Source organism: Colossoma macropomum, unplaced genomic scaffold, assembly GCF_904425465.1.
Source record: "Colossoma macropomum unplaced genomic scaffold, Colossoma_macropomum, whole genome shotgun sequence".
NCBI lineage: Eukaryota > Metazoa > Chordata > Actinopteri > Characiformes > Serrasalmidae > Colossoma > Colossoma macropomum.
Window position 1 is genome coordinate 1829169 of NW_023495280.1, and position 258136 is coordinate 2087304.

Below are 258136 nucleotides of genomic sequence, written 5' to 3' on the forward strand. Positions count from 1 at the left end.
TGTATGAAATTGGCACACAAGCCTAAATGTGCAGTTTATGGGTTGTATGCATGTGTACTCTTGTACCTGAGAAAACCCTAAAAATCTTGAGCAAACCTGACATTTTGGGGCTCAGGGGGAAAGAAGGGAAACATTAACATTACTTTATTTACCAACATTGAATTTTATGCTTCAGAAAAAAATGATTGTAGTGTTAGCACTGCTAACTATGCATGGATTTGAGTTTCCAGTGTGTAGAGCCGAGGTACTACTCCCAACACTGTTTAATCAGTAGATTGAAGTTAGTTATGACTCTATTTAAGAGCTCCATAGAGTCTCGCAGAAATCCCTGTTTTTCAGAATATTGAAAACTTTGTGTAGAAAGTTATCAACACCACTTATTGCCTACATTATGTTTGGTTGTTGTTAAAAACCACATATGGGAATGTGATGCTTTCTGAAAGTGATTATCACATATTATTGGAGGGATTTCCAACTACTTTGGTGATGCTTAACAGGTTGGAGTTACTGAGGAGAACCACAGGTGATCAGTACTACACCAGAGAGGGTGCCAAAGAGCAAAGAATATCAAAGAACCCAAGCTAACCCACTTGCTCTATTCCTGGAGTGAGACTGAGCTTCATCTCACTGAAATGGTTGCACACTAACCAAGAGGGCACTTACATGGTTTGAGGGCCAAGGGACAGGGGCTCAAGGGTATATCTGTGGACATGCCTGATCTGGAGCTGTACTTTAAAAAGTTGCTAATGTGGTTTAACTACAAGTATCAAAAAATAAAACTAACTTCATATTCTTCAAATATATTAGACAGATGGAGAAAACTGGTTGGAGAAAACTTCCGAAGAAGAAGATGCTTTATACAGTATTTCCTTAGGTGAATAAAATCTAACCCTTAAGCAATCATCGTAGGGAAACATTGTTTTATGCTAGTGGGCACAGGTCCCTCCTGTTCACATTATTGTATTCAAAAGGTGATAACTGCTCCTAGATCAGCATTGTTCTCCCAAGAACTTAGATAAACATGTGCCGTTGTTTATTGCCTGTTATTGCCCTGAAGGGAAAGTTACAAACATGTGTCGCAAAAATGTTGCCAGAACCCAAGTGCAAAGTTTCCATTATGCAAGATCTTGATGTACACTTGATCTAATCCCATCTGATTCTATCTCTGAAATTCTATTTCAGGTAATGGTACAGCGATCGTGGAAAATAAGTTGATAGATATCTGTTTTCGACGTGTGCTGTACCATTACCTGGAATAGCATGTAAAACCATGCACAAAGCTCTCCTGTGGGGGAAAGAACCAAAAAGGAGTTTGACATAAATGACAGGCATATCTGAAGGTGTGTGAAGCATATAATACAGGAATTTTATAGGTTGTCAAGAAGAAGCCCCTTGGGGCTCATTTATCACTCAGGTAACAGTAGCGCATCAGATGTTCACTAGTTCTCCTATTTTACTTTTATAGTAGTTAGTCATTCACTCAACCAGCCTTTTTTGGGGTATCAAAATAGCTGATTGCCTTTTTTCATTTTACAAATAACAAGAAGTGAAACAGAGACAAAAAGGAGGCAAAAATGATAAATCTAAATAAAGATAATCTGCAAATAATTTGCAAGAAAAAAACATTTCCAGGTGCAATAAACATTTAACAAATAGATAATCCTAGATAGAGTAATACATGACCAGTAATATGTTGTATTAGCTTTCTACTCTAGTACATATGATTGAGAAGAAAAAAGACTGTAGGGTTATGCAGAATGGCCTTTTGTCCCCAATTAGTTGTAGGCACATCCACCCACTGGCTAGATCTTCCCCTGTCACATGATGCTACCAAGCTGGGAGGATCAAGACTACGCACACATCCTCCAAGACACATGAAACTGCCACTGCACCTTTTCAAACTAATGCTAATGTAACATCATTGGAGCTCAACCTCCTTGGAGGAGAATGCTAACTACTAATTCTGTTACATCAACAAGCAGATGCTCCTGTTGCCTAGCATCACACTAAGTGATTTAGGACCATCCTACCATCTGTTATGACCCAGTCTAGGGTTGAGGTCATAATCAGATAAGTCAATGGTGAATGTTACAAATGTTGTGTATAACTGGTTACAGCTAATGATATATGACAAGAGAGACAAATGGAGATGTGGGATGAATAAGTGAAAGATATCTTGTAAGAATTCTGTAGGTTGGTCAGTACCAAACTTACCCAGCTAAAAAAAGACAACAAAAGACAGTTGCCTGCTCTGTCTAACCACATAACATACATATAAACCCCACTGCCAGCCAGAACATGTGAGCGGTGTGGAGTGGGCACAGAGTGGGAGCAGAGCATCGTGATTTTGGCCGGAGTGTGGAGTGGCCTTTGAGAATATCAGATTGAGAGAGAACGATCTGGTATTGATCCATCCTGTGAGCCATACAGTTCTTTTGTCCACACTGACCACCTCTGTGTGACGAGTGATGCGGCAGCGTGGCTGCTACAGCTCACACACCACGGCTGTTCATACACAGCATCTGCACTGGGGAGCTGCTCCGCAGACCTACATACTGGAAATACTCTGATACTAACAAAGTTCCACAGAGTCATTGATTTTGCTGTGCAAATGAAAAAGAAGAGCGTGTTAAAAGCATGTGCATTTGTTTACCCTCAGCAGTTTTCTAGCTTATGATCAGGCCAACACTTCAAACCTACACCTACTGAAAAAGCCTGTGTAGCTCAGAATGTTGAGCTAGTTTTTCATTTAATAGCAGCTGTAAATTATACAAATAATGAAATATAGTGTGTCATATCTTGTCTATACATTCAAGACATAAAATAAATATTGTGGCACAGCTGGTCGAGGGACCAATGCACACTGACTGGGAAACCAAAAGAGAGCTCAGAGACACACACACAAACACCAGCTCGAGTCAACCAAAGTGCCTTATTTACAAAGTTCTTAGTGAAAGAAAACCAAAACTAACTCAAAGTCAGCTTACTTAGCCTCAGTTTGTAAAGGGTCCTGTGGGTCTTTTTTGTGAGTCCTTTCTTTCTCTCTGTCTCTCTCTCTGTAAACTAGGAACATTTGGCTGGGAGGCCATGGTCCTCTACACTCCTTCCACTGGAAAGAGTAGCTAGTTTTTAGAGAGTCTATGAGCTAAATCAAGGGAGAGGAGCAGCTTACACGTATGTGTAGGAGCGGTCACAGTGGCTCTGTCTTTCCACCACCACAATATCATAAGAATGGATTATAAGGACCAGACACAAAAAGAAGAGAGATTACAGAAACGCTTTGAGGAAGGAGTAGAAATGTCTGCCAATCCACTCCACTCACATATTCTGCTCCCAGCATAAATAGGTGGCAACCCTACGGCCTAGTGATGTTATATACAGGATATACAAGATACATACAAAGGTGGACTGTTTACTAAGACTATATATAAGACAGCAGCAAGCAGCAGTACAGGGGCTAACCAACCTCTGAGTCAGAATCACAAAAGCTGGTGTAGAGTTTTTCAGGACTTGAAAGTGGAACGTTCTTCATTGGCCAGGTCATCACCTGACCTGAACTTTATTGAGCATTTCAAATACTAGACAAGCCTGAAGAGCCCCTGAAACAAACAAAAACTGCTTGCAGGCCGAACAGCACATCACTACGCAACACCAGCATCTACTGATGTCTATGAGATGCAGGTGAGCTATGTTTAAAACAGCATGGATTTCTATATGGTTTCACACATATACATGCAAATAACTTTATATTAAAACTTACAGTCTGCGCTTTTTAGCCTCATAGTTAGTGCTTCAGGGGGAATTTTACATTTCTGCATAACAAAATCTTTAAAATAGAAACAAAGTCATTCAGATTGGTTTGATGTAAAGTGTGCAAACATAGAGAAACTTGCCAAGCTCCATCACAGAAATCTATTACATGAAATGGTTGTGAGTACGCTGCATGAGAGATTGTTTTCCAATGGTTTTAAGATAAGGTTTTGGCCTAAAATATATTTTAAATTTATTCATACCAAAAAGGTACATGTAGAGGGTTATAAAGCAAAGTGGTACACAAAGAAAACACATTTTGTTTCTGATTTACTGCCATTTTACCATCATCAACATACCATATAAAAACTCAGAAGACACGTGTAAAATGGCTATATTTGTGTTGCAGACATGGCGCCCCCTGGTTTCTGTCACCACCACTGTAAAGAGATCTGAGTCTCTAAAATGAACCATTTCACACGAAACCATTCTGAATGCCTCTTTACATCTCAGCCACTGAATTTACAGAAATGTTTTAAAAATCCACTGTTTTAAAAATTCCACTTTAAATCCACCATGCTAGAGATTGCAATATAAATAAATAAATAAATACATTGAAATGAAATGATCACAGTGCCAACCACAGCAGTTCCCTACAAACAGCAGTGCACTTCCCATTAAAAGCTCTGACTATATCTCCATATTAAAGTGTCTGATAGCCTCTGGGTACGTGCTATTTTAGATCTGTTCTACATCGAATGCTCTGAATCCTCCGGCTGGAGGGAAAAACTTTAAGGAGAGAATAAAATTAGAATGAGAATCAATTCATTGTCCTCTTGCCTGTACAAAGAATTTGTCTGAATAAAACTGGTGCTCAAGTAAATGGACACCTTTGAATGCAATTAGTTAACAAATACAAAAATTACAATAAATAGCCCCAGTAGGAAAGATGGAGAGAGTCTGAGTGCAGATGGGACTCACGCAATCGATTATAGTTTATTTGAATGAATTAGTTTCCTGCCTTAAATAGAATAAACAGCAACGTTGTCAAACGTTGTGTTACTGTGTTTATGCTCGGTTTATTTTATTTTGGAAGACAAGAGAAGCCTTACAGCTCAAGTTCTCATCCATAAGCTGGAAACAAGTGACACATCAACAGCATCATTGTGCCCTCACTCCTGTCTTACTGGAGAAACTCAGGTGAACAGACCATTTTCCTCATGGTAGCAAAACAAAAGAAACACAGCTTTCTTTGTTCACCATGTTTAACAGCTTCTGCAGGTAAAAGTAGTGCAACATTCATTGACATTTTATTCGCCAGCTTCATTTAGGAATTTTCCATTCCACTTTAAATGGTGCAGCAGTTACATTTTGGCGCCTGACTGCTGCACCATGGTGAAAAAAGTCAACTTCAGTCTCATACATTCACTATCAATTTGCTGTCTTTTCTGTAAACTTTGCTCAGCTTTATTGTTTTGGTTTCTGTTGTCTAAATTCAATTAAAATCACATCTGACCATCTAGCAGTCCTCAGTCTCCATGGCACCATCAGGACCCACATTGTCACTGCCTATGCGGCAACTGAATTCAATGCAGACCCAACCAAGGATGATTTCCACAATCAACTGCAACATACTTTAGATCTGATCCCACAAACTGAAGTGATCATTCTGACTGGTGACTTTAATGCCCATGCGGCTGGAAGACAACAATCGGACCATTTGGCTATGGCAAGACCAACGACAATGGACTGCGCCTCCTATCTTTCACCACCTCCACAAATTTGATCCCCAGAACCACCTACTTTCATCAATTGAGAAAACATCAACAGAAGGATTCAGCTGGATCACATCCTGATCAACAACTGATTCCATTACTGTTTAGCATTGTGGTGGACATTATCATGAGGAAAGTTTCCAATGGGAAACGTGGCATACAGTTAGGTGAGGATCACTTTTTAATGGACCGTATATTCGCCGACAACAGCAGTATGATGTGGAAGCCACAGATATTCTTTATGACATTGCTAACATCGCTCAGCTGTAAGGTCTTAAAATCAACGCAGAAAAGACTGAAATGTTCTCAACGGACAGATCGCAGGCCATATTTTACTTCAATGCCATCCAAATTGAGCATGTGCAGGAGTTTAACTACTTTGGCTTGCTGGTTCAGGAGAAGAAAGTGGCATCTTTGTAGGAGACACATGCCCAAATTGGACAGGCTGCCACAGTGTTTGCCTGGGAAAAAGAATAACATCTCCACGACGACCCTGATCCTACCAATCCTTCTCTATGGACAGAGAAAAACCTTCACATGAAAACGGACAAGAAATTTAAGAAAATTGATTATAGAATAGATTGGTACCACTTTAGAATAAATCTACCTTTATAAAGCATTTATAGATGGTTAAAAAATATTAAACGTTATTTATTAGGTCATAAACATTAAAATCAATTAAAATCAAACATTAAAATCATTAATAAGCAGTTATAAAATACAAATCAAAAGGCCAACAGTGGCCTATTGTTTGCTTAATACTAAATTAATTAAAATTTTGCTGGTTATTGATCTTACTTCTCCATCAGTCGGCACTGAACCTATCAGCTTCATCACCTATTTGTATTCATCAAATATAACAGGTCACTTTTAGCCTTTTTATTAATGTGTTATAACTGTTAATTAATGAGTTTAAGGTGATTATGACCAGATTAGAAACTATGAACTAATGTTAAACCATTCATAAATCATTTATAAGAGTTGTTTTATTTTAAAGTGGTACCACAAGAGTTCACACATAGCAGCACAGTTTATGCAAAATAAATGCAGTTCTGGCTTACTTACAAGATAAATGGAAAGCAACCCTCACCTATTTTCACTGTGTAGCTGTTAGCTTTAAAATCAGTGCCTATGAAATGCAACCAGATGAAGAATTTGACAGTGCTGCATTCAGCAGCAGTACCAGAACTGCCGTTTTGAATAGCGTGAGAAATTTGCAGATGGGCCGAACCATGCTCTCAAGGACAAACTTTCCGCAGCTCTCCTGTGGATCAAGTCTATCTCATGCAATTCCATGAGCTTGTTCTCATATTAAATGTTCATTCCTCCTCGCATTTCTTCACACATCTTTTGTCATATTAGACACTACATAGATATAGAACATAATGAGGTAGTAGCAGAAACACTGCAGTAGGAAATAAACTGGCTGCAATGCACTCCTAGGCCCAATCTTACCATTGCCACTGGCTGCACTACTGGTTACCATTAACTAACTTTTTAAGTGGTCTGTATTCTATAATTTTTTGTAACTGGACTGTATTCTGCCCTTAGTAGAGTAGGTTCACTAGTTTAAAGTGCAAAGAGCTAGCAACAAATTACCAATACTGTTAATGCTAATAACAAATTATCAGAACATAGCAGCTTTCAGTCTTTGCTCCACTGGAGGCTTAATTGTTGTCACTCTTTATCAAGTCTATGTGAAAGAATAATACTATATGGGTTGTTTAAGCAAAAAAAATAGATTTGAAGCATGTGTTAAAGTATATTTAATATTTAATTATATTAAGTTTTATATTAAATTGATTTATGTAGAGTTGATGTGGAAACAGAACTGTTCACCCCATGAAAACCCCCACCTCTCACTGAAACAAAAATGTAAAAGTTAACAACCTTGCTGTCTCATTACCAATCATCAAGCCTACTATGCCAGTACAATTTCTTCACATAACCTGTTATATGAACACAATAGTTCATATATTGTGAAAAAGGAGAGGTCCCAATACAAACCCTTGGGGAACACCAATGTTTAGCATCATGAATATATCAGCAACCTGTTTTCTGTGGCATAAAACACCAAAAAGCCATTGAAACATGGTCTAGATCTTTAAGCATGTCAAGCAACTTCAATTGCTGTTCAATACTGAGTTCACTAAATTCACAAAGCAGAAACTTTATAGAACTTTACACACCGATTGGTAGGAGCTCTGCAGGTAGACATGTTTCAGTTGATCTGACCATTTGTAGTTTTAATCTTACATTAAACTGAGCGAAATACTGAAGGAAGGGGCTGTATTTGTTTGGCTTTTGAGTTTCAAAGCCACTAGCTTCAGCTAACCTCCCCCAAAATCGATGAATATGCCTTTCAATGTAAAAAAAAAAAAATAAGTGGTGGAAGGTCTGAATATTGTCATTGAAAAAAATTTTGGTTTATAGAAAATCTTGCAAATTTAACAAAATGTCCTTTAAGAAACTCTGCCTTTTTCACGATTCTAGCTTCCAGTGTTTTTGCTTTATGCCATTCTTTATTCACTCAGTGCAATACTCTCTTGTTCCCAGCCTCTTTACTCCATACTCTCTCGCTCACACTTTAGCTGTCTCTCTCTCGACACCATCCATTTCACTCTCAGTGAGGTTTGCTCAGTTTCATCCCTCATGCATTCCTTTCTCCCATTTTTCCTCTCTATCTCTCGCTCTTCCACCCCCGCCCCCGCCCAATTCCCTTTTTCTTCCTCTTTAGACTGGAAGAGATGGATTGGGCCTGCTGCCCAGGTGCGGGTGCATTTGTCTTTGCTGCCCCTGGACGCCAGCTGGAGTGCTGCCCTATATGCGCCTGAGCATATCAAAGGGCTCCTTTTCGGAGATGCCAAGCGCGGTGAATATGGATGGCGGAGAAACCGCCTCTCTAACTGGTGCAGAGCAAGCCATTGAGCAATTGTGTTCTTTCACCACGAGAATTCATGTGTGCAGTAAACGGGGTAAAAAAAGTAGGATTATTGAACGTCGCTAGATATATGAGTAGCACCTTGGATGGAAGTGGCTTACAGCCAGGGTCTTCTACTGTAGGCTTTTGTAAAAGGTAGTGACATACACACACACACAAACACACACACACACGCACACACACACACACACACACACACATATATATATATATACTCTTTTTTCCATTTTCCCTGTTATTCACCCACTACCTTTGACAAAAGCCTACAGTAGAAGACACTTCCATCCAAGGTGCTACTCATATATCTAGAGATGTATAAACATATATATACATACATACATACATCATCTAAACCGCTTATCCTTCTGGGTCGCGGTGGGGTGCTGGAGCCTATCCCAGCTGTCATTGGGCGGAAGGCAGGATACACCCTGGACAGGTCGCCAGTCCATCGCAGGGCAACACATATATATTTATATGTAATTTATACAGAATTTATATACAAATCTCCTTGTCAAAGCATTCACTCAGTTTTTCATATGCCAGTTTACAGGCCAGGAGGCCATACTGTTCTGTTACATAACATTGACATAACCATGCCATAAACATAACATAACAAATATCACATGCTGTCGTAAATAGTTACAACAGAATTTGTTCTGTAATTTAACAATATCATTTTACCAGTAATTGTCATAAAAGATGATATAATGTTTGATGACTGCTTCTGTCACATTCTAATTTTTGCTAAGCATACTCTAGTAAGCCGCCATAACATCCAACACTATGGCATGCTAACGACAATTAGCAGTAATGGTAACATGACACCGTAACAATACTGAACATAGTTGGTCATGAAAACTCATAACAGCATATGACACACACCATGAATTGTTTATGATAGATTACTTGGTTCAATAAAGTGTTACCTCAAGGCATAAACCTTTTTGGACTATCTTGAATATGTAGTGTAACTCTATAGTGGACTGCTAATGTTACTGGCCATCTATATTTGAGACATTGCATTCTCTAATATGCAAATTACCATTGGCAGCAGGCCACAATAGTTTATTTTGACTCTCCTCACACCATCAATGATATCTAAGAACAGAAATCATAGGATTCTTCTTTCATGCAGCGGTAATATAGTGGTATAGCTGTGGTGGTGTGTTGACTCTACCTACTCTTAGGCCTCATCCACACATCAGGTTTTTTTTTCAGTTACTTAGCATGGAGAACTTTGCCTGAAGTACAATTAACGACTGTTTTTTGTGTGCTCAGCAATTTGGGGTTAAAAATATGTTTATAACTGAATGTAGCCTTACTTTTCATTATACTGCAGTGAAGAGGCATTAGAATGGATTGCATTTGGATCTTTTAAATGAACTGTAAATTTGACTCTAAGTGATTCTCAGTGATTCTAAAGATATGTGACCTGATGATCATTAGCCAAAGTAAGATCTGAAAAACTTTGTAATTTAAACTCAAAAAGAACTCAACTTCTCTTCTTCTTTAGACTGTGCAGAGACAGTGGTATAGCCATGGCAAGGTAAACAACCTCCCAGCAACTGGCGGTAGGTATTTTTAGCTTTCCAAGCTTTTATTTTCTGGCAGGAAATTTTCAAACTGTGTAAAATATCAAACTACAGACATGTCTGTGTTAAGTTGAACATGCCTATTGTCTCTCTGCTTTCTAAGCTCCATGATAAATTTTATTACAAGTGGATTTTCAAAATGCTGTTTGTGGGGATGAAAATGTTTTTGAAACCTGAAAAAAAAACTGTATGAGGCCCTACATGCAAAGCCAAAATGTATATAAACATACATACATTTTTCTTTTTGCTGTACACAGATTTTAAAAGACTAAATTAACAAACAATGATGGTGGTTCTTTTAAAGATTGTATGGTTTTTTATTATTATTTAGTGGGTAAGTATTCTAAATATGTTCTCCTAAAAATCTAAAAGGCACCTAAATTGTGAATACTGCCTTTACAGGATGTAGCTTGGACTGAATACAGAATACAGTCCACAGATTTTTTTTTTTAATTTTCACTTAATTCAGTAGTTGAACTGTAAACAAAGTCTTTCAGAGTGGTTTGGTGTGAAATGCTCCATGCTAGAGAAACTTACCGAGTCAGAATTGTTCACAGTGGTGGTGATAGGAACAAGACGTTCACCTCTTAAAGCTTCCTCACAGTAAATTATTACATGACATGGTTATGAATATGCTGCCTGATGTCTGAGACATTGTTTTATGATAGTTTTGAGAAGGTTTTGGCCATAGTGGAGGGATAAGAGCAGGGAGCAGTGAGGCAAAATAGTCCACAAAGAAAACGTATTTTTCAGATTTTCCACAGTTTTACCATGATCAATATTCCACATAAAAGCTCACAGGACAGGTATAAGTTCACTGGTGCTTTTGCATAATAAATTAAATGGCTATATTTGTGTTGTAGACATGGTGACCCCTAGTTCCTATCACCACCACTGTAAAGAAATCTGAGTCTCCACAATGATCCATTTCACACCAAACCACTCTGAATGACTTTGTTTACATCTCCACCAATGAATTATGCAAAAATTGGAGGAATTTCTCTTGAATTTATGTGTTCTGAATACATATTTGAAATACTTGTATGCCATTACATCCCAACCCTGCTTATCTATCAGAAGAACTTGCCATTGCTACAATGGTACAATACTTCTAGACACCTGTAAGCTGTGCTGTTTCAAACACCAGTTTTAAACTTTGTGAAGAATTACCATCAATATGGAATTCTCCAGTCTCACCTGGGTCTCCATTAGGCTTGTTTTCACGGGCGCATGATGTGACATCATCCACATCAGTTGGCTGGTTGGTGAATTGTTGGTGAGTAGCTGTTTCTTTATTCAGAGACATGCCAAGAGAGTCTGAAGACATCTGGTTTGCTATTTGAGACATGACCTGACGTCATCCCTCCACACTGGGAATGCAGGGTGTGACACGGTCGCTAGGAGACACCTTCTGTTCTCAAAGATGTCTTTTACTCCCCCAAAGAAAGTGTCAAATGGAGCAATGCTGGAGACAATATTTCCACTCTTCTTTCCAATCTTCTTCTATAACAGAATTGAAGTGGCAGCCACCAAAATGACAAGTGATGATAAGCTAGAATGTCTGGTCAACCAAAAATGACCTTTATAAAATGTATAGAACTGGCTCTATACATTTGGTTCTATAATCTGATTGGCTGAACCAACACAAACTCCTACCCACCTTTGGGTATGGGGGCTTGCACTCATGATTTGTGTTATGTTGTTTGGAAAAAGAACTGTTTATTGCAGTTATCATCCATGATAAATTCAATTACTTATTAAAAGTGTATACATTTAATTATTCAAATTACAACCCTAAACTGTGGTAAAATCACTGTAACATGCAGCCTTTCATGGTTTATTGCTTATAGAATAACTAACTGCTTTTCATAGTACTGGCCTAACCTTGTGAAAAGACAAAGTGCAGAATCCAAAAGACAATCAAGTACGAGCATCATTTCCTTTGAAAGCTTACACTGATGAAGTCTGTGTGCCTGAAACTCATCTAAACTGAATAAACATTTACATGAAATTATTCTTGTGCCTTCCAGTTTTTTGTACCACTTTATTTGAAGACTATCTACATGGGGACTTCATAATACATGTATGAGTATTGAATAACATATTTGAAAGGCAATATTTAACAGCGTGTGTCAGTTTTGGGTTTAATGTAAGACCAGATATTCTCTACAGGGGTTAAATCTGAACTCTGACTAGGTCAAAACCATCAGTAAAAAACCACACCTCTATTATAAATTATATATACTTGCATTCCAACATTAATGTTCATGTGAACATACAATGCTTGTGAAATGTGTTATGTTCTTGCTTTATAAAGTGCTATGAACTTATACAGGAGCAATTATACATGCTTATGCCAGGTATTATAAGGTATGTGTATATATATATATATATATATAAGTTCTTCCACACCAAATTTGCTCATCCATGTCTTTATGGACCTTGCTTTGTGCACTGGTGCGCAGTCATGTTGGAACAGGAAGGGGCCATCCCCAAAACTGTTCCCACAAAGTTGGGAGCATGAAATTGTGCAAAAGCTCTTGGTATGCTGAAGCATTAAGAGTTCCTTTTACTGGAACTAATAGGCTGAGCCCAACTCCTGAAAAACAACCCCACACCATAATCCCCCCTCCACCAAACTTTACACTTGGCACAATATAATCAGACAAGTACCGTTCTCCTGGCAACCGCCAAACCCAGGCTCGTCCGTGTGATTGCCAGATGGAGAAGCGTGATTCGTCACTCCAGAGAACACGTCTCCACTGCTCTAGAGTCCAGTGGTGGCATGCTTTACACCACTGCATTTGACGCTTTGCTTTGTGCTTGGTGATGTAACTACGCACTGTTCTTGAGCTAATCTAAAGGCCACATGAAGTTTGGAGGACTGTTGCAATTGACTCTGCAGAAAGTTGCCGCACTATGCGCCTCACCAATGTGGCCTACCACTTCGTGGCTGAGTTGCTGTCATTCCTAATCACTTTCACTTTGTTATAATACCACTGACAGTTGACTGTGGAATATTTAGTAGCGGGGAAATTTCACGACTGGACTTGTTGCACAGGTGGCATCCTATCACGGTACCATGCTGGAATTCACCGAGTTCCTGAGAGCGACCCATTCTTTCACAAATGTTTGTAGAAGCAGTCTGCATGTCTAGGTGCTTGGTTTTATACACCTGTAGCCATGGAAGTGATTGGAACACCTGAATTCAATGATTTGGATGGGTGAGTGAATACTTTTGGCAATATATATATATATATATATATATATATATATCTATATATATATATATATATATATATATAATATCATTACCATTGTGTAAAAACCCTGTATCTCCATGTCTGTCTTTTTTTTTTACCTTTTGGGCTTTTTTTTGGGCATAATTTACAATTTATAGTAACCTTTTGCATTGAGTTGAAATGTTATGATGAGTGGACCAATTGACATGGTCCAAAATTACTTAGAAAATAATATTGTTACATCAACTTCCATTATATGTAAAGAATGTTTTTACCTTCTTTACTTCTTTTTTTACCATTTTGGATACACAAGGCATTTAAAATGCATTATGAATACAAGATTCGTAAGAAGTGTTACTGATGTTGTATAGAGTAATGACATTTATGGATATAAGGGCCCTTAAAATGATGGACCATTCTTTCATTCATAACACTGTTATGAAGCATACTATATATTTATTTCTATAAATTTCTACTTGTGCAATTAGAAATATTAATATTGGAAAGCCATAGATATATACACTGTTCAACTTTCACAATAACATAACACATCCAGTACTTTTGCTTTTGATACTAGTACCACTTTAACTCAAGTAGAAATATAGATGGACTTCTGCATTTACAAAAGAATATTTCTACTTTTAATTAATATATTATGTATTAATTTATTTTAAACATTGCAAACTCTTTCATTCTGATATGAACTGATATGTAATGTTCTTAACTAGGCATGGGCTACATAACTGAGGATTTAGGACATTAGGACATTGACTAATCAGTGATTTTAAGCATTGATATATTTGCCTTAAAGTTCAATGCAGTACTGTTTGCCTACATATTCATTTCCTTTGGTATATTTTTCATGTGTTTTCCTGTAATTTAATGGATGCCACAAATCTCTTGTCAAGGAAGAGTTAAATTATAATGTGTTTACTATGATGTACCAAAGTTGCCTTTTTACTTTGTGAAAGCTGAAGCTCTCTCTCTGTCTTTGAGGCGAAGTCTTTATTTGGCTGTAAGTTTGGCTGTCAGATGTTCCTGATAGATTTCAGAAGTTCAGGTACTTTGATTTTGTTCATTCCAGAAAGAAGGCTTGGCATTTTTCTTTTGCTCCTGTAATGCATAGCCTTCTGTACATCTGTTTTGGCCACTTCTCTGCATCTACTGTGGATTGAAGATTTGACAGTGTAGCTGGTAATCTTTGAAATTAGTACCTTCACAACCCTTGGAGTACTGTCAGCTTCCTTTTTAATGTCTTCACAGTCATTTGTGCCTTTCCTTCTTTTCTGCTTCCATCTCTGCAAGAACTGAACGCCTTCACAAAAGTAGTAGGTGCTGTCTGTGACTGTTTGAGACACCTTTGTTCTATTGTGAAATCTCCACATATTTCAGGAATTCCCGCAGTGTTCAGCACATTCAGCCTGGACTGATCAATCCAAGAAAAGAAGCCTCTGCTGTTCTTGAAGGCTTCTCGCATAGTGCATGCCACAGAGCTTTGGCTTCATCTGCATGAACTCTTGATCTTTCATCTTTACCAGTGTGTTCCTTAGTGTGAGGAGAGAGTTTTCCAGATAAAGGCTGCATCTACATTCCTTGACAAAAAAAAGGGCCAGGCCCAAAATAATGAGTTTTACCGATGGTTTGAACTGGTCAGAGTAATTTGAGACCAGATTTCAACCATACAGAGAATATTTGGTCTCAAATGTAACACAAATTATTAATATCAAAACTTACAATTCAGTGTAAATTATTTGGGAACTGCACACCAGGTCCAAAAGGTTCTTTTTTGTATCAGATTTTCAAAGAAATATGCAGAAATATCTTTCACACCTCCAAAGTTCAGTCCTAGAAGTTGAGTTAACATTTTCTGCAAGTAATCCCAAACATGTTCAGTGATGTTGAGATCTGGACTCTGGAATGGTCAGTCTATTGTTCTGAGAACACCAGCAGCAGGATAGGCTCCAGCACCCCCTGTGACACAGAAGGATAAGTGGTTTAGAAAATGTGTGTGGATGGATGTTTTGGTTGGAAATTAAAATAAACAAAGAGCAATTTCTTAAATAAAGTTATTTAAAGAATCATGTACAACAAGTTCTCCATCTCAGAGAAGAACGTTTTAACCTTTGGTTCTTTGATTTGTCATGGCTTTATATATATATAGCAATCATGCTTACTAAAAAACTCTTGGTAACTCTTTTTTTGGAGTGGTCTTAAGTAGATGAATAATCAACTCTTAACAGAGTATCAGTAACACATCAACAACGTATCAGTAAAGTAGCAGTAGTGAAGCATCTGAATACATTGAAGAAAATATCTCAACCCATCAACTAATCCTAACCATCATATGTTTTTGACATGTTACTAAGAGTCTGTTGAGTGTTTGTTTAATCTACAAAGGACCACTCAAAATAAAGTGTCACCAAACTCTTAAAGATTTTTTTTCTTAAGAATGTACTATAAAACAGTGCAAAGTGTCTCATTTCTTCCAGCATAACTGTATAATGAGTAATGTTCTGGGATATTGTTAATACCTACAAAAGAAATCTGCAAGGGAAACAACTAGTAGTGTAATATTAACATAATCATTTCATAAACATGTCTTAGCAGATGTCATATGCTGTCATGATAGATTTTTTGTCAGTAATGTAACAGTATCCCTTTGCCATTGTTGATAATTGTCATGATGGTTTATGTCACACTTTTTTCTTTTTTTTTAAGTGTAGTGTAGTTAACTATCATGATATCAAACAATATATTATCTGTCTTCACAATTAATAGTAATTGTAACATGACACTGTTACATTACTGGACCTCATTGTCATAACAACTCATGACAGCACATCTGCATGCCATGACACGTTTCTGGCATGATTGCATCAATGATGTCAATGTTATATAACAGGGTTCACATGAAGTGTTACTAAAAATTATTATAAGTCAACTGCCTCGGTTGGTAAAGGACTGGTTCTATGTTTATGAAACATCTACACTATCAAGTTTCCATCAGGTTTTCAAGGTACCTTAATGAGTTACCTTGATTATTATTCACATTTTATGAGTAAACATGAGCCAAACTGCATAAAGTATTAACCACCTAGGTGCAAATAGTATTTATTTTGTACTTTAAAACAGAAATGAATCATGTGGTTTTCCATTAAATTGATCTTATTGAGCTTGTAGATTTAAATGTCTTTACGATTATAAAAATAAATACCCAGTTAGGTGGCCTGGTAATGTAATTCATACAAAAAAGCATGCTTTTGTGATCACCAGCAATTACTCAAATATTTCAAATCAGATGGACTGTGCACTTGTGAACATAAGTATTGGAAAACTTGCATGCAAAACTGAAGCAAACTGCATGAAAACAGGTCCATAGCTCATACAAATAGATAAAACTCATTGACCATTAAATCATAACATCTTGTCAAAGAGTGTGTGATCCTGTGCAGTAGCAATTCAATAATTCAAGACGCTTTATAAAGGCCTATTAATATTCATATCGTCACTTGGCGAGTCAAACGATTTCCCTGAATGTTGCTGAGGTACCATTTTACAGCAATTACAGCAGAGAAGGGAGTGGCATCTTTTACACCTTGCCCAGGGCAACAAAAACACTCCAGCAAATCCATCTCACCATCAGACAGCTACTTTTTTTCCATCTGCTCAGTATTCCAGGAGCACAGCTGACAGAAACTGACAGACAGGATGATGATGTTGGCCAAATTTGAGCATGGATCTTGAGGAAGGTCCTTGACTCCAAGCACAGCTTTACAGAGGTATAATTCCAAAAGGCTTGGATGCTCGCTTTGGAAGACCCTTGTGGTGGTGTGGAGGCAAATTGCATCAGGCGTCTTGCCAAGGCTTAAAAAGGTATGCAAATATATCTGGCTCATTTATGGCTGACTGAAGCTTCCACACTTCCAAAATGAGTCATCGTTATGGTTGTAGAGTGATTGCTTCACTAACATTCAGGGTTCTGCAAGTTTCTGCTCGTCTTATTTTCCTCACTCTTTGAGCACCTCTGCTGTGGCTTGTGGCTAACTAGAAAAGCCAGGGGGAATCCCGGGAAGAATTTTTACTTTTTTGAATTTACCACTTCTGCAGCTTCTGACCATAAGGGTGGGGGTGGATTCACTGGGATTTGAAATCATGATTAGGCAGATACACTTCAGTAGCCATGAAATTGCATAATTTTCTGTCTGACCTGTGCTTATACAGTTCCTCATGGTCAAATTTAGAGTATCACTTATGTTTGGACACTGATTACTTACCTGCAGCACAACTGTGTAACTGCCTGGTCATCAGAAGGCAAGAGGTCATGAGTTTGAATCCCAGAAATGCCTCAGGTACTGAGTCTGGGAGAAGGAAGCCTACACCCCCAGGCTGGAGGTGCAGTAGAATAGGGGGATAGCAGTCTGTTTTTGGGAATTGGCAACCACTAAACTGGGGAGTACAAAAAACACTGGTCCCATTTTATATTAACTATGTAGCTACATTTACAATGCATTCCATAACAATGTAACTACTGGTGATGTATTATATTTACAGTTATATCATCCACCCATCCATCCATCCATCCATCCATCCATCCATCCATCTTCTAAGCCACTTATCCATCTGGGTCATGGAGGTGCTGGATCCTATCCCAGCCTTCATCAGGTTCATCACCCTTTTGTAATGTAATTGTATTTACACAGCAACAGTACATATCTTTAAAATACATAAAATTATCTGTACTAAAATAATAAGATACTACGTAATCTGCCAGTTCACTGTAAATAATCTGTAATTTCCCTGTAGCTACATACTGTCAACCTACTTTAAAGTGCAACTTTTACACAGTTACTGTGGAATTATCGTGTTATAACATGGTAACCTGATTATATCACCTAGAATAAAACCAGTCTGCAATGCCACAGCACCAACATAAAAATAAATCATTATGTTGCAATCCAATGTAGATGTAATTACATATGTACTAATTAATTAATAACTATGTAATTACACAATGACATTTGAATGTCATTCTAAAAGTGAAATTTACCTTTAGTCTGTTCAATTATCCTCTCCACAGTTTTGCGTCATTGGTATCCACCTGCTGTCCTTCCTTTTTTCTCTTTGGTTCCTTCTCTTTCTCACTTCTCCTCCCAGGTTTTCCAGTTCAGCCCCCAGTAGGCGAATGCTCTTGTTAAGCCCTTAAAGCTCCTTAAGAAGCTATTGGGGGGGTGTTAGCATTACCCAGGGAATGGAGGCCCATTTACACGCTACAGTTCCCTAGCTTCATACACACAACGCTCAGCTGTCCAGTTGGTTTCTTCTCAACCCCCCTCTTTCAAGCAGACCATCCCCTGTTGTGATTTAGCAGCAGGTTTAGCAGCATTGTGGAATGAAAGTAAATCCGATTACTACTGCCACTTCAGAACTGTTTGGACTGCTGCCTTTTTACCTGGAGATTTGCAATTTGGAATTGTTCTCGCACAACTTGTGCAAGTGGCCAAGGCCAAGCCTGGAGTGAAGTTCACCATCTACGAAAGTATAAGTGCTTCCCTATCAAAATTTTATCAGGGGCTTACCACTGTGGAAAAAATCAGCCTTTAGGGAGCCTTAGTCTTTTACACAGGCAGCTTAGCAAATCAAAGACTACTTAACTTGCAGCAACTTGGGGTCAATCTAGAGTTATTACTGTCATTTTGCTATGCTTTTTAAATGTGATATTGCATAGTTAGTCTCATAATGAATTACATTTACATTCTGTGTCTGCTCTCGTTACTTCAAAGGGTTGAATAGAAATGTAATTAATTACATAACTATCTATGTAATTGCCAACAACATCAGTTGCTGGAATCAACCCCTAGGGGCATACACTAGATCTCTAATTTGTAAGTTGTTAGCAGCAACAACAATAATCATTGCTTATCTCCAGCAGGACCCTTTCATCCACTAAGCACTATTTTGGGTGATGGCCACTGTATTTGTTGTACTATAGCAGTAAGATCAACCTGATCATAAATTTGCTGATAATTATTCCATCTTTATCCCTGTTTGCCTTGGTGAAGATTTCTGTAGAAAGACTAAATCAGAACTACAATGTCCACTACAACACAAACAAAAACTGAAGAGAAGAACAAAGATTTTTCAATGCAGTAAGTCAACCTGAAATTAAAACTGACATTGTTGGTACATTATATGACTTAAAAGACATTTTAGGTCCCTATAAATACCCATGTTATCATTATCTAATAGCTTGGTAATAATACTAAGATTGTTCCTTTGCATTAATAATTGCCATTTGAATTGCTAACCATTTTACAATTAAGTGAAACATTTTTAAAACTTTTTTTTAGAAATGTATTACATAAAAGTGCAATAACTAATAGGACAAAACTTTATAAATACATTATTAAAACTCAACTTTAAAATTAATGATTATTCATGCTTTAAAAAGTATATATTAACCCTTAATCATCATTATATAATAACCGAGGAAAGGTATATGCATCACAAAGTAATAAGACAGTAAATAACTTTAAGTATTAAAGCAGATTTTAAGGATGGTCTTTTAAAAGCTTTTATCCCACCCCTGTCAAATACTATCATAACAGCTCAACACTAAAAATGAAATCTTACATTTAGTTTATTTTTAACTATTTCTTACTGGAAAAAACTACATACCGCAATTGTGTTTTGAGTTGGAGACATTCTTTTGTATGTTTGTCACATTTTTCATTTCATTTTTGACACTGAAACCTAAAGTCAGTCAGATTTTCTTACTTAAAACTCTTGTAATAGAATGTAGATCTAATTACTTATATATATATATATATATATATATATATATATATATATATATATATACTAACTAGATAATAAGTATGTAATTACAGTTAAGTGTTATTAAATCATACTTAATATAAAGCTATATAAAGTACAAATAAAAAATTAACAAAAAAGAAACTAAAACTCTTTAAGAAAATAAAAAACAAAAGTAAGATATTTAATGTGCCCTGAAACTGAACTGTAACTAAACTGAAATAAAAAATACATACAAACAAATAAAAAGTAATAAAAAGTTCAAGACTATAATAACTCTTGTAGATGTGTAAAGTTCAGCTACTCACCTGAGATTTGACTCGTGTTAGTGACAGTATACACAATACTTGGAAAAAGAACAATTTAGCATTGAATATGATCATGTGACATAAGCTGTCATGATGTCAAACATTATGGTACTTGTCATGACATAGCATTTTGGAAGAACATCTGTTAAAGCAGTGTCAATGTTAATCTCTACACCATGTCTAAGATCAATAATATTAATTTTCATATAATTTAATGTTCAGCAATCCTTTGTTTTTGGCATGATTTTCAAATTATATTAGTTATTCGGAAAAGATGATTTGGAAATATTTTATATCAATTATCATTTTAAATTAAAGTCTGAATGTTTTAAAGAATCCTGATAAGGGCTTTAGTTTTGGCCAAAAATAAATGAATACAACATAACCAAAAGTTTAACCTAATTGGCAGCAGCTACCACCCATGGTATCCGTGGTATGTGAGTCACAGTCGGTTAAATTAATCCATTTTTTTTTCCTCTCATCCTCCAGAGTGAGAGATGAAAGAGGCTCTCTTCTCTGCTTATCGTTCTGTAGCTGCGACTATTTTGAAACTGACCCCGGCCAGTTCGCCTGGGAAATATATGGTCTCGCTGGAAGCAGCGGGCCTCATCCAGGCAGAGTAAAAGAGCTGTCAGGCCGGGAATGGAGGTTTGATTACTCTCATATACACACACCTGCGTCTTTCTCGGGCTCACTCTCCGCGCCGCACGTCCTCTCCGCACCTCGTCCAAGAAAATAGGAGCCCAATTCGGGACAGGCACAAAGACGTGCATGCAGATGCATACAAACAAAGCCGGAGCCAAAGCCAAATGCAGATCTGTTCTGCTGGAGACAGATATATACGACTACTTGAGATCAGTTTATAGGGATGGTCCACTGTAGACAATTCATAGATGCTTAAGGTCACTGCACACTGGATGTAGCATCACATATCAGAGATCTGCTATTGAATGTATGCAGTGAGAGCACCAATAAAGATCCTGTTCAAGGTCATTTTCACATTCTACTTGTAGAAATTGAATGATATAACACTTTTAACGTAATTCAACGCATTTAGTATCAGTTCATTAACTCTTTACAAGATACAAGGTGAAACACAACTAGGCTAGTAAGATTAGCTGAGCTAGCATGTTATTAGCATTAGTCTGTTTATCTAACAGGCTGAGTGCCTTCCTCTGTTTAAATTGAAAGCCACATGTGATCTACTGTGGCTTTCTGTGGTCTCCATATGGCTGTAATTTAATGTACTAATGGCAAAATTCTTTATGGTGCACTGTGTTGCGCTGAAAAATTGAACAGTGCTTAGAGTCACAGAGAGTTGGCGCATGGCACCTCAGAATGTTGGCACCGGTATCAATACCAACCATGGTTTCAAAGTTTTGGCACAATACAATGCATCTGGTGTGTGGTGGCCTTTAACACTAGAAAGGTCAAGGCAGAGTATTTGTACCTCGCACAGTAATTTTGACCATATATAACAAACATTTTGCATTTTGTCCCTGCCACTCTTTTTTTCTGCCATTCCAACAAGTTGCATGTTGTTTTGGCAGCAGTTTTAGCGAACATAGTGGTCATTTCGACCATGTACATTGAATGAGTTTCATCTGCTTGGGCTCTTTTCCTGCTAGCAGGTCAGACGTTGTTTGGCACCCGTTATTTAGTAACCTAATCACCATATCTTGCTTATCTCAAACAATATTTGGAATGAACAGGCAAATAGTTTACAAAACAAAAAAAAAGAAAACAATAAAAATACAATGCAACAATGCAGGCTATAGCATAAAAACCTAACAAATATATTATAAAGTTTAGGTTGGCTGCAAATATACGGTAAACGTGATTTCCTTTGAAATCTAGTGTTTTTTATACAGAAAAATACTGTTAATGTTAACTGTATAAACTATGTCACCAAATAGCACAACACAGTTATGGAATAACTAACAAATAATAATGAAAACTTAACTAAAATTTGTCATTCTGACACTTCTTATTATGAATCCCAACATAATTATTTGTTTTAGTAATGATTCTCTTTTGTGGTATAAATAAGCATTTAAAATTCAAAGAGCCAAAACAACCTCTATGACCATTTTTGTAGTTAAGGAATTATGGCCATTTAAGTGTTAAAGTCATAGTTCACGGCATTACCCTTACCTCAAATGTCAACAGTAAGCCAAGACGTTGAAGTGATTGGTGTTTGAAGTTTGCTTTTTTAGTTATTCACCAGATTGACGAGACAAAAAAAAATGAAAGTTTTATTAATGTTGTAAGCTGTGTAGCTAAATCATCACACAATCACTTCAAACCATGTTGAATTCAAGTGTAATATATCTGATCATTTGGCTTTAACACAATTCTTTTTTTATTAAAGACATTTTTGTTCTGTTTAGAACAATGAATTCTATATAGAACCACTTCCTTGCATGGTGAATCGGTTCTTCAGATTGATGGAGAATATGTTGTATATAGAACCTTTAGAAAACGGTTCTATATAACATTAAAAAGGGTTCTTCTATGGTCACACACTTGACCTCGTAACAATAGCAGAACACTTTTTGGTGCTATATAGAACCATTTTCAAAAAGCATCTATATAGAACTATAAACAACACATTCTCCATCAATCTGAAAAACCATTTCACCATACAAAGAACAGTATAAGTGTGGCATTCTATAAAATAGAACCACTGCCTTTACTAAAGAACTCTTGAAGAACCATCTTTTTTGAGTGTGTAGCTAACAAGAAATGAAAGCTTTATTAATATTGCAAACTACATACCTAAATCATCACACAATCACCTCACACCATGTTGAGTTCATGTGTAATAGCTTCTGACGCTGGCATGGTTTAAAAATAGAGGTACAGACAAAATTCAGGCTTCAGTATGGCTGCTGCTTCCATCTTTAGCAATGTTTAGATTTAACTGATTTTTCAAACTGATACTTGATGATGTATTAATGGAACCCCAGATGAGCAGATTGTTTATGTGGTGTTGGGTTACTGTGCTAAGATATCTGCATTTTTCTCATTTTACTGCATATAAAACCCTACAGAAATACATATTATATTTTGGTCATGCTAAGTGATATGTACATGAAAAATATCAGATACTGACATCAGTCTACAGTTGCCATGTCAATGCAGTTTTGGGAAAATTATTTAGGTGTGTGATGATTTAGGTGTGCAGTTTAGGCAAAACTTTCATTGGTGAAGAATTCTATAACCTGTTAGCAACATTAGCCTCTTAGCTGCAGGATTTTTTAACTTATCTTAGAGCAAAATCCTTTTGCTTTGAGTGACCCTATACCTTAATGTTGTTTATGTTATATAAAAAAAGATGGAACATCCCAAAACAATCACAACACTTCCAAAACATTACCAAATGTCACAGTAATGACTGTTTTGGTAGTGTTTCAGTAGTGTTTTGGTAGTGTTTTGGTAGTCATTGTGAGCAGAACTCAAAAACGCTAGCCAGTACATGACTAGCAAACACAGGTTTGAATAGATGTACACACATTAATTCATAATATTTATCACTAAACCACAACAAAGTTTACTTAATTACAGAAATGTGAAAATCCTAAATGTCTTTAAGACACATTTACTTAAAAACAATGAGATCTAAATGCTCACCATGTGGCCATGAGGGACAGGGATACAGTCTCACTTCCTGCTCTAAGAAGCAGGAGTATGGCTAAAATAAGGCTCTGCCTACAGACTAAAACTCTTTGTGTTTTGGTAGTGACAGAAACTGAATTCATGATATATCTAATCATTCAACTCAAAAATGTAAGTTTTATTTTCACAAGTGTGAATTTAGGAGTTGGGGTTTGTGACAAACCCTCCAAATAGAAAGTACTCTATAAATTATGATTTTGTAAATATTTAGCTTCCTACTATCTCTATTAATGGTTTATCATAACACAATCCTTGTAAATATCTAAAGTCTGAACACCTGGGTTTGAATTAATCCGGTAGAATGGTCTGTATGCATACAGTATACAGTATACTCTCAAAAAGATTGAGTAGAGCAACCATGGAGAACCAGAAGATGGGCACACACACACAGAGCACAGACTGTCTGCCCCACTTTCGAGTGGGCAATTCCTCATCTGGCCTCATGGAAAGTCCTCTATTCTTACCACAGGCAGGCTAATGCACATCATCTATCTATGAAGACCCAGCAGGACTCTGCACATGCATGACTATATATGGACTCATTATCCAAGCTACTGTAAACAGGATGCGCTTACTTGGAGACCCTGTTTGGGTGTGGCAGCTGTGGCTTCAACATGGTTCACATTTACTGAGACTCGGACAGAGAGAAATAGATACAATTTAGGTCACTAGAATGACGTAAAAGGATTTACCAGCAATGCCACAACTAAAGCACTGGTCAAGGCAATTCTCCAAATTTGGAGTGTAGTATTGTATGAAGGATTAAGACTGTAGTACTGAATGGAATGATCTCATTAATAATCTTGAGCCTTGCGAGCCTCCTGAGAATCCTCATGTTAATCCTCATGATAGATAAATTCCTCAAAGTACCTTAGATTTGTGAACAACTTTAAAGCACTGTGTCACTACACACTTAAAAAAGATGGCTCTTCAAGGGTTCTTTAGTAAAGGCAAAGGTTCTATTTAGAACAATAAGTTCTACACAGAACCATTTGCATGTTTAAATTGTTCTTTGCATGGTGAAATCGTTGGAGAATGTGTTGTATATAGTTCTATATAGCACCAGAAAGGGTTCTGCTATTGTTATGATGTCAAGCTTTTATCAATAGAAGAATGATTTTTGGTGATATAGAACCCATTTCAAAATAGTTCTCTATAAAACCATTGCCTTTGTTAAAAAAAAACCCTTGAAGAACCATCTTTTTTAAGTATGTAAATGTTAGACAGAATGTTGTGCAGCTTATTATTGGTTTCATTTAGACACATTATGCACTGTTTGTGTGTCATTATATATTAACCTATGTAGTGTGCACTCCATAGGGAGTAGGGGGCCGTTTGAGATTGGGCCTATGTTTTGCTTAGCTTTGTTCTTGCTGTTGTTATTGTCGCACCCAAACAGGCTAAGAATGCTAACATATATAAAGTGAAACTGCTCTGCTAGATAATCACCCCTTAAAACTCTGTGATTTCACTGATAAACATGTAGGATAGCTTGCCAACTGAGCAGGGAAGAGTACAGTTTTAATCTGCCGTTAAATACTCACACATTTGCAATATGCTCTTGGAAAAAAAGGTTGTAAACTGTCACTGTACTGGAGCGCTCAAGGGAATGTTCTCAGTATTTTTAATTAGGAAACATACAGTTGAAGTCATAAGTTTACATACACTTAGATTAAAACTCATATTTATCCCCTTACAAATTTCATGTCACCAAACTGTAGTTTCAGCAAGTTGTTTAGGATATCTGCTTTGTACATGACACAAGCAATTTTTCCAACAAACTTTTACAAACAGATTATTTCACTTATAATTCACTATTTTAAAATTCCAGTGGATCAGACATTTACATACACCAAGTTGACTGTGGCTTTAAATTGCTTGGAAAATTCCAGAAAACAATATTATGGCTTAAGAATGTTCTGAGGCTAATTGACATCATTTGTGTTAAATGGATGTGTGCCTGTGGCAGTATTTTAAGGCCTATTGTGAACGTTCACAAGTCTGGTACATCATTGATAGCAATTTCCAAATGCCTGAAGGTACCACATTCATCTGTTCAAATCATAATAATATGCAAGTTTAAACACCATGGCACCATGCAGGCATCCTACTGTCCAGGAAAGAGACGCGTTCTGTCTCCTAGAGATCAACGTACTTTGGTGCGAAAAATACAAATCAATCCAAGAACAACAGCAAACAACAACATGTCCTATAGCAACATGACCTGAAAGTCCACTCAGCAAGGAAGAAGCCACTGCTCCAAAACTGCCATAAAGAGCCAGGATACTGTTAGCATCTGCACATGGGGACAAAGATCTTACAACCCCATTTCCAAAAAAGTTTGGACGCTGTGGAAAACGTAAATGAAAACATGCAAAAAAATGCAATGATGTGCAAATCATTTAAGCCCTATATTTAATTGAAAATAGTATAAACATATCAAATGTTGAAACTGAGAAATTATTTTGTTTTTTGAAAAATATATGCCCCATTTTGAATTTGATGTTCCAAAAAAGTTGTAACGGGGGCAACAAAAGGCTGGTAAAGTTGTGTAATGCTAAAACACCTGGTGGTTGATTGGCAACAGGTCAGTAACATGACTGGGTATAAAAAAGAGCATCTCAGAGAGGCTGAGTCTTTCAGAAGTAAAGATGAAGAGAATTTCACCACCCTGTGAAAGACTGCACAATCAAATAGTGCAACAATTCAAGAATAACATTTCTCAACATAAAATAGCAAAGAACTTTTGCTTTTCATCATCTACAGTACATAAAATCATTAAAAGATTTAGAAAACTTGAAGAAATCTCTGTATGCAAGGGACAACGCCAAAAATCAGTATTTGCTGGCAATGATCTTTTTGCCCTCAGGCGGCACTGCATTAAAAATGGACATGATTCTGTAGTGGAAATCACTGCATGAGCTCACTGCATGGGAAAACAGTTCATCACTGCATCCACAAATGCAAGTTAAAACTCTACAACACAAAGAAGAAACCATATATAAACAGGATCCAGGAATGCTGCCACCTTCTCTGGACCTGGGCTGATTTAAAATGGACAGGGGTGAAGTGGAAAAGTGTCCTGTGGTCCGAAAAATCAACATTTGAAATTCTTTTTAAAAATCCTGGACACTGTGTTCTCCGAGCAAAAGACCACTCAGTTTGTTATCAGTGCACAATCCAAAAGCCAGTATTCATGATGGCATAGGGGTGCATTAGTGCACATGGCATGGGTGACATGCACATCTGTGAAGGCACCATTAATGTTGAAAGATAGACAAATGTTTTGGCAATATATGCTGCATTTGGTGCATTATGAAATGAAAAACATGACAAAGGAGACCCTGAGCAGTTGAGCAGCTGAAATCATATATCAAACAAGAATGGGAAAACATATCAGTTTCAAAACTACAGCAGTGGGTCTCCTCAGTTCCCAAACGCTTACAGAGTGTTGTTAAAAGAAGAGGTGATGAAACACAGTGGTAAACATGACCCTATCCCAATATTTTTTGGTTGTGTTGTTGGCATCAAATTTAAAATGAGCAGCATCATGTTGTGAGGATGCTTTGCTCCAGGAGGAACTGGTGCATTTTACAAAATAGATGGCATTATGAGGGAAGAAAATTATGTGGAGATGTTGAAGCAACATCTCAAGACATCAGCTAGGGAGTTAAAGCTTGGGTGCAAATGGTTCTTCCAAATGAACAATGACCTCAAGCATGCTTCCAAAGTTGTGGCAAAATGGCTTAAGGACAATAAACTTAAAGTAATGGAGTAGCCATTACAAAGCCCTGACCTCAGTCTCATAGAAAATGTATGAGCAGACCTGAAAAAGTGTATGCAAGCAAGGAGGCCTTCAAGGAATAGCAATATGCCAAAATTCCAACTTATTGTGAGAAGCTTGTGGAAGGCTACCTGAAACATTTGACCCAAGTTAAACAATTTAATGGCAATGTTACCAAACACTAACCACATGTATGTAAACTTTCGAGGCACTTGGAATATAATGATGAAATAAAAGCTGAAATAAATCATTGTCTCTAGTATCATTCTGACATTTCACGTTCTTAAAATATAGTAGTGATACTAACTGACCTTAAATGTCAGGAATTTATTCTCGGAAATGTGGCTAAGGTATATATAAATTTTTTACTTTAACTGTAAATGTACTATATTCCATTGCAGTCATATTTTTTAAATTGACTCTACACACCTTTTTTTTGTCTCCAGACTTTTCATTTTTATTGCAGTTAATACATTAGGTTATAAGAAGTTACAAACATATACCTTTCCTCTAGGAAGAATTTTTTAAGGTACACAGTTGGCCCTTAGAACCATGGTTGTACCTCTGAGGGTATATTAACATTGTTTGTACCTTTATGAACAAAAAACTCGGACGGTACCTTTTTTTTTGTCATGGTACAGATGAGGCAGTCCAGGCTGGTGCTGGTAAAAGTGATGTTCTGTACACATGTGACAGTGGTGTGCATGCTGTAGAACAAATCGGGCAGGCGACGCAGATGGGGTAGCAATACTGGATTCTGTAATATTCCAAGTAGTACAGCTGTATTGTACAGTGGCATGAGGTCATCACCTAAATGTGGTGGTCAAACATGATTATGAATAGAATCAATGTCACGTATTCAACACAAAACTTATCTGTGGCCTAAATCAGGGATTTTCATCCTTTTCTACCTCAAAGCCCACCTGTTTTTGAAAAGAAATTAATAGTTAACACTAAAAAACCTGAGAATTAGGGTCTGAAAAAATATCAGATTATACATTCAAGTCCAATCACGAATACCTTGCAATGAAACCTTTAAAAAAATAGGGTAACACTTTATTTGGATTGTCCACTTTAGATGCTTTGTACATATACTTAATATACTTTCCAGTTACATTCAACTAAATATCTACTAAATTGACCATCATTTTCTTTTCATTTTTGGACCATCGTAAAAACGCATTTCCATCAGCAGCAAACAGAACCAGGGTTAGAGGCAGATCAAGACCTGCAGTATTACCAGAGAATGGTTCAGTTGTTTGGTGCAGGCCCAAGTACAGATGGAGTGGTCACAAACAGACCGAACTAAATAAAAAGCTTGATAGGTCCACATCGAACAAAATAGTTGTGAAAGCACCCTGAGGAACTTCTCCAGCTACAATGTCTCAAAATGATGTCATCTTTTAACTTATGTTGTAATGACTTAAAGACTTAAATGACTTATCAGCCCACTATAACTACCGACCACTTTCTTTCACGGCCCACATGAGGTCCGCAGCCCTACGGCTGAGAAATGCTGGCTTACATAAATACATTACTGACTGCCTGTAGGAATTTGAGCGTAATCACATAACTTCAGTCTTTTTAGCAACATAACAATTAAATACATTTTCTTGATGCATTGATCAGAGTTACCCTGATGCAACTGCATTGATCATGATTATTGAATAATACTAGAACATTTGCACTGGTCAAAAATTGCTTTTAAATGTTACGTCAATTACTCTCAGGAATTGACTATGTAACATTCATTTTTCACACTAAAACACTGTTTTTGTTACTTTATTGTGAAGTCAACTCATCTTAAGATATTTCCTATAATAATACAGCAAATTACTCTGAGGTTGACCACATAGCATTCTGGGATATAAGCGGAGCTCACTCAGGGCTAGTGCACATTCAGAAAACATTTGAATATGTGCAGGATTTTATTCTGATCCTAAGTTTCCTTCACAATTTCCCCCACATCATGCTGTCATGATGGGAGAATGTAAAGAAAAAAGTTTAATTCTGCTGTGTAATTAGATAAATAGGCTATGCTGTATTGCTGCTTTTCCTGGAATGGACGAAAAAAAAAAAAAACAGGGAGAAGCAGATTTTGAATCTGAGCTATCAGTTTTCTATTTATAGTAGGTTAGATATGGTGATGATGGTGGTTAATGGTGTTTTTTCTCCCACTCACATTATTATTGCAGTTGTTCTGTAAAAATACAAGAGATTTCTGTATTATAATGACAGCTTTTTACTGTAAGTGTATAGCAGAATAACAGCTATATCACAGTAATCTTGTGGTGCAGGTGAGTGTGGAGTCACAGTATACAGCTGCAATTTTACTGTTATTTACTGTTAATTTAGTCAGTAATACACTGTCATTTTATGGTGTAATATTTTACAGTATACAAATTAATCGAATTGCAATTTATTATCAAAATAAGCCTTTAAATAAATCTCCTCTAAGTGCCACACTTTTACAGTGTAGTTGGCTCAGGCAGCATTCACTAGTTGATCATGAATAAGAATGACTAATACAGAGAGATTTACAAACCACAGTCCAGACACAGCTAACTATTGGCTTTAATTCAATTCATCAGCTTTTCATCAGCCAACATTTCATATGTATATGCTCCGTATAGTAGTAAGTTAGAAACCAGATGATAGTGCTGACAGGTAGTGAAGTTAGATGATTAGTCAAGCACTGCTCAACAATCCCAGTTAACTGCTGCTGTTGCAATGCACATTACTAAAGTTATTTGACTAATTCAGTTTTTGCCTGAAATAATAGGGAAAGTCTTATAGCAAAACATTGAATGCATTCAAATATTACCTAAAGACTCTTGAATTGCTGGTTTGAATTGCTGTTTAGTATATCGAAATGATTATTTTGCAAAACACAGTTTAATTGTAAGGCTGCATATATTCTATTTATTTGCTGAGTCTAACAAATTTTGGAAAAAAAAAAAATATATATATATTTTATGTTTTGTTTTGTTTTGTTTTTTGTTTTTTTTCCTCAGTATGTTCAGCAAATTATTAAAAAAGTAAAAACAGTAACAGTTGTTTTAGCTTTTTTTTCACTTAGAAAATAACATACTTGCAGACTAACACTTATAACAGCATATAGTTTGACCAGGGGCACCCAAACTTTTGCACACAACTGTCAGGTGTAGGTGTTTGCCAGGTGTAGGCTTAAGCAGCAGTCACATCAGACTTTTTGCCTCACTGTTTTCTTCAGTGTGGAGGAATAAATCAGGCAATTATGGGCAGTCTTAATGTGATTTCATGTGAAGTGGTTGAGTGAGCCTCTAACCTAGCTAGCTACTGTTTTTGTGTGTCCCTAACAGTTGGCATTTAATTCTTTTTTCCAGAAAAAAGAGACCACAGTCCACCCTAATGCAGTGTGTTAGCTCACGCTTCAATAGTTACAGTTGAACTAGAGTTCGGTGTGAGGCTAACTTAACTACTAAGCATTCTTAAAACCTTTTCCACTCAAAGAAATTAGCGTTTTTGGTCGGCAAATCTAGTTTGTGCTCAATCAGAAGTCTGTAGCTTTCTAAAGTCATATAAATGTGCAAACTTCAGGCAGTTGGTCCCTGATGTTCTTGTAAGCCCAATTCGATGGAAAGGATATTTTCTGGATGGCAGACTAATCTATTTAAAAAAAGTCATAAAATGACCTTTGTGTAAAAATACAGTTTTATGTAAGGTTTTAAACTTTGTATTTAATTCAAAATGCACAAAAAAAAAGATAAATTTATCTGTAATCTCTGACAAACTTTTAAAATCCATGTGAACTTTTCCTGTAATGCACACCCCCAGAGAGAGGATACACACCCACAGTGAGCACACTGCTGGAGTCCAATTACATCTCCGTGACACATTAGCCGGCACTGGTGTGCATTAGCAGGGGAGCTAACCAGCCAGTACATCTCCCAGTGTCCCGACCTCCTGCCCACCAAATCAGCGATTAGCATAACAGCTAATGTGCGCTAATGCTTCACGCTCCCCCACAGCGCAGCCGCCTCTCTCTAGCTCTCCCAATGTGAAGTCATGACCCTCACTGAGTCAGTCAGATTGTGATGAAGTCAGACAATTTTTCACAATTAGCAGTTAAAGCTAATAAATTGTGCTAATGGGTGTTGCCAGGCTTAGGAGTGAAGAGAGATATATTTTGAATCTAGAAAAAGCAATTTTATTCAGTCAAACTGCAACAAGTACAGAACAGCAACTGTTTCATTCTACATTGGTGGCAGGCAGTCTTGTCCATACCTTTGGCATTTTTTACAAACATACATATTCGGATGCTAAATGTTCAGTAAATAATTTATGTATATGTATTTATGGACATGCTGCTTCCAAATTCATGTCCCTATTAAAACAAACATTTTTTTTACATTGCAGTGAACAAGAATGAAAATCTGTATAGTGACATACAGATTAATCAATTATTTTACAATATTAACAACACTGCTAAATAATACCAAAGTTGTTATTTGTGCTAACCACACAATCTTTGAGCACCTATTGAATAAAACATTTACCCTTCATTTCAATACTGTGTTTAACATGCCCTTGTCAACTTGCCCTCTTCATTTACCCTTTGGGGAATCACTGATGCCATCTTACAAAACTCACAACAAAAAAACAAAGGCAATGCACCATGTTTAAACCAAACAAAGCAATCATTCATAAAAATAATATATGTTGTGCTCTGACTTCTCACAAAAAATCTTTGTCATAAAGTTAGCTTTGCTACTTACTTAGCTCAGTGATGCAAACTTCACTGAGAGAAAGTGAAAAATCCTATTGAAAAATCCACTCATCATACATATGTGATGTATCATATAAAGGGTTGAAGGAACATAGGACCTTGGGAACACAGGACATTGGGAACAGAGAGCCTTGGAAACATTGGACATTTGGAACACAGGGCATTGGGAACATAGGGCTTTGGGAAAACATGGCCTTGGGAACAAAAGGCATTGGAAACATAGGACCTTGGGAACTTCAGGGTGTTGAGAACATAGGGCCTTGGGCTCATTAGACCTTGGGAACATGGGGTTCAGGGAACATAGGACCTTGAAAAAATAGGGCCCTGAGAACTTAATTATCCTGAGAATATAACATGGTGGCCTACAGAATATAGGGCCATGAAACATAGGACCCTGGGAACACAGGGCCCTAAGGAACACAGAGCCGAAAGAACATAAAGCCTACGGAAGAGAGGACTTGGAGAACATAAGGCCTTGAAACATAGGGCCCTGGAAACATATGGTCTAGGTAACAAAAGCTGGAATATAAGTACACTCCCCTTTAATGTGCATCTGACTTGAGGCTAATTTTATGTACTTTGGTCCTCTTGTCAGGGCACATGCTAACAAGCTAGCATCTATTCAGTGCAGCTGTGACCCCTAAGCCACAGAAGGCTATCTGAAAATGCTGTCATAAAGGCTAAGGGCAAAAGAAGTTTCATGTCTGTATTTCTGTTGAACTCGTGTCACGATGTGACAAGGTTACTGATCTTTGCCTGTGGCTTAAATAGCTATTAAATTACAGAAAACACGCACACACTACACACCACATTTCTTGCTATATCCAGCTTCCCCGGGAGGGCCAAGCAATCAAAGTTAGAACAAAAGGAAGTGCTCTTATGTCACATGCCACATGGACACATCCGTCTATAGCCTAAGGTATTTCTGCAATGGACAAGGAGTGACAACTTACACTGAGTCAGAGGCTGGGTCATTGATCAGTCATAATTTTTTTCATAGCTGCTAACCACAAATGTTCTGCAAAGGTCACAGTCATATTGTAAGGTCCTGTTCTACTCTGCATAGCATAACGGGGTCATTGCTTTCTTTCTATTTAGCATATGGATGTCAAAAGTCATGCTTAACGAAAGCCAAACCATGTGTGCCTTTAAAAGAATATTACATAACATTACGTTTTCAACTATATTTCTGTGTGCCACATTTGTTTTCCCCACCACACTGGGCTTTTATTTTAATACGATTTTCTGGACTGAACAGAGATTAGAAAACCATTTTGTGAGAATTTGAAATTACAACCGTTACACTCTAACAAGGCTTAAAATTAATTAAACTTGATGCATTTCTTCATCATTCCAATGAGGAATCCTTACACTGATCAATGAGCAATGGTCCGGACAGAAAATGGACAAGCTGAATGGTTCCAAAAAAGATTTAGACAAGGCTGCCCACTATCACTGTACCTATAAAACCTGTATGCATAACATATAATGAAAAGAAGCAGGACTGGAGGAAGATGATCATGGACTCAGGGTTGGTGGAAGAAAAATCAATAACCTTCAATATACCGATGACTCAACACTCAAAGCAGAAAATCTGGAAGACCTGAAGGCTCTTGTAAGATGTGGAAATGGTGGACAGCTTTTGCCTACTCAATACTCAGATCATCACTTGGCAGAACAAGGATGAATGAGCTTGAAAAGAACTTCACATGTAAACAAAGATCAGAATTGTCCAGGCTGTGGTCTTCCCTGTAGTTCTTAATGGATATGAAAGCTGGACAATAAGCAAGCGAGGCATGGAAAATACATATGCCTTTGAAATTTGGTGCTGGTAAAGGCTTTTGAGAGTTCCTTGGATGGCAAAGAAAACAAATTGATTCTTGTACAAATCAAGCTTAATCTTTAACCTGAAGCCCAGATGACCAAACTGAAGCTGTCTTATTTTGGATGTATTCTGAGGAGAACAAATTCATTGGAAAAGATCATTATGCCTGTAGGAGCTGAAGGTAAAAAAGGAAGAGAATGACCAGAAACAAGATGCATGGATATATAATCAGAGGAATTATGAACCAGCCATTCAGAAAAGATAGCAGAATATTCTGGAGAAACATTTTCCATATGCTTGCCAGGAGTTTGAAACAACAGCACTAACAATAATACATTTTTTTTCTTTTAAATTTTTTTTCTTTTTAAAATTGTTCTCATTCACTTACATTAGTTAACCTTTGACAACCTTTGACGCCTTTGACAATCTGACTACAGTCAGATTCTGATAGAAATTTCTCAGCTACAGTTGGGTTTAAGCAGAACTTTGTTATCTACACTCGGGTTCAGACACAATTTTGTCGGTTACAGTCAAGTTCCCACAGAATTTTGTGGGGCTGCAGTTGAGGTCAGACACAATTACGTTGGGCTACAGTCAGGTTCAGACAGGATTTTGTTGGCTACAGTCAGGTTTGGACAGAATTTTGTTGGGCTACAGTTGGAATGGGATTGAGATTTTTGTCACGCTATAGTTGAGTTCAGCTTCTTCAGTTGGTACTACAGGTCAGGTCAGACTATTTTCAGGTTTGCACCAATTTCAGAGCAGAGGAAAGCTCTATTTCTGTGTTTGCCAAAAGTGTTACTATACAAGACATTCTCAATTGGCAACAGGAGTTTGCTGATATCATTTCTGACATGACATATCACTGAAGATCTCAGAAACAGAAAGTAAGAATCTGGTCTGGTCATGTCAAATTGCTTGAAAAGCACAGTACTGAAACTTGATGCAGTTGATCATTTCACCATTTGCCCTGTCAGTTTTGACTTGTGTGTGAGCATGCTTTTCTTTCTAAAACCACACTAAGTTCTGTTGCTTTTAAAAGCTGTTATTCTGACACCATCTTGATAATTCTGATAGTTCTGTGGCATTGACACTTAAGGTCCTGAGATTGATGTGACTTTGGCTGTGCAGTTACATCGAAAAAGGGAGTAATCTTAAGTTCAGTAGAGGTCTGGGCTCCAGTGTTGTGGTCTAAAAAATTCACAGGTATTTCTGTCCATCCTTCCACTGTGAGAAGACAACTCAACACTATGAGTCTGAAAGGATGTGTAGCTGTGAAGAAGCCTCACTGAGAAAAGGAAGTAGAGACATAAAACAAAGAAGCTGCTGGTGTTCTCAGAACAATGGTCCAGACCTCATCATCATTGAAAAAAAACAAACTTGGCCAGTTGGTCTCTGATTTTGCACAGTACTGTATACATGTACATTTTTGTGTATACATGACATACTACATTATATAAAATGCAAATGTCAGTGTTCTTGAAGTTATTATTAAATAATAACAAAATACATGATCCAATTTGCTGTGATGGCTGTAGATGTTCTTACCGTCAAGGTGTTCTGTGGGTGGTCCAGGGTTTATGCAGTGGAGATTTAAGTGACATCGCTGTTTTGCTCAGACCTTTTGTGGCCACTGAGGTGAGCACCTGTAGACAACAAGTGTGCTTAAATGTTGCTTTAAAATTCCATAGCAGCAAACTCTCTGTACAGGCTGCAAACAAACACCATGCTAATGCAACACTGAGGCATGGATGAACAGATCATTACAACTGGCTCGACTGCTCAGTTATCCAGTAAAGGCTTCCCCAGGGAAAGTGCTGGGGTCTGAGTGACTGTCCTCTCTTCTCTGAAGCCCTTCTGTCAGTTTGTGAGGTCCCCTTTGATCAAGCGACACTTTGATTGACGTGCAAGAGCCGGGCGCACAAAGTGCTTGCAACATGAAATGGATTAAAAATTTAATTAAGCGCAGCTCGGCCTACGTCTTATTAATTATGCTTCAAAGTGGGGATCGCAAGCACCGCATCATGACAGATTCACAGAAAATATGGGTTATTGAGGCATGACAGGGAGAAAATAGACATGGGACATTCTGGAAAAGCTGTAAATGCAATGAACGCTATACATTTAAAGACAGAGTAGGGTCTTTGAGTAGGGTGTCATATCTGCTTTAGGCAATTAAGCCAATTCAAATTTGCTGTGAAATTGTTAGTTAGCAAATAAGCTGTAATTCAGTCTCCTTTCATACTTTCTTCTTTTCTTCAGTTAAAAGTTCCCTGATTTAAATACAGCAGCAGCACATTTTGGCCTAACAAAATCAGTGGGGCACCCTCAGGACCTTCTAGACCTTCAGAGAAGGTGTAATGATTTCTGTGAAACAAAAAAATGCATTTTAAGTTCATAATCCAATCCAAATTTCAATGCTCAGTTTTGACTGGAATCAAAACAGTTAAAGTCTTGACAAGCCCAATTGAAAACCATCCAATAAGGTTTTCCTTCCATGGTATCTAGGTAGACACAGTCAAGTAAACACGCCCATTGGATAGGACTTCAGGAGCTGGACTGAAGGGCTTAGACAGTCAACTGATCACAAAACCAAACACTCTAGGGCTTCTGGAAGTTCTAGATATGTCAGTGACTTCATTGTCTAAGCAGGTTTCGGTTAGTTGTTAGGGATAGAAAATAGAAATGGCAGCTCTAAGGCAGCACTCTTGGGTTACATTCACACAGTAAGTAAAAGTGGCCCAAATCTGAATTTCTCACCAAATCTGATTTTTTTGTTTGGGTGTTCACAATATCTTTTTAATGTGACCTATATGGTACATTAGTCTGAACAGATCATGCTCCTAAACTGACCTGCATGCGCAAAAGAACAATGCTTCACATTGCTTCACATGGCGCGCTCGTCCAGAGGTAAAAAATCATGACTATGAACAGACACCAGTTGCTCCTGAAGCTTTCAGCTTCATATTCGCCAGTTTCACAGGAGCGATAATGAAGTTTCAATGGTTGACAGCTGGGCTCATCACCCAGATTGTGTTCGAGCTCACCGTAAAAAAGGGCACGACCACTTCTTTGGTTCATGTCCTCAAATTCTTTAAACTTTGCTTTCAGGCTTTTAACTGTTCTTTGACACTGCAGCCTCACTCTCCTATTGCTGCATTTGGCCATTTCTTTAGAAATCTCCTTGTACATGGAGCAGTTGCGATAAGTACCTTCTAAATTTTTGGTACAGAAACATCAGTCTAAATGTTTATGAGGTCTCAGAGGAGCAAAATTATGACAAGTGTAGAGTTGGATTGACGTTAAAGTCGCATGATTTCCAATCTGGCTGTTCAGAGTCATATTGCCGCATATCGGATATGGATCAGATTTCAGTACCACATATGAAAGCGTCTCAAATCAGAATTTAAAATGCCAGATTCAATGTGGTTTTTGCTGTTCACACAGCCATACAGATGACACATCTGAGGCATATATGAAGAAAAAGATCAGCTTGTGTGTGAACATAGCCTTGGTGACACTTTATTTTGAGTGGCCCTTTTTGATGAAACAAACACTCAACAGAATCTCAGTAACATGTCAAAAATATGAGGGTGAGGATTATGTTTTGGGTTGAGGCTATGGTTAGGGTTAGGATTAGGGCCAGGATTAGGGCTTCAAACAAAACAATATTTACATTGTATTATTTACAAGCTTTAGGTGTCTGAATTGAACGATGAGTGTCTTAGAATGTGTGTGTGTGTGTGTGTGTGTGTGTGTGTGTGTGTGTGTGTGTATGAAAGTGTCTGGGTATCTGGAATGGCCAAAAAATGTAGACATGCTAACAGAAATTAGCATCATAATGGTTTTGGACATTTATGACCAACACTGAGGGCCTAGCTATAATAATCACAATATTAATCTGATAATCTTTGAAGTGTTTATATAAGCTTTTGTCATGTATATGTATATGTATGTAATGATTGCACTTAGCACTGTCAGTTGGTTATATTAGATATATTAGTTGGGCCCAACAATTTTAGCTGGAGTTAGCTGAAGCTAGCTGTTTTGAAAGTCAACAGTCTTGCTTAGGCTAAAATGCCTAATGCTGCTCATAACTTGCTGATCAAAGTTGCTAGCCAGCTATTGTTAGCTAATGTTATTCGTGGTAAACCCTGAGGCCACAGATTGGCTACTGCAGCTCGCTAATTTCTTAATTAGTGCTACAGCGAAATTGACATAGTTACATATAAAATATGAATTTTCAAATGTAAAGTTTAAATTTTACATGAGTAATATTTTACTCTACTCTAAGATCTATATATTTGATTCTATATCTAATCTACAGTACTAATATCTCTACTTTCACTCACGTAGAGGTACTTTGCCCATTCCTGTTCAGTACAAGCCAATGATGAAATAGACATTCCTAAAGTTTAATTGATTTAAAAATGTTATTTGATTTGCATTTAATATTTATATTTGTGGTTTGATTGCAATGAAAAGCCCTGGCTGTTTATATTTGGTGCTTCATTCTTTAAAATTATAGCATTTTAACTTTGTTCCAACCCTCCCCATAACACGTGCTAGCCAACCCTATGTTGGGGCTGGTTGGCGCAAGTGCACAACATGAATTTAGACATGAATGCAGTAATTCAAAAAAATATTTTCTAATGTTAAAGTGCCTGTTTTTTAGCTAGGATGTTCAGCTTTCATTTGCTGTTAGTTGGGTTAACGTATGCTATGTCTTGGATATATTAGAGAGTGTAAACCTGTGCCAACCAACCCCACTCTCCTCTACACTCTTAAAAAAGATGATTCTTAAAAGGTTCTTTAGTAAAGGGAATTGATATATTTACAACCATGAGTTCTATATAGATGCATTTGCATGCTTAATTGGTTCTTGGCGTGGTGAAAAGGTTCAGATTTACAGAGAATGTGTTGTATATGGTTCTATACAGAACCTTTTTGAAAATGGTTTTATATAGTACCAAAAACTGTTCTTCTATTGTTGCGATGTTAAGCTTGTATACGAAAACAGAACACTTTTTGGTGCTATGTAGAACCATCTTTTTTAAGAGTGCACTTCTGACAGTAGGTTTTTGTTAGTCAGTGGGTAATATTTCTTTTTAATCAATAAATTTTGTCCTACCACTGCATACAGCTTCCACTCACTAATACAACATGCCTTAATTTCCAGTTGACAGTGATCTACTACATGTAGAATACAAAACTAGCTTCTTTACTTACTCAGACACCTACAGAGTCAAGTGCAAATGAGTGTGAAAGGCTGGTCTTAGAGGTTTGTGTTCATGACAGATGTCAGACACTCGACTTTAAACTTTAGACTTTAAAACGTTATCGTTTTTGCCCTGACAGACAGCTGACTAAAAAATAGCAGTAACATGCATAAACAGCCCTGCTTGTTTTCTTGTTTGTCCCGACTGATGGAGCTTGCCAGGCTTGTCTTGACAATCCAGCCCCACACAAACTCAGACAAATGTAGAGATATAGCGGCTTCCCCTTTTAATTTGTTAGTGCTGGAATTGTTTTGAGCATTCCGAGATTGGCCTGCCAGACTGGATTTGTGGCCAAACACAGGCTGAGTCAATTAAACGTGCTGGCATTTGCCACTGACACTGATTCCTAAATTATTAGGTGACGGCAACAACCTACTTAAGAGGAGCTTGGATGGTCCGAGCTTCACTCGAGTGAAAAACGGCACAGCTGTCTGAAAGACAATTTATCACCATCAGTGGAAAGGAACTATTGTAGGTCCACCAAAGACCAGATACAATATTAAAGTGTCTCAGTGTGTTGGATCACTACAAGCCACCAGAATGGCTTCAGAGTACATTCTACAAGTCTGTGGAACTTTCACAAGATGTTCCCTCAACTGGTGTGTTGATGATGGTAGAGAGCTTGGTCCAAAATCTCCCATGGATGTTCCATTGGGTTGAGATCTGGTGACTTAAAATGCATGTTTCTGACAAGGCCTAATGATTTCTGGGAACAAAAACTGCATATATGCATTTTTTTAATTTTTATTCAATAGAATCTTACTTGCATTCAAACTCTGCATGTATGGAGGCCTACAGTATATCACTGACCGAATACGAGCAGCAGCCTAATCAATAGGTCAGTAAAAATGGGAAACCGGGGTAGCTCTACACCAGAACTAACTACTGAGTCACTCTTGGAAAGTGCAGCCCCATTTCCAAAAAAGTTGGGACGCTGTGCAGATTGCAAATTAAAATAGAATGGAATGATATGCAAATCATGTAAACCATATTTTTAAAGAAAAATACTACAAAGACAACATATCAAATGTTGAAACTGAGAAATGTTATTGTTTTTTGAAAAATATATGCCCATTTTAAATTTGATGCAAACAACACATTCTAAAAAAGTTGGGATGGGGGAATGTTCACAACTGTGCTGCATCACCTCTTTTAACAGCGCTCTGTAAGCATTTGGGAACTGAGGAGACCAACTGCTGTAGTTTTGAAAGTGAAATGTTTTCTCGTTCTTGTTTGATATAGGATTTCAGTTGCTCAACAGTTCAGGGTCTCCTTTGTCGTATTTTTCATTTCATAATGCGCCAAATGTTGTGGACTTTAGCCTGGAGGACGCAGTGTCCATGATTTCCAAAAAGAAATTCAAATGTTGATTCATCAGACCACAGGACACTATTCCATTTCACCTTAATCCATTTTAAATGAGCTCAGGACCAGAGAAGGTGGCAGCATTTCTGGATCCTGTTTACATATGGTTTCTTTTTTGCGTTTTAGAGTTTTAACTTGCATTTGTGGATGCAGCGACAAACTGTTTTCACAGACAGTGGTTTTCAGAAGTGTTCCTGAGCCCATGCAGTGATTTCCACTACAGAATCATGTCTGTTTTTATTGCAGTGCTGCCTGAGGGCCCAAAGATCATTGCCAACAAATAGTTTTTTGGCCTTGTCCCTTGTATACAGAGATTTCTCCAGATTCTCTGAATCTTTTAATGATTATGTACCGTAGATGATCAAAAGCAAAAGTTCGTTGCTATTTTATGTTGAGAGATGTTATTCTTGAATTGTTGCACTATTTGTCTGTGCAGACTTTCACAGAGTGGTGAGCTCATCCTTATCTTTACTTCTGAAATACTCAGCCTCTCTGGTATGCGTTTTTCTACCCAATCACGTTACTGACCTGTTGCCAATTAACCACCAGGTGTTTTTTTTTTTTAGCATTACACAATTTTACCAGACTTTTGTTGCCCCCCTCCCAGCTTTTTTGAAATGTGTTATTGGCATCAATTTCAAAATGGGCATATATTTCTCAAAAAAAACACAATCAAATTTCTCAGTTTCAACATTTAATATGTTGTCTTTGTACTATTTTCAATGAAATATAGGGTTTAAATGATTTGCAAATCATTGCATTTTGTTGTTATTTATATTTTGCACAGCGTCCCAACTTTTTTGGAAATGGGGTTGTAAAACATAGAATGTTTTTTAAAAGTTTAAATGTCTGTGTTTAATTCAGAACTGCCAAAAATGTTTATGGGAATCCCTGTTAGCTTACTGTTAATCAACTAATAAAATCCCATGGGGACGCTAGCAAAAATGAGCAGTATCATAGAGGCCATTTTTTTACATTTTAAGCTTCTGTTATTTATGCTCCAGTATTGAACTTTCTTGCAAAGTTTTCTTGTCATCTTGATGCAAAATCCAGGCCAACTACGCCTGCTCAAGGCTTTTGTACCTGCCATGGAGCACAGTAGGATGTGAATTGCTTAATTGTATCACCTGTCTGAAATCATCTATACTTGTTATGTTTCTCCACTCATTTATTGACAAGTTTGTCACCTCTCTCTCTCTCTCTCTCTCTCTCTATATATATATATATATATATATATATATATATATATATATATATGTACAAACAGCTGTTGGAGCAGCATATCTCTAAAGACAGCAAAGTACACTACTTAATGTATGCTACTCCGCTATGCTTATGGGATCTTGTATGTAATTGTTAAATGTGTGGAATGGTAATAGTAAGATATTACGGAATAGCTTTTATGTATTCTCTTTAAAGCGGCTAGAATAGAATACAATGATTCACTTTATATTTAATGACGTGACACTATGTACATGACATTAACCTTGAGGTTCTGTGTAGGTGTCTCATTGTATATTTGTAGAAATGAAGCAATATTGAACACATGTGAAGATGTAGAGCCCTGTGCAAAATCAGAGACCACCATTCTGACACCAAAACTGTCCCAATGAGATAAATAAACAGGAATCAAAGCTTTCATCTTTGAGAGAGAGGAGAAAATCAAGCTCCACTTTCACGTCAGATCTGAAAAAATCCACAGATGTTTCTGTCCATCCTTCCACTGTGAGAATACAACTCAGTGCTGTGGGTCTGAAAGGATGTGTAGCTGTCAAGAAGCCCTTACTGAGAAAAGGTGATACAAAGACACAAAGGAAGACAATTTGCACCAGAACACTGAAACTAGACCACTGAGGTGTGGAGGAAGGTTTAATGGACTGATAGAGAATTTAACAGAAGGCAGTGTGTATGATTCTTTGAACCACCAATGAAGCATGGTGGAAGGATCCAAGCACATTTGGTGATGTATGAGTTGGTGATTTGTTTTTGATTGAAAGCATCACAAATGCTGAAAGGTACAAACAAAATGTAATACATCATGCAAGGCCCTCTGGAAAACGAAAGTATTCCACAGCAAGATAATATCCCCAAGCCCACTGTTCAGAAGACTAAGGCAGATTTATTTATCATAGAAGCTTCTAGTGTTTTTAGAACAATGGACTGACCACCCCAGAGTTCAGACCTCAACATCACTGAATGTGTTCGAGATTACTTGGATGGTGAGGAGCAGAAAATGCTAAACCAGCTTCTAAGTCTGAACTTTGGAGAGGTGGCTGGAGATTTCTTTAAAAAATTGAAAGTGAGTCTCCTGAAAAGAATGAAAGCTGTAATAAAGGTTTGAGACACTGAAAATTTAAATATAATATATTGCTTTTGTTTTTGAGATTTCAGTGTAATTTTCTTTTCAATCTTTTAGACATTTTTACTGGCAATGAAAAAGAAATATCTTGTACTTAATGACCATTTTGACTGTAAATTAAACTTTTGCACCATATGGTATATTTTATTGTAGACATACTGTATGTGCTAGCTTATTACATAAATGTTACCAAAGTTGTTAGATTAAAATATCAATGAATGAAAATACTATTCATTTTCAGACATATAAAGAGTATAATTAAGTTTATACACATTATACTTGTATGTAAGTTTATATACATAATATATGTACATAATAGTTCTATGATCTTTTAGCATAACTTGACTGAGCTTATAAATTGATAGCCTAAACTTTTGAATTACCCATTACGGCTTGACTCTGATTGAAATCCCACATGGTACTGCTTTGACTGTGCTCCACTGGAGAATATGAATGCCCATTAAGTAGCGGACTAATGAGCATAGAAGCCTGTTAGCATCCAAAGCCAAGTCAGAAGAAGCAGTGTGAGGAAAATGAGGTCAACGTCCGTCGCTGATTTAAGGACAGATACGTCAATACAATTCCATGCCTATTAAATGCTGCTAAGTAAAGTGGCCCATCAAAATACACACAGCCCCAGGGTCATGCTACCCTCTCAACATGAATGCTTATTTGTGCAGCTGCTGAAGAACCCTCGGGGAACACGTTCCGCGTGGTAGCGATGTAGCCTGGGCAGTAAGATGGCTTCTTGTGTCTCTCGCTCCGGCCCATTGATCTTCCCTCCTCGTTTAAATGAGTTTCAAGGGTGAGGTTTCCGAGGCGCTTTTTTATCTCATGTCATTTGCTGGGGCTTTCGTTGATGTCCCTCGTGGTTCTCCCACTGTACGCCTCCGGAGCCTCTGAGAAAACGAGAGCAGCTGATCGATAGCTTTCCTCATTGCTTCCCAGCTCGTGTGAAATTCAGGCAGGTTTTAAGAAGATAACGTTGGTGAAAAGTCACTTGAAGGTACTTGGAAACTTATTCTGTCAGGGACTGCTGACTGTTTGACAGTGACGCTTGATGGGGCCATTTCTTCTTCTTTCTTTTTTTCAGCATTTTCTTCTTCCAAAGAGGTATCAATCTAGGGCTTGAGAATTTTAGCCTCTTTCAGTCTAAACATATCAACACTTCTAAAACAGATGGTTCTTCAAAGGTTCTTTAGTAAAGGAAATCATTCTATTTAGAACCATAAGTTAAATATAGGACATTTTATGCCTAAATGGTTCTTTGTATGGTGAAATGATTCTTCAGACTGATGAAGAATGTGTTGTATATGGTTCTTTGTAGCACCAAAAAGGTTTGTCTGTTGCTATAATGTCAAGCCTGTAACGATAGCAGAACCCTTTTTGGGGCTATATAGAACCATTTTCAAAAAGTCTATATACAGCACACTCTCCATCAATCTAAAGAACATTTTCACCATGCAAAGAACCATTTAATCATGCAAATGGTTCTTTGAGTGTTCATTGGTCTGTATAGAACCATTGTTTTTACTAAAGAACCCTTAAAGAACCATATATATACATATATGTATATATATATGTGTGTGTGTGTGTGTATATATATATATATATATATATATATATATATACATATATATAACCATGTGTTCTACGTAGAACCATATATAACATATTCCCCAACTCAAGATTCTTAGTTGAGTCAAAAGTTCTTCTAACTCTCAATTCTAGTTGCTCAGTTATGTAAACAACCTAGAATACATTTTTTGCTTTTTATTTTTTTTACTAGTAGTTGTCCTATTAGCCAGGACTTTTTCTGTCACACAATCCAGCCAGGAATTTTCTTCTCTTGGCCTTCTAGATATGGACAGCTGTGGGATCTCAGGGGCTCAAACTCATGACCTCCTGATGTTTGGATGAATTATTAGATCAGTGGTCCTCAAGCTCCTGAACTAACTATCTGTCCCCCTTGTGATGCAATAACCTAAGACAGTGGTCATCTACCCTGCTCCTTAAGATCTACTTAAGATCTAGGATCTGGGTAAGATGTTTTTAATTAGGGTTGGAACTGGACCCTTCAGGAAGGCAGATCTTCAGGAGCAGGGTAGATGACCACTGTCTTAGGTTATTGCATCACAAGGGGGACAGATAGTTAGTTCAGCACCAACATTCCCAGATTACCATAGGACTCTCTGTCCCAGATCTGCGCCTTTTTCTAACAGGAAAACTAATTAACCAAAGGCTCGACTAAACAGGTAAGTTTTTAGCCTAGACTTAAAGATGGAGGTTGTATCTGAGTCCCGAACAATGACTCGTAGGTTATTCCAAAGCTGGGGGGCGTTGTATGAAAAGGCTCTTCCCCCTGACATAGTTTTATTAATTCTAGGTATTAATAATGAGCCCGCATCTTGTGATCTAAGCGGGCGTGTCAGTTGATAGTAGGAAATAAGGTCACTGAGGTACTGAGGAGCAAGGCCATTCAAAGCTTTATACGTCAGCAGAAGAATTTTGTACTCAATGCAGAATTTAACTGGCAACCAATGTAAGGTACACAAAATTGGGCTAATGTGGTCAAATTTCCTGGTTTTGGTGAGAACTCTGGCTGCAGCGTTCTGGACTAACTGAAGCTTTTTAAGGTTTTGGCTGGAACAACCAGAAAGCAGAGCATTACAGTAATCTAACCTGGACATGATAAAGGCATGAACTAACGTTTTTGCATCCTGTAGCGACGGAGCATTTCTTAATTTAGCAATGTTACACAGGTGGAGGAAAGCTATTCTGGTAATATTGGTAATATGCTCATCGAAGGGCAGATCAGGAACGATCGTGACACCGAGGCTTTTTACAGATGTGCCTGGTGCAATTGAGAAACTATTAATAGTTAATGTAGGCAGATTATTCCTAGCAGCTTTTGGACCAAGAAGAAGAACTACTGTAGTTTAGTAAGAGGAAGTTACTTGACATCCAGTCTTTAATGTCTTTTACACAGTCCTCTATCTTATTAATTTTGTCCTCTGGTTTAGCTGAAATATACAATTGTGTATCATCGGCGTAGCAGTGGAAACTGATGCCATGTTTTCTAATGATGGTACCTAGTGGTAGCATATATAAGGTAAATAATATGGGTCCTAAGACAGAGCCCTGTGGAACACCATACTTTACTCTTGTGAGAGCTGATGGTTCACCATTTACATTAACAAACTCATAGCGATCACTAAGGTAAGATTTGAACCACGAAAGAGCTTTACCTGTCACTCCTACTAGCTTTTCAAGCCTGTCTAATAGAATGGAATGGTCTATTGTGTCAAAAGCTGCACTAAGATCAAGTAAAACCAGTAGGGATATGTTTCCTTTGTCAGCGGATGATAAAAGATCATTTATAATTTTCACTGTCGCTGTTTCAGTACTATGGTGAGGCCTGAAGTCAGACTGAAATTGTTCATATACATCACTCCTATGCAGATGGGAACATAATTGTTTTGCCACAGCTTTCTCTAAATTTTTTGATAAAAAGGGAAGATTTGAAATCTATAGAAATCTACTAAATCTATAGAAAGCTACTAAATCTACAGAAATCTAAATCTATAGGTCTAAAGTTTGATAACTCAGAGGGATCAAGATTAGGCTTCTTAATTAGGGGTTTAATTACACCTAATTTAAGAGACTTTGGAATATAGCCAAGGCTGAGAGAAGAGTTTATTATCGATAGAAAAGGCTTGGTTATTTCTGGCAAAACATCTTTAATTAAACCTGTAAGAATTGGATCTAGTATACAAGTTGTTGTTTTTGAAGATGAAATAATTTGGACAAGCTCTGTTTGTTGGAGTAAAGTAAAAGACTCCAGCGTCTCTGTAGTGGTTATACTGCACTCTAGATCTAGATTAAGTTTATAGGACACTGCACTTGTTAGCTGCGCATTTTGAATTTTGTGCCTAATCAGTTAAATTTTATTATTAAAGAAGTTCATGCATCCTGCAATAGGATGCCACTGTTGCAACAAATCAGTTCACAAAATTTCTTCCCTCCTAGATGTTCCACAATCAACTGTGAGTAGTATTATTTGAAAAGTGGAAGGGTTCAGGAACCACAGCAACTCAGCCACAAAGTGGCAAACCATGTAAAGTTACAGAGCGGCATCGCCGAGTGCTAAGGAGCATAGTGCATAAAAGTCGACAACGCTCTGCTAACTCAATAATTGCAGAGTTCCAAAGTTCCTCTGGCATTAACATTAGCACAAACCTGTGCGAGCCCCATGGCCGAGCAGCTGCATGAAAGCCTTACATCACCAACCATATTGCCAAGCATCAGATGGAGTGGTGTAAAGCACACCGCCACTGGACTCTGGAGCAATGGAAGCATATTCCCTGGAGTGATGAATCACACTTCTCTGTCTGACAGTCTGATGGATGAGTCTGGGTTTGCTGAATGCCAGGAGAACATCACCTGCCTGACTGCATTGTGCCAATTGTAAAGTTTGGTGGAGGAGGGATTATGCTAAGGGGTTGTTTTTTAGGGGTTGGCCTATTCACCTTAATTCTTGTGAGGGGAAATCTTAATGCTTCAGCATACCAAGACATTTTGGACAATTCCGTGCTTCCAACTTTGTGGGAACAGTTTGGGGAAGGTCCTTTTCTGCTCCAGCATGACTGAGCCCCAGTGCACAACGCAAGGTCCATAAAGGCATGGCTGGGTGAGTTTGGAGTGAAAGAACTTCACTGGCCCACACAGAGCCCTGACCTCAACCCCATTGAACACATTTGGGATGAACTAGAATGGACATTGCGAGCCAGGCCCTCTCGCCCAACATCAGTGTCTGACCTCACAAATGCTCTTCTGGATGAATAAGCAAAAAGTCCCACAGACACACTCCAAAATCTTGTAGAAAGCCTTACCAGAAGATCGGAAGCTGTTATAGCTGCAAAGTGTGGACAAACTCAATATTAATACCTATGGATTTAGAATGGGATTTCATAAAAGCACCATTTTCCAGACAGAAAATCTATGTTATACTCTTTCCATGGGGGATGAAAGAAAATGAAAGAACAATTTGCATAAACTTGGTAGTTAAATTATCACAACATACAATAATATCAATCAACCCAAGGCTAGTAATAAACCACTGCTTATACACTCTACACTGCCATGTCAGTGTCACCTCCTAATTAATCTCTTGAATCCCTTGTATGTATCAGAATCAAAATTCTTGGGGGTCCCTGAAAATAAACGTATTATGACATTATGTTGTTAAGGCCCTGGACTGCCTCAGGGGGGTGCTGTAGTAAACTGACTCAGTTGGTCCTGCATAGTCTAGCATCTGTAACTACGCCAGGAATTCCTATAAACCTCAAACTGAAGACAAAAAGGAGATGTGTAAGATCTTACTTACTTAAAAGTTTTTCCAAAAGAAGAATTGTTAAACCAAACATTTTGCTGCCATTGAAGCTAGCATCAGTTCCTGAGAGTGAGGTAGCAGCCAGCCATCACTGGAGTAGCCAGCCAACATGGGATTCCACCAATTCTAAAGGTATTTTGCTCACTGAGTGTCAGAATGGCCCACCACACAAATAAGATCTGCTCACTAGAGTTCCTGTGGTCAGAAACTGACCAATGATGAATGGAGTGGCTGGCAAACTGTGCATGACAACTGATCCGGTACGTCAGGCTAAAACAGCAAAGCCAAAGTCAAGCAGAGCAGACGGCCAAACTGAAGTCATTAAACAGCCCTCCCCTCCACTGAAAAGTAATGATTAATTATTGCTCTCATTGAGGGTCTTGACCTCCAGTGCGAGGCGCCACGCTCCTGTGAGACGTCTTTAGATCTGTTTTCCCTTTAAACGGATTAGAGATCCCGCGATGTCTCCCAGCGAGACTTCCACCGGCCGCCCGTCGCATCTCACTATTGCTTTTATCTGTGTCATTGTGCCTTGATCCATATGGCCCTTACTTTGAGAAACTTTCTCCCAAAAGCCTTTGAATTGAATTTATTAGCCTAATCGCGGCCAGCCATCGGCTCCTGTATATGATTTTCCAAAATGGGCCTTGCTAAATTACTCCTGCCTCTCTGTAGAAATGACAAGAATGCTTACATGACATTCATCTCTTTTTCGAAGGGGGAAGCACGGTCTATTAAGAACCCTTCAGACAGAGGGGGGTGCAGCCTATCAAATTATGGCTGACTGCATGCCAAGAGGTTTGAGCTGGCAATTTCTTGAAGATTTAAATGCTTGATAAAAGTGAAAGTGTATGCGAGGGAGAGAATAAGTGTGCATATTTTAGGTTGTTTGGTTGGACTGCTTTTTCATAGCTGTCTGAGGGGATATTTTCCTTGCCTTGCTTTGTCTAGAAATGAGAAAATACAATCCCGCAGTTCAGTAACAAAAAAAAAAAACTAGGCAGCAAAAACCTGCATGTCTGCTTGGCCATTTCATGATATACTCTCACTGGCCACTGTATTAGAGACTCCCACCTTGTAACTACACCTTGATGGCTCCTCAGTGATGCACAGTTTCTGTTAGCCATCATCTAGCCCAGTAGTTCCAACAGTTTTACAGTGAACACAATCTCAACCTTATCCCCATCTGACAAAAACCTTTCCTTTCATTTTATCACACAAAAAAACACAAAAAATCTTTGAATTATAAATTATAAAATACGGTATTTTGATGTATTATTGTTTTGAATAAGAAACTACTAAAAAAGGTATAGGAGTTCTACATTCTACATTAAGAATGTTAAGATCTATGAATATGTATAGTTAGACAAATTGTTAAGCCCCTCTTGCTGCCCCACGCCCCCCATCTATCTTGCATGTGGTCTACATCTGTGTTACAGACTGAGACGAGACAGAGCAGAAACAAAAATAATCTCCAACTGTAACATTAATAATCAGAAATAATCTTTCTGTATTTCTGTCCCTCAATTTCACTCGCTTAGACTTCAGACTTAGTGTAGCATCAGTGAGCCAGAACTAAACTTTATGTTTGTGTGTAAAGCTTCTGCCTTCTCACTAGGCTAATGCTAGCTCCTAGCAAACGTGGTCGAACATGAAGCAAAAGTAGCTTAAGCAAACAGCTTCATACAAAAACACAGGTTTTCTCGCTCAGATTTCACTTTTGATTCTCTAAAGTTGCCTCAGTGAGGCCTCAGTGAGCTGAATAAGCATGCTACTTCCTACTAGAATAGCGACCGGTGCCAGTGAGAAGTGAGCCACGAGGGTCAATGAGAGCCATGGAAGGCGGCATGAGGCCCGCAATCGACTCCCTACTATGACATTGCCTCACAGCTAGCGGTGCAGCAGCTGGAACACACCTCATGTTCAACCATGGTGGCATTGATGTTTGACATTGTGACAACAAGAGGAGGAGCAACCTCCTCTCATTAGCATATTATAGTATTTGATACACATTTGATACAAATATTAGTTTATATAACCATAAAAAGTCAACCAAGAGAAGTTAACCATTTGCGAAACATATGTTTGAGTGCAAGAAACCTTTAAGAACAATCTCGATTGTTTTATCTATCGTAGCTTTTTGGAAATTTATTATGGTCATTTAGCATACATTTATTTGAAAATATATTGTTAGTCTTATACAACAATGTTACAGATATGTGCCTAATGAAGAGAAAAATGTTACAGTGATTAAAACTGCATGTTGCTTTTATTTAGCACTATCGACTATCAGGTAAGGCTTTTAACTTGGGTAACATTTGTGAAAGTTTGGATGCCGCAAGTCAAATTACGTTTGGTTGATTTTCTAAGTGAAAATAAACTGACAGAGAACACACTTCTGCACATATCAGTGCACAATTACTGTTAATTTGATGAATTTAACATATTGGAAAAGAACAAATAAAATCTATAATGTGGCCTGTGCAGAAGTTATGGCAAAAAAATAATAAAACTGGACCCATTGTTACTGAACCTGAGGTCAATGGACAAAGCAGAGTTCCAGTTATTTTGGTGGCAATTATATAACAGTTACATATGTATTAATAAATGGTACCATTGAATTATAAACCGATTAAGTTGTGACATACAAATAATCAATAATTATTTTGAATTGTACAATCTAAATAATTAATTATAGTTTGTAGAAGTTTATAGAAGTTTTTTTTTGTTAATACTAATATACCATAAAGTATAATGTTTTTATAAAGACATACTGTATTACTTATTACACTTAAATATAATACACTTATGAAAAGCATTTACACTGCTTTAATTATTTGCATATGACTAAGTACTTGATTAATCATTCAAGTGGTAGCACTTATTTATGCACAAGTAACAGTAATAATTAATATCTATCATAAAAAACTATTAATTTGCTATTTATAAGGGCCTGTTATTATAAAGTGATGAATCTTCTTTTCTAACAAAATGTGTTGCTTTTTAAATGGAAAAATCATTAAGTTGGAATAAGACAAATGCAATTAATTGATTAACTACACAAAATAATGTGATTTATCATGATTAATTGTTTGACTTGTTTGACACTCTTGCTATTTTTCTATAAAGAAAGTGGAGTTCATAAAGTGGCTGGTGAGTGTATGACTCACGCTGTCCACGTTCAGAGCAACAGGTCCGGAAGTACAGCCCCGCTGGAACTCTCCGTATTCCGTCCGTGCTCGGACAGTGCTCAGTCACAGCATCACCATCACCTGCTGCTTTGCCAAGGAGTGCTAATTAAATTTGGAATCCAATTACAGCAATGGTAATGAAATTTCCAAATGGGGAAACTCTTAATCTGTTCATTGAGGTGTTTAATTACTTGCGGGTGTGCGAGTCGTAGATAGGCTGCACCGCTGGATTTGAAGATGGAAGCTGAGGGAAAAAAAGACAAAAAAAAAAACAAAACGTGAGGAGCGTACATGGGACTGGGTTTGGACATGTCACCGCATCCAGACAAAGAGCTTTAGCAGACCTTCTTCTCGCCAGGGGATCGCTGTCTGACACCAGGCTAATTTGAGAGCAGAAAGAAAATGAAGAATGGGGTGAGCTGGCTTAAAAGATGCAGAAGAAGAAAAGAAAGAAGAGTAGAAAAAGACAGAGAACAAGGAGGTTGGCCGGGACGTCACAGGACCACCTGGGACAGGGGACGCTGTTCACGCTCAAGTGAACCCAGTCAAACATCACTGGCATGTTCCCTTCGAAGAAATCTTGTTTTCATGCCATGGGACGGCCCTGTAGGAGAGAAGGAGGGAAGTCCCTCTTGAATTAACCACAAATAAGACCCTCTGCCTGATGAAATTCTTCAGAAAGTGCATTTTTTATCTTCTTTTTTGCAAATCACTGCAGTGCAAAGGCTAAGCCTGAAAACAAATATTCTATACATGTTTTGACATATCAGATAAAAAGACTTGATGGAAAAGACAAATACTGAATAGAATAACCAAAATTTGTACATATGTTTCACATGAGGTGATTGTTTTTTCTAATGTGAGTAGAAGTCATATGTCCAATTAGACACTTCTGTTTTTGCTAGGCCATGGCTACGAAACTTCAGAGAAGGCAACAAATGCCATGGATCATTGAAGAAATCAAGATGTACCTTAATCTTATCAAAGAAAAAAACTTAAAGATGATATTATAAAGTAAACATATCACTGCTGTCAGAACAAAACTTTGTATCTCCCAAATGATAACAGAAAAAGGACAAAATGTATGTTACTGGAAGTCAATGGAAGCAGACTTTTTTCCAAGTCTTTTTAGGCCAATTCTGTTGGTCCATTCATCATGAAATTTACATACAGTGTAAAGGGCAACAGGCATTTTCAAATTATGTCAAAAACTGAAAAACGACAAGAATGGAGATTTTGGTTTTGTTCGGAAGCAGTGATATGTAAGATGCCTGTTAAGATGTAAAATATAGCCACAAAATTAATCAAAGCAATAATACTTTTCTCAACATTAAAATCTCTTTGCGAACTCAGTATTTCTCAAAAGTGTTCTCATGACATTACCCAGACAGGCAGTGTGCATTTACAGTGGAAAAAAGTGCAATAGATCAAGAGGTCAAAACCAGGGAAACAGGAGAAAAGACTCTGGGAACATTTTACTATCACTTGTTTATCACTTTCAGATAGGGGGCACAAATACTGTGAGCTAATGATGAAGTAGTGATATTAACACATTAACAGAGTTATGGATTCACTGAAATTTGGGAGGAGGACCAAGCCTGAAGCCCCTTCTTCTTCAAATATAACAACCTATAAATTTCCATCCTTACCTTCAGTTACTCATGACAAAGTTTTCACAATCCTCAGTTAATTTTAAGCAAATGATCCTCATCTACAGTCATTACTGAACAACCACTCTATTGCCAGTAGTACACGCTGCCTATCATCACACCCATCACCAACTCCCATCTACAGCTGCCACCTTCTAATGGCCAGCTCCCTGTCCTTTCCGTCCAGGAAGTTATAATCTGCTAAATCCCTTCTAACCTTTAACTGACATGTTTAACACAATTGTTTCAATCCAGTGTCGACCTGAGGAGGGTGGTTCCTCTGTTGAGACCTGGTTCCACTCAAGTCCCCTTCCTTCTACCCAGGAGGTTCTACTCATTGATGTCATCCTCAGCTTGCTCGTCAGGTGTTTAGACCCGCCTGTCTGTTAAACAGCTCACCACCATGTTACCGTTAAGCTATTAAACCATATCAAATTTATCACTACTACCATATGCTGAAGGCATGGTCTGAACTTGCAAATTCCTGTTAATGACTTATGAAGATATGCTGAGTACTCAGTGATTTTGATGATTCCAGTGTCCAGGATGAGTGAATTGAGATGACAACCTCTTTGGTAGGCCGTATATGGTTGTTGGTAAAGCCATTCCTCTAAAACTGAGACAAAAGACCAAAGCGCATATAAATAGAAAAAACAAACAATCATTTCTTCATATCTGTTAAAGGAATTTAATGAATAAGGCAAAATATAGTTTACCATAAATTCTTACATGGAACATGTACAAGGTACACAAATGAAATGTTGGATTTACTTAAAAATGTTGTGTCAAGTGATTCCTAGCAACTAGGTTAAGTAGCTTCTAAGGTACTTGACATGTAATACATACAGATGGTTCTTCAAATGTTTGTTAGTAAAGGCAATGGTTCTATATAGGATCATTTCATGCTTAAACAGTTCTTTGCCTGGTGAAATGGTTTTTCAGATTGGAGAATGGAAAATGTGTTGTATATATGGTTCTATAAAGCACCAAAAACAGTTCTGCTATTGTTTCAATGTCAAGCTTATAACGATAGAAGAACCCTTTTTGGTGCTATATAGAACCAATTTGAAGAATCATTTCACCATTTAAGTACGCAAGTGGTTCTGTATTAAATTTATGGATCTAATAGAACCATTATTACCTTTAGTAAAGAACCTCTAAAGAACCATTGTTTTTAAGTGTGCCTAATGAATTCAAGTAAATCATGCTAAAGTGATTTAAGTAAATTCTGATTAACTGGACTGATTATTTTACACGTTACTCAAAAATAAAATGTTGGATTTACTTAAAAATGTCATGTCAAGTGGTTCCACACAACTGTGTTAAGTAGCTTTTATGATGCTCAGTGGGATTACATGTGCTCAGTAAATTCAAATAAATCACAATAGAAAAAAACAAAGTTAACAGGTTTAAGTTAAATCTACATAATGTCATGAAGTTGTTACCAAACTACTGTTGAGCTGTTGAAGAGTTACACTCAGCAGTAAGTTACATGGCAACTTGCACTGACAGCCAACAGCGATGAAGGCTAGACAGTTAACTGTGGAGTATTAGAAAAATGCACACAACGCAAGGAAGACCAGGGGTAAAGACAAGACAAAAAGGGTGAGAAAAACAAGGAAAGCAATATGTAAATAGATAATGCAGGAGCCAACGGGAAAGAGGCAGAGTTTTATTAAAAAAGAATACGCTGACCAAACAAACACTTTTTAAGTAAATTTAACAATTTCATTGAAAGAACACAATAGACTTAGTTTCAGTGACTTGCATGCATTTGTTCAGTAATATCAATGAGAGAAAACTGATTAAAATCAACAACAGAGAGATTTCATGTTTTTGAGTGTTACGTAGGAATTAATGCGTTCTTTTATTGCTCTATTACTAAATAACACAGCATGGTAATGCTCCTAATATTTACCATATTTGATAATTATATAATGATTATTTATTTTACATTTACTGTAATATATTTGGCAGATGATCTTACCCACAACAACTTCCAATTTACTTATAGCATTCGGAGTCTTGCCCAAGCACTCTTACCTGTATAGTGTGGCATGCTTGCCCAGGAAGAGAACTGAACCTTAGTCTGGAAGACAGCAGTATTATCTACTAGACTATATCAACCAATGCAAAACTTCTGAAACTGAATTTTAGAGGTGTGTGAAAATATCCCTTAAAACTGAAAGTGAAGAAGCTGTAATAAGAGTGGACAGAGTTAGTACTGGAGATTACATTATATTTAGTTGTTGAGGCTTCTTTGTAATTTTCTGTTATATATGTTTTTTGTTTTGTTTTGTTTTGTTTTTTGATTACTCATGTTGAAAAATAAGTAATGGCCATTTTAACTGGAAATTTTAAAAATGGTCTCTGACTTTTGCACAGTACTGTATCTGCCTGCAAACTATTGAAAAAATTGATTCCAAGCTTTTGACAGTAATGTATAAAGTATTTATAGCTGATAAAATGCATGCACAAGTAAGTGTCTAGCAGCATGGTTTATATGCATCAGCATATAAAAAAACTGGTTAACAATGTGTCTTCTTTCTTTGATGTAAACACGGATGCTCCCGGTGGGCTTCATCCTAGCCTTATTTTCTGACAAATTCATTGTATTTGTGTTTACTCTGATGATTTTGTTTCTTGCTCATTAGATCATGCCTGCAATATGAGCTTTCTTGATGCAGAGTGAAAAAGACTTTTCTTGGTTGAAGGTTGCTCTCAAAATCTCTCTTTAAAAGTAGGAGGCTGTGGGAGGCTGTTAAATGCCCATTATATCAGATATCATGGTAGCAAAATTGAGCCAAATACTCCTAATACTAGTGTACTTCCAACACATTTTATTATAAACTCCTACCTTGCATGTCCAATGACTGGCCGCTTTATGAGGTCCACCTACCTTGTAGGTTGCCTATATAGATGTATAATTACACATGGTAGTTCATCTGGAAGTGGTTTGAGCCCTATCTGGAGAGGCACTCTTAGCAAGTAAACTGGAAAGGATCCACATCCACTCCATGCAGGCTCTCCATTGGTGTCCTATAAGGCTTAGTGCTGGGTCCTCTTCTCTTTTCACTCTACACTCATTCTCATGGTGATGTAACAACCTCTCACGGCTTCTCATTCCACTGCTATGCTGAAGACACCCAACTAATGCTTTCCTTCCCACCTTCTGATACTCAGGTTTTCAGTCACATCTCAGCATGTCAGTCTGACATTTCCTCATGGATGGCAGCTCACCACCTGAAGCTCAGTCCTAGCAAGACTGAGCTGCTATTCATCCCTGGAAATACAGGTCCTCTCCATGATCTTGCCATCTCATGTAAGAACTCCTTGGTCATTCCATCTGAAGATGCAAGAAGTCTTGGTGTGATTCTGGATGACCAGCTAAGATTCTCAGCTCATATTGTCAACCTGACTCATGCAGGTATCTCCCCTCCCTCAACTTCACACGTCACTCCACTGCTGTGTTCCCTTCACTGGCTTCCTGTAGCTATTCCCATCAGATTTAAACCCTGTTGCCAACAAAGTCAAAAATAGTCCAACCCCTCACCACCTGATGGCGATGGTCAAAACTCGATCTGTACCTCAAGCCCTTCAAGTAGAGCTCATCTTAACCCACCATCCTTCAAAACACGTGGAAGACAAGCATGAAAACTCCTCTGTCCTGGCACCCAGGTGGTGGATAGAAATTTTACTTGCTGTCTGAACAGCAGACTCCCTCACAGTCTTCAAACTCAAACTGAGGATTCATATCTTTGTGAAGCACTTACGTGAACACTAATCTAAGTACTAGTTGTAAGTTGGAATGCATTGTGTTGCACTTATGCTATGTTTAATCTTGTATGTGTCTTTCTAGATATCAGCACTGGCTTTTTTTTCTGGTAGTGTCTGTGCTCAAGGTTTGGATTCTAAACCTATTTGTACTAGCTTGGAATACTTTCTCTGGACAACTGGATAAGAGTGCTAAATGCTGTAATTGTAAATCTGCTACTGCACAATTTTTCAACTTCTGTCTACCCCATTTAACACTCAGCAATTTCTGACCACAGGACCCCTGTTAACCCTATATTATTTGGGTGCTGGACCATTCTGATGGAGTTTTTACATGTCAGTGTCACTGCTAAGTTGAGAGAGAGCAGTTTTGTAGTCAGCTGACCATCAAAGAATGGCTACAGCAGAGTTCATCAATTCCATCCAGTACAGTTTGGTTATTTCCCTGCTTAAACACACCTGATTCAACTCTCATAGCCAAGTTTAATTGGTGTGTTTGAATTGATGACCCCTGTGCTAGAGGATGGTGAACACATATAGCGATTCAGTGGTAAGGACTGTGGTATATACAGTACTGTACAAAAAGTCAGAGAAGGCAAAATTGCCTTTACATACAAGTTACTTATTTTTCAACAGCTGGAAAAAACATAAAACACATGTTCAACAGAAAATTACACAGAAGCCTCAACAACTACATGTAACATCTTTCAATATTTAGTGTGTCCACTGTTTACCTTTATTACAGCTTCTATTCTTTTCAGGAGACTCACTTTCAGTTTCACAAAGAAATCTGCAGCCACACCTCCAAAGTTCAGTTTCTGTTTCTCACGATCCAAGTAATCCCAAACACATTTCGTTCGGTGATGGTAGGCTCTGGACTCTGGGGTGGTCAGTCCATTGTCCTTCTCATCAGTAATTCTTGAGTTGTCTTCTCACAGTGGAAGGATGGACAGAAACACTTTTTTCAGATCTTGAGCAAGAGTGGAGCTTGATTTTCTCCCTTCTCTTAAAGATGAAAGTTTTAAGTGCTTTTTATTGATGGGGAGAGTTTTGGTGGTCGAGCAGGTCTTATATTCATTGTTAGGAGTCACACTTTCAAGTTTGGAAATATTATATTAAATCTCCTTGAAAATATCTCTGAGCTGAGCAACTTGTACTTGTTGGCTGTTTTGACTGGAAATTAAATAAATGAAAAAATGAGGCTTTGCACAGAATGCACATGTATGGCAATATAGTGATGAAAATCTTTGGATATTAAAAATAACTAAGCAATCAATCTAAAAGTAGTAATAAAGCGAACATTTTCTCAAATATTTTTACTTTCTTTTTTCAACTCTGTCTGTAGGAGTTTTAAAATTAAAATATGCTTGATCCTGCATTCTCTTCCATGCCCACTGGGGGCAGGTTGCAGTGTTTGCAGTCTTGCAAATCTTTTTTTAGTAGCTCATGAGGCTATGCGAGGCTCAGTGGTAAAAGCCTGTGGGACATGAAGGTTTAGCAGATAAAGCTGTCCCCCATCCCCCAAGTGAATCGATAGTTTTCATTGTTGCAGCTTAGCCAGTAAGAGGAGAAGGAGGAGTTGGATTTCATGGGCAGAGGGCATGACATTTCTCCAAACAGTGTGCCTAGCCAGGCTAAGCAACAGAAAGCACAATATTCCAGCCATGTCCGCGTGACACAGCGATGTGAGGTTTTAACTGACCCCACCTCACAGCTGGAAGGATGTGTTACACTGGCTATGAGCTGGACTGGTGAATGGATTACTCCCAGACCTTAATAAGCATGTGTGTGCACTTGTGTCTTTCAAGGACAGGGAGGAACGAGGATTAAGACACTTTTGGTTATTTAATGTACTTCCAGTGCATATATGAACTTTAGATTTACACACAGAATGTCTTTTGACTTTGTACTTATCAATCAATCAATCTGCCTTTATTTAAACTCAGAGTATGTTGAGGGTGACCCTCATTTACAATGCAGCTGAGCATTATCTAAAAGTATACTGAAAAATGTAAATATAAATTTATGACAAATAAAAAAATTGAAAACTTAAGGACAAATAAGATCAGTTAACAAATCAAAACAATCAAATAAAACAATTAAGCAGATCAGTAATGAAGATAAATAAATAATAAAACTAATTAGAGTTGAAAAAAGATAAAAGAGAAAACAAAATTAAGACAATAATAGAGATGATAGAATAGTAAATGATAAATGCATTGCCAATAAATGACACCAATAAAAAAAAACAACAATACCAAGAAACCAACTGAAAAACAGAAGTGAAAGAGAAAAATTTATTCAGACACCACAAATAAATAACATCAGTACTTTGTTGCAAAACTGTTGTTGAAAATTACAGCTTCCAGATCTACAGTAAAAAGTAATTAGCTTTTTGCAGCATTGCGGTTCAGTTTTGGCCCCACTGCTCTGGCAAACAGTCTTCAATTCCTCAAGGTTACAAGGGTCTGGACTTGCAATTTCAAAATCCTCCATAAACGTTCAATGGGATTCAGTCAGGAGATCAGCTTGGCCATGCAGCACCTTCACCTTCTTTTGAAACCAGTTTTGATTTATTTCGGCTGCACGTTTCTTACCTTTCTTGGCTGATGAGATTATCTTCTCCTCTAATATCTCCCAGAACATTACTCCATTCATCCCTCGATGACATGTAATGCCCCAGAAAAACAGTCCCATGTCATGATGCTCTCACTTCATACTTCACTGCAGGTGCTCTTGGGATCAACCCTTCTTTCTCTAACCATGATGAACTGATTTTTTGCCAAAGAGTTCTATTCTTGTTTCGCCTGATCAGAGAACATTCGAAGCAGTTCTAATGTGTCTAAATGCTAGTGTGCAAATACCTGTGCTTTTTTTCTGTTTACTGCTTGTTGTTCTCTGTGCAACTGTTGTTTTGCAGCCCTCTTAAACTGACTGCCAGATTCTCTTTTACCTTCCTTATCATTAGTCTGAAAGAAATCCTGCTTGGTGCACCTGTCCATGACCTCCAAGAACTTTCCACTTGCATAATTTCAAACTAACTGTACTGATAGGAATGTTTACAGTCTTATTGTGGCTCTGTAGCTTTTTCCATTCAAGTGTTATTTCATAATGTTCTCTCTGTATATTAAATAACCAAAACAGCAGTGTCTGAATACTTGTTTCTCCTTCACTGTTTATATGGAACTTTCTACAACAGCTCTTGCCCCATAGCAGCTTTCCAGAAATGCGGGGGCATTCCCCTAATAAGCATCACTGAGTACCACTGTGGCAGAAAAACTTCCTAAAGCCAGGTAGATACTGTGTGACGTTTAAAATCTTGTTCTTTGGTGACAACTCACACTGCACTTTTGAATTATTCCAGTCATGTACGACCAAAGCCTGTGATTTACATGCTCACATTTTACATGAAACATGACCTTGCAGACAGTTCTGTTTATGGATAATTTCCAATAAAGCTGTTTCATTCAAAACAACACAATGTACCGAGCAAGCCTGCTAAGAAACTGCTACTGCAGCTTAGCTAACTTAAGTTAAAACAAAAAAGTGATGCACATGGTAGGTCTATGCAGTCTCTCTGTGGGTCTGTTTTACAATTTTTAAAAATTTCCATATTAACCTTCATACCTTGCAGTTCCATTCAGTCAAACAGTCAAATTTTGTTGACTTTCTTGCCTTTATTGTCTGAATTGTAAAGTATTTGTGTAATTTCTACAGTAATGTACTGTGTCCAGTTTGATACTTTAAATTTGTTTTTATTGTTTTACACAGCATCCTATGTTGAATTCTAGGGGACAAGTACACACAATACAGGTAGATTATACTGTATTAAAGACCTTATTGTATGGCTACTGTAATATTATTTTAACAATATTGCAATAAAACATCCAAAGATACAATATCATCTGCTTTACTGTAAAACTAGGCACCAAAAGTACTTTTCTGAAGCATGCACTTCTGCATTTATATCCATGAACCAGAGCTGATGCAACAAGTTCATACTTAACTGGTGGTAAAGTTAAAATTATTCTAGCTATCTAATGCGAGCTATTTAATCTAATGCTAGCTAGCTATCTAATGGCTAGCTTGCTTAGCACAACCTATACCTATATAACCTTCATGTTCATGAAAACTGTGTGAACTTTTTATTAACTTTTTTGTCATATGTGTCATTATATAGCAACTCCAGGGCAACTTTCACTTTCACTCACAAATGTCCTTTTTCTTTGCAAGTGTCTGATTAGCATTAATGCTAATTTCAGCTAGGTATGGGATTTGCAGTGTCACGTTAGCTCAAAGCTAATGGTGGTGTATGTTCACTTTCCCACACTCACTCACACACTACACTATTGAGCCCCTAAGCTGATACAGTGATTTTTTTTTAAAAAGGCATGGCCACAATTTCCTATATTGAGGCCACAAATGACTAAATTGAGGCCACACATTACTATGTTGAGGCCACAAATTACTAAATTGAGGCCACATTTTACTATATTGGGGCCACAAATTACAATACTGAGACCATAATTTACTACATCTAGGCCAAAATGTACTCTATTGAGGCCACACATTACTATGTTGAGGCCACAAATTAATATTATGAGAAATATTATGGCCACAAATTAATGTTATGAGAAATATTATGAGAAACATAACTCATGGCCTCAATGTAGTAACTTGTGGCCTCAATATGTTAGATATTTCATGACCATGCCTTATTATAAATATTCACCATGTCATCTTAGGGGTTCTGTACTATACAGTTCGAGCTTAAACACAGACTTTTGGAGCTGGTAAGACCTGCATGTGGCATGTTGTATATTGGAGTATTTCAGTGAATACTTTAGTATAGTTACCGCTACCCCCTTTCACATTGCATGTCAAATGACAACTGATAAAGCTGAAATTTTTCTGATCCTGAAGTTTAGTTAGGGGTGACCAATCAAGCTTAAAAACGGGATGAAATTGCCCAGTTACCTGGCTTAAGAGTGTTGAGAGGAACCAATCTTCAAAAAGAGAACACATCCTTATGTGGAGTGTACCAGACAGTGCGGTTAGGATTGAGATCATACAGAGGAAAGATCCTGAGATAAAACAGTGAGTAATGTAACTGATTGTGTGGTAGATATGGAGAGCATAATGGGCAAATAAATTCAATATGACTAAGGTCAAGAAACAGATTAGAAGTTCAAGTAGGAGGTGGCAGTCAGCAAGGTCTTTTAAATCCTTATAGAAGTTTGAGAAGTTCATTACAATTTCTGAAGCATATGCAAGACTTTTTATCCCAGCACAGGGGTGAATGGCACATGCAAATGGCTCTAAAGCGGTCAATAATATCCAGAGGGCAGGAAGAACCACATCAGGATCCTTGACATCATAATTAGGCAGCAGGTGCATGTATTCACTCTCAGCAAAGAGACACAATGGATTGGAACAGCAGTTAATTCCACCCCCAAAATGGTGCAATTGTAGCATCCATGAAAATCTAAATCTTTGTCTGAAAAGAAAATTTATCAGAGCACTGACTAAATCAGGACTAAATCAGGGTAGAATAGACCATTCAGAGCATTATCAGTCAATAACAGTATTTTGTAACCACAATTTATTAATGTAGTGTTAAGAGTATAGGGTTTATAAGGTGAAAACTGGACTATGGACTGAAGCTTGTTCAGACAACAGTGGAACCTGAACATATTGATGAGTATATTTCATCATCATCTAGTAGAAATTAAGTTTCTTCTGTTATTCTAGTAATGTTACTTATATACTAATTAGCTATCTTCATTAAGTATGCCTCCTTGTATCTACACTTTTTGTCCATTTTATCAGCTCCACTTACCATATAGAGGCACTTTGTAGTTCTACAATTACAGACTATAGTCCATCTGTTTCTCTGTATACTTTGTTAGCCCCCTTTCACCCTTTTCTTCAATGGTAAGGACCCCCACAGGACCAACACTGAGCAGGTATTATTTGGGTGGTGGATCATTGTCAGCACTGCAGTGACACTAACATGGTGGTGACGTTTTAGTGTGTGAAAAAGTGGCAATGTACATACGAAAACAGCAGTGGTCCTAGAACAAAGCCATGTGGTACACCATCGTTTACATTCCTATATACAGATATTCATCATTAATATAGTAGTCAGTCAGTCAGGTAGGGTCTGAACCATGAGAGTGCCATTGCTTTGTACCCAACAAGATTTATTAGGCTGTGTAGTAGAGTGATATATGGTGTCAGATGACTCAGAGAGATCAAGTAGCACAAGCAAAGAGATGCAGCTCTGCTCAAAGGCCCATAACAGATCACTGACTATCTTTAATAGCCTAAATGCTGACCAAAGTTTTTAAGGTATGTAGTTCCTATACAGGTATGAGCTTAGCTGCCGAGCTTCACTGTTAACTGTGTTTAACAAAAATAGCTCAATATTCCATGTTTGATAAGTTTTACTGCTCTGCTGTTTTACCACACTGTTGGATGAGTTTTATGTGCTCAACATGTATCGTTATCTGTTTTGAGAGATAGATTACAAGTAAAGAGTGAAAATGAAATCCATTGCAAAGTAATAACCCATGCCAATATGGAATCTTTTGCTTTTGTTTTTAGTCTCCAGTGAAAAATGTAGCGTGAGTGTATTTTGTACTTCCTTCTAGTGATATCCTGCACATAGCAACCAACAACAAGTAGACTTTGTGTGCAAGTCTGGTTCAGTTTACAAGACTTATTTATATGATTTTTTTTTAAGTGATTTAATTTGTCTTGAGGCAGGGCTGCTTATGGGTCACCATTCTGGGCTTATCATGGGACAAAATCCATGTCATGGAATAATGTCATATCACTCTTCATTTTTTCCACCAGTATATCTGCTAATTTGAGGGTTTTAGATATGTAGCAAAACCGGAAAGAAGAGTCTGAGCAAATATATGTGCATATATTGGATTAAGTATACAAGATGATGATTTTGAGGAGAAGATCAGTGAGTATTCTAGTCACTTGGCACCAAGTAAACAGACAGGATTAACATTTGCTGTACACAAATTGCTGTACAGTAGCAAACATTTTAATAGAAGTTTAATAATCTTATCTCTTATTAACCATAAGAGTCTTATTAACAATTTCTGGCCACTTTCCATCCATTTGCTCTCTGAAAGAAAGGACAATAACTGTTTAAGGCCCATTCGCAGAATCATACAGTGCATTTCCAAGTGCTACTTTACCATCCACCTTTTTTTATGATTGTTGAAAATGTGCATCAAAAACCTAGATAAAAAGCCAGGAATTTAAAAAAATGACTAAATATTGCTAAAAGTTTTTATGGGTTGAAGGCATGGAAAAGTTGCTTCATCAATGAAAGAGAAATGCATATTTTTTTAAAAAAAGTGATGACATAGCGAGAACGAAAGTCGGTTTGCTGTGGTGGTGTTCCCAGGGGTTCAGTAGGCAAGAGCGGCATGGAATGATGACCTCAATGAATAGACCACTGCCCACTTCACCCTGCGTCACTGAACTGGTAGTGCTACATGCCTCTACAGCTGACAGAGGGCTGGCAAGACTGCTAATAAAGGTTCAAAACTCTCCATAGTATATGCCTAAAGTCTCATTCACAGTATAACATGTTGCATGATCTTCAGGAATTTGCGCGTAATTAGGTTGATGGATGATTTTGGAAATTTACCCAAAATTTGCACAACACTGAAATGGAAACCCAGTTAATCAGAACTCAACTGACACATAATCATATCCTGATGAAGAGATTACATTTAAAGAGATTGCATTAAACTTTTAACCAATGCACACTCTCAATTTCTGTCTAACATTCAGACCTCAAGGTCTGAGATGCAATGAATTGGACCGAAAGCTTCTGAAATTGAGATTTTTTAGAGATTTTAATTACATTAACAGCTACATGTGTAGCGGCAGTAAAACTCCACTCCCCCAGATGGCTTGTTTGAGTTGGCCACCCTAATCACAATCAAATGAACAGCCAAGGAATAAGAAAGACCATGAAAGATACAAGGCTTCAGTCTGTAATTGAGCTAGAGAGGCAAGATACAGAAAGTGTCATCAATTAACAGATATGGAGTGTGTCATCAATTAACAGATATAGAATTATCTGCCATAAAAGGCTTACCTACTCGGAAATGTCTAGGGATCCTCAAGAGGCCATTCCACTGTTCAACCATGCCATTGCTGGAAACTGAGCTATGGTCTCTCTCTCTTTAACTGGATTATTCATCTCCCATTATCACAAAGAATTCATAATTTAAGTCCATTAACAGCAGAAGGGAAAGAGGCGGCTACCCACATTGAAGTCATTTACCCCAACTGATATAATGCCCTCTGGAGTTGGAAGACATTTACACACCTGAGTTCACAAGGCATAATGTGAATGAAACTCTGCTAAATGCTCTCACTGTGGTGTCTGACAAGATGTCTTTCCATCCTTTGTTCTCCATATTCAGAGAATGAAGCTGGTATTCGACTGAGGTCAGGGAAGACAAAGCTATCCAACTATTATGCACACCTAATATCACATTGGTGAGGAAGATAGCTGCAATCCAGCCATCACTTGTGGTAGCTGGAGTCATACGCTCTGTCGTCTTTCATCTTTCATGGTCTTTTTCAGTCACAGCCTTTTTGTCCTTTATTGTATGCTTCTTCTCTTTTATTATAACATCCGTTGCTCGAAAACGATGTCAACCACCAAGATTGAAAAAGCAAAAGCCATAGCCTCCCTTACAAAATGCAATATACAATAAGAAAATTCAAGAGAGTAAGTAAGAAAAAAATGCAGCATGAACTCTACAGGTTCAACTACATATAATAGTGATAAAAACTCAAAGACCACCCTATATTTCTTTAATTTCAAGTCAAAACTGCCATTAAGTGCTCATTCCTCATTTTCAGGAGATATTTCTGATGAGGATTAGGTATAACAAAGTCAAAGTGAGAAAAAACATTGTCATAAACAGCACTTCAAGCTTTCATCTTTGAGAAAGAGGAGAAAATCAAGCTCAAATCTTGCTTCAGATCTAAGAAAAATCCATGTGTTTCTGTCCGTCCTTCCACTGCGAGAAGGAAAGGATGTGTAGCTGTTCAAGAAGCCCTTACTGAAAAAAGGAAACAAAGAAGCTACTGGTGAACAACGGACTGACCACCCCAGAGTCCAGACCTCAACATCACTGAATGTGTTTGGGATTATTTGGATGGTGAGAAGCAGAAATGCTAAACCAACTTCTAAGACTGAACTTTGGAGATGTGGCTGCAGATTTCTTAAGTAACTGAAAGTGAGTCTCCTGAAAAGAATGGAAGCTGTAATAAAGGTAAAGAGTGGAGACACTAAATACTGAAACAATATTCTATTTAGTTCTTAAAGCTTATGCATGGAAATTAAATAAATGATGGTGGTCTCTGACTTTTGCACAGTACTGCACTTTTTATTGTTGATTTCATCAGCAATAACAAAAATGATACATTCTTATTGGTAGTATTAGTATTATGAGTATTATTACTATCTGTTTTTCCTTCTGTTTACCTCATTAGCCTAGCTCTTCCAATTCAGTCTTCTCTCTTCCTCTCCTCTCCTGCAGCCCCCCCAACTGAGTGGCAACTAGCCAGAGGTGCTGTTATTTTTACTGCCGTCGATAGTCTTCTGTGCTGCCTGTAAGCCATGGTGACAGCTGATTGGCTCAGGGAACAGCCGGCAGCTGTGTGAGCAGTGTGGCGGGGCACAGTGGCGCTTGTGTGACTAACCGTGTCTGAGTTCAGGTCGACTTAATGTGACGGTTCTGCACTGTTCTGGGGAGAGAGAGAGACAGAGACAGAGAGAGAGACAGAGAGAGAGAGTAATGAGCTTGGCTGGAGAGTGTAGGCAAGGTTTGAACAATGAGTGGCATCACTGATGGCAGTGATGGTACAACAATGGTATAATGGCAGATAAAGGTAAAAAGGTAGTGTATACTAATCCTATACCCAAATATGGCACATACCCCATACCTATACATAAAAAAAAATGAGAAGTTACCTTAAATTAAAGTGATAAAATATATGATTACACTGCTTTTTTGAGGTAAGTCAACTTGAGGACACTGAAGAACTCAAAGCTATTAGTTCAGTCAAAAGTTCTCCAAACTAGTGCATTTGTTTCTCCACTGGCTGGGATTCTTTCTATCTACATAAACCCAACAGACATTTTTTTTTTCACTGGGGCTTGCAGATAAGGGCAGCTATGGCTTTGCTGGGCTTCAAACTCACAACCTCCTGATGGTGGTATAAATTATTAGATTGTTAGACAGTTGCACCACATGTGACCATGCTATTTTTCAAAGTTAAAACAACAAATATTCATTTGTATACAACATTTTCAGGATGATCCCGAGTAGTGCAACAGCCTAAGCCTTCACCCCAACAGGGGATCATGAGTTTTAGGCCTAGCAAAGCCATAACCGTCCATAACTGGGTAACTAAGAGGAGAAAATGTCTGATGGGATTGTGTGATGGAAAGAGTCCCAGCTAGTGAGGAAACTAAGTTTAAAAAAAGACTTTTGATAAAGCTAAGAAGCTTGAGTAAGGTGAACTCCGTGTACATAAAAATTGCCATTCACATCTGGGACATAACCAAAACTAGAGTATTCTTTACAGCTGTATCATCCAGACCAGGGGTTTTCAACCTGTGGCCCCTGTCGCCCCAGTGGCAAAATACTTAGCACTTTCTGTACTGCTTCGGTATCCCAATGGTTCAGATGAGTTGTTTTTTCACAAGCATTTACAGTTGAATTCCAGAGTGTATCTGCCAAAATGACAGAAAACACCTCATTTTTTTACATGTAAAGCATGTGGACATGGCTTTGAAACTCATTTAGAGCATGTGTTGTAGTCTAAATCTCTCCAGCAGGGCACACTATTAGCGTGCAGTTCACTATGAACCCACACCAGAAGGAGTTCATGAATGCATTTAAACAGTTAATGCTTAAAGGCACAATTAAATTCATGGACACGCATTGCCAAGGCAGACTTGTTTGTTTTTGATCTTCTTGGCCACAAAACTTTTCATAAATGTTATATGGACAAATACCATGATATAGCATTAGAGTGAACACAGCAAGTAATGTAACTAATGTTATACAGACTGTGGGTTAGCAAAGTCATTACAATTGCTGCTGCAAAGCTAACCAGTTGCTATCACAAATATTAGCAAACAAGACAAAACATTACCGACATATAGGTTCTGTGAAACAGCAAAAATAAGTTAATGTTACCCACTTGCCAAGCAGGAGCAACCCTTCCTTTTTAATGCCTTTCACCTCTCGATAAAGCAGCTTCTTGTTCGAATTTTCCTGTTCCAGCTTAAATAGTGTTGCAGTTACATTCAGGTGCCACCAAATGCGATTTATTCAGAAGACATAAAACTGACGGTATGCAACATTATTTGTTTATCTGTTCAATTTTTGAGAACGACAACAAAAACTCACTGACCAATCACAGTCACCTCTGCTGTTGGAATGATGACAACCAAGATAACTGAGCAGCAAAGTTCAAGCAAAGAGAACTTTTCCACAAATGCTAAAAGAATCAGTATCTCCAAAAGCACAAACTGGGCTACAAACTAAATTATAGCCTGTTTAAAAGCACTCAGCCTTATAGTTTCTGAATTAAGTGATGAAGATCCTCACACTACATTCACATTTCCAAAAAGGACTGTAGACCAGTGTCACAGTTTGCTCATTCTGTGGAACAAAGGAGATGTTATTGCACGTGAAGACATTCAGCCTGTTTGTTTTGTGCTTTGTTTAGTGAAGCTACATCTCCAAAATCAGCTCAAAATCAGCTGAGATTCCAGCTGTGAGTGAAATCAGAAAGTTATACATATACATTCGGTGTGTAATGGCCTTCAAGTGCAAAATAGATCTGCTGCACAATTTAAGGTGGAATGGGAAAATGCGAATAGGAAGCCAACTTCAGCCTCGTCGCCTTTGAGGAATTTTCTGTGGAGTATTATTTGGAAGGTCGCTTTGACCTAAACATTTCCTACTGCACTCCATCATCTTTTATGCACAATGCTTAATGTGGGTGGTCTCTGTCTTTCTCTCTTAGGGAGGGCAAAACAAAATTTGGGCCGGGCCAACGCGCTCACAGGGCGGGACTAACGTGCATGCAAGGCTGGACCGGCTATGAAAACAAAAAACACAGAAACACAGATTACAACACACACAAAGGGGGTGTGACTTCATTCTCTGCTCATTATGCCATTACTCCACTATATCTTTACATAGAAAATAATTGTTTTCTGCTATATTAATGTTTGTAGAACCTTTTAAAAAGCATGTATGTTGAAAGTTGAGTAGAAAGTATGTCTAAGCTGCAGTGGACCAAGTGTATGTGTGTTTGTGGTGGTGGTAGGGGGGTAATGTCATTGATCATCTCTTCTAATCATTTTTTTAACAAGAAAACATCATACTAATTATCTTTACATATTGCCCAGGCCTAGTTGTGTGACTACTTTCCAGCTTCAGATGTTCAGTTTAGCTGGAGTGCTATCTTGCAACAGTGATTTGAAATTATGAGATTAAAATTGTAAGATTATGTTACATTTTCTCAAATTTTAAACAAACATGGTTAAATCATCTTTGCAAGCTTGTGTGGTCAATTGTGCATCCAAAAGATTGGGTACCCTGATATAGGCCTTGTCTACTTGCCTCGCCTGTATTGTAACTCCAATGTGCTGGCCGATATTAAAACTATATATGTGAATATTGTCACAATATATAATGTTTCAGTACATCTTGAAATTTTGAAGGGAAAATGTGTTATTAGTGTAAATGTACTTTTTTTTTCACTGGACTGTCGCAATGATGGACCACTCAGACTTAATAGCAATAATATGCTTGAATGGGCTTGAAAAGGTGAGATGCCTTATTTTTTGATGATGCTTTGTGATATATGCAGCAACTTCTTGTAACTATGTGAATGTGGGCCCAGCTCATTGTTAAGACTCTCATGCAGCATTAAAAAAAATTTTCAAAATGAAACCCCTGGCCTACTAGGTTCCTAACAGCCCACAAGTTGAACTATTGCGTCCATGGGACCACCCAAACGCTCAATTCATTTCTTGAGTGAGTCACATTAATAATCAAAGGTGAAATCAGATACCTGCTTAAATGCAAAAGAGCCCAAGGCCCATTTTCTGGTTTCACTCACACGCCCACAATATCCAAAAAGAACATTAGAGACTCATTTTGTTAGCAAATAAACAGCTGCAGATGAAAGTGTGGAGTGACACCAGCCAGCGGTTTGCTCCCCATCTGGCCTTCTAAAAGAAAAAATAAAGTGTGGTTCAACTGTAGAGAATGACCTCAACTATCATAGCAAATCAATGAATGCATTGAGTACTGTTAACTGACTGAATTACTCTTTCAGCTTTTGTGCTTTTGATTACAAATAATATCTTTGACTAAATGAATAAGCTGGGGTTACTGCTGGTTTGTGCTGTTAATGAGGAATCCATTGCAAGAGAGCAGTAAATGACAAACATGGGACATCATGAATTTCAAGGTCAGGGACATTGTCTTATGTGTATATAGTGGTATGCAAATGGTTCAACGTTTGATCCCCAGTTAAATTAAATGTTTTGTTGATTTGTTGTGTATAGACATCAACCCATCCTCTACAGAGAACACACTTAAATATGCCATTTGTCTGCACATTTTAGTGCTCAATTTCTATTTATTTGCCGAGTTTAACATGCTGCAGAAAAGTAAAACATAAAATATAAAATGCATCATTAGTTTTGCCTAAGCCGCATTTTATATTTCAGTTTTTCCCCAATACATAAAATTCAGCAAACAAACAGTAATGGTGCCATAAAGTGTGTTCTCTGCAGAGGGTTTGTTAACTCACTTCGAATATCCACAAAATAATTTCACTTGACCAAAACTTTTGCACATGATTGTAAGCGTTGTCGTTTTATGTTGAAAAATCCATCATTAGTCGGCAATAAATGGCAAACTTGGGGCACCATGAACGTCAAGGTCATTGACATTATTGCAATCTGTGTAAAGTTCGTCAATCGGGTGGGAATGCTTATGCTTGTGCAAAATGGGTCAATCTATGGTATGTGTCAATGCAAGTGAGCCATGGCTGGCTCCAGAGGAACCTTAGGGAGCGTCTCCAAACGCCTGCATCATTAAGGACTCCCATGCTGCGGGGAGACTCAAACACTGCTAGCCCCCTGAGACGTGACCTTCTCACTGATCCCCAGGCAGCGCTCCTTCATTACCCTCGCTAGCCATACACTGGCAATGCTGCACCGGAGCAAGGTTTTTTCCTTATAATGAAACCACAGGGCTCCAGTTGCCATGTCAACTCCCCCAGTATTTTCCACAGGGGATTTCACCAACCTGAGCAGGAGAAAGCTGGCTGCGATGTGATGAAATGATTTATAAAACGGCAAGTAGTCACACTCGCGCCTGGAATCACACCATCTATTCACTTTGCAAAGACGTAGCTGTTCTTATCAAGGCCGATCGTGAAGATGATGGTAATAATGATGATGGGTGGCAATGAAGCTAGATCTTGAACCACCCATTTTTAACTCGATGATGTCCTTGAATTCCATGGCGCAGATTTCATTTTCACTGAAGTATGCATGCTCCACCTACAGACTTTTTTGTATTCATTCTCTGAACAAGCTTTGCAGAACAATGGCAAAAATTCAATTCAACTAGGCACATAGTAGAGGATGAACCCATTTAGTGTTTACTCACTCACTTTTTAAGATTCCTCAAAAAATCTATGATGATGTATGCTATATAAGAATATGTGGACACCTGACCAACACACATATGTGAGCTTGCTGAACATCTTATTCCAAAACTATGGGTGTTAAAATGGCCTTCCTTGTGCAGCTATAACAACCTCCACTCTTCTAGGAAGGCTTCCACAACATTTTGGAGTGTGTCTGTAGGAATTTGTGCCCCTTCAGACAAAAGAGCATTTGTAAGGTCATACGCCGATGTTTGAACAAAAAGATCTGGCTTACAATCGATGTTCCAGTTCATCCCAGTGGTGTTGAGGTCAGGGCTCTATGCAGGCCACTGGAGCTCCTCCAAGTGAAATAATGTCTTTATGGGGCTCGCTTTGTGCACAGGGGCACAGTTATGTTGAAACAGGAAAGGGCCTTCCCCAAACTGCTGCCACAAAGTTGGAAGCATATAATTATGTAAAATGTCTTTGTAGACTGTAGCATTAACATTATCATTCACTGGAACTAAAACTTTATTGTTGCCACTCTGCATTCTAGTACGTTGCATTCTCCTGGCATCCACTAAACCCAGATTTGTCCATCATTCTGGCAAGTAGTGAAGCATGATTCATCACTATACAGAACATGTTTCCACGCTCCAAAGTCCAGTGGCTTTACACCACTCCAGCTGACACTTGGGATTGCGCATAGTGATCTTAGGCTTATGTGCTACTCGGCCTTGGTCATTTGTATGAGGAAGATGAAGAGATCAATTGTGTAATCATTTGAAATACCCTTCACATAACTAAAGCTATATTTGCAGCCGGGTCAACAGTGCATTATTATTACCCTTTTTCAAAACCCTTTAAATCTATGCAGGCTTCCAACATCTCCCTTCTCCGAATAGTCTTTATTAAAGACCCAAGCCTGACACAGGGGAGAAGTGAGTATGGTGTAGTGTGAAGAGTATGGTGCTGTTACAACTGCCATAAGTGCCGTCAGGAGATTCACCACCTCCAGTGAAGACGCTGAGCTATATGTATGTGTGTTAATGATACTTGACTGGCGAGGGGAGGAAAACAGGGGAAAGCTGTTGAAGAGAAAGCTTTTGGGAATGATTCAGAAAGTTGAGAAACACAGCGAAGCAGAACGCGATTTCAAAAAGGTGATGCTCAAATAGAGGATATTATATAACACAAGGGAAATACTTATATAGGAACACATGTGGGAACCGGGTTTTAATTGAGTTCTGCTGACTCGCTCCATTCATCTTTATTCTTTAAAGAGTTCCAGGGAAAAACTGGGCCTGAGCATTTTCATATAAACTCTGGTATACAGCTTAGAATTTATGTTTTACATCCAAAGTACCAACTGTCTTTTTGGATCAACAGCATGTTTCTTGTGCTTTCATTCAGTACATCATCTTGTTAATTCATTTAGACTTGTAAAAATTACTGCATAATTAATTAATGGTTAAAAGGTCAACGAAGTCATTCAGAGGAGTTTGATGTGAGCTGTGCCACTTTAGAGAAACTTACCAAATCAGAATCTGTCTCTGTATGCAACAGTGGCGATAGGAACCAGACGTTCAAAGCATTTAATGCCTTTTAAAAGCTCCCTCAAGGAAAGTTTTTACACAAAATAGTTAAAAAACAATTTGCCTGATGTCTGAGCAATTATTTTATAATACATTTGGCCTACAACAGATTTTTCAAAATACAGTTACGGCAAGGCAAAATAGTCCCCAAAGAAATGTATTTTTTCTGATTTTTCCATCACCAACATTCCATATAAAACTCAGAAGACACATGTAGGTTCACTGTTGGTTTTGGATAGTAAATAAAATGGCTATATTTGTGTTGTAGACATGGTGACCCCCACCAACCAGACATCCACCTCTAAAAGCTTCCACACAAGAAGTTATGACATGAAATGGTTAAGAATATGTTGCCTGATGCCTGACACATTGTTTTACATTAGTTATGAGTTCAACCTTTGAGCTACAATGTATTTTAAAATCCACCAATGGTGGAGGGATATGTGTAGTTTAATATAAGACAATGTAGTCCCCAATAAAACTTGATTTTTTTCTTGATTTTCCACTATTTTACCATCATCAACATTATTAATTAACCATATAAAAACTCACCTGTAGGTTCACTGGTGGTTTTGGATAGTAAATAAAATGGCTATATTTGTGCTGTGACCTGTGATTCCTATAACCACCACTGCAAAGAGACTCTACAATGAACTGTTTCACACCAAACCAATTTTTTAGAGTTAATAGTATTGTCTAAAATAGAATCGTCTAAAATGTAGTGTTAAAATTTAAGAGTAAAAATCAGGAACAGACTCCCTCCAGAGATCAGTCTCGACAACATATTCACTCCAAAGTTATTCACAGGATCTGTGCTATTCCCATGAAACAACTCCACACAGTAACAGTTGTATGATGCTACATATGTCCTCGGCAGCTCCATTACAAGTACCCTGTGTTTAAATAATGAAGTCATGCATCTGTCTCATCTTCTGTCTTTGTCTAGCACTGCAATATCCTACTTAATGGAGTACTGAAGAAGACCATATAATATGCATGGTTTACTCTTCATCTAGGGATTTCTGACTTCCAGACCGATGCTATTTATGAAAGGAATCAAACTTCCAATCTCCTAATGGTATGCTCTTAGCAAAAGGGTTCCATATTTCTTAAAAAGAGTTCTATGAACTGTAACAATAGTGTGACCTTTTGATGCTATACAGAACCATTTTTAAAAGGGGTTCTTTAAAGAAACACGCACAACTGGTTTTCCATCATAGAGAAAAACTATTTGACCATGCAAAAAAACATTTCTTTATTCAGATGGTTCTTTATTCAGAGAGTTCATGGATTTATATGGAACCATTGCCTTTACCAAAGAACCGTTGAAGGACCATCTTATTTAAAAGTGTAAGACCAACACTGAGATGGTTGCCACACTTCGGAACCCCTTTCCAATCACCAATCTGTCCAATATCATTGAAAACCACTTTTTCAAATAAAAAAGTTTAAATATCATAAGTGAGTGGGGTATTTCCAAATGGGTTCTGTAATTATATGCTACAATATTTTCACTTCACTTGTCTGATAAGTTTATGACTGCTTTATGTATCATTCTGGTTGTTGTGATCACTCATCTTTGCAGCTAAAGATTTGTGTTTGTTGCCATTTTCTAGGCTTAATAGGCCAATGATTTTATTTTTTGAAGATATCATATACTCAATATATTTCATATATGATTTATTGAATGCTGCACTAACTGTATTTTTGAACAGGCCAGTTGCGATGGGGTTCGGTTGGTCTGTTTATCGCTAGGTTCATGTGATGATAAGCTCTGTTCAGCTGGTTTGTCATGTATTTTCATTGAACACACCTCATGGACCATGCTTGTAACTCAAAGTCACTTATGTTTAGCAGGCTGAAGGTTCTCCACTAGGGGGAGCTATTAGTGGTTACATTGCTTTTATGTGCATCATTAGAAAGGAGGAACTTGCATAAATAACAATTATGGAGACTGTGATGCTGTGTTAGAGTGATGAATAATGGCAGCTAACCCATACCACCCCATATACCCCCACCCACTGGCAAAGCCACGCCACTGCCAATTACATTTCACAAACTATAGTGAGATTAGTTATTACTTCCTGTAAAAAGTAATCTCACTGCTCATTACTTTACTTCTAAGTTACTCTTTCTAAAACCCATACCAATTGGTACCAAGCGGAAAGTGCAAAGGGAAATCTGAAAGTCCTGTCAGTACTTTATTTAGAAAGAAATAAGCAATCACAGTAAATATAATTTTAAAAGCATACCACTATCTCTGTCTTTGCTCTGAGCCAGTTATGCTCGAAACTATGTATGGCAAATGCTGCTAAAAAGTAAAACAACCATAAAAACTAGAAACTAGCCAGTAGAAACAGTGAAAAAATTGCTTCTTGAGTTTACAGTGGTGGAAAGCCACATAGTTAGTCATCAAAGCTAGCACACATGCACCCAAATAAGGACAAATACATTTATATACAAATAATTGTTCTCTTAGAGACATGTGGGTCAAGAACTTAAACTGGGATGCTGTACACTACTCTATTACATTGAAAAGCAATTACACTGCATCATGTTACTTTGTACCCCAGTACTGATTATAGCACTAACATAACCAGGGAACATATGAGTGCCTAGCAGTCTCCTCCAAACACTTAAGAGTACAACAATATTGAGTGACCTGTAGTCTAAAGAGGAGTAGTGGAACAGAAAACATGGACTGACCTTCACCTTTCTAGTGTAGAAGTGCTGCTTGTGATCGGGGAGATACCTCATTTAACATTAGAGGACAGGAATAATAACTACAATCTAGCATGATTCGTGTCAAGATATTGCTTCTGTTCATTAGCAGTGATGCACAATATGCCTCAGAAACAGATCACATCAGAAGTGGCCAAAGGGCTGTGCTTTGTGAGTCAAGGCTCATGTCAACCTCAGAAAATGGATTCTTTGGGAACCAAAGAAGCAGCCCTACGTGAGCCCTCGGCTGTTGAGTAAGGATTGAGAATTTTTTAAATTACGCAAGATGAATTTGGTGGGGTATAGGATGGTTGGTGAAAAAGCACTAACATATTGACAACACATTTTGAGAATTACTTTTCCATAAAATTTCCGAGACCAGTAACATCACACTGTCAATGCAAGCTGAATACATGCAGCTCATGCACGCTTGAGTTTAGGCTTACAAACAAAGGTCTCTGGCAGTGAGCAGTTGACCTAACAGCTATCTTCACTACCATTTATTTGTATCAACATTAGGTGATTATTGTCTAATAGATACATAAATAAATAAATGTGCATCCACATTTGAAGTAGTAATTCAGAATGACTGAGCTGCCAGATATTTGCAATTATTTCCATTCATAAAATTCTAATTAAAGCCAAAATGGATTGTTATTTAGTTTTGTTGTGGTCAGGAATTCAACAACTAGATGTTTGGTGTTTATCACACCCCAAAAAATCTACTTCCAGTTTATTCCACCGAAGAGAAAGTTGGGAAAATTAAACTCTTGACAGAAGGCTCCTCTTACTTCTGTGTTCTGCAGAACGTTGCCGCTTATGTTGGCAGGATTCTTGTTTGCGGCTGCACTGAAAACAATGGAACATCCCTTTTGCCACCATCCATCTCCTGCAAACATATATGGCATAAGGCCAGAAACCTGCTTCACGCAAATACATGAATGTAAATGCTTCAAGCTACTGTACATGTTCTATATAGCACCAAAGGGGTTCTACTTTTGTATACAAGCTTGACATTGTAACAATAGAAGGGTCATTTTCAAAAAGGCTCTATACAGAACCATATACAACACATCTATCAATCTGAAGAGCCATTTCACCATGCAAAGAACCATTTAAGCATGAAATGGTTCTATATAGAACTCATGGTTCTAAATAGAACCCTTGCCTTTACTAAAGAACCCCGGAAGAACCATCTTTTTAAGTGTGTATAAAGCATTGAATATCATTATAATGGCTCTCACTGCTGCTTTGTTTGCCTATTTTTATGTATTAGTTACAGTATGTACACAATAGCCTCCTGATGTTGCTGCCCCCCCAACACTTGACCGAATTTGCATCCCCAAACGTGGATCACGTACAGTGATAATATTGTGTCTTAGGGCTTCCTTGATTCTCAGCTCTGTTGGATTGTTTTGCAGCAGGCCAGCATCCGGTCACACATTTAGACTACATCACACCGTAGGCGTGCTCGTTCTCCCTTGACAAATGAAGACACATGAAGAAATAGATCTTTGTAGAATACATGAAAAAATCAACTCTCTCTCACTTACACACAGGCACACAAACACAAACAGAAACTCCTGCAGTCTATGATTCACTCCATAAAAAAGCACTAATGCATCCGCAAATTGAGCAAGATTCTGTAAGGGTTGTTTTCCACCTGCAGAAGTAGACATTAACACATCCTCATTCATCACTTTATTAAGGTGCCAGATTATAACACATTAGCTGTACGTCATACTCAGATGTAAGCTGGAGTCTTATAGACGTATACCATGTACTATATAGCTAGAAGAGACCTCCCACAGGTCACATTCACCAGAAGAGAAACTCTGCACACTAAGGCACTAAAGAGGGCAATTACTGCATCATTAGTTACTGCCTTGTGAAAAATGAGGCAGAATGGAGTATTTTTAGCCAAAGTAAAGAAGGCTTTAAGGATGCTGGCAATTTGTTACTGCGACCTTGTTTGAACTGAGACTCACTTCTATAGCATCTTTGATGTTTGCACTATATATACACACCTATATGTATTTATTGGACATCACTTTCCAAAACCATGAGCATTAATATGGAGTTGCCCCCCCTTTGCAGTTATAACAGCCTCCACTCTTCTGAGAAGTCTTTCTACAAGATTTTGGAGCGGGCTGTGTCTGGTCTGGCTCTGATGTTGGACAAGAACTGATCACATTTGGATCTCACTTTTACAGTTCTCTCAAGTGCATCTTTTGTCAGCAGCTGGAAAATCAAATTCAAACACTGGCGCACTTATCAGAGCTTAAGGCTTGAAGCAACAGTTGAAGGGCTGGGAAAATACGACAGAGCTTGGGATTGGTCAATTGGACTATAGCTCAGACATTCAGGAAAGATGAAGAGCCTAATGATTTTGACTGGCCATGATACAATAACAGCACTCACGTTTGATTGGAAAGGCCTGATCAGTGTGATCAGCTCTCGTCTACTGAGCTCCCGTTGTAGGTTAGCACATATTTTTATATTAAAGAGCCCTTGAAGTACCATCTTTTTAATGTGTATATTTTATCCTCCCAAAGCTTTTATTACGCGAGCTGACCTCGGACACACAGGCCCAAACTGAAGCTGGGCGTCAGACGGGAGACGCCGCTTTGTTTTTCCCACCCGTTTTCTGTAAAGCCCCGCCTCCTGGCTGGTGTGGCCACACCTCCCTCGCTGCCATTGCCTAGCGGCATTTTTCCTCCTGCGCACGGATTGGCTAGTAGCTGGGCGGACTGCTTGTTAAGTGGAGCGACCAGCCGGGAGGGGCGTGGCTTTAAGGAAAACGGGTGGAGGAAAAAAAATCAGCCTTCTCAGCCAATCAGTGCCGCGATTGTCCCTCTCAGATCCCGCCTCTAGAGGTCACGTGACCAGGAGGGCGCTCGAAAACCGGGTGCTCGCGTGCAGCTCGCTATTGTGGGAGTGAACGAGACGAAGTGTGCGCGCGCGCGTGTGTGCGTATATGTGTCTGTGTGCGCGAGAGCGCGAGCGAGGGAGAGAGAGACGGACTGAAGAGCCTGAACATACACACACACGCACGCACCCGGAGCGATCGACCGTGGATGTTAGGAGCAACTTCGGCGGATGGAATTGTGTTTTTGGCTCCTGCGTCTTCTCTAGGCTTGTTTGTGCACTTTCTGGACGCCTCCAGCCTCTTCATCCTCCTCCTCTTCTTCATCATCATCTCTCGGCGGACCCGAGTCCCCCTCTCCTCTCCATGGGCCAAACTCTGCCCCTCGGAAGATGCGCGCGTGTCGGTGTGTGAGCGCGCCGCGTGGCCCGGGGCTCGTCCGTGAAGCGCGCGCGGGGATCTGAGTGTGCGGGAGCTGAGGGCGGGCGGAGGAGGAGGATGAGTGTGAGGATGAGGATGAGGGTGGCGCGCTGGAGCCGGGCCGCGGGGGACTGGCTGCGGCTCGCCGTCGTCTCGCTCCTCGCCGCCTTCCCGGTCCTGCAGCCCCGCGCCTTCCCGTCCTCCTCGCTGAGCGACTGCCAGACCCCCACCGGCTGGAACTGCTCCGGTAAGCGCGCACGGTGCTGAGGGTGCTAGGAGCGGCTTTAGGGATTCCGCAGGCGATTTATTAGTTTTTTTTATTTGTTTGTTTTTGTTTTTTTTTGTTTTTTTTTGTGGGGGAGTCTATTTGTGTTTTATATATAGTCAGTGAGTGGAGTGAATCTTATTAAACTATTATTTTATTCTTTTACTTTGCGTGAAATTTATTTTTAAATATTATTTTATGTACTTTTTTAAAGCCATGAGTCCATGTGTTTCAAGTGCTTCGTGCCTTCTCTTTCTTTTTTTATTATATTATTTATTTTTGGTTCTGCATTTTTTTTTATTATTTATTTGATTATTTTTAAATATTATTTCGTGTAGCTTTTTTACTGAGTTCATGTGATTTTAGTGCTTTTTTCCTTTTTCATCTATTTTATTTATTTACTTTTTAATCCTCTGACTCGGTGTGTGTACAGGACACCTTCGCGGCAATAAACGAACAAAAAAAAAAAACTTCGCATACGTCGTAATTTTTGAATCTGTGCGGTTTTAGATGAGAAAATGGCAGCACATACCCGAGAAATGCATCTCTGAAAGTTACAAGCTTCGTCATTTTTAATGCGATCTTTCTCCCACATCCGTTAGATGCCACTGGAGTGGAGACTCTGGCTTTAACCGTTAAAGTATCAGCCGGAAAACGGTGCAGAACCATGTATAATGATAATACCGGTGAGCGAAACCAACATTATCCACATGCCTTGTGTGAAAAAGAGAATCTGAGTTTCATTGAACGGTTTATTTAAGCAGCTCTTCCAGCACAGCGACCTAAAAGGCTGCGGCTGGCTGGGATGGTAGTGTTGGACTTTCTCCGGACTGATTAATGGTGGTGCGTTGCTTTCAGTCTGCAGTCTGTGGACGCTCTTCCTCCAGAAATGAGTTAAATTTTCCCTCGGGGGGTTATTTCCACATCGTCCACATCACACTGCCTCCATTCCCCCCAAACCATCACATTTTCTGACGCCTTTTTTTGGTCTAAGCGTCTCCACAGATGTCAACAGCTGATATTCGAAGGCTAGCTAGCGTTATCCTAACAGTCTCCACTCTGGAACCGCCAAAATAATCACAGAAATCACACAAACATTCAATTTAATATGTGTAATGTTCCTAAGTTTCCAAGGCTAACCTGCTGCTCCACAGACCCGCTTAGCTTGGGAGACGTTAAAGGGGAACTCCACTGATTTTTTCAAAATGTACGTGTAATTCAGTGTTAGAGAGAAATAGAGATATGTAAATAGAGTCCTTTATACCGGTTTGGTTTGAAATGGTTCATTGTAGAGATTGAGATTTCTTTACAGAGGTGGTGATAGGAACCAGAGGTCGCCATGTCTACAACATAAATTTTATGTTACATATACATTTTATTTACTATCCAAAACCATCAGTGAACCTTATGCAGAATGTTGATGATGGTAAAATAAAAGTTTCATTGGGGACTACTCTGCCTTATAACAAACTACATATATCCTTCCACTATTAATGGATTTTAAAAGTACATTGTAGCCCAAAAGTTGATCTCAAAACTATCATAAAATAATGTGTCAGGCATCGGGCTGCATATTCATAACCATTTCATGTGATAACATTCTGTGAGAGAGCTTTTAGAGCAAGATGTCTGGTTCCTATCTCCACCACTGTGAACAGTTCTGACTCAGAACAGAGCATTTCACATCAAACCTCTCTGAATGACTTGGTTTAGATCTTAACAATTGAGTTATGCTGAAATTTTGGAAAATCTGTGAATTTCTCCTTTAACCAGCTATTAGCCTAGCTTAGCTTTTGGGCTTGTTTTCACTCTTTCACTGAAGTAGGTTGCTGTACAAATTTTTTTTCAGCCCTTAACAGCCAAGGACATTCATTCATACAGCAGCAGCCGCAGTCCCCCTTAAATCGTTTTCTGATTTATGGAGGCCTGAATGTCTTTTTTTTTCCTCTCCCAGTTTCTCTGAGGCGTTTACTACTACAGTACCGGTAAAAACTCCAGAGTTAAATTAGCACCCACAGTGTTGAATAGACACTATAGTCCAAGTTTAGGACCAGCTGGGCACAAATGAAAGTTTAATTTTTGCTGGGGTCTTTGCTGCTGAATTTACTTTTAGTGTTCATTTGTTTCCAGCTGGACTTAAATGAACACTACTTGGGAATTGTAGAATGGGAATTCTGCTGGTTCCTCAACATTTCTGCATAATTCAAGTCTTTAAGATGTAAACAAATGGGTTTGTAGTGAAACCAAGTCTGGGTTGTGCACGGTGGTGCTGATGGGAACCAGACGTCCACCTCTGAAAGCTTCCTCACAGAGAGCTCTCACTTAAAATTCTGGATTCACTTAAGATTTCTGGAGTCTGGAGACGTACATTCAGGGTGTTGTAAGGCAAAATAGTCCCAAATAGGGCTGGGCAATATGACGATGTGTATCATTATCGTGATAAATAATGTCACAGTACAATACAATATGCTTTTCGGAACATATCCTGGATATTGTCAGTACTTGTAGAACACTGAACAACTGCCTGTTCTAGAAAGTAAAATAAGTCCTGTTTAATTGGATTTAGTGCAACACAGTGTGCCACATATTGAGTAAAAATCATTATATTCACAGGTTTTGGTAGTATTTTATCATGAATTGTAAAAAGTTCTTGAAATATCACAATATTAGGTTTTTGCCATATCACGCAACCCTTTTCCCAAAGGAAGCATTTGTTTCAGATTATTACTGTATCAACATATAATATACATATAAAACTTAGGTAGGTTTACTGGTGGTTTTGGATAGTAAATAAAATATGTTGTAGACATGGCAACCCCTGGTTCCTGTCACCACCATTGTAAATAAATGTGAATCGTTACATTTCTTTTCACATGTTTATGACTCAGTGGTTGAATTTTGCAGAGATATTGGGATAATTCACCTCTGGGGATTTTAAATACATTCAATATATGATTTGCATCTTGTTGTACTTTATATTAGGCCTTTCAGGGCAGCAAGTTCACATTTTTTGTCATGTTCAGAGCCACAGTGTCTCTAAGGATGAATAATTGAAGATATTTAAGCCTTTAAAATGTATCAGAATTGGGCTAAGGTGATCTGTAATAGCTCTACAAACCAGAGCTTTGGAATCAGCTAGCTGTGTTATTTGGGCTCATTTGAATTTGAACCTCTCACGCTGTGTATTGTTTTGACTGTGACTGCATTTAGACTATGTTTGTGCCTTGAAGCCAGACAACGCAAGGCAACATGTTGCTTGTTCTGTTCTGTTTCATCTTACCACCACCTTGGGCACCGGGATGTTCCCTGCTGAAAAAAAGACCATTAGAAATATTAGGATCAAAACCTAGGCAGTAGACTTAGCAAAGTTTGAAGGTGCCTTGCTGTAGAGCTGGGTGATATGGAAAAAATATAATATAACAATACTTCAGGAACTTTTCACAATACACAATATGCAACGATATTTATTTTTTATGACATCTGATAAGTTAGAACAGAGAAATAAAGAACCAGGGGTCATATTACAAACATCTCAACCCTGAAATCCTCTGTTTAGACACCATGACAACTTCAGTTAGGACAGTAGCTATTACAGAATAACAGTTCCTAACTTCATAATCTTATATGTTAACATCAGATAAGAAAACAGTATTACAGAAACACCCTAAACAGAATAAGTCTCCCTAAATACTGTCCTAACTTTAGGATAAACCTCACCAGTCTCCTAACTTCTGTTTTAACTGTCTTTTCTAGCATTTTTTTTCAGCTGTTACAGGCAGCATAGTTCACTACTAGCATTATTATGTAAAATGTATCTATATTGTAAAACAGTGCTTTCACTTGATGTTTTTCTTTTCTAACTCAGCATTTAAAAAGACACGGTCTCCACCGTCCCCTATTATTACCTTTGTGTGTTAATGTTGATGAAAACTCGTCAGATAACATATCACAGTGATGGTGGTGAATAATGAGGAGAATGTGTGTTTGTTTTTTAGGAGGAATAACGTTAGCATGGTCAGCTAAAGCATTTGGGAAATGGAAACTGAAGCTAGGGAGCGACAACGCTCTCATAAACAGAAGGGGATGCTATCACAATGTACATAACTTCCAGTTTATTGCACTTTTGTTTAGACCTTTTTTATAGTGGTAACGGTAGCGGTAGCCTTTTTAACATTATTTTGATTATGTTTAGCTGTGTGCGGTTGGCCAGTTGGTAGGTAACAGACATAACAGCTGATCATTGACTCGACTTCGATCGAGTAGTTAAAGATTTCCCATCTTAAAATAAGATGCTGTAAGATAAGTTAACATTTCTAAATTCCTAACTAAGATAAAATTTGCTTCTGTGATGCAACAAATCTTATCTTGACCAGTCAGATCTTAACCTAAGACAAAAGGATTGAAAGCTTCTGTAATACGGCCCCAGAAGCACCACATTTAAAAAAATACTGTCAATAACAATGAATACAGTAATTTGTATTCTACATTTCACATCCTGCGCTGCAGTAATCCCAAAAAATTAATTAATTTAACATAATTAATAATGCAACATGGAGCTGGTAAGTGTTTAAGTACTGAAGATATCAATGATATACTCAAAGAAGCACATTGTGACATATTGTGATATAATTTATCACGATAACGATAAATATTGTCTTATTACCCAGCCCTACCTTGCTGCGTTCTATGGGTACCCACAGGCTAATCGCTGTGCAGCACAAACCGAGCTGTTTGCAAATGACAAAAATTGACGAGGCACAATTGCAGATGTGATGATGTCCAACATGTCCAGTCTGTTCATTTGTGATTCAAATTCTGGGTGTGAGAGAATTGCTGAGCACATTGTAGTTTTACAGACAGAGCTAAATTCGTTTGAGTGTTTGGAGATTAAATGTGTAGGGTGAGAGTTGTTGCTTTGTAAATGGGCTGGTTTACACAAATATGAGGTCAGAGATTCAGGATTGCAAATAAAGTTTTGCACAACTTTACATGAATGGACCTGTTTGTAGTGGTGGTAATATGTGTGTGATATAATCACAGTCAAAGTTATTTATAGTCACCATGAAGTTCATTTGAAGGTCCGGAACCTTTTAGAAATGGTCCACAAATAGAAAGATTAAATAAGTAGCATAATGTAATTATTAACACTTACGCTGATTTGTTTTAGAATATGGCCATTCATTTTTAAACAAGTTTAGGAAAGAATAGCTTTATTCTGACTATATATGTTGCTCCTTGTAATATAATAAAAGTGCACTGGTGAGTCAATAATCTGACTGCATTAATTTGACCACAAAATTTAGTTTTGTTGGATTCTATCTCCTCATTCATCACTCATCCAAACCTGTGTTTGGCTAGAGGGCTTGTTTGCAAATTGCAGCCTTTTGTGACATCACTATTTAAAGAACAGTATCGCAGTAACGATCAGCAAACAAAATATTGTGCTAACCCTTATCAGCACACACATACAGTACTGTGCAAAAGTCAGAGACCCTCCCAGTAGAAACCAATATTGTAATAATTTCCCAAAAAATGTTTTGCACTTAACTTGATCAAAAAATATAATAATCCAATAATGTAGTAATGTACCTCATAATGTAATACAATGATGTAATAATATTTTTACTGATAATCTAATACTTTATTACACTACTGAGAATTTTTTTGATTTTCAGCTCCATTTTTCCTCAAATGTATGATGTTATCTATCTCACAATCCAAGTAATCCCAAATACATTCATTGACGTTGAGGCCTGGACTCAGGGGTGGTCAGTCCATTGTTCTGAGAGCAACACCTTCTTTGTTTGATGTGTCTATTTCCTTTTCTCAGTGAGGGCTTCTTGACAGCTACACATCCTTTCAGAACCATTTGAGTTGTCTTCTCTCAGTGGAAGGATGGACAGAAACATCTGTGGATTTTTTCAGATTTGAAGCAGCTTGATTTTCCTCTCTCTCAAAGATGAAAGCTTTAAGTGCTGTTTATCTGATGGGGACAGTTTGGTGGTCTACCAGGTCTTGCATGTGGTTGTTAGGAGTACCATTTTCTCTGTATCTTTTAGTTTTGGAAACTCCATTTTATTTCACTTATTTTTCTCATTTGATGTTCTCCTCAGAAATATCTCCCTAAATTTTAAATACTTGTACTTAATGGCTGTTTTGATTGGAAGGTCAGTAAATGAAGGGTGGTCTCCAACTTTTGCATAGTACTTTGTTCTGCAGTTTTTTCATGCCGGTCAGTGCAGCTGCTCATAACATTTCAGTACCTTAATTGTGCTGATATGTGTAGCTTAGTACAAATGGCACCAACCTCAAAAAAACAGACAGATTTGGCTGTACACAAAACCTCAAATAGAGGCCTTCATTGACACCACTTGACCGTAGTTGCAGTGCAGCTAACAGCTTATGGGGATGTCAGTCTTATACAATATAGTCTATAGTCTTGTATATTGCTACAAGTGACCGAAGGTCAATGTTTAAAAGGCTTTGCAAAAATGGCCTTGTTTACAGTAGCCTAAGGGTGCAAAAGAGTAATAACACACAGGGACTGAAAAGGTTTCCATTGTTGTATACTTGACACTCAGTAATTGTTCTAATTGAGGCATTATAATTACTTAACTCGGGCTCTGGCGGGAAAGAGGTTAGCAGAAATTGGACAAGTGTGACAGCCAGGAGGCAGGAAGGAGCATTTGAGGGGGCAAAAGAAGCTTCTGGTTGTGTCAGTGCATTAGTCGTTATTCAGAATTACTTCCAGTGATGTCAGAAGCTAATTGACCTCCTTTCTGCAGCAAAGACCGACATTGTGTTTACAGAATAGCATGTAGGTTTGGGTAGTTACTGAAAAACTGATTGATAAAGTTTTCACAGTTGTCTACCCTTACCATTAGCACAGCAGTAAATGTATCATGTAATAATGATGTTATTGCTTTCTTATATAACAGATCGCATTGGATAAGCCAATGGTAATTGAATTGCAATTTGTACTAATAGGATCCATCTGCATACTAATTACGCATCTTGTTCAACATGTTCGAAAATTTAGTGGCTGCCTTTGATTATTAGTGTCTAAAAATTTGAAAAACTGATAATATTCGCTGAACAATTAAAAAGAACTACCCAGAGCTTTTCTCATACCCCAAGAAGGATGCTTAACAGTCGGCTCAGTGGCACAATACCAGAGGCATCACTGATTATCGTCAATACTTTTTGACGATACCGTTAAAACTGCGGATTGTCAGTATCACCCAATATTATCAGCCAGCCTATATATCGGTCAAGCTTTAGTGTTCAAACATGAGCCTTCACAGTGTACACTATAAGTTTTAACAAGCTTTGTTGACTGAGCTTGGATGATTACTGGAGTAGATATATGGGGCATCTGCAGTTGTGGCATTTGCTATGTTTGTGGAAATTTATTTTGTTTTACTTTCTTAAGGGACCAGAAGAAATTATATGGCATCAGAGATCACTTACACATCAACTTGTTATGCTTTTTGATAGCTCCACTCTTAAAAAAATTGGTTCTTCAAGGGTTCTTTAGTAAAGACAGTGGTTCTATACAGAACCATAACACTCAAAGAACCGTTTGCATGCTTAAATGGTTCTTTGTTGCCTTGTGAATTGGTTCATCAGATCGAACGTGTTGTATATGGTTCTATATAGAACCAAAATGGGTTCTGCTATTGATACAAGCTTGACATCATAACAATAGCAGAGTTCAATCTGAGAACCTTTCATGATGCAGAGAACGCTTTAAGCATGCAAATGGTTCTTTGAGTGTTCATGGCTCTCTATAGAACCATTATCTTTACTGAGAACCATTGTGTAAAAAGCTGTTGTTACAGTCCTAAAAACAGACTCATCCGCCACTGGAACTTTAAACTGGGACTCTAAACCATATGCAAAACACAGTCAATATGGAGATACCAACTACAAATTGAACATGATATAACTCGTTACTCTTCATCAGCTAGGTTTAGAGTGTTTTAGGGGGCTAAAAAATTCAAATACTGGATAATATCAGGCAATAAAATTTTATGTCTATATTTAAGATTTCAATTTTATACTCATAAAATCTGTTAAATGGTGCTTGGCTGACATAAATGATTATCAGATCTCGATTGACACACTTCTTAAACTCGCCGTCTTTAATAATATAAATATTGTGGCTACCCAGAAGTCATTGTGGCTGTTTCTGTTTACTACAGCTTATTTTTCTTACTTGTTATTCATTGCCTTCATTGAAAGTTTATTCATGTGTTATATGTTATGTTCATGCTGTAGGTGAAGCTTGGATACATTTTACATGTTTGTATTATTTTTAAATATCACCACTACAGTCTTTACTGCTGTGATTATAGTTAGACCGTTGTCTCATATTGCATTTCACCAAAATGTCCAAGGGCTTGGGTTATCTTGGGGTGATCATTATCAATTATCAGCCCATGTAATACTGTAAAAAAATATCTAGTTAGGTCAGATAGAGTTAGTGTCACTACTGGTGCTCTGTATCAGCCGATATGAGGATCATATATCTGTATTGGTACCGTGATGTAAAAAGTGGTATCCCTATCTAAAAGGTTATTTTCTGTGCGTTAGAACCCCTTAGACCAAAACATGCAGAAGCCAGGAGCCTCCACGTGAGGCGAATGTCCTTGGTTTAAAGTTGCGTTTCTTTTTCGGCCAAATAAGTGGCCTAATGCTTTATTCAGCAGTGTATAAACATCACCTTTTTAATATTTGATGCTTGCCAGCTTGTTTTTTTTAATTATTCACGGGGCTGTAATCTCCTCCCGAAACAGTGGCTTCAGGCAGAAAGAACAATCAGCCCTGTCACCCCCCGTCCCAATACCTGCACGTTTTGGCATATGTGCAGACACGGCACTTGGCTAACCCTCCTCGTTTTGGCATGATAAAATCGCAGCACTCCCAGGGACGAGAGAGAGAGAGAGCTGTAAAAGCAGAAATCACAAGCCAAATCACTTGCAGACAACACCTTGTTGCATTCTTCTGCATCCGTGCATTAGTCCATCGACTTTGCATCGATGCCGCTGATACGGATGTTATTAGCTGATCCATTATTGTCTTCTGGTATGTAGCAGTGTTTTTACAGAGCAGGTTATTGCCTGTTATTCAGTAGTGAAGATTTATGATTGCCCCTTTCACTGGATTCCTCCATCTTCATTTGGACCTGCTATGACAGGATATCATGCCATTGGGTTTTTGATTAAGCTATAATGACATCCGTTCCCAGCTGGAAAGATTACTTGTAAAACAAAAGCCTACATCATAAAAGCAGATTATAATCCACTTTACGTACTGTAAAAGAAATTCAATTCTAGGTTCTAGATGCTAGAAATAGTTGTGTATGTATAGTGAAAATGTATATTTTATAAATTGAAACTAAAATATTGTTAACTTCTCATAACAACAAAGGATTAGCAATCATTGTTTGAGGAGCATCATCATCTGCTCAGTGCACAAAGTTTCTGGCTTCAGTTGAGTTTCATCTTCACGTTTACAGTAGCAATCAAAGGTTTAGAGACATTTGATTGAAATGTATCTTTTTCATAATTAAATATATATTTAATTAGTAATTAAATTTCATAATTAAATACCGTTAATGACATGATCCCTCAGTGCTGTCATCGTGTTTACTCTGGTGATCTAACCAAGCCATAGTGAACCATTGTGTTTGTGTGGCCAACTTCCAATTAGAGCAGGTAAACATACAAACAGGAAAATGCTTCACACATCAGTCATCTTTTATTGCTAAGCTGATGAAACAGATCAATAACAAGCAATTTCATAGTGATGTGAATTCCATTCTGCATCGCAGTGCATCCAACAGTAAAGGCAGCATGGAGCTTCTTTTGTACAGTGATATGAAAACACAGGAGTTCACAGAAAGCTCCAATTCCTCATGCTGGTCCATTTTACTGTGGCCAACGTGGATATGCATATGGCCCAGCCACTCTGGAGGCTGGTTTTAATGAGTTTTATAAGATATAAAGTGAACAATGCCAAATCATCACTGGTGAGATATTAAGTATAGCATGATTAAATGTTTCTGAGAAAAATAAAGTGATGCTTAAATAAGAATTCATTTCCAAAACACAAATGTTTAAGCTTAACTTAACTAGGATGGCTAACCAACCAGACATTAGTTTTAGAACTTAGAACTAGTTAGTTCTAGTTGGAAAATGTTAAGCTACAGCCTTTATATTACCCTTATATCGTTGTGCCTTGTTAAATGTCATTACTAGTTAATAACTATGCCTTGTAAAAAGTTAATTAGTGCAGTGTTTGTGTTCATGAATGTGTTTAAGCCAGTCAGCTGTGTTGCGAGCTAGGGTGGGTCTAAGTAGCTCTGGTAAGAGGTCGGTATTTAGGTTGGAGTGATTCCATCTGTGTTATATCATAATTCATAATTCAGTATTATTCTAAAATGTAGGAAATGTCAGATTTACAGAAGAACTCTTGCAGGTGTGATTAAACTCTTTAATGGTTGTGTAGACCAATTGTTCATTTTAATTTTGCCTACAAATGAAGTTTACACTATAAGGCCAAGCATCTCATTAGATGAACTAGCCAGAGATTAACAAACAGGGAGGAGACTGGTGGTAGTGGGGTGCCAAAAGTTTGTCACAGGCAACAGAAGGGAGAGGAGGAAAGACATAGGAAGATAGGAGAAAGGTGGACTTTCAGGTCTGGTCTTTCTCACAAATTTCATTGGGTTCATTGGCAATACCTCAGATTTTTGTTATGATCCCATATCAATACCAAATATTATATTTTTAAAAGTCTTTTCTAGCACATAAAAATAAAAACTGATGTTTTTGGACAATGTATTTTTGTTAACAGTACCCACTCAGGACAGATGGTTAGTATGCCTCTTAATTATTTGCTACAATAATTTGTTCCACTTTTCCAGCATCAAATGCACATTCTGATTCACAGAAAATAAATATTAAATGAACTAAAAGAAAACACTGTCAGTATTTAATGTGAGGATTGATTTTAAATAGAAAACAAGAGTATCACACTAGGGCTGTAATTATTGATTATATTAGAAATCGAGCAACTGAATGATTATTTTGAGAATTAATGGCACGATTTAGAGCTTTAAAGAAATGCCAAACAATAAAAATGGTCTCAGTTGAATAATAATGAACAAAGGCCCTATTAGTTTAATGATGCAGAGAATTCAGGTGGAATTTAGGAGAGATTATCATAAAATGCCAGAGCATATTCAAATTTTTTATAATTTGTACTTACATAAAGATAAAATGTTTGCATTTATTTTTTATTGAGTGGTTATATAGTTCTCATGTCAGTTAACAGTTGTTTACTGCAGCTTCAAACATACTGTGCTTGCATGCACGAATGTAGAGTGCATTGCAAGTCTTTTACTCCCAAAAAGTGGCTAAAAATGTATTGGTGGGATTCTGCTGGTGTGAGTTTAAGCTGGTTTTCTGTTTCTCAGTGATGCATGCAAAAATACTTGCGTGCTAATAGCTGCTCCTTGTGGAGATTCTTCACCCTGCATAATGTGAGTGAGGGAGTGAGTATGTGTGTGAGCTAGAAAGTAATTCATTCATTTACAAATTTCATTAATGACCAGATAAATAAATCAGAGTAAACTGAAAACAGGACAATAAATATATAGGACTCTATATCAAACCATACGTACACTTCAAATGATTTCGTTAGAAAATATATGCCAGAAAGTCTTTAGATTATTATTCTTTGCAAAAACTTAATACTGATACAAATGGTTTTACATCATTTTGAAATTAAACTCTTCATGTATTGATACCTCAGTATTAGTGTGTCCTTCACCTTTCAGGGTTCATCTGTTACTTAACAATTACTATCCAAGCTGTACTTTTAAGAAAGCTTGGGCTGGTTTATACACTGTATGTAATTAAATAGGATCTTTGATTTGTGGGATGGTCACTACACTGACCGCAATTTCAAAGCAGTTTGGCAAAAGGTTCTATCCCATTACTGAAGGTCACAGTTAGTGACAAAATGTCCTGCTAATAACTGGCCTACCTCGTTTCTCTTCATATCCCTGCCATGTGATTCAACATCAAATGTTTTGTCATGTTACTCTTGTCCAGCTACAGTGAAATGTGCAATAACCACCTGCTCTCTGATCCTCTTATTCAACAGTGGCGTTATTTTTTCAATTTGTTTCCCAAACCACAGGGAGTTGGTCACTGTTGCCAGACTGGACATTTTCCCATCCAATTAGGTTATATTTAATGAAGCTCAGTTGGGAAAAAATGACCTTGGGCGAGTTCTTTTGTTTTCACCAGGCAGGATTTTGAACAGAGTAGGTGCGTTCTTAATTATCTCAGAATGGGCTGTGGCGTGCTGAATTAATACTGATTGGAGTTTGTTTACAAAGTGTGTCAAACCCTCTGAATGGCCTGCTTTCAGAAGATGACATGAACAAATAACCCTTTTAAAAACTAGGGCTGAGAATTAGGTCTTTACAAGTGAAACTTTCATGCAACTAGTTTCATGTTGTGAAGTGCATGCAACATAATTTCCATGCAACTTGATAGTTACACAAAGCAATCAAAAATAAAGTTGCATGCAACACATTCGGTTACTCCACTAGTTAGCCAAATCATCAGCTCGTACTTTTGATAGACTGTATCGTTCTCGCTATAAAGTCATCTGAAAGGTGTCATTTACAAATATGCAGCATTTTTAGTGTCATAATATGTTTTTTCCAGCTGCTATTGCTGTTTTTTATTTTCCCCAAACCTATATATGTACTGTATTTCATCTCTCAGTCTATTATTCTTTATTGTATATTTGTATTTTTATCTGATGTGTGTTTAAACAGCTGATGGCGTTAGCTGGCTAGTTAACACAGCTGGTTACAGTCGTTAGCTGCGAGAAACCCATGTTTGTTGTCGTGGCTCGGAAAACTGACAAAATAAAAACTAACAGCTTTAAGTCAGTTGTGTCCGTTTCAGATGCCTAATAAGCCACCTTCTGTTTTACTTTCTTATTCACTGATCTAGTGAAATCAGTAGTTTGAAAGTATGGTGTCTGACACGGTTACATGATGTGTTATCAGCATCTTGATTCACAAAGTTGAGGTGCTTGCAACTTTTGTGGCTGAGTTTCAAATAAGTTGCAGGATGCTTTACATTATGCAACTCAAGTGCAATTTAGTTTCTTGTAGGTTTCAAGCAAAAACCCAACATGTTAATGTAGTATAGAACTTCAAAACAACTTCTGACACTGGACATTTGAGATGTGGCTGCAGATTTCTTTGAGAAACTGAAAGTGGACAGTCAATACTAAAAGCTTTTTTTATGCTTAATCATTGATGCTTGTACATATTTTCTGTTAAATGTGTTTTCTGCTTCTTTTCTAATTCTGAAAAATGAATAACTTGTGCTTAGTGGTCATTTTGGCTTGAAATTAAAGAAATGCAGGGTGATCTCTGATGTTTGCATAAAACAGAAACTATTCAGTGGGTTTCTGTGTAGCACCTTGGATGAAAGAACCGTTTGTCCTGTCTGCATGTTTCAGTGCGCACGCTAAATGTCATTGTTGTTCAATTCTTCTTAGGTTTACAAAGCATTTCTTAACTGAGGCAGTGGGAACTTTGTGTTTTTAGCCAAGTGCATGGAGACCTGGTGGGAATTCAACATGTTGTTCAATCAGTGCATAATTTTAGGGATCATTTGCTAGCTCAGTGTGACACAAATACACTTTAGTCAGGGCTGTTATGGAGGTCAAGTGGTTTTTGACAGCAAAGACTGGCATTTCATGTTCTGAAACACTGTAATTCACTTCTCTGTAGCCTTGCTTATGGAGCCATGCCAAGAACAGAATGATTGTTTATTTACAATATTTGGTAACACTTGCCACAAATCTGTTAATCTTATGTACAGTATAGATTCTGAATGTTTTTTATTACGAATTGAGCTTTGTATTTACTGCTTATTAGTGTGTTATATGAAATGGTGTAAGCTATACAGCAGAGAAAACAGGTTACATAACATACATCAATCAGCCATAACATTAACATCATCTCCTTGTTTCTATACTTATTGTCCTTTTCATCAGCTCCACTTACCAATAGGAGCACCTTGTAGTTCTACAATTGCAGAATGTAGTCCATCTGTTTCTGTGCGTACTTTGTTACACTGTTCTTCAGTGGTTGGGACCCCTACAGGACCACCACAGAGCAGGCGTTACTTGGGTGGTGGGTCATTCGTATTAATGTGTGTTGGCCTGGTATGAGTGAATCAGACACAGCAGTGCTGCTGGAGTTTTTAAACACCGCCTCAGTGACACTGCTGGACTGAGAATAGCCCATCAACCAAAAATATTCAACCAACAGCATCCGGTGGGCAGTCTGTAATTGTGGAACTACAAAGTGCTCCTATATGGTAAGTGGAGCTGATAAAATGGACAATGCGTGTAGATACAAGGAGGTGGTTTTGATGATATGGCTGATGGGTGTATATTATGTAAGCTTTCTTTATAAAGTTTTGTCTTTGTGTGGAATATAACATTTTGTAAATGCATTTATAATATTTAATGTATCTGAGATTCATGTGAAGTGTTACCCAAGACCCTTTTTCTGACATCCCAGCATAATCCAATGCTGATTCGAAGTTAAATGTACCGTTTGTATTGCTTGTGACAGCTACAAGGAATTGCCTCCATAAATTACCACGGAAAGCATTCACGCGTCAACCACGCATTCCCTCACACGGTGATCTGCATCCAGTACCTTGTCACATTCAATGTGCATGCTCCTCAACATAATTTAGGTCAATTTTAGCTGATCTCTGGTATATTTATTTTATTGCTTGACGCAAAACGTTTTCTTATGCAAGTGCATCGCTAATTAGGACTTGATTGAAATAGTTGAACATTGACTTGTACACTTTTCATGACTGAACACTCAAGAGCTCTCATCACAGATGCTATAATGCATAATCTATGTCATATTTTAAGTGGAGTTACCAAGAGAACGCAATAATAATTCCGGGAAGGCTTTGTTTGGCTCCATTGGCGTGTCGACATTTTTGTAAATAAACCTCAAGTTTTGTTCAGGGTAAACATGGTAAGATCTCGGATGGTGGACATTGAGGCTAGCTGCTGAGGTTTGGCCCACAGAGGTCTGTTGAGGGAGATGTTTCTGAGAGAAGGTAATGGGTAAATTGCTAGCACACCACAACCTGTTTTCTCAAGCACAGTGTCTCCAGTGTGATGTAGACTCTAAAATTGGAGGCTAATAGACTTTGATGACGTAGGTGAACTTTTAGCCGTGAACAAAGGTGCACTCACAAATATTGCTTCAACGATAACCTTGCGAAAGCGTCTAAATGTGTAAGTAAATGGCGTAGGCTTAATTCCATTCCAGTTAATTGCATTCTGCTTCAAGCCGTTAATGGTTCACACAGCATCTGCCAGGGCAAAAACAAGTTAGTCACCCTTTTCCTTTTAGCTAAGACTAGTTTTGTGCTCTCAGTGTACTGAACATCCTTGTAAAGGACAGATGTGACCAGCAGCCATGCAATGAGGAAGCAGTCCATAACACAACAAGATAAAATAAGAAACATAAGAACTACTGGAAGAGTTACAATACCATTCAAAAGTATTAAATCAATGATTTCAGACACATTTTGCTGCAGATGCATGTATAATATATGATGAATAATATAATTCCAGATTATACAATTTTACAGTTCAAATAATTTGGAATTCGACAATTTTAGATGTCTGCAGTAACATCCTCTAGAATGGGACCTATTCGAAAATAGAATCATTGAACAGATATCAGGTTAACGCAGGGAAGGAAATTGGGCTCATTGCCTTATTTAAAATTTAGCAGCTCATAGAAACATACATAAGCAGTTCACAAGCTTAAAATGTGTTAAGACAACATTCTTGATAATGTAGTCTATTATAAAAAATTGCAGCTCTTGTGATTTGAAAATTGCACTCTTTCAATTTGCGATTTTGATATAAATACGATTCATCTTTCAGTCCTAGATGTAAGGTTGTGAGGTTTTACACAAGGTTTATATAACTGTGCATTAAAATGTGCAGAAGTGTGTTCTCTGAATGGGATATGTTCAACTTATTTTCACTTAGAAAATCGATGTCATTGAATATGATCCAAGCTTTCTCACACAGCTGTGAGAACAATGTGACAAATATCCAAATAATGATTTCAGTATTTCAGTACTGGTACCTGGAACTGATAACCAAGTACTTGTGTACCCATGCACAAGTTTATTACACACTTGTATAACCTGACAATAGCTCAGCCAGTTTACTTTGAAGTCCCTGTAGTTACTTTACAATAAGCCTTAGTATGTAATAAGTCTGGGATTTTATGGGGTTAATAACTATTGTTACTTTGTATTGTTTATTTGTTTTTATTCATGTTTATTAGTGTACTACTGCCAAAAAAGTGATGTATGTCTTGATAAAATATTAGATATCATCATATTACCCACCTTTCACTGCCACACATTCTCCAGGCCTGTATCTTGGACAGGCCCATCCTGATGTGATTTCTGGGTAATGAGGTGAAGCTCTGAATCCACGATCTGTAACTGCTAGGCCAGCCGCAGATGAGCTGAGCAGGATAGCTTCTGTAGAGTAATGAAATCCCGCTTGTGTTGATGTGGTTTATTATGGAGAGGTGTTGCATATCGTAATAGGATGCTGAGTCATCTTTTCAATACAGCCACTGCTGAGCTTCTGTGAGTTAAAGATTTCATTTTCACTCCACGTGGCTAAAGCAAAGAACTAAGGTCAAATTATGGTTTAACAGTGTGATGCTGTTTTTTACCCAATGTTGCATGCTTAACAAATGCATATTCCTTTGTTGATATGAGTATTTTCACTGCAAAAAGTGATATCTTGGCAAGCGAAATTATCTTAGCTTATTGTTGTAACCTTATTAGAAAATAATTAAACTTTTTTTCTACACCATTTTTTACTTGTTTTGAGTGATTTATTAAGCAATTTAGGTCTAATTAGCCACTACCTTGGCAGAAAGTGTGGCTTGTTTCAAGCACATTTCTCACAGCGAGCAAAAATATATAGTGAAATCATTTTACTCAGTGTTTTACAGAATGTTTAATATGAGATATATCAACTAGTTTTAAGATCATTTCACTTTGCAAGATAGTTTTTTGCAGTGCTCGATATGATAAGTGGGAATCGGAAGTGTGAATCAGAAATTATAATGCATTTTTCTTCCTCACAGTGATGTATTTCTGAGTGAAACGTGCTGTTAGGGAGAGTCTCTGAGTTAGCCGAGGGTTTGGCTCACTGACAGCGGAGGGTGGTTGGAGGGGGAGGTGAAACATGATACTAATGGTTAATATTGTTTCCTTTGCCTGCTGGTGCATGGTGACATAAACAAAAACAAGAAGATGTTTTTTAATTGGGCAAAAGTCAAAACTTTCTGCTTGAAGATTACAGACAAACAAGAATATGTCTTTTAAATGTGCCACAGGTCACATTTTACATTGTATTTTGTCCAATTTGTTAAATTTTCTAAAAAGACAGTAATTCTAATATATTTTCACAAAATCAACGACAGTATGGAGTTTGCACAAACTTCTTCACGCTATCGTAGTTTCCTGTGTGCTTTGAAAGATAATGGCGAAGAAAACAGCCTTTGTACAGTGTGGTTTTCTTTCTCATTTTCTCTGCTGTGAGGAAATTGTCATCACTAGGCTAGACAAGGTCATCTGCGATGTCTGCTGCTGTGTAGAGTATATGTTCATATGTTTATATGCATATGCAAAGTAACAGTGGTGATAGTGAAGGTATGAAGGCTGGTGAGTGGGAGTATTTATGTAAAGTCTGCTCAATGTGATGCCACTGGAAGTATGGAACTAGTGTGTGCGTATATATATATACATATATATATATATATATATATAAAACTCACATACCTATATATATATATATATATATATATATATATATATATATATATATATACACATATATATGCGCACACACCAGTGCACTAGTGTGTATGTATACACACACACACACACACACACACACACACTTATTACAGCTAGTACATCATTAAATTTTATTACTAGGGACAAACACTAAGTGAGGTCCAAAACTCTGAAAACACTGTGGAAAATGTTCCTATTTTGCATTCTTCTCTAAGTTAATACTGAGTTTTTGCATGGTATTATAAGCATAGTAATCTGAGTGAAAAGTGGAATTTTTTATTTTTTTGTAGTGTTTGTCCCTGTAGAACACAATGCTGCAATAATTTCCTAATAATATAATATTTCCCAGAAATGTAACAATATTTTGCAATTCAAAATGTAATACAATCCAATAATGTAATAACTTGCCCAATAACATAATACAATGTGTAAACTGATATAATATTTATGTTATATATTGTTATATTATTGGGATGTATCACATTTACAAGTTGATCAGATCTTTCAAAATGGATGATGTTATACTTTTAAGATCCCTTCCTAATGGTCTCCTACAACACTTTTGTGCATTCTACAATGTTTAAGTATTATATCATCCATTTGAAAAAACTATCAACTTGCATATTTGTTACATTATATGTATATATATATATATATATATATATATATATATATATATATATATATATATATGTTGTGATGTAATAAGGTATTATCACAAAAGAATGAGTATCAATTCAGAATTTGTGTTACATTCTTGGGTAAGTTATTACATTATTGGGAAAATTATTTCGATATTGGGTTCTACAGTCCCCCTTTTGCTTTAATGACAGCGTGCACACAAGCATGAGCTTCACTGGAAGCTCAAATTAGTCACAAATTTGAATATCTTCATTTAACCTGTCAGAATTTTTCTTTGTTTTAATTATTTGAAAGTTCTATTGTCTATTTGCAGGATTAAATGAAAACAATTATAGATTTTCAAAGTGGTCTCAGACTTTTGGACCCCACTGATTTATCTAAAATAGAAATAACAGATCAGTAAAATAACCATTTGCTCCAGCCTTAAAAGAGGAATTCCACCAGCTTTTTAAAAATTTTTATTATTCGGATGTTAACATGTAAATAAAGACATTCAGAGTGGTTTGAAGTGAAATGCTCCTCTCTAGAGAATTGTTTACAGTGGTGGTGATAGGAACCAGATGTCTGAATGCCTCTAAAAGCTCCCTCACAGGAAGTTATTGCAGGAAGTGGTTACGAATATGCTGCCTGATGTCTGAGACATTGTTTTACGATAGTTTTGAGATGGCTTTTGGTCTAAAATGTATTTTTAAAACTTGTTCATGGTGGAGGGATACATGCAGGGTGTTGTGAGGCAAAATAGCCCCCAAATGGGCTCAGTAGACATAATAGTGTGCCTATAATTCAGCAGAAAGACTTGCACTTTACCTTTAATAAGCCAATTTTAATAACACTTAAACCCTTTTATGTTTTTTATTTTGCTTTTACATGCGTTGTACTTCATTTTTTTATTTTTATTGATTTTTACTCTTAAGCACTTTGCTTTTTCTTTTGATATTCCTTTTGCTTTTATAAATGTAAAGCACATTTGTGGCCTCTGTGTATGAAACGTGCTAAATAAATAAACTTGCCTTGCCAAAGAAAAGTTGGTAACACTTTCTATGAATTTCACATCTATAAACACCTTTACAAACATTTATAAAAATGAATTAAACTTTATAGCCATGCTTATTATACATTATGAATTGTTAATATAATGCATTATAAGTAGTGTTGATAACATGTTATACTGTCAGTGCCAAAGAAGTCAGCCCCAGCTTGGAGACTGCAAAGTGTACATTGGTGGTGTACATTACCTTTCCCACATTGGGTAAAACACTGATGGCAGCTCTAGTTTAAACTCTGACATTTGAAGCCTGTAATGTGCTTTATTATGTATGTTTTAGTGTTTCAGTAAATCCTTCAGTAAATACTTCAACTTGAAGCCTCACTCTTAACACTGGAGGAGGCTTTAGTACAGTATGCTTCACTTTACTTAGAGCGGACAAATACAACTTATGAGCTCTTATAATTTGTTATGAACAGCACTTATAATGTATTATGTTAACAATTCATAATGCATAATGAGCATGGCTATAACATGTAATGCATTTTTATAAATATTTATAGCCATGTTTATAATGCCTTATAAATGCATTATAACATGTTATGAATGTGTTTATAGATGCTTACATGCTTACATGACATTCATAGAAAGTGTTACCGAAAAGTTATTATTTTAGATTTTCCACTATTTTATCGTTACCAACATTCCATATAAAAGCTCAGAAGACACGTGTAGGTTCACTAGTGGTTTTGGATAGTAAATAAAATGGCTATATTTGTGTATATTTGTATATATTGTGTATTAGACATGGCGACCCCTGGTTCCTATCACCACCACTGTAATCAGTGCATTTCACTCTGAATAACTTTGTTTCTATCTCAACAATTGAATTTATGCAGAAATTCTTAAAAAAATCTAAGGATATCCATTAAAATACAGCCATATTGAGTCAAAAGAAGTGAATAGAATTAAAAATGACTTACCTCTTCTTCCTTTCATTTTTGCTCATAGTCAGAATCTCCTATGCCCTCCATATGCCCTGGTTTTGCAGAGCACCTGCCAGGCTTCATCTTCAACATTTCGTTTTTAACCAGCCCGGCTGATTCTTGAAGGCAAACCAAACACAGTCTTTATTTTATTTTTTTTTTGCTCTCAGCAGCTTCTGAGGTCCGTGGATAATTGCTTTAATTGGCATGTAAATGAGGCATGCTTGTTACGTAAGGCGCCTCGCCTCTCCAGGACGGGCCCTTTAGCAGGAACCTTAAGTAGCATCAGCTCCTCGGGAGCAGCCGTTGTGCTGAGCAATGTTCCGGTTCATTCTAGCCTGCGAGGCGAGACTGGATAACACATAGTAAAAAAATATATATAATCCTTTGCCATAAGCTAATGTGCTTTGACATCAAATATCCCAAGGAGGAAAAACAATTCCTCGTTGCAGTATAAACTTGTTACAATGATGCATAGAGCTGTGAATGTGAATATATGAGAGAAAATACGCCACGTATCATAAGAGATTACGCTTCACGCAATGAGCGTGGCATGCATAAAAAGATGCAAATGATACAAATATTGTTTCTCTCATGCAGTCAGGAGAGTTGACAGGCAGCATTCCAGGCTGTGTGGCTTACAGTGGAGCTGTGTTGTTGCACTGGGTGTTCGAACAGGTTATTTAACAGGCTGCGTTTGTTAAACAAACGCCAGCCAGCTGCAACATTTTTTTTTGTGTTCTTGTTTTATTCGGACTCAGTGGTGGCCATTAACAAAAACTGATTCATCAACACTGTTTCAGAGCCCACGCTGGGTTCAAAAGCCTGTGTAGCCTCCTATTTTTGATGAGCCTGTCAGACATCTCAGCAAAATCTCAGATCTTGCACAGGCAGGCCATGCTCAGCATATGCTGCAGAGCTGAACAAGGTGCTCAGGAAAAAGCACTTTACAGCTAGTGGCAAGTGTAAGACTTGTTTCGCTTATGTTATATAGTAGTACGTGTGTAACGATGTGCATAAGATTAATCAAGATTGTATTCGGTCTTTGATACTTTATGATCAGGGCGGCATGATTCTTGATTAAATGGGAATTATGTTGTTTTTTTTTTTGCTTAGAATTGAGATGACAATTCTCACAATTTTGTAAAGCATAATGTTTGTATGCAAACGTTTGAACATCTCCAGTTAAATGCCATGTTTTGTTGAAATAAGTTAGCACATCCTCTACAAGCAAACTTAAGTATGACATTTTTGTGCACATTTTAGCACAGAGTTTCTGTTTATTTGCTGAGTTTAACATATTGGGCAGCATGGTGGTGCAGTGGGTAGCGCTGTCGTCTCACAACAATAAGGGCCTGGGTTTGGTTCGCTGGCCAGGCAACCAAGGTCCTGTGTATGCAATAACTTTGGCACAGGCCACATTTTATCTTTTACAATATGTTACAAAATGTTAAATCAGCAAATAAAACAGTAATTGTAAACTTAATTTCACTTAAAAAAATAACAACTACATGGATTTCGAGCATGGGTGAACAAACTTTTGCATACAACTGTATATAGTAACACTTTCATGTACAATGTATAATAGCAGCTCAGATATCCATATGCACAGCTATTGCAAGCATATAAAAAAAGATAAAATAATTTATAAACTTTAATTAAATGGCTAAAGACTAATTTAATGAATAAATAAACAAATAAAAGAATTGCAAAAGTACTTTTTGTAAAAGAGACCAAACATAAACCAACTGCTTGACCTACAAATCAGCCCGCAACCTATAAAAAGCCTTTTAAAAGGATGCACACATAGAATATGTGTACAATATTTGAATATATGCAAAACGTTGAATGTTTGTTTATAGCCTCATTAGCATTTCTAAAGAATAGGCCTGCATCTCAGCATTCGGCTGGTTAAAAAACTAGTTATTCCACTGTACACGCTGTGACTCTGAACATAAACAGACAGCAGCTCAGATGAGTTTTATTTCAAGCCTATGACAAGCAGTGCAGAACATGAGAGATGAAAACAGCATGAGTATTTTGATGATGGTTCTAGTTGTACACAGCTCACCGTCAACAAAGGCTGGGCAGTATAACAGTAAGGTATTCTGCAGTATTTAAAAATGATGAGGTTTCTATTCCATGTCTTAACAGCTGAATGAACACATTTCACCCATTTATATTTATATAAGGAGGGGTCACTGATTGGTGGTGCAGGATCTCACAGATTGGTGGCACTGATGGAAGGAGGGGTCAGAGGTAGCGGAGCCCCTTTGAGCAGTTTTTGGAGATTCTAATCTTTATGACGTTTGCAAAAATGCTCAGTTGCTTTGACACAGCTGATCTGTCATCTTGGTTGTCACCATGCCAACCAAGTTAGCTGTTAGCTTTAGTCCACGGTAACATTTGGAGACGGTTTTAAGAGGATACCGTACAACCCTGTAGTACATTTGAAGCTTTATGTGTGCCAACCATCATTGTCTGCCTGATGCTCGATACTCAGTTAACCATGCAAGGTACCAGTATTCAGATACAGAAATCACTGTTTGGGAATTCGTTCTGTTTCAGAACAGGAAGACAGAGAAAACACCAGTTTTATGTTTTAAGACGACTGTAAAATGTCACGCTTTTGCTCATATTTGTGAGTATGTATGTTACAGTGTAACATTTCCAAAAATACAAGTGACCAAAGATGGGCACATTGTTAAGGCTGCAATAGAGATCACAGGTGTAGCACAGCTTTATTGCTAACTAGGCTAGCTGCTGTAGCTGATGTAAGCTATGCCTAGAGACAGTGTAAACATATTTCTCTGACTAATTAACATGTCACATCGTCCACAGAGGTGAAAATACCTTGTGTAAGATAAAGTCATCATCAGCATCCTGTGTTAGCAGTTAGCTGTATCTTAAGTTAGCTCATCTGAAGAGGCAGTTGTTGTTACTCATCCAACACCAAAACTAACAATTTCTGTTTGCTTTTTTAAAATTACAAAACATACACACAGAAATATGTTTTCACTAGGGTTCTGCATTATTGCTCAACTGATATGAAAAGCTGATAACCAATACCAATATCCATTTTAATGTGCTGAAAGTTTCAATATCTGATCACACTGGTCGATGTAATTGAATATGATTGACTCTAAAACAGACTCTGATAGTTTTAGATAAACTTTAAATTTACTGACTGATCAGATTGTCAGTTTTCAACTGTGAACTGTCACGGTCATTTTACAATTCACATTTCTTCATTCAAATAAATAGCAGAAACGTTTAAAGATTACAGTCTGAATTGTTACAAATGTTTTAGATTCTTATAAGTTTGGTTGTTTTTGTTAATTATGTCTTATTTTTTATCAGTTTTCCTTATAGATTTTTTTTGCATTATAATATGTTAAATTCATGCTAAAGATTAGGTTTGTTATGTTAACCATGATGGTGTACAGGTTGTATTGCTGTAATAGGTTTGAGCAAGCGGGTGCTGACAGTTAGCACAATGCTACTAAAAATGATGTTCTGTAACATAGCATAGTGAGACAGCGAACTTAAAAGGCCCATAGTCCATGTTTTGCAAGGTCATCGCTTTATGGCAGTGTCTCTGCTTATGCTGACTCACTCCTACTACATATTATTATGAACGGATGGACAGTACTTTAATAAACATTACTTATTCATGACTCTCCATTGCTGGATATTTAAGTGGCTGTATGCAAATTCACTCTCTTTTTTTGTGTATGTGTGTGTTCTGCAGGTGATGATGACCGGGACACAGATCTCTTCCTGTGTGACACCAACACTTGCAAGTTTGATGGCGAGTGTCTCAGAATAGGGGACATTATTACCTGCATCTGCGACTTCAAGGTGAGCCTGCGGTGAACCTATCATTGAGTTTATTTTGACCTGCATACACTCTTAAAAAAACATTGCTCTTATATAGAAGATATATATATAACCATGAACACCCAGAGAACCATTTGCACGTTCTCTGCATGAGGAAATGGTTCTTTAGATTGATGGAGAATGTGTTGTATGTAGAACCTTAATGAAAATAGTTCTACATAGCGTCAAAAAGGGTTTTTCTATTGTTACAAGCTTGACATCATAACAACAGAAGAACCCTTTTTGGTGCTCTATAGAACCATATACAACACGTTCTCCGTCAATCTGAAGAACTATTTCACCATGCAAAGAAACATTTAAGCAAGCGAATGGTTCTTTTAGTGGTCATGGTTCTATATAGAACAATTGTCTATACTAAAGAACGTTTGAAGGACCATCTTTTTTTCAGAATGAGAACTAATGTAATTCCTTTTCAGACTTACCCTATTCACAGTTTCAAGTCAACCCAATTGTAGCCCAATAAAATTCTGTAGAATAATAATAATAATTATAATCATAATAATAACTTTTATTATTATAAAAGTACCTGTGGCAGCTCAAAGTGCTTTACAGACAGCTAAACTCAGAAAATTATCAGTCCAGCTGTAGAACCTGATGACCACCAACCAAAGATGGAATAACTCCACATTCCCAATAAATTTAGCTTAGTGATAATTATCATTAGGGATATAGTTATGACTTTTTATGGCCGATTCCAATTTCACTTTCTTTACAGTCTGTGCAAAAGTTATGGCATACCTTTTATTTTTTATGGTGTACTTTTTTCCAATAAGTAAACATTTTGTACTACATTTTTTGCAGAACAGATGCCATATTTAAGTGTGTTCTCTGTAGAGGATGTGTTTTTTATTTAACTTAGAAAATCAACGAAACATGTAGTTTAACCAGGGAGCCCAAACTTTCAGACTGTATAGTAGCAGCATTCAAATGCAGCATGAGTGACCTTGCCTGGTTCAGGTTATTAACATCATAAAATTGCGACACAATTGGTGGAAACAAAAATAATAAACTAGCCAATGGCCAGTTGTTCATTTGTAGCAACAATCTGCTGGTTCTGACTGTGCACTTACATACACAATTAGCTGAACTAAGTTATAAGAAACTAGACATAGTAAAGAAGTGTTTTTGAGTTGTAAAAGAGACTACTGCAGTTATAGTCCTGCTTACACACATGCCAACATAGTCTGACTTAACTGCAACGTGAAACACTTTCATAACGCAACTTAATTTACACATGTGTGAAATTCGCATTACAAAAGAGGCTGATGCAATTTAAAAACATCAGCCTCTTTTTTTTCACTTCCATCTAAATACCTCATGTTGTCTCATGCCTCAGAAGTGTGAGCCCTTATGGCTTCTGCCACTCAGGTTTGCATTGGTGTCATAAAGCTGTGAATAAATGTGTGATACTGCAGAACGCAGCGCAAAATGTTGCTCATGCTTTATTTGAATGCTGCTGCCACACCTGTACAAAAAGTCAAAGCATAATTATACAAGACTCACTGAACTAAACAGCCACTAGCAATGTGGCACCTGTATGTATCTTTGATTCATGATCTATAAATAGGCAAAAAATAGTGACTTTGGCTAATAGAAGGTGCTGGAATGTGTTTCATGTGTTCACTCAGCTCACAGAGAAAAAATAGCTCTTTGAAATTATGAGATTAAAATGTGTTTTAAGTGGTTGCACAAACATAAAATATGTTACATTAACACATATTTTAATTGTGTGCAGACACTTGACACATTTTAGTTATGAACACGTTAGAAAAAAATAAGATCGGCCTAAAAAAATGGGCCAATTTGGATAAAAAGAAATTGGAAAATGCCATAAAAATGTGTGATCAGTGCACCTGTAATGGTTATGTGTCCAAATTAGGGCTGAGCGATATGGTTAAAAATGTATCTCGATATTTTTCGGCCATCTTTGATAGAGTGGCCTGAGTAGCATTTTACAGGCATCACAAACCCAACCATAAAATTAATATTTTTTAATGAAAATGTGTTTTTGATTGGTACAACTTAATTTTACATATTTATACATCCCAACCGTAGTTACTTTATTCATGCTGGGCTCTCAACATGTCTATGAGGGAATCCATGGTGCCAGATTAAAATCTGTTTAGTGTAAAGTAGGGATAAAATGAGGCCAAGGTTGGAGACATGCTATGAGAAACCAACATGGGATATTTGCACTTGACCTAAGTCCAAGAAATATTTGAGAAATGGTGCCCAAACCTGACCCAACAAAACTCTGAAAGTGAATAGTCAGGTCCCATCAGGTTCAGAAGCATATCTCTAGCTCTAAGCCATATGCAAGCTTTCAAAAGAAGCATTCTTTGCCCCAGTGTCACCATCTAACCCGGCATGTTTACAGCATTATAAAACAAGACATTTTTACCCTGTTGTAGGCTGAAAGTGTTTGTTTCTCCAAGGATGGACTGAATACTTGAATACTTGTAGTGGAAACAGTAAACAATGTGGCAGGCGTAATGAGAAGAGAAGAAAAGCTGCCTGTAAATCTGATCATTTAGTGTATTCAGATGACTTTGACATATCTCAGTGTCAGTATTTTTGGTGTTTACTCTGCCTGTGTGGCACTTGGTGGATTTATTTTATACTTCTCCTCCATGCACAGCTTGTTCCTGCTCTGCATAAATGGTTTTATTTTGTCCGGTCAATAGTCTATTGATGCCTCACTGCTGATGATATATAAAAGATGAATTCCATTTTCATAGGCTGCAGCTTAATTCCACTCCTTTGGCTGGTACATCTATATAAATTAAGCATGACCCCTTTGAAATTTTAAGCATGCAGTTATTTTGAAACCTCTATTTTTTCTCCCAGCGTATTGGAAAATTGAATTATCAGTGTGCTATTTGATGTCACGGTAATTGTAGCTGCAATGTGTTAATGTAATAAATTCACATGGCACTGTTTTACTTTCAACTGACTTGACTGGCTCGTTGTCTTGTCGAAGGAAGTTAACTACCACTCCTATCCAATTTAGCCTTGGCTTACAGTCGAGTGTGGAATGTAAAAGGAGGGAGTGTGCGAGAGAGAGAGAGAGAGAGAGAGAGAGAGATAGAGAGAGAGAGAGAGAGAGAGAGACGTCCTTAATAATCTATTTGAGTTTAGCCTAAATGAAAATGGATTACAGCACTTTCAAAGCACTGAGCAGACAGACACTCGATGAGTCAGTTATTTTTATCCCAGCTCGCAAGGCACCATTAGTCTCTTTGGTGAGATAAATAACGTTACCAGTTCAGTTCCCTCCCTTCTCCTCCTCCCTTCCTGGCTTTTTGTTTTTTGTTTTAGCCAGACAAAATAAGTCTCTTGCAACAGGACGGCATTTAAGGACAGAGGCTGTTGTGTTTCCGGGCACACTGGATCACATTGTTTTCATTTTAGAGCCTGTTACCTCCGGCGAGGTCCTCGTGCAAACATGGCCTTCCCCGATTAGCATGGGCTGCCGAGTGCATGTATGCAGCTGGAGAAGCCTGACGTCAGAAAGCTTAAACCTAATCATGGCCTATGTCTTTATTCCATTAAGTGGAGTAATTCATCAAAGGAGGATCCTCTTAAGAGTTGTGTCAGAGCCGCAGCCCGGGAGGGGTGGGGTGGGGTAGTGAGAGGAGCCGGGGGATCTTTCTGGAAGCTACAGCTAGCTGGGAAGAAGGGAAGTGGGTTTGATCTCTAGGGATGAATAGAGGTCATTCAGCTCCTGGTGTCCATTCGCCGATGTTTATTCACCTCACACCAGGCCTTTCAGGCTTCGTGGCTGCTTGGGATACGCTCTTTTATGGCTCCTTGTTTCTCCGTAATAGCTGCCTTTTTGGGCTGAGTGGTTCAGCACTCTAGTGAGGTCTCCTAAAAAGGGGTTGGCTTTTCTTGCCTATGTCAATTGGTTGCTGACACTCGAGATGCCATATCAGTATGGATTAGTATTGATATTGAACCGATATCAGCAGAAAATGCTTGTCAGCTATTGGAGGGGAAAACGAATTAATTCGATCCAGCCCTGTAACAAATCTAAGCTGAAATACCACATACTGAAGTTGTGTGAAATGTTATTAGCTGTGTATTTCTTCCTGTGCTTGAGTAGTTTGAGCTAGGGATATGCATAATTTTGAGATGTAACAGTCCATAAGAGTTAATGAATGGATATTCAAATAACCACAGAAAAGTAAAAAAAAATGCTAAGAAACGAGAAGAAGTATTGCACCTGCAATGAATGTTGAGCTTACAGTCTTGACTCTTGACTCTGATTGGCTGACAGACTCAACCCAAGGCATAAGTAAACAGCTATCCTAATAACAATAATTATTCTCAACATGGAGAAACGGATAAAAAATCACAGAAGAAATTATGTATTTATTTTAGAAAAACAACACACCTGAGCATTTGGCGCTCGCATTTCAGACTAGCAAAGTATAACATACTTACTTGCTAATTTGAGCAAAACGTTTACATTTTACAGTTCAATTAAAACATTAAATTGGCATTTCACTGAACTGTTGGCTTGTATATTTGCTCCATTTTCATGTGAGGAAAGATAGCAAGTACCCGAATAGTGATTTTAATTTGAATACTGGTGCCTTGAGCAGTTAACTGAGTGCAGCGTGCCGATAAACATGCCTAGTTTGAGCCTACTTTTAGATGTTTTTTAGATATTAAGTGAAGTACTTCAATTAAATTACCCCACTATAAAGTGTAGTAGTTTGTCAGTTAATGTTGGAATCAGAAAAGAAAAAGTGGTGTCATACCATCTCTGACTAGCCATTAGCCATTATTGTTTCTGTACACAGCATTGCATTTCTGTATGCTATCTGTTAATGCTGTTGCAAGTACAAAAACAATGGAAATGGATGTGGATTTTAGCACTTATAATGTCCCATTAGACAGATGGTTCATGTGCCAAATCAATATTGTGTTTTTTGTAGTTGTCTTGACTTTCGGAAATTGTGTAATATTAATAGCTCTCAATTTGCGTGATTCAATTAGAAACTAGCATTGGCATTGTTGAGCAAGAGAGCTTTGCAACCTGGAGGCAAGAGAAGTATGCCAAAAATAGCATAGCAAAACACCCTTTTAATCACTTTTAATCAAGCAGTATTGCTCAGCTATGCTTTCAAAGCTTAGGCCATATATTTAGAGTATGTTCTGCTTGTAGTGTTATATTTTATCTAAAGCTTGTAATGTTCATCTCATAACTGACTCATGTATATGCACACACACACATGCATATTAAGTTCTGTATGTTTATGTGCGCTATCGACTGATTTTGGCCAAGGTGTCGGACATTTAAAGCTAAAATGGAAACAGATGACTGGGCGGTTGGATTTACAGTAAATTTCAGGACCAAGTTGTGTCACATTTCATAAATCTGTCCTTTCTCAAGTTACTCACAGTGAAAGAGCAGGTCAGTTTTTTAAGGTGTCAACAAGTGTTCATTGATTTGAAACAGCCCAGATCCCTCACTGTGCTTTCTTTTTATTGCTGCTGTGGTCCTGGGTTTTGCCATTTATCTGTTTGGCTTGTTTTCCATGTCTTTTCATAAGGCATTTTGTCATGCCTAGTTGCAGCCTGCTGGGTTACCGCATGTACAACCGTGACCCGTGTTTGCTTTTTGTTGATGAGTCACTTTATTGTGACTCCTCTCATCTCAGGCTTTGACATGCTGAGTCATTCATCTGTCTTGCTTTCTTTTTTTGCACTTGATTTACTGTATCATATGGACATCACTTCGCCTGCAGTACATTGTTTGGGGTTTGTGGTGCCTCTTTGTGCCTCAATCTAACACTTGCTGTATGTCAGTCCCTTGTCTTTAGTGATGTGTGGTCTTGGCCCTCTGTCTAGCACGACTGATCAATTTTTGCACTCACTCTCACTCTCTCTGTCTTGCTCTGTCTTTGCTTGGCTGGCACTCACACTCCTTTTTCCCTGCTTGATGCAGTAGTCCCCTTGCCACCCTGCCTGCTGACATAACGTAGGTGCCATTTTCGATGGATGTGGTTCCCTGCCATACCAAACACTGTTGGGATTGAGTTTTAACATGGCAGCAGAGTCCAAATGGGTCTGCTTGTGTAAGGGTCCCTCTTTGCAGGCACCTTTCAGTGGCATACTTCTGCACAGGAATGGTAGGCTGAAACGTACGGTGGAGGCATTCCCCTTGGACCTCAAACTGGCCGATCATCTCATCCGTGATCATGCAGTCCTCGTTACATATATTTACATGCATTTATGATCCCTTTATCCAGCAGCAAGATGGCCTCCTGCTCAATGGCGGCAGATTTAATGCCGGTCTCTTATTTTTTGGCTCCATTGAGGATTACAGTGGGGGGGGGAGGGATACCTGGGGATGGTCCTCAGATTTACTATGATGCAAGCATGCATTGTTTTTTTGTAGAACAAGCCCAGAATATTCTCTGAATGGTTGCATTAGCAAGTCCTATTAGTATCTAATCCTTTGAATGATTCAAGTAACCACAAAGTACAAGAATAGCCTTAAAGATTTTGCTTCTAAACACCTATGATACCTGTTTACCTGAGATTAAAAAACACACCAATTATCACCTTCCTTTGCTCTTCTACCTCACTTTCATCATTTCTCTATCTGTTTCTCAACCTTTCCGTCCTCAGCTCATTTTAGCAACTTTGGACTCTCACTTTTTGTGTGGGTGTCTTTCACCCCTCAACGCCCCTCTTAATAGCTTTAGCTGAAGATGAACAGCCTCGGTACCTCTGAGAGGTCCCGCAGGATACCACTGCATAGTGCTTGAAAGGTTAACTCCCACCGATGCATTACAAATGCAGCAATTAAAATGAGGCAGGCAGTTCTTGCAGAGGGGAAAAAGGACCGGTTTCCTAGTGCAGGTCTCTGTGTGACTCGAATGAGAATCCAGGCATGGCACTGCCACCTGTTGATTTTTATCTCTCCCTGGTGCATAAGAACTCTGATGTGTTAGAGGATAATGCTGTCTCGGACCTTACCGAGGGCTGCAGTGCGACTGCCTTGAGAAAGCTAGTTGCCTAGGGAATGCAGAGCAAGGGGTAAGGATGGGGGGTGCTAACTCCATTGAGAGCCTCTTCCCTGGATAGTAGCATCTGTGTCAGCCCTTGTGCAGCTCTCCTCAGCCTGTCAGACACCATTACCGAAGAGACGTCTCTCCTGACAGGGCCCGGGAGCTCCTCGCCGAGGAGAGGCTCACTCTAATCAAGAGCAGACTGCCAAGCGGTTAAAGAGGGAGGCAGAAGCCAATGCACCGCCCTCCCCACACAAACCACACCACCACCACCACCACTGTCAGAAGTAGGCAGCACATACTATTCTGGCGAGGGCATCCTGGCAATGGGGAATGTCACTCAGTCAGACAACGGCAGACATGTCTCTGTCTGAGGGGCGGAAAGAATACATCATCTGGAGAGACACGGAGCAGATTCTTTTTTTTCTGTCCCTCTCTCAGGGATATCGTGGCTGATCTCTTTCTTTTTTTCTCTCCATGACCCTCTTTCACCCACCCTCCCTCAGAGCTGTCATAGATAATGTGCATCTTTGAGAAGGCTGGGACTGAATTCAAACGTACTAAGACAGAGTTGCTCTCTTGCTCCCCCACGATAAGGCTGAAGTTGAATTTATCACTCTGGAAGGGTACCTTAATCCCTTCCTCAGCATTGGTCAGAACTGCTTTGCGTCTAACCTGTGGGGCAGGTTCTCAGGCGACAAGCATTTTGGAATGAAAAGACTAATTACGTATGACAGAATAAGTGTCCTTGCAAAAGACTGTCCGATTCTTGTTCAACCCACTGGTCTAAGGTAAATCCCTTAGTGCTGAGCTAATTGTCTGACAAAAGACGTGATTTTTTTTCTTTGCTATCCCCAAGGGGCCTTTAACATGTCAGGAACGCTGTACCAGACATCCATCACACCGCAGGCTTGGCTTACAGCACTCAAACAAAAAATCTCAGTCAAAGCCTCTGTCTTTTGTCAGAAGCCCCAGGTGGAGCTCCCTCGTGCTAGGTGCATTCAGTAACTTCGTCCACATTGGCAAAGTGAAGCTGTGTAGAGCTGACCTTCAGTTTCTAACAAAAATAACACGGATGGGAGTATTGCGGATGGGAGTATTGCGAAATGGAGCAGTACAGATGCCGGGTGGCAAAGTTCTGGAATCCAAAGAGCCCATGTCCTGGCATGCCCTTCCTCTCCTCAGGGCTCAGCGTCTTTGACAGATTTGTTCTTCTGATAAGAATCAGATGCTGTTAACTGATATGCACCAGATAGTGCAACTGCAAACTTATAGGGAGGTGGGGGAGAAGTGAGAGGGGCAAGAAAGAGGTCTGAGGCAGACGGCTTGTCTGCGACTGTGTCTCTGCACATGTCAGGTTAAATTGAGTGAGTATGTGAGTGTGTGTCCGCAACTACGCTCCATGTCTCTCCCCTGGCTGTTTGCAATCATGGCCTCTCACTCACAGTGCACTTTCCCCATCACCGTGTGCTCTCATGTTTCTCGGCTTGTGCTGTCTCAGCCATCTTAATGCGCCCGGGGGTCAGTTCTCACAAAGGCATTTTGGGTGAAAGAAGGGGTACATAATGTCTAATGATGCAAATGGATTGGATCATGTTGCGCAATGCATAATTAACTCGGTGTACCCATTTCCTATCAAGCTGTTGAATATCCAGGGAGGAGTCAAGTACACTGGGATGCTTTTCTTATTCCCTTCGCTCCATTCAGAAGCTACATTAGTGGGTTGCAGGCTGGGGGACCATATGGGAGCCTGGCATTAGCCCTCCAGACATCTTGCCATTTTAAATATAACACACTAAGATTTCACACTCACTCATCGGCATGCTTGTGAGGAGCTCTCACACATGGACTGTATACAAACATGTACATGCTCTAAATTAATCATTTGTAGTTGCCACATATGGTACCAACACATTTCACTTGCAACAGATACCTTTAGGCTTAGGCACACATACACAGTATCCTTCTCACCTTGCTCACGCGGCCCTTGCACAGCTGTTGGAGAATAAAGGTCTACTGTCTTAGCACCTCGGCAACTGTCTCTGCAGCTCTCAGACCTCGGGCTGACCTGATTGCTGTGCAACCGATTGCTGTTCCTGATGTCTTACAGGGGCTTATGCAGTCTTACACAGCTTTGGGTCTGTTTTATCACTACACTGATCTCTAGCTACTCTGCACTATCCCCTGTGTCTGACTCTAATTGCTTGTCTCAGTACAGTCTGTTCCCGCTGCCTTCTGAGGCAGGTCTCGTTGTGCAAGCTTATTTGGGATCGCCACGGTTAGCTTGGATGGATTGACTTGTCTTTGGACGAAACGGCTGTTTTGTGGCACTGGGCGGATGAATCGGTGGCCTAATGGATGGATTGATTAATGCTTAAGCAGGAGGCAGGATTGGATTAATTGATGGATGGACTGAAAAATGAAATCAGGGATGGCTAGTCACATGCTCCGGAGGGAGTTCTTGCACAATAGCGCACTATCACGTCTCTTACATCATCTACCTCCTTCTCATTTTCTCTTCACTTACCTTTATCAAGAAAACATATAAACTGACACATTTAGTAAAAAGAATTGTCTCTGTGTTATGATATTTTGGTCAGCGGAGGGTCAGTGAAGTGTTTAAAAGGCTGAGCCCTCTCCTGGGCTGTGTACTCCTGCATTAGGCCAGGATAACAAGTCCTAATACATAACAGAATGAGGAAAGTATTGAGGAAGCAACGGAATGTCTCCACTCTCACAAGCAAGAGCCACAGCAGCCCCTGCAGGGCATGTGTGGAATTGCCTTATGCCAGTGCAGGTGTCATGCAAAAATGTGTTGTGTTATTGTATTATTCACACTGGTATGCACCTTACAATGAATGCGCTAAGTTAGTTGTTGTAAAGTACATATAAAACTCACCTACACACAACAGATTTCTGTAAAAAATGCATTGACCTTTGTTAGGGTGTACTACATTGCATTAGCATTTATACTGTTTGGGTGGGGCAATTCTTTGGACTGAGATTGCGCATAATACCTATTGGTCTGAACTGTCTTGCTTTTGATCACATGCTGCTTATTATTCAGTCTGCCTATTTCTCTGCTTTAAATGCCTCTCCATCCCTCATTATAACATGCATTCCTCTTTACTGATGTGTACTAGGGCCTGAATGATATGAAAATATGATACTGAATTTAAGGGACTACTTCTGATATCCCATAATTTTAGATTTATAAGTTAGTTAGTTTTATTTTATTTTATACCATTTTATACTTTTATACAATAGTTTTATCTAAACTGTGCTTTACTAGTTTTTCAGTTCTTAACTGTCACAACTTAAAGTTTGGTGCCTGTGTATCACCACTTAATTTTCTAGTTTTTTATTAGTTCTGTTAATGGTTCTTGTTTTTCATTAGTTCTGTTAATAGCTCTGTCATATAGTTGGTACAACTGTCTAATTTGCCTTATTGTTACAAGTCTGAATCCTATCAATGCCACAGCTAGTTGCGTAAAAGCTGTGCATTAATGCAGATATTTTCGCCGATAACAACAAAACCGTCGGATGTCAAAATATATCAGCCATCTGGTATATCGGCCAGGCCGTAATATATTTTTTAATCTATTCTTGTTCCTCTTTATGTTTATCCATGACTGACCAGATGAATGTTATCGATGCTACTCTATTACATAACCCTGAACCTACATCCTTTCAGTCACCAAGCCCATGTTCTTTTTCACCTCCATGCCTCTGAATCACCCGTACAGTGGTCTCATTCACATTCCATTAGAGACGCTATTTATCCACTGAAAGCTGTTCAGAGCTTGTCAGTCCTTTTTATTCTCCTATAGCTTCAGCAGACTGCTCAGCAACTCCTTTGGCTGTGGGGAGAACAGTTTTCCTCATCACTGGCTACGCTTCCTAAAGGATGGAGGTTTTAATACCCTCCCTCCCCTCAGGGGTCCGAGCATAAAAAGACCGAATCGCAGGGGCTTGGCAAAACAGGCGCCTCTCAAGACACCCTGGGGTCCTGCAGGGCATCTTTCGCGCTGTTGCATCATGTCTGGCTAAAAGCGAAGGTTTGATTGAAAACTCTGAGCTGTAGAGATGCAGACAGGGAAGAGGGGTTTGAAAGCTGGGTGAAGGCAGCTCCTGAATCTCTGTCTTCTCTTCCCCTTCCCTTCTCTCTCTTTCTGTCTCTCCCTTGTCTCTGTCAAACTCCCCCTCTGCTTCACTTGCAATCTATTTTGAGACCACCGAGTCCTTCATAACTTCTCGTTCTTTTCTCATGAGATTTCTCAATCTCTTTATTCCCTACGATCTCTGTGGTGCAATACTCTTGCTGAGTGGCTTGGAGCACTCTTGGCAATCTTTTGATTCAGTCCCCTCCCTCTCTCACTCTCTCTCTCTCTCTCTCTCTCTCTCTCTCTCTCTCACTCTCTCTCTCTCTCTTTATCTATCTATCTGTCTGTTTTACGTAACTCTCGACATATGTATCACTGCCTGTTTATCTGTCCACTTCTCTCCCTCTTTGTCTCTGCCAGGAGGTTCCTGTAGTTGTCCTCTAATATTGATTCATTTGGTGGTGGTGAATCATTTATTTCAATAATGATTTTCATTAAGAGCCGACCATACCCAAAATCTGTGAATGGTTTCCTAATGAGACTTTTCCTTGTTCTATTTTTATGCAGACTTTATGTAATCCATCAGCTGCGTTTATGTGATCAACCTCCATCTAGCCATCCAATGCAAGCGATGTACTAGCGTATCCGCCCGCTCTTTCTCCATTTCATTCTTTCCTTCTCCTCTTTCTCCCTCCCTCTTGATCTCCCACTCAACCGGATCCCTTGCACCGCTGCCAGCCTTGGCTCAGACAGCTCCCCTACTGCATTATACCGCCTTTTGGCCGATAAAACAGCAGGCGCAGAGAGAGCTTCAGGATCGATGGGCACGGTTCTTTCTCTGACCCCTTGCCGACTGGCCACCGGCCATACGGCCGTTCAGCCAACCTGTGAGCAGACAGGCCTGTGCTGCCACCATTCCTGACTCTCCTGGGGTTCCAGACCTGCCATGTGCATGGAATGAGGCTTCAGCCAGGTGTACATGTGTGTGGCATCACCTCATTCCCTTGAAAACTGGCATGAGGAGTGGACGTGCTCCAGTTTCCACCAGGCCACCCACTTTATGTGCAGAAAAATGAGAGGGCAAAGGCAAGCAAGCCCTCCTTGATGCTGTAGTGCAGCCAAAAACGACTGAATCATATTTCGGTGTGTGGATTTTTGGAGTGTCTTTCTTTTAAAGAAAGACTGGAGTTATGCTAATAGTTACTGCCACAGACATCATCACTGAGATCTCAGTGCAACTAGTACATCGGTGTCGATTTTGGCTTTCCTTTTAGATGCCTTTGGTTGCACTGACACTCATTTGCTCAGTGTGCACACTTAAAACCACCATCCTTGAAGGTACCTTTGAACTCTTGCTCACTTATGAAGCAAATGCTAATCAGCCAGATGTGTTGACATGTTACGGCTAAAGACTTACAAGTGCATCTCGCATCTGTCCCGAAATGTTGCCTCCTGGTTTTGCCATCTTGAAGTCGAGCGCTCTCTCTTGCCGCCTGAGAACTTAAAGTGCAAAGCTGCCAGGATGTATTTCAGCCTTCCTTACAGTGTCCTCATTTACATTCCCCACACACGTCTCCATATTCTCTTCTGCTAGCTGTTTACCCAATTGCCTTCCCTAAAAAACTTGAGTTGCTAAAATAGCTGAGTTCAGCTTGGGGGTATGTAGGCCAACTTTATGTTCATTTGCTTTAAACATCAAAACTATGTCCTCTCCAGACTTTGTTTCATCATCAAGCTGAGTTGTTGAATAGGACGAAGCTTGTATCAAAGTAAGCCTGAAGGGGGACGAGATGCAAAGGTTTAAGGAAGGTTTTTTAAGGTGCTATGTAACAATGTGGGCTAAAGCAGAGACTTTCAGCAGGTCCGTCTTTCTGATCGGTTCTGGCTTCCGTTTGCACTCAAGGCAACTTTCTATAGAAGTGGTTCTCAATCACAGTTCTCAGTCTAGGGTGAGGAAACCTTGTGCTTCACAAGTGTGGTACATGCTTAAAATATGGTTGGTGTGTGGCAAGTTAAATAAAACAAGGCTCTTCAGGGCACTACATGATGAGAATAGTAGCAGCTGTATTAAGAGACATTTCACTTTTCTTTCTATGTACAAGTGTGATGCACATAATAAGGTTGTCTAAAAGTAGTTGTTCATGTTGCCTGGGCATGTAGCATAATTTTTTTAAACTGTCCTTATAAAACAAATAGTTCCAATCCTAAATCTTTTTTGGCTGAGCCATATTCAAATCCTAACAGGCTAAACAACTCCACCATTAATATTTTTTGTTAGGTTTTGAGTTGAAGTGTTTGCTGATTGATTCACTGTAAAACTGCAATATAAAAAGTAAAAATATGCTATTTGAATGTGGTCATGCTTCAAATGTCTGTTTTTAGTTACATCTGCCTTTGTTAGTATTAAACACAGTGTGGCTAAATAAATGTGTTAGCTTATTGCTAATATAACATTAGCATTATGGTTGTGGTGGAAATTTGTTGTGTAAAAACGATTTATGAAGCGATTACAGGTGAATAATTATCAGTCAAGCATCAGTCAATCAGTGAGACTCCTGTAAAGTCTGTAAGCAACTGAAGATTATTTAAAGGTATCCAAACCATGAAGGCAGGTTGGCCTGATGTTACTGAACCATAGCTTAAGAGAATAACCTCCTTCATCTTCCCACCTTTATGGTAAACATCCTGTATGCACCAACATTCTTGAAGCTAAATCTACTGAAGATCCAAATCTGTTGCTCTAACTTCTCAGACTAGGAAAATTTAGTACCACGATTTGCAGATGCACTACAACAGTCAAAGGTATTCATCTATTTGACCTTAAATTTAACATATTAAGGACTTTACACTCAACAAAATGGTTTCTTGTCAAGTGAAATCTTAAATCTGGTCAAAAAGTGTAATAGATTTTATGTGGAGATTGTTGTAACATTTCTAGACATTTTTATTCATTAATTTATCATTGTTTTAGGTGATTTTAGGCAAATTATCTTATTATATTGGCAGACTGAAACAAAGTTGAAACAAGCCAACTTGCTACTGTACAGAGATCACTTTACACAATAATGTCCAGAAATAAGTTTAATAATCTCCTAATGAAGTTAAGAAAGAAATATTAAATATGTAGGCAAGATGTAAGATAATTGCACTTGCCAAGGTACCATTTTTTGCAGTGTAATTAGATGATGAGATGAATCAATATTGTGGTCCATGATTCTGAAGTACTGCTACTGAAAAGCGCTTTTCTATGCCACACAATTACGTGGCTGAGCTGTTTTTCGGACTGTGGAGACCCTCCAGTTGGGAATGTTTGGACTGAACTGAATCTTTAATGGGGATTTATTCCTTAAAATCTCTTATAAGTTTAGAACAAGGCATAATCAATGTCTGAAAAATAGGGCTGCTTCGGTCAGTATTGAGATCGTGATTATTTAATACAGTTACTCACTGACTTTGGAAATATCATGCATTTGTTAAATAAAAAAAAAACTTGTCTTTTAACACTGGATTTCCTTGAACTTTAAATAGAATTCCACTGAAAAACAAAAAAGAAAAAAATAAAATAAATAAATTTATATGCCAAAATAAGTAGGATGAGTTTGGGCTTTAAGGGAGGGGAGAAGAAATAAGCAGTGTGACAATATAAGAAGGCAGCATTTAATAAAGAATCTGCTACTGCCCCTGAATTTCCTTGATTGAAGATAGTTAATATATATATTGGTGGTACTTATATGAAATCTAATATCATCGCTGTCCATTTTTATGCATCATTTGAGCACAGCAGCTGCTCTTGTGTGAACATTTCATGATGAATGGACCACTAGAAATGCTCTAAAATTGTTTGGAATAAAATCTATTTACATTAACATATGTTAAATGTAAAGAATTCAGTGGACAGAAACAATATCACAACTTTTGTTATTTGTAAACCAACACTGTTATTTTTCCAACACTGTTTCTCTTTTTTTGCAGTGCAACAATGACTTTGTCCCAGTCTGTGGATCCAATAATGAAAACTACGAGAACGAGTGTCTTCTTCGGAGGGATGCTTGTAAACAGCAGACTGAGATCTTGGTGGTCTCTGAGGGATCCTGTCCTGTTGGTAAGTTTCTTTTGTGTGCGTGTGTTTACTCTGTGTGAGAGTTTGTTTTACTGTAACTCTATTTCCCTTTAATGTCATGCTGGTGGTGTCATGTGTGATCTCTGTTGTGAGTAATTAAGTGTGTTAGAGCTATAGATTTATAAAGAGACCTATTTCCAATGGCGTCACTTTACACACAGTGAAGTGAAGCCACTTGGCTGCCACATTGGTACTCCCTTCCTGCACTGCAAAAAATTATATCTTGTCAAGTGAATTTGTGTTATATCTAGTTGACATCTTGAATATTTCTCATTACGCGATTGTTGTAACCTTATTAGGAGGTTATGTAACTTATTTCTAGACATTTATTACATGTTTTAGGTGATTTTAATAATTAAAATTGTCTCACTATATCAGCAGGTAATTTTTTAAAGAAACTTTGTAAGAAATTTGTAAGAAACAAGCCAACTTATCTGAGATAATAACTTATTAAAATCACTTAATGAAAAATGAGAAATACGTTAAATAATCTTCTTGTAAGGTTATAATAATCTCAAAATCAGAAATATTAGATATATCAACTGAATTTAATATACTTTCACTTGACAGTATATTATTTTTGCAGTGTGTGCTACTTGTCTATAGTCAAAATGTAAACATATTGCCAAAAAATGGAGATAAAACATAACTGCTGAAGTGTGCTGCAGCAATACCCCATTAATGGGCTGTGGCAAAACACTTCATGTGTAATTTCGGTGTAAAGGTCTTATGGCTAATAAAACCTAATCTAGACTGTTCAGCTTTTGCATTTTTGAGTTTCCCCAGGTGGTACAGATGTTTGGGTGTTATAGCGCTGTCTGTAAACAACTGACACTGTCCATACAAGCAAAGCACCTTGGCTCCTTCCAGGAGCTTAATGGGATGAAGATCCAAGACTTTTGCTGTAACTTCCCTGATTATGTAGTAGAACATATGGTACCACAGCACCTGAGAAATTTGGCTGCTAGTCATTTAGGTTCCCTGCAATTTGCTCACAAGTCTAATTTGGAAGTAGAAGATGCGTTGCTGTATGTGCTCCATAATGTTTATGAACTCCTGGAAAGGTCTAATGGATATATGAGATTTTTTTCTGTGTGCTTTTAAGTGGCCTAAAAAAGTACTAGAGGGTGAATATTCTACTTCTGCTATTAAAACTGATAGTAGAGTATGTACAAAAACGGTACAGTGCCGTTATAAGTAACTAACTGGTTAGCAATGCAATATTTGTTTTAGCTCTGTACTGAGGTAAAAGTGCAGAATGTCAGCTTTAATTTTCAGGGTCTATATACTTACTTGCAAATTCTTTGCAATTGATGACTGTCTGAAATCTGCAGCAGATAGATGTCACCAGACGTCAGCTTCTCTACTGCTGCTCTGCCAGGACTCTAATGCAACCCTTTTCAGTTCCTGCTTGTTTCAGGGGCTTTAGTCTTGACTTCAGTAAGTGAAATGCTGTTCGGTGAGGTTCAGGTCAGGTCACTGGCTGTGGTCTTGGAAATAAATCCATAAATGCTTCAGCAGTAGCTATCAGGTCATTGTGATGCTGCAAGGTGGGGCACCACTAAGATATCTTGCTCGTTCTGCCAGCAGTGATTTTGAGAGACAACAGATGTGACAAATGTAAACGCATCAACTAGAGTCAACTGTACACTCAAGATGGTTCTTCAAGGGTTCTTTAGTAAAGGGAATGATCTTATTTAGAATAATGAATTCTATTAATAACAATTTCATGCTTATAGGGTTCATTGCATGGTGAAGTGGTTCTTCAGACTGGATATTGTGTAGTCTATGGTTCTGTATAGCACCAAATAGGGTTCTGCTATTGTTACGAAGTCAAGCTTCTATATAGAACCATATACAAAACATTTTCAATCAGTCTATAGAACCAATTCACCATGCAGAGAACCAGAATCAGAATTAGAATCAAGCTTTATTGGCCAGGTATTCTTACACATACAAGGAATTTGGTTTTGGTTACAGGAGCTCACAGTGCACAGTATCAGACAAACATTTACACGTAGTAAATAAACTCACTCATACACAAACACATACACACACAGTCACACCTGTAAACCTTACATTGCACAAAGTGTGTGTCTTAAGTTAAAGTGCTGAGTGCAGCAGTTAAAGGGTGTATGGTGGCAAAGAAAGGGATCAGTGAGGTAACTGTCAGATAAGTGAGGTAATAAGGCAGGTACACTATATTGCCAAAAGTATTCGCTCGTCTGCCTGCACACACATATGAACTTGAGTGACATCCCATTCTTAATCCATAGGGTTTAATATGATGTCGACCCACCCTTTGCAGCTATAACAGCTTCAACTCTACTGGGAAGGCTTTCCACAAGGTTTAGGAGTGTGTTTATGGGAATTTTTGACCATTCTTCCAGAAGTGCATTTGTGAGGTCAGACACTGATGTTGGACGAGAAGGCCTGGCTCGCAGTCTCCGCTCTAATTCATCCCAAAGGTGTTCTGTCGGGTTGAGGTCAGGACTCTGTGCAGGCCAGTCAAGTTCTTCCACACCAGACTCGCTCATCCATGTCTTTATGGACCTTGCTTTATGCACTGGTGCGCAGTCATGTTGGAACAGGAAGGGGCCATCCCCCAAACTGTTCCCACAAAGTTGGGAGCATGAAATTGTCCAAAAGCTCTTGGTATGCTGAAGCATTAAGAGTTCCTTTCACTGGAACTAAAGGGCCGAGCCCAACTCCTGAAAAATAACCCCACACCATAATCCCCCCTCCACCAAACTTTACACTTGACACAATGCAGTCAGACAAGTACTGTTCTCCTGGCAACCGCCAAACCCAGACTCGTCCATGGGATTGCCAGATGGAGAAGCGTGATTCGTCACTCCAGAGAACACGTCCCCATGCTCTAGAGTCCAATGGCGGCGTGCTTTACACCTCTGCATCTGACGCTTTTCGGCCATGGAAACCCATTCCATGAAGCTCTCTATGCACTGTTTTTGAGCTAATCTGAAGGCCACATGAAGTTTGGAGGTCTGTAGCGATTGACTCTGCAGAAAGTTGGCAACCTCTGCACACTATGCGCCTTAGCATCCACTGTCCCCGCTCTGTCTTTTTTTGTGGCCTACCACTTCGTGGCTGAGTTGCTGTCATTCCCAATCACTTCCACTTTGTTATAATACCACTGACAGTTGACTGTGGAATATTTAGTAGTGAGGAAATTTCACGACTGGACTTGCACAAGTGGCATCCTATCACGATACCACGCTGGAATTCACAGAGCTCCTGAGAGCGACCCATTCTTTCACAAATGTTTGTAGAAGCAGTCTGCATGTCTAGGTGCTTGGTTTTATACACCTGTAGCCATGGAAGTGATTGGAACACCTGAATTCAATGATTTGGTTGGGTGATTGAATACTTTTGGCAATATAGTGTAAGTAAGATCCTGGAAGAAGCACTGGTCTGAGACGGTAGTTTCAGAGGATGGAATGTTGAGAGTGATAGTATATGCCAGTATATTTAGAAGTGCAGTTTAGAAGCTGGAATATTGTTTATGTGTAATATTTTAACTGTTCAAGAGAGTGATCGCTTGTAGGAAGAAGCTTCTCTGTAGCACCATTTAAGCATGATTGTTTTATATATAAAACTCATTCCCTTTTATTTAAGAACACTTGAAGAACCACCTTTTTTTAATAGTGTATCTGAGGAGACAGTTGTTGCAATTAACTTTGGTCCCCTAAAATAAGAAGGATAAGTATAAAGGGCTGTAATTGGATTAGCCAAAAATGGACATACATATCCTCCAATTAAAGGTGACATTCTGCACTTTAATCCTTTGTGCTGGAGTACAGAGCCAAAATAACCCAAATCATGTCACTATCCAATTACTTTCAGACTGTGCTGTATATTACGTTCACCGCATGCCTAATCTTGTAATTAGGAAGCTAAGTTGTTTGCAAATGGTTTTGTGTTTCTGAGGGAAACGATAATGCGGATCAATACCATTTTACTTTTTTTTAGTGTTATACATTCTCATAGCTCTTTATTAATGGCAAAACATTAGCAACTATTTAGAAAAAGACAAAAGCACAACACACACTAACACATCACCACCACGTCAGTGTCACTGTGGTCCTGTGGGGGTCCTGACCATTGAAAAACAGGGTAAAAGAGGGCTAACAAAGTATGGAGAGAAACAGATTGACTACAATCTATAATTGTAGAACTACGAAGTGCACCAATATGGTAAGTGGAGCTGATAAAAAAAGAGTGCAGATACAAGGAGGTGTACTTAATGAAGTGGCCAGGCGCTGTACATATTATAGTTATTATATCACAGTCTTTATACGTTTTAATAGATTGTTATAAGTTACAGTTATAAGTGTGTGTATATTAGGCATTTTACAGTGGCTTCAAACATGGCACAGCCAATCAAATTTCAGAACCAATACCATCCAGTTTATAATTGATATTGTGATGCCACCTCCTTGATTTTAGGCTTGCCATTTTAAGTGCTGCCTAATAGTGTTTGGTTATTGGTCAAGAATTTGCATCCATAGTTGGGACACACAAAAAAGAGCCAGTTGTGCCACCTACAATCAAAAACTATGAAAATAATGATTTTTATTCAATGTTTAAATAGGACTAATGATGCTCTCTGTGTAATGCAACATGCATTTGGTCATATTTGGTTGATATTTTCAGGAGATGTGATAGTTTGACAATTAATCACATTAAATATAAATATTGCCATATTGCCCAGCCATATTTCAAAGCATATTTCAGTTACAGCAGTAGTTGCAACGTGGTATTGTATTTTGTCCATATCTTGCAGCTCTAATGTACAAGAAAAAGGATTGGTAATAAAGTATGAAAAGATGTGAGGCCAGCACTCATTTTTGCCTGAACAGCTGACAGCCATCTTACCCAAATTGAAATGAAAGCACGGACATCAGATGATTTATTAAAAAGCTTCACTAATTGTCTTCCTGTGGAGAAGCAAAGGCCAGCTGAACCTTTAAATGCTTCATTTTAATATTTTGACTTACTTGATGAAGTAAATTGTTTGCAAACAAAGAGACTCACTCACCATCCGCTTTATTAGAAACACCGACCTTGTTCTTCCTCTCTCCGGCCACATTATGAGGTTCATAGACTTTTAAGACTCAGATCAGTTGGTCATTTGCTAACCGTATGATCGCTGCTGAGCAGATATTATTCGAGTGGTGGACACTGGCGGTAGGGCTGTACGATACTGACATAAAATGTGATGTTTGATAAAGCTGTCGTATATCACGATGACGATAAGAAGCGATATGTGTAAAATGTGCCTCTGACTGGATCTGATGCAATTACAGACTTTTTTTTTTTATGTGTAAACAGAAATCTAACTAACCTCTCCGTTAAGCTAAGCAAAATACAGAATTACAAAAGCACCATTCACTATTGTACAAAATAAAAAGAAATGAAATACTAACAGCTACTTAGGTCAGAACTGCAAGTACATTTTCTATGCACTTAAAGGAGAAACAGTCAGCATACCTTAACAGCCTTTTCTATAAAGGCTACAAAGACATCTTTCTGTGTATATGAGGTAATTTGATCTGTTCCGTTATCAAAGCTCTTAACAATGAGTTTATTGCAGAAACTCATATTGCGATAAACATAAAAATAAAATTTTTAATAACAGGCAGGCATGGGGACTTGCCCCTTACCTTTTCTTTCAGAATTAATAGTGGGCATTTTGTTGGCCTGAGAATGCCTAATATGCCACTGTGCAAAACTTCTCTGTATTTGGAGGGCGGGCACAGTTTGTGGTTACTGTCCAGCTTCAAATTACGAAATAAAATTCTTAAATTTCACAGCATGCACGACTGTGAGGAACATCATTCTGTATGGCAATAAAGAGATGTCACAACGAAACAACTACATTAATAAAAGTAATTCTTTGGCCGAAGCTTTCCTGGCTAGATGACTGCTATCATCTAGCGGTGTTTATGCTCAGGCAAAAAACACTTTTAGAGTAATTCTTAGAGTAAAATAGTTGTTGAAAAAAGCGTTTGAGTCAATTACATTTTCACTATAGTTATTTAATATGACATTTGCAACAGGAAGAATACACTTTATACATTGTTTTTCCAAACATATTCAACGAAAGGCAGCTCTGTGGTCAGAAACTGACCTTTGATGAAGGGCTAGAGGACGGCTAACACAAACTCCGCATCAACAGATGGCCTACAGTCTCTAACCGTACACCAGCAAGGTGGAGCTACAAGAGAGGAGTTTCAAATAATGTGGCTGGTGAGTGTATTTAAAAGAATAGTGTTAGAGATAAGTTTTCATCATTCAGTTTTCAGAGCTTTTCTAGTAATACCTTAATCTTATTTATACTAAAAGCTGTATGTATTATTTTTAATTGCCAGTACGAAGACAGATTAGCACTTTCATTGTACTATTTACTGGTAACTGGCCTATTTTGATATGAAATTCCCAATTGACTCATATCGTTTAAAATAACTGTAATATCTACGTCTTCTCTTTCCTGTGTTTTCGTGCCTGCTAGTCATTATTTCTTCTTGAATGTTTCTTCTTGAGCATCATCGAGCCAAGCCTGAAATGACAACCCTCATTTTTCTTTTCAGAGATCAGTAAAGCAGAACCTTAACCGTACGCGTCCAACTGCAGCCCTATGACTCTTCATCTTGTTAAAATCACGGTCGAGAAGCTGGCAGGCTTCAGCTTTAAAGGAGTGCGAATAACAGCTGATTTCCATTGATTTCCTCACTTCACTTAAAGATATTCTCAGTAAAGAGGCAAACATGGAATGTTAAGGCACTCAACAAGCAATTTACGTCTTTCTGTTTTGGTCTGTCCCTTTAAAGGCTAGCAGATAATTGGGATTTTTTTTCCAGTCCTGGACGTCGTTGTTAAATAATACGCTCAAGTGTTTGCATTTTTCCCCCCTTGAAATCATAATACAGCAACTGCCACTGTGAATGGCTCTTGTATTCAGAAAGAATATTCCAAGTCTTTGAGAATAGGATACTTGATATCGCATCAGATTCCACTATTTATAGCGATCTTACTCGCAAAAGCGGATCCAGGATTGGCCTTCGCACTCCGGAGCACTTCACAGAGACCAGCCCCGGGGCTATCCGAGACGCCTTTAAGCTCGAAGATTTCTGCTTCCTTTCTGCTGCGCTGTAAATAACTGTAGGCTCATGTGGTTTCGAAACTCGGCTTTGTAAGCGAGGTCGAATGATAGTCTCTCTCGCCGGAGAAGAAAATGTTTATTCTTAAACTGTCCATCGGCCTTGGCCTGAAAGAACGGTGCCCAAAAGGCCTGTTGTGTTTGCGAGATTTTGTAGCGCAGCGCTGCAAAGAGACAGATGTTTGGAGCTTGGGCTGTTGCTGAGTCAGTCTCCATTAAAGAGCACCTAAATGCTCTAGACTTATTCAGATACACTCAAAGGATGCTGAGAGAGAGAGCGAGATCAATTCAATTCAATTCAAGCTGCTTTATTAGCATGTCAAATAACAGATACATGTGTATTGCCAAAGCTTGGCTTGCAAAGTTTGACATCATGAAAAAAGAATAAAACAACTATGTTGCACTAATTATGCATGTTTTAGCATGACAAAATATAAATATACGAACAGAAAAGTAAAGAATAATAGGCTGATTAGGTATGTTTTTTACTTTTTTGCAGAATTTGAAAACTCTGGCCTGCACATTATGTTACTTTTTCATGACAAATGAAATTGTAACAGAAAGGATTCAAAATTACTCGGAAAAAAATCTGGATATGTTAATGTGCAAATAAAAATTGGTAAAACAATAAGCTTTTAATTAACAATGAGTTAACAACAAATCATTAAACAAATAGATAAAGTAACTTAATATGAGAAAGCTTTTCCCTTTGATTTCTTTAAATGTTTTTTGTGTAAATGTGCAGCTTATAAGCTTTTACAGAAAGCTCAGCATTGATGACTTCAAACAGCTGAAAAACATTGCCAAGCTAGTTTGTGTTCAATGTGAGACCAAATATTCTCTATATGGTTTAAATCTGGACTCCATTAGTAAAAAACATTATATTTTGAGCCCATTTTTTTGCTCAGGAGTGTACGTTAATGTACATAACAGAACGTTTTTTCTTCCCCCTGTAAAGTTACAACACAAGGTTATGTTCCGACAGTGATGATATGATATATACTGCTGTAGAGCTGTAGACCTGCATTCTCTGGAGTGATTGAGCTCCATCCAATACCGTTGGGATGACTTGGAGTAATCCAGAACTGATCATCCAACATCAGTAGCTGACCTCACTAATGCTCTTGTGGCTGAATGCAATCAAATCTTCGCGGCAATGTTCTAACATCTACTGTAAAGCCTTCCCAGAAGAGCAGAGGCTGTTAATACAGCAAAGGGGGACATACTCCCTATTAATACCCTTTATTTCAGAAGAAACACTGGATGATCAGGTGTCAGTGTAGTATTTTATTTATTCCACAAAGCATAATTCTAATATACCATTGATCTAATGATCAGTCCTAGACTGGTAGGCGTGTACAGCACAGCAAAAAGCTTGTAAAATGGCTAGTGCAAGTGGTCACTCAGCCCCTATGGTCTGTTGGTTGGTACAGCAGAAACTTCTGTTACATTTTTGCCATGTTGGCTTTATTAGGCAATTAGTTAATGTAAAATAATGATTTACAGTAACCATAAAATGCAGTTTCCACTTACAGTTGTGGCGTCCATGTTACCTCGGCATTGCAGTCTTTGTGCAGAGATGTGAATTTCACAAAAGGGGGTTCTCATTCCTCCCCTTTCACACCTCATTGCTCGCTGGCAGCTCAACACAGATGTTTAATGTTCTTTTTATCAAACAATCTTAAAGTATTTAAAGAGGAAAATAAATAATTGATAAAAATAAATTAATAAAGGAATATAATGGAATAAACTGTACAAAAAATGTAGGTAGTTACCAGGCTGTCTCACAATTTTGAGTTAATTAATCTTTGAATAGTAAGTTAACAGTACAAGAATCTGTTTATATATAAGTTTATATATAGTTTATAAGTTCAGTACTGACATTTTGAAGTTTTTTATTTAAACATATAAGTTGTGATAAATCTAAATATTTCAACTTCACTTTAAAAGAAATCAAAAAGATCTTTAAAAACTTCATAATAAAAAAATAAAAATATAAGTATTATTATTATTATTTTAAGTGTAAAGCTAAATCTGTTGCATGGGTGTGTGTCCTTGCTTGAAATATCATGCTGTGGGTTGCTGACAGAAAAAGAACCCAGCAATGATGAGGTGCCTTTTAAGTGATGTGAGATTGGCAATTTAAGATTGGTACATATTTGTTTGAGGTTTTGAAAGTAACATAAATGTAATTAGAATTGTGAAATTACTTATTCCTGGAGGTAATACGTAAAGTGATCCCATTACAGTTTGAGAGAGTAAATTGTATTGGAATATTTTTTGAGTAACTTACCCACCCCTGATCAGTGATGGATCAGCTTTTTATTTTGGAGAATAACCATAGTTTTTGTTCTTGGAGCAGATCATGTGTCTAGCTAAAAACTTTGAAAGGCTAATTTTGGACCATATGGTTATGAACTGGTTACCCCTGTGGGGTATATTTGTATATTGCTGCCCCAATCATTTAAATTGGCATGATTGTAAAAATGCACATGCTGCTACAGGCTTTATAATAGTAATACTGAACCTACAAATGTAGGGTATGGGGTTTCAGGGGTCTCATGTACCGACAACTGTTTCCCCCTCACTTTTAAAATGTCTGCTTGATCCAGCAGAACTAGACTCGCTTTGTATATATGTAGCATATTCCTATCTCTCTTAATGCCATAGGTTTAAAAAGATCATAAGATAACACAACTGGGACTTCAATGCCAACTAATGGAGCTATTTTTAGCATATAGGAGTGTGTAGTTTAATAAAACTTTGGGCCTGCTGGTAGGCCCATGGCTTGTTATGGGGTTAAATAGTTTTTAGAATAGTTTTGGGACTGCTGTTCGAACTAAATTAGTAGAATAGTCCATATAGACTTTCTATAATTGGTCAACATCTAATATAGTCTAAAAAATCAAATCTAATATTGTTTTTCTTATACCTGCAGTTGTTCAGTTGTAAAAGTGCTGATGATAATATCATATACTCTGATGTATTGTGATGTAATTAATCTTGATAACAATAACTTTGTCATATTGCCCACTCATATTCCCAACTGCTGTTATCATTCAGTCACTGTGATCAGGTAGCCCACCACAGTACGCTATGTTTGCCCTCTTGTGATTAAAATGTCAATGTGCTGCACGTTGCAGTGTTGGTGTTTCTTGCTTTTTTACTACCTTTTAAGAATTTGAAGATTTGTCACCAACACGATCCTTAAGGACATCAAATAAACACAAGCAGAGAGTGCTAAGAGGGAAAAAAAACCAAATGATGTCGCTCTGTGTGGGTGCATGTGCCAGAAATGCCTCATGATATTTAAGAAATTAATGACTGAAGGTAGCAGGATTATCAGTCGGTGTGGTGAGATAACTGTGCTTGAAGATAATAGCTGTAAAATGGATGAATAATTATGCGTGGAAGGTGTGAGGTAAGATGATTAATCTGGCATAGCTAAATAATATATTTATTATCCTGCTTATAGATGCTTGCACTTGTTAAGGTATTGTTTGTGCTGCATGTTTTTGGAGCAGAAAACATAAAGCATTCTCATTTTCATTTTGCAAGAGCTTGAGGAGCAGCACTGGAGACACTCGTCCTCTCTTCATCTCTCTACCTCTGTTTCCTGCCGATCCCTCCATCTTTTCTTCACCTTTTTGCTTTCATGAGATGAAATTAGCTTTGATAAGTGTGCATTTTTTGAGGATTATCATTGTTTTGCTATGTTACTATGTTACTAAATTACATTTTTAATTTTATAGACGTAAATCTACTATCCCAGTTATAGTGTCATAGACTGAATAAACAAAGACATTCAGATTGGTTTGCTGTGAAATGCTGCATTTTGGAGAAACTAAATGGAGAAACAGAATTGTTCAAAGCAATAGTGATAGGTTACGCCCACCTCTAAAAGCTAAAAAAAAGTTAAAAAGCTAAAACCATGGAATTAGGCAGAAATTTTGAAAGATCGGTGGAATACTCCTTTTACCATTTAAAAAGCATACTTTTGTATATAAGTCTTGAAGGAGAATTTCACTGATTTCTTTATGCTTTTGCATAATTCAATAACTGAGATTAAAACAATGTCATTCAAATCAAGTCAAGTCAAGGTTTATTTATATAGAGATTTTCACAACAGCTGTTGTCACAAAGCAGCTTTACAGAAAATTAAGGTTCAAGTCCCCATAAACCAAAAAAAAACTCAGTAAGAGCAAGAGAAAGAAACCGTGAAAGGAACCTAGATGCAAAAGGGGAACTGGTCCTCCTCTGGTCAACAGCGGATAGCAAAACAAAAACACAACGAGCAATATGAACAGAGAAAAAGAAGAGATTCAATATTGAATATAGAGAAAAAGAAAAAAAAACAACCTGTCATTAAACAAACATATTCAGAGTGGTTTGGTGTGAAATGATTTATTGTAGAGATTTCTTTACAGTGGCCATGTCTAAAACACAAATAAATCCATTTTATTTACTATCCAAAACCATCAGTGACCCTATACATGTCTTTTAAGTTTTTAGATGGAATGTTGATGGTGGTAAAATAGTGGAAAATCTGAAAAAATAAGTTTTCATTTTGAAATATTTTGCCTCACAGCGCCCTGCGTGTTTCCCTCCATCATGAATGGATTTTAAAGCCAAAATCTTCTCAGTCCTATCGCAGAACAATGTCTCAGACATCAGGCAGTGCATTCATAACCATTTCATGTACAACCCCAATTCCACAAAAATTTGGACGCTGTGTAAAATGTAAATAAATGTAAATAAAAACAGAATGCAATGATTTGCAAATCTCATAGACCCATATTTTATTCATAATAGAACATAGGACACATATCAGATGTTAAAAGTGAGACATTTTACTATTTCATGAAAAGCATTAACTCTTTTAGAACTTGATGGCAGCAACACATCTCAAAAAAGTTGGGACAGGGCCATGTCTGCCATTGTGTAGCATTCCCTCTTCTTTTAACAACAGTCTGTAAAAGTCTGGGAAGTGAGGAGACCAATTGCTGGAGTTTTGGGAGAGGAATGTTGTGCCATTCTCGTCTGAGGTAGGATTCTAGCTGCTCAGCAGTCCTGGGTCTTCTTTGCTGGATTTTTCGTTTCATGATGCGCCAAATGTTTTATAATGATGAAAGGTCTGGAGGCAGGCCAGGCCAGTTCAGCATGTGGACTCTTCTTCTGCAAAGCCATGCTGTTGTGATAGATGCAGTATGTGGTTTAGCATTGTCTGGCTGAAAAATGCATGGCCTTCCCTGAAAGAGACATTGTCTGGATGGGAGCATATGTTGTTCTAAAGCCTCTATACTTTTCAGCACTGATAGTGCCTTTCCAGATGTGTAAGCTGCCTACGCCATAGGCAATAATGCAACCCCATACCATTAGAGATTCAGGCTTTTGAACTGTGCACTGGTAACAAGCTGGATGGTCCCTCTCCTCTTGAGTCCACAGGACAAGACATCCGTGGTTTCCAAAAAGAATGCCAAATTTTGATTCATCTGACCACAGAACAGTTTTCCATTTTGCCTCAGTCCATTTAAATGAGCTTTGGCCCAGAGAAGACGGCGGCATTTCTAGATCGTGTTGACACATGGCTTCTTCTTTGCATGATACCGCTTTAACTTGCATTTGTGGATTGCACAGAGAACTGTGTTCACAGACAATTATTTCTGTAAGTGTTCCTGAGCCCACCCTGTACAGAATCATGCCTGTTTTTAATGCAGTGCTGCCAGAGGGCCCGAAGAACACTAATGTCCAGTACTGACCATCGGCCTTATCCCTTGCGTACAGGGATTTCTCCAGATTTTTTTAATCTTTTGATGATACTATGTGCTGTAGATGGTGGGATATCCAAATTTTTCGCAATTTTATGTTGAGGAACATTTTTCTAAAATTGTTGCCCAATTTTTAGATGCAGGTTTTTGCAGATTGGTGAACCTCTGTACATCTTTGCTTCTGAGAGACTCTCCCTCTTTAAAATGCTCTTTTTATACCCAGTCATGTGAGTTAGTTGCAAATTGCTTCTCCAGCTGGTTTTTATTAGTACCACTTACTTTTCTAGCCTTTTGTTGCCTTTTTCGAGATGCGTTGCTGCGATCAAGTTCTAAATTAGTTAATGTTTTTCATGAAATGGTAAGTTGTCCCACTTTCAACATCTGATATGTGTTCTATGTTCTATTATGAATAAAATATGTGAGATTTGCAAATCATTGCATTCTGTTTTTATTTACATTTATTTACATTTTACACAGCGTCCCAACTTTTTGAAATTGGGGTGGTAATAACTTTCTGTGAAGGAGCTTTTAGAGGTGGACATCTGGTTCCTATCACCACCACTGTGAACAATTCTGATTTTATACGTTTCTCTAGAACAGAGCATTTCGCACCAAACCATTGTGAATGACTTTGTTTGCATCTTAACCATTTAATTATGCAGAAATTTTGAAAAATCACTGAAACTCCCCTTTAAGGGCTGTGGCTGGAGGCAGAGTTTGTGTGGCTGTTTTCTTTAAGTTTGCAAAAATATATAAATGTATAGTTTTCAACATTTGCTTATTAAAATCATATAAAAGCATGCAGAGGAGGCTTATGAGATCTCTATCTCTATATGGCACTTTTGTTGAAGAGGAAGAAAGACAAAATGGAAAGAGAGAGAAAGTGAGATCGAGAGAGAGAGAGAAAGAGAGAGAGAGAGGAGTGAGATGGGGTCAGCGCATCTCTGTCCTTTTATTGCTCTCATCTTCCTCCCTGCTATCAATTCCTTTTCCGCATCTTAGATAGCGAAAAAAAGACAGGGATACAAAAGAGCCCAATAGTCCAATAGTTCAGTCTATCTCTAGGAATGTGTGATATAAGTATATGATTGTTATCACAATAAATGACATTACAGTATGCATTCCTGACTAATAGTGCTAAACGATTGGGGAAAATATTTCACTGTGATTTTTCTGACTAATATTGTTGACTGCGATTTAAATTGTGACTGTTTTTATAAATTGAGGTCCAGTGGCCGTGAGCATACATTAAATGCTTAAGAGATCAATTTAAAGAATTTAAATATCAACTGTCAAAACCTTAAGCACTATTTAAACTAAAACTTAATTTGCAATTGCATATTTTTTCACTTTCCACTTGAACTTGAATTGAATTTATTTAATGATAAAAGGGAATAACTGAAATTTGGAGGGAGGAATGTGACTAAAACCCCTCATCCCTCCAGTCGAACACTATAAATTTCCATCCCTACCTTTCATTTCCCATGACAAAGTTTCGCAGTCAACTGTGAGATGCCAGTTCTGCCGTCTGCCTGCTCCCTCTGCCGATACAGTCCAGCCAACATCCAAGTGGAATCTGTTTTAATTGTACTTGCAGCCCTGGCTACTGCAGCCTTGATAGGATGGATGGATGGATGGATGGATGGTTGGATAGATAGATAGATGCACATAAACTTACATATATTAGGCAGAACTAACAATAAATAAAAAAGTAGTCAGAAATAACAATAGACATAAATCCGCCTGCCCAGCTGACTTAAAAGGCCTAGAAACACCTGAGCAACCACTTGGCATAGCATAGCAAAGGCACAGTACCACCTTAGTAACCACTTAGAATAATATAGCAACGGCCTAGCAAAACCTTAGCAACCACCTGGGATACCTTAGCAACCACCTGGGCTAGCAGAGCAATGGCCTAGAAACATCTTGGCAAACACTTAGGACACAACAACAACAATTTAGCAACACCTTATCAAGCGCCTAGGATACCTGAATAGGAGGAGTACAACTGCTTTAACTTTTCAAATGTTTTTAGCTGGCTTTGTCAAGCCAAATTAAAGTTTTTATGTGAACTTTCCCCTTCCTTCTATTCTAATATCTAATTTTCTCAGAAATATCTTCTGAAAAATGAATAGATTGTACACGATGGCCATTTTACTAGAAATCAAATAAAAAAGGCCATGCAAGGCAAAGCAAGTTTATTTGTATAGCACCTTTCATACACCGTGGTCATTTAAAGTGCTTTACAAAGGAGAAAATACAAAGACAATCAAATGGAAAAAATATGTTTATATATATATATATATATATATATACAAAGAAATGACAAGCATGATAGATTTAAAGGAGAAGAAACTAAACATTAAATTAAAAATTAAACTTTTAATTACAGGAGGATAGCAAAGCGCCGTTACGGGAGAAAAATGCATTAGAGAATAAAAGTTTGTTTCTGACTTTTGCATCTTACTGGCTTAGTTTTGTTATAATTGTAATTCTGTCAGAAAATGAATGTGGCATCCAACTTACTTCAATTAATAGCCCACACAATAACTAACAAAGCACTCACTATATTGGTATATTATTACTTACCAACCTGAGGTTGCTGATGTCCTTGTCTTCATTTAGTCATTTTACGCATCCTCCTGCCACAATACACTTTGTGAGTTTATGTGGGATGCTTTGTGCAAGGGCAGTGACCTTGAGACTTTACCTTGCTCAACTGCGAATCAGTGCATTGATGCTTGTTTCATAGTATGGGTTTGTATCCTCATGAGTTTGCTTTGTGTGTATTGACGTCTATAAATGTTTTAGACTGTTGTATGAGTGGTGTGTGGGTGGGCTAGGGGGGTGGGCTTCGGGTGTTAGTGTGCAGTAGCAGACCAAAAGGACAGATGGGGCCTCTCTGTCAATCTCCTATACAAACAGAAGATACTTCAGTGAATACAAACACAGAGCTTTACAACAGTATATAACTCAGTACCCCATGCACTCCATTATTGAACCCTTCTTCAAGCAAAGGATCTCCTATAGCATCAGCACTGACAGCCTCTTTCCTACCAGAAATTAATATATGAGTTTTTGTTGTCTCATCTAAGTCAAAGGTAAATGCCATGCAGTTCTGTGTGACATTTACCTTTTGCATGAATTTGCCACCCGAGGCTATAGAAAACATTAGCGTTAGCATTAGCATCCATTAGTTTGGAAGTCACGCCAACACCTAGCCACAGTCTGAAAAAGTTGTGTTGACTCCTTGTGTATTTTACTGAGTTATCAAGCCTGCTGATGAAGTGCATTGCTGTGAAAAACTATTCAACCCCTCCTGATTTCCTCAATTTTTGTGTATTTGTCGCACTAGATGGCCTCAGATCCTCACACAACATGCACAGCTTTTAATAGGGGTGGGAATCTTTAGGCACCTCACGATTCGATTCAATTATGATTCAGAGGGCTGCGATGCAATTATAAAACGATTATCGATGCATCTTTTTTCTCTATACAGGATTTCTATCTTCCTACTGTCTAAAAACTTGGTAGTTTTAAAGCAAAGTATTTGTAATGATCCATAATGTAAATGTATTATGGATCATTACAAATACTTTGCTTTAAATATCTAAAATATCTTTTATTAATAAATCAAATGGAAGTGATGTGGCAAGTGAACTAGAAGGCTCTCATTCAGAGACGCTGCTGCCACTCATCTGCGATAAAATGCGCTGTTACCCTGAAATAAGATCCAGTGGTAATGGGTGTCCACGCAGCGCGTTACAGCCATCCTTCCCGTTTTCTTTAGTCATTTTATATTTTCGGTTTTGGTCTCGTTGGGGACGGGGGGGGGGTATTTTCGAGACTGGACGCTGAATCTTGGCTCCAAAGTGTGCAGCATAGCGCGAAAGCCCTGGTTCTCAACGACTGAGAACAGACAGCAGCCAGCAGGTCACACAGACCCGAAGTCTGGCCTCGTCAGTAGCGAACGAAAAAATAGAGATTAAGATGAACATTGGGAAGACTTATTCGCATTTATAAGCAGTGTGGTTGGTTAAATCTGCAACGAGAGACTGTCTTTCTCTAAAAAGTTGCGAAAACTCGCTTCTCTTTCGAATTTTCCCGTTCCACCTTAAATGGTGCAGCAGTTACATTCGGTGCCTAAGGCAGAATTTAAGGTGGAACGGGAAAATCAGAACGAGAAGCTGGCGAATGAGAAGCGACTTCAGCCTCGTAAAACAGCCGGATGCTGAGACATTTTACAAAAAACTCTTCTAGTTTTGAAGGAAGGTTTTCTGGTGGAGACGGGAGGAAAGCGGCTATAGCTAAAGCTTAAAGCAGAGCGGAGTAAATCTGCGCTCTCGTTTATATTTTTAGCCCATACTAGGACATTAACACACACTGAGACATACTGGACATTAAATGTTGTGGCTCCCAAGGTGGTTTGATTTTTGTTGAAAGGACAAAATGTCTCTTTTTAACATTCGTGTTGTGACTCCTGACCTAACCCTCAGAGGGAGCCGGTCGGGTTTCTCACTCATCCAGTTGTGTTTTTGTTACGTGCCACCACAGACTGTCCGGGCGCTGCACTTACCTACTTCCAGTTCCGCCTTTTGCGTTCCTTCAACATTACGTTATAAATTAAATATTTAGAAAATCGTTTTTTGACATTTGTGAATCGATTCAGAATCGTTCACGTCCGCATCGCGATGCATCTAAGAATCGAGTTTTTCCCGCACCCCTAGCTTTTAAATTTCATTTCATTTACTAAAAGAAAAAAAAAATTAAATCACCAGTTTCCCCAATGTGAAAAAGTGATTGTCCCCTGGTTGTGCCATCTTTAGCAGCAAGAATTGCAACCAAATGCTTCCTGTAACCGGAGATCAGTCTTTCACATCGCTGTGGAGGTATTATGGCCCACTGCATTGGAAGGCGTTAAACATGAGCTGTTCATTTAAGGTCCTGCCACACCATTGCAGTGAGGTTCAAGTCAGGACTTTGACTAGGCCACTCCAAAACCTCTTGGAGGAATTTGGTGGGCCAGCCATACTGAGAAGACTCACCACTGAGTTTTTTTCCATGTGGAAAATAGTGGCTCTCACTGTGGTTTGCTTAGCTTTGTAATCCTTTTGAGGCTTATATACTTTTTAAATAACTTTCTTTCTCATCTCTTTCAGATTTTCGATTACATGTAGTGTGCTGCTTGTTGAGACCAAATCTGCATAAACAGAACAAATCAGGAGGGGCAAAATCTTTTTCCCAACATTGTATGTGTTTAAGGGTGTGTTTACACTTGGAAGGGTGGGTTTGACTAAAAGGAGTCCTGGTGTGATTACTCTGTTAGTGTGGTTAATTAGAATAAGTGTGAATGCCATTCAGACTCTGGTGTGAACCGAATAAGTGGGCCAAAACTCCCAAGGAGTTTTTAATGAACTCTAATGTGGTTTATGGGAAGTATGAATGCAAAAGAAGATCAAAGACATCCAAATAAACCAAATACAGAATGAAGAGTTGTCTTCTGTCTGCAGGCTTTCTTTGAGTTCGTGCATGGATTAGGCTTGTGAGATTGCATGCAACATACTATTGTTTGATCGGGCTTCATGGCCACTATGAACTGATAATGGTACTGTTGAAGAAAAAGCCATTTTGCCGTCTGAGTCTCTCAAAAGGTTGAGCTGGATTGACATTAAAATCTGAAGTTCGAATCTGACTGTTCATATGGTTGCATTGGTGTGTATCGGATTTCAGTTCCACATATGAAAGACACCCAAGTTCAACTGAACCTGTCAGATGTTTTTTAATGTGTTTTTATGAAGAAAAAGATCAGGTTTGTGTCACTTTTACCAGCAGTGTGAACGCAACAAGAGTGGCTCAATTCGTAATTGAAAACATCATGTTCAGTGTGCGATTTTTTTTTTAAGTTCCGCACTGCCAAATATGAAGAAAGAGATCAAATTTGGGTCACCTTTACAGACAGTGAATATAGCCAAAGAGGGCCAAATCAAAAACAGAAGTTACTGTTCACACTGTCACACAAAAGACAAATCTGTGTCACATATGAGGAAGAAGAGCGGATTTGGTCCACTTTTACGTGCAGTGTAAACACAGCCAAGAGGCCCAAATCAGATTCATTGTTTTTTTTACTGTTCACACTGTCACACAAGAAACAAGTCTGTGTCACACATGAAAAAAGAGAGGATTTGGGTCACTTTACATGCAGTGTGAACATAGCCAAAGAGGCCCAAATCGAAACTGAAAACACCAGATCCAGTCTGTTTTTTACTGTTCACAAAGTCACACAGAAGACAAATCTGTGTCACATGAAGAAAGAGATTGGATTTGAGCCACTTTTACCTGCAGTGTGAATGTAGCCTTAGTCACAGAATGTGTCGAATCACAAATTCCATTTCAATTAGACTACGGTCCTCATTTGTATTTCTATCACAGCTCCTCACAGCAAACTGTAGTCGAGCTTCCCTCTCTGGTGTCCTCTCACACCCAGCTCTCAGAAGCGGAGTCGAGAAGCAGAGCTCTACTGAGTTGAGTAGCTCATATCCCTCTCTCCTTTTCCATCTGGCGTTGATAAGTAAGCTATTTACCCCACTAGCGTTAGCGAGCACACTCCCGCACCACTCTACGATCAGGGTGAATAATGTGCTGATTAAAGGAACGGACCGCCGCTCATATTGAGTTTTTTTTTCAGCTGTACGGCGCAGAGCAGTTAGCCGTTAGCTCAGTGGTGCGTAACTGTGGAGAAGGGGGAGGAAAGGCAGTTCATTTTCGCCATTGGAAATCGAGGTTAAGATAGCACCGTGGCACAAAACACACTCCACCCCTCGCTAAAGCACTTCTCTCAATGCAGGGGCTCAGTGCGCAAGAATTACTTTCAAATGCTTTTAAGGGCTTTTTCACTGGAAAGAGATGTTTTGAAATGAATAAATGTACAACTGAACTATGCTCTGGGTTTGTGAGAGGTTTGAATTCGTTTCAGTGGTTTGCACCTGAAGGCTAATGGGCTAGTTAACAAGTTTGCACCTCTTACATGCATCATCTGATGCTTAAGCCAAAATTTAGATTTTCGAATGAAAGTGTTGCACACAAAGTCAGCAGGTAGTTGACTTGAGGCATTGTTTGATTAGTTAGAGTCTATGGACATACCATATCAGCAATGTCAGAACAAAGTCACATATCTCCAAAGTAGTAGCTTTACAACAGAAGGAAAAAATCATAGCTGGTAATGAAAGCCACTGTAACAAGATATTTTTCTAAGTAATTTTGGACTTTCTGTCCATTCATTGTGAAATTTTGACACAATGCAAAAAATGTTTAAAGTAAAACATGGCCTCATTAAAATATCATCACGGCTGTGGCCAGGCCTGTCACAATTATTACATAGTCTTGAATTATTTAGGCACAGCCTTATGTTTATGTTGCAGCAACAAGTTCTGACTTATGACTGGTGCTATAACACCTTTAGAGGGCAGCAGTGAGTAATGTTTGTTTATTTGAGCTTGAACTGTTTCTGTAGTCAGAGCTAGTAAATACTGACAGCTAGAAAGCAAGATAGCTAATCATCCAGTTTGGGCAATTTAGATTGACACTTTAATACATACATACAATATTTACATACAATGAACAAAAAAAGACAGGTTGTTAATCGCATTTTTAGATGCAAAGTCCCTCATGGACCTGGCCTGTAACTCACTCACTCACTCACACACAATTAACAAGATTGTCCACAAGCTGCTGATACTCTTGTAATTGCTTGTTGGTTTTACTTTTTATTTTAGTAATAGCTTCTGTTAATGCTAACCCTGGACAAGCCTTTGAATATTAAGCAATGGTATTCCTTTAACTGTTTGCAACTAATTTGAACTAATTATTTTATTTTTTTTAACTTAGAGATACCACTTTTTCCTTTCTGACTCTGATAACTGATCCTCAAACATCTCAAATAACTCTGTCTAAGTACTCAATGGAGGCCTATAAACCTTAATATTCATTAGTTTTTATTTATTTTAGTAAAAGCAGTGTTTTGTGCATGTGTGTGTGTGTGTGTGTGAGTGTGTGATATTGCTAGCCTCTTGGTTCTGGCGCGATGCAAGTTTAACCAATTGTTTTATCTGTTTTACTTGTGTACCTGTATCTCTTCGTTTCTTTACTGTCTTATAATTTTTATGTTACTATTAACGTCTTCTTTTAATTGTCTTATACTTGTTTGATTCTTTGTCTTGCTGCTTTCTTGTTGTATGTGTGTACGCTGTAATTGAGGTTACTCCCTCAGAGTTTCAACCTGTCTTACGCTCACCGCACTTCATATGTAGGTTATAGTGGAGGGCTGGGCAATATCCTTCTAATTGCTACTGTGGTAAATTACATCACAATATGTCACAATTTATCACAATATCATTTTCTATAGATATCATGAATATCGTTAGTACTTCTAGAATACTGACTGACTGCATGTCATTGGAGTTAGAGCAGTGCAGGATGTTAAATGATTAATAAAAATCTCTGTATTCATAGTTTTCAGTAATATTTTCAAATGTGGCATTACTGGTTCTTTTTTGCCTGTTTTCAAAAAAAAACATTCTGGCAGAATGTTAACTATGGATTATCAGCCCAGAAATTGTGGTGGCACGTCCCTTTATATTCCTAACAACCATATGTAAATAAGATGAGATCCAATGAGAAGGTTCTTCAGTTCATCAAAAACAAAGAGAGGTCAGAAGCGCCACACAGGACCTTCAAACATGACATACGGTACAACATCGTAGGCAGCGGACGTTTAATTACAGCTGGTCAGGCTGTGTGCTGCGTGCTGACAGTGGCCAGCTGCCTCAGTGCGATGAGCGCTCAGGCCTTGATGTCAGGGGAAGCGGGGAAAAGTGCAGAGTCACCTCATCGCTTCTTTGTTCTCTGAGCTAACGGCGGCGATATGGGAGCTGGCGGAGCTCTCAGCAGACTCTCAGACTTAATCAGCCTCTTGTCGTTGTCCTGTTCCAACCAAGCAAAAATCTGCAGAGCTGTCTCTCACAGCAGTGTCCCGCTGAGGAGCGCTCTCTGTATCTTCAACTTCACGCTCCTTTTAAAGATTGTCTCTCTCTCTTTCTCACAGGCCGAGGGAATAGACCCTCTTTGCCTTCAAACTTTGTTACTTCTGACTCTGTATCTCTCTTTTGTGCTGTACTTGCTGTTATTGTTGTTGTTGAGGGACAAATGGGCAACTAATTAAAGGCTAAGAGGGTGAATATTTCTGTCCAGTGATGGCAGTTCATTAGGGCTGCAACTACCGAATATTTTAATTTTGCAAATAGTCTATTAAATATTATCTTGACTATTTGAGTATTCTATAAGAATAAGAAAAACTCAAGATTGGTGCTGATCGTTTGCAAACTATGGTGTTGAAACAATGCAGTTTCAGTAGATGGCATAAAAAATAGAATATCTGTTCTCCTTGATGCACACTGTCACATTTCAGTGGTCTCAGTTATAGATTAAGGTTATTTGAATTACGTTGTTTGAGTATTTTCTCAGATTTGTTTACTGAATTTTCTTTTTGTTCACCAGTTTTAATGATTGTAATACTTTAAATGGCCCATATCATATTTATTTATGTATCAGAAACAGTCATAATTCATTTTACCTGACCATTTTCCAAATCTCTCTTTGTCCCTTACAATTAAAGAGCTGTTTTTGTTTCTGCCCCTTTAATACTGGGATATGTTAATGAGCTCTGTATAATTGGCTGATTAGTTTTTCCATATATGGACAGTATGACTAGGGATTTAAACATGTTTAGGGTTTAATGATGTTTACACAATAAAGCAAATGTTTATTTTAAAAAACTGAAAATGAGGTTTTCTATGGTATGGGCCCTTTAAGACTCCAGTGTTTCTTGCATCTGAAAAGCGCATGTGAATATTGGAAAAAGCGTGTTAAATTCCCACTGCGGGGCTTGTCGTGTTTTGCTGTCCTGCCGAGTAAACCAAACCAGCCTCAGGTGTTCACTGCAGAGGGAGGTTAATAGCGTTCTCTCCTGCCTCTCCTTCTTTTTGTCCTTTTCTATTTCTGTCTCTACCCTTCTCTCTCTCTCCGTGTGCTATCTTTACACCAAGTTAGAGCGCATCCGTTAGCTGGAGCACCTGAGGAAATGCTGATTGATTCTTTTGGCACATTCCCACAGATGTTTGTGGAGTGTGTCTTCAGACCCAGTCACGCTTGCATTTGCCAGCGAATTTTCGCAATGGAATTCACTTTGATTAGCGATTTCGGGTTGCAGGCTTTTGGGGACAATGAAATTTGTGTGGCACACAAATTTGCATCCTCTACCAATAGCACTGTGGCTTTGGCTGTGATTACCTCTGAAAGGACGGGGCTTCGTATAGCACCAGTGAACCAGAGCTGTTTTACCCGTTGTGTCAAAAACATGACTGCAAAACACTAGAGGGCGCCTGTAAGCGACTCCTCAATGAATGGGGGCGAATTGAGCTAAACGGCTAAAAATAGAAAATTTAACTGTTTCTAATCATTTATGCTGGACATTCCTTTAATATTGGAAAGTAGAAAGATTTATTAAGTATTAAACTAAAAAATGAAAAAAATGTAACTGTTTATTTCTTTATTCTACAGAATTGGGTTTTGGGCAGCAGAATACTAAAAATTACTGCTACTAAGTGTTGATTGATTAACATTACTGCTACTGAGTTCTGAATAATTTGCATTAGCACCACTGAGTGCTGACTGGTTAGCATTATTGCTACTGAGTGCTGACTGGTTAGCATTACCGCTACTCAGTGCTAATCGGTTAGCATTTTTGCTACTGAGTACTGATAGGTTGGGATTACTGCTACAGAGTGCTGATTGGTTAACATTACTGCTACTGAGTACTTATTGGTTAACATTACTGCTACTGAGTGCTGCCTGGTTAACATTACTGCTACTGAGTGCTAATGGGTTAGCATCACTGCTACTAAGTACTGATTGGTTAACATCACTGCTCCTGATTGCTGACTGGTTGGCATTACTGCTACTGAATGCTGATTGGTTAGCATTACTGCTATTGAGTGCTGATGGGTTGGCATTACTGCCACCGCCAACCAATGCCAACCATCTGGATGACCATCTAACAACACCCAAGGAACAACCAGTGATACCATAGCAACCATTTAGCAGTACCCTAGCCACCACCTGGGATGACATAACAACCACCTAACAATACCCTAGCAACCATCTGGAACACCATAGCAACCCCAGCAACAATAAGATACCATAATAACCACCTAGCAAACCCCTGGAACAAGTAACCACCTAGCAACCATCTGGAACACCATTTCAGCCCCCACTTGGTAATTCCTTTGCAACAGCCTAACAACCACCTAATAGCTGCATAGCAACAGCTGCCTAGCAATACTGCTTAAGCTGATCAATCACCCCAAATTTTGTACTTTTCTATTAATGACTGAGCAATTTATTCATGACAATTAATTTTTATTTATGATCATTAATGACCAGGGATTTTATTTCTAATTAATGATAAGTAATGATTGTCTTTTCTGTTTTTCAGAGCCTGGCTCGGGATCTGGGGATGAAGGTAAAGATGATTACACACGCGCACACACACACACACACACACACACACACACATACTCACACACACACACATCTATTGTTCATTAAATATATGCTTTCAATCGCACACCGGCACACATAGCGCCTTTTTGTCCTTTCTGTTTCCCATACTCTCTCTCTCTCTCTGTCTCTCTCTCCCTCTCTACCCACACACACACACACTCTATCTATTGATCACTAAATATATGCTTAAACACACACGCACATCCCTCTTTCTTCTTCTCTTGCTCTTTCTCTCTCTCTTGCACAGACACATCTATTGTTCATTAAGCATATGCATATGTCCATGTGTCCCCTTCTAATAAATGGGTTTGACTTTTTCAGCCACACCCACTGCTAACAGAATGAGTCATACTGAAGAGTTCAGTGACTTTAAATGTGGCACTGTCATACGATACCACCTTTCAAACAAGTCACATTGTCCAATCTCTGGCCTGTTAGAGCTGCCCTAGTCAACCGTAAATGTCGGCATTGTAAAATGGAAATGTCTTATAGCAACAACAGCTCATCCGCATAGCAGTAGGCCACACAAGCTGACATGAGTGGAAGGCTGAAGTGTATAGAGAGTTAAAATCATCTGTCCAGAGAGTTACAGCTCTCACTGTCGAGTTCCAGACTACCTATCAGGACACAAACTGTTCATCTGGAGCTTCATGGTTTCAGTGGCCGACTCAGACTTGCACCTGAGAGGCTCGAGAATTGACTCACAATGGCACCTCAGAGACTCAACACGAACCTCAAAGACTCAAGATTCTTGACTCATATCCCAGAGATCTGAGACTTGACTCAGATTTGCACCTCAGAGAACCAACATAGACTCTCACCTCAGGAACTTGATTTACACTCGCACTTCAGAGACTCAACCCGGACTCGCACCTCAGAGACTCAACCCGGACTCACACCTCAAAGACTCGACTCAGACTTGCACCTCAGAGACTTGAAACTTGACTTGGACTCGCATAACAGAGATTCAGCTTGGACTCACACCGCAGAGACTCGAGGCTCGACTTCGACTTGCACTGAAGAGACTTGTGACATGACTCAGACTTGCACCTCAGAAACTCAACTTGAACTCACACCTCAGAGGCTCGAGACTCAACTTGCACTCAGACTCGCACCTCAGAGACTCGACTCAGACTTGCATCTCAGGAACTCACACCGGGACACCAAAGACTCAAGACTCGACTTTAGATTTTCAGACTTGGACTTGCACCTCTCACACACACCACTTCTCCTTTTTTGTCTTTCTTTCTCATAAACACACATTCACACACCCATGCATAATCACAGTCCATCCCCAGCTGTCTGGCCTCCTGTGCCCCTCGCCCACAAATGAAATTCAATTACTTGATGCTCAGCCATTGGTGAGAAAAAGAGATTATTGCACACTCACACATCATGTGTGACGAGTGAGTGACAGCATATCCTACATCGCTCCACATGGAAATGAGGCTCATCTGAAACCTTTTCCCTCTCTTCCTCTCTCTCTCCCTCTCTCTGTCCACCTGGAAGCTTCAACAGCTACTATATTAATATTCTTTTTCTACATGAATAATGTTTCTTGGTCTGTGATCGTTTTTCATCCTCTGTTTCTGTTGTTATCCATCATGAGCGAGAGGTCGTCTTTCCCTTCAACTTTCAAGAGTGCGAAACTTTTTGATATGAAGAAAAGAGGAAGTTTGTTTGAGACAAGGAAGATGGTAAACAAACAGAAGTCAACTCAGCGTTGATCACATTAATGAGTCTGGACTAAGCCTGAGTGATATAATGATAGTGTTTAAAATCTGACATTTTTTGGATAACAGTAGTGCTTTGGGCTTGTGTTATTTTGCTAAAATGATAGTTCTGTCCCTCAACTTGAACAGCTGCTGCTTCAGTACACTAGGGCTGTGTCTTGTTCACACACTGGTTCCATATGTGGTGAATCAGCACATAGTAAACAGGAATTTGGGCACTGACTAGGTCCCTAGAGGTGGGAACATTGGGACACTGATGACGGATGTGAAAATAGTACACAACGACACAGTACCAGCAACATCGAATGTGCAGCTCATCCGCTGTGCTGCGATTAGCCATACTGTTATTTTTAGGATGGAATATTCCAGTCATTTCATGAGCACTCTCATTTTGTGTACACTGAGACCAGATACAGCCATGTGTCAGTCACACAGCCATGTTTAATAAAATTAAGCCTTTCTCCAGGCGATTAACATTGCTAACATAAATGCTAATTTCTGTTAGCATCGCTAGCACCAAGCTAACAATAGTTCACATAAACAATTGATAGCAGGTGTAGCTAAAACACAGGCAGCTGATGACAATTTATAGCAGGTGTAGCTAAAACACAGAAGAATATAAGTGGCCTAGTTAGCCTGTTAGCAGGTCAGGCCACTTTAATGTAATGGTTTGTTCATAAAATAAATAAATAAATTTTAGTACTTGTATAATATGGTGTGTTCTATTATGCTAAATATAGCATATGATTATTTATGGGTAGTGGTGAACATTAACATCAAAGGGTATAAGTAAATTTAAATTAGGAACAATTGCATCTGGTTAGCTAAGTAGCCAACAGGTTGCTGTGAACATTTCAGTTAGTAGAAAACTGACAATGAATGATAACCTGTGATAAAATCTCTCACTAGATTAAACTTTGTCAGTGCGCTCCTAGAAAAGATGGTTCTTCAAGCGTTCTTTACTAAAGACAATGGTTTTATATAGAACCACGAACATGTAAAGAACCATATGCATGCTTAAAGGGTTCTTTGCATTGTGAACTGGTTCTTTAGATTGATGCAGAATGTCACATTGTTTAGATTGATGCAGAATGTCACATTGCTTGACATTGTTGCAATAGCAGAACCCTGTATAGAAATATAGAGCCCTTTTCAGAAAAGTTCTATATAGAACCATCTATAGCACATTCTCCTTCAATCTGAAGAACGTTTTCATGATTCAAAGAACACTTTAGAACCCTTTCTTCCTGATTCTATATAGAACCTTTTTGTTTTACTAAAGAATCCTTAAAGAACCATCTCTTTTAAGTGTATAGGTCTTTTACTTACCAAACGGGGGGAGAAGAAGTGTAGCACTCACTAGCTTCAATTAAACAGACAGGGAGAGTGAAGATGAAAAAGAGGGAGAGGAAAAGGATAAGCGAGCAGGAAAAGGGAGCGGTAAAGAGACAAAGAATTTGAAACAAGAAAAAGAAAGAACATGAGAGAAAAATGAGAGGGAACAAGAGAATGATAAAAAAGTGAAGGAAAGAGAGAAAATAAAATGAATGAGAGAATGAAAGAGAGACAGAACAACTGGAAGAGCTAGAAGGGACGGCGATAAGGGGGGGGGGGTGATATTTGCTGTGAAGGTAGGGAGGGGGAGATGATTAAAGAGAGAGAGGGAGAAGGAGGTGGCGATGGTGAGAAATGGCAACCGAGCATGCAGACGAAAAGAAAGCGATAGAGAATTAGGTAAAGCACAGCAGCATTGTGGTGTGATAAAAATCAAATGTATTTTAATGGTGGGAGATAAATCATAAGGGACTCTTCTCAGCCACAGAGGCCTTTAGAGCTCTTATGAAGGAACACGCTGGGGAACCGGAGGGCACCATGCACTCATTCACACGCTCACACACTCATACCAGGACTGTCACTATCGATTATGTTCAGAATCAAGTAATCTGTAATTATTTTAGCAATGAGTTTTCAAAAATAGGCCAAACAATGCATGGGTAGCTTTTCAAAGACGCCTAAATACTTTATTGAAAAATGATAAGCAAAGATGAGATGCACAATCAATATGCACAACCATCATTCAGACCATCAGTGCTGTTCCACTTGTTAATTCTAATCACGAAATCATGTTTAATCAAGCAATACTTTTGATTGCAGACTGTTGTGTAACATGGAAATTTAGATGCTACATCTACCTCTAACTCCTGCTGCTATACTGAAAACCTCCAAAGACTAGCAATTTTAGTGGCACATTTTTAAAGCCTTATTCCAACAAGCTTCACTTGTAATAATGCTTTTTGGGGTGAAAAGAGATCAAAGTTGCCAAAAGCAGCCTTCATGCATATTAGAATAAGCCTTTGTGAATGTTTATTTAGGCTTATGTCTGTCATCATTAAAAGACTAGTTTAAAATTGACTTGTTTTTCGACTTCCACCCCAAATGCAATCGATCAGACAAAACATTTGGTGATATTTGGTGTCCAAATTCTGCTTCTTTAGTTTAGAACTGGAGCTGCTAGAGCTAACAAACACTGAAAGGCAATAGTCACCCAAACTGTTTCCTTAAATACATGCCAAAATCTTCACATGTTCGCTACATAAAGCTACATTTTAAAAAGTGATTTAGTAAAATGGCATGGACAGATCTTATTTATGTATTGAAACTACATTATCATCCACATAACGCCCTACTTTCCAGTACTATTCTGCCTTCAAACCCTGGGAGGCTGAAGTTCATAGTGAGCCATGCTATGATCTAAACCACATCGACTTGTCTGCATGACCTGAATTAAGACCCGGGTGCAAGAAATTTTGGGAAGTATTTATGGAAACAGTTTGGGTGATAATTGACTTCCAGTGTTAGCGTCACTAGCCTAGCAGCTCCAGTTCTAAACTAAAAAAGCAAAATTTGGACACCAAACACATCTTGGCTGATCGACGTCATTTTGGGGTAAACTGATTTTTTGCTGAACTATTCCTTTAAAATGCTTACATACTTACGTACTACAAATCCTACCTTTTAGTAAAGTGCTCTCCATTTTTTGGTCCACATCGTTATTATTATCGCATTACACTTTCCGTCCACTTAAAAGTCAATCTGAATTGAAAGGGACCTTTTTCCGCTTCTTAGTTCACGTTCCTGCACGATTAAGCACAATTCATCATATATCATTAAAAAGATTCAATTCTTGTTTTTCCATAATCTAAAACTTAATAACTTTTGCCTGCCTCGAAAACATCTTCTGATTTTTGCTTATGTCACCATGCACCAGCAAATGGGGAGAATTATTTAACAAGAATTCCACTGATTGTTCAAAATTTCAGAGAGCTTTGGTGTGAGATGATTTATTGTGCAAAAATTACTGAGATTTCTTTACAGTGGCGTTGATAGGAACATTTTATTCACTATCCAAAACCATCAGTGAATCTACACATATCTTCTGAGCTTCTACATGGGATGTTGCTGATGATAACATAGTGATAAATTGAAAAGTTTTGTTTGTGGACTATTTTGCCTCTCAGCATCCTGCATGTATCCCTCCACAATGAATGGATTTTAAGGCCAAAATCTTCTCAAAACTATCATAAATCAATGTGTCAGACATCAGGCAATGTATTCATAACCATGTATTAATTTTTAGGGAGGGAGCTTTTAGAAGTGGACGTCTGGTTCCTATCACCACCACTGTAAACAATTCCGACTTTCGTTTCTCTAGAACGGAGCATTTCACATCAAACCACTCTCAATGACTTCGAAAATGGGTGTAATTCCCCTTCAACCAATTATATGTTTCTCCTCCTCCCATCACCTTCACCTAGCTCTGAGACAAATGCTCAGCTAGCTCAGAGACTCTCCGTAATAATTTGCTTCTCTCGGAAGTGGGGCTGTACGATAAATCATATTTTTATTGCTATCACAATATATAGATTTGCACTTAAAACAATCTGTTTTATTGACCCATTTAATAGACCTTTGTTTCACATATATGTATATACATGTATGTCTAGCATAGGCTATAGGCTAGGCTTCATGCTTTTTTCATAAAGGAGAAAAGACGTGCGTTCTTATTGCACATCGTTGCCCTTATGTGTTGTGCATATAACAATAAACAAGTGTTTAATTTGTCTTTAAACTGTGTTGTCATTGTCATTTAAAAACCAACAAAATGCCTAATAATATTCTACCAATAAAGCTTATTAATATAGTACCAAAATCAGGATAAATTAAGTAATTTCCAAAAATATAAATTGGCGCTAATACCACATTTTGCGGTGTTGAGCCATCTTAAATCACCGCAGGGGAAATTCTTTCACTGCGACAGCCCTACATCGCATTTTATGTCAATATCATACAGCCCGACTTGGAAGTGAGCCACAATACAGAAGAAAAATGTGTAAAGATTTCCAGTTTACACTGGCTTAAACATAAACCCTTACCTTGTCATTTCCCTCACTGGCCATTTCATGAGCTCTACCTGCCTTATCGGTCCACTATGTAGGTGCACAAATATAACCACTAGGTTCAAAATGGACCCCTTCCCCTAATTATCCATCCAGGAACGTCTCTGTGGTCAGAAACTGACCATTGATGAAGGTCTTGAGGATGACTAAAAAACAAACTGTGCGTCAACAGATGGGAATGTTCACATGTATTTCTGCAGGAGAGGGTATTGATGTTCCTTGTTTCACAGTCCTTGGAGGAAAAATCACACACTCTTGACACATCTACAAGTTCATGCTGAGGTCAGAATTCGCATTTTTTATTTGTCTAGGCTTCTGCCTTCAAATTGCTGCAGGCAAAACAGCAGAAATGAAATGCAAAGCTTTAGATATTTATATATTTATTTATATATATACAACCTTCACTCCAGGGCTGGTTTATGGTCCATCATTCGACAAGCCTGACCAGACAAAGCACCACAGGAACCTGAGCGTTCTGCTGTCGGCCCACAATGGATATACAGCGCTGCACTCAGGCTCTATAAAGGTTTAAACATCTGCCGTACTGTTCGGTGTCCAGATGACAGCTGTATTTATTGCTGTGACCGAGAGCGTGTCGGAAAGACCGTAAACCAAACTTAATGAACGAAAGAACAACAGAACAGTATTCTAAACCCTACGCAAAAGCACTTAAAGGAATAGCTTGGCAAAAATTATTTACCCCCTTATCTCAAACGTGATCAGCCAAGACCGAAGTTAGACTTTTTTGCTTTGCACTGAAGGTTATGTGCGACAAGGGCATAATTGTGTAAAACTGAATTTTCACCAAACATTTAAACAGATGTATGTTTTGGTGTCTGAATGTCAGCCGTATTATCCGTATTTATCATTCTGACCGACAGCATGTCAGGCGTGACTGAAAGTCAACCTAATGATTGAAAGAAGCACAATGTGTTTCTTTTTGTGGTCTAGTAACAACTTGGACATCCTTGATCAAGGAACGGCCTTGGTGTGAAACCAAAGTGAAGAGACCATAGCAAATTGCTTCATTGTGATGAGCGCTCTCTTCCTCTCTCTCGCTCTCTTTGTCTCTCTCACTCATTAAACCACCACTATTTGGTAGGTTTTAATTACAGTCCAGAACTTTAAAGACGCATACCTAAAGAACCTCAAGAGGAACAGTAACCTCATTATCTCGGTTTAGAAAGCAGCTGTTTGGATTCCTGCCTTCTTTTTCATTCCTTGTGTTTCACTTCTTTTTCCTTCTTGTTCCACTCTCCACCTCTGCACACATGACTGTTAAGTAATCGACAAACACATATTATTTGTTGCATTATTGTAAACAGCGACAAAGCCTAATTGCAGTGATTAATCGCGGTACCTCAGCAGCCCTCAGCCATGGCTCACTATAGATCTGCTGGCACTTCATTAATCCTAATTACCGTACAGAGCAATGCGTTTGCTGTACAGCCCAGAGATCCATATTGAGGACCAATTATGTATTTAATGTTATTAGATTTTCTATAATCGATATGGAGTCTACCAGGGAAGGAGAGATTCTCGGAAAGTGGTCACCTTTTAAACTTGTGTAGTTATTTGGTAACACTCTGTTTGGATTGTCCACTGTAGATCCTTTGTAGATGCTTACCTTATTTTTAACTTTCATTCGACTAAAAAGTTCAACCTATCTTTTCCCTAACCATAACTCTTTAACCTTGGCCCGAAAACTAAACTTCATAATCTGCACTGCAAAATTGACATCTTAGCAAGAGAAAACATCTTAAATCCAGCCAAAATATCTAATTTTTCTCATTGTCAGATCATTGTAAGAATAATATAAGATTATTAGCATCATGTCTTAAAACGTATTTACTGATAATGAAATAAAATATTTCACTAGATAATATGACTTAAAAAAGTATTTATTTCTAGCTGTTATTATTTAAAAAGTAATAACAGCTAGAAATAAGTTGAATAATCTAATAATATCCTTACAACAAACTCATGATGATGAAATATCGGATATATTGAGTAGATTTAAGATGTTTTCATTTTCTAAGATATCGTTTTTACAGTGTGGGGCTCTTTCACTAAGCATGCTTAGCATAGACAGGGTCCTTTGTTATGTTACAGCTTCACAAAACCTAACAAATTCAACTGTGGTTTATTTACGTCAGTGGTTAACAACTCAGGTACGATTAAGTAATGATTCATCCTTGTGTGCATGCACATGAAAGCATGATATGGAACTGTTGGGTGCTCATGTGAAACATGAGTCATGCGGCTTATTTTTCAGAAAAAAGGAAGTCATATTATGTACATTTGTAGAATGTAGAGCATTCATAATGGTAAAAAGCAGCACTGTCACTTCTGCAGTGTTAATGCTTAATGGAGTATTATTGTGCTTATCGCTGCTGTTGGGACAAAACCTGGTATATCTGTTTTTTGGGGGTTTTTTTTGACATAATGTATAAACACAAGCTGGCCTTCACATTGTGTTAAAATTTTATGATGAATCAACCAAGAGAAATGCTCCAAAAATGCCTTGAAAAATAAACTGTGCTATTAATCAGAATAAAGAAGGTTTTTTCTTCTCCTGTAAAGTTATCATTTTGGAGACACGACAGCGACTTTATGTTAATTTCTGTGTAGTATAATTTGTTTCCTCAGCCAAAAAGGGCTGTTTTTCACATGATTGATGCCACAAGTGTCACAAAAAAAAAACAAAGTGACCCAAAATAGACCAAAGGGATCCACCGCCATCAGTAGGCTGTCCCTGTTTGGTCAGAAGCTAACCCTGATTGGACCAAGAGTTGTTTATGATTCAAAGTCCTGAAATTAACCGGCACTGGAGCAGGTTAGTCTTGCAGCATAAGGTGCCGTGGTGAAAAGTGATCCACCACTGTGAGTTAGAACTTAGCTTAAAGTTAACTGGATAAGCAAGAAATCCTGCTTCGTGAGACCAGCCCCTGGTCCTACTAATACTAATCCACTGAGCATCACCAGAAGGAATTTTTCTTGTTTTTTTGAAAATAAGAATTTGATGCACTACATAAACATTATTACAGTTTCAAAATGTACTACTTTCCCAGTCTCTACAGTTTATAAGTAAAATCTCTTTAATTTTATTGTGAGGCCCTTTGAGCTTTTAATGTATGAAAGGTGCTATATAATATGTTATTATTATTACTATTAATTTTATTATTAATAGAGGACTGTCAAAATAGACTGACCATCCATTTGTTTTTAGCCAGTCAGCTGCAGTTGACCACGCTTGGTCTCCCGCATCAAACTGGCCATCACGTCTGGCCTCGGACCTTTACGGAAAACACCCTGGCGCTGCTGTTACCGGGGAAAATTAATGACCTCACCTTCCCGAGGCGACGACAGCAAGCCTCGTCGGCCTCTCCGGGGGCGCAGACCTTCCCTCTGTCGCTGCGCTGTCGCCATGGTAACAAGGTTAGGGGGGTTGGAGAGAGTAAGTAATCTAATCTCTCCCGTTTCAGGTGCTGGTTTAGAATGGTCAAGCAGGAGCACGGACGAGGGAAAGGCGTTGGGTTAGACGTTCAGCACAAAAGCATGCATGGTGCAACACCTGGCCTGTGCTGTTCTTACCCCATAATCTCATGCACGGCATGTGACTGTGACGTACAGCGTCAAAACGTCTTCTTATTTACAGCACCAACCAAATGTTTGGACACATTTGTTTATAAAAGGGTTTTGACATGGAATACTACTGTAAATGTTGGCCTAGTCTGCTAGGTGACATTTAAAAATTCAATATCACAATGTTTTCCAAGTATAGCACAACATCTTAGCATTGTATAAAGTCAAATATGAAGTTAACAACTTCTTTGTCAGTCTGAAGAATGATTTTACCCTGCAAAGAACCATTTAAGCATGAAATGGTTTTATATAAAACTCATAGCTCTAAAAAGAACCATACCCTTTACTAAAAAACCTTAAAGAACCGTCTTTTTTAAGAGTGCCCTTCTATCATTTAAGCATTAAGACTTAATATCAAAAAATATTTTAAGATCAGGAAAAGCATTCAATCAAGTGAATCCAAACTTTTGACTGGTACTGTATAAAATAAAAGCGTATTTTAGTGTGTTGTTTACCTCGCTTGCACCACTGGGTCTTTTTTATGGAAAATTTGAAATGTTGATGCACATATGGGGCAGATCAGTTAGCGCTAGAGAAAGAATGAGTCAGAGAATATTTATATATTTATTTATCCAGTGCTCTGAATGCATATTATTAGTATTGCTATTATGAAACTGGAGGAATTATGCAATCCAGACATGGGGGAAAAAAGGTATTTATTTAAATCAGTCCAGCCTTTGCTCAAAGGAGAGGGCACCTTCACAAAAACACTTAGTGGATCCAAGCATGTATAATTCATCAGGGCCTCACAGAAAGGAGCTAAAACAAAGGGATTTTTGCCTTTGCTTGACGTTAAAGAAAAAAAATGGTTCTGAATAATTAGAAATGATTTCATATTTCCTTTTCTTAGCTATCACAGATGAGGCACCTAAGGTCTGGCCCTTGCTGCAATTCAGGGGGCCAAGCACCTATCACAATTGTTTCTTTTCCCAGCTTCATCAAACGCCTCCAGAGTTATTAATGTTGTCAGGCCACCGCACGTTGAAGAAATGTAAATCTCTGTCAAACTCAAATGGATCTGAATGAATTGAAACAAAAGGGGGAGAGAGAGGGATGGAGGGATTGGAGCTTGCATGAGCCTTCTGTTGCTGAGAAAAAAAGGACGTGCCATATTAATGTGGGTCACCCTTGGGGCAGAAGAGGATTTCTATTAGAATATATTTTGGGAAATATAAAATAATGACTCGAGCAGGTGGATGGGGATAGCAGGGGGGCAAGCATGGACTGCACTAGAACTGCACTAGGCACATAACCATGAGCTATCGGCGGTAATGGCAGGATTATACCTAGATTACCGGAGCAGAGAGTCGAGTGCCTTTTTTCATCAGTGAGACCGAATGAAGCGAATGCCCTCAAGGTTGAGAGAGAGAGCGAGACAGAAGGGAAAGAGAGAGGATGGACAAACAGGTGGAGGATGGAAAACGTTACAGTCAGAGGAGAATGCTATCAATAGCCTTGGGGTAGCTGTCGCAAGCCATAACGACTGTTACTGTAGGTGACTTTGACTTTGACTTTTCAGAGAGCAATTAGCATATCTGTTAGTATAAGGGTTATGCAATATTGCAAACATATAATACCACAGTACTTGATACCCAAGAAATATCATGATATATATAATATCATGATTGGTTTCTGTTAATTTTCTGTTATTTTTCATTAATTATCTTCAATAAAAAGGTAGTTTGTGATATAACATATTCTCATGCTAAGGTTAAGCTTCGATACATTTTACATTTTTTTTCAAAACAGTTGCTAATTACTGATGCATTGTTGGCAACATTTCTGAAGACACCATTAAAATCTTGGTTTGTCAACATCGGGCAATATTATCGGCCAAGTGATATATCAGTCAGGCCCGTCTTACTTCACAACACAGTAGATTGACTCAGACGCCTTAACAAAGACAGATGTTCCACAAGTTACACACTGTTATCTATAACATGGACTGAAGCACAAAGTTCAGAATTTCAAGCTGCTGCTGTTACATTCTTAAAATAAGGTTTGTTTCACAAAATTAATAATAAATCTAAACACTGTGTACACCGATTAGGCATAACATTATAACCACCTCCTTGTTTCTACGCTCTTTGTCAATTTTATCAGCTCCACTTACTATATAGGTGCACTTTGTAGTTCTACAATTACAGACTGTAGGCCATCTGTTTCTCTGCATGCTTTGTTAGCCCCCTTTTACCCTGATCTTCAGTGGTCAGGACCCCCATGGCCCCTCACAGAGCAGGTACTATTTGGGTGGTGGATCACTCTCAGTGCTGCTGGAGTTTTTAAACACCTCAGTGTCACTGCTGGGCTGAGAATAGTACACCAACCAAAAATATCCAGCCATCAGCACCCTGTGGGCAGCATCCTGTGACCACTGATGAAGGACTAGAGGATGACCGACACAAACTGTGCAGCAGCAGATGAGCTATCATCCATGACTTTACATCTACAAGGTGGACTGACAAGGTAGGAATGGCTAATAGAGTGGACAGTGTTTAAAACCTCCAGCAGCACTACTGTGTCTGATTCACTTAGACCAGCGCAACACACACTAACACACCACCACAACATCAGTGTTACTGCAGTGCTGAGAATGATCCACCACACACATAGTACCTGCTCTGTTAGGGTCCATGGGGGTCCTGACCACTGAAGAACGGGATAAAAGTTGGCTAACAAAGTATGCAGAGAAACAGATGGACTACAGTCTATAATTGTAGAATTACAAAGTGCACCTATATAGTAAGTGGAGCTGATAAAATGAACAATGAGCATAGAAACAAGGAGGTGGTCATAATGTTATGCCTTATCGGTGTATGTATGCAATAGAAAATTCCCTTGAATGCAGTGTCAAACACAATGCTATAACACAAGCTGCACACTCATAAGCACAGTACGTTTTGCATCAGCTGACTGAGCAAATAAATAAAGTACTGGTAGACATGTTCTAAACAATGACAGTATGAGTTAAAATTGTTAAAACTCGCATGGACCATTCTACCAAAATAGTTCAAACTGTGGTCTCACATTAAAATCTATTTTAAAAATCAGTGATGTATTCAGAGCTTAGATATTTACAAATATCACATTATGATCTGTTTAAAACCGAAGCATCAACAAATATAGTAATAAGTTAAATATATACAAAATCATCATTTGTAGGGTACTTTCTTTTGGGAGGTGTCTGTCAAACCCCCCTAAATTTGTAATAAATAAATTAATTTTTAAGTTAATTTTATTTTTTTTATGTTGTTTTTAAAAAAATTTTTCATTTCTTTTGAAATGAAGTTGAAAGATTTCGATTTATTGTGAGCTTCATTTTTAAATAAAAACTTTACTCAAAAAATGCTGTCCCACATTTTTGTGTCATTACCAAAACACAAATAGTTTTAGTCTGTGGGCGGAGCCTGATTTAAACCACACCCCTGCATTTCACAGCAGAAATTGAGACTGCATCCCTGTCCCTCATGACCACATGGTGAGCAGTTTGATCCCATTGTTTTGAAGTTAATGTGTCCCAAAGTCTGAAAATCAGACTTTGGAACATTTAGAACTGCCATCAGTGAAAAAAAAAACTTTTTTGTGTTTTGAATGATTTTATGTGTGTACAACTGTTCAAAGCTGTGTTTGCTAGCCATGTATTTGTTAGCATTTTTGAGTTCTGATTAAAATGAGCTAAAATTGTCACTACCGAAACAGTCACTACTGAAGCATTTGGTAAAGTTTTGTTGTAGTGTTATGATTGTTTTGGTAGTGACAAAATGGAATGTTTAATCATTTGTTTTGATAAAATAAACATAATTACTGTATAGTGTCACTCCAACCAAAAGGATTTTAGTCTAAAGTCCAAAATGATTTAAAAATGTGTTTTCAGCTCTTACTTTGAAACAGTTCAGTGTAGGGTCTAAATTATGAAAGCAAACAGTTCAAGGTACAAGAGTTTGGGGCATCAGTGGGGGCCGGTAGACTCATGGTTGTTACCAATTCTACAGGCTTTCATCACCCACCTCCTTATTTCTATCAGGATTAAGTTGACAGCTACAGTGTCAGAAATCACATGCCGTTTGCAGGATGCTAACTGGCAGAGTAAAAGCTTCCTTTACTTGTTAACTAAAGAAGCAAACTTTGGACACCAAACATGTCTTGGCGCTATATTTGGGTCAAATTGTAAATTTGACTTTTTGCCGCATGCCTCGTCACTGTGAGTAGACAACATGAGATTTATGAGTAAGCTATTGTCTGTCTACTCCTAGCTTCACTTTCAGAAGAAAACTAAAATTGAACCCTCAGCAAAGTCAGCATCAAACCACATCTATAAAAATCTCTGTATTGGCATACACAGCATACTCCAGCCTCCAGCCTCCAAATTACTGTAACCTAGCGAAGGCTGGCCTCCCTGGAGATGGAGCGCAGTGTTTTGAAATGTAAACATCTGAGGAGCTTGTTTGTTTATCTACGGAGCTTTCGATCCTGAAAGGCTCATTTATCCTGGGATGCGTCTCTGAACTCCACCGAGGTTGGCAGTTTGTTTGTTAGCTGGAAGAGAGCGTGCACAGGAGCAAAGAGGAGCTCCGCTGGGCCGCAGTCGACTGCCTGTCTTTGACGATCTGAAGCAAGAAAGAATGCAGAGTTTTCTCACAGGCTGCTTGCTCTCTCTCCGTGGTCAAAGAGGCTGTGTTACTGAAGCTAGTGACATGCTGAGTTTGTTTGGGAGCTAAAGGCCTGCGCAGGGGGGAGTGATTGGACTTGTGGCTTCCAAGGTGGTCAGTTGTTTGGGAACACCTCAGGCCCTCACGTATAGTTCCGTTTGCTGCTGACTTGGGCAAGTTTATGTGGCATTATCACCACAAATGTAAAAACTGACTCGTTTCCAGTTTGAAACCTGTCACGCTTTGCGTTCATGCTTCTTAAATACTAATGTTCAAACTATTAGCAAACTATCTGGTGCAACTCAGTAAATCGTCAACAGCTGCACGGTTTGGGCCAAAGGTTAGGGTTAAGTATTGAGTTGTGGTTAAGGTTAGAGTTAGACTGAGTTTTAGTTTTGGGCGTTAGGTTTAGTTTTTAGGTTGAGTTTAGGTTTAGAGTTAGTTTTAGGTTTTGGGTTGAGGTTAAGGTTAGATTTAGATTACATGTCAAGTTTAGGTTTAGGTTTAGGTTTTTGATTTCATTTAGTTAAAAATAGGTTTTGAAAGTAGGTTACAAGTACATAAAAGTAGATTCTTAGCTGGCCTATCTTGTCCATACTGTTCTCCATTGTGTTCTCTGCAAATTCTCCTCCACACTCAAGAGATTTGGTTGTTTGTGTTTATATATAGGACGATTTTAAAAAATTCTCATGTTGATGAGTTTTTTGTTTGTACAGTATGTACTAATTATTTTATTCAGTTAGTTTACAAATGTTTCATGAAGTGCAGAGACAGTCATGTTAAGAGGAACAATAACTAATGTTTACCGTTGAGAACAATACGTAGCCTGTTTGATCAACTTGATGTCAGTATTATCTGGTTCTTCCTCTTAGTTGTAAACCAAAAGTCCAATTTTGGAGTAATTCCTTGTTGGAATCATGGATAGATAACTCTATTCCAAGGTCACTTAAACCTCTCACTAAAACAAGTTGAACACAAAAGTCCATCCTTTGTATTTGAGAAGATATGGAAGTAATTATTTCCTAGCAGAGCTGGCAGCAACCTTCAGTTTCTGGCACTGCTAGTCACAGCCGAGAGGATTAGCCTTTAGCATCTAGCTCTGCTGTTCCCAGCAGCTAACTCTGCACTGCTGACTTGGACCTTTCCTAAAGCTCAGCCAGCAGGACTGGGGCGGAAGCAGAAGAGTGTGAAGCCAGAGGGATTAGCAGAGTTTGGTAGCAAACGTTGGCACCCACAGCGCTGGAACAGCTTGCTTCCCCCCTGCATTTAGGACCTCAGCTGGAAAAGCCAAGGTGGTTCCATCTTTTCATTGATGGAGAAGTGGAAGTTATGCTATGAAGGGGTGAATATTATAGCTACTACTATTTGTTGTTTAGTACTAAGCAGCCAACAGAGCTCACAGTTCCTGACTTTGCATTAACCAATGTATCAATTATGAGTAGTTAGGTTAGGATGGTGTTAGGTTTAGCTTACGTAGCAGCTTCACCACTTAATTCAAATGAAATCTTAGGATATTTCACTATTTTAATTCTTATGAACTGCACAGTGTTACTAGTTCATTAGGTACACACACAGTACAGTACAAGTTGTTCATTTTTCAGTTTGAAGAAAAAAGCAGAAAACATATTTAATAGAAAATGACCTTTACCTTCCATTCTTTTCAGCTTTCACATCTGCAGCTACACATCCATTCAGACCCACAGCATTGAGTTGTCTTCTTACAGTAGAAGGAAGGGTAGAAACATCTGTTGTTGTTTTTTTTAGATCTGAAGCAAGAGTGGAGCTTAATTATCTCCTCTCTGTCAAAGATGAAAACTTGAAGTGCTGTTTATCTGATTTGGACAGTTTTGATGGTCTAGCAGGTCTGGCAGGTGATTGTTAGGAGTCTCATATTCTCAGTAGTTTTTAATCATTTTTTAACACCAGTTTTGGAAACTCCTGTTTTTTCTTTAATTTTTCTTTGACTTTCTCCTTCTTTATGCAAGTGGATTATCAAGTGTCTAATCTTCTCTGAAATATCTCCTGAAAAACAAATAACTTACACTTAATGGCTGTTTAAACTGGAAATTAAACTTGACATTTGCACAGTACTGTAACCTTGTACCTACACTCAATGGCCCTATATAGTACAACTACTATATAGGTGCACTTCTTAGGTTCACATTTACTGACTGACCTGTTATCAGCCAACCTCTTCAACAAAAATCAATGGAAAGTGACCTCCATAGGACCACCACTTACCGTTCAGTGGTGTTGCCGCTTGTGTAGCCAGTGTACCTGATGTAATGGCCAATGCTTGTAGATACAAGTAAGTGTCACTACATTTGTGAAATTGTTTTGGACCAGTTAATGTGATGAAGCCTCAACCTACTTATCATGTACTCTATTAAAGTAGAGCAGCTCCTGACCATTACCAGGACCCAACGTCTACAGGGATTGGAAAAGTAATTGCAGTTGCTTAAACTCATGAACTGTGAAACCTAATCAAAAAAATAAATTCTCAGGAGGTTCTACTCGCTTATTTCTTTCTCACAGTGTGTTTTTAACCTTTTTTGAGCCCTTTGTGTTCACGTCCATAAAACCCGATATAAAACAGAGATTGTTGATGTTCCGCCTCCCCCTCCAGGACCGGGCTGGCAAATGTGAGAACTGTGCGAGTGAGCTGGGCGTCAGGAGGGCGAGACGCCAAGCTCTGCAGCTGCTAATGCACCGTGCTTTCGGTACAGGCCACGAGCCCTCTCCGAGCCTCCATCAAACCCTGCTCTCCATTCTTAGCCTGCAGAAAGTGACACTTTATTGACTGACCATCGACCACTTAGGTGCTGGAGATGGTATTTCTTTCCCTCTATATCTCTCTCTCTCTTTCTGTCTCTCAGTGTCTTTCATCTTTGCACGTCACCCTCTGCCTATGGAATTATCCCTGGAATTCACAGAATTCACAGAAATCTGCAAAGCATGTCCAGCCGGTCAGCCCATTGACCCTATTACCCATCTGAGGTCAATGAAACCCAGGCAGTAGGACTGGACAATACGGACAAAATATCATACTGCAATTGCGATATGATTCGTGAAATAGTGAAAACACATTGAAAAGCCTTTAGGCCGGAATTGGCCTGGATCATTTCCATTTTTTGTTGATTGATGTAAAAGCTTTGGTTTTCCCAAACGGCTGCAGGAACACTCATCTGGAGCATCTGAAGTTAATGAGAATGCCTAAAACTTTGATAGAGGGTTCATTTGCATATTTCAGCCTTTTGTGATATCAGAATTGCCAAAGCTGACATTGCAATAACAGTTAACAATGTGTGTTGTGCAGACCACCAGGCTGGGATCTGAAAGAAACCTAATCTGGTCCGAGCTGTAACCGAAAAGGTTTTAAACCTCCTAATCCTCCCTCCTGTAATCCAGTCAAGGAGGACGTCCCACTTGGACCCTCGCTCCTGGCTCTGCCTCTTCCTGCCTGTTTTGATCCCCCGCTTTGCCGTTTTTTGGAGCACTCTACAAAAGCCTTCAGCCACCGAGAAAAGGGAACTCGGGAGCACTCCACGAAATGAGACACCCTCCCTCATCGCCGCTCTCGTCAGCTGATCGCCATAATTACATGTGCAAATGGGTCATTGGTGAGGTCCTCCTGCTCTGTCAGGTGTGGATAGGAGAGGAGGCAAAGTGCTGGAAAAAAGGTTTTCTCACATGCCATTTCCAATTGGCTCGGGGCACTTGTGAAACCCCTGTCTGAGTAAAGTAGGAGTTGTAATGGTCCTGCTGGGAGGATTAAACACAAGTGCATGATTGGAGCACAGCAAAGATTGGCAGTGCGCTTATACGAAATGCTCAAGAGTTGAGCGGGGCTTTAAAATAGTCTTAGAGAGGGTCAAATTAACTTTTGATTCCTTTCTGTCTTGAAAGGTTGGTTAACAGCTAAAATTTTTTTGACTTCTAGAAGACTCTCTTTGGTCTTTTCAATTACAGACAGATCTTGTTTGCTAAGGAAAGAACATCTCAGTTATCCTGGCTTAAAATTACATGCTCAAGGCCTTACCCATCCAATATAGTTGAAGCCAGCTGGATGTTGGTTTCATGAGCAACTCATGACCAAATGCTATTTCAAGTCTAAATGTAGCACCATTAGATTATACTGATCTTATCTAACTGCGTGGGTTTTGCCAGGGATGGGCTTATAGGACTTAAGCATAATCATTTGCAATGATATATTAGCGCCAAGCTAAAAGGAGTGGACTTACACTTTAGCATACTGGGTTTAATGCTATGGCAGATGAAGTTTGTAAGCCGAAATGCATACAGGAGATGCTTCATAATGGGAAATGTACTTTCTTGGTAGAATGGCCTTCAGTGTGAAGGCCCAGTCACGCTAGCTTTTGTCAGGGAAATTTCATGAGCAAAATTTCATTCATTTCAATGAAATTCCATGCAGTGAACAGCTTTGTGTTGCAGACTTCGAGAGCGAAGAGTTTAACTTTGGTTGCATCCTCGTGCAGTGTCCAAGCGTGGACCTTTATATATTTATTTCCACTTGCCTATAAACACATTAAAAGAGGCTTCATAGTACTTACTTGAGAGGCTGTATTAGATTGTATATCTTTACTCTTTGTGTATACTGTTTGTGTTTGGTTGGTTTAACTTACAATGACAATGCAGTATCATTCGTGTGGGAGACTTTTTTTGAAGATATTATTCAAAACATACGTCCCCTAAAATGATCGACCAGGTTGAGAACACAAATACCATAAAACACTGAGGCCCAATCCCATTTCTTCTTTTTACCGCCACCCCTTCTTTTCGAGTGTCACCCTAACCCCTTGGAACTGCGTTACAAAGGGTAGTGGTTGAAATCCTGCCCTACAAAATGGGACAACCCTCAAATTAAAAAAAAAAAAAAACATTGCTTTATTAACAGCTACTAGCGGTGCTCTGTAGGCAACCTGGCCCATCTTCAGTGATAGCAGAGAAGGGTAAAGTTCAGCAACCTCGCTGCTGGGCTTTAGTTACATTTAGGGCATCATATGCTTTCAAAGACAATTACTGATTATTGCCCACCGCTAATTCTTTGGTGATACGAAGGTGAAGTCAGCTATTCCACAGCTTCTTGTTTGAATTTTCCCGTTACACCTTAAATGGTGGAGCAAATAGATTCTGGCGCTTCAGGCATCAATACTGTTGGACTATTTAAGGTGGAACGGGAAAGTTAGCTAGCTAGCTACCGAGACATTAGCAATTTCCTATGCTTGTTATGAAGAAAACGACCATAATACATTGAAACAACATTAGACTAAGATAATACAATGGTTATCGTAAGTTTTTAATGGAGAAAATACTTACATTTGTTGGTTCCTTTGGTTGCTTGCGCTGCCATCTTGTCATTTATTTTTTTCTTTTTTTGTCATAACACTCTGTTTGGAGTGTGCCTCTGAAAAAACTCTGTTTGGAGGGCCGTGTAGACCTAACACTTTGCCCTACCCCTGTATCTCAACAAAAATTGTGACACCCTAACCCTAGACATGAACGCACAAAAAAGAGGGCTAAGGGCTAAATGGTAGGGGCAAGGGGTGAAACGGGATCGAGCCTAATATTCAGTTAGTTGATAAAATGTGTCCACTAGGCTGGTGTTTCTCAACGCTGGTCTTAAAGGCCCACTGCCTTGCACTTTTTAGTGTTTTCCCTGCTTCCAACACACCTGATCCAACTAATCAGCCCATTAACAGCCCATTATTGTGTTAAAGGAGGAAAAGCACTAAAATGTACAGGTGTAGTGGGCCTCCAGGAACAAGGCTGAGAAACACTGCACTATGCTTTTTACAAGCTATTACAACTATCTTTACTTGTTTCCCTTTTTATTGTATATGTTTAGTGAGTTAGCCAGCTTGCTGGTGTCTTCCAATTCCTTCTTCTTGCAATTCCTTATGGATGTTAAAATCTGCAAAATAAAAAAGCAAGACCTTTTGGCAAAGGCAAAGGTCCTTGGATGACAAAGAAAACAAACAAACAGATCCACAAGCAAATCAAGTCTCACCTCAAAGACCAGATAACCAAAATGATGCCCTTATTTTGGACAGAACCTTTTCCAGCTTAGAAGAGTTGAAAGTAAAAGAAGAAGAGGACAGCCAGCTACAAGATGGATGGAGACAATCAGAGGAATCATGAACCAGCCATTCAGAAGCCTGTTATATACATATATATTATACATATATTTATGAACCCAAATTAAGAGGTCCTTCAGAACAGAAATGCTAATTTAACACTGGGCCCTTCGAAGTGAAAGTGGAGTTCAAGAAGCTCTAGGACCATCAGAATATGGAAACCACCAACGAAGCATGACCTGCTAGCATGCTATCCTTTTACCTTTGTCAGCATCGTGCTTTCTCCCTTGACTATTGATCATGCAAGCTAGCCTGCCCCCTCAATCTGTGGAGACACAGTTGACCTGTTTGTCCCTTAAGAGCCCAATGGATACTGCAGCTTACTTGTTGTGTCCATATTTCTTTTCTACCAGTATTCACTACATCAGCCTACACGTACAGAAACAATGTCTGACTTTATGTGGGTGTTGCACACAATTCCGCTTCACATCAATACTGTACACACTATCTGCACTTGCTTATATCAAGTTTACATCAAGTCTTTGGAATTTGTATAACTTCTTGAGTGCTGATGCCTCTATCTCTATGCTTGTGAACAGAATAAGTCATGCAGCGTACATAGCGAACTATTCCCCTTTGCGTTATTCTTTTTATGTACTGATGTGAAAATGTCTTACAAGAATACAGATTACTTGCACTTCTGCAAAAAGGGGCACTCGAAGTCATCCCAGATCATTGCATGAAAAGGGTTGAGATATTTCCTAGTGTCTCGAGCATTTCTGGCCACACAAGACATGTTGTTTCTCGGACCTTTAGCGGAACACTACCAGCAGTTTTCCTGCTTGTAACGAAGGTCGTCCTCCATATGCTGTGAGTGTGGAACATGGATAACTCCCATTCATCTTCTGGGTGACAGGCTTGCCCTATATCTTCACTCTGTCTCTCTCTTTCTCTCTCTCTCTCTCGAGCATACTCTCCTTTCTTACACCACATATACAATATTTAGGTCTGCTCCATCAAAGGACAAATGCAATACTTCAGCATTTATTACTAGCTGGATCCTTTGAGTCCTCTGGCTTTTGCCTACCTCTCTTTTAACCCTATCCTTCTTAACATACAGTCGTAATTTTATCCTCTACATGGAACAGCATTTTTCTGCAAATCTTTGTGCACAATTTTGATATATTTTGATTTCGATGTATGTATCACTGATGTCGATGGTAATGTGGCACAAAATATCGCAATACAGTTATGCAATTGCATTTTTTCCCCATGACAAAGTAGTGTAACAGAGTTTAAATTCTTGATATCATGTTACAGTTACTGATTTAACTGGGCATTCTGGCCGATTTTTTTTTCCCTTAGGAATAAATGGGGTGCAAAATTTTGTGCACCCAACTTAAGTCACATTAGCAGCCCATTAGCAACACCCTATTAACCATGTAGTGGACCATAGCAACCACCAGCAACACCCTAGCAAACACCTGGGATACCATAACAACCACCTAGCAACACCCTAGCAACTGTAGGCTGAGTAGGCATGATTAAAACAGAGCAATGGTTAAATTTTGCATGCATTTTTCATCTGTACATATTGTCTGTGCCTGTACACATGAGCTACCTGCCACAGCTGACTGAGCTACTTGGATTGTGAATATGAATGGTGCAGAGTGATTGCAGACATGCTGTAAACTACAGCAAGGCAAAGTAATCTGTCAAAACATCTCAGACTGCATGCTAGTATTAAAATAACAGATAAACATACCTGTGCTGGTGAAGAGACCCCCAGTCTCACTAAACAGGCCAGACTAACACCTAAACAGCTCTAGATTTATATTTTCAGAAAAAATGTATCTCTAGGCTGTGTTATGAGTAGTTTATAGCTTTTCAAGTAGCGCCAGCCATTCAGAAATTTAATCAAGCATAACAGGCTGTCTTATTCAGAGCAAAGGCAGGGAGAGTGGCAGGACTTATAAATGATATTTGCTGTGGCTTCTTTCTAAACAAAGCATGGAAAAGTCTGTTGGTGTTTTCCCTGTACTTTCCAATTTCTACATATTTTCATGGGTTTTGGAAAGTAAAGTAATGAATAGTGGGATTATTTTTCAGACAGTAATAAGTAAACTCATTACAGTTCCAGAGAAGTAATAGATTACTGTTTTTGAGTAACTGACTAGAAACCAATACTATCCATCACTGTACAAAAAAGCACCAGCTGTCTTTATGTTTGGATGCACTATGTTTAGTCTGGAATTCCACTCACTATTCATAGTATTATTTCTGAAATAATAAAGCCATAACCAAACCAGCAAAGGCAAGAAAACACCTTTTTTAGGAATACTCATTTTAAAGCATTTTAACCGATACATTTGAGTGCATGTCCTTGATTTTAATTGATTTGTTGCTGTAGTGACAATAAATAAAAGCTGAAATCTGAACGGCTGAGATTCACAGCTGCATTACTTCTGCTGTATCCCCCAACTGCATACTAGCATGCTAAATAATGTGTATAAACCGTATTAGAAGTGCATTAGAAGTGCACTCATTAGTGTAGAAGGTGAAGTACAGAAATGTGTGGTTTGGGACACAGCATTAGATCAGCCAGTGAGACACGTTCAACAGTCCTGCAGCTCCAGTGGCTTCTTATAGCTCTGCTGTGCTGCTCTTTAGCTGCTCATTAAACATCTCCAAGGGAATGTTTAAGGTGTTGCCTGATTAAAGACACATTTATTGAGGTCAACTGGACACATTTTCTTGCACCATGATGTTGGCTTCTTATTCGCCAGCTTCTTTTTCCAAATTCATATGAGGTGTCTGAATATGAGTGCTGCACCATTTAAGGTGGAATTGAAAATATAAATATGAGGCTGCCGAATAAATGCCAGCTCCAGCTTATCTTGTCCTCATACTGTTTTCTTCAGCATGCATCTAAAGGTATCCACATATCTTTTAATCTTTTTCATGGTCATTCTGGTCTGTTCTGTTTGGTCTTCATCCACCTGCAGGGTTGTTGCTGCAGTAGTGGTGACAAGAAAGTTCTGCATAGTCAGAGTTACAGCTCACCTACAAGAAAAAATGGTTCTTCAAGGGTTATTTAGTAAAAGAAATGGTTTATACTTAAATGGTTCTTTGCATGGTGAAATGGTACTTTATATATATATATATATATATATATATATAACAGATTCTCCATCAATCTAAAGTACCATTTCACCATGCAAATCTGTTATATCTGTTTTATATATATATATATATATATATATATATATATATATATATATATATATATATATATATAAAACTCTTTTGAAAATGGTTCTATATAGCACCAAAAAGCGTTCTGCTATTGTTACGATGTGAAGCTTGTTACAATAACAGAACCCTTTTTGGTGCTATATAGAACCGTTTTCAAAAAGGTTCTATATAGAACCGTATACAACACATCCTCCATCAGTCTGAAGAACCAATTCACCATGCAAAGAACCATTTAAGTTTGACATGATCCTATATAGAGCTTATGGTTAAAAACAGAACCATTCCCTTTACTAAAGAACCCTGGAAGAACTGTCTTCTTTAAGAGTGTACCAGAACAGGGTGTTCTTGATGCCGTGATTCAATAGTATGAATGGAAATGCTTACTATTGGTTACAGTAACAAGTGTGAAGTCTATTCCTATGCATATGTTTGCTTGTGATACAAATACTTTTAAAATCTATGAATTGGAAAATGTTTTTAAAGGAGTAGAGCAGATTAAAAGATAGAGCTAGTCACTTTTCGGCCTCTGCATCAAATGATTAAAACAAAACACCTACTTTTGCCTTATTGTGAATCTTGTAACGCAGACCAAGAATCATTGTAGATATTAGCAGATTTAAATGCATCGTGAATCATTAAAGCTCAGAGGCATAAAAAAAAAAGATATTTCATTAAAAACTCCAGCCGTGCACATTTAATGGGCATGTTCGTTGCTAAATATAGACAGCGGAAGCAATTATCTGCGAGAAAGGTTTTAATCTCTAATGAGCATCGAAGAGCGTTGGCCTAAATGCTAAATGCAGCTTAGCGTAGCGCCAAATCATCAAACTGGCTACCATTGCACTTCCAGCAGCACCTCCACCTCCCCCACCATTCTTAAACGCAGCGGTCAGGGATGAAAGCCATGGGGGTGGGTGATCGACCACGCTTCTGGTTAACAGGGATCAATAAGAGAAGAGCGGCCATCTAGCAGAGAGGAAATGAGGATAATTGTTACGGCCTCTCCCGTCTGCTAGCGTCTCTCTTTCCCTGATCCGTGGGGATTAGCCACACCCAGGGGGGAAAAGGCAACGCGGTGCTTTAATAAGCTCAGTTTTGGAGGCTGGAGACTAGATTAGACGCTAAGCACTACAAGCCCCAAGGCTGATCAGTCCGAGCCGGATAGCATGCTGGATGTTTAACTTTGAAATGAGGCGTTCAGTCGGGCTGTGCAGGATGTGCAGAGGCTTTATTGATCCCGAAAGTGATGGCCATCTGTGCCTTGACACTCAAGAGGAAAAGGTTTCAGCCATGTGGAGTGCAAATAAATAATACCAATAATAACAGTAATAACACCAGATATACTTTGAATTCACTTACTTGACCTTGTTAACCAAGGGTTAGACAGATATAACAGTTTGCACTGGCCACTCGACAAATTAATGAATCTCGAGACCAAAATGACGAATTTGTGACCAGAATAATTGAAACGTTTATTGTATATGTAGTTGAATGTAGGGGTAGGCGATATGGCAAAAAATATTATATCATGATACTTCGAGACATTTTCTCACAGTACACAATATGCAAAATGACATTGAGTATCTGAGGTTGAATAAGTTGGAAGGGACAAAATAGAACTGGTAGCACCACATATGAAAAATAGTATTATAATAATAGTAACAATAATAATAACAATAAAACTACAACTACATGGATTTTTATTCAGTGTTTTACAATCTGTCCTGCTCTATCTCCAGTTAAACAGGCCTAATTATGTCGGTGTATGATGATATGATGATATCCACGACACACTCAGAAAAGTGTATTGTGATGTAATTTATTGGGATAATGATAAAATATGTTATTGCTAGTAGTATATAAACATTTGGGTATTTTCTTGATGTTTTTTTTTTATTTATTACGTCACAACATTTACATCGTCTACAGAGAATGGCACATTTTAATGTGCAATGGCTGTTTTTTCTGAATTTAACACATTGGGAAAAAAACATAAAATGTGGCCTGTGCAAAAGTAAAGAAACATTTCATAATTTTTTTCCATTATGTTCAAACTTAGCAAATGAATAGAAATTGTGCACCAAAATCTGCAGGGAAATGCCATATTTAAGCATGTTCTCTGTAGAAGATGTATTCACTTATTGTCTTATTCACTTAGAAAATTAATGTCATTTCAATCTGAGTATTCAATCTGAAAACTAAAAGTGTGTCTCCTGAAAAGAATGGAAGCTGCAATAAAGGCAAAGAGTGGACACAGTACTGGATTAATGTAGTAATGTTTCTTGTATTTGATGTACTGAATGGCCATTTTGACTAGAAGTTAAATAAATGTAGGGTGGTTTCTGACTTTTGCACAGCACTGCGGGTCCGCGATATGACTAATTAATAATAATTCAATAATTAATAGTAATTAATGATAGTTACATCAGGAATTATATTTACTTTTGATCTACACTCTGTATTGTATTGAAGGTCACCACCTTTTTTTTCTTTGTTGATGTTAACTGCCATCAACACATCTTCTTTTTACTGTAAAAAAAAACTGTATAAAGAACTCAAAATTTTAAGGCAACGTAATGCACTAAGACTTTTGTTTCAATGCATTTTCATATATACATTACATATAATACATTCTTGTCTTTAGCTAACAATTGGAATGGTGTAGTGGGTAACGCCGCTGCCCTCCACCCAGCAAACTGAGGTTCAATTCTCTGCTTGGGACAGAACAAGTGTCTCTGGACAAGACTCCTAATGCTACGTTAGTTACCTCAGTAACATGATTAGATTGTAAGTCATTCTGTGTGATGGTGTCTTCCAACAAGTGTAATGTAGGCTGTTTCCCCTTGGTGAATGAACAAACAAGAATAAGTTGTTTAACCCCTTAAAATCCCATGCTTATTACATACTAAGGCTTATTATTCAGTAACTACAGGGACTTCAATGCAACTGGCTAAGCTATTCTTAGGTTACAGAAGTGTGTAAAATAACTTTGGGCCTACCGTTGGGCCCCAGCCATTTAAGGGGTTAAACAGACAAACATTACTAAGGAAGACTACACAGTCTGCTGTTGAAGAAACTCAAAAATCTTGTTTGAAATTTTGAGTTCACTCAATAGTTACTTGTTTTACAGTGTTTGTTTCACAAACTCAAATGTGGTTTTAAACGAATGAGCTACGAGTGAGAGAGATTACTATAGTACACTGTGCTTTTGTTATTGCTGGCAACATCTAAGGGTTAACTTTGAAATATACTGCACAGCTTTGTATTCGGTTATGCCGAGTCTTTATTAATCCCAAAAGAGATCACTAGCTCTCAGCTAGTGTCAGCAGAGAGGCGTCCAAACAAATAACATCAAATCATTTCCAATAGTGATATCAGATTTACTTGAAATTCAACTAGCTGCTTGTTAATAAGGGAGTAATGCAGCATATATTATTCAGTTTCTGTTCCTGCTGTCTCGGCTCCTGCAAGGACCTCCCTGCTGTAACTCCACTGTGGGACTGAATGTAATGACACTTCTGTGGTTATTTGATTCGCTATAAGAAACTGTCCATCCTGTTATATGAAACATGCTTCCCCTTCCCTGAGATGGACGGCCAGATCCCAGGGCAGTGATGTAGTGCGGCCATACACGAGTATCAGCTAACAGTCAAGAGCACACTGGAGCAGTACATTCATCCGTTACATGATTAATTATGTAGTTATGTATGGAATTACATTTACATTCACAACAATAGCTTTTCATCAAAGTCAGCTTGTAATGAAATATCTCTTCTTGCAGTTACAAATGCAAATGCGGTATCAGATTCTGGACTCTCGCCCGAATATCTCTCCGTATTTCGATTTTAAAGACTTGTAAGAGTTAAACACACACCCCAACCTGTTGGCTCCAAAATTATTAGCATCCTTAATGAAGGCAAAATGAAAACAGTTATAAGAAAAAAAATACTTTGACTGAAAGTTTTGATTTCTCTGATTTGCAATGAATGTACTGCAAAAATGGTGTCTTGTGAAGCGAAATGACCTTAAATCTATTTGATATATTTAACATTTCTCATTTTGAAATTGTTGTTATCTTACTGTAAATTTATCTACCTTATTTATAGATGTCTTACATGTTTTAAGTGATTGTAGTAAGTAAAATGATCTCACTATATTGGCAAATAAGTTGGCTTGTTTCAAATCAAATTTCTTACAACATGCAAAATTATCTGACACTATAGTGAGATACTTTAACTTAAATAAGTCACTTAAAACTAAGAAAAAATGGAAATAAGTAAAATAATCTTAAAAGATGATTACAACATTCTCTAAGTGAGAAATATTAGCTATATCAACAAGATTTCATAAAATTTCACTTGACAAGATACCAATTTTTTGCCGTGAAGTGAAGTAAAGAAAAAATGAGGCTGAAAATGAGGCTTTAGGACTTAGTGGGCCTTCTCACACCACCATGTAACTGGTGCTCAGCCAAGAACGTCCTGATTAAAAATTGTATTTAATCTCAAAAATTGAAAACTGTTACCTTTACAGAGATGTTTTCTCTGGAGCTTTGATCCAGAGAAGTCCAAATGCCACTCATTACACTGCAACACCTTCTAAAAGAAAGCACTGAAGATTTTAAAATGCAGAAGCTTGTGGGCTTTTCCCCCTGTCTTTTATGTTGCCCACTGGAACAGTTTACACCATGACCATGATCTTCACAAAGGTTTCATCAGTGGCAGGTGGTTTTTAGACTTTGTCACTAAGGTGTAATATGAATTTGGTGATTTGTTTTTGAAGACAGTAATGTAATGAATAGTTGATGTTAGGTGAGAGGCTGACACTTAAGTTTGTAGTTTTGTATTGGTTTTATTGTAATGGACGTGGTAGATCTTTCATTTGGCCTGAAAGTTTAGAATGAACACAAATACAGCTCAAGATTTTTTTGTCTGAATCCACATCAGGTTTTGAGTCCGAAACTGACTCAAGCCTGACCTGACCCACCAGCACTGAATAAAAGTTGACAGAACAGCACTGGTTAAATATCACACAGCAACAATAGCAGGCCTTATAAGATCACAGACAAATAAAAGAAACCCACAAACACACACACCCACACACATCTTCTAAGCCGCTTATCCTTCTGGGTCACGGGGGGGAGCGAGTATATAATATAATATAATATAATATTTGGGGGGAATAAAACATAAAATGACCTGTGAAAAGGTTATGGCACATTTTATGTATATAAAGCTTTACAAGAGAAGGAAGAACATTCCTAACTTGTAATGTAAGTTAATGTTAAAACATGTCATTTTAGGAAATTTTGGAGCATTTCTATTGGTCCATTCGTCATGAGATTGTCATACATTCGAAAGAGCAGCTGATATTTTTAATTATGCCAATAGATAAATAATAAAAATAATAATAAAAGACAACAAAAATGGAGATATGAATGAAGTTTTTGTTCCAACAGCATCGATATAAAACAATAAACATAAAATATGTCACAAATTGAACATCTTTTGGCTGCACTAATTGATAAATTTATTCGCAGTTTATGTCCTGCTCATCCATTTTCTCATGAGTGTGGGACTTTCTGGAAAGTGACTGTTGATAATACATCCTTCTCTTGAGTTCTCCTTCAGAAGCTCTGCCCCACAAATTCATGGACATGCGTCACAAAAACGAATGACACTGGGCTAGCACACTTGTTTTGGGGATCTTGGTGGCCATTAAACACTTCACAAATGCTGTATGGACAAATACTGTGACATAATGTTAGAGCAAACAGCAACACAGCACATTAGCGTAAGCCAGGTTGTGGGTTAGCAAACTATTTCTACAATTGCTGCTGAAAAGCTAACTAGTTGGGATCAGCTATCGCAAACATTAGCAAACAGGACAAACAATACGACCTGCTGGTTCTGCAAAACTTCTGAAAGTAAGTTGATACTACCAAGTGTCAAGCAGAAACAGAGCAACCTTTTCATCCCTTTTCATGCCTTTCAACTCTCAATGTAGCTGAATTCAGCTTCTTATTCGCCAGCTTCATGTTTGAGTTTTCCCGTTCCACCTTAAATGGTGCAGTAGTTACATTCTGGTGCCTGAGGCCAAACAAGAAGCTGGCGAATAGGAAGCCTTCAGCATCAACTCTCAGAGGTCTCTTCACTGTTGAAATGCCTCAATGATGCCACCATGGCTCTTCGCCCTTGCCTGATCTAAGAACTTCTTTCTCAAACTTTGTTCTTCAGATCTTCTCCTCTTTGGGTGTTTCTTAGCCATCTTGCCTTCTTGAAAGTTGGTGGAGTTCAGCATGTAGCCCTTTCCCTTCTCCCTGTCCTGTTCATGAGGATGAAACTACCCTGTTGCTGATTGGCTGGAAGAGTGTTGTTGAGTGGTGTGGTTTAGTCCAATCCACTTTGTTGGTTTCCATTTACAGAGCCAGGGCTGTGTACAAACACCAGCTAGCAATCCGTGAAGAAATATTCACTGAATGTAACAAAATGTGTATTGAATTAAAATCGTTAAAAAAGGGCACCAGGCTGTGAGAACCCCAAGGTGAAAGTACAGTGAAACAGTAAAAGCAGGAAGAGAATTCGAACATTTTCAAAGCTGGTGAAGCTCCAGTAATTAGGAAATTTTCCTCACGCTTTGATCAAGGAGTAGGACAGTGCATCAGCAGAAGGAACAGGCAATACACTCACACACAGACATACACAAAAGACTAAAAAACCACTAGAGGATTTAATCAATCCTGACAATCTTCACTACAGCTGTCCTAATAGATTAACAATGTCCAAGACCACAGAAAAAGTTAGAACAAGAATTGATCTGAAAATCAAAATTCAAGAAAGTTCCCAGGAAAAAGAGTGAAACAAGCCTTTCTCTAGAACAAACCAAGCGCCTCCCAGTTACACTCTTAAAGCTGCACTAGATAAGATGTTTTGATAAAACTGAAAGAAGTAATATTACTGACTGAGTAGAATAAAAACGGCTAAAATATGGTAAGCATGCACTGCTGTGAGTCTGAATAGAGCAATACGATAGGTCTGATGTGATAGATGGCTGTAGGGTAAATGTGCATGCTTTCAAAACTTGCCTGTTGTGTTTTTTTTATATATATATATATATATATATATATATATATATATATATATATATATATATATATATACACAATTTTTTTTCAAGAAATAACACACAGTAATGTTTATTACCAAAAAAACGTCTGCAGCCGTAGAGTCAAACTAACTGATTGTTAATGAATTTAGCTCCTGCTGATTCTCCTGCAGAGTTTTATTGCAGCTCTAATCAGATCCACCTGATTCCACGTTGCTCCTGAAGCCTTAATGAACTGAACGACATGTTGCATTTGGAGTCTGTAAGGAAATAAAACTGTTGAGTAAGGCCTGGACTGATCATTACTGTATATTTTCAATATATATATTTTTTTTTGAGATACAAAATTAGACAACGTGAATATTGCGTGATCACTTATGTGTGCAGTTGGATTTCCTGAAGACCGTTGCAGCAGCTTGACCTCTCCTTTTCTCATGATTATGAGTGTGATCAGCCTGGTGTTGGTTGATGATGCTCAGCACTGCAGTGACACTGACGAGATGGTGGTGTTTTAGTGTGTGTTGCGCTGGTACAAGTGGATCAAACACAGCTGTGCTGCTGTGGAGTTTTTAAACACCGTCTCCACTCACTGTCAACTCCTACCTCGCTGGTCCACTTTAGAGATGATAGCTCATCTGATGCTGCACCGTTTGTGTTGGTCATCCTCTAGTCCTTCATCAGTGGTCACAGGACACTGTTGACAGGATACTTTTGGTTGGTGGACTGTTGTGTTCTATTGACGTAAAATATGTTGAATAAGGTTCTATATAGAAGATTTTGAAAAGGGTTCTATATAGAACCATATAAAACACTTTCTGCATCAATCTAAAGAACAATTTCACCGTGCAGAACAGTTGTGCACATAGATCTTTCAGTGTTCATGGTTCTATATAGAGTCATTGTCTTTCCTAAAGAAAACATGTTGGGTTGTGTTGATTGTTGGCAAATCTTAATTGTAAAACAGCATTGAAATGTAAAAGTGACTGCTTGCTTCCGTACATTTGGCCTGTAGGGTCAGCTACTTCATATTTATGAACACGGCACAAGAAAGAGATCAAAGATTCAGTGAGAATATGTTTTAGACCCTGAGTTAAGAAAGACAAGACCAGTCCTGTCTCTTCCATGGGCTTTAGAAATAAAAATAGCTCCTTGTAATGTAGGGTGGGGATCAGCAGGGGTGCAGCGATCCTCGGGGCGCAATTTAAATTCCATGGGATTGCTTCTCTCCCGTCCGCTGATGAGTGTCTTAAGCTCCGGCCGTGCCCGGGAAGCCTCCTTCACCAGGGAGCCCGGAGCAGCCAATCAGAGCTCATCAGGATAGAATGAGAAGAGAGGCTGGGAAAAGATCAGTGGGGGATTTGAACTGTGCGTAAGAGCAGCAGTGAGACAACGAGAGAATAAGAATCATGTCCTTTAGCTGCTCTTCCAGCCACGATCCCCTGTTCTCACTCATTACCACCCTGACACCTGTGTGTTGATTCATAACTAGAGACAGCACTGATATGCAAAACATGATATCTTTATCTTAAATCTAGTCAATATATAAAATCATTGAACTTTAAATTATCTGCCAGTATAGTGAGATTATTATTTACTTATATATAATAAGGTTACGAAATCTCAAAATGAGAAACATTAGGTATATTCACTAGAATTGAGGTAATTTCACTTGTCAAGTTGTCATCTTTCTGCAGATTGCATTGCCTGATCACAATTTTTAGAGCTGATTGCCATGATTTAAGCTGACCCTAGTTATTTAACACAGTTGTTAGCTTTCGCAATCATATCGCTGCTGTTGGAACAAAACCTCATGTCTCCAAATAAGTACCTGCACAGAAGAAGGGAAAACATTTTTAACTATGAATTAGGGGTGGTCAATATGATGAAATTTCATCATTATCATGATAAATTATCACACTATGCATTTCTGAGTGTATGGCATTGTTTGATAAAGGGGTCACTTGAAAGTAAATTAAGCATTGTTTGGCTTTTTAATGTAAACTATACATAAAGCAGAAAGCAAATAATTGATAAACCAAAAATAGGGTGGAATGGTTGAAAAATATTTCGTTTTTTTGTTTTATTGAAGGGACAAAACTACTGTCATATCAAGTAGTAAGAATGTGATACAAGAGAAAAATGTCACCTTAAGGCCACAATTAAGAATAGCTAATTTATAAAGCCTTTCTAGATCACTGTACTGTTAACGGCTTAATTCCATCAAAGCATTAACTTCCGGTTTTTATACATTATTTTTATGCATCAAATCATCCAGAAATACAGTGATTCAGTATAATTTTAGAAATTCTAAAATCTCAGGATTCAGTTACTGCAAACCATTTTATGATCTGTTATTTACAGCAGTAGTGATTGTCTCATTTGCAACATAAGCACCAAATGAGCAAGTGCTAGCAAATCTGTGGGTCCTTGCCTTCAAAGCCTTGCTGTCCACAGAGACATCATAATCCAAAACATGTGGTCTTGAAAACATGGCAAGAGTCACAGATCAGTTTAGAGATCCCAGGCAGAAATAAACTTTTCCATTCTAGCTTCTGTGTCAGTAATTCATCCAATGTGGGAACAGTGCTGCTTTCACTTTGGGTATGCTGTTTAAGGCAAAAATGGGGTGACAGTTAAAAGACTGGAGACTGTCTGAACCAGCCAATACTCAAGATTTCAGCATCATTACAAGAAAAGGGAAAGTGGTATTGTGCCTGATCTCAAAAATCTGACCTGTGTCCTGTGTGTCTGCCTCAGCAGGGAACGAGGGCTCAGCAGAGAATGGCCAGAAGGAGACGTCCACGTGTGACATCTGCCAGTTCGGTGCCGAGTGTGACGTGGATGCGGAGGATGTATGGTGAGTCTGGACAAGCAAGCAGTTAATCTCTTAAACTTTTAAGTAGAGCTGAGCGATATGGCAAAAATCTAATATCACAATACTTTAAGAACTTTTCACAATACACGATATGCCACAATATTTATTTTTTCTGACATCTGATAGGTTATAACAGATAATCGAAAGTGCCACATAAAAAACAAATACTATCAAAAAACAACAAATACAGTGATTTGTATTCAGCATTTTACATCCTGTGCAGTATTTCCTCTAGGAAGTGAAGTCATCTGCCACTGAAGATCAGGCTCAGGCCACCAATGTTTCATTCAATACATTTTCCTCATTTTAAAGTTGTAAACAAGCAAGGTATGGCATCCTTAACAGTAGCTCGCCCTCACTGGGTAGCTGACTAGCATTAACACGTTACAATAAGCAAATGGCAAGGTTTGCACAGAATAAAACAAGTAAATGGTTCCTTTTGACCCACTTTATTAATATTTTGAACCACCACTGTCTGCAGAAGTCCACAAAATGTAAAACTGATCTTAATAATATTGCTAAAGAAGATCAACCCAACCTCCTCACAGTGTGCTAAGTTAGCCAGTTCACTAACAACAGCTTGCTAAAACTATATTAATAGTCTGCTCCACTGACGATCGTTTCTTTCAGCACTTTGGCTCAACTCGGCTCTGACTGTTTGCGTACACTTCGTGTAACTGTCAGTTCTAATTAAAAGACCTCTGAGTTTCGTAATTGCAACTTCATGACATTTCATAAATTTCTGAAGAAGCAGCGGGTCACCACTGGAAAATATATTTAGTGGAAACACTGCTGTGCCTCAATATTCAATAAAACAGCACTAATATGCTCTCTGAGTAATTAAATATGCAGCTGGTCAGTGTTTTTAAGTACTGACGACATCCACAATATACTTGCATAAGCATATTGTGACATAATTTATCACGGTAAGGATAAATATTGTCCTGTTGCCTGGCCCTACTTTTAAGGAATTGTTCAGCGTAAAATCTCATTTTCATTTCACAACAGATCAGCCAAGACATGTCTGAAGTTGGTTTAGTTTTGCACTGGAGCGACAAGACTAACGTAGCTGATTTAACTCTCATTGATGTTCCTTTGATCTGCTCCTAACAGTAGTCACTGTTTTTTCATAGATCTATTTCTTAACGTTACTCTGAAAGACCTTTTTGAGGTTGTTTTCACACTAGAGTTTTTTCCAGACCCAGGACTGCTTGCTCTGCAAGTTCGGTATGTTTGGTCAAGTGTGAAAGCTATTTTTGAGCCTGCGAGATCGGTTCTCTGGTCCTCCTGAAATCTGTGATATGGGGTTAGCTTCCAGTGAACTCTGGCGCAGTCCATTGTGCATGCAGTGTTGCATTGGTTCATTTTGTAATGTGACTGCATTGCAAAAAATACATGTCTCATGCTGGCCTGCATGGCCAAAAACCTTCTTATATGAGAGTGGCTTCTTGTTTGTAAGCGCTCCTGCATGGTGAAATGCCATGAATGCAAAAAGCACTGTTCTTCACTGCTTGTCTGGGTAACACTTTACATTAAGGGTCGCTAATCAATCATTAAATATATAATAATCAACTATTAGTAACTCTTCATTAAGCATTAGCTATTACTTAGTAATTGATTAAGGACTTATCAATTAGTAATTAAGTACACTGTTAGTTGATAAGTTAGTTTGTCGTTAGTTTGTGGCTTACTTACTCGTTATCTGTGTGCTAATTGCTGCCTATTACATTGTTAATTAACTAATAAGTATTTTTCTTCATATAAAGAAGTAACGTGATCACTTACTAGCACCTATGTGTTAATCCCGCTAATTATCTGTTAATTAACTTTCCATCACCTCCATATATTCAGTTGCTTCACTTTTCTCACTTTGGTTCATTAAAGATGCTTATGGTCACATCTGACCGTAAGATGAGCGCACACAAATTCATGGACGGTTTTGTTATTCATCAAGTTCATCTTGGCATATCTGTACTCATATCTGGTAGGAGTGCATGTAAATTTGGGCATAAATGCTGGATATGTGGCTAATTAACCAAAACTATTATCAACATAATCTGTAATTGCAAAAATAAGAACAATAGAAAATGTCAATAATACTAATTTGTGTGCATGACAGTCCAGTACAAAAGTGGATGTACTTACTTTACATACACATTGATATAAAGAAGTGCTGCAACTATTTCATGTTCCATTTAAAGACACATTACACTGTGCTTTTGTTGTCATACACTGCAATAATACAGCGTTTATTTTAGGGAATTAATTACACTAAACAATCACTCTACTATGTTAACAACACTGAGAGTATTTAGTTTTTTTCACATTTTATTTTTTTCCAGTTGTTTTCATTTTAATACTATTAAATTTGGTCAGCAGGGGAGGAGTGCACTCACTGCTGGACATCAAACTCCACCCATGAGCACGGCCATTAGCTTTCATGCCAAACACTGCCGTTTTATTGGCTGGCTACTGAAACATCTGCATGAATTAGTGTGTGCTTCATGTAAATGATATGTAAATGAGGTGCTGGTAGGCTGCTTTCATGCACTGAAGCTGATTTATCATTTATGCTCAAATCTCCACTTGTTTCCACATCGTACAAAATTGTTATGAATCAGACGCAGAGCAGTTCATACCGTATAAAAGGCAAGAAAAAGGTGTTCTTTTTTTACGTAACTTTGATAATTAATGGGCCCTTTTCACAAGATTCGTGATTACTTCCGGTTTAAGCATTAGCAGGGTAAAACTCACTTCCTCTCCATATAGCTACTGCAGACGCGATGTCAAAATGTTTAGTAGTGAACTGTAACGCTCAAACACTGAGCTACAACAGCTGTATTTTAGTTTTCCTGCACGGTTGTGACAGTGAGAGTAAGAAGTGGACGGAAGCACTGATTTAACTGTAAACAGAGCTAAAATGCTGTAGGTTATGTTGTTTTTACTGCAGTTCTGCTGCAGCTGCTTCACATCAAGCCGTCTCTGTGTCTTTGTACAACACGCCAGCGATTTCGGTAATATAATATTCATAATTTTCAAAAGAAAGAAGAACTTTTATATGTAGCATGAATGTTATAAACTTTGTTTATATTAAGCTAGCTATACTGGCTAGAAGCTACTGCTAACCAAACTAGCCCGGCTAACATGAAGCAGCTTTTTCAGATGTTTTTTTCTGCTAGGAATCGCGTTTTTGACTGAGCAGTGAAAGGTGGATGTTTTCTGAAGTGCTGCTTCAAAAATTGCCATGAAACTATAAGAATAATGCTGTTTTGGCAGATCGCTAACATAGCCAGCGTTAGAGCTAACTTAGCTTTAAAGTTTGATGCTCATACGAAGCTGGTGCTCCTCAAACTGCTAATGGTAGTCTAGCTAATTAGCGACTGTAGCCTGCTAGCCTACTGTAAGCTAATACAGTTTAAACGATGTCTATCAAATAGAATTTACATGTAAAAGTTTTTGTTTGTGTTTATGTCAGAAGTCACTGCCATCATGTAACTAGCTAAATGTGTCACAGAACCTGCTCCACGTTAGCCGGCTGGTGGCAGCAGCTAATGAAAGCTAACTAGCTTCCTTATTTTGGGAACACAGCTACAGTTAGAAATGGCTTCTAGCGTTGCTAGCTAGCTTCAGCTAAACAACGTCTACCAAATTCATACTACACAGAAGAACTTTAATTTCTTTTGAAAACAAAAATATTACAGAAATCGCTGGCATGTTGTACAACTACAGAGACACTGCTTGATGTGAGCAGCTGCAGCAGCAGTAAGCAGGGCTACAGTTTATCAGTGCTTCCATTCACTTCCTTTTGTCATGATAGTGCACAAAAACTAACATATGTCTGTTGTAGCTCAGTATTTGAGCATTATAGTTCACTGCTAATGCTTAATCCGGACGTAATCGCGACTCTTTGTGAAAAGGGCCCATGGCCATTAGATCTTTACATTTTGACCATTAATTACTTCTTAAATTCCACTTAATCAACCATTCATTGCTTCTTAAATTCCTCTTACTTAATCATTAATTACTGATTTTGTGTTGTCACTTTACTTGGAGGGACACAAAAGCAGTAATTAATGGTTAAGTAAGAGGAATTTAAGAAGTAATTAATGATCTAAATGATCTATAAAGATCTAATGGCCATTAATCATCAAAGTTACGTAAAAAAAGAACACCTTTTTCTTGCCTTTTATACGGTATGAACTGCTGTGCGTCTGATTCATAACAATTTTGTACGATGTGGAAACAAGTGGAGATTTGAGCATAAATGATAAATCAGCTTCAGTGCATGAAACCAACCTACCAGCACCTCATTTACATATCATTTACATGAAGCACACACTAATTCATGCAGATGTTTCAGTAGCCAGCCAATAAAACGGCAGTGTTTGGCATGAAAGCTAATGGCCGTGCTCATGGGTGGAGTTTGATGTCCAGCAGTGAGTGCACTCCTCCCCTGCTGACCAAACTTAATAGTATTAAAAAGAAAACAACTGGAAAAAATAAAATGTGAAATAAAACAAAATACTCAGTGTTGTTAACATAGTAGAGTGATTGTTTAGTGTAATTAATTCTCTGAAATAAACGCTGTATTATTGCAGTGTATGACCGAAGCTGTGTTTGTGAGTCAGTAGTATGAAACAAAAGCACAGTGTAATGTGTCTTTAAATGGAACATGAAATAGTTGCAGCACTTCTTTATATCAATGTGCATGTAAAGTAAGTACATCCACTTTTGTACTGGACTGTCATGCACACAAATTAGTATTATTGAAATTTTCTATTGTTCTTATTTTTGCAATTACAGATTATGTTGATAATAGTTTTGGTTAATTAGCCACATATCCAGCATTTATGCCCAAATTTACATGCACTCCTACCAGATATGAGTACAGATATGCCAAGATGAACGTGATGAATAACAAAACCGTCAATGAATTTGTGTGCGCTCATCTTGCGGTCAGATGTGACCATAAGCATCTTTAATGAACAAGAACCAAAGTGAGAAAAATGAAGCAACTGAATATATGGAGGTGATGGAAAGTTAATTAACAGATAATTAGCGGGATTAACACATAGGTGCTAGTAAGTGATCACGTTACTTCTTTATATGAAGAAAAATACTTATTAGTTAATTAACAATGTAATAAGCAGCAATTAGCACACAGATAACGAGTAAGTAAGCCACAAACTAACGACAAACTAACTTATCAACTAACAGTGTACTTAATTACTAATTGATAAGTCCTTAATCAATTACTAAGTAATAGCTAATGCTTAATGAAGAGTTAAATAATAACTAAATAATGGGAAACTAATAGTTGATTATTATATATTTAATGATTGATTAGCGACCCTTAATGTAAAGTGTTACCCTTGTCTGTTTATAAAAGCTGATAAGCAGCAAAACACATGAAGCTAGTTCCTACCATTTTGCAGACCTGCACACAGAAAAGTGATGTATGGAATTGTGCAATCAATCCACAGTTCGGATGGAATTCTTGACAGGCTGGATTCTTTTCCTATATGCAATAATGTATATTCATTGTCATTCGTATTCTTTATCGTATTGCTCTTGTGGGTGTTGCTGTCTCTGGTGGACCAGAGGATCATGGGTTCCCTTTTTGCATCTCGGTTCCTCTCTGACAGTTTCTTCCTCTTGCTCTTAAAGAGGTGTCATGCTACTGATGCTCATTGGGGCTTGGATCCAGAATTTCTGTAAAGGTGCTTTGCAGCAATGGCTGGTGTAAAAAAGCGATATATAGATAAACCTTTTAATTAAAAATTAAATTTAATTGGATAATCTTAATTGCTTGCTTATATGGTTTCTGGCAATGTAAGATATACTTTTTTTTTTCTAAATTAAGGAAAAAATTACACATTTTTAAAGCCATTAAGGCATTTTTGTAGTTTGACCTTTCGATCCATCAGTAGTAATGCAGGCTGAAGCCCAGCTGCAACACATTGTACATTGCTCTGATAGAATCAAATACAACTTTTAAGTGTATTTAAACTTCCAGCAGACGTGTTCCAGAACTGTGGAGAAATCAACCAACAGAAAACTAAGAACTGTGGAGAAATCAACCAACAGAAAACTAATAAAAGCAGCAGCTTGGTGGAGCTCCAGGTCCCCTCGACCCTCCACTGTAACAAGAATCCATGAGCTGTTTGAAGGAGATACAGAGAGTTAAACCACTAACTATATATATGAGATAAGTAATATAAACACTAATTGACTGTGTATATGATATATATGTTACAATTTAACTTTATATGACGTATACGCTTTTTGATATATATATATATATGCAGTGCTGTGAAAAAGTATTTCATTAAAAAAAAAGTATTTATATTTGAGCTCAACCAAATACGAGCATAACGGTCACGGTTACACGGTCACCTGTGGAACCGGGGCATGCAGCGGACGCATCTGAGGGCACCAGCGGCCGTTTGTATGAGTTAAATGACCAGTGCCCTTTCCAAGCATTCCCAACAATCTGTTCCCCTCTGCCGTGAGCCCCCTAATTTGATACGACAGAGTAAGACAAGCAGTCTGCCAACTGGGTGGCAAGTAAGGTCACTGCACTTAAGTGGCCAACAGGGAAAACGAAGGGCACAAAAATAGCCAGAGTCCTGAACAAAGGTACATTGGTACCAAGTCGCAGAAGCGGAGACACACCAATCCGTCTCATTCCTGAAAGGTTCGTTTGATGACCCTTTCCTTAAAGGGACGTTCTGTTATTTTTACACAAAGACTCACTTATACTTCTATCACAATGACTCCAGTTGAACGTGGAGTTGCTGTGGGGAGTGTTGAGCAGGATGTCTTACAAGCCAGTCTTAAAGAAAAGTGGGTCGAATCACATGAAAGTGGAACATACGGGTGTACTTCTGTGCCACAGTCGTATGGAAACGTCCCTTTGGTACATTTTCATGCGAAATTTATAACAATAATAATAATAATAATAATAATATTAGTAATAATAATAATAATAATAATATGTTTTATTTCTATAGCACCTTTCCAAAGCTCAAAGTCGCTTCACAGAGCATCCAAAACAGGCCAGCAAAGGAAAACAAGAAGCACAACAGACATGTACGGTAATAACAAAAATAAGAGAGTTAAAAAAAATGTCCAGGGCTAATCCTAGAAAATCTGTGTCCGATGCCCATGTTGAAAGCACATCCACGGCTTTATAAGCTTCAGTCCGAATCTCTTAAAGACGGGTTAGGTGGTAATAGCACAGTGCTTGCATGGGTTAATCAGCGCTTCACAGAGGTCTAACTTAAGGTACAAAGGGCATGCATAACCGCCCTAGTAACTGTAACTGGCTGAGGTGGTACATATTTCCACATTTTCATATTTCATATTTCACATATTCATGAATCTACTTTTATGCAGAGCTTATACAAAGAGAAACGATATTTCATTCTAAATTGAGAGTGTGATATATATATATATATATATATATATATAAAGTCCAGCAGGTGGTGAATCTGTATGTATGCTGTAGGACATCAAAAAAATTGCCTACAGCAAAAAACACTGCTAACGATCTGAATTTAGCAGCTCAGCATGTGTGAATGCAGATTTGCAGAGTTCATTCTATCATGTTTTTTTTTAAAATACACCTCTGTCGAAATTCATTTGCCAGAACATAAGCCCATGATGAATGCTGTAACAACCTTGCTGTAGTGGGCAAACAATATACATGACCTATGAATTAGTTACCAATGTATACTAAATAGACATAAAATTATGTAAAATTATGGGCAGTCCTAATTTTGGAAAGGATCTTCCCCAAACTGCTGCCACAATGTTGGAAGCATATAGTTGTGTAAAATGTCTTTGTGTGTTGTAGCATTAACATTATCCTATACTGGAACTAAGGGGCCCAAACCCCAAAAAACAGCCCCAGACCATTATCCCCCCTCCACCATGAGCACACCTGATGGAGCAGGAACGGAAGACAGACAGACAGCAGACAGAAGAGTTAGCTTACCAGCTTAGTTATGTGTGATAAGTTCCTCCAACTCAGACAGTGGGAACACAGTTTGTGGGCAGGACATACCAACATATGATCAGTGAAGGTGCTGCTTGTGTAAGTGCTTCCGTGTTCCAGCATGACTGTGCCTCTGTGCACAAAGTGAGCTCCATAAAGACATGGTTTGACGAGTTTGGTTTGGAGGAACTCCAGTGGCCTGCACAGAGCCCTGACCTGAACCCCATGGGACACTTGGACAGGATGAACTGAAATGTGGATTGTGAGCCAGACCTTCTTGTCCAACCTCACTGCCTGACCTCACAAATGCTCTTTTGACTGAATGGGAACAAATTCCCACAGAAACAATCTTGTGGAAAGCCTTCCCAAAGGAGTGAGGGCTGTTAAAGATTCAAAGGAGCAAAACTCAATATTAATGCACATAGTTTTGGAAGGGGATGTCCAACAAGCTCATATACCCTGCAAAAATGAAATCTTAGCAAGTGAAAACATCTTAACTGTATTTCTAATAATGATATTGTTGAAAGAATTTTGTAATATTATTTCACTTATTTCTAGACTTTTTTCATTGTTTTAAGTACTTTTATCTTATAAAAGTGAAAGTTAATCCATTAGCAGATACTTTTAATTGTTTTAAGCATTATTCATTAAAATAACTAAAATTATATTTATTATTTCTCAAAACACGTAAAATGAACAAGTCTAGAAACAGGTTGAAAAATCGTATAATATTCTTAAAACAATCTCATAATAAGAAATATTAGCTATATAAACTACAGTTTTAAGATGCTTTCACTTGCTCAGATATTATTTATTGCAGGTGTGATGGTCAGGTGTCCACATCCTTTTGACCATTCAGGTTTCGAGATGTGCCTTTTCTCTGCAGTCTAGCAGAGCATTCTGGGATAACTTACCTGCAGGTTTATGGCTTTTTTTTGTACTTTTTACTTATTCTATTGGTCCCCAAGTTGCGGGTCGATGCTCAAAGACTGACCTGAGATGGATGATTGATTGGGGAACGAATTCCGTGGGACGCAGGAATGAGGGCAATAATGACAATTTCATCTTCACTAATGGAGCGCCGCTCTCTGCCACATCATCAAGAACTCATTGATATTCAAGAGGTTTCGCTGGGGACCCTTTCCTCGCAACAGCAGGCAATCAGTCCAATCAAGCCCTATAGAGGTCATCAGACGTTTTGCTTTGCTAACAAAACCTGTCAGCGGGATTTTTTTTCCCTTCTTCTTATGATGGATTATTTTGATAGCTAAATCAGCTGATTTGTATTCAAGCCTCCAGCCTTGTAAATACCTATCTAGACGACTGGAATCACAAAATAAAATGAGGGGGTTATTTGAAACCATTTTATCCGATCCATCCCGATGCTGGATTACTAGGAGATGTTCTCTGAAGAACTGAGAAAGAACTTTAGTCCAAGATAAAGCTTCATATCAGGACAACAAACTCCTGAAGGTCGAATTATACTGTCTCTGCAAATCTGTGAAGATATGCGGCCATCGTGCACAGACATCTGCATAAGCTACGCAAACTGTAGCGTCTTATGCTTTTTTTAGTTACTGTTGTGCAAACAAAAATGACAATAGGGTTGGCTTGGGGACCCAACACCTGCTCCCCAGGAGAACATCGTTAGAGGAGCTTCTGAACATTCTTCATTACGCCTGTTGGCTCTGTAGAGTTGGTCGTTTGGCCGACAGTTGGGGTGTTTAGCTGTAATGGAAGGAGGGTCTTCTCAACACTTGAGTCCTCTGAGGGGAGTTATGTGTTGGCTACGCTGAGCATCTGTGTGAGCGCAGAGATGTTTCTTCTCAGCAGAACGAGATGAACTGCTCACTGCCACCACCCTTATACAGACCATCTACACTGTAGCCTTCAGACATTGGCCTGAACACAGATTTCTCTATATATATATGTCTCTCTGCCTCTCTCTCTTATCTCTGTCTCTCTGTGTCTCTCTCTCTCTCTCATAACTCTGTCTCTGTCTCCCTCCCTCCCCTCTCTCTCCCTTGCTTTTCATAGTCTCTTCTTTCTTTCTTTCCTCCCAATCTATTGCTTTTTTTCTGAATTCAGCCTCCTGTTTTATTTTCACTTTCTTTTTCTTTCTCTCTCTCTCTCTCTCTCTCTCTCCCTCCCTTGCTTTCTGTCTGTCTTTCCCAATCCCTCAATTAGCTTTCTCAATTTCTCACTTTCTCTCTATGTCCCCTTTCTTTCTTTGTGTGTCAATCTACCAATCACTGTTTTTTTTATTTTTTCATTCCACCCTTTTTTAGGTTTTCTCATCTTTTTTATGTGTCGCATTCTCGCTCGCTCTTTCTCTCCTTTGATCCTTATTTTCTTTTGAATTTTGTTTTGTATCTCTCTCTCTCTCTCTCTCTCTCTCTCTCTCTCTCTCTCTCTCTGAGTGCTTTATGAAAGGATTAGTGGAGGTAAAAAATGAGTTGAGGGATTAGAAATGGAATCAGCGTTCTGAGCTGCAGTAATAAAGTTTTTGTGCAGAGTGCTACAACAGACAAAACACACTACTGTTTCTGAATGATGACACTGCTCAAGTGTATGTGTGTGTATGTGTGTTTGTGTGTGTGTGTGTGTATGTGTGTGTGTGTGTGTGTGTTGCGGCGGCTGAAGTGGCTCAAGTTAGGCTAAAAGGACAGGTGGACAGACAGGAAGCCTGCAGGCAATGCTGGCCAAGTTTAGATAACAGAGAAACCACATGGCTCTCACAAATCAATAAGACATATCCCCTCACTCACTGTAGCACATAAACACACTCGCACACACACACAGATAAAGCGGCCACACACTTTCTCTTACCAGGGAAATTTCACCCCTGCGGAAAATGTATCTCTGACAGTTTCTCACTCTGAACACACATACATATAAAATCATCTTATGTACTTATACTTGTAAGTATTTCTTATGTAGTTGATATACTGTAATCTGCTTTAAAGAACAAAGTTTGGTTCACCAGCACACTTCATTTAACATAACAAAGTATTGATTACATAAGTGAGATTAATGATGTTTAGGAGTTGTTTAGGCTGTTAGCGAGTTGATCAGCCTAGTTCTAGTAAAGAAAATAACATTTCAGTCCCACAGTTTAAATAAAAAACGGGTTCTTACTTCATCATTGTACTCGGTGGTATATTGAGTACAACGGCTTCAAACACAGATTTAATAAATTAGAAGTTTAAAATGAGTGACACCAGCCAGCAGAGCTTTAGAGTTTGTGTAGTATATTCTGTAGTGATTAAAATCATTCCTGAAGGACTGCAATATACCTGAATTACCTAAATACAAGCAGTTATAAGCTTCAAATTTCCATTTACAGCTGCTATAGATAGTACTCAAATGACATCACGTGTGGTCACCGCAGTGGTGACAGCCATGACAGCAACCCATGTTTGTACAGCGTTAGTTAATAAAGGATCCTGACAGATTAAATATAGTCATGGTGTGCTGCGTGCTTCATGGCTGTAGTGACAACAGCAACAGAAAACAAAACACTGTGAGCTTTTACAGTGTCCCGGCTGTCCAACGTCATGAGGGGAAAGAGGATGAAGAGCTGAGCCGGCCAAGGAGAAATCTTCAAGGAGAGAATAAACAGGAGAAACTTTCAGCTCCTCCTCATAACATTACTGTTCTGTAGGTTTGATCATTTCCAATTGTTGAGCATTGTTCACGTTTGACAACTGACATTGAGCGCGTTTACATGCACATCAATGATATAATCATAATCGAATTTCGGCAGTTATCTGATTATTCCAGTGGTCGTGTAAACAGCATACTCTGAATCTTAGATAGGATTAAGGCCAGATTTCTAGTAATTCGATAAAGAGACCTGGATTTTAACTTAGTGATCACTAAGTTAAAATCCAGGTCTTTTTATCGAATTACTAGAAAAAAACCCTCACTCTGATTTCTTTAATTTTTTTTTTTCAGTCTGCATATGAGTGAAAACAGATTTTTATATATATTTTTATGTGGCTTTTCTGCAAAAACAGACAGATTCCACTCACCGTCTGAGTCTGTTTTTTTAATGATCAAATCAAATCCTGAAAAATAAAATCCCCTCCTGCCCACAATTATTTTCTGCCTGAGTAGCCTGTTTCACTTGGAATTATGTCAGGTTATGGAAAAAGAATGCGTTCTGATTTCTGGTTTCAGGTTGACTGTAATAGAAAGGGACCATCATAGGACCACCACAGACCAAATATTGCTTAGTGTTTTTTTTAAACACTGGACCACAATTCGTTCACAAAAGACATTGTAAAAGAGCGCAAATTTTGCCAAATGCATTGGTCATCCAGTCCATACATAAACGCACACACACAAAAACACACACATAAATATTGAACTCTGCATGCTCTGGTCCTGATAGTATTTATAGTATTTAAGCCCATAATGAGCAGTAATGGCTTTGATAACCATGTGAGGTCTGTATTTGTGTTTGTGTGTGTATGTGTGTGTGTGTGTGTGTGTGTGTGTGTGTGTGTGTGCGTGTTGTTGTTGACGCAGTGCAGTTGCAGTAGCACCAGTGTTTCGAGAAAGTGAGAGGCAGCATTAAATATTAATACTCTAGACACATTATCCTTTATGACCACCACAGACGGTCAATCTGGAAAGTGAGCATCTCCAAACCCAGAGTGTTTATGTGAGGCAGAGAAAAACAGAAATATACTGAAGGGCTGTTTATGAACTTTCCTATGTGTGTATCCTCTTAACCAGAGTGATCGAGAAGGGAAAAACTGATGTGTTCATTACTGTAGTGTTTTCACCTCCAGTACCACACTGTACTGAACATGTGTCATTCATAAAGGTCTTATGTGTTGAGATATGCTGCTAGGATAAATGTAAATAGTGAAATGTAGGGTTATCTATGATTTTTTTTTTTTCAAAACAAAATTTTTAAATAAAATATATTACACCAGAAATTTTTTAATCAAAAAATTGACAACTTTAGTGAAATTTAAATTGGAAAATGTCACTTATACACTGCAAAGAATGGCATTTCAACAAGTGAACATGTCTTAAATCTAGTCAGTATATCTAATATTTCTTATCATGAGATCATTGTAGGAATTTTCTAAGACTATTTAACTTATTTATAATTTAACTGGCTGTTTTTATGTGTTGTAAGCAATTTTATGTAGTGACAGCTAATTTTACCTGTTTCAAGAAATGATGCAGATAATTTTGCTTGTTTCAAGAAATAATGTTTAAAACAAGTGAAATGATCTGCCAGTGGAATAACACACTTTCATAAGATAAAATTTATAAGATAAAACGTATAGAAAAAAATGTATAATCTTATTATTCCTACATCAATATTAGATGTTGACTATATCAGCTATATTGACTAAATATTACATATAAAAGCATGTTATAATTCCATGTTAATTATTTTTTGTAGTTCATTGAAACAAACAGGGAGATTTTGTCCAAAGTGCAGAATCTAAACTTTCAATCCATGCAGGGTTTGTGTTTGTAAGCAAAAGTAGAGGTATTGCACTATGATCTGAATTTGTTATTGTTTTGCAAGTCCTTGTTTGACATTAAAACAGGTCAGAAGTGCAGGTTCAAACCTGACGATACAGAATGTAAATACAATTCATTACATAACTACGAAATTACATAAAAATAGTTGACAATAATAACTAAAAAAAGGTAGAAACTAGAAATAAAACTAGAAAAGTACATTTCCTGAAGAAAATATAGTGATTGTGCAGCTTAAGCAATTGCTAGGCGATTGCTAGGTTGTAGCCAAGTGGTTACTATGGTGTTTTAGGTGTTTGCAAATGTGTTGATAAGTGTTTGCAATGGTATCCCAGGTAGTAGTTGGTTGGTTGCTGTGGCATGCCAGGTGGTTTCTAGGTGATGCTAGGTGGTTGCAGTGGTTCCACACATTAACAGGATGTTACTAATGGACTTCTATCAACATGACATAAGCCTGAGTGCACAAACTTTTGCACACCATTCATCCCTATGGGAAAAAATCACCATTTAATGATGATTGCACAAAAAACATCCATCCAAACAAGCACACCATTCCTGCTCAGACCGAGTCAGCAGACACAAATCAGTCAGAAAAAGAAAAAGAAGAATTTACCATTGTATAACAATAATGTAAGGATAATCTAATAATATGACAATAACTTTAGACTTAAGGATTAAGCAGCAGGCTTACTTACTCATGGACATATGTTCAGCTGTCTTCCACTTTTGTAGATGCTCAAATTTGCCCTTGAGTTGACTTTTCTGACAGCCTGGTGAACAAAAAAATATATATATTAATCACGCCTTCCTTCCTTTTTTCTTTTTTTTCCCCTCATGTGTTTTCCAGTCAGTGTGCATTATGCTAATTCCGCCACTCCCAAAGAATAGAAAAACAGCCCACCACTTTGCTCAGATAAGGGCTTTTGAGGCAGAGGAGGTTGGCGGGGGGAAGAATGGGGAAAAACATAGAGGAAATGTTAAAAAATGACAGATTTATAATAACAGCGTCAACAGTGTGGGTCTGTTCAGCAAGAAGTGTCCTGGGACGGCAGTTTTGTACTCATTTTTGCTGAACATGCTTACTGCAGCCAACGTAGTCACACACACTCCTAGACCTCCCAACCACCCCACCACACCACAAACCCCCCCTCTCCCCAACCCCAAAGGTTCAAAGGTTTGAATTTTGTGAATTTGGATTTCCCACAATGGTGCGCTATTAGCACTTAAGTAGCTTTTTATGCACCACTGAAAGAGAGGAAATCCACACCAGCAAAAGGTCATGAATGCAGTCACAAATTTCAAAGCTGAAAGGGAAATAGTTTGTTAGCTGAAGTTAAAGCTGTGTTATTCATTGTGATTTTTGATTTAATCAGTTAATTCTAAATAAGAATGCAGGGTAATAGCAAAGACAAGGGGCAGAGCAGTGTCTCAACCGCCCAATCCAGAGATGTCTTTTTTTCAGCAATCAAATAGCAAAATCAGCCCCAAACTGCATAACCTTTGAGCATTAGTTGTGAAACTCTTTGTTTACAAGAAACACTAGAACTTTTTTAGCCATTGGTGGAGCTGTGCATGAGGATATGGCTTGGGCACTGGGGAAATACTGCACATACCATGTGGGAAAAAAAAAGTTCACAATGAATTGACTACTGCTTCCATTAGCACTGGGCATTTACAAAATATTTGAAAGGAGCTGCCCTAAAGAACAAGAACTGTAAAAACTAGTCATCTTTTTATTTAGAAATATTTTCATATATAGCTCTGCTTGGAAGTTGCCATTTCCCTTAACGTGAGGCACAGTATGTCCCTCAAACAAAGAGGATATTAATTTTATCTTAATATCTTTAATAAGATACAATAAGATAATACACCGTGTCTTTCTTTTGTTCAAACTCCACATGGCTTATTCAAATACATAATTAAGTAACCAAATACTAAGATGAGTTTGGATATCGTTATATTCATATACCCTCGATAATACACCCTGAGGCGTATTGAAATGTACACTTACAAGAATGCACCTGCTGTCGTCTTCTCATCTTCCCCCCCGCTCTCTCTCTCTCTAGCTCTCTCTGTGTCTGTGTCTTTCACATGCTCAGTCAAACACTCATTAGGCTACATCCTCACTAATGAAGGCATATGTGATTAAGAACAGCCGCTAGAACAAGCAAAGGGCCATTAGAGCCAGTGGAGCTCGGAAGCAGCCCAGAAACTTGCTCCATCCTGCCTGATGCTTTCTGCTAATCACGTCCTCTCAAGTTTTTTGCCATAAAACAAGGCCATGATATATGCACATACAGCCTGCGAGGCTAAAACGTACCATGGCTAAAAAGAATGTAGGGGAGCGCGGGGAACAACCTTACGCAGGGCACAATTTAACACTTTAAGAATTTCAGATTTTTATGTTGTTACACGAGGTCAAGCACAGTGTGCTTCTGGCCACATTACCACACTTCTTAGCTGGGGTCTCTTGCAAAAATTCAGAGCGATTTGTCAGCGTTTAAAGAGATCTGTTCTAAAGAGTGTTCTCAGGGCATGTAAGTAAGTTTTTTTTTGGTTAGTGAGCTGTTTGCAGCTCAGTAACCGAAAATCCAATCGTAAACCGTAATCACAAAATCCAACCTTATATTACTTTAATCACCATCATGTTGCCAACAATGTAGCACCGTTTTGAAGCATGTGACAAGCTTACAGCAGCTAGCTTAGCTTAAGTACAAACTCTGTACTGTGTACACTGGACAAAAAATACATTTGTCATTGTTTGACGCACAGTCTCATGCCAGTTTTCATATATAATCTGGTGTGTGTGTGTATCTGTTGATTGAGCGGACTGTCTTATAGATAGATAATATATAATGCAGTATAGTTGGAAAATATAATTGTTTTTTTTTACAACGTTTTTATTGTATTAACTTTGATTCCACTGATTCATCAGACTTTTCTAGCAAGTGTTACACCTATGTGGAATTTTCAGTGGAATTGTAAATGAACAGTAGGTGTGAGAAACAATGTTCACTGTTCTAGCAGAGATGTATATGTTGCTTGTTTAAAAATATGATTATTTCAACTTAAATATTTTGAAATTATTTCGCAAACACCAAAATGTGTTGAGCCTGTGAGGCTGATCAGTGGAGACAAGAGTATGTGACCACAGGCCTGCTTGGCTAAAAATCACCTTTATTGCTAAAAGTATCTCATAACAATAGGATGGTGCAGCATAACAAGCAGCCTGTAAGGCAGACCAACAGGGGTGGAGCTGTGTAACCACCTCTCTATAATGCTAAAAAGTACCTTCATGGCTAAAAAGCTGTTTTCAACAATAGATGCATGACCACAAACCTCTAGGGCTGACCAGTGGAAGCAGAGCCATAACCACCAGTCTATAAGGTTGACCAATGGGGCCAAAGATGTGTAACCACTGGCCTGCAAGGCTAAGAAGTCTCTTCAGGGGTCAATTTGAGGCTGACCAATGGGGATGGAGATTTGTAATCACCAGTCTGTGAGACTGACTAATGGGAATAAAGGCTCTTTTACCAGCATCTGAGTCTGAATAATGAAGGCAGGTCTGTGTAACCACCGTCTATGTGACCAGATGGAGTGCTTAATAGGATCTCATGCCAGTAGGGTGGAGCTGTGTAACTATGAGCTGACCAAAGGGAGTGAAGTTGTGTTATCACAATCAGAACTGTGAACAACCGGCCTACAAGGCTAAACCCTGTGGGGGGTGAACTGTGTAACCACCAGCCTTTCAAGGTGACTAATGGGTTCAGAACTGCATAACCCCCAGCCTTTGAGGCTAACCAACTCAAGTGGTACAACCACCAGTCTATGAGGCTGACCAATGGGAGTACAGCTACTAGCCTCTGCTTAGATATACATCATGTCACTAGGGATGAGCTGACTAATAGGGTGAAGCTGTGTAACCACAAGCCTTTGAGGCTAACCAATGGGCTTGGAACTGTGCATCCACCAGTTTTTGGCTGATCAACCCCAATGGGCCCAAAAGCATACAGCTACTACCTAGGCTGGCCAGTGGGGCTGAGTTGTGTATCCACCTTCCTGCAAGGCTACCTAATGTGGCAGAGCTGTAAAACCATTCATTCCTTGCCTAAAAAGCACACTGTGTCCCAAGATAATGACCTCACATAACCCCATTATGATGTGCTAGCGCCGTATGCAAATTCTGCTTTATTTGTGTCCACTGCTGTTCGTTTCCAACACATTAACTGAAAAAATATTTTCCACAGTGGTAAACACTGCAGACAACACTGTAGCACATCATTCTTTAGACCTTCAAGTGTCATGCAGGCTAATCTTTATTTCAGTCCTTGCTAATGCAGGCGTTCAAGGGGGAAAAAGGCTGTGTATTTTATTGTTTCTTTCAGGATATTGGAGAAAACGCTGACCTTAACACAGCTATGGTTCATGAATAGAAGCTGAGGCTTTAGAAGGCTGTGGTGTTTATTCATAGCAGCACTGACACAAATAATGGTAATTTTTATTCAGACGTGAGAATAAGAAGGCTAGACAGCTAATACCATGATACTGTTGATAGACACTGAATGTTTGAAACTTACTTACATTTACTGTCTGCTTCATTAGTGTCACTGCTGTGTTGAGAATGGCCCACCAAAAATACATTTGTCATTGTTTGACGCACAGTCTCATGCCAGTTTTCATATATAATCTGGTGTGTGTGTGTATCTGTTGATTGAGCGGACTGTCTTATAGATAGATAATATATAATGCAGTATAGTTGGAAAATATAATTGTTTTTTTTTACAACGTTTTTATTGTATTAACTTTGATTCCACTGATTCATCAGACTTTTCTAGCAAGTGTTACACCTATGTGGAATTTTCAGTGGAATTGTAAATGAACAGTAGGTGTGAGAAACAATGTTCACTGTTCTAGCAGAGATGTATATGTTGCTTGTTTAAAAATATGATTATTTCAACTTAAATATTTTGAAATTATTTCGCAAACACCAAAATGTGTTGTGCCTGCTCTCTAATATTGCTATAAGGGTGGAGCTATGTAAACATCAGCCTGCAAGTCTAAAATGTTACTTTCATAATTAAAGCAAGTTGCTACTAGCCTGTGAGGCTGACTAATGGTGATGAAGCTCTGTTACCACCAGCCTTTAAGACTGTGAGGCTTACCAGTAGGAGCAGAGATGCAACTACCAGCCTTAACTGAAAAAATATTTTCCACAGTGGTAAACACTGCAGACAACACTGTAGCACATCATTCTTTAGACCTTCAAGTGTCATGCAGGCTAATCTTTATTTCAGTCCTTGCTAATGCAGGCGTTCAAGGGGGAAAAAGGCTGTGTATTTTATTGTTTCTTTCAGGATATTGGAGAAAACGCTGACCTTAACACAGCTATGGTTCATGAATAGAAGCTGAGGCTTTAGAAGGCTGTGGTGTTTATTCATAGCAGCACTGACACAAATAATGGTAATTTTTATTCAGACGTGAGAATAAGAAGGCTAGACAGCTAATACCATGATACTGTTGATAGACACTGAATGTTTGAAACTTACTTACATTTACTGTCTGCTTCATTAGTGTCACTGCTGTGTTGAGAATGGCCCACCAACCAAATGATATCTGGTCAACAGCAGTCCTTTGGTCAGAAGCTTGCCCATGATGTATGAAGTAGAGGGCAGCTGACAGATTTTTCATGACAACAGATATGCTACAATCTGTAATCATACATCAGTATTGTAGAAGAGGGTTATATGGCAAAAACAGTCACATTTAAAAAATACTGTCAAAAACTGGTGTGATTATGGAATATGGTGATTTTTGTTAAATTTATTTAACCCTTTAAGGTAGATGCTACGATGTGGCTATATCTGTTGTTTAATCTGTGCTTCTCTATTAATAGTGTAATTTCTCAGTGCTGTTATTGCATTTACTTAATTTACAAACTTCTTTTTTTTAAACCAGAAAACTCATGAATAGGAATATAGTTGTTACACCAGTGGGGTTTTATTGCTGTACAACGCCGTGCAAACCTCACCCTCACATCCTGACCCCACTGATGCTGCTGCTGCATAAACTAAACTAATCAAATTAATAATTTGCTCCACCTGTTTCCCCCGTTTTTGTACTAACAATGTTTACTATCTGGTGTCGACCAGAGGAGGATGGGTTCCCCCTTCTGAGTCTTGGTTCCTCTCAAGGTTTCTTCCTGTTTCTTAGGGAGTTTTTCCTTGCCAATGTCGCCACTAGCTTGCTCATGGGGTTGGACCTGGATTTCTTTCTGTAATGCTGATTTTTTTTGTAAAGCTGCTTTGTGACAACACCTGTTGTAAAAAGCGCTATATAAATAAACTTTGCTTGCTTGCTTGCTGTTATTCTGATTAAACAAAGCGATAATAAGCGCTTACCTATCCAAACTGTGCACTCAGTGAGTGCTTTCATGATAGCTCCAATTCTCTCAGTTCAATAGGGTTAAACTGGAAAACAGGGTTACTTGTGCTCTCTTTGTGATTAAACATGCACTTGGTCAGTCTTCTTTAAGTACTAATGTCGACAATATACTCAGAAAAGCTCATTGAGATGTAATTATTATGATATGTTAAGATATCGTTATATTGCCCACCGCTACTATGTTGTGGACAGTAAGTGGAATTACAAGGTGGAGGTTCCAATAAAGTATTAGAAAGCATAAAATTCTAATAAAAGACTCATTAATGGCACTGTGATTAATCAAAGTGAAATCACTGAGCTTCTGACAACAAATCCAGGATAAATATGAATAACTTTTGTTGCCATCTCTTCATGCAGGTGTGTGTGCAACATCGACTGTTCCCACATAAGCTTCAACCCAGTGTGTGCCTCAGATGGTCGCTCCTACGACAACCCCTGCCAAGTGAAGGAGGCATCGTGCCAGAGGCAGGAGCGGATCGAAGTGAAGTTCCTGGGCCACTGTCAAGGCGAGAGTGCACTTTTTCTTTCTTTCTTTTTAATATTTCCGCCTGATTCCTACCTCCACCTCCTGTGATTTAACCCTCCATTGCATGCCATTGCGTTAAGCCCTTTTTGAGCTGGATTTGCTTTTCCAGAGCTGATGTAATCTGTGTGTGTGAATTTACTGGCTGATTCATACGGGATCTGTGTAATTTCCCCAAATTACCCCAAATAACCCAGATCCAAACATCATAAACATCATTGCGTAGACGTTTACGTCAGGCTCCACACTCCTGAACAATAACCATATGTTGTGCAGCTAAATGGCAAATATGGTGCCAATAGAAACCCTAAGTGTCGTGGCTTTCGGTAGTTTTGTCACGATTCAGGTTAAAGAATTAAGGACTTGGGTCTAATTAAGCTCCATTTAACTGTTAGTCTTGTCTTCAGGTCACAGAAAATTTTGACATTCCTATGATGTCGTTTTGAACAGGACTACTATTAATGAGGGAACTCCAAGTTTGGCAAATTCTAAAAGGTAATTCACTCTGGAATTATTACTTAGGAGACTTGTAGAAACTACAGACGTTGCATATTCATGCTGGATTGAAATCACGGATTTTATCAGTAATCACTCAAATTGCAGTAACTCAACGGGTACAACTAATCCAGCTCCAACAGGGCTTTAGAGTAACAAACCCTTTTTTCAGTAACACTTTACTGCATGTTACCTACATAGGCTAATCATGACAACCATCGTAAAGCTACAGTTAGGACATTTTCACACTAAAACATCAGACCACTTGTTCTGCAAGTTCAGTTTGGTGAGTGTGAAAGCTGTTTTCGAGCCAGGGGCTGGTCCGAAAGGGGGCTTCCAGCAAACTCTGCACTGCACATGTGGAAGCTATCCACTCCCGGCGCCACATGTGGCGTTGTGTGATTGGTTCATTTTGTAACATGACTGCTTTGACTTATTGCATCACTTCCCTTTTCACATTTTATTAGTGCTAGTTGAATTAAAATATGTTTTGAAACTTCTCATAAGTCATGCAATAGAGGGTTAAAGGAAGAGTTTGGAATTTTCCCTCTTTTCCAGATGTTATTAGCCGGCTGAGATATTTTTGGTGTGCAAAGATTACTTATTTAGTTTTGCATTGCTATGAGCCATGAGGCTAATGTAGCTAACAAGTAATAGAATCTTGTCTGAAACGATTAGCATCATGCAGGCTTCATCACACACTTGCTTCAAGCCATGTTAAGTAATCTCAGAAAAACTTGTGTACGTGATTGCTGACATTATATTACGTACTGTTGCTATAAACATGGATTAATTAAAATGTGTAAATTATTTATTTTTTACTGTAGTGGGCACAACCAGAAATTCCCAGGTAAAATTCAGACTTTAAAGTATAAGAGCTACACTCTTAAAAAGATGGTTCTTCAAGGATTCTTTAGTAAAAGGTTTTATATAGAACCTCAAAGAACCATTTGCATAGTTAAATGCTTTTTTGCATGGTGAAATGGTTCTTCAGATTGATGAAGAATGTGTTGTACATGATTCTGTATAGAACCTTTTTGAAAATGGTTCTGTATCCAAATTGTTCTTTGAGTGTCCATGGTTCTATATAGAATCATTGTCTTTGAACAACCATATCTTTTAACAGTGTAGTTTTAAGGTTTTTAGCTAGACAGTATAATTTTTCCATTATTATATATAACAGTGCGTCGTACAGTGTCAGAGTTCTCATAAAAAAAGATTATTTGAGATCACTTAACAGCTTGACACACAGTCTCCACTATGATAATTTGTGAATAAAAGCTTCCATTATTTGTTTGCTACATTAGCCTCATAACTCCACTGCTAAAGACTACTAAAAAAGCAAACTTCCACTGAACATATCTCAGCTCATAGACCACATTTGGGCTGTGAGAAAGGAGAAAACTTTTTTTTGCCAAACTATCGCTTTAGGAGTTTGCTGGACCTTTTTATGCAGTAGGATGTTAAAAATACATACATACTGTAATATATATCACTAATAGACACATTATGTCTGAAGTATTTTCAAGTTCTGTTGCTTAGTGGCCACCTGCTGTGGATGGACAGTTGGCCAAATGTACTGTTCAAGCAAAAATGTCGTTAATGAGTGTAATAACATCACCTGAGTCAGTTGCACAGCAGCTGTGGCACAGATGCTGACAAAATGACAATTTAAGTTACAGTTTAATGACTAAATGACAATTTAGGTTACAGTTTAATGATTAAATAGCAGTTTAAATGACAGTCTACTTGTTGTAACCTTTGACATCATTTTAACAATCAGGTGACATGATAACAGGAAATAAACCTGGAGACGGACACTATGCCAGGGCCGACTACCCAGGTGAGTTTTTTTTTGTTGGGGGGGTGTTGACCTCTTTATAAGTACCACAAAAATGCCTTTCATACCAAAAACTGCCGCTTTTACTGGTAAAAGTACAAACTTAATTCCAAAATAGTTGGGACAGTATATAAAATGCTAATAAAAACAGAAAGGAGTAATATGTTAATTCTGTTTAACCTGTACTAAATTAAAAATGGTACAAAAACACAATATTTAATGTTTTATCTTATAAATTTCAATGTTTTTTGTCAATATTACAGCATGTTTACCACTGTGTTACATTACCTTTCCTTAATAAAATCTTTTGCCATTTGTCTATTACACAAGTCTTCAGTTGTGCAACCATACTGGGCCTTTGTTGTTCAGTTTTGAGCTTAATAAGACACACATTTCGAATGGGAGATGGTTCTGGACTGGAGGCAGGCTAGTCTAGTACCTGCACTCCTTGATTATGCAGTAATGCTATTGTAAAATGTGCAGAATATGGCTTGTTTTTTGTCATGTTGAAATAAGCATGGGTGTCCCTGAAAAAAGACAGCATCTAAAATGCAGCACATTGGTTCGAAATGTTTTTAGTGTTAATGGTGGTTAAATTGGTTAAGTTAGCCACTAATTCACCTTCCCGAAGACCATGACAGACTCTGGCTTTTGAAGTTTATGCTGGTAACAATATTAATAGAACTGTATTTCTTTGGAATGAAGAACATGATATCAATATTTTCATAAACAGTTTGAAAACTTGACTTGTCAGACCACAAAACATATTTCCACTGAGCATCAGTCCAGTTCAGATGAGCTCAAAAAGTCCAGAGAAGTCGGCAACGTTTCTGGACATTGTTGATATATGATTTATTGTGTATAGTACAGTCGTAACTTTTGTTCTTAACTTTTTTGTGTTTATTGACAATAGTTTTTCGAAGTATCCCCAAGTCTATTGCAATGATATCCATTACAGAAGCATGCAAAGTTTTAATGCAATGCTGACAAAGGGCTCAAAAGCATCCGTTTGTTTTTTTCGACCTTTTCTTTAATGCATAGAGATTTGTCTGAGTTCTCTGAATCTTTTGATGTTATTATGCACTGTTGAGAGTGAAATACCTAAAATTCTTGCAGCCCCTGGCTAAGGAATGTTATTTTCTGCTAGATTTTTTTGCTGATGCATTTTTGCCCAAAGTAGCAAGTCTTGATCATCCTCACTCATACAGATCTAGGCCTTTCCTGGATGTTTCTTTTACATACAAGTATGATTGCATCACCTGTTCAAGACGTTTTTGAACATTTCACATACAAGTAAAATGATCTATACATTCATTGATATATATGATATATACATTCACTGAGTGTATATATGATGTATATGATATATGCACTCATTAACTGTATACATTGTATATACATATATACATTGACTGTAAAAGTATTGGGACACATCTCTTCATCATTAAATTCACCTGTTTCATTTAGTCCAATTGCCACAGGTGCATAAAATCAAGCACCTAGCCATGCAGTCTGCCTTTAAAGACATCTCTACAATGAAGCATCTCACACCAGACCACTCTGAATGACTTTAGTGATTACATTATGCAGAAATTTTTCTGATGACTCCATTCATTGTTACAATAATCACAGATCTTTTAAGCTCAAGCTTAATGGTGACCTTGTGCATGTGCATGTGTATTGTAGAAGAGAAGCCTGAGGTGTCAGAAGTGGCACGAGGACTTTACATCCCCTGTCCCGAACACTACAAAAATTACTGCGTCAACGGAGTCTGTGAATACCCCAACATGCTCTCCAAACCATCATGCAGGTATGCAGCTTCACTCAAGCCTGAGTCCACACACAGCTCTTGAGCTCCCCCTGTTGTTCACTCTCATGACCAACTGAAAAGAGAACAAAAGAGATTCAATAGAATCAGTGGAGAGCGAGGAAGGTGTAGTTTTAAAAACAAAGCGGCCACAGGAAAGTGAAATGAGTCAGTAGAGGAAATGAGATGCAGGCAGCAAGAGAGAACAAGAGAAAGAGAGAAGGTAGCCAGGGAGAGAGATGCAGAGGGAAGAGGAGAAGGGGGAGAAGAAGAGAGGGGGGGAGAGGAGAGAGAGGAAGATGAGACAAGAAAGAAGTAGGGATAAGAAAGAGAGAGAAAGATAAGGAAAGAGAGAGGTGGGAAAGAGAGAGATGAGAAGAGAAGTGAGGGAAGAAGGCAGGAGGAAGAGGAAAGGAGAGAGAGGTAAGGTAGAGAAGGACAGAGAGAAGGACAGAAAGAGATGGAGAGAGAGACAGTGAAAGAGATGCAAAGAGGTCAGGAGGGTGGAGGGAAGTGAAGAAGGGAGGAGAGCGAGGACAGAGAGATGAGGGAAGAGAAGGAGGGAGGAAAAGGGACAGAGAGAGAGAGGTAAGGTAAAGAAGGAGAGATAGAGAGAGAGAGAAGGGAAGAAGGGAGGAGAGCGAGGACAGAGATGAGGGAAGAGAAGGAGGGAGAAAGAGGGATGGAGAGAGAGAGGTAAGGTAAAGAAGGAGAGAGAGATTGAGTGAGAGAGGTGGAATGAAGAGAAGGGAGGAGAGAGAGTGATGAGATGAAAGAGATGTAGGAAAGAGAAGTAAAGAGGAAAAGAGAGGGAAGGGGGAAGAGAGAGATGAGAAGAGAGGTAAGAGAAGAAGACAGGGGGAGAGGGACAGAGAGAGGTAAGGTAGAGAAGGATAGAGAGATGGACAGAAAGAGAGGAGATAGTGAGACAGTGAAAGATATGCGATGGGAGAGAGAGGGTAGGGAAGTTAAAGAGATAGAATTGAGGAGAGAGGTAAGGCAGAGAGAAAAACAGAGGGAGAGAAGAGGACAGGAGGAAGAGAGATGAGACAGGGAGAGGGATATAGACAGAGATGAGGAGAGAGAGGCAGAGAGCGATATGGAAGAGAGAGTGAAAGAGACAAAGAGAGAGAAATGAGAGAATGGGAAAGATAAAGGAACAGAAGAAAATGAAAGTGAGGGAGGTAAAAAGGTGACAGAGGAGAGGCAGAGAGAGAAAGAGTTTAGTTCTGACAGGTGCTCTGAACATTCAGCAGGTGTTTCTCAGCAGTGACCTCCAGAGAAAACACAACAGGGGAGAGAATGTGTATGTGTGTGTGTGTGTCAGACACACAGGAGAGGATGTAGGTATTTACTAAAACTACCTGCCTGCTGTCCAGTCCACAGAGCACAGTACACACATACACACACACACACAAACACACACACAGTAAACATAAACATACACACACATTATGCATAAACACACCCACAGTACACATAGGCACACACAGACACACCCATACACAGTACACTTAAACACACGCTTGTCATACATCTCAAATAGGAAAAGTTTGGCAAATCAAAATCAAATTAACATTTCTTTTCCCAAATGTAGTCAGTCAGCCAGATGCCGTTTGATACCTGAATTTTACTTCTTTAGTTTTAGCACTGGAGTTATGATGCTAATGTAGCTAAGTAATAGAAGCTTGCCCACCAAATCATTCAAACTGTGTGTCGAAATCATCACACATTCGACTCAAAGTGCATGGAGGTGTTAAGTCATCTTAAATGTAACTAAAATAGCTAAAAACAGCAGAAGTATCTTGAAGCCTGAATTGTGTCCATGTCCATGTGCACAGTGATTCATACAGTGTCACAAACCACATAATCAAGTCTATTAGAGATTACTGAACAGTTCCACATGCTTTGAGGCACTGGCATTTTTACACATTTCTGTGTTTTTCTGCTGGAAGTGCTCATTGTAGTGTTAAGGCCACCACACACCAAACACACCGCGTTGTGTTGTATAGCGCAGCATTGTTTTTAATGGAGGTATACACACTGGCGCCAACACTTTGTGCTGACACATACCAGTACTCCATGATTCTGAGCACTTTTCCGTTTCTCAGCACATCACAGCGCACCATGCAGCATTTTGCCATTTCTGCATTATATTAAAGCCATATGAAGACCACAGAAAGCCACAGTAGATCACATGATCAAATTTACACAGAGAAAGACCGCCAGTCTTTAGATAAACAGAAAAATGCTAATGGTAAGTTACCTCAGCTAAGTAAGTAAGTAAAGTTTATTTATATAGCGCTTTTTACAACAGGTGTTGTCACAAAGCAGCTTTACAAGGAAATCAGCATTACAAAAAGAAATCCGGGTCCAAGCCCCCACGAGCAAGCCAGTGGCGACAGTGGCAAGGAAAAACTCCCTAAGAGAAACAGGAAGAAACCTTGAGAGGAACCAAGACTCAGGAGGGGAACCCATCCTCCTCTGGTCGACACCGGATAGTAAACATTGTTAGTATAAAGTATCACAATACAAAAACAGGGAAAAGAGATGGAGCAAACGATTAATTTGATTAGTTTAGTTCATGCGGCAGCAGCAGCATCAGTGGGGTCAGGTTGTGAGGGTGAGGTTTGCACGGTGAGCAGTGGCACCCGATCAAGGCAGAAGAGGTAGCAGCATCAGAACGCACAGGATGGGCAGCTGTTCAACTTGGCAAAGGAAAGAAAGGAAAAACACACAGAGTCAGTTCTGTAATGGGTGATTGATTAATTTGATTAGTTTAAATGATTGATTAGTTCAAATGATTAATTTTGATTAGTTCATGTAGCAACAGCAGTAGTATCAGTGGGGTGGGGTCAGGTTGTGAGGGTGAGGTTTGCACGGCGTTGTACAGCAAGAGGCTCGATGTTGGTAAGCCAGTCCAGAGGGCTGGCAAGCAGTGGCACCCGATCAAGGCAGAAGAGGCAGCAGCATCAGAATGCACAGGATGGGCAGCTGTTCAACTCGGCGAAGAAAAGAAAGGAAAACACATAGAGTCAGTTCTGTAATGGGTGACCGATCACAAATTACAGTGTTAGCAGAGACTCTGGCAGGTATAGAACTGACAGGAAAAACTAATTACCAAAGGCTTGACTATACAAGTAAGTTTTTAGCTTAGACTTAAACACTGAGGCTGTGTCTGAGTCCTGAACATTAACAGGAAGACTATTCCAAAGCCGGGGGGCTTTGTATGAGAAAGATCTCCCCCCTAATGTAACTTTATTAATTCTAGGTACTAATAGTAAGCCAGCACCTTGTGACCTAAGTAGGCGTGATGGTTCATAGTGAGAGAGAAGTTCACTCAGGTACAGAGGGGCGAGTCCGTTTAGTGCTTTGTAAGTCAGTAAGAGAATTTTATAATCATTATAATATAATCACATAATTGTTAAGTTTAAGTGTAAAATCAGACAGTTTGTTTCTAGCTGCTTTTGGACCAAAAAGCAGAACCTCTGTTTTATCCGAGTTTAGAAGGAGAAAGTTACTCGACATCCAGTCCTTTATGTCTTTTATACAGTCTTCAATCTTGCTAAGTTTAATTTTATCATCTGGGTCGCTTGCTAAATATAACTGATTTATTTTAATTTATGCCGTGTTTACTGATAATGGTGCCCAGTGGTAGCATATATAATGTGAATAATACAGGTCCTAAAACAGAGCCTTGTGGAACACCATACTTTACTTTTGTGAGAACAGATGATTCACCGTTTATATTAACAAACTGATACCGATCAGTGAGGTAGGACCTGAACCAGGAAAGAGCTATTCCTGTTACCCCTACAAGGTTTTCTAGTCTGTCTAGTAAGATAGCGTGGTCTATTGTGTCAAATGCCGCACTAAGATCAAGGAGGACTAACAAGGACACATTATCTTGGTCAGAAAATAATAATAGATCATTTACAATTTGTACTAGTGCTGTTTCTGTACTATGATGTGGCCTAAAACCTGATTGAAATTTTTCGTGTATTTGATTCCTATGCAAATAGGAGCTTAATTGTTTTGCTACAACTTTTTCCAAGATCTTTGATATAAAGGGGAGATTCGAGATGGGTCTATAATTTGATAGTTCGCATGGATCGAGGTTCACTTTCTTAATCAGCGGTCTAATTACTGCTAGTTTAAGAGATTTTGGGATGTACCCTAAGAGAAGAGTTTATTATTGACAGAATAGGCTTGGTTATTTCTGGCAAAATTTCCTTGAGTAAACCTGTAGGAATCGGATCTAACATACAAGTAGATGATTTTGCGGAAGAGACTATTTTAACTAGTTCATTTTCTTGGAGTAAGGTAAATGATTCCAGCCTCTCTGCAGGGATTATAATATTTTCAAGGTTGAGGCTGGCATTATAAGGCAGCAGGTTTATAGAGTTTAATTGTGTATTCTGAATTTTCTGCCTAGTTTTTCAATTTTATCACTAAAGAAATTCATAAAATCATTGCTGCTATAGGTTGATGGCATCTGGGGTTCACTAACTGTTTTATTCTCTGTTATTTTAGAGATTGTGTTGAAAAGTAATCTAGGATTATTCTTATTGTTTTCTATGAGAGAGGAGAGGTAGGCTGAGCGTGCTGTAGCAAGTGCTCTTCTATAGTCTATAAGGCTCTCCTTCCAGGCGGACTGGAACACTTCTAGCTTAGTCAGGCGCCAGTTTTAAAGCCCAAGTGTGTTCATTATACCAAGGGGCGAGTTTTTTCTGCCTTACTATTTTACTTTTTAATGGAGCCACACTATCTAGGGTAGATCGAAAATTTTCCTCTAAGAGCTTGGTCATAATATCTAACTCAGTAGGATTAGATGGACAGCTGACAGAAGCTGATAATTTTGGAAGGTTTCTAATAAAGCTACCAGCTATGGAGGGAGTTATTGTCCGCTTGACACAATAACATGGTGATGAACGCATATTACCACTAAAGTGAATTTCGTATGAGATTAAGTAATGATCTGAGACTGCTGTGCTCTGGGGGAGCATGGCTAAGTTATCTATGTCTACACCAAAGGTCAGTATTAAGTCTAGAGTGTGGTTGTGTTAGTGTGTGGGCCCCTTTATGATTTGGATGAAAGCTATGGAGTCTATGATAGGTGTAAATGCCTTGCTTAGTGCATCTTGAGGATTGTCAAAGTGGATATTAAAATCTCTGACAACTATTATTTTATTTGAAAGCGTTATTAGACTTGATAGAAACTCAGAGAATTCCTGTAAGAACTGAGAATACGGCCCTGGTGGCCTGTAGACTGTAATTAGTGCAAATGAATTTTTATTTGTTCCTTGATCACTTATATTAAGAAAAAGAACTTCAAAAGAAGAGAATGTATAGCCTACTTTCTGGCTCACGCCTAAAGCTTTAGAATGGATGGTTGCTATACCTCCACCTCGGCCGCTTAAACAAGGGCTATGTGCATAGCTGTAGTCTGGGGGTGTGGCTTTGTTTAGGCTGAAGTATTCATAAGGTCTAATCAACGTTTCTGTGAGGCACAGAGCATCAAAACCATGATCGGTAATAATTTCATTTACAACAGCGGCTTTAGGAGTAAGGGATCTTATGTTAAGCAGTCCTAGTTTTAGACCAAAGGTGCTGTCACTGCAAACTGGTATAACTGGTCTGATATTAATCAAGTTACTGAAGCAAACCTTTCGAGGCTTTTTGATGCTTTGTTTTATTCGGGGAACAGACACAGTCTCTATTGGGAGAAACCTATGAGCATTTGTATTTATAGAATAAGTATTTGTATTAGCAGTTGCCCTATTTGCAGTATAAGTGCTAGCAATCGCCTTATATTCAGCAGTAACACTAGCATTATGAGCTGTAGCGTTTCTATTTTTGACGCTACTTACATGGCCTTCACTCTGGAGTCAGCGGATGGCCCTGTTCCGTGAGAGAACTATGGATCCCATGCGACTGGGGTGGAAGCCAATCCTTCCAGTAGACCGCTGGCTGTTCCCAAAACGAGGGCGCACCAGCCGCAGAGCCAGGACTGCAGCGCGAAGAGCCTGCTGAACCGCTCGGATCCCCTCCTGTAGGTGGGAAGCGGTCCGGAGATGACGATCCTGGCGTCCGTCTTCTTCCTGGCGGTGTCCAGTAGCGTCTGGTAGTGCTCCTTCAGGACCTCACTACGTCGGTCAGCGAAACAGTGGCATGGCTGTTTATTCCTTTTACTTTAACGTGGCGGACAATAGAACTACCAATAACGTAAACGGAGTCCTGTGTAGAGGGCCGAGGCGCCGGGGCGGGTGACGAGGTCCGGGGCGTTGGGGCGGGCGGCGAGGAGGCCCGGGACATAGGTGAGGGTGTAGGCGGTGTACTGAGGGTGGCGAAACGGTTGCAGGAGGTGAAGATCGGCTGGGGCGGAGGTGAGGGTCTGCAAGGCCCTCTGCGGCGCTGGCGTTCCCAGGGACCATGCGGGGCTGGCGTGAGAACGGCGTCTCCAGGCGTGCGGAAAGACGAGGCTGGCGCAACCACCGAGGGGGAAACTTCCCGGGTGGCTTCGAGCATCGACTTCCGCTGAAGGAGCTCGTCCTGCTTCTTCAGGAGGGCGGTGATCTGCCAACTGGGCCAACTCTGAGCTCAGGGTCTGGAGGGCGCGTTCCTGGGCGGACGCCATGGTGGATGGGCTGAGGGAATAACTGTGAGAGAGATAGAGAAGGAGAGGGGGAGAAGACAAAAATAAGAGGGAGAGACGTGGGGGGGTTAGCGGCCTGCTAACTGCAGAATTTTCAGCTAATTTTCAAGTAAAGTTTGGACGCTGCTCGATCTGAAGTTCTAAGGTGTGCTGCTCTCTGTCGCTCGCAGTGACTTGCTCTCTGTCGCTCGCAGTGACGTGCTCTCTGTCATAGCCTTTTTCAGCTAATATCCTCCATCTTGAAGAGGTAGTGAACTGATACGCTGTATTTCATTCAAATTATATGTGTAGGGTGTAAAAATGAACATGAACCTGCAGTTTATCAGCTTTCCCTGCTGGAATTCTAAAGCAGCCCTCTGCTACATGACACTATGCTACATGATGCTATACCACGCAGCGTCTCACATCCGTTTTGTGGTGGCCTTTACACTGTTATCACTAAAACAACAACAATAACAGCAATGACAGAGTAGAGCTTGCACAGCTTACAAGTGCTCGAGCCTCAAAGCAAAAACAACCTTACCTCAGACCCTTTAATTATACAAATGTATGGGATTGCTCCCGCCCAGAAGGTATGCCTCTGGTTTGAGATAAAGGTCTGATGATTCTGCCATGCAGTTTGCACAGTGCTAACTGGTGGGGTATAAGCTTTTCTAAACTCTAAAGAAGAAACTTCAGACACGTCTTGGCTGATCTGCTACATTTGAGGTAAACACTGTAAATTTTTTGCCAACCTATTTCTTTAATATTTGTTCTTGTTCTTCCTGTGGGTTCTTCCTCTTCTCTGATTGGTCCACACAGCTGTCACTCAGGCTACAGTGGCCCACAGTGTGACACCAAGGAGTATAATGTGCTGTATGTGGTGCCGGGTTCTGGAAAATTTCGCTACGTCCTCATTGCCTCCATCATCGGAGCTCTGCAGGTGGCCATCATCTGTGTGGTGGTGCTGTGTATCACCCGGTAGGTCCACTCACTCACATAGATATATACGCACACTCTCAAACACAGTGTTACTGTAAAGAAGTATTTTTCAGAAGCAGTAGCATAGAAAAGCACAGCGCCTTCAATATCTTTTCAATATGTTCAGTATGTCCAATATGTTCTAACTAGAAATTATGACTTAATAATGTTAACTGTTTCACAACTTCAGTTGACTTAAAGTTGTGAGAAAAACACAATCAATATTGATTCAATTAGAACCATAATGGACACGCATCAGTTTTGCTATGTTCATGGGCATTACAGTAATGCTGATCTCCTTCAGCTCACAGTGTCATCAGATTCAACACAGCTTCGCCTTTCACAATCAGCCTTTCATTAAAGAAAGATCAAAATATTTGAAGGTTTTTAAACAAAAAATTGAAAAGTGAATGAAAATTATTCTGGAAATTCCAGAAGGCAGCAAGATTTTCCCAGTTATTTGCAATACACACACAAGCACACACAAAAGTAAATCTTCACATCATTCTCCTTTAAAATTCTTCAGTTCACACTCTGTCATATGGAGAAGGCAACACACACACAGGTCTTCACAGCATGACCTCCATTGGGAGCGTGTTTAGTTCCGGTGGGAGGCCTCTGAATAAACACTCAGCTAAAGGTCAGCAGATAGGGGTGCCTGTGCAGCGATTAAACTTAAATCCCCTCCTCTCCTGAATAACCTTCCAAATGAACAATTGGTTGGTTTAAAGACGCTCCGCACATACCACAGAGGACCACCAGGGGGAGCGTGAACTCCCAGATCAATTCACCGGATGGATGGACGCAGTAGTGGACCAGCCATCTGGAGCAGCCGGAGAATTCCTGGCGGGTCTGTCGATCTGTGAGCAGATTGGCTAAGGCAAGGTCAGCACAAATATAGACAAAAGCTGCAGAAATTAATGAAAAGTGGGAGAAAAACTAAATATCTCAACAGGACCTTGGAGTATTGGCCCCCCTTCTGCATCTCCACACCAAAAGAAACACCATAAATAGTGTACAGCCCATGATATGACACCTACACATAGCAATCCTGCATCTGAATATTGCTCTTTTGTGCATGTAAAGGGAATCCTACAGATTTTTCTACATTGCTGCATAATTCAGTTAGACTGGTTTGATGTAAGATGCACCATTCTGAAGTTAGAACTATTCACAGTGGTGGTGATAGGAACCAGACATCTAAAACATTTAAAGGGGAATTCCACCATTTGTGCAAATGTTCTGCATAATTCAGTGGTTGAGAAACAAAACAAATAATGAGAAACAAAACAAAAAATAGAGTCATTCAGTGTTCGGTGGGTAACCAAAAGTGGTTCTTCTATGGCACATATTTTGAAATATTAAGTATTTTAGAGTAATTCACTGCTATTGCTTATAAACAGATTTGTACATTACTTTTGAGAAATGCATCAGGTTGCAGTGATTTTTGGTGGAGTTCTGCTGCTAATATCAACATTTGTGTTCACTCTGCCCCTCAGCCATTGCTTATCTAATGAACTTTACTCAGGATAATGCAGTAATGGAAGGTGTAGAATAACGACAATGATGGCCAGAGTTTCCCACTTGAAAGTACATCTTTGCCGAATGCCACAATTTGCAAGTTCGAAAACTGATATTTCTCAGTTTTCAACACTACTAGAATGCAGCATTAGCATATTTTATTATGGGGCTCATTTTATTAAATGGGGCTCACTTGTAGAGCAAAATGGCAAGAATACTTTAGATCCTCAAGCAAAAATAGATAAATACATGAATCAATGAATGAATGAAGCTGGACCGCATCTGCCAAGGCCTCTAAAGCTAAAAGGGCAGCGTCTAGCCTTTAGCTTCTTGTACCAAGACGCTATGAAATAAATAAGTGGACTAATCCATAGCTGTCCCCAGTTATATTACATATATATATTACAATCGCTGCATTTTTACCTTTGCAGTTGTCTGTAAATGTGAGATAGCATGTCTGCCATCTCAGAGTATGTCACATTTACAGACAACTGTAGAGGCAAAAACACACATCTACAAAATGCATATCTACAGACCATCTAAATATCTGACCATTTAACACCATTCACCTAATTTTTCACTTTATAATCAGTACTGCTAGCCTTTTGGGGCTCCTAACCATGTGTATAGGCAGTATTAATTAAAAACAGGTTATTTAAAAACAGAGTCACTGTTTTGCACTTACATATATACCATGATTGTACCACTAGATGGCAGTACAGGATTAGTGAGCTTCCATTTCACAATACAAATACATCACACACATCTGCCTGTACAGAGTTGCCAAGCTTATCATCTGTTTGGTGGAAGATTTTGCTGTGCTTTAGGAGGCAGAAAGAACTGTGCTGTTTTTTTACTGTTTTTTGACTGTTCTGCTTTAAAAGTTGCATCATGCTTCATTCCGTTAGCATAGCTCTGTACATGCCTCGTACCACCCAAAGATCACTTTTGTCCAAGCTGATTGAAATGTAGTGTTTTCACTTATTTTTTTCCTGCACTTACTCTTATTCACATCTACAGTCACCCACACAAGCAGGACCATAGGCAGGACCACTGTAACTGCTCATTACTAGGAGGAAAGTTTAAAGGCCATACGAAATTCAGAGTACACTCTTAAAAATAGGTGGCTCTTAGAGTCAAAAGCTTTACACGTCTGGTTCCCATCTCCACCACTATGAACAATTATTTTATATGACTTTTATATGTAGTGTTGATAATAGTGGTAAATCTGAAAAATATGTTTTCTTTTGAGGCTGTCATTTTGCCTCACAATGCCCAGCATGTATCCCTCTACCATGAGTGTATTTAGAAAAAATACATTTTATTCCAAAATTTTATTTCAACTTTGTGTGTTTTAGAGGTGGACGTCTGGTTCCTATCACCACCGCTGTAAACAATTCTAACTCTGTAAATATCTCTAGAACAGCGCATTTCACACCAAGCCACTCTGAATGAATTTTGGTTACCAATTAATCGAATTTTTGAAATTAAAAGACTTTTCCATAAACATATACACTGTTGGTTGTGTGTTGGTTTGGATGTGTTGTTTATGAATATGAATTCCCAGTCAATGAGCGACCCTTTTCTCATTTTCCGCTCTGTACAGGAAGTGCCCACGGACTAATCGAATCAACCGGCAAAAGCAAAACGTCACGCACTATAACTCGGAGAACACCCTGCGCGCCTCCACCCGCCTCATCTAAGCGCCAGGAACAAAGAACCATGGCAAAACGTAGAGAACCGTGAGGACGTAGGGACACAATAGCCACACCGGACCGCGCCAGACCACTCTGCTGAGGGGAGGGGAGGAAGGGGGGTGGCCATGGTGTGGCTGCAGGGGAGGAACGGAGGGGACAACACGCGATGCCTTGCACCTGTGGCACAGGACACAAAACCTGAGAGGATATTAGGACACCACGTTAGGACAAGTCCTGCTATTTGGTTATGTATGGGTAATATTTCCAATAGTTTCTTTGTTTGTCTCGATGGGGTCTTTTTTCTGTAAATGTAAATAAATAATTTATATCACAAAAAAAATTATGGTAGCACATTACTGTATGTTTATGGTGGATGCCAATATGGTAAAAGGATAGGTGTTCCTGACCTTTGCTCCGGCTGATGTTGCTGAACTCGTCCACAAAGAAGATCACACCTCATCTGTGGTAATGTGATTTTAGGTTATAATTTAATAATTTACACAGCCCAGTTCGATGGAGTACTGAAACCTTTTTTTTTATACCTGTCGTCACCACCAGGGGGGCGAAAAAAATCATCTGCTTTGCAAATCTGTGCCTGAGACTGATCCAAGATCAGGTGGTCCAAGGGCTTACTGTCAAATAACGGAGAAGGGTGCAGCTTTTAGCTCCTTAGGAGAGCGATGAATCGTCTCCCAGGTTTTGTAACAGGTTTTGCAATCGAACTGACAACCATTTTTAAATCAACTCCCTGACAGATGGTTTTAATACCCATCATTTTTTACCTTCTCCAAACGTTCTTATGTTGATGAGGACCACAAATGGATGCTAGATGCTAATATGTTTGCTTCTACTCAAGTATATTTGTGAGAAAAAGAACAGTCAGTCCCTTTTTGGCCATTAGCACTTCTAATTCCAATTTGAGTTTAATTTTAATTCTGTTTTGTTTGGTTCACCTGGGCTGCTTTGCTGTTACTCACACATCTTTTTTTAGGGCAGATTCCAATTTCTTTACAGCCAAATTGTCTGGTGGCTTATTATCAATTCTTTTAACCCAAAGGTAATATTGTGTGGGCTTATTTTAAATTCTTACATGAAAAAATCAGTTGCTTGTTTAAATAACACAAATCAGCTCTTCACAGATGAAACATCGTGATAGATCACCTTGTCCTTTATCAGTGGCAGAAAATGGACTTACGAAAGACTCCCCAATGACCAATGAAGTGTCACAGGAGGAAATAATTGACAGGATAAAAGAATAAGAAGTACCAAAACTCAAAAGGAGAAACTCATAAAGAGCGTGAGGAAGAACCACTGAGAGGAAGCAAGACCCAAAAGGAGAATCTCTCTAAGAACATGAGGAAGAACCACTGAGAGAAAACACGAGTGGAAAGCAGAACCTTCTTAAGAGCATGAGGAAGTACCACTGAGAGGAACCAAGACCCAAAAGGAGAACTTCTCTAAAAGCATGAGGATAAATCAATGATAGGAACTGAAATTCAAATAGAGGACATTTCTAAGAGCATGAGGAAGAAACACTGAAAGAAACCAAGAATCTCCCTAAGAGCATGAGGAAAAACACTGAGACTCAAAAGGATATTCTCTCTAAGAGTATAAGGAAGATCCACTAATAGGAACCGAGACTCAAAAGAAGAACCTCTTGGAGAGCATGAGGAAAAACCAAGATTGGAAAGGAGAACTTAAGCATATGGGGAAGAACCACTGAGAGGAATCGAGGCTCAGAAGGAGAACCTCCATAAGAGAGCATGAGGAATAACCACTGAGAGAAATCAAGACTCAAAAGGAGAACCCATTCTCCTCTGGACTGTACAAGATTGTGTAAGGATACAAGTAGGATAAGATTACAATACAGATTAAACAGTGGAAACATTTAACTGTATTTTGCTGTAGGTACAATTAGTATACAGTATATCGTTTACATTCACTCATTTAGCAGACGCTCTTACCCATAGTGACTTACAAAATACGCAAACAGTGGAACCCAAAACGGTACAAAGTACTAGAGATACTGCAAAAATGAAAGCAATCTAAATCCACTTTATAAAACCAGTTCATTCTGTCAGATTTGGGAAGTTGGTATCATCACTGTAAAAGTTCACAGCAACTATTTGAAATGTATTTGCATATAGTCAAATACAGCATTGTATTTGTATGCATTTAAATACAGCAAAGGCTAACCAGTCCAAGTTAGCATGTGATCTAGGCCAACAATCACACGTGCATTTAAATGTACATATATATTTACATGTTTTACACATATATGTGCAATATACACCAACCAGCCACTATATTAAGTACACCTCCTTGTTTCGCCTCCATAAGACAGCATGACGAAGAACCACTGAGGGGAACCAAGTCTGGAAAGAAGAACCTCCCTAAGACCATGAAGAAGAACCACTGAGAACAACTGAGACTCAAAAGGAGATACTGCCTAACAGCACGAGAAAGAACCACTGAGAGGAACCAAGACTTAAAACAAGAACCTCTCTAAGAGTATGAGCAGTGCTGCTGAAGTTTGAAACACCTCTGTGTCACTGCTGCACTGAGAATAGTCCACAAACCAAAAATATCCACCCAACAGCGTCCTGTGGGCAGCATCCTGTGACCACTGATGAAAGACTAGAGCATGACCAACACAAATTGTGCAGCAACAGATGAGCTAATACGTCTCTGACTTTACATCTAGAAGGTAGGCCAACAAAGTAGGAGTGTCTAACAGAGTGGATAGTGAGTGGACACTGCTGTACTGCTGTGTCTGATCCACTCGTACCAGCGCAATACACACTAACATGCCACCACGTCAGTGTCACTGCAGTGCTGAGAATGATTCACCACTCAAATAATACCTGCTCTGTGGGGGTCTTGACCATTGAAGATCACGGCAGAAGGGGCTAGCAAAGTATGCGGATGGACCACAGTCCGTAATTGAAGAACTTAAAAAATAAAATGGAAAAAGTGTGGGTAGGTGTACTGAATAAAGTGGTGTATGTTTTATATATATACATATATATATATATATATATATATATATATATATATATAAAACTCTGCCATTTTGGAATATTTAAATATATGCCAATATATGCACATATGTCAATATATTGAAATGTCTCAGTGGTCATAACAAAACCTCATTTCTCCATTTTTGTCACTTTTAATTTTTTTATAAATAATTAGAAATTGTCAGCTGCCCTAAACACTTTCAAAATGTAATGGTCGTCCAAAATTATACAGAATAAATAATTTGTACATTAACTTACTTTAAAAGTTAAGAATGTTTTTCCTTCTGTAACGTTACATTTTTGGAGATACAAAGTTCTGTTCAGACAGTGACAATATGCACACGTGGATGAAACATGTACTTGTGTCAATTTTTAATATTTATTTAAATATATGTCAAATGTATATGGAAATATATTACAATCTTGGCACATGTTTTGAAAAATATATGGAAATATATTCTCTGTTCACATGGGATGATACCCACCAAAGGTCAGGAGGAGTGCAGGAACCCTGAGGACTGTGGGATTCCTGACATTCCCAGTCGGCAGAGGATCTTCCCGGTTCGCCGACAGCTGCTTGTGGAATCCTACCTCATCCTGTTCTGGGAGGAAAGGTTGAACAGGAAACCTTTAGTGTGTGTGTGGGTGTAAGATGTTCCCTGGGAACTGTATTCCAATCAGACAAATCAGACAAGGAGACAATGAGACATGTCCCCCGGTATCAACATAATGCCCTTTTTCTGTTTACTTGACATCAGAGTGGAAGTTACATAACTTTAATATAGGAAAGAATTTGGACGCTTACTGAGTGCGCCTCATGTCTCGGAGGCCCCCCGAATAAATATACGCAAATAAGCTAGACTTTTTCTGCTAAACATACCTAAATAGGTGCTCTTGAAAATCCACTGTGGTTCTGGATTGTTCCAGCACAGCATTTAGCTTAAACTTTGATAGAGCAGCATAAATAATGAGTAACGATGACGCATGTAGGTTACATTTGCATCAGGTTTATTTCATTCTTTTAAAATAGGGTTTTTGGTATAAACAGTGGTTCTATAAGTATATTTAAGTATAAACGAGTATAGTTCTATATAGAACCACAAACGCATTTGCTTGCTTAAATGGTTCTTTACATGGTGAAATCGTTCTCCAGACTGATTGAGAATGTGTTGTATATGGTTCTATGTAAAACCTTTTTGAAAATAGTTTTATATAGCACCAAAAAGGGTTCTGCTATTGATACAAGCTTGACATCATAACAATCAATCAGAAGAACCAATTTACCATGCAAAGAACCATTTAAGCACGCAAATGTGTTCGTGGTTCTATATAGAACTATACTTATTTATACTTAAATATACTTATACTTATTTAGTTTCCCATTTTGGTTTTTGAATTTAGTTTAATTACAATTAGTTTTAAGGGTGCATTATTGTTTTAGTTTTAGTAAAATAAAGGTAGAATAAAATTAAGACAACGCTTTCTTTAAAAACCAAACACTTCTCTCATTTACAGACTGAAAAAATTACAACTTAAGTTTTATTCTATTAATTCTATTTAGTTTTAGTCAGTGTTACAGTGAATATTATAGCTTTTGTTTAGTGTTTGTGTTGTTATTACAGTTAATGAGCATATTTTATATTGATAGTTTTTGTTTTAGTAATAGTTTTCGTGAACTATAATAACCCTGATTTGCATACATGCAAAAATCCATAGTTGATAAAAGGTTCAGTTGCAAAAGTTTTTCTTTGATGATTGGTTCCTCATCTAGAACAGCCGTAACGATGTTAGTTTTATAGTGTCATGGGCAACGGAAACTGAGTGAGCTGTCAACAGATGCATACCAACATGCTCTGAAAATGATCATTATTTGTTTTAAAGAATGGCTTTGAAAGTTGTTGTTGTCAGCATTACTGATTCACTGATTCTTTTATATAGTACACAATGTCACGGTGGTAATTGTATCCGGTGAATCAAGATGCACAATATAACGCAATTGCAATAAACAATATACAGTACAATATACAACATTTAGTGCTGCAGAATCATGAAAAATCACACAGTAATTTTATGTGTGCATTCTTACAAAGGCTTGAAATCTTACAGACATACTATAATGATGCGCAGACATACTATTGTGATGCGCAGAAAAAAAGCTGTTCTTAAAGCAGGTTGTCTCAGTTTTTAAAAATCTGCTGTGCCTCCCAGAAGAAAAGATACACTGGATGAGAGGAATCGGTAATTATTCTTTTTGCTCGCTTAAGTCTGCACTGAGTATAAACAGAGTCAGCTGAAGGAAGAGCTATTCCAATTATCTCTGAAGCTTTTCCGAAAATTCTTTGCAATTTATCATGAGTTTGAATATCTGTATTTCCATATCAAACTAATTACGTTTAATAACAAATCTAAATCTAAATACTGTAGATAATATAGACCTATTACCCAGGTACTCTACTATTCAAAAGTTTGGAATCACTTTTTAATATGTTAGTCCCAGGGCAGATAACTTGACAAAAGAAAATATAAATAGATCACTATGGTATAGGATCATTTAATAACTTCTAGTAAACCAAATTCCTGAAATAATGAAAAAAGCATCTAAAAACACCTGTTGTTGAATATTTAATCACTCATTGTATAAGTAAGCAACAAAAATACAATTTTAATATGGAAAACAGTAGTAGCAATAGCAGTGAACTGGTAATTAAAAAAAATCATGCATTTTTTGGTTTTGTTTTGTTTTTTTACTTTCTGTGACATGATTGAGCACATTTTAGATTTTTAGAAACATTACATGTTTTACAGAGACTATTGAAGTAGCTAAGGAAAGAGCCATGAGAATGAAAATGTGAAATAATGATGGATGAATTTGGAGGACTGATGCTGTAACCATGTGAGATTCAGGTACTGAAGTGAAACTCTGAGTTTGCAGATTATTCAGGAACTGCACAGAACAAAAGGGGCACCCTAAATACACCCTTGAGGAACTCACCACAGGTAAATGGAACAGCCCTAGAGCCAAATTGCCAAAACAAGACCACAGTGCCTGGTGAACAGATGATTCACACACACACACACACACACACACACACACACACACACACACCAGGTAACACTTTGTTTGGATAGCCCACTGTAAATGCTTTTCTATTCTATTAAATTTTCCTTCGCTCACCCTAAACCTTGACCTAACCTTAACCCAAAACCTAAACCTAACTCCCATACTAAAAATGTGTCTGGCCCACGTCTTGGCCACATCCTTGTGTTTGTTCTGGCACAGTATATGGCTGGGTCCTCAGCCCAGAACTGGCCAATACACTGTAAAGGGAGCAGAATTGGCCCACAAATGTGAGGCAAAACAATATGAATCTGTACAACATCTGGCCCTGTTCTGGCCTGCATGTCTAACATCTTCCCAGTAGTCAACCAACAATTGCATAAGAAAGCCAAAATCAGCCAAAAACTGTCTGCTATTTAGGTAAGACTAACACTAACACTCTTGAGAATCAACTGACTTTAACAAATATTTTGTTAACAGATAGTTTGGTCAATGACAAATAAGGTATGTATGTAGTTGCATTTATATCAATTCCATTTTATATCTTAAATATGGTAGTGTTACAAAAAGTTCCTAGTTCAGTTATTAAAACTACTGGTCTGGTTGCATCATTTGACCTACCAGTTGTGCCACCTGACTTTTCAGACTAATTTCAAATTAAAGAGGCATCTGCTTAGACACCTGGAAAGCCTTTGTTATTGAACTTGAGTTTATATTTAAATTTTTTCAAATAAATAAATATTATTGTAACAATTACATATTGTCATGGTTTTCTTGAGGTCACACCACATGACACGGTAAACTCAACCATTGACTCAAAAATGACATTTTACCAAAATTTGTGAAAGGGCTACAGACCTTGGCATTGCACCATAAAGGTCACATGGGGTCTTCTTTATGTTGCAATACCCCCTCTTTCGTAAAAGCATGTCAAAATAAAAGTCCTATGTTTCTGATCGTGCCACCTGACATTTGAGGAAGTATGAACTTGCGGACAAACGTTTTTCAGTGAGTTGAGTGCTTCTGAAGATGCTGCATATTTTTTTCAGCATGTTTTTTTTCAAACATAAAATCAAAAAAGTTTTCAAACATAAAATCATGCAAAACTGTTTTATTTAGATTAATTTGATTTAGAATTAAATTACCTTTTTTGATAATTTACTTAATTAACATATTTGGCTGGACAGTTGCAGCCGACATTTCTAGACTTTTGGGGGCAAAAAACTAAAATGAATTTTATTTGGATGCACTGAAAATTGTTTCACATAAAAGAGGAGTTGTTGACTGAATTGATGTATGTCATATATTTATTAAATCATTTATCATGATCATCTATAGATAATCTATTGTGGGCTATCCAAATAAAGGCAGAACAAAAAAGTAAGACAATTTAAAAGTTAAATGGGTGCAGCACAGGGTTTTCTTTTCACTTTTGAGGTTGTCACTGTTAAGAATATCATGCTACTTGCAATTTATTTCATACATACTGTTTTTGATTCACAGTGCATATTGTATCACAACTGCCATTTTAAAAAATATTAAAGTTAATATATGCATATATCACCCCTTCATAGAAGGCACCAGGAGCAAAATGAAGGAAATCTGTTGGTCACCTCACTAGAGGCCAAATGTTTCACTATTTTTCAGTAATACTGAACATGTTTTTACTTATTTGTAAATCATTATCAGAGCAATTTCTATAAGCTACTTAAAACATTTTATTGTACAGGCAAGTGTTTTTGCAAACTCATTTCAATGCAGCAGAAAAACACAAGGTCCAGGTTTCACAATGCAGTGTATGTGACAGTCATAGACTAAAACCTGTTCAACATAGTCAGGCTGGTTCAGAGCAAACATGGCAATTATTAACAGCGCAACGGAACACACTGGCAACATTTCAGACTGCTCTGTGGCGACATGTCAGCGTACACTCTGGAATTTTCCCATGGTAGAGAAACATCTATGTAGCTGTTATATGTGTAAACAGGGCAATACAGACAATGATCAAAGATGTGTCCACAGGATGTTGTTAGTTTCTCGCTTATAATCATCATAATAATGGTAATAATAAAAGTCCATTTATGATGCACTTTCTTGAACCCAGTGCTAAAAACCAATAAATAAAACATTACAGAACCACTCAAAAATGCTCAAACATTCACAAACATACATAAACATACACATATACACATGTAAACATACATATACATACATATGAGAAAATATCAAATGTCCATAAGAGTGCAAGTTGAACTTTTTAAAGCATTTTAAAGTAGCGGCATTCTTAATAGCATCAGTGAGGGTGTTCTAATATATGCTTATACAATACACAATATGCTTATAAAATATAAGCAACTTGCCAGTAAGATTATTTCACAAGATCAGGATTTTCTACTACGTTGGATGCCAAAAGTGAAGAATAGGACTGATACTGACCCCATGATCTTTTGGACACTTACTTTTCCTTTATCTGGCTAATTCCTTTTTTTCCTTTGTAAATCCATCCAAGGTGTAATTCAGCTTTAGGAACAGGTGGAGCTCAAGCTGGTCGGGAAATTAGACTGGAAAAGATCTGATCATGAGCCCAAAGCGGCCCAAAACGTCCTCAGACCAACAAGTCCTTCGAAGGGGGCAAATAATAGAAACAATAAATTGTGAAACAGGATGTAATGTCTGCTGTAATCAGAGAGGTTATTCTGGACATTTCCATGTGTCCACTAATAATCACAAAGATTTTATTAGATTCCCACGAGCTGCACATTCATAACCGTCACTTTATCTTTGAAGTGAGGTTATCTTTGAAGTGTTTTCCCTTCCTTAAAAGTATTAAATTAATTTAGAACATTTTTATGTTAGTAACCAGAAAGGCAAGTCAGTTCTTAGATGCAATAATCATGTTTGGCCAGCAGAGAGCATGCTGTTGAAAAAATATCTGTCCATTTTCTATGGAAGAAATACTAGTGTTTCATATGAGGCACAGACTAAAGACGTAATGAAAGAAACATGATGGTAAACATTTCTATGCAATGATAATAACTAAAAGTCCTTTGTTTTGTGCAAGAGGATGGAGGAGTGCTAATTTATAAGGGTGCATAGTGTGCATGGAGAGAGAGAGGTCAAAAGGTCAGGGTCTCTTTTGCTGGTTCCCCGATCTCAGCACAGGATGAGAGAATTCACTGACCACACCAAGAGTGCAACAAAGGAAACATTAGCCAAGTATGTGTGTGCATTCTGATCACATTGCGTTTACTCCCCTACGTCTACTTCCTATCAGTCCCACCAATCTTTTCAATTTTTTAATTTTTTTCATTTTTCAGTTATTGAGATGCAATCAGATTCATGCAGAGTAGGTTGGTGTGAAACAATTCATTGTAGAGATTTTTTTACAGTGGTGGTAACAGGAAACAGGGGTCACCATGTCTACAACACAAATACAGCCATTTCAAAGTGAAATTACAGTAAATTACTGGCTACTAGGTATATTACTTTCACATTGATTTACGGAACCATAAACTGTAACTTTACAGTGCACACAAGATTTTTGTGATGTAGCTGTTATTCTGCTACAATTACAAGAATAAGCTGTAATGAAAAAATAGCAATCTCCTGTATTTTTACGCAACAATTGCAAAAGTAATACAACTCAGTTGTCACTAATGTACATATGAAAACAATTACTTTTAATGAATTATTTTTTACCTATAAATAATATACATAAAAAAATCAATTAACATATTTATTCACCCTGTTTTGCACTGTGTATGCACAAAACATACACAGAAAATGTATGTTTAAATGCAAATAAACATTTCCCACATTTTATAATTTGACCAAACATGACCAAAAACTCAACAACACCATTTGTCAACATCTTAGTCTTCCAAGAAAAAAAACAAACAAAAACACTAAAGTCCTAAAACCTGAATGAATCATCAGAATAAAACCCACCTTTATTTTTTTTTCAAACATTCACACCTTTTTAATACTCCTATCCCATATTTCTGTGCTGCACAGCTCAATGTTAATCTCTTTCTAATTTGCTGTGTTAGGTTAAGATGAGTTGATTTCACAATAAAATGGTAAATACAGTGTGTGACTGTTAATAATTTGTGTTAAATATTGAGAAATCCTGGCAATGATGGACACTGTATCCACCAGTGAACTCAGTCAGAGTTTTTGTGTGTAATCATAAAACAATGTCTCAACATCAGACAGCGTATTCACAACCATTTCATGTAATAACTTTCTGTAAGGGAGCTTTTAGAGGTGGACATCTGGTTTCTATCACCACCACTGTGGACAATTCTGACTCAGTATGTTTCTCTAGAACAGAGCACTTCATACCAAACCACTTCACAGGCTTGACTTTATTTACATCGAAATTGTTTAATTATGCAGAAATTTAGAGAAATCTGTGGAATTCCTATTTAAGTAAGTTATAAATTGTTGTTGTACAAGTTGCTTTAACTGAGGATATTTTACAGTCATACTCAGTAAAGTAAATTTATAAAGCATAAATGTACATTTTCTCCATTACATTTTTCTATAGTTCTCCATGTTACATTTTTAAATGATTTTAATTCCATGTGTTTTGCTCTTCCAGAAACTCTTCATCCTTCATCCTGGTTGGTGCCTTTATTGTCCATTAGTCACACCCCCATACCTCTGTCAAATCATAAGAAGGTCATATTTTCAAAAACCCTGTTTCACCAATCAAACATAGCCAGTCACATACATACAGTAAACTATAGCAGCTGGAGTGAAATCATGGTAAATTTTCCTTTCAAGCCCCAAGACCAACAATTGTCCAATCAAAATGGCCAACATGTTATTCATTTTTAAGGAGATGTTTCTGAGAAACTTAGATATAAGATAATCCATAAGGAAGGAGAAAACCAAAGTGAAAAACCAGTTTCCAAAACTGTTCTATGGCTAAAATGGCTAAAAAACCTACAGAGAAAATGGGACTCCTAACAACCACTCAGCCTGATGGGTCTGAAAGGATGTGTAGCTGTCAAGAAGCTATTACTGAGAAAAGGAAACAGACACATCAAATAAAGAAGCTGCTGGTGCTCTCAGAACAATGGACTGACCACCCAAGAGTCCAGACCTCAACATCACTGAATGTGTTTAGGATTACTTCAGAAAATGCTAAACCAACTTCTAAGACTGAACTTTGGAGGTGTGGCTGCAGATTTCTTTGAGAAACTGAAAGTGAGTCTCCTGAAAAGAACGGAGGCTGTAATAAAAGTAAAGAGCGGACACAATAATTACTGAAACATCTGATATAATATTTAGTTAAATCTAAACGAATAACTTGTACTAAATGACTGCTTTGACAGGAAATTGAATAAATGACAGGATGATCACTGACTTTTACAGGGTACAATGGTGTCAATATGAATATTAGGGGCCTAATAAAGATTTTAGTTGCCCCAGTCAGCCTGGGCCCAAGTAAAGTAAAAAAATCGAGTTTTACCTTTAAAAAGTTAGTTATCGAGCTGCCTTAAATTAGTTAATTAGATTTTGAATAGTATATTAACAGAATAGGAATCTGTGTTTTACAGGCTGTCAGCTTATTATTTGCAGTTGAGTGAAATTTTTAAGACAGCCCAGTACTTACTTTTTTTTTTTGCATTGCAAGTGTGTCAAATTATTCAAAAATGTGACAGGACTTTGAGGTAACAGGCTAACTGTATGTAAAGCAAAGAAATTCAATCAAAGCAAGTTTGTTTCATGTCACTACACAAAAGTCCATTATGCAGTGAAGTTTTCCCATTGCTGACATCCACTGCTGTGCACACAAGCCACTTTCTCAAACCACACAATGCAGCTTAGTTCATTTTAGACAGGAATTCTTTGGCTAATCTGATTCCAAGGTGTTCAGTATTAGCACAAAAGAGAACAATAGGATTTCAGAGTGTTAAACACATGTGCTTAATTAGGATGTAACCTCACATAAGACACTCACAACTTTTATATCAGAGACCAGTTGCAGAGTTGGTTTATTTTGAGTGTGTGTAAGTGAGATTGGGACAGTGTGTGTAAGTGTGTGATGAGTGCTGGTCCTGGCACAGATCCAGGGCAAAGATGAGCTCATTGTTCAAACATTCATTTCCACATGGCCAAATGTCAGTGTTGCCTAGTACGAGCAACAGAAGATTGAAAAACATCATTAGAGGGAAGAGGTGAGGGTGAAAAGCCACACAGAAAGATGCACTCTGGGTACATTTTAGGTGTGGTCAGTGCGTATTCAGTGGACATCAATTGTTACATATCTGTGAGCAAACACGGCTGCTGCAAAAGCACAGTCGTGTTATCTTAAAGTCATTGTGTTTTCTCCAACAGGCACAGACCATTGACACTACGTCTTGCATTACACTAAAGGGTTGGGCTTTGCTACCACAGCAACCAGGCTCCTCCTCTGGGTGTGTGTAGAGTTTTTAAGTGGAGTGTCAGGAATGTTGTGTTCGAGAGACGCGGGAGGCAGAGAAAATGTGTACATGTGACAGGACAAATTGAGATACAAGCACACAGGTTTTCCCTCCAAGGATAAGCTGAAGGAGTCATCGTACCTCCATCTAATTGCTTACTTTAGAAACTTTACAGTGGAAACCTCTTTAGACCCTGAACCCAACATTCAGAAGAGCCAAGGCTGTAATTAAGAAACTTCACTGTAGATCCTTCAGGAGAACTGTCACAGCTTCTTCCAGAACCTTCACAGAAGAGACCTCTTTCAAACCTCCAAACCAGACCTTGAACAGATCCTGCAGGATGGGCGAAGATTCGGCTCACGCTGACCGAAGTGCTGCAGCTGCGACTGCAGCTCCAGCTTCCCTCCCTGGGACAGCCAACTCTGATCCTTCCCCTGACCCAACGTTGGAAGCCCAGGATCCTCAGGAAGGCCAGGACTTTCTCGTCCCAGGATTCAACCCCAGTTCAGCACCCTCATCCCCTACCCACACCCTGTCTCGCCTGAGCACCAAGACTCCAACCAGCCCAACAGCCATATCAGGCCAAGTGAGTGCCATCACGGTGGTGGCCCTGCTGGACAAGCTGGTGGCGATGATCGAGGCAGTGCAGGAGAACCAGCGGCGAATGGAGAAGCGCCAGGCTGAGCTAGAGGGAGTCGTGCGCGGAGTCCAGGGTGATGTCGCCCGTCTAGCTAAGACCCACACGACCACTTCCAACAGTGTGGCCAAGCTGCTGGAGCGCTCACGTAAGACCGGTGGCTATGTCAAGGAGGTGCGGGAGCGCCTAGAGCGGCAGGGCAACCAGGTGAAGAGGCTGGAGGCCAACCATGCCCACCTGCTCAAGAGGAACCATTTCAAGGTGCTCATCTTCCAGGTAAGAGGTGAACAAGGACACGTTCCTTGCAGTAAACACTGCAAGCTTAAGGCTTGAACCAGAAAGTGTCATTTGTACCAAGGGAGGGGGGATGCAGTTCTGGTTCTGGAAGGCCTCCAGCACAGTTTGGGGATTTCCCTGCACTAAAACACCTGATACAACTCACCAGTTTGTTTTAGTAGGTGTGTCAGAGCAGAAACTGTGCTAGAAACCCCTAGTGTAAAGAAGTAACTAAGAATCTGCAACTGATGTAGTTGCAGCTCAATTCATGATTCATCTTTAGAAGCATATTGTTGCTGTTGGAACAAAATCTTGTATCTCTTTTTTTGTAATTTTTACATTTTTTTACAGATTAGAATATAACAGCTTTTCAGTGCCTTGTACAGTGTGTCCCAATTTCAAAAACTAAAAGGAGATTTGTAAAGGACAGTGGGAACCTAAATTGCATGCTCAGCGTTCAAAAAAGGACTGTGCCTGTGAACAGCAGCAGGTGTTAAGGATGTTTGTGAGCTCATGTTAGAGATATGCAAATATGATCCTTCTTGTAAGGAACACAGAAAATGTGATTATAGAGCATTTGTAATCTCTCCTTCATTCTCACATTCGTCTTCGTTTTCCACAATAAACAATGAACGGCTACAGTGTGTTTACATTTGCACCAACCGACTTTCTTCCCCTCTGACTGATATTACAGCCATCACTCAGAGCCCCAAAAAGAACTGACGACATATAAAGTGTGCTGGCTGAACCAGCTCAGCAGCCTTTCACTGTGTTTGGGTTCACTAATCTTTGTGATCCTAAGGAGAGGTGCATTGTATGCTTAGCCTGCACTATTATACACATTCAGGAAACTCGATTATGCTGACAGGAGCTTGCTTGCCGGTTGGCTAATCTGAAGGGCGGGTTGTGTTGACTTAAGCAGCTGTGCTTTTCAGGCCTTCTCTTCTTATCTGATTGCCCTGGAGCTAGCCACTAGCTGATTAGCGCGCTAGCATGGTGGCTTTTTCACCTGTGGAAGCATGCAGAGACATATTTTTGTAGGAGGTACATGGCCTATACCTCTGTTTGGGAGGGAAAAGACTTTCAAAAAAAAGCCTGGGGCACACTCTGGAGTTTACTGTAATGTTTGAATTGCTTAGAGATATGCATGAAGACTCAGATATTCCCAGTGGCATTCCACTTTATCTTACCAGCATGTCAACACTCTTCAAAGATAACAAAAGTAAGCAATGGAGGATAATGGATGAATTCAGCAAGTCAGGTAGCAGTAAGATACTATGAGGTGACTGATTATGTCTTATTTCTGTGCCCAGGATACTTACAGGTATATTGTGCATTCTGTAGGCTTCTAGGTCCTCTTGATCATTCTGCTGAACTGGTTGAAAGTCAGAGTTGAAAATACACTTGTACTTCAGACTAAAATCCTTTTGCTTTTAGTGACAATATACCTTAATATGTTTGTTTTGTTAAAATAAATGATTGAACATTCCATTTTGTCACTATCAAAACAATCATTGCCGAAACTTTACCAATTGTTTGAATAGTGACTGTTTTGATAGTGACAATTTTAGCTAATTTTGTACAAAACTCAAAAATGCTAGCCGGTACATGACCGGCAAAACAACTAGAAAAACAGCTGTGTTGGGACACATTCACTTCAAAACAATGGGATCTAACTGCTCATCATGTGACCATGAGGGTCAGGGATGCTTTAAAATGTAGGTGCGTGGCTAACATAAGGCTCCGCCTATAGACTACAACTCTTTGTGTTTTGGTAGTGACATAAAAATGTGACATAGAAATGTAGAAATTAAACTTATGATAAATCTAAATCTTTCAACTTTACTTTAAATAAAATCAAAGAGATCTTTTTAAAACATTTTAAAAAGCTACAAAAAATGTAACATTTTCACAAGTGTAAATTTAGGGGTTAGGGTTTGGAAGAACTTAATAGAAAGTGCCCTATATATAATGATTTTGTATAAATTATTATATAAAATATTACTCTCCCGTTAATGCTTTAGGTTTAAATAGCTCATAACACAATCCTTGTAAATATCTAAGATCTGAATATCTTGCATAACCTGGATTCCAGTGTTTAGAAATAACTATCATGTTGAACATTATTACTCAGTGTTTTCAAGCATTCAGTTGTAGTAGAGGAGAAGAGGGTGGGGTCCATCGCAGTTTAGCCCCCTTGGCACCTAAGAATTCCTGTGCAGATCCATGCGTGCAGGTGGAGTTCTAAAGTTTCTAGAACTAACTGCATCCATTAAGCCACATTAGCATCAGAGCTTGTATGGGCATGCAGGAGCAGGGGATGTATCTGAGTAGGCTAGATTATTTGCATTGCTGAACAGATCCTGGTTGTGCAGGAGTAAAGGAATTGCAAGAGTCTGGAACTGCATGGAGATGAACGAGTGTTTGTGCTGTTAGCTTTGCAATGCACGCGCGGAAAAGCATGCATGACAGCATATTTAGTAGGACTAATATAGCACAAAGACAAACATTCTTCGCTGACTGTGGCATGGCCGTTCCACAAACTTAACTTTGATTTTATTGGCAGAGCTCAGCCTACAGACAGCAGGTTGATAACAGGAACATTCTCAACCAGCATGACTATCATTACCTGCAAGTGAGAAATCAAAGCTATTAGATTTATTAGTTTTGTGCACAAGCAGCAAGACAGTAGGCCCCCAATTTTTAGTTCTGCACATTTGCTTTTGCTCTATATATCACTGAAAGCCACCAAAAATTAGAATCTTTATTCCATGAATTCCACGCCAATCTAAGCTGGTCATCCGGCATCGTCACCAGCATAGCAGCAGCCAAAACACAAAATATGCTGGTTTTGCTGGTTACCAGCCATGCTGTTTTATGCTGTTTTTTTCTTGCTGGGATGCATCAAATTAATTTTTCACAATTTACCCAAGTAAATCTAATAAAATAAAACTTTCAACAAAATTAATCACGCTTGGCATCAGTTTGGCATCACTAACACTTCACAAACTGCTTTGGAGCTGAAATATACAAGGTGAAAAAGACTAGGCTAGTAACGTTAGGCTAATAACATTAGGCAACTTACCATTAACATTAGTCCATTCGTCTAAAAGACTGGCTGCCTTTCTAGATGTAACTTTCAAGCCACATGTGATCTACTTTGGCTTTCAGTGGTCTTGATATGGCTTTCAAGTAATGTAGTAATGATAAAATGCTGAGGGGCATCCTGTGACATGCTAAGACAATGAACAGTGCTCGCAGTCCCTGAATGCCATCACATGTTGAGAAACACTTTGTCTAAAACTCTGATTAATTGCTAGCTTAACACCTAGAAAAAACAAGCAAAAAGCCAGTGCCCTGGTGATAGCAGTTGTCAGTTGGGCCATCAGCTTTGCTATCAGTGGAGCAGCAGTGGCTCACTGTCCCCTTGCTATCTGGGTTACAGTTACAAAACTCACCAAATTGATAACTAGCATTAGTGACGGATCACATCAAACTTCTTAACACATCTATAGTCTACCGAAGCCAATTCTAGCATATCCCTAGATAGTTGCTTTGCATGTGTGCGTGTGAGCCTAGGCTGTTATCAGTGGGGTGTGTCTCCTGTTAGCACACACAACTGGTCTACATGTAGCAAAATGGTGGCTTGTGCACACTGTGCTATGCTTAAAATGTCAGGCCAGGTGTGACTGAAAGACACAAGCATTCATTTTCTCTCCTCTGAAGCTGTAACTGTTGTTCTGTTTGGCAATTTAGCTGCTTAGGCTAATTTTACACGTTGCAGTAACTACAGTGCTGTGGAACTATAGGAAATGGAGATTTGCAGTGCTCTAGATTGGTTGCCTGCATTCACTTCTGTGGTCAGCTGATAACAGATCATTGCTTTGCCATACTTTGCTGTCTTTATCGTACTCTTGTCATATCTGTTGTGCCTTATCAATATGGAAAAATGAGTTAAAACAAATAGTGCAAACACACGCAAATGATGGTTCTTCAAGGGATCTTTAGTGAAGAGAATGGTTCTATTTAGAACCATGAGTTCTATATATAAGAATTTTATACTTAACTTGTTCTTTGCATGATGAAACAGTTCTTGTACATTGTTCTATATGTAACATTTTTGAAAATGGTTCTGTATAGCACCAAAAAGGGTTACTCTATTGATACAAGCTTGACATTGTAACAGTAGCAGAACCATTTTTGGTGTTATACAGAACCATATACAACATATTCTCAATCAATCAGGAGAAATTTTCACCATGCAAAGAACCATTTAAGCATAAAATGGCCCCATACAGAACCCACGGTTCTAAATAGAACCATTCTCTTTACTAAAGAAGCCTTGAAGTACCATCTCTTTTAAGAGTAGATTTAGTCTAACGGCAAATACACTACTGTTCAAAAGGTTGGTATCACTTGTAATATTATACAGTGGATATAAGTATTATAAACTTTTAATAAAAATGTATTTTAGATGTTTTATTCAATATTTCATGAATCTTGTGAACAGGATACTATATAATATCCTGCAACAATTTTTTACAATCTTTTTTTTAATATTTGATCTCCACTTTTGAAAGATGACAAATTATGGATGTAATTTTATTAGAAATTAATTTGCAATGTTATACAGCTTTCTCGCCAATTTTAGAATCTTCCACAGTTGTGAACAAACCTAAAATTTCTTAATTTTTGTTTATAGCTTCCTAACGTCCTACAACTTATTTGAGACTAATTTGTTTATATTATTGACAACATTGATTCCAAACTTTTGAACTTTGAATATTAATTATTGAATATTAGTTATTCTGTACTCTGCCCAGTACTTGAAACAACAGTTCTAGTTTAAGGGAGAACTGCACCGATTTTTAAAAATTTCAACATAATTTCTTCAGTGAGATCATTCAGAGTGGTTTGGTGTGAAATGGTTCATTGTAAACTCATTGTATATTTCTTTACAGTGATGGTAACAGGAACCAAAGCACCATTTGCATGCTTAAGGGGTTCTCTGTATGGTGAAATGGTTCTTCAGTTTGATGTAGAATGTGTTGTATATGGTTCTATATATACGTGTACAACACAAATATAGCCATCTTTATTTACTATCCCAAACTACCAGTGAACCTAGATGTGTCTTTATACCTAGTTGAGGTTTCAAATGGGTAAAATAAGGGTAAAATAGCAGAACATCTAAAAACAAAAATTTTAATTTGGGGCTATTTTGTTCAATATCCTCAAAACTACCATAAAACAATGTTTCAGGCATGTATTCATAACCGTTTCATGTAATAACTTTCTGTGTGGTAGCTTTTAGACAGTGGTAGATGAAGTACACAAATCATGTACTTGAGTTAAAGTAAGATAAAAGATAAAATATTACTCCAGTAAAAATCTAGTAAAAATCCTTCCTTTAGACCTCCACTTGAGTAAAAGTACAAAAGTATTTGCTTTCAAATGTACTTAAATATCGAAAGTAAAAGTACTGAAAGATTAATTATGACTCTACTGTCCTATTACCATTTGTGTAACAAGACTCTTGCTTTATTAACTCGTTTTAGGTGAAAATACTCTAGTGTCACTCTTGGTAAACCAATCTTTTAATCGAATATCATTATTAAAATGATCATAAGCACAAAACACTGAAGGCAAACAATTCCCATTAGGTAGAACCAAGTGGCCATGAAATAACTTTTTGCAAACAAGTTTCGGCTTAAGATTTATTTGCAACTTAGTTACAAGTTTCAGTTTAATAAAAACTTGCTTTAAACACAGGTTCACAAATGAGTTTTCCTTTACTATATCACATCTGTAGGTCTCTGTTCATAAACATAAGTGAGCGAAAACAAATTTAATATAAAATGAAATGGTGTTTGTATAAATTCAGAAAGAAGACACATGCCAGTCACAACTGCATATGTGTACATATTTCTATGTTGTGGACTATTTACCCACAAAGTTTTAGGTTAGTTCCATCATTTATGTAGGAACAGGCACTCCCAAAATTTTACACTGCTGCACTGATGTTGAACCGTATGCTTGCACTGGGTAGGTATGTCCAACAAGTCAAAACAAGCTCAAAACAAAGTGCGCGCTGTACCCTCATTGTACCCTTTGTGCTTCTTTTGTTTTGACATGTTACGTTTTTATACACTCATGAGCCAAAAGGAACAACAGATTTTGCATAATGTAGTGGAGTAAAAAGTAAGATATTTGTCTTTGAAATGTAGTGGAGTGAAAGTAAAAAGTTGCCCAAAATGGAAATACTTCAGTAAAGTACAGACACACAAAAAAACTACTTAAGTACAGTAACGAATTACATTTATTTCGTTACTGTCCACCACTGCTTTTAGAGGTGGATGTCTGGTTCCTATCATCATCACTGTGAACAGTTCTGACTTTTTCTAGAATGGAGCATTTCACACCAAACCACTCTGAATGATTTTGTTTACATCTTAACCATTTAATTATACATACATTTTGTGGTGGAATTCCAGTTTAACAGCAAATAAGATAAGATAAGATAAGATAAGATAATCCTTTATTAATCCCACAACGGGGAAATTTGCGGTGTTACAGCAGCACAGAAGACAGAGCAGCAGGAAATATACAAACAATATTTAAATAGAATAAACAATAAAAGTATAAAGATATATATGTATATGTACAAAGATTATAAGAAAAATATACGAAAAATTATAAGAAAAATTATAAGAAAAATATACAAAGTATTAAATTTAAATTTAGAAATGTAGAAATGTATGTATTGTAGTGAGTATTGCACAGTGAATAAAATAGCAAATAAATAAACAGTAAATAAACGGAGAAATATTGCACTTGACAATCACAGCATAAACGTTTTGCTGTTAGCCTCCAGTTTGTGCCTCAGAATTAAACATGTGACTTTGCTTCTGTCTTTTTTTTCTTGAATAAGGCCAATCTGTCCGACACGCATCCTTCCATGCCAAAGTAGTTATGAACACTTGGTGCACTGTGCGTGCTATCTGAGGTGGAAGGTGGGCTTGAGATACACAGGGGGCCCCAGAAAAGAAAGAACCCCAAATACGTGTGTAGAGTGATGGGCCGCATCGCTTGGCTGCATCGTTCCCTTCAACTTTCCCCTTAACAAGCTCTAACAAGGCTTAACGATTGCTAATGAGCGCCAGTAAAGAGGGCCTTAATTACAGTCCGTTTGGGGCCGTGTTTGTTTTTGTTTGTGCTCCAGTGCTCATCCTGTGCCCTGAACTGGCCGGTCTGTTTCCAGCTTAGCTCTTCATTTACAATTCCGGTGGGTGTTTTTTCCAACCACTGTTTTCAGCTACTACAGGTTTAATCTGGTGCGAGCTGCTTTTATTTTTAGAACAATTTGCAAAGATGTTGTAGAAAGTTATGGCTGATCCAGTGCCCCATTACTATAAGGCACTACATATCCCAGATGATAGTATAGTTGTATAGAATGTATATTTGAGTATGTGTAAATGAAGTCTGATCAGTGGCTGTAGAGGACGATTAACTCTCCTGAGTTTGTGTTTTTAAGTAGATGAGGACATTTTGTTTTGATTTGAATTTGATGAAAAGTTATTGCTGTCCTTTACTGTGAAGAAAAAATATATACTATATATTTTGACGTTTTTGTTATTCTTTACATCAAAACAAACAGAAGAAAAAGTGCATTGATACACAATGTAAATTGAATGTGTGTTATTAATTACCTATGTAAGTAATTATGTAATTACTTACAAATAACTATGTAATATAAATGAAATGTACAGCAAACTGACAGTAACTAGAAAGAAAGGCTGTAAATGAATTTTAAGTTGGCTTGACAAAGTCAGCTAATAATGTTTCAAAAGTTAAAGCAGTTGCAGAACCCTTTATTAATTTGGTTTATTTAGGTCCAGGCAGTGTGTTGTTGCTTTGAGGTTGCTAGGTGGCTATAGTGTTGCTATAGTGTTGCTAAGCTGTTCGCTAGGTGGCTATAGTGTTGCTAAGCTGTTGCTTTGCTATCCCAGAAAGTTACTAAGGTGTTGCTAGGCCACTGCCAAGTTATCCTAGGTGGTTGATAACATATTGCTAGACCACTGTATATACTGCTATATCAGGTGGTTGCTCAGGTGTTTCTAGGCCATTGCTATGGTGTCCTAGGTGATTGCAAAGAAGTTCCTACGCTGTTGCTATGGTATCCCGGGTTGCTAAGGTATTGCTAGGCTGTTGCTATGATATATGCTATGGTAAAGTTTTGTGGTTGTAGCTCAAAAGCTGTAGATGGAGTAGCTTAAAAATTTATGAATGTAGAATAATAATAATGAGAGGAAAATGAAGAACAGTAAATTGATTTTTTTCTCATCAACTTAATAACTAAAAGTTCATGAACAAATGTCTTACATTCTTACATTTTTCCAGTCACATATCTCTCAACACAAGATCAACCGAATTCATTTGTTTAATCCCTTTGTAGCTCATTCAGTTATACCTCATAGGAAGAAACAAAATCATCCAAAATAACACATTCAACCAAATACTGCCAGGTAACTGCCATTCAAAACAGGCAGCTCTGTGTCCAGTTGTTGTGGTCAGTTTTGGGTGTGCGTATATCTGATCCAGTGTTATTTGTGGCCCTTTGTAATTTGGATTCTTGACAATTAAGCTGTCTGTGAAGGCCATGAATTGTGGGAATGTCCAGGGCTCTTCAGGGGATGGGGTGTGGGGTAGGGGAGTTTGCTACAAAAGGAAGTCCTCCGATAGCTTCTGTTTATAGGACGTCCTATCGCAAGGGCATTTGTGACAGCAACCGGCCAGGCTCTACCAAAACACATTCAGACTAATCACTTTGTCCAATAACACACTGGCTGAACCAACAAAAAGCATTCAGTTAGCAAACAAAAACATGTTTCTTTCCTGAAGACCAAAGTTTCACTATTTTACTACAAAAGACCTTCATCTAAAATATCAGATTTTTTGCAGTTGGCATGAGCAAAAACAAAGAGATGGAAAGATTTGCATGTTTCCCGTCCACTGAATATTTTCAGAACATTCAGGCTGCTCTGATCTACTGTAACTTGCAAATGGATCCTACTTACCAACTCTCAGGCTACAGTCACTGCACACTTTATTAGGAATTTACTCACTTTAAGCCCCATCTACCTTATAGGTCCATTATATATGTGTACCAGTAAAAAACCCTCAGCACCCCCCCCCTGCCCCCCACATCGCCGCCCCCAACTGAGGGCCTGTTGTTTTGACACGTTTTCACATTTAGTTATGAAAGCCTAAATCTAGTAGTCTCTAGTAGTAGGTGAGGTGTAGAACTGACTATATTGACTTCACCTACATATTCACCTACATAGTCAGGTTGTTGCTAAGGTGTTGCTAGGTCATTGCTATGATTGCTGTGGTAAAGTTTTGTGGTTGTTCTAGCTTAAAGCTTCTCTGCATGGTGAAATGGTTCTTCACGTTTGTGGAGAATGTGTTGTATATGGTTCTATATAGCAGCAAAAAGGGTTCAGCTATTGTTACGATGTCAAGCTTGTAACAAAAGAACGCTTTTTGGTTCTATATAAAACCCTTTTCAAAAGAGATCTATGTAGAACCATATACAACACATTCTCCATTAATCTGAAGAATGATTTCACCATGCAAGGAAATGTTTGAGCATGCAAATTGTTTTTTGAGTGTTCATGGTTCTATATAGAACCATTGTCTTTAGAACCATCCTTTTAAGAGTGTAGCATTGCAAATTTTTAACCATAGAAGAACAATAAATGAAAGAAGAAAATGTCATTTAAGCCAACTTAATACCTAAGGGTTGAGGGAACAATGTCTCATGCTTCCCACATATCTTTGAACAAAAATTCCACAAAATCATGTGGAATTAAATAATGAAGTAATTTTATTAAGTGAAATGATCTCACTATTTTGGCAGATAGTTTGGCTGTCATAGTGAGATAATTTCACGTAATAAAAATGCTTCAAAACAAGTAAAAACTATATTGAATTAGGTTAAATAATATTTTAATATTCCCACAATTCTCTCGAAATGAGAAATATTAGATACATCAACTCGATTTAAGATGCCATTTCCTGCATCTTGAAAGAAAACATTATTGTAGAGGTCTTTTGACATTTATGGGCCAAACTGAAGGCCTATCCTTAAAAGTAACAGAGATGTACAATTACAGACTGCAGCCCATCTGTTGTCATACACAGTTGGTCGGGTGCTGTTTACCCCATTCATCAGTTTCTGTCCACATTATCACTGTTAGACCATTCTCAACACAGTGACACAGGCACAACAGTGTTATTAGTGTTTTTACTACATCAGTGTCGCTGCTAGCTTTAGAGCGGTCCACCACCCAAAAACATCCATTCAAGAGCTGCTCTATGGTCAGAAACTGACCGCTGATAAAGAGGCTGGCTAACAAACTGTGAATTAACAGATGTGCTACAGTCTCTAAATGTATACCAGTAAGGTGGAGCCACAGGGCAGGGGTTTCTGATAAAGTGGCCAGAAAGCCCCATCTACCTTATAGGTTCACTATATAGGTGTACCAATGGAAAACCTGCATTAACATTAGCTTAGCGAGCAGGCTAAGTGACCCAAACAGTGCTACAAACCACAGTACAGGTTTAATTCTGACTAAGCAGTGCTCTGTTGACACAAGTTTAGATTCTAAAAACTAAAAAAATAATAATTATGTCTGACAGAGCAAAAGTGAGTGGCAGAAAACTGAAATTGAGCGTGTGGTGTTTGGCATTGTAGCGTTTTAGTTAGCAGGCCAAATGTGCCACACAGCACAGGCTGTTCCAACTAACTGATGCTAAAATTGATATCTGAGAGCATAAAGTTGAGTGACTGAGTAAAAGCCAAAATCAAATGTGTTTTGTGATGTATGTAGTCATTACTGTGCTACTATCATGCTTACAGCCACCGCACACCACTCCAGCAATGTCCAAACATTCGAAACCACTGTTTTAAATGAAGGTGCACACACTTGCACTGGTGTTGTACTGAATTCTGACTCCCCTTCGCATGCATGTGTCATGCAGGCATATGGATGTAACAGAATACACTCACCATTTTGGTTGTTTCTACATGTAAATGACAGTTCATCTTTGACTTTTCAGCTCAGAAAACAGCACAAAGGACATAAGGCCAAAAAAAGAGTCTCAGAGTGATAGTTTAATGTAATGAACTAAAGACTTTGGTTGTTCGTGCAGCACTCGGGGGATTGAACACCTTCAAGTCATAATGATAAGTGCAACAAGAACACTAAACACAGTTTTAATTATAAAGACTGGAGCAATAAAATACTGGCGCTAATGACTATGAGCACTGTTCAGTTTTTCAGCATGTCACAGAGTGCCACTCAGCATTTTGTCATTACTTTGTTATAACCCCATTTCCAAAAAAATTGGGATATTGTGCAGAATGTAAATAAAAATAGAATGCAATAATATGCAAATCATGTAAACCATATTTTTAAAGGTAAATGTGGAAATGTTGAAACTGAGAAATTTTATTGTTTTTTTGAAAAATATATGCCCAGTTTGAAATTGATGCCAACAACACATTCACAACACACAAATGTTTTCCCGTTCTTGTTTGATATAGGATTTCAGCTGCTCAACAGTTCAGGGTCTCCTTTGTCATATTTTTCATTTCATAATGTGCCAAATGTTTTCAGTGGTGGGTGGCAGGTCTGGACTGCAGGCAGGCCAGTTTAGCACCCGGATTCTTTTAATACAGAGCAATGCTGTTGTAATACATGAAGAATGTGGTTTGACATTGTCTTGCTGAAATAAGCAAGGCCTTCCCTGAAAAAGATGTCTGAATGGCAGCATATGTTGCCAAAACCTGTATATATCATTCAGCATTAATGGTACCTTCACAGATGTGCACATCACCCATGGTATGTGCACCAGTGCACCCCCATAACATCATGAATATTGGCTTTTAAACTGTGCACTGATAACAAGCTGAGTGGTCTTTAGCCAGGAGGACACAGTGTCCATGATTTCCAAAAATAATTTCAAATGTTGATTCGTCGGACCGCAGGACACTTCTCCACTTCCCCTCAGTCCATTTTAAATTAACTCGGGCCCAGAGAAGGTGGCAGCATTTCTGGATCCTGTTTATATATGGTTTCTTCATTTTAGAGATTTAACTTGCATTTGTGGATGCAGCGATTAACTATTTTCACAGACAGTGGTTTTCAGAAGTGTTCGAATCATGTCTGTTTTAACGCAGTCCCGCCTGAGGGCCCAAAGGTGACGGCCAGCAAATACTGGTTTTTGACTTTGTCCCTTGCATATAGAGATTTCTCCAGATTCTCTGAATCGTTTAATGATTTTATGTGCCGTAGATGATGAAAATCAAATGTTTTTTGCTATTTTACGTTGAGACATGTTATTTTTTAATTGTTGCATTATTTGCCCGTGCAGTCTTTCACAGAGTGGTGAACTCCTCCCCATTTTAACTTCTAAAAGGCTCAGCCTCTGTAGGATGCTTTTTTTTATATCCAATCAGGTTACTGACCTGTTGCCAATCAACCACAAGGTGCTTTTTTTAGCATTACACAACTTTACCAGCCTTTTGTTGCCCCCTACTTTTTTGGAATGTGTTGTTGGCATTGAATTCAAAATGGGCATTTATTTTTCAAAAAACAATAAAATTTCTTAGTTTCAACATTTGATACATTGTCTTTGTACTATTTTCAATTAAATATAGGGTTTGAATGATTTGCATATGATTGCATGTTGTTTTTATTTACATTTTGCACAGGATCCCAACTTTACAGTAGCATTACAGCCCTGTCTTTTTCAGCTCACTAACAGAGAGCTGTTAGTAAAGTAGTAAACTCATAAACACATTCATGAGCCTGGACAGCCTTTATCTCAATGCTAACGTGTGATCTGAGCATCATTTTACAGTTATGCAGTGGTTGCCCAAAAATGCAGCTTGGGCAGTAAGGGTCTGTTCAGCACGATGAAGTTAAAGACACGTGCCTTCATTCCTACACACTCGGCAGTTTGTTTGTGCTGGGCTTCTTCTCATTGTTATCATTCCTCTGTATCTCTCTCCCAGAGCTCCAAGGTTTCACTCCCTGGGAGAGTAAGAGTGAGAGAGAGAACAAGAGAACGAGAGAACGAGAGAAAATGAGAGGTGGGAGAAAGAAAGATAGTAAAAAAAATAGAGAAAAGAGACATGAAAAAGAAAGAATGACAGAGAAAAAGAGAAGACAGAAAAACAAGATAAAAGAAAAAAAGAAACTAAAGAGAAATAAAAAGACAAAAAATGAGAGATGGACAGAAACAGAATGAAAGAAAAAGATAAACAGAGACAGTGAATGTCTGTGGTCTGAGAAAGAGATAGAGAGAGAAGACAGAGAGACATAAAGATAGAACAGAGATAATAATAAAAGACAGAAAATGACAGAAGAAAAGAAAGAAATAGTGTGAAAGAAAAAAATGATAAATAGAGACAAAGAGAAAACTGAAAAAAAAGTGAAAAAGAGAAAAGTAGAGACAGAAAGAGAAAAAGAGAGAGAGAGAAATGTTCTTCTGGAAAAGACTAAAGTAAAAAGAAAGTGAACTGTAAGGAAAGAAAGAATGAAGAAAGCAGAATGCAGAGCTCAGTAAGGAGAGCCAGTAAGCAGAGAGACACATAGCAGAGCAACCTGACAGCTAATGGGAGGAGACAGAACATTGGAAAAATAAATTGATGTATGAGAAAAACACCAAAGATTCTCGATCTACTGATTCAGACTCATCAACGCTCTTCGAGTCCTTTTTATCTTCACACAGAGATAGCAGTACAGGATATACTGTACAAACCCAGCCCTAAAGCATGCTGTATTCAGTTGTACACTGTTTATTCAGAGATGGATTATTAATCCAGAGGCCTGTTAAATCTATATTAGTCATGCTGAAGGGCTAACCTGTTAACTGTCATCCCACTTTTGCCTGAAATGGCATACCCAAAGTAAAAGGAGCACTGTTCCCTCATACTTGGGCTATAGTCATGATCTTGGTCTCATTTGAAAGGTAACACTTTCCAGTTCTTTTTGCCAAACATCAGAATAATTGTGCAAATTACTGACAGAGTAACCCAAGCTAGAATGGAGGAGTTTATTTCCACCTGACTCACAGATCTCTAAACTGATCTGTGACTCTTGCCATGTTATCAAGACCACATGTTTTGGATTATGTCTCTGTGGATAGCAGCAAGGCATTGAAGGCAAGGACCCACAGATTTGCTATCGTTTGTTCATTTGTGGTGCTTATGTTGCAAATGAGATAATCATAACTGCTGTGAATAATGGATCATAAAATGGTTTGAGGGAATCAAATCCTGAGATTTCAAGCTTTCTAAAGGTATATTGCATCACTGTATTGTTGGACTAGCATGCTAACTTGTGGCTAACATATTAGGGTCATAATACAGAGCCATTTCAGTTTCACTTAGTGGTAGAAAGTTAGCTAGCAAATTTCTTCTCCAGCAGCAACAAACAGTTGACAGAAACAAACATTTTTGAGCACTCTCTCACACTTTAATGAGACAATAGACCATAACAATGACTTATATGAACAATACAACATGTAGATCTTGTCATCTCACTTCACTGTCTTTGTTTAGCCACAGTGCCCCAGTGAGCTGAAATTCACTACAGGAGTCTCTAAAACCTGGCACTTTGGTGTCACTCAATTAAATGTTTAATTTGTAGCCACATTGAGACAACCTGTAACTGTTTTAGTTGAGTTTAATTTTTTTCTTTATGCTTTTTATTTAATTTTATTTTTATTTTTGTTCCCCTTATTAATTAAATCTTAATTGTTCTCTTAAATTCTTCCCTTTACTGTTAATTCTGTTCATCCTGTTCAGTTTATTTTATTTTAAACTGATTAAATTCCATGTTATTATATTTTCAGTCCCTTTGCATTGTAAATGCTTGGCTGCATTGAAAATGAGGGTTACCCTCAATGTTTCCTGAGTGAAAATAAAGGATGCTTGCTTGACTGCAAGATAGTTGTTTCTAATATAGTGGTCAGAGAGTGTAGAGGATAGTAAAATGACGGACAACATGACATTAATACAGAAATTAAGGCTTTTTAATTTACAACAAAGTTGCAATTGTTCATTTAGTTGAGGACGACTGCAGTGAGGTAAACACCAGCCATTATCCCGTGGTCTAGTGCAGCCACTGCTAAAACCCGCAGTAAAAAACCACTAGCACTAGGAGATGGCCCAGCATCTCCCTGAACTGCATGTTCTGGCCAACTGGCCGTACTTTTCCACATTTTATCATCTGGGAAAGACGCCAGCGATTCTTTGAACTTCTGTCCATCCATCAAGAGGAGGTAATGGGTGAGTGAACACATTTTATCTGCTGCGCGTGTGTTTGTTTGTTACTTTGAATTCCAGATCATGGCTATGGTTGTAGAGCATCATGTTAGCTCATATAATGGTCCTCACAGTTACTTCCTGCTACAGCAAAGGCAATGTCTTACCTTGTGTCAGAGTGGTATGTTGCAAAATTATATAAATAACATCTTTTTATTATGTGTTAAAGCATGAAAAATACCCTATATTAAGTCGATTTGCTAAAAACCAACAAAGCACAACATATTTACTATGTCTAGTTTAACCAAAGATGTTTGTTCCAGAATATTCCATTGGTTCTCAGTGCTGTACTCTCACTATAGTGTATTATGTAGGTATATAAGATGCTTCATCATGCAGTGGCAGCCAATGGCTAGGCCACCTTTAAAGCCTGTAAAAGGCATCTCATATGTTTTGTTAATTGATTCCTCTGTCACTTATTAATTTTGTTGGTAGTTTATCTAACATGTAAGGCCTTCTGTCCAGCTCCTGAAGTCTTACCACTGGGAGAGCTTGCTTGGCTGCACCTAAATAGATACTCTAGAGACAAATTTGGGGTTGGAAAATTGTTCAAGATTATTACCTTTTAGTTTTCAACCAAACTGTATCAATGAATTTGTACAATAAAGTTTAAATATGTGATGTTTCCATTGCATAAAAACAATCTAAAAATGACAGCCATCATCAGACCTCCTCTGAAGGCCCAGAAGGCCGTGAGGCATCCCCACTGTCCTAATAGCACACATGATTGAGTGCATGAAGCTTTCAGGAGCTGAATATGTAAATCAATAAACATGTTGATATATTACTGTTATCTAACATAAAAGTTACAAAGTTAGTGTTGCTTCCAAACTTCTTGTCTACAGTGAAGTTGCAATAGTTGCATAGTTGCAGTAGTCCATGCATTGATGGTTTGTGAGTCAACTGATACGCAGTGTATCAGAGAGGAACCCTCAGGGCTTTCTAGATCTTCAAAGAAGGCCTAATGATTTCTGGGACCTAAAACATGCATGTCTAGAATTGTATTTCTTTTCTATTTAACAGAGTTTTGGAAACAAAGAGCTAAAAGCTTGAAATGCTAGACATAAAATCATTCAATCAGGATTGTTTTTTCCATGGTATCTAGGTAGATACAGCCAAGCAAACTCTCCCATTGGTTAGGGTTTCAGGAGCTGGACTGAAGGGCTGAAGTGTCAGATTAATCACCAACATGATTAAAAACCAATTTCCCATTGTGAGAAAAATCATCACTCTAGTTGTTAAATAAATATAGCTCCTAAATATGTGTTATGTCCTAACTATATGTGTCAAGCTTCCAATGAAACATGGAATGTCTTTTACAAGCTTTAAATGTCAGTGTTTAAACTAGAATGGCCAAAAAATTTTATATGCACCATCCTTAGTTTAACTCAGCCAAATGTCCCCACGATGTAAAAAATGTCAATGTTTATCATTATCCTGGAGAAAAAGAGCTGAGCACTTATACACATGAGAGATGAGCCTCCTCGGTTAATCAAAGTAGATGCAGATACAGCAGAGTTGCTTTCCAAGTCAAATGTCCTTGGGAAGAGACGTTTGCGCTGTTTTCTCAGGATGAGTGCATGTGATATGACACCAGGGCAGGAAGGGGAAAGTATACACAATTATATAATCCAACTCTTCAGCTTAAAACTACTATGAAACTTTACAGTTATACAGAATTACATAGATCCAGACTATGTAATAATATGTAAGTGCTAATTAGCTGCAAAGAGTTTGTAAACAATTTTATGTAAGATTGTTATTTTGTCCAGTTGTTTTTGCTTCCCAGAAATGAAAAGACAATGTTCAAAGATGATGCCTATATAGTGTCACCAGCATAAATGTAAATATACTCGATTTAAAGCTCAATGTGCTGGATTTCAGACTTCAGACAGAAGAGCCAAAACAACAAGATAAATGCTTGTTGACTGAGTTGTATGTTAATATACCGCTATACTGCATTATTATACAGCTTTTGAACTATGCATTCTCATATAACTCTAAGATTTATTGCTCACTGGGTTTGCAAGCACAAAGAATGAAACCAGTTGACATTTGTTCCAGTGCAAATTGATTTATTGCCAGTTTTGCATAGGCAAACTGCAGGGTGTGGTACACAACCAATCAGAATATTTTTTGTATTTTTTAAGGAATAATTTCTCATATCTTGCATTATCTGTTTTATGGCTATATTTTACATGTTTAATATGAATAGGATTATCTTTGATTCTCTCTTTTATTGCTTTGACTGACCAACAGATCTGGTGAGTGAAAGTAATGTGGCTAGAACTGTCCTCCTTCATGGACAAGCACAGATGTTCATGCACCCTCAATGTGTCCTTCCTGTGGGTCTTCCTTTGTTGGAATGGCTTTTTCCTATATTGTGCTTTTGCCCTTTTAAGTTTGTCTTCCCTTTTGCTTATTTCCTGTACTTTCCCCTTTCTCTGCTTGTTCACCAAATTTGTGGTCTTCTGTAATTGTGTGTGTAGGTGTATGTTCCTGTGCTCCAGTGACCTTACAGGGGGATTCCACTGATTTCAATATTAATTAAATAGTTAAGACTTTCTTAAGTCTTTCAGAGAGATTTGGTATGAAATGCTCCATTTTAGAGAAACTTATTAAGTCAGACTTGTTTACAGTGGTGGTGATGGGAACCAGACGTCCAACTCTGAAAGTTCCCTCACATAAAGTCCCTCAATTATTTGTTTCTGACAAATCCTTCTTCATAGAAGAGCAGCCAAATGTCCCTATAATGACAAAACGTTCATGTTTTCCTTCATCCTAGGGAAATTTAGTCCCCAAAAATGACTAAATACACTCACATACACACTCGTCTGTTATCCTTTCTTGTGATGTTTCCACTCTAATAAGTCTGGGGCCCACAGTGGGTCGCATTAATTATCTGGGCTCCGATTACACACTGAAGCAGGGGTACAAGCATGTGACACAATGTTTTCAAAGACACACTGTTTCTCTCTCTCTGTCTCTCTCTCTCTCTCTCTCTCTCTCTCTCTCTCACCTCACATCCTGTTATGTACTTAGTTAAAGGTCAAAACCTAAATGGCAGCCTTGATTTATTACCGTTTTTCCAGGATTGAATAAAGTGCAAGCCTAAACTCCATCCATTGCATAGGTTGCAATGAAATTGTACACGTAATTTTTAAGCTTGAAACTACCTGACAGAATCTGTCAATATAGGGCTGACAGAAATACAGTATAATGCATTTATAATATAATATGATACAAGGCAGAAACTGCAGAACGCTGTCTTAAAGATTCCATAAAGAATTTCACTTTGAAGTTAGCTTTTTAATCATCCTTTGAATAAATATTATTTGGGGAACCAAAGGTGGCATCATAGCTAATTTCTTTTTAAGAGTGCATGGTTACAGAGAGAGGAGAGAATGGATTACTTTAATGACAGAAATGATTCATCAGATGAGAAGCCAAAAGCTAAAAGGTAGCTACCAAGCTATCTAGACATCTTACCTCAGTCTGGTTTCTTTTTTTTCTGGCTAAAAGAATTTAAAACTTGTTTCTGGCGTTATGTTGAAGTGATAGTAGAATCACTGTTTTCTTCAAAATTTTGTTCTGTCTTAATGCTAGCTTGGTTGTATTTATTAGTGTATAGCTCAAGAAGAGATAATGGTGACTTTTAATTTAATTCTTTGAATTCAGAACCATTAGCCAACTGTGTTTGCACACAGAGGAATTAGACCTCCGCATTTAACCCATCCATGCAGACATACACCCACATACATGCACACTAGTGAACACACATACTAGGCAGCAGTGAGCAGCCCTGTTGATGGCACCCAGGGAGCAATTTGCTTGTTTGATCCCCTTGGCTGACAGTACATGAATGAAGTGCCCTTGAGCAGATGGGCTACCCCAGAAAGATGAATTCTCCTAACCAGGAGTGGGGTTTCAACCCACCAGGACATCTGTCCATTGGATCTTAAGTCCAACGCCTTAACCACTCGGCCATCCTGGTGATGCACCACTTACAGATGCCCACCTTGCCTTCAACATATTGTAGTGTGTTCAAAATGTTTTGCATGTTCATTTTTCGAGTATAAGTTTTGCAGCATTTATTAGTTGGGTTGTTCTATATAGACTCTTATTTTAAAGGCGGGGTTAGCTCACTGACTGTGTTCTGTTAGATAAGGAAGTACTAGTCAATCTAACACTGACGGCAGAGGAAGCAAGATGTAGCGAGGCTTAGAGCGAATTATTAGACAAAACTCTCTTTGGATACTCCGTGGCTGTGGCCAGCTACAGCCCTGTAATAAAGCGCAACAACTTGTGTCTCAGCTGAGCCTTCTTTAATAGCGGTGAATGCTACAGTACATTCAGCAGAACATGTGTTAAACTTGACTTGTACCCAACTGTAACCCTTACACTCACTCTGACCTCAACCTAAAAGCTAAACCTAATCCTAATCTTGGCCGTAATACTAACCGTAATGCCGTTGATGATCAGATGAGCTTCACCAGATATTTTGTTGGTCATTTGAGCCTTTCTTGATAAGCTGTAGGGGACCATCCCTATAGTCCATCAGTGGACTATCAGTGTGACTGAGATAACAATGTTATGCTGTTCTGAACATAAAACTAAGACATTGTGAGAGGTGTGATCATTCAGACTGCCCCTGAATTATGTCTCTTCAAGATTCAGTACGTATTGCCATGCCAACGTAGCTCATTGGCCACATGTGGAGGCTCTAGGGAGGTGCTGCACTCACAGTAGGAGAGACTGTCTTGTAAATGAGTTGTTGTTGCTAGCTTAATGAGGTGCTGATATGTTGCGCATGCTATATTGTGTTGGGCTGTAGGGTAGTAGTGTCAGCATTGGGGCCTAAGTGAAGATGTATGGCTAGAAGTGATCTGCCTGCTTGCTTGTCTGGTCAGCAAGCACTGAACGCCAGTTCTTTCTTGTTGCCTGTTCAATAAAAGAGCATTCCCCTTCAAAGCGCAATATTTCCCGTGTCTTTTTCTTAGTCCACCCACTCAAGAATACTTAAGCCATCTTGCATAAGTGCTGCCAATAAACTGTGTTTTTTCACAATAAATGTGACTGGTCACCGTCTTGCCCTCACTCGCTCAGTCGGGGCTCACCCATCTGATACAGTGTTTAATTTGGGATCAGTCTACCACTGTGTGAAATGTGACACTTAACACCCCTCTCTCTCCTCCTCCTCCTCCTTTCTCTCTCTCTCTCTCTCTCTCTCTCTCTTTCTTTCTCTCTCTTTTATTCTTCCTTTCTCTCTCTTTCTCTCCCCCTCACTCTGTCTTTTTCTCTCTCCCTGTCTCTCCTCTCTCTCTTTCTCTTTCTCCCTCTTTCTCTGTCTCTTTCTCGTTCTTTCTTTCCCTCCTCTCTCTTCCCATTCTTTCTTTTTCTCTCTCAATCTATCTCTCTCCTTTCTCTCATACTCTTTCTCTGTTTTTCTCTATCCCTCTGTCTCTCTTTGTCTCACTCTTTCTTTCCTCTCACTCACTTGCTCTCCCCCACTCTCTTTCTTTCTCATTCTCTCTCTCCCTCTTTAAAGGCTGCTTTCTGGTCTTAATCTTCTTCAGTACTATTCTTTAGTGCCCTCCATTTCACTGGAACTTCTCCCTTTGTTTGTCTTCCCTCTCTCTCTCTTTTATTCTCTTTCTCCCTCTCTTCTTGCCTCCATGTAGTCGTACCTATTGTGAAAAAGTATGTTGCTCTTAAGGTTAACATGTTTTATTCAGTCTCTGATTTTAAGATGTGCATGATTCTCTATGGATCTGAATCCCTGATTGTACAAAAATGGAACATTTTGAAAATATGTTACATTCTATTTTATTTATATTTTGTCATGTATTTTCAGTATGTATTTCTTGTATTTTCAGTATATTCAGTTTTTGGATGGGTGAGATCGTTCCCACACACCACTCAGCCTGAACGAGGAAACTAAGAAGAAAAAGTCCTTTATAAGTCACAAAACAGTCGAGCTCTGCCAAGCCTCAGATCAGGTTTTGGTTTCGCGTTGTCTTTTAGTCAGGGGAGTGTCTCCGTGTGGCAAAGCCAGCGGCAATGGAGAAAAACTGGTTAACCCAGAATGCTAGTTTGTACTGGAACTGAGCCCTGAGGGAATGCTGCTTCATTCTGCACAGGGAAGGTCCTAAAAACTCAAAAGCTCTCAATGTTATTAGAAACTTCTACCTTGTACTTCCACTCACTGTCCACTTAATTAAGGTAGATTGACCCAGCCATACAGATCCACTATATACAGAGGCCCCTAAAAGGATTTTGACACTTTAGCCATCTGTGAACTTCAGTTAAGTTCTTTAGGTTGCTTCACAAAATGATAACCATATGTTTTAGCAAAACGTCAATCTGATGGTATATTCTTGTGGATAAATCCTGAAGAAGAACTGCTAATTTGGATAACTAGTGCTAAATTAAATGTGTTGTGTGCCATTTTGATTGTTTTTTGAATTGCTTAATGTAACTGTCAAGTTGCATGAAAATCAAGTTGCAGGAAACTCACAACATGCAACTAGTTGCATGAAAGTTTCACCATGTAAAGCCCGCATTAGGGTGAGAGTGGTCCACCACCCAAAAATAGAAGGAGCTACAAGATAGTAAATGTTGGTTGACTCTTTGTGTGGAGAAGAACTCCAACCAGACTGCACTAAGGCTTTTATAAAACTTTACTTGCTTGACATCTTCACAAAACTAAATTGCACTTGAGTTGCTGCAATTTGCTTGAAACCAAGCCACAAGCATCAGTTGCAAGCATCTCAGCTTCATGAAATATTTAATGAAACAGCCAATCAAAACATCAATAAAGCATAACATGATCATGTCAAATTACATACTTTAAAACGTTTGATTTCACTGGATCAATGGACAAGAAGTAATTATTGGAGTTTATTGGCCAACATAAAAAGAAAAACCCTCCTCTTTTTTCCTGAGCCACAACAACAAATGTGAATTTCTCAAAGCTATGATATAATGTTTCTGTAACTAGCTAACTAGCCAGCTAATGATAATAGCTGTTTATTGCTCTTTAGCTGCTGTTATTATGATCTACATAGCTAGATTTATTTGCTCCTCTTGTCATGCCCCTAACTTTCCACAGAGTGCATATTCATTGGAGATGAAAATGATTACAGATTTGCTCCTCAAGGAACTTGTGCATCTAGGACAGGATAAGCAAGGCATCAAGTAGGTTACAACCATAATGGCAACTGACACATTAATTTTCAAAGGCTTAACATACAAACAACAGTTAAAATAAAGTTTAATATGGTAAACACCCTAGATAGATAAATAAACGACATGCTGCAAAATATGTAAATTACACCTTGCAGATGACTTTATAGCAAGAATTATATGATGTATCAAAAATACAAGCTGCTAATTTGGCTAACTAGTGCTAAATTGAATGTGTTGCAACTTTGTTTTTGAATTGTTTTATGTAACTGTCAAGTTGCATGGAAATTCTGTTGGAGACAATCTACAACATGCAACCAGTTGCATGAAAGTTTCACTCAAAAATATCCAGCCAAGAGCATCTCTGTGGTTAGAAACTGACCACTGATGAAGAACAGCAGGAGGACCATCACAAACAGTACATCAGCTGATAGGCTGTATATCAGCAAGGTGGATCTACAAGACAGAGGTTTCTAATAAAGTGTTAAAAACCCTTGTTAGATTCTCCACTGAAGGTCTGAAACATTATCATTGGCATGAATGACAGAACATGCTAAGAATTCCAATACTTTGAAAAATGACAATCAGCCGTAACATGACAAAAATCCTGGAAGGCTCACAATGATGCAACAGTAATGTATGTATTATCTCAGAGAGGAGTGCACAGACGTTTCTCCACAATGACAGTTGTCTTTGGCTCTTTGTCTTCAGAATGATGTTAAGGAATGAAGAGAAAAAGTAAAGTTTTTATGTTTTCATTTTAACATGAATAGCATGGGCGAATGGCTGTATAAATGTCGGTAACTGATTGTTGTTTAGAATAGGAATAACACCAGCTACATCCTTTACCCCCTCCAGATTATTTGCACAGGTGTACTCATGCTGCTTTTTTAATAACGCTCCGTACATAATAAATAAAGCACACAAAGACATTTGGCTTCGGTTGTAGTCAGTGTAATCTCTCCTTTGTTCTGGAAGGAAGTGAGGCCTTGGCCCAGTAAAAGCTTGTGAACTTAGAGTTTTTTCATTGTCAGAGAAGTTTAGATTACATGTCTACACTGTAAAATGACTGTAAAAAAATAAATTAATGTGTGGAACTCATTAAAATACACAATCTTGGGCATGGTAGATTCACCTACATGTCTCAAAGCAATAGGTTGGCAAAACATATCAAATACAATTACAAAATACAGTTTTTTTTGTATTTTGTAAGTTTTGTAAGTTTTGTAATGGAAATGGAGCTACAGAGCTAATTTGGCTAACAAGTAATGGATGCTTATACCGTAGCAATTAGCATCATGCACGCTGCATACCTAACTCATTGGGCGCTCACCAAACTGTGTCGAGTTGTTATGATCATTCAGAGTGATTTGGTGTAAAATACTCCTTTTTAGAGAACCTTACAGAGTTAGAATTGTTCACGATGGTGATGATAGGAACCAGATGTCCACCTCTAAAAGCTACCTCACATAAAATTGTTAAATGAAATGGTTATTTGTTGTGTTGTAGACATGGTGACCTCTGGTTCCTATCACCACCACTGTAAAGAAATCTGAGTCTCTACAATGAACCATTTCACACCAAACCACTCTGAATGGCCTTCATCTCAATGATTAAATTATGCAGAAATTTTGAAAAAATAGGTGGAGTTCCCCTTTACTCTGGAATTTTGGAGGGATGAAACTGAGGCAGTAAGAGATTTTCTATTGTGGGTTCTTAAAGGCATGCACAGGTATATACATGTCTGCATGCGTGTGTATGTGTGTGGTGAGGGGGTTTTCTTGCAGTGAGCAGGTGGGACTGATCCCATTCTAACTCCTCCCCACCCTCAGGACTAACCCTAACCCCTTAAAGACAGAATACCTCCCTTGCCCTCACACGCAAATCCAATGTATTTCAACCTGGGCCTGAGAACTGACACTTGGGTGTGTGAGAAAGAGAGGAGAGAGAGAGAGGAGGTTCAAGAAAGATGAAACAAGAATTATGAACCCATGAAGGCAGAAGGACATGAGAAGTTCTTTGAGATATTTCTGTCATTAGCAAAAATCATATTCTAACATTCTCTCTCTATGGTACCAGCAACGTTTAACAACAGGTGGCATGTCTGCCTTGTTTAATCTCAGGGATTAGCATGCAGCAACACATCTCTGGGGATTTCACAGAACTTTAGTGTCTAGTGCTATCAGATGATCAAGGTCGTTTGAACAGACTGGTTAGGGAAATCAAGTATAACTGGTTGAGGTGCAAATTAATCCAGGTAAGATATTAACCATAATAACAGTCAACAACAACAAAAACAACAATAGTAGATGTGTTTAGTGCCTCTGTGTGTTAATCTCTTCAGTCCAACAAAAGAAACACAAGCACACCTTCTAGCCATCAAGCACTGTCTAACATAACTTCTTCAGAGTTTATTTTGCAGTGACGTGGAATCTGATATCTGATATTTTGGTGCCATAACAACGTCTTTTTCTTCCAGGGAAAAACCCACACAGATCTTTTGTAACATTTAGGCATGTCATGACATGGCATGCATGTGCAGGTTTCGTGAAAATTTCAAATATAACCTGTGGCCACTAAATTAAATCAGTGCAGATATATATATATATATATATATATATATATATATATATATATATATATATATATAATAGAATTGCTGATCTGGGATAGTTTATTTTTTTACCCTATACTGGTTGTGATCAGAAAGCAGACATGAAACGACACTGTAATTTTGAGAACCAAAAAAACAGAGTAGATCTGAAAACTAAACAAAATAGATCCTAAAACAATTTGGAAAGCTTAAGGAGACTAGGTGTTCCATAGTCACTCACTCAGGCAAGGTGAACTATAATGGGAAGTTACTACAAAAAACAGGGTTGAAATGTAACGGAATACAAGTATTGGGAATACGTATTCAGAATATAGAAATTAATTATCTGTATTCAGTAGAAGTTACACTTTGCAAAGGCCATATTCAGAATACAGTTACTTTTTACATTTTTACAAGAATATGTTTAGAACACTTACCCACTAAATAATAAAAAACGTACATTATTCAAAAGAAATACCATCAATGCTTGTTCATGTTTATTTTAGAATCAGACCACAACATATAGCATGCTTGTTACACAACTTCTAAAGAGGATCACAATTAACAGCTTCTTTACAAACTTTAGAAGTTCCTACTAAAGCCTGAGTAGACTGATAAATCAATGTGATGAACCAGTTATTAATCTCAGTGTCACTGAGCTCTGCTAAAGGAATGATCAAACAAATAATCGTCTCTGTACTGGGCTTGTTTGCAAGAGATAACTAAGTGTTGTATTGGACTTTTGCACGAGGAACAGTGGGAGCAGCAGTGGACTGAAGCAGGCGATGAAAAAGGGAAAAAAAAAGTTATTTTTTTTTAAATAAGATACTACATATATTTGGTTCAGTGCAAAACTTTTCAGACGGACCACCCACCCATTTAAATACTATTTTTAACAAATTTGTCTCACTGTTTATCCCTTGGGGAAATCCCCTACAACAGGCTATGCCATTATATATCAGCTAAAATGAAGTTCATTAGATAAGGTGAAGTACTGAGTGAACACAAATGACTTTGGCAGCAGAATTTGCCCAGATATTACTGCAACATGACGCATTTCTTTTTTCAAACCCAATAATAATGGCGGACAAAGCTGTTTTATAAGCCATCGCAATGACATACTTAATGTTAAATGTTTCAAAACTAGAACATTCGAGCTGCTCTGATTAAACTGGGATGTAGCAAACTACTCCATCTGTCACATATGACCACTAAGATAATTGTAATACTTTACTCTGTATTTCTATATTACTTTACACTGTTGCATCCCATGTTATGTCCAAGTTGGGGAGGAAAAGGTATTGAAACAAGTCCTACAATGTCACCACTAGTTGCCTACAAACTCTAACTTGTTTAACAATCACATTTTGTTACTAAGAATAACCAACGTAGACCACCTAAGAAGCCATGTCCCTCCCTCTCTATACCCCTAGAATTATGGGACTGAAAAGTTTCCAGTGATCACAGACTTCGGATTTTACATCTACTATTTCAATCTAATATGGTTTCAGACACGCTATTCTTTCTCTACTACTTTAGCATCCAATTTACAGAAGTAGTATTAGATTTCAGACGCACCCTCAAAGTTTTGTGGTATTCTGCTCCAACGCTGTTCCCTCATGTAGACACTGTCTATTTTTGTGTTATTTTTAGGAGGACAATGAGATCCCCTCCACATTGGTCACCAAGGATTCCACTGTAGATCTTGCCTCAGGCTCCATCCAGGATGAGATACCTGCCTCTCCACCCGCTTCAGCCACTGACGCTAACCGCTCCCACGATGAAGGCCTCCAGACCATCAGCCTGTCTTCTGATGAGGATGAAGGAGCAGCCAGCCCCCCGGTGGAGGGCAGCACGGAGCCCCTAGCCGAGGCACTTGAGGAGGACATCCTGCCAGGCCTGGGGTCCGACCGTCTGGAGCGCTCTCGCGCAGACAAGTTCAAGCGCTCTAGCCTGAAGAAGGTGGACAGCCTGAAGAAGGCCTTCTCACGGAGCAGCATAGAGAAGAAGATCAACAAGATTGTGCCTCCAGAGAGGCGTGAGAAGATCAAGAAGAGCTTCACGCCCAACCATCCCAAGAGCCCAACCACTAAGAGTTCATCCTTCCGCATCTCACCCATGACCTTCAACGTCAAGAAGGTGCGGGATGGAGATGGAGAGGCTGCTCAACCTGGGGGTTCGCCTAGCTCTTTGACCCCTGTCGAGGTACCTACCATGGGAGGGCTGGATGGTGAGCTGCCAGTGGCAGAGGTGCACAATGTAGAGGAAAAGGCTAACGGGAAAGAGCCAAGCACCTCCACCCCAGGTAGCGCAGAGGGTGGTCTCTCTGTCACAGAAGATGGAGAGCTCAACAATGGTCCCACTGTCACGCTTGCAGAAGAAGAGGTGCTACAGGAGCAGGATGAGGATGATGAGGATGATCACGAAGATGGTGGCGATGATAACGGTAGAGATGAAGAAGGGGAGGACGAGTCCAGGCCTGCACCTTCATCTCCCATGTCAGCTGCAGTAGCTGTCCAGCAAGCCTCTTAGATTTACTAGGCATAGTCATACCGCTAGTCCTCCAACTTTTATGGAGACTTTGGCAATAGAGCTATCCATCTGTTCAAAGGCATTTTATAGGTGCCTTATGTAAGAGATCATCTGCTAGAAAGGAGAGCACCTGGTTAACCCACTCTTCTGTAAAGAACATTTACTTTCCTTAACTGGGTTTCTACATGGTAATGGGTGAATACACTTAGGAAAAATAGAATATAATAATGTCCTATCTCACTTCATAAGTGCAGTGTTTCTCAAGCCAGTCTTTGAGGCTTACCAGATGGTTTTGCTCAAGACCAGCTCCCAAACCACTTGAACCACACCATTAAGAACACTAAATACCTGGTACATGTGTGATGGGGCAAAAATGCACTTTCTGGTGGGCCTTAGGGACTGGGTTAAGAAATACTATGGTGTTGTAAAATTGCTGAAGCCCATTTCTTTGTTGTATATAGCCTTAGATCTCTATTGCATGTAGGCTTTTTCTTCATCCTATGCATTACTCTATTCAACAGATTTGTAATATACTATAGTACAATAGGTAATCATATGTGTTTCCATACATAAATAATCTAGACTGCAAGATGTTATTGTGTTTATTGGGAGCTGTTTTCATGAAAGAAAGTGAACTGAAACACACTAACAAGATCGATTAATGAACTTGTCAGTAAACTCATCTTTGTCAGGGTTCACCTTACACTTTCAGCACAAAATACCACACACTTTAGCATTCAGTGCAAATAAGATTTGGTGTTATTTTGCCGTTTTACAAGTTTTATTAAAGAATTTAGCAAATGTTCTGAACGTTTGGAACTGTTTTTGAGTTTTTTTGGGCCTGTTTGTTGGAGGAAATGGTATGTGTCTTAGTGTATTGTGTAATTTCTGGGGAGAAGCCATTGGAGTTAGTGGCTATCTCCATGGCAGCAGTGCCTCTCTGCCAACATCTTACCAGTTATTTATGTAGATGCAAGCAGTCTAAAAGTAAAGGGCATGAATGTGCACATAAACACAAATAAATGTCCCTACAAAACAAGGCATAATATATTTATGCATAGTCCACACAGTCAGGGTTATTTTCATTAGTTTATATGTTTATTTAGGGTTTTGCATTCACTTCAGTTTCAGTTAACTTGAGGGTGCATTAATAGTCTTTGTTTTGTTTTTTGAAAAGTAACAGTTTTAGTTTAGATTTTATTTTGTTTTTAATATGTATTATGATGAAGCCTGTGATAGCAGGTATTTCATAACAGTAAAATAAAATTAGCACAATAGACAGAGCTCAGCTTGGCTCCAGCTTTCCTCAAAGACCAAACACAGAAGAGATCCACTTCTAAACTCATTCATGCACTATTTTTTCAGTAATTCTATTTTATTTTAGTTATTTTTGCAGTGAATGTTATAGATCTGATTTAGCTTTTGTGTTTTGACAACTGTGGCTTTTATTCTTTATTACAGTTAAGAAGCAAAATTTTCACCGTGAGTTTTGTTATAGTAATAGTTTTAGTTAACTATAATAACCCTGCACACTCTTAGTGTTGTAGGCTAGTCTTACTGCAATGAAATAGCAGCTCAAGTAGATGCAAAAGTAGGGGATAAACCTGGTATGGGAAAAACCTTTTCAGGCTTTTTTGATAACTTTAATAATTATTTTATTCTCCTTAACTCCTAATGGGAATCAGGTGGATCTGATAAGTGCTGCACTAAAACTCAGCACAAATCTTCCAAGTCATGTACATATACCAGTGTTTCCGAAACCCTGAACTGCACCCCGAAACAGTTTAGTGTTTTTCCCTTCTTAAACAAACCACAGTAGGTGGACGCAGGTTTGTTAATTAGGTGGATGTTGGGGAAAGGATCATGCTAAACATTTGTACTTGGGTTTGGGAAGCATCTTTTCAGAGTCTGAAGCACTGTGCACACATACACGCACCCACATACTCACACACGGCAGGCAAAAAAAGCACATTCCTGGTTCTGATGGATTGCTCACAGTCCATTTTCCACGGAGTGAAGATGAGAGAGGTGGTGACTGTCTGTCCACGGGGATTGATGGCATACTTTCCACCAAGAAGCTGGGGCATGGAGGACCCTCATGCTCCACAGATGTTCAGCCTTTAGAGTTCACTCAGTCAACTGTCTTAGTGATAATACAGTTCTACAACAATCAGTGCTCAAAAACCCATATACTAATCATGATGTTATAATTACACAATTATTTATATAGTTCTGCACTCTTAAAAAAAAAGATAGTTCTTCAAGGGTTCTTCAGTGAAGACAATGGTTCTATGTAGGACCATGAACCAAGCTCGACATAGTAACAATAGCAGAACCCTTTTTGGTGCTATACAGAACAGAATTTCCAAAAATATTCTATATAAAACCATATACAACATTCTCCATCAATCTAAAGAACCATTTCACGATGAAAAGAGCCCTTTAAGCATGCAAATGGTGCTATGAGTGTTCATGGTTCTCTTTAGAACCATTGTCTTTACAAAAGAATCCTTTGAGAACCATCTTTTTAAGTGGACAGTTTTTTAGGTCCACCTACCTTTGGCCAACTAAACTACAGGTGCAAACTGTTTGTGACTGTAGCCCATCTGTTGCTGCCCAACCATTATTCGTGACTGCAGCCCATCTGTTGCTGACCACCACTGACCAGATATTATTTGGATGGTGGATCATTTACTGAGGTTGTCACTTTTGACATTTGTGTGGTTTTGTGTACCAAAAACAATCATAATTCATTTTCACATGACCATTTTCCAAGCTCTCTTTGTCACTTAGAATTAAGCAAGCTGTGTCTTTAAGAGTGATATATGTAAATGTTCTGATTGGCTATATTGTAGTCGTGCCTCATTTAAAAAGTGTCAAAGTGTGAGTGGGCAGGGCTAAACTGCTGTAGGCTGAATACGTGGATATATGTAAATGCATGACACCACAAAAACAGTGAATTCAGAATGGTAGCTTAAATTTCATATATGGCCCATATGAACTGGAAAGTGAATGATACATTTTGGAATTACATACTACATTAAAAATTAAACATTTTTCATTTAAATGAAAAGACCACCCATGATATGGGCCCTCTAATATAATAATTATAAATACATAATATCTGTTGAAATTAGAATTACAGTATAGTTTTTTTACATTTATGAAATGTAATTGCTGGAGAGAACCTTAATGTGCATGCCCATTTTTATGGAATTTTTGGCATCTCGAATTTTAATTTAGTGGAGGGAGTGTTTGTGAAAGAGCGAAGGTGAGTATTCCTTCCAGACAGAGATGTGCTCCATCTCATTTTTAACATCAACCACATGTGAGACTGGCAGC

General features: G+C 38.3%; 2 protein-coding genes and 1 non-coding gene across 5 annotated transcripts; 2 read left to right on the top strand and 1 right to left on the bottom strand.

The window, feature by feature from the left end:
* Positions 1 to 79853: 79853 nt before the first annotated feature.
* On the top strand, positions 79854 to 214409 carry tmeff2a (transmembrane protein with EGF-like and two follistatin-like domains 2a). Of its 2 annotated transcripts, none has more exons than XM_036561931.1 (10): positions 79854 to 80076; positions 104440 to 104549; positions 119689 to 119818; positions 144333 to 144359; positions 178096 to 178195; positions 198522 to 198670; positions 200966 to 201025; positions 202709 to 202832; positions 210286 to 210444; positions 213572 to 214409. In XM_036561931.1, the coding sequence occupies exons 1-10, from the start codon at positions 79908 to 79910 to the stop codon at positions 213666 to 213668; spliced, it is 1125 nt and encodes a 374-aa protein (XP_036417824.1). In that variant the 5' UTR covers positions 79854 to 79907; the 3' UTR covers positions 213669 to 214409. The 2 variants fall into 2 exon arrangements, with proteins under 2 accessions (XP_036417824.1, XP_036417825.1); XM_036561932.1 differs by having other exon boundaries at positions 178099 to 178195.
* Positions 214410 to 225913: 11504 nt separating this feature from the next.
* cavin2a (caveolae associated protein 2a) lies at positions 225914 to 255604 on the top strand. 2 transcript variants are annotated; one of them, XM_036561893.1, is made up of 3 exons: positions 225914 to 227087; positions 253916 to 254438; positions 254481 to 255604. In XM_036561893.1, exons 1-3 carry the CDS (start codon positions 226515 to 226517, stop codon positions 254792 to 254794), a joined length of 1410 nt encoding a protein of 469 aa, XP_036417786.1. In that variant the 5' UTR covers positions 225914 to 226514; the 3' UTR covers positions 254795 to 255604. The 2 variants fall into 2 exon arrangements, with proteins under 2 accessions (XP_036417786.1, XP_036417785.1); XM_036561892.1 differs by having other exon boundaries at positions 225916 to 227087; positions 253916 to 255604.
* On the bottom strand, positions 246396 to 246478 carry trnal-uaa. The gene has a single exon. It is a non-coding gene; the product is annotated as a tRNA-Leu (tRNA).
* Positions 255605 to 258136: the final 2532 nt, after the last annotated feature.

Excerpts from the sequence above, each read along its gene's own strand:
- tmeff2a (XM_036561931.1), top strand. The coding sequence starts at position 79,908 with ATGAGTGTGAGGATGAGGATGAGGGTGGCGCGCTGGAGCCGGGCCGCG. Across the intron at positions 198,671-200,965 it reads GTTCCTGGGCCACTGTCAAG|GTGACATGATAACAGGAAAT; the intron begins GCGAGAGTGCAC and ends TTTAACAATCAG. Across the intron at positions 210,445-213,571 it reads GTGGTGCTGTGTATCACCCG|GAAGTGCCCACGGACTAATC; the intron begins GTAGGTCCACTC and ends CGCTCTGTACAG.
- cavin2a (XM_036561892.1), top strand. The coding sequence starts at position 226,515 with ATGGGCGAAGATTCGGCTCACGCTGACCGAAGTGCTGCAGCTGCGACT. Across the intron at positions 227,088-253,915 it reads TCAAGGTGCTCATCTTCCAG|GAGGACAATGAGATCCCCTC; the intron begins GTAAGAGGTGAA and ends TGTTATTTTTAG.